Raw genomic sequence first — 288,358 nt, forward strand, 5'->3', positions numbered from 1 at the left:
ACACTCAATTTCCCAGCAGTCTGTGTTCCGCCTATCACGGACATCCTCTCATCCTCGTCCGTAGTATGAGGATGAGCGGATGTCCGTGATAGGCGGACCACTGACTGCTGGGAAATTGAGTGTTCCGCCTATCACAGACGGAGGCGCGGCTTTTGAATAGTAGAATGGCCGCCGTCTGTCTGCTCGACACGCTGATCGGGCAGGCAGACGGTGATGACTCGAGTATAAGCCGAGGGGGGCACTTTCAGCCTCAAAAAAGAGGCTGAAAATCTCGGCTTATACTCGAGTATATACGGTATATATATATATATATATATATATATATATATATATATATATATATATATATAAAGAAAGTATCTACTGTAACTAGAAAAATAAAAGTAAAATAAAAATAAAAATTTAAAAAAAAATTTAAACCCCCACTGTCACTGCGTGCTCGCTTTCGGAAGGGAATGCATACATAAATCGTGTAAACAGTGTTCAAACCACACATGTGAGATATCGCCGCAAACATTAGAGTGAGAGCAACAATTCTAGCCCAATACCTCCTCTGTAACTCAAAACATGTAACCTGTAAAAGAATTTAAAGTGTTGGCTATAGGGATTTTATGTACCAAAGTTTGGCGCCATTCCACAAGTGTGTGCAATTTGAAGCATGACATGATAGGTATCTATTTACTCGGCATAATATCATCTTTCACATGATACAAAAAAATTGGGCTAACTTTACTGTTTTTTTTTTTTTTTTGTTAATGCATGAAACAAAAAAAAGTGTTTGAAAAATTGCTGCACAAATACTGTTCAAGAGAAACAGTTGCAATGACTGCCATTTTATTCTATATGGTCTCTGCTAAAAAAAACATATATAATGTTTGGGGTTCTGTGTCATTTTATAGCAAAAAAAAATATGGTTTTTACATGTAGGAGAGAAATGGCAGAATTGGCCTGGTAGGCAAGTAAAGGAATTGTGCATTTTTTAACCACTTGGGTACCGCGCTATTGCCGAATGACGGCATTAGCGCGGACCTAGATTGCCGGGACTACGTCTATTGACGTCGTCCCGGTTACGAGCGGCCTGCGCGCCCCCTGAGGGGCGCGCGCGGCGCGCTCTGTGATCGGCGAGTCCGTGAGACTCGCCTGATCACCGATCCGTGTAAGGGGTCGATCCCGACCCCTTATCACGTGATCAGCTGTCAGCCAATGACAGCTGATCATGTGATAAAACGGAGCCGGTAATCGGCTAGTATTCCTCCTCGCGCTGACAGCGCGAGGAGAAAAAAAAAAAGCCGATCGCCGGCGGTCGTGTTCGGGACATCAGTCCCGATCACGGCCAGCAATTCAAGCGGACACCTGCCCCCTGCCAGTGCCCACCTGCCACCCGCAGTGCCATCCTGAAATAAAGTAAGTGCCCCCTGTCAGTGCCACCCAGCAGTGCCCATAGTGCCCACAGTGCCACCCAGCAGTGCCCACAGTGCCACCCAGCAGTGCCCACAGTGCCACCCAGCAGTGCCACCCACAGTGCCACCCAAAATCTGCCTCAAAAGTGCTGCACCCCAGTGCCGCCCATCAGTGCCCAGCAGTGCCGCCCATCAGTGCCCAGCAGTGCCGCCCATCAGTGCCCAGCAGTGCCACCTATCAGAGCCACCTATCAGTGCCACCTATCAGTGCCCATCAGTCCCATCTATCTGTGGTACCTATCAGTGCCCATCCGTGCCACCCATCCGTGCCACTTATCCGTGCCACCCATCCGTGCCATCTTATCTGTGCCCATCTTTGCCCATCAGTGCCGCCTTATCTGTGCCCATCGGTGCCACCTTATCTGTGCCTATTAGTGCCGCCTTAACTATGCCTATCAGTGCCCACCAGTGCAGCCTATCAGTGCCCACCAATGCAGCCCATCAGTGCCCACCAATGCAGCCCATCAGTGCCCACCAATGCAGCCCATCAGTGCCCACCAATGCAGCCTATCAGTGCCGCCTAATCAGCGCACTTCAATGAAGGAGAAAAATGACCCGTTTGCAAAATTTTATAACAAACTATTAAAACATTATTTTTTATTTATTTTTTTTTGCATCTTTTTTTGTTTGTTTAGCAAAAAATAAAACTCCGAGCTGTAACTAAATACCACCAAAAGAAAGCTCTATTTGTGGGAAAAAAATGATAAAAATTTCATTTGGGTACAGTGTTGTATGACCGCGTAATTGTCACTCAAAGTGCATCAGCGCTGAAAGCTGAAAATTGGTCTGGGACTGAGGGGGGTTTAAGTGCCCAGTAAGCAAGTGGTTAAAGTGGTTGCTTACCTGTAGGTGCAAGAAATATCTCCCAAACCTAAAAGGTTTAGGAGATATTTGCAGAAATATCAGCACCGATGTCTATGACGCATGCGCCGTAGACATCGGGCGCAGGCGCACTGAGTGTGCCGTTTCTAACAGTGATCATGCCGTTAGTGGTGGCACCAGCACGCATGCGCGGGAGTGACGTCATTACTGCGCCAGCCAGTCACAGTGCCGGAGCAGCGATACCCGGAAGACACGCCGAATCAACATGTCGGCGACGGAGGAGGTGAACGAGGGTCGCTTCGGGGGCTTCGATCTCAGATAAGTAATTCACAATAAGCTAGTATGCTATGCATACTAGCTCATTATGCCTTTGTCCCGCAGGGTGTTTTTTTTTTTTTTAAACAGAGGGTTTACTTCCTCTTTAATGTTACCCTTTAAGCCTTACTGAAAAAGAGCTGCTCTCGGCCAAACAGTATTCAAAAGAAAGAAATTTGCATTGCTACGTTCCCCTTTGCAGTGCCCAGCTACCCATGCCCTTTATTTGACACTCCTTTGCAATCATCTTTCAAAAGTGAGAAGTGGTTTTAAAGACTCTCCTCCCATTTACTTTAGCGGTCTTCACATTAAAGTTCAAATGTAAAGAACATATAGCCAAACTCTTTAATTTTTTTTTTTTTTTCAAGGCAGGAGTTTCCTTCTATGAGAAAACATTTTGGCTCTAGACACACTTTAACTGAATTTCAATTATGAACACAGCTGCACAGGGAAGTAATATTAGGTTGATTACCAGTTATCAGTGTGTCAGCTATAAAAGAGAGCTGTCATCTAGCACTTTGCTGCGAGTTTTCGAAGCAGCATGAGGTAACTGACAGCATTACAAAAAAGTCAAAGAGATCCTGAATTGCAGGTGTACTGATCAAAAAACCTACACAATTATTTATTGCATCAAGGGGAATGGTCTCAAAATAATGATAATATGGACAATCTGTATCTGCAGAGAATGTGGTCACATGTGACAGCATGTTACTATTAATCCAGTGCTGTGATTTGTTGACATTCTAAGTGAGGTGAGGGGGATAATAACATGGCTCTTTGTCTTCTTTGAGTCTGGATGCTTAAAGTGGTTGTAAAGGCAGAAGTTTTTTTTTTTATCTTAATGCATTATATGCATTAAGATAAAAAGTCTTCTGTTGGCAGCAGCCCCCCTCAGCCCCCCTAATACTTACTTGAGCTCCCTCCCATCCAGCAATGTTGCACGAGAGACTCGGCTGTCTCTCCCTCCTCATTGACAGCAGCAAAGTACCATTGGCTCCCATTGCTGTCAATCAAAGTCAGTGAGCCAATGAGGAGAGATGGTGGTGCGGGGCCAGGCTGCAGCTCCATGTCTGAATGGACACACAGAGCAGTGTACTTGAGCCTCATCTCTATCCAGCGATATACACAAGTGTCTCTGCTGTCCAGGACTCTCCCTTCTGATTGGCTGAGACACATTGGCTCCCGCTGCTGTCAAAGTCAGTTAGTTAATCAGGAGAGAGAGGGGGTGCGTGACCCATGGCTCTGTGTCTAAATGGACACACGGAGCTGTGGCTCAGCTCAGGTGTCCCCATAGCAAGCTTGGCAGGAGGGAGGATCTGGTCTGCTCTGTGCAAAACTACTGCACAGTGTAGGTAAGTGTAACATGTTTGTAATTTTTAAACAAAAAAAACAAGACTTTAGTGGAACAAATTCCTAAATGGCTGGGTCTGCTGTCCAGCTTGCAGTGCTGGACGTATAAACTTAAAGTGGCTGTAAACTCTTCCATATACTCAGTGAAGGGACTATCCTCAGGTGATACACAGAGATGAAACAAATCCTACTACATAAGTTAGATCTATCTATCTGCAGTCTTCTCTTCTCCACATACATTCAAAGTGCTGAATGTTTAAGCTTATCTGAGAGTTCAGAAAAAAGGAGGTCGGAGAGCTAAAGTTACACTTTGCAGAGCTCGATGAGGAGAGGTCTGAGAGCTGATTGGAGGCAAGAGACACCCCCCTCCCCTTCTCAAAGCTGATAGGAACAGAGCTGAAGCTGCCAATATGCTTTAAGTCCCTCCCCATCACCATTTTTCTCTTGGTGTCAGGAAAACTTGTCATAAACCTTCAGAAAAACTTTTCATACATTTCCTGGAACTGTGTGGACATGCAGGGTTTGCCTCAAATCCATGGTAGCAGGGAACCCAAACCTCATCTCTACTGCAGATCACCTACAGCCTATTTTAATCATTTTTCGTCTACATGCAGTCACTTCAGCTCTGGCTACACACCATTGCTTTAGACCAGTTTCCTGATAATGGCTTAATGTTTGCCATCGCAGTCACATCTCCATCAGGGGTGCATGTAAAGTTAGGAGACAGTTATGCCGCGTACACATGATAGGACATTCCGGCAGACTAGGTCTGATGGTCTTCCTGACGGACTTTCGGCGGAGTTCCGACGGACTTTCCGAAGTAACGAACTTGGCCACACACGATTAAGTCCGCTTGAAAGTCTGTTAATTTTGAACGTGATGATGTAAACAGGACTAAATAAGGAAGTTCAATAGCCAGTAACGAATAGCTTCCCTTGCGTCGTATTTGGTCCATCAGACCAGCACACAGACGAATGATTTCCTGATTTTTAGTCTGTCTGAGTTGAGTCCATCAGATAGATTTGAAACATGTTCTATTTCTAGGTCCATCAGATTTTTTTTCTAAAAACGATCGAACTAGCCCACACACAATCGGATTGTCCGATGGACTAATGCCTTCAGACCTAGTCTGCTGGAAAGTCTGGTCCTGTGTACGCGGCATAAGCTGTCATCCCATAACAGAAAGTAGAAGAGCAAGGATATTAACTGTCGTTATCAGCCACAGTGTTAACCATCTGCTACTTTAAATCTAAATCTAACTGTTTGGGCTTCATGTATACTTTAAGCTGCAGATTGTAAAAATAAAAATAACATTTAAAAATACATTAGCATTTTACAGTAAATATGAGCTGTTAGTGATGGGTTTTGACTAGGGTTGTCACCTGGGTTTTGAATGATGTGCCAGAGTTTCCCTCTGCCTGAGTCCCGGACATCAGTGCCATCGACAGGGGGTACCACGAGGCCTCCTGTAGGGGCCCAAGCACACAGGAGGACCCAGACAACAGGGGGATAGAAAGCGGAGGGAGGGGGGGACTTACAGAGGAGACAAATGAGAAGGGAGAGGGAGGCACCAGGTAGCTGGTGGTGTGGTAGATTTTAATAAATTAAATGTTTAAAAACAAACCACTCACACATGTCAGAGTGGGAAGGGATGTCAGTCTGTGAAGTCCGCTGGCAGCATTCTCCCGATTCATGCTGCGCTGCTGTGATCACTGAATCGCTGGAGGAAGCCGATATAAGGATACAGAGGAAACGCCACTGAACTGTCAGATTGCCTGTGACGCTGTGACCAATCAGAGTGTTCCGGAGGCTTAACCACACCTCCATCGTCAGAGGCTGACCATTCACTGGAGTTTCCCCACAGCCCTCTTTATCCTTATACCAGCTTCCTCCAGCGATTCAGTGATCACAGCAGCATGGATCGGTAGAACGCTGGCAGTGGATTTCACAAACGGACATGCCTACCACTCTGACATGTGTGAGTGGATTGTTTTTAAACATTTAATTTATTAAAAACGACCCCACCAGAGGCCACCTGGTGCCTCTCTTTCCCTTCTCTTTTGTCTCCTCTGTAATTGCCCCCCCCGCAGGTCCAATCTCGCTGCTGTCCATGTCCCCCTGTGTGCTGGGGCCCCCACAGGAGGCCTTGTGGCACCCCCTGTTGGCAGCCATGGGGGTATTGCGGGGAGGAGGATTTGTGCTGTTAGGGGAAGATGATTTGTAATAGGAAGGGATGGGGATAAGGGCTGGGATGGGGAAGAAGGGGATTGTGTTGGGATTGGGGATTTTGGGGTTGGTGGAGCGGTACTTGTGCTGTGGAAAGGGGAAGAAGATTTGTTTTTTGGGGCTGGGAAGGGGGAATTTTTTTTTCGCTGGTGGGGAATAAATACTAGTGCTGGCGGTTTTTTTGCAGGAGAGGGAGTGGAGTTTTTGATGAAAGGGTAACGTGGGGGAGAGTATTGCTCACGGGGCGAATTTTGCACTCTTCATAGCCCTACATTATGCGTTACACACCTCTGACTCCTGCGCTCTTTTTGTTTTGTACTCATGACTAATATGCATTATATACTCCTGTCCCCTGCATTCTGTGAATTAAGACTCGCAGGATCTATTCACACCTTTCACACCTACGCATTCCGGAGTACAGACCTAGCTTAACCACTTCGCCCCGGACCAATTGTCAGCCTAAGGACCAGAGGTCTTTTTTAGAATTTCGCACACTGCACTGCTTCAACTGGTAATTGCGCGGTCATGCAATGTTGTACCCAAACGAAATTTGCGTCCTTTTCTTCCCACAAATAGAGCTTTCTTTTGATGGTATTTGATTGCCTCTGCGATTTTTATTTTTTGCAATATAAATGGAAAAAGACCGAAATTTTGAGAAAAAAAGATATTTTCTACTTTTTGTTATAAGAAAAATCGAATAAACTCAATTTTAGTCATTTTAGTAGGGGACTGAACAAATAGAAGAACCACTGAAGAAAATAAACCAAAAAAAAACTTTTTATTTGCATTTATATTTTTTCACAACACTTTCTTATAAACAATAAATTATTTCACCTGCCCTAATGCTAATGCCTTGGAAATAGATACAGATAATGAAAGTCATTTATTATAGTCACTGCAAAAAAAGAAAACATGAAAACAAAACATAATGTTATGTCTTACACAATACTGCAATCTATTAATAAACAACACAAAATACAATTTAAGTTACAGTATCTCACAAAAGTGAGCACACCCCTAACATTTTTGTAAATATTTTATTATATCTTTTCATGTGACACTGAAGAAATGACACTTTTCCACAATGTAAAGTAATGAGTGTACAGCTTGTATAGCAGCATCTTGCTGTCCCCTCAAAATACTGTATGCAATGAATGTTGTTGAGTTAATAAAACCATCATGCGCTGTACAACACATTAACAAACATGAAGATTGGACATAGATACGGGAGAAGGGGTTCAAGGGGTCCAACCTAATCTATGCCCTAAGGCCAGTGTACCAGCAGCACAGCAGCTTAGACTGGCCCAGCGGAGGACTGGAGGATCCACCGGTGGTCCAGAGTTGGGTGCACCCCCTCTATACTCCATCACAGACATCAATGAAAGATTAGCTTGCTTATAGCTGCAAGAGAGAAAGACCCTTCTTTATTCAAAATAACAAGGCTTTGTTGCCTCTGTGCACCTGCACCTCCAGTATTCTTTTCAGGCTTTGCACCAGCATGGTCCTTGCATCCGCTACAGGTAAATAACAATAAAAGGAGATCCTAATTGTCTCTGCTAATGCATATGACAACTTGTGAATGTGGCCCTGCTCCAGCCTGTGTTCTGTCTCCCAGTGAGCTTGGCTATTTGCTCTAAAACACACTATCCATCCTTTGTACAGTTATCTGTTAATGCTACATGCCCATCACCAGTGCTCTGGCACTCTTCCTTGCCTCTAATGTGTATGCAGTACCTGTAGTTACTTGTGTTTGTGTAGAGCGCATGTATGTAGCTGTTTAACAGTGTTGACAAATGGGGTGCTTTATTTTAGCTCATGGCATTGTGACAAAATATAGTCCAGATAAAAGGAGCTCACTATAGTTACATAGTTGGTGAGGTTGAAAAAAGACACAAGTCCATCAAACATAGATACATAGTAGGTAAGTCAATCAAGTCCAACCTATGTGTGTGATTATATATCAGTATTACATTGTATATCCTTGTATGTTGTAGTCGTTCAGGTGCTTATCTAATAGTTTCTTGAAACTATCAATGCTCCCCCGCTGAGACCACCACCTGTGGAAGGGAATTTCACATCTTTGCCGCTCTTACAGTAAAGAACCCTCTACATAGTTTAGGGTTAAACCCCTTTTCTTCTAATTTTAATAAGTGGCCACAAGTCTTGCCAAACTCCCTTCCGCAAAAAAGTTTTATCCCTATTGTGGGGTCACCAGTATGGTATTTGTATATTGAAATCATATCCCCTTTCAAGCGTCTCTTCTCCAGAGAGAATGAGTTCAGTGCTCACAACCTTTTCTCATAACTTATATCCTCCAGACGCTTTATTAGCTTTGTTGCCCTTCTTTGCTCTATTTCCAGTACATTCTTCCTGAGGACTGGTGCTTAAAGCTGGACAGTATACTCTAGGAGTCTTGTAGAGCAGGAGAATTATCGTTTTATCTCTGGAATTAACCCCCTTTTTAATGCATGCCAATATTCTGTTTGCTTTGTTAGCAGCAACATGGGATTGCATGCCATTGCTGAGCCTATCACCTATTAGGACCCCCAGGTCCTTATCCATCCTAGATTCCCTCAGAGGTTCCCCCCTCCCCTGTGTATAGTCCTTATAGACTTTTCTCAGAATCCACCTTGACACTGCTTGCCTAACTGCATTGCCCACATTTGAAGTTCTTTGCTCAGCTGCTTAATGATCTTGTTTTTTATTAACATGGGTATTTTATAAACCCCAACTCCTGCCCAATTGTACAAAATTAATTTACAATAACATTTGAGTTAATCTACAGCTACTCATTCTACAGCACATTTGCTAAGGAAAGAACTCTTCCCTTCAGTGTACTGAAAAACTCCATTCCCTTACACAGTGGCACTGTAATGATAACTGGGTGATAATGCAGTATAGATATGTCTTAATGAAAAGTGAATGGCAAAATCTATTCAAGTTCACATGCAAGTGGGACAGGAAAGAAAAACGAAAAACCACACAATAAGTCATTTAGCTAATTTCTTCTGTGATTTCATGTTTGACGTTATTATGGGTATATCTCTGCAGACCATTACCTACTGCAAGTAGGCTCAGACTAATAAGCCATAACAAATATTCAACATAAGTTAACAATGCCAACTTTTTGCCTCAACACATGTAGCAGGTCCCCATCTTCCTAAAGTGTCCCTCTTCTTAAAGAGGAACTGCAGTTTGCTTGCATAATTTGTAATAAAAACATCTTTGCCACTCTGAAGCTTCCCTCCAACCACTTTGTATATTATTTTATATATACTGTGATTCTGTACTTGCTAAATATACTGCAGAAATTCCCCTCCACTGAGTCTGGCTGCATGCATTTTAACTGTGGGCAGCTGAAGCTGCTGCCTGTGCACCTCTTGGATTTACACATACACACAGAGGCACAACTCCAGCTCTGCAGCTGTCATTGGCCCTTTTATAACACACCCTTCTCCCTTCCTGGCAAATTCTCACAAGAGTGAAAGAGAGAGAGAGCTGTGCATGATGTCATAAGACTAGGCTTTTTACCAGACAAGAAACAGGAAGTGGGCTGTATAAGGTATTTACTGGCAGACAAAAAAAATGTTTTACTATCAAAAGTTAAAACAACAAGAGCAGACAGTTTAATAGATGGAAAGATGAAAAAACGACTGAAGTTCCACTTTAAGTTCAAAAGTCAGGTATGAGTAAGCTTCTACTAATGACTTGGTTTTTAATGTGTACACTCGGAGACTGTCTACTTGACCCTTGCTTCACCAAGTGAGTCACTGATCTGGAAGAAGTAGGCAATCGGTGATATCAAACTCCCCTCCCTACATAGTGGTTACAGGTTGGTGACTTACTATGTAATGAAGCAAAGCTCAGGATGACAGCCCTGAAGCCTGCATAACAAAACCAATTTAAGCAAAGCAATAATTATCATGTCAAAGTGTAAATTTAAGCAATACATTTTTTAACATGAAAAACAGAGCTGAGCCCTAAAGTGCAGTTTAACCAGTCAAGTGAAAGCAATAGATGAGAAGTAGATAAAAATCTAGCAACAGGGGTATAAGCAATACTAACCAGTTGTATGCTTACATTTTATAGTCTTCTTCATACTGTATGTACAATTATATTGGTTGATCATTTTAAATAAAGAATATATATATTACTGTTTATGAGTAAGTGAAAAGATAAAGTTCCTCCCTAGCAGATAGTTAATTTATAGCAAGACACCTTTTTCTGAACTAGTGTTTTTGTCAAAATGTGTTTAATTCCATATGACACTGAACCAAAATTAACCTATTCTAAAACATGATATTATTTTACAATAATAAGGTCTACACAAGATTTTGCTGCTATATTTTCATGTAAAACGTTTGTTAAATAGAGAAACTATTAATTCAATCCTACCTTACTTGAACTTGGAATTGCTGTTTAGATTTTTTTTTGTTAAATATCCATAGCAATATACAGTAGTAGCGATGCAACTAGGGATGAGTTGAGTTTATAAACTGATTTGTAATGCTTGGTCACTTGCTAGAAGTTTGCAAAGGGGCAAAGGGAGGGGTGCAAATCTTGTTGTTAATTTCTGGTGATTTGTAAGGCTAATAAGCAAGCTATTTTCAAAGAAAATACACAAGAAGCTGAGTACCTGTGCCAATGCCAATATAAAAATAAATAAATATAAAAGTAAAAGAAGTATCTATTGCTACACAGAGTTGTCAGCTCTCCCAAACAGCTCCTACACACACACACACACTCACAATATGGATTATCCATCCCTTTAAACTACTGGATCTTGTGGCTAGGAAAAAGGCAATTGTATTATAGGTGTTCCTTATTTTTTGTGGCGAACCTAAAAAGTTTTTGGCTCAATGTGTGCAGTTTGTAAAAATTGCAAATCCTTGGGATTCCCCTTCAACCCGTGGTAGCAGTGATCCTGAATCTCATCCTAATGCCACGTACACACAACCGAATTTTCCAGCAGAAAAGGTCAGATGGAATAATTTTGCCGGATATTACGATTGTGTGTGGGCTTCATCTGACTTTTTTCTTCAAAAATTCAAACAGACCTAGAAATAGAACATGTTTCAAAGCTGTCCGACGGAATCAATTTCTATCGGGAAGAGCGTTCGTCTGTATGCTGGTCCGATGGACCAAATACGACGCAAGGGCAGCTACTGGCTATTGAACTTCCTTTTCTAGCCCCGTCGTACGTCATCACATTCAAAACGAACAGACTTTGGTCTGTTGGTGTGTGGGCAAGTTTGTTCGAAAGTCCGTTGTAACTCCACTGAAATTCCGTTGGAACCCCATCGAGAAGACCGTCGGACCTTTTCTGACGGAAAGTCCGGTCGTGTGTACGCGGCACTAGATGTAACAAGAATTTACAAAAGTTGGAGTGGAGAAGGTTGATTGTTGTCATTAATTGTAATGGAAGCTCAAAAGCAGTGGCTGCCCGTCCATAGGGGGCGCACGGGCACCCCCCCCCCCAAGCTATTCACAAAAAAAGTGGTCACAGGCCCCAGATACACAGCGTTCTATGGAAAGCCAATTTGCCTGTGTTTAGGGAGTGTTCAGGGTGCAAGCAATGTTCCCACAAATACTCCCACTCTCCAATCATTTGTCTCTGGCCCCCTGTGCTTTATTTTTATTGACGGGGACCGTAGGACGATGCTTTTTGCGGCAATTCTGGTTTCCCAGATCACTGTGCTGTGGGCTGTACAACTGACTGTACCTGTGGTGGGCTAGGAAGCTGAGCAGCATGATTTCGGGCAAAGGTAAGGCTAATTTAAGCATGCCGTGGGACTCAACGTCTTCTTCTCTTCTTGTCCCGCTAACTGGTAATTGTGACACATTTTTTTTTACTTTTATAGGTAGCAACTCGTGCCAGGACCGTTGCTGTTTGATACCACCAATCAAATGTAAGCATTTTAACTGTTTAATGACAATTGGTCTGCCAGCATCCCATACATGGTGGGTGGGGACAATTCTTGCCCCTCCCACCATTTTCATTCTCCACTCAGACAGTGCACACTGCAGAATGGGCAACATGAAGGACATGAAAAAAGCATTCACCAGGAGCTGAGGAACAGGATGCTGTATGACGTAAGATCTGATTCCACTCACATGGCACACACACACAGTACATAGTCAGGATGATGATCAGCAGTAGAAGCTGCGCAGTGCACAGCTCACGTTATCATCGTCCTGTCCATACATGGATCTCTGTTTTTTTTTTACTTGGCCAGGCACTGTGACCACATGGGTTTGCCTTATTTATTTAGTCTTTGCTGACGGTTGCCCTGACCAGGGGTCTGCCTTTCACATTGCTGATTTATTGGTGGGGGTGGGAGGATAGATAGGAAGCTCTACTCTCCACCTGAGGAGCCTCTTTCCTCTCCTAGTGTAATGTGAACTCTCCCAAGGTTGGGGGAATGTCACGTGTTACATGGGGCAGTAATAAAAATAAAGGAATTTGTGCTGTGGTGGTGCGGGCACAGGCTGAAGTGCGAGGAGAAGTGTACAGGATTGTGAAGTGTTCAGGAATCAGGAGAACACCGAGACGTGTGTTTTTATATGCATAGCCCTGATTATAGCTCACCATGACTCCTTCACTAGTGTCGTTTCCTGCCCCCATATTGGATTGCAAGCTTTACGGGACAGGGAAGGCACTCATTCCACCATTACTAACCTGCCATTTGTACACGAGGCCCATTTATTCTAGGATCTGCTGGTGTTCACTGCCTATCCTTACACTATGGAAATAGAAACAATATTTTGTCTGTCTGTGGAGACAAGGGGCAGGATCTGAACAATGGTCCCAAAGTTGACTAGCATCAGGACCCCTGGATGACTGTACATCTTCTGTAAAAAGGATATATTTGATGTGTCTGAATGTAGAGGATTATCTGTGTATGCATGTTACCTCAGGATTAGGGCACTGCCATTGTGCATGGACCCCGTTTTTACAGGTAGCCTGTGTGTAATACCCTCTGCGGCCCGTGTATGTATGACACCCAGAGTTTATACCCCTTATCTTCATAGACATCCTGTGTGTGGCACCCAGTTATGGCCCCTGTTTCCAGACAGCTTATGTATTGCACCAGTGTGGTCTCTGTATATATGGTACTCAGTGTAGCCCCCATTTTCATAGACATTCAGTGTATGACACCGAGTGTGGCCTCTTTTTACATAGACATCTTGGGTATGATGTCAAGTGTGGCCCCTGTAATGTACCGTACCCAGTTTCCATGGATTCCCTTCTTCACAGTATACAGCTTCAGTTTACCTAAGCAGCAGCAGCCCAGTCCCCTGTAAATGTGTTAATACAGGCATGACATACTGTGTTTGTATGTGGAAGGCTGAGGTGACCATACAGGGTCAGAGTGGATATAAATCAATAATTTAAAAAAATATATCAGATTTGTTTTGATTTAAATCGATTTTTTAGATTTTTATCAAATTTATTTTAATAAACTGCTACTGGAGTAAAAATCGACAAAAGAAAGTTCCCCTAAGTGGACTTTCAAGGCACATCATTTGTAGAAAAAAACATGTATTTTATTAAACATAATAAACACAATAAAAACAGGATATATTGGAATGGTTACAATAGCTATATGCTTGATACAAGATCACAACAATGATTGACTGAAAGGTTCTTGTAATTTCCCCAACACGTTTCAGAGTATCTAAAGATAGTTTTCTATTTAAGATACATTCATAATTTAGTTTATTCAGCATGAAATGGAGCTTAGTTGTAGCATGAGGCTGTATATTAAAATTTTTGGTAAACTCATTCAATTAATCCAAGCTATGCAAGCTGACATAACACGCGCTGCATTGATGCATTCGCACAATGTTTACAGCAACCATGAGATAAACCAAAGTTCAGGAATATTCCTTTATCTCATTGTTTTCCAAATCTATGTACCGTACAAACTGTATGATTGAATCGGTTCGCTGTTTTACTAACCTGACCGCTTATTATTCTAAATAGGAAACCTTCATTTTTTTGCAAATACTAAAAATTCCAACTACCAACAAGAATAAGTCCTTACATTTATAGAGCACCTGTCATTTCAGATCCATCATGCCAGCACCTGTTAACGTGCATCCCCTCTCCTGCTACCGCCACGTCCCTCACGTTGTTGCATCACTGCCGCATCACCAGCTGTCCCAAAGTGAATGGGATTGTCGGTGAGTCAACAGCGGGTCAGAGAAGGAGCTGCCAGGTGGCAAAGTGCTAAGTCACAGAGGGAGAGGAGAATGTGGTCTCCTAATCACACACACAGCCTATAGAGATATACATAGAAATATATAAATACAATACCCATATTAATGGGGCTAATCAGGGCACCAGGATGGGGGGAGGCAGACAAATATGAATCTCCAGCCACTTGCTGAGGATTTGGAATTTTAAAACACCTGTCTTCTGTGCCCTAATTCTGCGTCCTCTCTTCTATGCCAGCCAGTAATGAGAAGAGGGGAGTGCATAACCTTGCTCCATCATTACACTCTCCTTTTTAGAGACAGTTCAGCACAGCTTAAATGTTCAATGCTCTATGTCATCCATCACATTGCAGACACAATGTGGTGCCAGCAAGGCAGTGTGGGGTGACAGGAGGGTGTGTGTGTGATGGGGGGGGGGGGGGGGGGTGGCAAAATGTACCTTTGCCTAAGTAGACAGAAAACCTTGCAACGGCCCTGCTTCCTGTATATAGAAACTCTCTATGTACAGGAAGGAAGAAGGTGTGTGTATATAGCTGTATACACTACACAGATATACCCAAATTGTGAATCTGTGAGGCTGAGCTATATACCCTGATCTGTGAGGCTGAGCTGTATACCGTTAATCTGTGAGGCTGAACTGTATACACTGATCTGTGAAGCTGAGCTATATACCCTGTCCTGTGAGGCTGAGCTGTATACTCTGTCCTGTAAGGCTGAGCTATATACTCTGTCCTGTAAGGCTGAGCTATATACTCTGTCCTGTGAGGTTCAGCTATATACTCTGTCCTGTGAGGCTGAGCTATATATTCTGCCCTGTGATTCTGGGGCTGTATACTCTGTCCTGTGATGCTGAGCTGTATACGCCTGACACTAAGGGTGGAAGCAAGTGGAATACAGGTGACGGAGTGGATGAATTCTATAAGGGGTGGGGCTTATGAGAAATGGGATGGGTCAACAAGGAAGGGTGGGGTCTGGCGCCCCTCATCCTAAAACTTCACCAGCCGCCACTGCTCAAAAGTGCCAGGAAGCAAAACATACTGTACAACTGGTTTTCATGCATGAGGTCCTTGATCTACTTAAAAACAAGTTTAATTCTCCTAAAAAAAGAAAGGTAAAATGTAACTAGATCTACTACAAGTTGTGACCAAATACAGTTTACATCTTATCATGCACAGAGATAGCATCACTATTCCCTAATTAGATTTTCTGCACTTCACAGCTTTCATCACACAATCCCACTTGCTTTCTTTGCCTTCAATCTTCTGTTGCTTTGGTTTATTATGCTGAAATAGATCCTGGCTGTCTTCATCTTCTGCCTCTGATACAATCTCCATTTTCTGAATGATCAGCTTGATCAGTTCATGCTGCTTCTGCATAATTGAGGACAGATCTTTCAACCTGTAAAAGCATAGTTGCACATACATTTAGCTATGACTTCTAGATCAATTAATGGTACAATGGTGCATGCGAGATATGGATTAAAGAGTAAGCAGATTTTAAAGCCTGAAATAATCCAAACATTTTCTTTGATAAAGTTATGCAACACAACGATATATCACTCTTGCAATAATAAGTAAAATCAAAATGGGAGACAGAGAAAAAAAATGTTAGTAGGCAGAGTTTTTTGGTACAAGATATTTAGTATATCTTACTTTATGCGATAAAAAAAAAAAACTCCTCTCTCTGAGTGCTAGGAATTCAAAAAGCATACACTGATTTCTTCGTATGCAGTGTGCACTGTACCCCGCTCTCAGCATCTGTAAAATGATGAACAGTAGAGCCCAGGGTCATGATAATGAACAGGAGTGGCATGATCCCTGGGCAAATTTATGGCCAAGTGAGGAAAACAATAGGTGCCGAACAGCGATGCGCCAAACTATCAATGTGAAAGGGTTTGCTGTAGCATCCTGGAGCAAGAATGAACAAAAAAAATGTGCGTAGAGACCCCCCCCCCCCCCAATATGCATACTAGAACCTAAGTCTTGTATAGATTTTAAGGGGTACCTCCTGCAAAAAAACTGCCAGACTACTAATCTGAGCATGCAGCCTGACTGACCAGGAAAGGAAGGGAGCGAATGAGGGAGTAAGCGTTGGGGCCTCCCCCCTCCTTAACCATACCAGTCCACATTCCTTCAATATGGGGGTGTGCCTTGCCAGGGGGGCCTCATCCGCACAACACTTGCTTGGTGGTTGTGGGGGTCTGTGAAAGGTTGGCTCATCAGAATTTGAAACCCCACTTTAATATTAAGAGGACCCCAGATATTACTCCCCACATTAATGAGTAGGGTGTACATACTACCCCTACTCATTCAGAAAAAAAGAAAAAAAAGATGTAACCCAGAAATAAAGAAACCCAAACTTTTGAAAAGTTAGAAATGCATCATCAAAAATGCCCCTCACCGCCAACTCGCAGAAAAAAACAGCTATATAGGGGCAGTAATTGTGATTACATCATTGCCAAATATGGCCAGTTATGTAAGGTTCCATTCCCCCACCCCCCCATTTGCTTACCCGGCCATGTAAGTGAATGGGCTAGGTGATTACAGTGATTGGTAAGGATGCAGCAGGTGCATATTGCCGCTGTCTGAAGCTGTCACATTCATCTATGCCCAATGTCCTAAACAGACCAAACACTAAGCTCATCCCTGGTGCAGAAGAAGCAAAGGAGAAGGTGGCACAAGTGGCTGTGGAGCAACAACAGAGCACGTGGAGCTGGTATAACTAGGGGAAAGCAAACTCTGTAGTAAGTTTGCCATTAAATGCAAGTATACCGTGCATACTTACACATAATGGAAAGTGGTCCCGCAGCTAGACTTGGTTCCTCTTAAATAAAGAAAAGACCACTGGAATGCTTCCTGCTAAAATCTAACCTCAGTTTGATCAAAAATATCTACTGAGCAAACATCAAGAACCCTTGAGGGATCTGCAGCTCAGCAATTTTTATTATCTCATCTTCACCCTTTTGTTTCATGCTACGTATATATATGATGGGCAAGCAGTACTGTGGTACATGACCAGCATTAGAGCACTGTTAAAGTAGAACTAAAGGCATTTTTTTTTTTTTTTTTGATAGAATAAGGGTTATAACTTCTGTCCCATAGCCAAAAATGGAAGAGGAAATACACCCAAAGCCAAGGAATCTCTAGTTGTCACCAGGCCCACCACAAATAGTATCCCTATTGGAAGATTTCTCCTTTATTTCTGTTCTTGTGACACCCCAAAATATGGGATTTTCTTTCACTTTTACTTTCACTTTAGGTGATAATGGTAAACAGAACAAATAGAGAGGATTAATCTCCCTAATATGGACACAAGCAGCAATAAAAGGCATCTGCACTCTATCCCAAAAAAAAAGAGCTGTGTATGGTAGCCAATCCGCTTCAACAGTTTATTCAATTAAGCTTTGACAAAAAAAACTAGAAGCTGATTGATTTCTATGCAGAGCTGCACCAGTGCACTTGCCAATGTTAGTAAATCAACCCCATTGTCTACAGCACTGGTCTCCAAACTGTGGCCCACATTTATCCGGCCCTTGGGGCAGTATTCCTCCCAAATACACCAAAGATGGGGCTTTCTACCTCCTCACATTGACCAACGTGTTTAGGGAATTGTGTACTCCCACCAATGCTTGGACATTTACTATTTTCATTGGCCACAGTCTGCCCCCCCAAATCTGAAGCACAGAAAACTGCCCCTTTGTTTGGAAGGTTTGCAGACTCCTGGTCTACAGGATCCAATACAGTTGGAGTGTGAAGGGGTGGATCTTATTACAATAGGGAGGAGCTTAGTAATGGATGTTGACATATAAGACAAAAAGTGCATTATTCTAAAATGAAGCCTTTGGAATAAATAAGAAACAACTTAAAACAATACAGGACATAGAATTACCAATAACATAGTATTAAAGAGGAAGTAAACCCTGATGAGTTTACTTCCTCTTTCATTCCCTGCAAAGGTAAAGCATAATGGACTACTATGCATTGCATAGTAGTCCATTATGTGTCACTTACCTGACACAGGAGCCAGCGATTTCACCGCTGTCCCCTGTAGTCCGGCGCATCCATCTTCTCGGTGGGTCTCACTGCTCCGCCGCTGTCATTCGGTGAAGCTGTAATGACGTCACTCCCGCGCATGCGCACGGGAGCCGCCACGCGCGGCATATTCGCCGTTGATGGTGCCGCGCTCAGTGTGCCTGTGTGCCGCTGTCTACAGCGCATGCACCGTAGACAGCGGTGCCTGTCTTTCGGTAAATATCTCCTAAACCGTGTAGGTTTAGGAGATATTTCTTGGACCTACAGGTAAGCCTTAATCTAGGCTTACCTGTAGGTCAAAGTGTGTTGTAAGGGTTTACAACCACTTTAACACATAGCAATAACACATCCCATAAACTGCATTCATTTCTGCCCTGTGCTCAGTGCTCTATAGTTGCAGTTGCCAAGGTTCAGCACACATCCCTATGATTGTTCTTTATAAACTGCTGTATATGCTAACCTGTTTTTTTGTTTCCACAGCTCTAGTTCCAGCGTTGCATCATTGATAGGAGCTTCAACTTTAAAGTCATCACACTCAAGGAAATACTTAAGTAAAGTCTGATGAAAAAAGGGAAATTGTTATTTATGTATATTTAAATTCTGCTATATATTGAAACAATTTCACTATTAAGTTTTGGTATTTTTAGTCAACATAACCAGATTAACTTGATGCAATACTGTAGTGTGTAGTGCTAATGCATTTATTTATTTATTTATTTTGCACACAAAAATACATTTACAGATGACCCTCTTCTCTTCGTCCTCTCCCGATTTTCCAAAGGCTGTACAACAGTATTTCAGACATGATATTTCAAAAAGGTCACCATTCTGGACTTTTTTTTTACAAAAAGTGGCTTTATTTTCTCCACATACTGCAATCAAAGTATCTTATGTGGTCAAAACTCAACAATGTTTTCATGGCAATTTATTAAACTAACTCAACATTCATATATGTATGTGTGAATCATCAAAAGCACAAATAGCTCAGAAGTCAATGTAAAATCATGTGAGGGGGTGCTAATCTAGTGCTAATATTTAAAGCGGGACTACACCACATCTGAGCACCACAAAGCAAAAACGCTATTTTATAAATTTTTAATATTCAAAGCAAACTCCCCTAGCTATGTCTCCATGCTTTATCTTGCTGAGAAATCACTTTGAAAAACACTCCCTAGTTTTTCTGGCCATGGCCATCTTGAGTAAGGGCAAATGATTCATGTAGTATTTACTTCCTGGAATTTATCTGCCCTTAGCTCAGGCATGCAGACAGGAGGGTGTGCTTAGCTGAGAAAGCCCATCTTTCCCTGCTAAAGACTCTTGGAATCTAATTGAGAAAAAAAAATAAGCTTACAACAAGTAATAACATATACTTTCCTATCTATTTACTAATGCTAGCAGCATAAGGATTCAAATTTGTCAATGCTGATAGAGTGTAGAGTTTAACTTTAGCTAAAATAAAGTATAATTCTATTGAAATCAACAGGAAATGTTGTTATTAAGCAATATGAACAGAGTGGCAAACTATTATTTATTCTGTTTAAAGTGGAGTTCCACCCACAAAGGGAACTTCCGCTTTAAGTGTTGGTGACCCCCTGACATGCCACATTTGGCATGTTATTTTTTTTGGGGGTGGGGGGGAGCGAGTACCCTGTTTTTACAGGCACCCAGCTCCCACTTCCTCCCCTGATCACCAATCTTCTGGTGCACGTCACTGCGCGGCTTGCGCATGTGCAGTGCGCGCCCGGCTGTGAAGCCACAGCTGGGCGCCCACAGTTAGAATGGCGGTGCAGCGGAGAGGAGGGGGAGAGGAGCTGGGCTTTGTGCACCCGCATCTCTGGTGGGACAGGTGAGTGTCTGATTATTAAAAGTCAGCAGCTACACTTTTTAATGGGTGGAACTCTTTAAATACATTGATAGATAATCTTTGAAATCCAGCAGGCATGGGTTTGGTTTATACTACCCCTATATATAAATCAGACAGTAGTTAGAGGAATATGTGAATAGAAGCCAGCTCAGCTGTAGCACAGGTGAGTCTGTTTAATATAGACAATAATCTGTATGAGAGTATCCTGGCAGAGCATCCCAGATTCCTGGAAGATGTTTAACAATCCAGCCAGCTTAAAATGGTACCCTAATTCAAAAGTTTAGTATGTGTCAATAGCACTGCACATTGGGTTGTGATGCACTGCATTATTAAAAAAAAAAGAAAAAAAAAACTGCAAATAAGTTATTAGTGCAGAGAGACTTCCTGTGCTGGTATCTGATGGCCTGTAGTGTTGAGCGAATGGTTCGGCCCGAGCATGAGTTCAGGCTGAATACTGGCTGTTTGGCCCGTTCGTTCAATTTGCAGGGTGTTTAGCAGGTGTTCGCCCCACAGTGCACAAGGCATTTTGCCCCCAAAAATCCATACCAGACCTTATCAGGGACAAGGGCCTCATTCCCACAACCATGGCTGGTGGTTGTGGGGCTCTGGGGGAAGGGGGCTTATCAGAATCTGAAAGCCAAGGGGGAAATTTTTAGAATAAAATTACTAAAAAAAATACTTTTTAATTAAGCAACACTATCGTTTTTAAAACTAACACTAGTTGAAGCAAAAAAAAGGTTTTATTTTTTAGCTTTGCTACATTTTTGTTTATGGATTACATAGAAAATGAAATTATACAAGACAATATCGCCAGAAGAAATCTATGTTTGCCCTTAAAAAATAGATGTAACTTCATTAAAGGGATTGTAAAGTAAAAATGTTTTTTTTAAAATAACAAACATGTTATACTCACCTTCACTGTGCAGCTTGTTTTGCACAGAGTGGCCCCGAACCTGGTCTTCTGGGGTCCCTCGGCGGCTGTCTCTGCTTCCTCCCGCAGGTACTTCTCACGTTCATGCGAGCTCCCTCGCATGGTGAGAAGCACCTGCGGGCTCACTCCCGTGATACAGCCGGCGGCTATACCTGCTCGCTGTATCACACGGCCCCGCCACCCGGGGCTCAGCATCAGTGGATGTGATTGACAGCAGCGTGAGCCAATGGCTGCGCTGCTTTCCATCCATCCACTCCAGCCAATCAGTGGCCCGGCTGAGTGGTGAACAGGACGGGGGGGGCGAGCGTGGGATTTTCGAGGGGTCAGGTAAGTAAAACGGGGGGGCTGGGGGCGCAGGCAGTGTCAGATGTTTTTTCACCTTAATGCATAGAATGCATTAAGGTGAAAAAACATTTACCTTTACAACCCCTTTAACTTAGGCTGCCCATACATGTTCAATTTTCCTTTAGATTTATCTTAAACTATGTAGTGCAAGGGCCAGCCTAATTGGATACAATTGAAAGTTGTTTACTTTTGACCTCATATTATATGTTTTTTTGGTAAATGTAAAGAGAAATTGTACAAAGGAATTGAACATGTATGACCAGTCTTAAGTAACGACAACACTACCACTGAATAAACAGGCCCATAGCAAAAAGGCAAAAACTCCTCTGGCCCAAAAGGGGGAGTATACAGGTATGAAAGATGAAATGGTTAATACTTCAATATGCAACTATTGTTAGCTTGTACTTTACCCCATGTCAGAAAAGCTAAACCGAACACTGGACTACTTACTGAATGCACAGCATGTCCCCAGATTCTTGGAAGATTGGGATACACAATGCAATTGTTTTCATCTACCCTCTTCAGAAACCAGTATGGCAGCTTTTTCTCTAGATTTGTGTGCAGGCTCACCTATATACATAAATACATCCAAAATACTATGACAAATTCAAAATTATGCATGTTAAAATGCCACAAAGGAAATAAAGATTTAGACATATGGTATATAATAAAGTAATCAGTTTAATGTAAAAAAGATTGTTAATGTGTATTAACTTTGCTACTATGTAAGCTTTTTATTGCTAAAAAAAAAAAAAAAAAAAAAAGTGCTAAAAAATACCTCCGTTGGATCTGGTATGGAATTTAAGGGAGAACCCCATGCAAACAAAATGCAAGGGGTGACCCTCAAAAATCCATACCAGAACCTTAATCTGAGCATGCAGCCAGGCTGACCAGGAAAGGGGGGAGACCATATGCTCTCAACATAGGGGGTACCTCGCTCAGGGAAATCCCCCTGTCAAAGCACCTTGTCCCTATGTTTATGAGGACAAGGGTCTCAACCACTTGGTCAGGGTTGTGGGGTTCTGCAGCTTATAAGAATCTGAAAGGCCTCTTTAAGTTTAACAAAAAGTATAGCATAAAGTATTACAAAAAATAAACAGCAAATAAAAAGACTTCCATCTTCAATCACATTGTCTAGTGATATCAAGCACAATAAATGGCATCTATCAAAAAAAGAGGAAAAAAAAACCTGATGACCCTAACGGGATGACGGGAACTTGTTGAATGACATCTCCTCAAGCTGCTATCTGTAATATAAGATATGGGGCACAAATAGTGGTGACATTATTCCCCAATTATGGCCATGGTCATATTTGGGAAATTATGTCTGCTTTGGCTTTTGGTCACAAGAGAAGCTTAAGAGAATCAATCATGTTATTCAAGTAAAGAAAAGGGGTACTCTTTGAAAACTTCAATTAATCATGTGTTTTGGTAAAGATATAGAGGTGAAGCACTGAAGGCTGTTCACTTTGCAAGAGAAAGTTACACTTGGCAAGGGAATTTGTTCCAGAGCTCAGGGAATGTGGTGAAATTTCACTTTGCAAAGAATACCAGAACATTTAAAAAAAATGCATTTTGCTTGCACATGGTTGGATGATGGCTGTCAGCAGAGCTTCACCTCATTCACTAAGATCTGGGTAAAATTCTCTTGCAAAGTGCAACTTCCCTTTAAATGTGAACAGCTTATTTGCCTTTGGTAAATCAACATCAACATTTTAAGCTTATGGGGCAGCTTATAAAATTGTTTGGAAGGGACCTTTAATTTTGAAACACCAACCCAAAGCTGTTGACCATAAAGATTGGTATTTTCGTGGCCTACCTTCGTTATTATAATGACAGACCTTCTACCTATGTGGCACTGGCTTATGTGTCTAGTATTTAGTACTGATGGTTTTTGGAGGGGAACGTTGGTTGCTCTGTTGGAGAATGGAGAATAAAAAATATGCCCATGAGACTTTGTCCCTTCTACAACAAAAAAGGTTAAACAGAGAAGGGATTTTACCTGCATTGCAATCCTTTTTAATGCTGCATTTCTTTGTACTTCTGCAATATCACCAACAGCCAAACCAATCTGTAGTGTACATGAAAACAACATTGAAGAAATTGTGCATTTGCATATAAAAACAATCAATTATTTTGGAATGTAGTTGGTTCAACGAGTGACTTATGATTCTGGTAATGTCTGCCTTTTTCTCCCATGCTTCATCTGTCAAACACTTATCATATGAGGCTTCGATAAAAGGTGTCCGAAATCATTTCCTTATGTTACACAGCATGCGAGATGCGCTAGCACCTGACTAGCGTGTGTGGGGATTTACCAGAGACTCACTCACCTGGGGTGGCTTTTCTTGTTTCATTGACTTATGATTCTGTTTACATTTTCAATACGGTGATTTTTACATTTGCGTAATCTCTTTCCTTATTTCGATTAATGTGTATCTTTGTGGTATTTTTATTTTCTTTCAAAAAAAATGTGATTGTGTAATATATTACAATAAAATAACACTTTTTAGGCCTCGTGAACGCTGGGGGTTCAATTTTCTCCTTTAAATGCCTTTTACTCTTGGCAGGAAAAGTAGTCTAAAAATGTGCCTAAAGCCACAGATCGCATGCGTGTTTAGGCGTGTCAAGCATTTCAACGTTTATGGATTCCACTGGCCAGAATATTAATTTATTCTGGAAGTTGGAATGAATGAATGCTCAAGTGCAAAATGTGTCTAGGGTTTAGGAATCTGGAATAGTGGGAGAATAGAAATAATGGACTTTAAAAGAATATATAAAAGTAATACATTTTAATAGTCTACATAAAAAAAAAAAAATCACAGCATGTTACAGACAAAAATATTGTAATAAAACACAAGTAGGACTCAACGTGGTTCCCCTGGAGCAGTGGTCATCAATCCTGTCCTCAGGGCCCCCTAACAGGCCAGGTTTGCAAGATAGCTGAAATACATCACAGGTGATATCATTTTCTGCTCAGTGATTGCAGTATTCTAGTCTGCATCTCCCTAAGGCCCCTTTCACTCTGGGGCGGTGTGGGTGTCGGCGGTAAAGAACCGATTTTTAGCAGAGCTTTACCAACGTTTTAGCAGTGGTATGCAGCTGCTAGTGGGGCAATTTTAACCCCCGCTAGCAGCCGAAAAAGGGTTAAAACCGTCCGCCGGTGGTATAGCTGCGCTGCCCCATTGATTTCAATGGGTAGAAGCGGTAAATACACTGCTCCTTCACCGCTCCATAGATGCGGCTAGCAGGACTTTTATCACCGTCCTGCTAGCACACGTTCCAGTGTGAAAGCCCTCCGGCTTTCACACTGGAGTGAAACGGGATGTTTTTTTTCAGGCGCTACACAGATGCTATTTGTGAAAGGGGCCTAAGGTAATACATAAAACCTGGCCTGTTAGTGGGCCCCGAGGACAGGGTTGATGATCACTGCCCTGGAGGATATAATGAGATATACCGTATTTATCGGTGTATAACACGCACAGGTGTATAACACGAACATTCATTTTAAGAGGGAAGTTTCAGGGGAAAACGTACATTTTTGTATTGGCGTATAACACGCACACGCTATTTACACCCGATTTTCATGGTGAAAAAGTGATTGTTATACGCCAATAAATACAGTGACAATGTTTGAAATATGCCCACACATGTATGCTCCTTTCAGAGTAGATTCCACATCTCCTCCTAGATAAAACAATTTTGCTCTACATGTTTTGCGACCTGAACCATCGCTTCTAAAGGAGCTTGAATATTTCTATTCAAAGAAACATACTTTAATTAAAATACATAGTACAACAAAAAGGATATACAGTATATCCTTGTTGTTGCACTATGTATTCTAGTTAAAGTATGTTTCTTTGAATATAATGTGTTTACCAATGCACTCCTGATACTCAGCCTACTTTCTTGGATCAAGGTATTTCAACATCGCTTTTCCATATTATATATTCCCTGTCAGGGCCCTCTTTAATGTTGATTTAACCCTGGGCAAACATTTTCTTGGGGCCCCCCTCCCCCCCCCATAGAATTTCACTCTCCACCTGCTCTGAGACATATAAAAAATAGCAGCTAGACTTAAAATCAGTTTACTGTATCAGATCAGGCAGCGGTTGCGATTAGTTGCCAGAGGTTACAGTGTATCATTACCCCTTACTGACTGGTTGCTAGAGGTTACAGCACATGATTTCTACTTGTTGATTGGTTGCTAGAGATTACTGTACAATAATATTGCTCACTGATTAGAGGTTACAGCACATCATCTGCTCACTGCAGAGGGCATGATATACATATGAATGCCGCCTTTATTTACATATTTATGCCGCTGGATGCAGCTATTTATATATGAATGCTGCTATTTACATATGAATGATGGTTATTTATATGTAAACACAGGGTCTGCAGGTGAGTCATTTGTACACAACAATAAGGCAGAGCTGGGCAGCATTAGTAGCAGCACTTCACACTGATATATATCAGGACACAGCATGGGACTAATACTTCAAGGGACAAGGGAATTTAAACTTGGATAGTTGACAAGTACGAGGCAGCTGCTTTGGGCCCCACAACAATAACAGGGCCCAGAGCAGCTGCACCTTTTGCCCTGCCTTAAAGACGGCCCTGTCCCCTGTCGGGGGCATTATCCAATATTTACTTTCTAGATAATTTTGGAAAATGTCTGTTTTTCCTCATAGATGTCTAAGAAATCCATATAGTCTGGTTGTAGTACCAGTGGATGTCTGTTTTATATTGCTATGTGAGTAATGGGAAGGGTTACTCAGTTAAATATTTGTATATAAGTAAACACATTCTGGATTACTTATTGTGTATACATTTTATAGTTTTAGCTACCTTGTATGTCCCCACATCCTGACCAATGTGTTAATTCACAACTGCTCTCTGTGCATCAAGGGCTCTGGTGGTTTCTTTGGGGTTGATACTGTGGTTTGGCGTTTCTGGTACAAGTGAGTGCTGATTTTTATTGAAAACACTTACTGTATAAGTGAAGATTTCTACATATATATATATATATACACAGTATCTCACAAAAGTGAGTACACCCCTCACATTTTTGTAAATATTTTATTATACCTTTTCATGGGACAACACTGAAGAAATGACACTTTGCTACAATGTAAAGTAGTGAGTGTACAGCTTGTATAACAGTGTAAATTTGCTGTCCTCTCAAAATAACTCACAGCCATTGTCTAAACCGCTGGCAACAAAAGTGAGTACAGCCCTAAGAAAAATGTGCAAATTGGGCCTAAAGTGTCAATATTTTGTGTGGCCAACAGTATTTTCATGCACTGCCTTAACCCTATTGGGCATGGAGTTCCCCAGAGCCTCACAGGATGCACTGTAGTCCTCTTTCAGTCCTCCATGGCGACATCACGGAGCTGGTGGATGTTAGAGACCTTGTACTTCTTCATCTTCTGTTTGAGGATGCCTCACAGATGTTCAATAGGGTTTAGGTCTGGAGACATGCTTGGGCAGTACATCACCTTAACCCTCAGTTTCTTAAGCAAGGTAGTGGTCATCTTGGAGGTGAGTTTGGGGTTGGTATGTTGGAATACTGACCTGCGGCCCAGTCTCCGAAAGGAGGGGATCACACTGCTTCAGTATGTCACAGTACATGTTGGCATTCATGGTTCCCTCAATGAACTGTAGCTCCCCAGTGCCGGCAGCACTCATGCAGCCCCAGACCATGACACTTCCACCACCATGCTTGACTGTAGGCAAGACACACTTTTCTTTGTACTCCTCACCTTGTTGTCACCACACACTCTTAACACCATCTGAACCAAATAAGTTTATCTTGGTCTCATCAGACCATAGGACTTGGTTCCAGTAACCCATGTCCTTAGTCTGCTTGTCTTCAGCAAACTGTTGTGCTGTTCTTGTGCATCATCTTTAGAAGAGGCTTCCGTCTAGGATGACAGCCATGCAGACCAATTTGATGCAGTGTGTGGCATAAGGTCTGAGCACTGACAGTCTGACCCCCCACCCCTTCAACCTCTGCAGCAATGCTGGCAGCACTCATACGTCTATTTCCCAAAGAAAACTTCTGGATATGACCCTGAGCAAGTACACTCAACTTGTTTAGTTGACCATGGCGAGGTCTGTTCTGAGTGGAACCTGTCCTGCTAAACCGCAGTATGGTCTTGGCCACCGTGCTGCAGCTCAGTTTCAGGGTCTTGACAACATTCTTATAGCCTAGGCCATCTTTATGTAGAGCAACAATTCTTTTTTTCCGATCCTCAGAGAGTTCTTTGCCATGAGGTGCCATGTTGAACTTCCAGTGACCAGTATGAGAGAGTGAGAGTAATAACACCAAATTTAACACACCTGCTCCCCAGTCACACCTGCGACCTTGTAACACTAACGAGTTACATTGCACTGTGGAGGGAAAATGATAGGACATTTTCACTTAGGGGTGTACTCAGGTTTGTTGCCAGCGGTTTAAACATTAATGGTTGGTTGAGTTATTTTGAGGGGATTGCAAATTTACACTGTTATTCAAGCTGTACCTTCATTACTTTACATTGTAGCAAAGTGTAATTTCTTCAGTGTTTTCACATTAAAAGATATAATAAAACATTTACAAAAATGTGAGGGGTGTACTCACTTTTGTGAGATACTGTATATTCTTGGTGTTGTACTATGTATTGCAATTAAAGTATGTTTTTTTTTGAATAGAAATATTCAAGCTCCTGAAGAAGAGAAGGTTCAGGTCATGAAACATGTAGAGCAGAATTGTTTTATCTAGGACAGTGATGGCGAACCTTGGCACCCCAGATGTTTTGGAACTACATTTCCCACGATACTCATGCACTCTGCAGTGTAGTTGAGCATCATGGGAAATGTAGTTCCAAAACATCTGGGGTGCTAAGGTTCGCCATCACTGATCTAGGAGAACATGTGGAATCTACTCTGAGTATATCTCATTATATCCTCCAGAGGAACCACATTGAGTCCTACTTATTTTTTATTACCATATTTTGTCTGTAACAAGCTGTGATTTTTTTAATGTAGACTATTAAAGTTTACTACTTTTAGATGTGCCTTCAAAGTCCATTATTCCTATTCTCCCACTATTTTAGATTATCTAGGACGTGGCATATTATTTTTATGGGTGTCTTATTGCTACCTAAGGGCATTCAAATCTAATTAATCTAAATATTCCATAGGGTTTAGGCATGTTTAAACACATTTAGGTACATCAAGCGTTTTTTTCTGCCCAAAAGCTCCTCTCCTAAACATACTGGTAAAAGGTTTATTTTTTCAGCCTGTATATGCCTGCTGTCAGTGCACACGTCAGTGCAAGCAACAACTTATATATAAATATTGTAACTAGGATTGCTGATTGTGCAGGAGGTATTTTTTTTTTTTTAGCTTTCACATTCTCACTTATGTAACTATCATCTCAAGTCACTTACAAGCAGGTTCATCAATAGGATCGGAATTAACAATGTGAAAATAATCAGATGGAGGAAGGTGAAAACTGGATTTTCTATTTGGTTGCTAAGGAACGGAACAAGGAACCCATCGTGATAGTTAATATCTCCAAGCATCATGGTAAATGTCTGCATCAGGGCTAATAAAGGATTGCTGAATGGTGTCTAAAAAAGAGAGAACAACAGAATTAGGCATGAAGTCTTGTTTTGTAATAGAAAAAAATATATTTTATTGTTTTGAGCTTAAGGTTTTGACATAAAAAAAAAATAAACAGGAACCCAGAAAAACAAGGAAATCCAAGAGACATCAAGAAACAATACAAATCTGAAAGTTTACTTAATTTACTTCTATCCATGTTTATATCATCTATTATTAGGAGATTTGATAATCTTTTCCTAGTTCTGCGGCCTTGTCACAAAGTTCTGTGCAGTGCAAATTGCCACTCTCATGCCAGAATCTTAAGAACATGCTGGCCTTCCCAAGACTCCAACTATTTTGAAAATAAGGATACCACCAATTATACCAGCAATGAGGGTAAATCACCTGCTTTAAGGCTAAGTTCACTTTTTTTTCTAAATTCCAGCTCCCCTGTGTAATAATATACCATTAAAGTGGATGTAAACGAAACCGAAATTATTATTATTATTTTTTTTTTTTATGTTATAATGCAGACTATACGATTTCCTATCATTTGAGCCCAGTCTTGCCACAAAGAGTTAATCCATCTCTGAGCAATCATCTTTTATTGTTCAGTCAGATAATTCTTGACAAACAGAGAAAAAAACTTTGTCAAATCCTCCCCCTTGCTGTGAGTGACGGGTGATTTACATATCTCGTGCACTAGCCTAAGAGACATGCATTATTTTTTAATTCCCTCCCACTACTTTCTTCTGCTGCTCTGGCAGAATTGACTGTTCCACACCTCAGCATGAAGTCATGTGGTTATTTTCCTGTCTTTTCACTGGATGTTAGAGATCATGGCAGAAGTTCAGTGTAAGAAACACATAGGAGAAAATGCATATTGATAAGGGGAGTGTAGAGGTGGGCGGGGAGTCTACTGACATCACGACTCCACCCACCGATCTCCAGACAACAGATCCACCCACAGAATCTGCAGTTTTTAGGGTCTCATAGCAGACAGAGGGGAGACATTTGATAAGTAAAGATACATGCATGTATAGCCTTCTAGATAACCCCTATGGCAGTAATTTAGAAATGATGACATTGGGTTTACATCCACTTTAATGTACCCCTGTTGCAGAAAAATAAAAGCTCTCTTTGATTTTAAGAACAAGGCCTTACCTTAGCCCCTGCTCTATTTTTTTTTAGAAAGCTTCATTACTTCTGAGTATGTAGATTTGGGATGGAGAAACCAGTAAGACACAGGAAGGAGTTTACTAGCTGTCCTAATTAGCACACACCCTTCACCCATCAATTATGTTTGCACAGCATCCCTGACATCCCTCCACACGTGCATTTGCCTGGCTTGTCAAAGTAGGTTTGCTGCAGCTGCTATGTATGTCTGCAAGCTAAACTCTCTGGAGTCATATGGGGCTCGCGGGTTGGGTACGCCTGATGTAGTATTAGGGCCTGCCTGCTTGGATACAGAGTGAATGGATAGATAGGTGGGTCCTCCTAGTCCATAGTTTTGGTAAATCTAATGGAGATTGTACAGAGATTATACAATCAAATTATATAGTATATATCTTTATACACATAAAATTAACTAGTTGCCGTTTCAGTGGCATAAATTGTTAATGGCACAGCAAACACACATTTTGCCACATGAAATAATGGGTGACAAATGCTAATGGGTGACAAATGCAGCAAAACGCACAGTAAAAAAAGTGCATTTCGCAAAATGCCAAAATGTCTCATGAGCTACTTTGCCATGTGTAGGACAGCCCATTGAAATCAACGGGCTGCCCTATGTGCGTCAGAGGAAAAACAATTAAAAAAAAGTGTGCTCCCACAATTCTAGGTGTGAATGAGTTATGAAAGTGAAATTGGTGTGCTTACACAAAAACAATGAGGCTCCATACACATTTGTGAGTTTCTGAATGCATGGCAAACCGCACCGAAAATAAATGCTTTGCCTTGCAGAAACATGCTCCAAACTCACCAAAAGCAAAGTAAAAAAAAGTAAAAAACGCACCACACACCATTCTAAAAAAAAGTGCGTGACAAGTAGAAACACTCCAAAACACCCCTCCCCCCCAAAAAAAATTATTGAGATTCGAAGGTCGTAGCTCGTGACCTGGTGTCACAGAGAAATTTGGGGGGTAGATAGCTGAAGTCCTACCCCATCACTGGTCAAAATTTGGGGGGTAGGTAGCTGAAGTCCTACTCCACCACTGTTCCTATGACCTATGGTTCCAGAGATACGGGGCTCCTTGCACAGCCTGTCATTTTTTTTAAATTAATTTCTCTTTATTTATTATTTCAATTTATCATATCAATATTCAAATATACTTTAAACAGCCGTACACATCATAAAAAAACACATGATACAATAGGATTTGCTATCTGACATGTCCAATTTCTTATCTCCCCAGCCCTCCCTCCCCTCCCCTCCCCCAGTCACCACCTCTGTACCAGTTAAACACCACACAATCTCCATAGCGATCACTATTTCAGGACTCAACTGTTAATGGGTATTAACCTCTATCTACTCTTATCCTCGTACGGTAATACTAATCCATTGGGTGCTCCATTTCCTTCCACCAAGGGGCCCATATTTTCTCAAACCCTTTGAGGTTTCCCCTACGTATATATACCGTCCTTTCCTTCCACACCAGCTCATTAATAACTTGGGTCCATTCACTCGAAAGAGGTGCTCCCACCGCTTGCCACCTTTGCGCTATCAATTTCCGCGCTTGGAACAAACACCGTGTAACTACAGTTGTTATATTCCACCCTTCCCCCAAGGTTCTCCTATAACCCAGTATACATGTACCTGGGTCTAGGTCCAGCCTTGTCCCAAAAATTCTGTTTATAGTTTCAACTATTTCCTCCCAGTACCGGAATAGCTTTGGACACCTCCACACCATGTGTATGAGGTCTCCAAAGCCACCACATCTAGGACAATTAGCATCTGTCCTCTTACCAAACTTAAACAACTTCTTGGGGGTGAAATAGGCTTGGTGTATCAACATTAGATGCAATATTTTTTGTGATGGGGACACCGAAGTTAGTGGTCCGAGCTCCAATACTCTCCTACACTGTTCATCAGACATTACACCTATGTCTTCCTCCCATTTCTCCTTTTGCTTGACCAGGTCGATTTCCCCATTAGGACTTTTACATAATGATTCATACATGGTGGAAATAAACCCCCTGGACTTATCCACCGAGTGTATCTTCTGTGCTAGAGATGTCCTATCCAATACAGGTGTCTGGGAGCCAAATTGTGCTTCCAGAGCATGCCTGAGTTGTAAATATCGAAAAAATGTCTGTTGTGGTATACTATATTTCTTTTTTAAGTCCATAAATTACTTCAGAGTTCCGCCCTCATATAGTTGACCCAATCTTGTTATCCCCTTCTTCTCCCATATATTAATTTTTCCTACTGATAGTACCTCCTGCAAGTTCTTATTATCCCATAGAGGCGTGTATTCTGACCATTCCCTACACCCTGTCAGTTTTTTTACCGTTATCCATATTTTCCACATCATTACTATTGTAGGGACCTTATACTTAAAGGAATTTGCCTCTAGTGCATCGGTCAGGATTTCATGTGGGGCTTCTATCAAGCTCCCCCCCTATTTAAATTACCCACCTCCTTCTGATCACTATCCACCATATGTTGCAGCTGTGCTGCTAGGTAGTAATTCCTAGGGCAGGGTACCGCCACTCCCCCTCTGTCTGTTGGTAACTGCAGCGCCTGGAGCCAGATTCTCGCCCTTCCCTTTTTCCAAATTAACTCCCGGAAGAGAGTTTCAATTTTTCTAAACCACCTCTTACATATCCAAACTGGTGCATTATGCAGGACGTATAACAATTGTGGCAGCCATATCATCTTGATCAGGCTGCATCGGCCTGCCACTGACAGGGGAAGCCGGCTCCAGGCGTCACAGCTCTTCTTAAATTTGCTCAACAACGGACCCAAGTTCCTACCCACATACTGGCTGACATCTGTTGTTAAATATATACCTAGATATTTCAATGCCCCTACTACCTCCATTTGTGGAATCCCCAATGCGGTCACAGCCCTCGGGCTATCAACTTGGAGCAGTTCTGATTTCCCCCAGTTTATTAATAAACCTGTAAAACCTCCAAACTTTTCCACCAATTTGATTACTTTCTCAAGAGATCGCCCAGTGTCTCCCAAAAAGAGGAGAACATCGTCCGCGTATAGGGCGATCCTCTCCTCTCTACCCCCACCCCCGCTTTGAAACCCAGTGATCTCAGAATGTGACCTGACAGCTATTGCCAGCGGCTCCATCGCCAAAGCAAAGAGCAACGGGGAAAGTGGGCATCCCTGCCGTGTGCCACTACTCATTTCAAGTTTTCCGGATTGGTTCCCATTAATCCTTATTTTTGCACTAGGTGCACCGTACATCATTTTCATCCACCCAATAAATATGGGTCCAAATCCACACCCTTCCAGGATGCACCATAGGTACCTCCACTCTAAGCTATCAAAAGCCTTGGCCATGTCTAAGGACAAAATGGCCCTCGAACCCTCTCTCACCACTGGAGTTTGTATATTCAAAAATGCCCTTCTTATATTAATACTAGTTGATCTACCCTTTATAAATCCCGTCTGGTCCGGGTGTATAAGCCTATCAATAACTTTGTTCAATCTGTTAGAGAGCACCTTGGCTAATATTTTAATATCGGAACATAAAAGCGATATTGGCCTGTATGACGCTACATCCCGGGGGTCCTTCCCTTCTTTAGGAATCACGATAATAATCGCCTCCATCATAGATGCAGGTAATCTCCCCGCTAGTTTTGCCCCTTCCAAAGTTCTGAGCAACTCCGGAAGTAGGGTCTCGCTGTATTTCTTATATACCTCCACCGGGAGTCCATCTGGTCCTGGGGATTTTTGGGAGGCCATTCCGGCCACCGCCTGGTGTAGTTCACCTAAAGTTATAGGGGCCTCTAGATCCTCTCTCTCTTCTTGGGTAAGAGTTGGGGGCATCACTTTCTCCAGGAAGGATAACATATCTTCTTCCTTCCTTTGATCCCGTGTTCTATATAGGCTGTCATTAGCTATATACAGAGTGGCCAGTTTAAATACAAGCTGGCACACTCTGTTTGTAGCAGACAGAGTTTGAGCTCACAGTGCTTCTCCTCACTTCTTGTCAGAGGCACTGAGCTCAATGGACAGCTGGGAGACTTCGACCAATGGTAAAGTACCATTGGCCCAAGCTGTTCAATAAAGTGCTGCCGTGGAGGCACGTCTCTCACTGCAGTGTCATAAAAGACACGTGCTCCCTTCCAGCCCAGTCCTCTTACTTACAAGGAAAAATAATATGTTTATGGGTATAAGATTTACTAACAATCCCATGTTTTTCTTCACACAGTTAAGAGGGAGAATGAGAATCTGTTGCTGTTGAAACGGTACTGTGTTAATCAAGCTAAATCATATATTATTATGCTATATGTTATAACTAGGGATGAGCGAACGGTTCGGCACAAGCATAAATTCGGGCCAAACTTTGGCTGTTTGGATGTTCCATGAACACCGAACAATATGCGATGTTCAGAGCAAATTTGAAAGCCGCCGGAACACCGTTAAAGTCTATGGGACACTAACATGAAAAATAAAAGTGCTAATTTTAAAGGCTTATATGTAAGTTATTGTGGTCCCCCTAAAATCCATACCAGGCCATTCAAATCTGATATGGAAATTAAAGGGAACCCTGTGGCAAAATTGAAAAAAAAAATAGGGTCCCCTCCACAATCCACGCCAGACCCTTATCCAAGCATGCAACCTGGCAGGCCGCAGGAAAAGAGGGGGGGGGGCGAGAGAGTCACCCTCCCATCTGAACCGTACCAGGTCACATGCCCTCAACATGGGGAGGGTGCTTTGGGGTAGCCCCCCTAGCACCTGATGGGGACGAGGGCCTCATCCCCACAACCCTTTGCCCGGTGGTTGTGGGGGTCTGCGAGCAGGGGACTTATCGGAATCTGGAAGCAAGGGGACCCCCAGATCCCAGCATGCCCCCTGTGTGAAATGGTAATGGGGTACAAATGTACCCCTACCATTTCACAAAAAAAGTGTCAAAACAAAACACAGCTTGGGACAAGTCCTTTATTTTGATAATAACTTGCATATAAACCTTTAAAATTAGTACTTTTGATTATTAATTTTCGTGTCCCATACACTTTAATGGTGTTTGTGTGTTCTGCCAATTTTTTTGCCTGCTCGCATGTTCTGCTGTGAACCGAACAGGAGCCTGTTTGGCTCATCCCTAGTTATAACATAATAATTTATTATTTATCTATTTACTGTCAAATTACTGGTTGGAAGTTAAGCCACAGCAAATGTACACACATATTGATACATTCAAAATCCTACAAACCTGGGGGTAGAGGAGTACAAAGAAACTCAGTCCAAATGCCAAGATCAAGAAAAAGAAGAGGACAACAATTCGTATTAATGTTCTCAGAATCTCCCAAAACATCACAATATAGATTCCACATGTTTCAAACCTGAAGTGAATAAAATAGGTACACACTGTTAAGTACAGTTATTGCACAGGTACTTTCTTAGCTTCTTTACAGCTGTCACCTTAATGTAGCCAAAGCATGGCCTGAGCCTCATGGCACCCCATTATTCCACACTTCCATTTAATTGATCAAATATATAAGGGGATGAGATAGTTCATATCACCTCTTGCTGTCACTTTACAGCTATATTTGCTAAGAGAATTAGAGGTTCTTCTCCAATACTGTCATCATACAAAATGGCAGGAGACTGAAAGTCAAATTTTTTGTCTATTTCTACTCCTTAACCACTGTAACCCTCGGAAGATTTTACCCCCTTCCTGACCAGAGCACTTTTTTGCAATTCGGGTACTGCGATTCGCTTTAACTGACAATTGCGATCACTTCACTCGCACGAGTGAAGAGTCGGTGCGATTGAAGTGATCGCCCAGCTGGAGAGCGTTGCCAAAGTTTTAATGTGACTATTGCTCTATGATTGGGAGTCTCCCCGGCTAACCATTGGGAGTGTGTGTCCCTGACCTGCTGTTCGCTGAATTGCTAACGAGGGATCTGCCATTGGGACCCTGTCGGGTGTTGTTTGCAAGCTGTTGATGCTTGCCATCTGGTAAGCATGTATTTTTTATGGTGGTCCACACTTATTGGTGATGGAAGATTGCATGATTCATCGTATTCACTTATCATTTGGACTATTAGTTGAACTTTTTACTCAAGATAAACTTTTATTATCACTTAACATTTTTTTTGAATCATGCATTTTTACTGATTTATTCTTATTAATTTTCAATAATTTTCATTAATTGTTATTGATTATTTATTTAATCAATTTTATTTAATTTATTTACTCACTCAACATTGGTTGTGGGATCATATGTTTGTTCGCCTATTTATTTAGAGTATTTAATTTATTAATCCATTAATTACATTTTTTTTTTTTTGGTTTAATAACGCTATTATTGTCAAGCGCAGCCACCTTTTCTTTTTTTCACTGTGTTTTTGTGTGTATCACACTTAGTAGCTGCTGCTATATATATTTTTTGATTATATTTTTCTCACTAGGTAGGTAGGAGCGCAGTATTTTTTCCTTTTCCAATTTGATCACCTCTGCAAATTTTATTTTTTGCACTATAAACAAAAAAAAAGCGACAATTAAAAAAAAAAAAAAACACAATATTTTATACTTTTTTCTATAACAAATATCCCCATTTTTTAAAGCTATTTTTTTCTCAGTTTAGGCTGATATGTATTCTTCTACATATTCTTGTACATATTTTTGGTAATACAAATTGCAATAAGCGTATATTGATTGCACAAAAGTTATAGCGTCTATAAAATAGGGGATTTTTTTTTTTTTACTCATAATGGCGGCGATCTGCGATTTTTATCGTGGCTGATTATGGCGGACACATCAAACAATTTTGACATATTTTTGGGACCATTGGCATTTATACAGCGATCAGTGGTATAAAAATGCATTGATTACTGTAAAAATGTCACTGGCAGTGAAGGGGTTAACTGTGTTCCTTCAAGTGTGTTCTAACTGAAGGGGGGATGGGGCACTCACCTTGGCTCCGGGAGCGAGCAGCGAGCAGTACAATTGTGGTGGCTGGTCGGGAACAGGTTAAAGCAGAGCTCCATCCAAAAGGGAAGCTCCGTTTGTTCAGCCCCCCCCTCCACTGCAACATTTTGAGGGGGAGGAGGGAGTGGGTACCGGGTTTTGACAGTTACCCCCTCCCACTTTCTGTGGTAAGATCGCCAATCTATGACATTTTGGCCCCTGCTCCTTCCCCGCTGCCTTCTGGGACACACGCGGGTCCCAGAAGACGGCGGGACCATTCAGAAAGTGCAACGTGACTTGCGCATGCGCAGTAGGCTTTACTGATGGTTTGCCTTACTTACAATGCTGGCGCCTGCACCCAAAGCTGATTGATGATTTGGCTCGGGGTGCTGGCATTGCGGGATCCCTGGACAGGTAAGTGTCCTTTTATTAAAAGTCAGCAGCTACAGTATTTTTAACCGGTTCCCGACCGGCTCCTGCACATATACACCGGCAGAATGGCACGGCTGGGCAAAATACCCGTACGTTACTTTGAATTTCCTGCCATGTGCGCTCCTGCCAAGAGCTCCGTGACCGTGGTCGCGGGTCCCGCAGACTCGATCGCAGCGGGGATACCCGGGATCGTGTCACGGAGCTCAAGAACAGGGAGATGCCGACGTAAACAGCATCTGCCTGTTCTACCTAGTGACAGCACACTGATCGTCTGCTCCCTGTCATCGGGAGCAGTGATCAGTGTGGTGTCACACACAGCCACGCCCCCATACAGTTAGAAACAAGCCCCTAGGAACACTTAACCCCTACATTGCCACCTAGTGGTAATCCCTTTCACTGCCAATGACATTTTTACAGTAATCAATAAAATTTTATAGCGTTGATCGCTGTATTAATGCCAATGGTCCCAAAAATGTGTCAAAATTGTCTGAGTCCATCAAAATGTCGCAGTCACAATAAAAATTAAAAATCGCTGACCGCCGCCATTACTAGTAAAAAAATAATTTATAAAAATGCCATAAAACTATCCCCTATTTTGTAGACGCTATAACGTTTGCACAAACCAATCAATAAACACTTATTGCAATTTTTTTTAACAAAAATATGTAAAAGAATACGTATCGGCCTAAACTGAGGGAAAATAATGTTTTTTTTATATATTTTTGGGGGATATTTATTATAGCAAAAAGTAAAAAATAATGCGCTTTTTTCAAAATTGTCGCTCTTTTTTTGTTTAAAGTGCAAAAAATAAAAAAAAAGAGGTGATCAAATACAGTACCACCAAAGGAAAGCTCTATTTGGGGGGAAAAAAGGACGCCAATTTTGTTTGGGAGTCATGTCGCACGACCGCTCAATTGTCAGTTAAAGCGACGCAGTGCCGAATCGCTTTGGTCAGGAAGGGGGTAAATCCTTCCAGGGCTGAAGTGGTTATTTTTTTTTTTTTTTACAGACTGAAGCTCCTCTATAAGTCCCACCCTAAACAGCAGATAAGGAGAGAGATAATGTTTACTATCCAAGGCAAAACTTGTATCTTGTGCCACTTCTAGTGCAGATCCAATTAGTATTGTAACAGAATGCTAATAGAGTTTATAGCAAGATAACCATAAATCATGTGCCCCTACTGCAATAATATCATTTTGCAAATACAAGAAATACATAGAGGCACCCACTACAATCAGTCAGGATGCAGCTGATAGACGTTTGCTTTTAGCAAAGGAAGTTATGTTTGATTGCTTTAGGCTACTGCAATTAGTCTTGTTCCTTGAGCCATTTATTAAACACGCTTGTAAGTGTTACAACTATCGCAAGCTCTACTCTAAAAAGTGATGCAGAAGATAAATATCTTAGAGCCCTTTCACACTGTGCCACCCCAGGTGTCAGTGGTAAAGTGACACTATTTTTAGCGCCGCTTTACCATCATTTTAGTGGCGCCATTCGGCCAAAAAGGGGTATAGCAGTACTGCCCCGTTGATTTCAATAGGGAGGAGCGGTGCGTTCAACGCTCCTTCACCGATCCAAAGAAGCTGCTGACAGGACTTTTTCTGATGCCCTGCCTCGGGCTTTTACACTGGAGTGACTGGAGCAGCTGCTTTAGGGCGGTTTGCAGGTGCTATTTTTAACGCTATAGCGCCTGCAAAATGCCCCCAGTGTGAAAGGGGTCAAAAAAGTAGAACTATAGGCAAAACTTTTTTTTCATTTTGGATAGAGCAAGGGAGGGTTATAACCTCTGTGAGTTTTTTTTTTCCATGCTATATGTGTCCAATTGCTGAGATTTACCTTCGCTTCTTGTCCCATAGCCAAAATAGGAAGTGATAGGAAATTCCTGCAAATTAAGGGAATTCCTTGGGGACCCCCAGGTCACCAGAAATAGTGTTGGAGATTTCCCCGCTATTACTTTTCTGTGGACAACCCAACATTTGAGATTTTCTTTTACTTTTACTTTCAATGATAATGGTAAACGAGACAAATAGAGAGGGTGAGTCTCCTAAATGAGGGCACAGACAGCAATATAAACGGAGCATTCTAATCCCTCTCCACTCTATTGAAAACCTAAAAAAAAAAAGATTTTGCCTTTAGTTATACTTTAAGAACATTATTAAAGTTACCTATAAACAGTATGTTTGTCATCAAACCTAACTAGATCCGGTGAGGCTTGTAATGTCTATGTGTGAGTTGTAGATCCTTCAACTTATACAGTTGCAAAAAAAGTATGTGAACCCTTTTGGAATGATATGGATTCTTGCACAAATTGGTCATAAAATGTGATCTGATCTTCATCTAAGTCACAACAATAGACAACCACAGTCTGTTTAAACTAATAACACAAAAAGAACTAAATGTTACCATGTTTTTATTGAACACACCATGTAAACATTCACAGTGCCGGTGGAAAAAAGTATGTGAACCCCTAGACTAATAAGATCTCCAAGAGCTAATTAGAGTGAGGTGTCCGCCAACTGGAGTGCAATCAATAAGATGAGATTGGAGGTGTTGGTTACAGCTGGCCTGCCCTATAAAAAACACACACCAGTTCTGGGTTTGCTTTTCACAAGAAGCATTGCCTGATGTGAACGATGCCTCGCACAAAAGAGCTCTCAGACGACCTACGATTAAGAATCGTTGACTTGCATAAATCTGGAAAGGGTTATAAAAGTATCTCCAAAAGCCTTGCTGTTCATCAGTCCACGGTAAGACAAATTGTCTATAAGTGGTGAAAGTTCAGCACTGCTGCTACTGTCCCTAGGAGTGGGCTTCCTGTAAAGATGACTGCAAGATCACAGCTCAGACTGCTCAATGAGGTGAAGAAGAATCCTAGAGTGTCAGCTAAAGACTTACAAAAGTCCCTGGCATATGCTAACATCCCTGTTAGTGAATCTATGATATGTAAAACACTAAACAAGAATGGATTTCATGGGAGGATACCACAGAGGAAGCCACTGCTATCCCAAAAAAACCATTGCTGCACGTTTACAATTTGCACAAGAGCACCTGGATGTTCCACAGCAGTACTGGCAAAATATTCTGTGGACAGATGAAAACAAATTTGAGTTGTTTGGAAGAAACATACAACACTATGTGTGGAGAAAAAGAGGCACAGCACATCAACATCAAAACCTCATCCCAACTGTGAAGTATGGTGGTGGGGGCATCATGGTTTGGGGCTACTTTGTTGCGTCAGGTCCTGAACGGATTGCTATCATCGAAGGAAAAATTAATTCCCAAGTTTATCAAGACATTTTGCAGGAGAACTTAAGGCCATCTGTCCACCAGCTGAAACTCAACAGAAGATGAGTGCTGCAACAGGACAAAGACCCAAAGCATAGAAGTAAATCAACAACAGAATGGCTTAAACAAAAGAAAATACGCCTTCTGGAGTGGCCCAGTGAGAGTCCTGACCTCAACCTGATTGAGATGCTATGACATGACCTCAAGAAAGCAATTCACACCAGACATCCTAAGAATATTGTTGAACTGAAACAGTTCTGTAAAGAGGAATGGTTAAGAATTACTCCTGACCGTTGTGCACATCTGATCTGCAACTACAGGAAATGTTTGGTTGAAGTTATTGCTGCCAAAGGAGGTTCAATCAGTTATTAAATTTGAGGGTTCACATACTTTTTCCACCTGCACTGTGAATGTTTACACGGTGGGTTCGATAAAAACATAGTAACATTTAATTCTTTGTGTGTCATAAGTTTAAGCATGATTGTCTATTGTTGGGACTTAGATGAAGATCAGATCACATTTTATGACCATATGGAGAAATCCATATCAATCCAAAAGGGTTCACATACTTTTTTTTGCAACTGTACTTCCCATAGAAATAGGAACTTGATGAATTGGGACACGTATTTCTAGTGTACAAGCTAAGATATATCATTGGATTTAATCCATAAAGCACAGTATACTGTAAATATCAAAGGAATTATAATGCATGCTGTTTAAATGTATTTTACCTCTGCAGATAAATTAGAAAGTTGACCCAAGATGCAAATACTGCAACCGCTCCAGCTTGCCATTGCCAGAATTCTACATGGGTAGACATCGTACATATAGATGATACAAACATGATGCTTGAAATATGTATTGTCCAGTCTACACCATTACTGCTGTCCATTAGATAGCTGAGTTTCTAAATCATAAGGACAAATATAACGTCTGTTAGTATGTATTTTATGCTCTATTGTGCATGCCCCATGAAACTCCAAACATCCGAAATACTAAACCTTTATTCACCTCCTACAGACTCTACCACAATCCCTGCCATACAATTATGAGAAGGTCACAAATTTGGGGAGGGTTTGAGCAATAATCATTTAAAGCCAGAATTTTTCATACCATATGCACCTGATTTCTAGATCCCTAGAGTATCCAGAACACATTTCAGGGTAGTTAAAGTGTATATAAACCTTATTTTTCCCTTTGATCTGATAAATATACCATTCATTTTTATGGGTTCTGTCTCTGTCTGTTCAATAAGTAAAAACAATACCTGTTGATCCTGCCACAAATCCTGACAGCTTTTAACATCTTTTCTTCTATTGCTCTGCTAACTGTTAGCCCTTGTACACACGGTCGGAGATTCCGACGGAATGTGTCCTATCCGACCGCTTTGTCAGATAATCCGACTGTGTGTGGTCTCCATCGGACTGTTTCCTTCGGAGTATCCGACGGACCAAGTTTTCCAACTTGTCCGTAAAATTTCCCTACAAAATGCTCCGATTGGACATACCCCGATCATGTGTAGCCTACTCCGACGGACAAAGTGTCCCGCATGCTCAGATCAAATTCCTAGACCAAAGCTATTGGCTACTAGCCTGAACGTAGTCCCGTTGTAACGAAATAACGTCATCACGTTATGTACAATCGGATTTTCCGACAACTTTGTCCGACCGTGTGTATGCAACAGTTTCAGACAAAATCCGTCTGACAAAATCCGTCGGACAAAATCCAACGGATTTGGTTGTCAGAATGTCCGACCGTGTGTACAAGGGCTAACCCATTTACCATTGTTTCCAATTCTCTCAATGGACTAAAGAACATCTTACCTCATGGAATATCCACTAGCCTGAATAATCATGGAACTGACACTTTCTTAACTAATTTGATTTGTATTTTGTAGCCATGATACACTCCATACTGTGGTGAATACTGTATTTTTGTTATTCAAGAACATGTCTTGAGGCCTTATTGTCTTCTTTTTCTTTCTTTTGTATGTGTACTGAAATTTTAATAAAAAATAACTGAAGAAAAACAAAGGGGGGCGGTCATGGGTGAAATGTTTGTTTGGCTAGAGGGTTTGGGAAAAAGGTGGAAAACCTACAATTACCCTCTTGCTAGTTACTGCTCTTTGTTATCATCACTTACAATGTAGGACCAGCAGTCATGCATTGTACATGATGGTGACAAAGGCTTGTCTGAATTCCAGTGTGTCTAATAGCAGAGGAGAGCACCAGCTGCCAGGGGAACATGGTATAAGGTAAAAGGAAAAAGGTAAATGTTTTTATTTATCTTTTCCTAACCAAACAAGCATTTCCCATAAAGAACATAATGCATGATATATTTTTTTTTGGGGGGGGGGCAGCAATCTACCCATCCGATGCCACCCCGGACGATCTCTCTAGTCGATCTGTCTAGTCCCCCACCCCCCTCGGTCTGTCGAGCCCCGCACTTACCCCAATTAGGTCCTCTGGTCCTCCGGGCTACCGTGAAGTCTCCTCCTTTCTCGACTTCACGGCGGCATGGCTTCCCCTGCGTCTCCTCTCTCCTCTTCCTACTAGGCAGCCAATAATATCGCCTCTCCTTTCGGCAAATCAGGAAACGAGTCTCACAACCCGATTGGCCGGGAGGAGAATCAGAGTGACAATAGCGAATATTAATTCGCTATTGTTACACAACTGAGTTTGCTCAGGGCGCGCTAATCACATGCTTTAAAAAAAAAACTCCCATTGGAATCCATGCATCCGGCACCCCACATGCAGATTAGGGGGCCGAACGCATGGATAGGTGGGGCAGCGCCCCTAATAGATGGGCCGCCACTGCCTGGGTGTATAGGCTTACGTTTTTTTACCTTAATGCATTCTCTGCAAAATACTTCAGTGTCGCCCCCCCCCCCCAGCCCCTCCTTATACTTACCTGTGCGTGATCTCATTACAGCACCATGCACAAGAGTTCTCCTCTCTCTCCCTCTGCTATTAATCAAATTCTGTGATGAGGGAGTGGGGGGCAGTGCCAAGTAGTGCTGTCTATGTCTATAGATGCAGGCAGTGCAGCTTGGGATCGATCTGACAGAAGTGTTCCTGTAGGAAACCACTCCCTATGGGGGCACTTGCCAAACAAGTGGAGCCAGGAGCACCAGTGAGGACCCCAGAAGGATCGATGCTGCTCTGTGCAAAACCATTGCACAGAGCAGGTAAGTATGACATTTTTTTTATTTTAAATAATTCAGATTAAAGTGATACTAAAAGAAAGAATAAAAAAAAAAATAACAAACATATTATATTTACTTGCTCTGTGCAATGCTCTTGTTTTTGGGTCCCCCACCTGCGGTTCTGGCTCCTCCCCCCTGCCAAGTGCCCCCAATAACAAGCCTCTTGCTATGGTGGCACTTAAGTAAGTTCACTCCTGAGCCACTTTCCCGTGAATGGACATTGGCCATTCATACACAGAGTGTGGCTCGGCGCTACCTATCACTCTCTCCTTATCGGCTCACTGGCTGTGATTTACAGGAGGAGCCAATGGCTTCCATTGCTGTGTAAACCAATGAGGAGAGAGACCCGGGAGAGTCTCTACCATCTTGATCCAGTGATGTACATAAGAGCTAACCTTGGTGTAGTGATAATCTTTTCCTTTATTCACATAAGCAACAGACATTATAACCGCCATCATAATTCCAGGTTAAACAGTTTTTGTTTTGGACAGAGAAACATTTTATTTTATGAAATTCAAATTTCATTATTTGGTCAGCTACACAAATGTGTGCCTGTTCTAACAGGTTTTTCCTGTGATATTCCTTGGAGAGTGGCCCTTCCTTTAGAGAGTGGCACTGAAGAGAAGAGAGATGCCTAGTGGCCGTGTTTCATTACATTATGTCTGATATGACCCACTAAGATCCAAGGGTATTAGTATCTGGTGAGAGTCCATTTGGGTGTGGGGTGCTGCACAGGGGTGAAGTGGATTGGTGGGAAGATTTATGCACCTTTATTTGTTTCACTGCTTATTGGAGCTGCTGCACATTCATTTCATGCAAGCATATTTTTTATAATTTATGATCATGTATTAACTAGTACACTACGGAAGTGACCTTTACTGTATATGACATGGATATGGTCCTTTCTACAATACATCTTATGCCCTGTACACACGATAGAATTTTTCAACAACAAATGTTGGATGTGAGCTTGTTGTCGGAAAGTCTGACCATGTGTATGCTCCATAGAACATTTGCTGTTGGAATTTCCGCCAACAAATGTTTGAGAGCAGGTTCTCAAATTTTCCGACAACAAAAATTGTGTGCACTGGCTATTGAACTTCATTTTTCTCGGCTCGTCATACCTGTTGTACGTCACCGCCTTCTTGACATTCAGAATTTCTGGCAACATTTGTGTGACCGTGTGTATGCAAGACAAGTTTGAGCCAACATCCTTTGGAAAAAAAATCCACGGTTTTGTTGTTGGAAAATCCTATCATGTGTACAGGGCATACGAGTGACGTGGGACACGGATGGATGTTTAGAAGGTGGACCAGAGAGAAGGACAGAGACATCTGGTGGCCGTACTTTTATTTACATCATGTAATATGACCCACTGATTTATAAGTGTCTTATTAACTGGTGAGTCCATGTGGTGTGCTGCATGGAGGTGATGTCCAGTGCTTGGAAGAAATACTTGAATTGTTAAAACTTTTAGTTTATGTGCACTATATGTTATGCTATTTATTTTTGTGGGATCACTGTTTTAATATATCACTGGTATTTTTCAAAACATTTTTTCTTTAGTTTTGGATAGTTTGGTGAAGGGTTGGCACTTTTTTCAGGTTTTGATTATTGTTTGTGTGTTCAGTGAAAGATTTACCTTATTTCCTGTCTAAGTAAAGGGTGTCGGATACAGTAGCATAAAGAACAGGAATCTCTAAACCATAGAAACAATTTGTCTTTCATTACATCTTCTGCTTCTAACATAATTACTTACCTGCTGGCCCATCTGTATAATCTCCTTTATCATCCCAAAAATGCTCATAAACATTACAATACTCATGCAAATGCGTGTGAAATATGAATCCTGCAAAAAAGCACATAGAAAGTAGCAATTAGAAATCACAACACAACTTCTACAAAGATAAGCAATGTCAAAAATCTTGTGGAATTCCAAAATACATGGAAATCCCTTATTTCACTAGGGCAGGGGTAGGTGACCCCCGGTGTGCAAAGCCTCTTTTGCTGGCACTGGACTCCCTCCCCATCAGCAGAGCAGCGCAGGAAAGTGTCAGTGAGACACTAATGCATTCCAATTTCATAATTCCCCACGCTGTCCCTGTAATGTAAAAGATGGGAAACAGGGGGTTTAGAGGTGGGGCAGATGTGCAGGGGGTATAGAGGTGGGGCAGATATGCAGGGGGTTAAAGTGATGGAGCAGTTGAGCAGAGGGTTACAGTGATGGGGCAGTTGAGCAGGGGGTTACAGTGGTGGGGCAGAAGAGAAGGGGGTTACAGTGGTGGGGCAGATGTGCAGGGTAGTACAGTGGTGGGACAGATGTGCAAGGGGTTATAGTGGTGGGGCAAATGTGCAGGGGGTTACAGTGGTGGAGCAGATGAGCAGGGGGGTTCAGTGGTGGGGCAGATGTGCATGGTAGTGCAGTAGTGGGGCAGATGTGCAAGGCGTTACAGTGGTGGGGCAGATGTGCAGGGGGGACAGTGATCTGAGGTGTGAATGTGCACGAATTGGGGCTGATTTGAGGCGTGAGAATACAGGATGTTAATTTCTCACTACTAAAGTAATTTACAGCATTTACTTTATTTAAAAATCCTTTTCATGATTGAGAATGTGAAGTTAGGTTATAAAATCAGCACGCTCAATTTCTTTGAAAATATTTTTCAGCACACTGTGCTCAAAAGGTTGCATACCCCTACTATAGGGTTTCCCCATGTAGCAATGAAGTGCAGGTAAATCTTCCCAGTAACATAAAGCCAGCAAAAAAAGCAATAAAGAGACACAGATTGAACCCTTTCCTACTCAATATTTTAATAAAATAATCAAGTATTAATACATAACAGAATTACTAAAATGCTGCTAATACAGCATCATCATTGCAGACTTAGTAAATATGACATATATAATGATTATAGGCTGGCTTATGCTGTTATGGCATATGTTTGAGCAGTCTGTTAGGAGGAAAATCCCAAAATATATTTTCTTGGAACTTGCTTACTAAATAGCCTTGGATACTTAATAGAGATGGGCTGAACACCCTCCGGTTTAGTTAAGGCTCAGTGATTTTAATTATGCTTAGAGTGCAATAAGAAAAATAAAAACATGTCTTTAAATATAGTACCTGTGGGGTCACCTTAGTCTGCCTGTAAAGTGGCACATCTGTAGCATATATAAAACATACAGCAGCAAAAATTACATTTTTAAAGAAAAGAAAAGTCAAATCACATTTAAAATGACTCACAGTTGCAATTTCCGGCACCCAGCTGTTGAAAAAAATAAAATAAAAATGGCATGGAGTCCCCCCAAAATCTATACCAGACCCTTATCTGAGCATGCAGCCTGGCAGGTCAGGAAAGAGGGGGACAAGCGAGCCCCCACCCCCTTCTGAATAATACCAGGCCACATGCCCTCAACATGGGGGGGTTTCTTTGGGGCAGGGGGGCTCTGCCCCCTCCCACCCTAAAGCACCTTGTCCCCATGCTAATAGGGACAAGGGCCTCATCTCCACAATCATGGCTGATGATTGTGGGGGTTTGCAGGCAGGGGGCTTATTTAAATCTGGAAGCCCCCTTTAACAAGGGGCCCCCAGATACCACCCCTCCATGTGAATGAGTATGGGCTACATAGTAAAGTGAATATTCATTCTCTGTTCTAACACACCTGGCATGGCGCTTGCAGGTCACCTTTTCTGACACCTATTAGAGCCTATGGCTCCAATCAGGTGCTTCAAAAACACCCCCCGCCGTTGTAATTCAGGCACCCTGCACTCGAAAAGGGGCCAGGTGCCTGAATAGGGGGTGGCAGCGGTGGCCATGGATAGATTCATGCTATGCTATGCATGAATCTATCCATTGGTAATAGAGGGGGTGGCTGGAGAGAGGGGGCGGTGCCCGTGTGCCCTTAATGGATGCACCGCCACTTACCCAATGGATGCTGTTAGGTGCCCGGATAGAGTTTCCCCTGCTTTTCCATTCGGATGAGGGACCAGTCAGGGATGCCTCCTTTTCCCATTATTGTTTGTGGTTGCCACTGAACCACTGGCAGTACTGATACGTGCCAAACCATTGATCACTGGGTTTAGATGCAGCAAACTTTATGAGAAACTCATGTTGTACGAAGATGACATGCTGCTTATTTGGGGTGACACTATCTCCTCCCTGGAAGCTGTCATGGACATGATATCCAGGTTTGGATACTTCTCGCACCATTAACTGTCCAAAATCAGCTTTACTACTATTGGATGGCGGTTCGGGGCAGCCTTTCCTATACCTACCATATTGTCATTTAAATATCTGGGGATACATGTTACCTCTAACATACTGGACTATTGCCACCTCAATATTCATCCTTTAATGTCAAGGTTTAGAGATAGGGTGACTACCTGGAGTATGCTGCGACTGTCGGTAGCAGGGAGGATAAATTTAATTAAAATTATTCTGATGCCCCAGCTACTGTACCCCCTACAAAATTCCCCCTACATATAACCCCCTACATTAAATCAGATCCCTGATTTGAAACAATTACCCCCCTCGTATCAGGTTGGAACAACTTCAGAACCCCAAGGATGAGGGTGGCTTGGCACTTCCTAATCCCTGGCTGTATAATATTGTAGCTCAGCTGCAACATTTAACTGGCATGCCTCTTTTTGAGAGGTTATGGGCACTGTGGCTGGACACTTCTGGACTTAGTCTGTGAGAACTTTTTCAGTTGCGGCTTGTGCAGTGCCCAGGCAGAACAGATTAGGTCAAGACAAATGTGTTGAAAGACACATTGGAGGCTGTGTATATGTAAAATGGTTTTATGAGGTACATTTTGTACATGAACATCTTTAATGTACAGTGGTGTGTAAAAGTGTTTGCCCCCTTCCTCATTTCCTGTTCCTTTACATGTTTGTCACACTTAAGTGTTTCGGAACATCAAACCAATTTAAACAATAGTCAAGGACAACACAAGTAAACACAAAATGCAATTTGTAAATGAAGGTGTTTATTATTAAAGGTGAAAAAAAATCCAAACCATCATGGCCCTGTGTGAAAAAGTGATTGCCCCCTAAACCTAATAACTGGTTGGGCCACCCTTAGCAGCAACAACTGCAACCAAGCGTTTGCGATAACGTGCAATGAGGCTTTTACAGCGTCCTGGAGGAATTTTGGCCCACTCATCTTTGCAGAATTGTCCTAATTCAGTTACATTAGAGGGTTTTCGAGCATGAACGGCCTTTTTAAGGTCATACCACAACATCTCAATAGGATTCAGGTCAGGACTTTGGCTAGGCCACTCCAAAGTCTTCATTTTGTTTTTCTTCAGCCATTCGGGGGGTGGACTTGCTGGTGTGTTTAGGATCATTGTCCTGCTGCAGAACCCAAGTTCGTTTCAGCTTGAGTACACGAACAGATGGTCGGACATTCTCCTTCAGGATCTCTTGGTAGACAGCAGAATTCATAGTTCCTTTTATCACGGCAAGTCTTCCAGGTCCTGAAGCAGCAAAACAGCCCCAGACCATCACACTACCACCACCATATTTTACTGTTGGTATAATGTTCTTTTTCTGAAATGCAGTGTTCCTTCTACGCCAGATATACTTGGACACACACCTTCCAAAGAGTTCCACTTTTGTCTCATCGGTCCACAGAATGTTGTGCCAAAAGTCTTGGGGAATCATCAAGATGTGTTGTGGAGAAATTGAGACGAGCTTTGATGTTCTTTTTGCTCAGCAGTGGTTTTCTCCTTGGAACTCTGCCATGCAGGCCATTTTTGCCCAGTCTTTTCCTGATGGTGGAGGCATGAACGCTGACCTTAACTGAGGCAAGTGAGGCCTGCAGTTCCTTGGACGTTGTTGTGGGGTCTTTTGTGACCTCTTGGATGAGTCGTCGCTGCGCTCTTGGGGTAATTTTGGGTGGCCGGCCACTCCTGGGAAGGTTCACCACTGTTCCATGTCTTCGCCATTTGTGGATAATGGCTCTCACTGTGGTTCGCTGGATTCCCAAAGCTTTGGAAATGGCTTTATAACCCTTTCCAGACTGATAGATCTCAATTACTTTCTTTCTCAATTGTTCCTGAATTTCTTTGGGTCTCGGCATGATGTGTAGCTTTTAAGGATCTTCTGGTGGACCTTACTGTGTCAAGCAGCTCCTATTTAAGTGATGCCTTGATTGTGAACAGGTGTGGCAATAATCAGGCCTGGGTGTGGCTAGAGAGATTGAACTCAGGTGTGGACAACCACAGTTATAGTATGTTTTAACAAGGGGGGCAATCACTTTTTCACACAGAGCCATGATGGTTTGGATTTTTTTTCAACTTTAATAATAAACACCTTCATTTACAAATTGCATTTTGTGTTTACTTGTGTTGTCCTTGACTATTGTTTAAATTGGTTTGATGTTCCGAAACACTTAAGTGTGACAAACATGCAAAGGAACAGGAAATGAGGAAGGGGGCAAACACTTTTTCACACCACTGTATATATATGTGCTTGATTTCTGTGAGTATACAAACGCATTATTTTCCTTAATGATATATACAATTTGCAATCTATGGATGACTGCCACTGACATATCTGTTATTAGCTGTTTTCAGTTTAACCACTTTCAGACCGGACCAATTTGCTGGTCAAAGACCAGACCACTTTTTGCGATTCGGCACTGCGTCGCTTTAACTGACAATTGCGCGGTCGTGCGACGTGGCTCCCAAACAAAATTGACGTCCTTTTTTTCCCACAAATAGAGCTTTCTTTTGGTGGTATTTGATCACCCCTGCGGTTTTTATTTTTTGCGCTATAAACAAAAATAGAGCGACAATTTTTAAAAAAAACGCATTATTTTTTACTTTTTGTTATAATAAATATCCCCCAAAAATATATAAAAAAACATTTTTTTCCCTCAGTTTAGGCCGATACGTATTCTTCTACATATTTTTGGTAAAAAAAAAAATCGCAATAAGCGATTATTGATTGGTTTGCGCAAAAGTTATAGCGTTTACAAAATAGGGATAGTTTTATAGCATTTTTATTAATAATTTTTTATTATTTATTTTTTTACTAGTAATGGCGGCGATCAGCGATTTTTATTGTGACTGCGACATTGTGGGGGACCCATCGGACATTTTTGATACATTTTTGGGACCATTGTCATTTATACAGTAATCACTGCTATATAAATGCAGTGATTCCTGTGTAAATGACACTGGCAGTGAAAGGGTTAACCAGTGGGTGGCAGTGTAGGGGTTAAGTGTTCCTAGGGGAATGTTACTAACTGTGGGGGGGTTGGGCTTTCATTTAGTGTACACTGATCTCTGCTCCAATCACATGGAGCAGAGATCAGCGTCACTAGTTGCTAGGCAGAATAGACAAATGTTGTTTACACAGCATTTGCTCTATTCGGCCGCTCCGTGAGACGATCGCGGGGATGCCGGCGGCGCGCTCCCGATGGCAGGGCGGCATCGAATATTGGACGTACCTGTATGCCAATATGCCTGCCCGTGCCATTCTGTCGACATACATCGTCGTGCGCTGGTCGGGAAGTGGTTAAAAAAAAAAGTTTGATAAAAAAAAGAACAATTGAAATAAAATGTGAAAATGAATATATGATATTAAATTGTGACAATACATATGCTTTAAAGCCATATTAAACACAAAACAAAAAATGTAATATATTGCAGCTTACCAATCATTAGATGTGATGGCAGCATTAGTTTCCTTTTTTTTTGGGGGGGGGGGATTTTTTCCCCCTCTGTTTTCACCTGGCAATCTGGCCGGTAACACACCTCCTGTATTAGACAGACCCCACTCTGAGTGAAGGAGCACAGGGGCACAGCAACAATATTAATATGGGAAAAAGGGGAGTGTTAGATGTACTAGCAGATTTAGATACACTAAGAAATTGAAGCCAAACTCCAGCTCCCACTGCAGGTACAGCGACAGTTTTTTTTTAACCTTTTATGAAAGGTTTTACATTTATAAATAAAAGCTTATCCTTGTAAGAACCCTGTCAGTGGTAAATGATTTGTCCCATTCTTCTAAATGCTAAATTTCGCAGCAAAGCTTACTGGCCAGATCATCAAGAAAATATAAAGAAAATCTAAAAAAAAGGAAACAAATGTACCCATTACATCAAAGGATTTTTTTATCCACACATTATGGTTAGATGTGTATAATTTGTTTTGGTTTGAAAACTAACTCAGACACATTTTTGGTTATTCTTAGATTCGGTTGTATCAGAATACCTGAATGAAATAGTAACAAATATATTTGAAATTTGTCTAATTTCATTTCGTATATTCGTTTTCTAAGGAATTCACAATTTTCTGAATGATTCTATTTTGGATCGGTCAAAAAATGATCAACCAATTTAATTCTGTAGGAAGAATAGTTGGTTGTTAAGGAGCAGGCCGGGAAGCCAGCCGCCGCATCCTTAACAACCGATGACTCATCCATACCAGACCCGAAGGGCATGGTATTTGGTTGGAGGGGAAAACCACGCTGTTTTTTTTCAGAAATTTGCATTGCTGGCATTCTTTTGTTTACATTTCAGCTGTCAGTGGGGAAGCCCGCTGACAGCTTAAATGTAAACAAAAGAATGCCAGCAATGAAAATTTCTGGAAAAAAAACAGCGTGGTTTTCCCCTCCAATCAAATACCATGCCCTTCGGGTCTGGTATGGATTTTAAGGGGAACCCCATGCCAAAATAAATAAAATAATGGCATGGGGCCCTCGCCAAAATCCATACAGGACCCTTATCGAAGCATGCAGTCCGGCAGGCCAGGAAGGGGGCTTCCATGTATTTTCTTTTTAGAAGTGTCAAGAAAGAAAAGTTTTTTTATTCCTATTACAAAGTAATTTCAACTTTAGTATCTAGGGTTAGATTACCTTCCATAACATGAGAATTGCTATGTAGAGAAAAGTCATTTAAATTAGAAAAGAATTCAAATCCAATGCAGGTGTTATAAACAATATAGCGTAAGACCCTAGCTAAGCATATCATTATATTTACATTGTTGGTTTGAAACCATAAAATACCTTGAGTTGTAATGGTTCAGGATCTGAATTTGAAATTGAATTTAAAGTTGAATTATTTGAAGGGTTCCCAGGTACTATAGCGCTCATTATCAGCAGAGTGAGGGGAATAAGTCCCAGTGAGTAGATTGAAAGGTTAATTAGATGTGCTTTAAATCCATAAGACCTCCTAAAAGACAAAAAAAGTAAAAAAAAAGAATGAGCTGAATTATAGTACAAATTGACTAGAACTGCTAGGCCTGTGCTAATAGGATCCGGGGGGGGGCAAAATAAATAGTATCCCTCCTGAGCTTGCAAATTCCAGGTGATGATTTGCAAACACATTTTATGAGACAATCGGGTAACTGTTGGTCCTGTTGACCATTGTCATTAAGATAGAAAGTGATGCTGCAGGCAACATGTTTACAGTTTTCACAAAAACAATAGATGAGGGGAAATCTTCCATGGGGACATCTGTTCAAATGAGACGTGGATTCCCCCTCATTTTAGAAAGATTATCTCTCATTTCCTGTTGTCACTAAAGCTGGCTATACAATACTCCAGTCAGCTGAATGAAAAAAACTGAGCTGGTTTCCCCATTCACACATTTGAGGTGGATGGGGAAATCCTTCCCTCTGTGTCTTTGTATTCTCCAGCAGCCTGAACACACTGATCTGCACTGCAGCCCATTGGCTACATGCGCTGAATGAGTGGAAATTTTCCAACAAGCCCATTCATGGAAAATCGATAAAAAGTTTGACTTCTCATGAACAGGAACAACAACAGGAAATATCTTGGACCTACAGGTAGGTTTAGGAGATATTTGCAAAAAGACAGGCACCACTGTCTACGGCGTATGTGCCATAGAAAGCGGGGCACAGGTGCACTGAGCATGTCGCTGCTAACGGCGATATGCCATTAGTGGCGGCTTCCGTGCGCATGCTCTGGCCAATCACAGCACCAAAGCCACGATACCCGGAAAGAAGATGGACGTTCTGTGGAAGAGGGGACAGTGGTGACATCGCTGGCTCCTGTGTCAGGTAAGTGACACATAATCGGCTACTATGCGATGCATAGTAGCCCATTATCCTTTGCAGGGAAACAAAAGAGGAAGTAAACCCATCAGGGTTTACTTCCTCTTTAAAGGAAACCTTGCATCAGAACATGCATGTGTAGCCCCCTATTCCTAAAATTGGGGCTATAGTGTAAATTTAGTCTTTGGCTCAGCTGTGAACACCTCAGATTTGATTGTATAGTTTATATGGTTCTGCTCTAAACTGAGTTGTGCATTTCTCACTATTGCCAGTGGGTGTCACTGGTACCACAGGCCAGTATGAGAATTACAACTAGGTTGAGCTATGTAATGAATATTCTTTTTCCAGAACAGCCCAGTAGGAAGCTCCTGGCTGCTGTGCATTCTGGGAAGGGGGTATTTATTGGGCAGAGCCATGTGCTTTTCTCTTCTCTTACTTGGGGGCCCTCTTGGCCTGAGGATGTGTTGCTGCAAGTTCTGCAAGTAGATCCAGATGCCTGTCTGGGGCCTAATCCTGTGGTGGTCCTTAGGCTGTCGTGCCTGTGGGGAAGAAGCCGAGCCAAGCTGAGGAGATCCAGGGTAGGACTCTTACTGGAGAGAGCCAAGATGAAGGCTGGTCTCTCAGGAGGGCCTGGTAACTCATATGGAGGATGCACCTTAACCTAAACTACTCTTATAGTGTTGCTGGATGGTTTAAAGGTTCTTACACTGTGAAGCTGAATCCTATTCTACAATCCAAACCATGGTAACTAGCTCCTGGCTGCTAAGTCTGTGAGAGAGGCTGATCCAAGAGTGCTACTGACTGATTAGTCTGTGAGAGGCTTGTCCAGAAATTCTACTGGCAGCTAGGTCTGTGTGAGAGGCCTATCCAGGTAGTCAAGGTCTACTAAAAGAGAAAGCTGTTTTACCTTTGGATTCAAGGAGTCTGTAAGTGATCTGCAAATGGTATCTGAAACCTCCCCTAACCCGCTCACCTACTACTTCTTTCAAGTTCCTTATTAAAGCATTGCAAACATATAAAGTGACCAGTGCCCAAATTCTGTTCTAACTTCCCATTATAGCCATGGACTCAGCCCTGGGGTGAATGTAAGCTTTCCCCCTGTCTCTGGAGGTACATCCTTGCTCCCAGTAGACCCCTGGGGGGCTCTACACATGTTAAAGTGGACCTTCACACTAAAAGACATGCTGTGACTGCCCTGCCTCCTCTTCATCTCTCCCTGACAAATGGAGTTTTTTTATTCCTGTGCAAACCAGCACTTCCTAAGTTCTCGCCTAGGTAAAAAAGTTAGTTCTACAGCACATCTATGCATGTGTCAGGTTCCCTGCCCATTTGCACACGCATGGGGTTTCCTGCACATGCACAAAGACTGCTACAAGGGAAGTCCAAAACCTTCCCCATTTTTGTGCTTTTGTGAAAGATCTCCTGCACAGCATAAATGTGCAGACATGCTCTTGTAAGACATCTGGCTGTGTGCGAGAATAACGGCACTGGAAAGGGAGCGTGGAGCCTGTAACACAGTATTCTTTTCAAAGGCTATTTCAGGTATCATCCAGGGTCTGTATTTGCTACTTAGACTAAGATGATGATTTAAGCATGTAAAACCTAGTGTCTGTGCAGCAATGCTTATGTTCTAGGCCAGGGGTCTCCAAACTTTTAAAACAAAGGGCCAGTTTATTGCCCTTCAAATTTTAAAGTGGCTGGACTGTGGTCAGTGGGAGTATAAAATAGCGCGGCATCGACTGGAGTAAACAATGCAATAGGTTTTGTGGTCAGAGTAAAACATTTACATCATTGGTGTCAGTAGGAGGAATGGCGTCCCATCACTGGTGTCAGTGGGTGGAATAGTGGCCCATAATTGGTGTCAGTGGAAGAGTAATGCTGCGTACACATGACCGGATTTTCCAACCAAACGGACTTGCCTACACGCGATCACACCAAAGTCCGTTTGTTTCAAATGTGATGACGTACGACGGGACTAGAAAAGGAAGTTCAATAGCCAGTAGCCAATAGCTGCCCTTGCATTGTATTTGGTCCGTAGGACTAGCATACAGACATATCTGATGAAATGAAGTCCGGTCTTGTGGACGCGGCATTAGTTCTCCATCTCTAGTGTCAGTGGGAGGAATAGTAGCTCATTGTTGGCATCAGTGGGAGGAATAGTGCCCCGTCATTAGTATCAGTGGAAGGAATAGTGCTCGTATCAGTGGAAGGAATCGTTTCAGTGGAAAGGAAGAAATAGTTTCCCAAGGTCCCTGTTCTGATGATTGTACACTGTTTTGTTTGCACCATTTCGCCGTCTTTTCTATATTTTGGTTTTATCGAAAAGCAATTAATGTACCTGTATTATACGTACCATTTCATAGTTAAATATTCTTTACAAACTGGGTGGGAAAGGAGTTCGACACGGTTGTGCTGCACCATGGCCTGTGAAAAATAAAAAAACTGCATGAAAAGTGGAAAAAGAGATGGGTTATTTTGGCCAGTTTGTATGATTGTCAGCTGATGTGTATTGGATTGTATGGTGTATGTTCTTTCATAGCCTTGATATGTTGGAGACTGCTTTTCTTAAATAAAGAATTTGTAGAAAAAAAATTAGAAAATGTAGACATAGAAAATACAATTCAATACAATGTAGTACAATTGCAACATACAGTGTATTGTGAGCCAATAACGCTGTCATTTAGATAATGCATTTATTTATATCAAGCTTAGAAAAACTAACAGTGGTCCATTATGTAGATGTTCCCAGAAGCCCCAAATGCTGAGTACCCTTTTAGACAAATGACAGGTTCGCTTTGATTCATTGTTTTAGAGACTAGTGTCCACATACCCAGATAGCAAGAAAAAGTGCTGCAAGTTTGAAAATGACTTGCTAAGCTACTGCTAGACTTGCCAGGCTTCACAGGTTTGTTGCACAATTGCAGCAAGTCCGCATTGCATGCAGCGCTGTCATCAGGAGGGCACAGCCAATACAACTGTAAGGGGCCCTGGGGCCTGAGGGGCCCGCCCACGCCAGAAGAAGGCAGGACTGGTGAAAGGGAGCCATGTTGTGCGCTATAGAAACTATCTTGCAGCTTCTGCTGCTCTCTATGTCACTGAGCTCAGACAATGAACTCTATACTGCCACCTCTGGCTACTATGTGCATGTGCACCCCTCATGTGAGCCGCCTGTACTGTGTCAGTGACATGTCAGCTTTGTGAAAACGAGCTGGGACTAGGTAGGAAGATTTCCTTTACAAGTAGGGGCTGTAAAGGAAAGGGAGGGGGCTATTTGTGTACAGGGAGGGGCCAAAGGCTTGTGTGTTTACAGATTTGTGTATGTGTGGTGTTACATAGTAGGTGAAAAAAGACACAAGCCCATCAAGTCCAACCTATGTGTGTGATTATATGTCAGTATTACATTGTATATCCCTGTATGCTGCAGTAATTTAGGTGCTTATCTAATAGTTTCTTGAAACTATCGCTGCCCCCAGCTGAGACCACCGCCTGTGGAAGGGAATTCCATATCCTTGCCGCTCTTGCAGTAAAGAGCCCTCTATATAGTTTAAGGTTAAACCTCTTTTGTTCTAATTCTAATGAGTGGCCACGAGTCTTGTTAAACTCCCTTCCGCGAAAAAGTTGTATCCCTATTGTGCGGTCACCAGTACGGTATTTGTATATTGAAATCATATTCCCTCTCAAGCGCCTCTTCCCCAGAGAGAATGAGTGCAGTGCTCGCAACCTTTCTTCATAGCTAGTATACTCCAGACCCTTTATTAGCTTTGTTGCCCTTCTTTGTACTCACTCCATTTCCAGTACATCCTTCATGAGGACTGGTGCCCAGAACTGGACGGCATACCCCAGGTGCGGCCGGACCAGAGTCTTGTAGAGTGGGAGAATTATCATTTTATCTCTGGAGATGATCCCCTTTTAATGTATGCCAATATTCTGTTTGCTTTGTTAGCAGCAGCTTTGCATTGCATGCCATTGCTGAGCCTATTATCTACTAGCATCTTAGATTTCCCCAGAGGTTCTCCCCCCAGTGTATAGATTGCATTCATATTTTTGCCACCCAAATGCATTATTTTACATTATACTACATTGAACCTCATTTGCCATGTAGATGCCCACCCCATTAATTTGTTCATCTGGCATATATACAGGTGGGGGGAGCTGACATATATACAGGTATGAGGGGGGCTGATATATATACAGGTGTGGGGCTGACATATATATATACAGGTGTGAGGTGGGCTGGCATATTTACAGGTGTGTGGGGGGCTGACATATACAGTGGTGTGAAAAAGTGTTTGCCCCCTTCCTCATTTCCTGTTCCTTTGCATGTTTGTCACACTTAAGTGTTTCGGAACATCAAACCAATTTAAACAATAGTCAAGGACAACACAAGTAAACACAAAATGCAATTTGTAAATGAAGGTGTTTATTATTAAAGGTGAAAAAAAATCCAAACCATCATGGCCCTGTGTGAAAAAGTGATTGCCCCCTAAACCTAATAACTGGTTGGGCCACCCTTAGCAGCAACAACTGCAACCAAGCGTTTGTGATAACGTGCAATGAGGCTTTTACAGCGTCCTGGAGGAATTTTGTCCCACTCATCTTTGCAGAATTGTCCTAATTCAGTTACATTAGAGGGTTTTCGAGCATGAACGGCCTTTTTAAGGTCATATCACAACATCTCAATAGGATTCAGGTCAGGAGTTTGGCTAGGCCACTCCAAAGTCTTCATTTTGTTTTTCTTCAGCCATTCGGTGGTGGACTTGCTGGTGTGTTTAGGATCATTGTCCTGCTGCAGAACCCAAGTTCGTTTCAGCTTGAGTACACGAACAGATGGTCGGACATTCTCCTTCAGGATCTCTTGGTAGACAGCAGAATTCATAGTTCCTTTTATCACGGCAAGTCTTCCAGGTCCTGAAGCAGCAAAACAGCCCCAGACCATCACACTACCATCACCATATTTTACTGTTGGTATAATGTTCTTTTTCTGAAATGCAGTGTTCCTTCTACGCCAGATATACTTGGACACACACCTTCCAAAGAGTTCCACTTTTGTCTCATCGGTCCACAGAATGTTGTCCCAAAAGTCTTGGGGATCATCAAGATGTGTTGTGGAGAAATTGAGACGAGCTTTGATGTTCTTTTTGCTCAGCAGTGGTTTTCTCCTTGGAACTCTGCCATGCAGGCCATTTTTGCCCAGTCTTTTCCTGATGGTGGAGGCATGGACACTGACCTTAACTGAGGCAAGTGAGGCCTGCAGTTCCTTGGACGTTGTTGTGGGGTCTTTTGTGACCTCTTGGATGAGTTGTCGTTGCGCTCTTGGGGTAATTTTGGGCGGCCGGCCACTCCTGGGAAGGTTCACCACTGTTCCATGTCTTCGCCATTTGTGGATAATGGCTCTCACTGTGGTTCGCTGGATTCCCAAAGCTTTGGAAATGGCTTTATAACCCTTTCCAGACTGATAGATCTCAATTACTTTCTTTCTCAATTGTTCCTGAATTTCTTTGGGTCTCGGCATGATGTGTAGCTTTTAAGGATCTTCTGGTGGACCTTACTGTGTCAAGCAGCTCCTATTTAAGTGATGCCTTGATTGTGAACAGGTGTGGCAATAATCAGGCCTGGGTGTGGCTAGAGAAATTGAACTCAGGTGTGGACAACCACAGTTATAGTATGTTTTAACAAGGGGGGCAATCACTTTTTCACACAGGGCCATGATGGTTTGGATTTTTTTTCACCTTTAATAATAAACACCTTCATTTACAAATTGCATTTTGTGTTTACTTGTGTTGTCCTTGACTATTGTTTAAATTGGTTTGATGTTCCGAAACACTTAAGTGTGACAAACATGCAAAGGAACAGGAAATGAGGAAGGGGGCAAACACTTTTTCACATCACTGTATACAGGTGTGAGGGGGGTTTAGCAAATGAGGTGGTCGGTGTGTGGATTCGGTAGGATGGCCCGTGGGCAAGCCCTGGGGAATGTTGGTGGTCAGGCTCGGGGGGCTCAGACCTAAAGCTGTGTAAGGGGTCCAAACATTTCTGATGGCTGCTCTGATTGCATGACAAAATTTCCTTGCAGAAACTCTGCAAGTTCTGGTTCAGTTATGCTGTGCAATAGTCATCCAACCACAGGGGTCACTGTGGCTGAATTTTCATGCTGTGGACTTGCAGAACTCTTGCTGTAGACTCACCACTAGAGACTTGCCATGCAAATTTGCTACAATGTGGAAAAGTGGCAACTAGAACTTGTGCTTCAAGTGCATAACTTGCCAGAGAAAATGTGCAGCAGGTTAACAGACTTAAAATTCAACACTGCCACAAATTTGTGGCAAGTTATCCTTGCTATCTGGGTAGCCACTTCAGACGTGAAGGCTAAGGTCTAAGCTTAGTGCTGTGTTCAACTGAAAGATGTGTTTAACACTATAGAATACGCGCTATAAAAGTTGAAGAAAAATTCTGAAAGATATTATAACATTTCAATCTAGACTAACTACAACTGAACAGCACTGTACATAGATTAGAACATAAGAGCCATGTGAACTAATAAATCAATGCAACTAATGAAAAATAAATAACTGCATAAGTAACTAAATCATAAACCTAATTGATTTAGTAGGTACATAAACATAAACATATCTATGAGTTTAACAATATCACTAACTGCATATACAGTTGTTTTTTATAAGTAATAACATTTAAAAAATGCGATGCAGAAAGTTATGTTTAAAGACACTCCCATGAAAAAATCCCCTGCTTGCTCATACATTATGTGTCTATAGAAGGAACTGCTGTGAACATATACTTCGGTTTCCAGTACCTGTATTGATTCTGTGTCCATTGTTGGATCAGATTGCACAGCTTGTAATGGCTAATAGCATTCATGGTGCCACATATATGGGCAACAGGGAGACTTTGGAGATTATTGTAGGCCAGGAATAGATACTGAACATTACATCTAGATAGAAAAGCACCTAATGCAAATGCAGACAGGCTGCCTCTTTATTAATTAATTTTGTGTATTGACCTGCAGGTCTGTTGTAAGATATGATCATGGTTTGTTTTCAGCAAATCAAAGTATATTTTCATCCCTTTTATCCATTTGCATGCATTTTTCATCCTAAAAATTCACTAGACCTCTAATAATTAAGTTAACTTATGCAAAAGCTAGTGTTAACCCTAGATTACTATCACTCTGTCACTCTTTCTTCCACAAATGTTTGTCTTTAAAGTCACATTAAACTCAACCTATGTGCCTTCAATTGTTTCTAAAATATCAAGTATACCATGTTTTTTTGTTGTTGTTGTATGTCTAACAAGTCTCCTACCATTGTTTTCAGGCTTCTTTGTTGTCCCTATGCATGCTCCCTATCTCTTTGGTCTTTGTGTACTACAATTTCCCTAGAGCTGAATACATCTGTAGGTAGAGATGTGTTCTACAAACTAGCACTAGAGGAGGTCTGGAATTGCAGCCTGCACATTTCCCTTAAGACAGCTTTTCGTAAGAGGATGTGTGCATATCAGATAATAAACTACTATAGCATGATTTCAATTCATCTAAGAAATAAAGTCGTACTACATTTAATGGACTTAATGTATTAATGGAATAGAGACAGTTTGTGCAGCACTCATAATACTTGGATTATAAACTAATCAGTCATAACATTATGACTGCCCACCTAATATTGAGTTGGTTTCCCTTTTGCTGTCAAAACAGCCCTGACCCATTGAGGCATGGACTCCACTAGACCTCTGAAGGTATGCTGTGGTACCTGGAACCAAACCATCAGTAGCAGAATCTGTAAGTCCTTTAAGTTGTGAGTTGGGGCCTCCATGGAGTTACTCTCTCTTGGTATATTTCTATATCCAATCCTCCCCTCCTTTTCAACCGGACATGTTTTTCCATTACATTCCATAGATTCTCGATTGGATTGCGATCTGAAGAATTTGGATGCCAAGTCAACACCTCAAACTTCTTGATATGTTCCTCAAACCATTCTTGAACCATTTTTGCAGGGCTTATTATCCTGCTGAAAAAGGCCACTGCCATTAGGGAATACCATTTCCATGGATGAGGTGTACTTGGTCAGCAACAATGTTTATGTAGATGGTGTTACGTAACATCCACATAAATAGCGGGACCCAAGGTTTACCAGCAGAACATTGCCCAGAGCATCACACTTTCTCAGTCGGCTTGCCTTCTTCCCATTGTGCATCCTGGTGCTGTATCTTCCCCAGGTTAGCGACACACATGCACCCAGTCATCCACATAAGGTAAAAGAAAACATGATTCGTCAGACCAGGTCACCTTCTTCTATTGCTCTGTGGTCCAGTTCTGATGCTCGTATTCCCATTGTAGGCACTTTTGGTTGTAGACAGGGGTCAGTATTGGCACCCTGACCAGTCTATGGCTGTGCAGTCCTATAAACAAACTGCAGTGTCTATTTTCTCTGTTTTCAACACATTCATCTCAGGGACAGCATGTTTACTTGTTACCTAATATATCCCACCAACTTTGTGATGCCATTGTAATAAGATAATCAATGTTATCTACTTAACCTGTCACTGATCATAAAATGATGGCTGTTTGGTGTATATCTGATTGGTGTCTAGCCTTCTCTCCTGTACTGAGCACTCTTTTCCTAGTAGTTTTATACATCCAGATATCATGCTCAGAACCTGCGATGTAAATATATGTAATTTGCTATTATAATGTTCAACATATCTTACATTTAACGTGGTCAGAGGCTCATATACAATGCCTTTTGTCCTCTCGCTTGCCTTCTTGAAGTGCAGGGGACATTGTAGATATCGAAAGTTGTATTCAATCTAATAAAAAATAAATCATCACATTTCAATATTATTATAACTATCAAGGGATACGGATTGGTGTCATATACAGTACATATAGTATCATGTAACTCACAAAGAAATTTGGACTCTTCTTGTCCCCAGATGATTCAGTCATACATCTGTCTAAGAGAAACTGAAAGGTAAACAAATGAATAGAGTCCATTATTATTATTATACTGGGTTTATATAATGCCAACAGTTTGCGCAGCACTTTACAACATGAGGGCAGACAGTACAATTACAACACAGTTCAATACAGGAGGAATCAGAGGGCCCTGATCATTAGAGCTTACAATCTAGGAGAGAGGGCCAAGTAAAAAAAAGTAATAGTTGTGGGGGGATGAGCTGATGGAGAAAAAAAGTTCAGTTGTTAAGTGGGGGCAGAATAGGCTTCTCTGAGGATAGGGTTTTCAGGGATCATCTACAAATGGACAGAGTAGAAAATAGTCAGACTGGGGTAGGGATTTCCATAGGATGGAAGGATATATATATTTCAATAATATATACAGATATTATGTCATACTTTTGCCCAAACTATGCAGGATCATTTTATTACAGTAATTCTATAAACCATTAATGCCATCAGCCTAGAGCTGTGATATTTCTCACAGAAATGTTGTATACATTGGGACAGGAATATCTTCTAGTCCGAGGCTGTCTGAGCCTTAACTGCATTTGAACCCAACAAGCAGCACTTCAGAGGTTATAAACTTGCATTTGTCTGTAATGTCTAACGCAATACAAACATCTGTCCTTCCACATATGCATTGCACTATGCAGTGAAAATAGCTTAATATCCAACAGAACTTTTAGTTGAAATCATCTAAATATATTTCAAGTGCAATAAATAAAATTAATTATACAAAGTCTTATAGTTTGGTTTGTTTTAGAAAGCAGCCACAGCCTAAAGCCGTGTACACATGGGCCAAATGTCCAGAAACAATGGCAGGTTAAAAAAAAAAAAGTCTGACATTCGGCCCGTGTGTATGTTGGTCTACCCAACAGAAGCTGGCCATTTGTCTGGCTTCTGTCAGACATGCATGCTGGAAAACCAGCATTCAAACAACTCCCGAACAGCTCATCGGGGGAGTTCGCTGAACTAACCTTGCATAGTTAGTACAGCGGCTCTGACCGGACCTGTCAGTTTTTTTTTTCATGCAACCTGCTGGGTTGTACGAAAAAAAAAAAACTGTTCGTGTATACCCAGCTTTAGCAGAAAAGCTTGTTCTTGCCAGTATGTGGTCTCCCTGAAGAGGTCTGGCATAGACATGTGCACCGTCAATACATTTATTTAGTTTTGCTCCGTTCCGTATTAGCCGTTAATTCCTATTTCCTGTCTGAAATTTAATTTGAATTCATACGAAATAAGAATTTTCGTTAGGCTCATTAACTTTTCGTAACAATTTCGAAATACGTAAAAATTATTAATACTTAAAATTATTAATTTTCTCAATATGGCAGTCGTTGAATCATTATGCTCATTATGAGGGGTTCCCACCATCCCATCCCTGTGCTGTGCCCCTGCTGTGCTCATTATGAGGGGCTCTCACCATCCCTGTGCTGTGCTGACTTTCTGGGTTTGTGCCCCTGTGGAGCTCATTATGGGGGGCTCTCACCATCCCTGTGCTGTGCTGACTTCCTGGGTTTGTACCCCTACTGTGCTCAATATGAGGAGCTCCCGCCATTCCTGTGCTGTGTTGACTTCCTCCTGGGGCTGTATCCCTGCTGTGCTCATTATGAGGTGTTCCCACCATCCCTGTGCTGTGCTGACTTCCTGGGTTTTTAACTTCATCATAACAAATAATCGTAATTATTATAACAATAGTAAAACGATATTAACGAACATTCTTATTTTGTCCGATTCTGAATCTTCCATTGACTACCAGTACCAGTCTCCCACTCCCATATTAAAAAAGGTAATTTTCCCAACCCTCACTCAGCAGCAGAAGAAAACCTCTGATTGGTCAACAAAACACCAGTCATGTTTCCGTTGTAACGGAATTTGGACCCGAAATTCATCAACGAAATTTCGTATTTTGTATACAATTCGGAAGCATAGAAATTCGTATTTCAAATGCTTCCGAATATACTAATTTTCAGACCTGGTGAGTCATAGAAATAGCTCTCCAATCAGCAGGGAGCACAAGCGTTGCAGAATTGTAAAGCTATAGGTATAACTCACCAGGGGGCGTTTAGACATCTACAAAGAGATTATTACCACTGTCAAGCAATTTGTGTAAAGTTTTCAAAAATTTAAATACAAACAATACTTACTTTAAAGCTTTCTGGGAGGTGATAAACCATTTCAATTATAGGGCACTTGTAGTTAGAAGTTTCTGAAAATGTTACAAGTGCCTCCTCCCACCTGTAATATAATACATGAAAGTAGAGATCTTCATAAGAAGAAAATGAAAGATAATATAGTATTGCATGTTATAGACTTCAGTTTAGTAAACTCAGTTATAGGAACAATTAAATTCTAACTAATATATCAATTTTTTTAAAGGTTTCTTCAATTACTCTTTGCAGCCCTTTAGATCCCCTTACTGGTACACTTTCTGTTCAAATGTCACAGGGTTTTGGGGATCACACTTCTTAATATTCCGGTCTCCTTCAATCACCAAAGTTCAATACATTTATTTTTGGTGCTGAGAGTCTAGCACTGGCAATTTTTGACACAAAGCTCCAGCAACAAACAGCAACAAAGAGCTAGTATACATTCCCAGTGCTTCAATAATAAAGTATCTCCTACACAAAACCACACCCTAACACCTAACACTTTTGTACTTTAAATGTTACATGTGACTAGGGAAGAGCCAAACACCCCCCCCCCCCCCCAAAAGATTTGTTCAAACATGCGAACACTGTAAAGTCTATGGGACACAACATGAACAATCAAAAGTGCTAATTTTAAAGGCTTATATGCATGTTATTGCCATGGGGATATGTATCAATTCTAACAAAAGTTTTAAAAACTGATGTTTTTTAGGAGCAGTGATTCTAATAATTCTTATGCCGCGTACACACGAGCGGACTTTTCAACATCCAAAGTCCGAAGGACTGAGTCCGTCAGACTATCCGATCGTGTGTGGGCTGCAACGGACTTTTGACTCGCCAAAGTCCGAAGGACTTTAGAATATGGAACATGCTTCAAATTTTCCCGAAGGAACTCCGCCGGACCCGGTCCCCTTCGAAGACTCCGCTCGTGTGTATGCTACTCCGACGGACTAAAACCGACGCTAGGGCAGCTATTGGCTACTGGCTATGAACTTCCTTATTCGAGTCGGGTCGTACGTCATCACGTTCGAATCCGTCGGAGTTTAGTGTGATTGTGTGTGGCCAAGTCCGTTCGGCCGAAAAGTCTGTCAGAACTCCGTCGGAGTTCTGCTGGAACTCCTTTGGAAGTCTGTCGGACATAAGTCCGCTCGTGTGTACGGGGCTTTAAAGTGAAACAATAAAAAAGATATATTCCTTTAAATATTGTGCCTGGGGGGTCCCCTTAGTCTGCCTGTATAGTAGCGCATAAAGGGGGTGGGGTCATCCGTTTACATCACCAGATGGCCCCGCCCTCAGCTATATAATAGCTTTCAAAGCAAAAAGGCTTTTTTTTCTCGGTTCATCGGCATTGTGATCGAAGATGGATGGACATCGCGGGACATTTTTTTTTTTTTAATAAAGGACTTGTTCCAAACTGTCTACTTTCATTTTTACTTTTTTTGATACTTTTTTGGTGAATGTGTAGGGGTACAATATACCCAATACCCATTCACATAGTGCAGGAGGCAGCACAGGAGGGGGCAGGAGTGCACAGTACAGGGGTGGAAGGTGGGCACAGTATGTGGGCACAGTAGTGCATAGTACAGGCAGTAAGAAGGGCATAGTACAGGGGGGATGCAGTGTACAGTACAGGGGTCAGGAGGACACAGTATTGAGGATAGGAGGGCACAGTACAGGGGTCACTAGAGCACAGTATGGGGGGTAAAAGGACATGGTACAGGGAGGCAGGAGGTTACAGTACAAGGAGGTAAGAGGACACAGTAAGGAGGGCAGGAGGGCACAGTATAAGGGGCAGTAACGTATAATACATATATAGTCTCCTCAAGAGGAGAACTGAAGCTGCTGTCACAGATCTTACAGCAACTGTTCTGGCAAGCTGTCACTGTAAGTATAACATGTTTGTTATTTGTAAACAAAACAAAAAACAAGACTTTAATATCACTTTACGAAAGAATCCCTGCACCGGAGCATCTTACTACTGCTGCTGCTTGTGTGGGCAGGATGTGTACTTCTCTTATCCCTGCTGGCCCTCCTCTCTTATTCATCTCATGTGATCAGAACAGTACACATCCCACCCACACAAGCAGCAACAGTGGTAAAATGTTCAGCCTCAGGCATTCTTCCTTAACCCTTGCGTAGTGCTGGAAGGGCACCAGAAACTGCAGAAGGAAAGTAGTGGGGGAGATGTCATTCCGATTGTAGATTTAGCCCACTGGCATGCTGCTGCTGTACCCACAGCCCAGATTCCAGGACACTGCATGGGACACTGAAAATCCAGAATAGTTGGCAGGTATGATGTAATGCAAGATTATCATGGGACCCCATGCACCTGGAGCCCATGGGCAGTGCCCAGGGCTTCTCATGCATTAGGACATGCCATAAGAACTGGCCAAGAATCTGCTGTATCCAAAGGCTTTTTGAAGCCGCTGCAGCAATTTCCAAGACTCTCTAGGTACCTGTACTTCAAATCTGCAACAATATTATAATTTTTTTTATCTACAGTCTCCTTAATAACGAATTTTGTTCTATTACAGTCACCTCTAAAATCTAGCCTAACAGCCTAATGCTAATCTAACCCCTAAACTAAGTCTCAATCACTGTTAACATCTACATACTTATCCGAAATCTGCTCTGATAGCTCGCCTGCACCAAAAGTGCAGAACCTCAGTACCATAAGCATGCAACATAGAGGCCCTGGTACCAAAACACACTAACCTGCTAAAAGTGGGATCTCTTTTGGTCTTGTTCACTGGTGATTAGATCAAAAAGGGACACCCAGGTGAACAAAGGGTCCAAAAGCACACCTTCACTGGTTAATTAAAAGCCAGATTGCACGTAACCTTCTGGCAAAGTGAATTTTACTTAATTGTTTCAAACATGGAATCACGTGCAGGGGAATTTAAAAAAACAATATAAGAACTTCTTCACCAGACTAGACCTATGAAGCAAATTTTGCTTGAGTTCTCTTCACTGTACGTTAGAAGATTTGCCTCTATAAATAAGACTTTCCAAAAGGGGGACACCTCCCTCATTTGGTCAAAATAAATAACATCCTTAGGGCCGGTTCACACAGCGAGCCGCGGCGAGGCGTCTCCGACTTACCTCGCCGCGACTTGCGGGGAGCTCAGCGGCGACTTGCAGAGGACTTCTGCATAGAAGTCAATGCAAGTCGCCCCCGAAGTCGCCCCGAAGTAGTACAGGAACCTTTTTTCTGAGTCGGAGCGACTCGAGTCGCTCCTCTCAGAACGGTTCCATAGTACTGAATGGGGGCGACTTGCGGGAGCGAGGCGAGGCGAGCCGTGTCGCCTCGCCTCGCGTCGCAGTGTGAACCGGCCCTTACTGTCCACAGATTTATATCAGTCTTAGTTGTGTTCCTGCTATTTATACCAGTTTATCAATTTGTTCTGTTTAAATAAAAGTGCAGCACTAGGGCAAAAAGTGCAATTCATGCAAATCACACGTGATGTGCATTCATCCAAAAATGTTATAATAAAGTGCAATTGTGCAATACTTGATACAGTTTGAAATTAAATAAATCATAACATATGTGCAATGTAATATCAAAAGTGCAAACAATGTGCAAACAAAAATTCATATGCAGCTGATTTCCATCAGAAGGAGTCCCATGAAGAGGGGATGTATTGAAAATGATGATCAAATGTTTGGCAGCGTGATACTTATCACCACAAATAAAATTAAGGCTTACTGGAAAGCCAGCGACCCCCATTATTCAAGGTCACAAAGCATTTTGTTGGATCTGTGATCCACAGAAAATATGCCCTAATGTCTCTCCCCAGTAGCCTCAGAAGATACACACCAGGAACTTCACAGCTGATCAGGGCGTGGTGTTTTAGAAAAACCTCAGATCTGGAGTATATCGAGAAACAAAATACTCCACATAGTATAATATTGTCTCCTCTTTGCAGTTTATTAGCAGCAATGCATATACACAGGATAGCAAAAGTTCAAGCTGAGAGCGTTTCTCAATCCAAACACTTCCTTAAAATCTACCTAAAATCCAGACAACAATCGCATATGCACAGTAGCATGTGTACATGTCCTTCCCGAGGATTAAATTACATCATCACTGATGGTCAAATGATGATATAATTTATGACGAAACAATCCTCGGTACGTATATGTACACACTCTACTGCGCGTATACAATCGCTGTCTGGAATTAAAACTGGTTCCCGACCAGCGCACACCGATGTATGTCGGCAGAATGGGACGGGCAGGCAAATAGGCGTACCTGTACGTCCCTTTAAATTTGCCGCCCTGCCATCACGAGCCCCCCGCCAGTCGGGGGCCCCTGTGAGTCCGGTCGATGTCCGCCATAATGTCGCAGTCACAATAAAAAAAATAAAATAAAAAGTAAATCGCTGATCACCGCTATTACTAGTAAAAAAAAAAAAAATTATTAATAAAAATGCCATAAAACTATCCCTATTTTGTAAACGCTATAACTTTTGCGCAAACAAATCAATAATCGCTTATTGCGATTTTTTTACCAAAAATATGTAGAAGAATACACATTGGCCTAAACTGAGGGAAAAAATGTTTTTTTATATATTTTTGGGGAATATTTATTATAACAAAAAGTAAAAAATAATGCGTTTTTTTCAAAATTGTCGCTCTATTTTTGTTTATAGCGCAAAAAATAAAAACCGCAGGGGTGATCAAATACCACCAAAAGAAAGCTCTATTTTTGGGGAAAAAAAGGACATCAATTTTGTTTGGGAGCCACGTCGCATGACCACGCAATTGTCAGTTAAAGCGACGCAGTGCCGAATCGCAAAAAGTGGTCTGGTCTTTGACCAGCAAAATGGTCAGGTCTGTAAGTGGTTAAAGAAAGTTTTAAGGAACTGTTTTGATTGTTTGGATTGAGACATGCTCTCAGCTTGAACTTTTGCTACCTGTGTATATGCACTGCTGCTAATAAACTGCAAAGGAGACAATATTATACTATGTGGAGCATTTTGTCTTTCCATACTCTAGCTCTGAGGTGTTTCTAAAACACCACGCCATGATCAGCTGTGAAGTTCCTTCCTGGTGTGTATCTTCTGAGGCTACTGGGGGAGAGACGTCAGGATATCTTTTCTGTGGATCACAGATCCAACAAAGCGCTTTATGACCTCCTTGAATAAGGGGAGTATCTGGCTTTCTGGTAAGCCTTCATTTTATTTGTGGTGATGGGTATCACACTGCCAAGCATTTGATCATTATTTTCAATACACCCCCTCTTCATGGGATTCCTTCTGATGAAAATCAAGTTCATATTAACTTTTCTTTTTCTTTTTGTTTGCACATTGTTTCCACGTATTTCATGATTTATTTCATTTCAAGCTGAATCAATTATTGCACAATTGCACTTTATTATACCATTTTTGGATGTATGCACATCACATGTGTTGTGTGATTCGCATGAATTGCACTTTTGCCCTAGTACTGCACTTTTATTTAAACATTTTTCTTTGTGCCTTATATCTGGGTTAGAGTGCTCAGCTGCTGGCTATTTTATGTATTAAGTGCAGATATCTCTTCATACTTGTTCACGTTTTATCAATTTGTTCTAGCTATTTATATTAGTTAGTTGTGTGTTGTATTATTCATTTTTCAAAGAAAAGGTTATGTAGCATACATTTTATTAATATTGTGACAGTGGACTATGTACCCCTGTTTCCAAATACAATATAGTTTCCTTTTTTCCTTACCTTTCACTCTGGATTATAGCATATACAACATCCTTCTTCCCGCCACGTATAGCCTCATGAATGAAGGATGCATCGTTTGCATTTAGAGTGATGGCTGCCCCACTTTCAAGCAATAGGGCAACTCCTTTGGCATGTCCTTCTTTAGCAGCCAGGTGAAGTGCAGTGTTCTAAAATAAAGAATGTATAATGTTAGTAACCTATTCTCCCTTTTTCTGGCTTCTGCAAAAAGGTGGTAGATTAATGATGTGCATTAAACCATAGCAATACATCATTCACTGATCTGACTACAATAAACAATAATTTGCACATAATCGTTAGATTTTAGGCTATGCTTATTAAACATTCAGGTATAAATTGCAGTCTGGTTTTCCAATTACATGATAACAGCTGGGTGTCATCATTTATTACCATTATCAATTTATGTTGAGGAAGACCTGGATGTAGCAAGCCATTTAAACAATTACGTCTGTTCAGTCTTTTCAGAACCATACTGGTTCTACTACTGATGGTTCATTTTTAGGATTTCTGGAGACAAAGGTAGCAGGGCAGCTGGCTTGGTTAAAGCTTAATAAAGCAATGAGCCCTGATAGTATTCATCCTAGAGTTGCAAGTGACCTTTGAGATATAGGTGTGGGACTATAAACAGATCTGTTTAATCAATCTCTACTAACATGACTGGCAGACAGCTAATACTGTACCTATCCACAAGAAGTGCAGTAAGGTAGAAGCTGGCAATTACAGGGTAGTGATTTTTAACATAAATTATAGTCAAGTTAATGGAAACTCCTGAAAAGAAGGATCATTGATCACTTAAAAATACACAACTTGCTGGACCCAAAGCAGCATGGCTTTACTGAGGGCAGATTATGTCAGACTATTCTGATTGAATTTTTTGACTACATTACCAATGTTTTGGACCAGGGTGATGTTGTGGACATAGCATATCTTGATTTCAGCAAAGCATTTGATACAGTTTCACATAATGATCTAATACAAAAGTTGTACAAGCCAGGACATAAAGCGGCGCTCCACCCTGAAATGGAACTTCCGCTCATCGGAACCCTCCCCCCCTCCAGCGCCACAATTGGCACCTTTCAGGGGGGAGGGGAGTGCAGATATCTGTACAGTACAGGTATTTGCACCCACTTCCGGCATAGATATCCGCAGAATCTGCAGATATTTACGCCACTTCTTACGGGTCCCCCGCTGTCCGCTGGGAAACACGCGGATCCCAGAGACAGCAGGGACCATCCTTATTGCGCAGCGCGACTCGCGCATGCGCAGTAGGGAACCGGGAAGTGAAGCCGCAAGGCTCCACTTCCTGATTCCCATACCCAAGATGGCTGCGGCAGCACCCGAGAGACGATCAAGAGATCGGCTGCGATTGCCGACATCGCGGGCACGCTGAGCGGGTAAGTGTCCTTATTGTAAAAGTCAGCAGCTGCAGTATTTGTAGCCACTGACTTTAAAAAAAAAAAAATGGCAGAACTCCCACTTTAACCATTCGGTGGTTCAGTGGACATGCAGTTGGCTAAGGGATAGATACCAGAGCGTGGTTGTAAATGGGGTTCACTCAGAACAGAGACCAGTCACTAGCAATGCTGTATCCTGGCCTAGGCTGACAAGGCCCAGGCCTAGGGCTGCACTTTTCAGGGGGGCAGCATTGAAAGAGTCCCCGCCGGCTCTACACTGTTAGAGTAGCGCCAGTCTTATGGGGTGGACTGGGCTGAGAGACAAATTAGTCTAGCGCCCACATAAAGCGGCTGCACTGCTTCGGGCAGCCGGCATTCAGCAACTGTGGGGGAGGGGGGCACTGCTTGTAATTTTGACTGTCCTATCATCATGGACCACAAACCTTCCTCACTGTGCTAATTGTTTGCTGCTGCACCATTGGCATGGTTATATCTTCTTAGTCCTCGCCGTAAAATTATCAGAAATTTGTGCTTAAAGTAGCACTATAGGCAACAGTTTTCATTTTGGATAGAATAAGGGAGGATTATAGCCCTGTTTGTTTTTTACCATCCCTGTCCCATTGCAGAGAATTTCCCTTCACTTCCTGCCCCATAGCCAAACAGGAAATGAGAGGAAATCTATGAAAATGAAGGGAATCCATTGCCCCCCCACAGGCCCTCAGAACTAGTGTCCCCACTCGAAATTCCAGGGCAGGTCTTAAACAGCAAGGTGCATGGCCTTGACAGGAAGGAGTGAGTCATATTTAAATTAGGAGATACACAAGTTTAGTCAGGCCTAGGGCAGCACAAAACTTAAATACACTACTGGTCACTAGTAGGGTACCACAAGGCTTTGTACTGGGTCCTGTTCTATTTACTCTCTATGTAAGTGATATAACTAAAGGTTTGTTGGGCAAGGTATGTCTTTTTGCTGATGACACAAAGGTTTGTAATAGGGTTGATATCCCTGGAGGTGTCTGTAACATGGAACATGATTTGACATTGCTGGAAGATTGGTCAAGCAGTGGAAACTGCAGTTAAATGTTTCTAAATTTAAAACAATGCACCTAGAGAAAAAGAATCCCCTGATAGAGTACAACATTGGCGAGGCGCATGTGTGGAGTTTCCCAAGATGGCCGCTTAGACACGGAGCTCCACACCATTCCGGCCCTTTGAACCCCGCTGCAGCTAGCAGAGCCCTCAGATTGAGCCTGCTCCACCGCCGATCGCCCGGGGACACCCCCAGGTATAACCAGATGTCAGGGTGCTCCTGCCAGAAGGGATCTCACCAGACAGCTGGAATTGGCACTGCAGCAGCCTAGTTGGTCCAAGATGGTGGCCGCAGCTACATGAGGCACAGACCATGGGACAGAGGAATACATTGCGGATCAGGACGAGGTCCAAGCACTTGTCTCTACACAGGGGAATGCTATGGTAGGTACACCTCAGTTGCCCTGCTTCAACTGAATCCCTAATAGGCAGATCTATGGGAGACTTCCTCCTAACCCCCATGAGTGACTTGCTGGCCACCCCAGATAACTGACATTGAGCACCACACATCCCCTCACTCCCCTGCTAACCTGCCGGCTATGATGGCGGCTTTTTCAACCATGCTATCCAGGGGACTTGCACAAACGGCAGCACAAATTACCTCTGCTATACACACTGATCTTCAGCATTTAGGGGGCACAAATTGAACATATTGAGAAGAAAACTGATCAGTCAGCAGCCAGAATCAACCAAAACACAGCCAGAATCTAAGATATTCAGGACAAACTTGAAATGGCTCTATTTTCCCAGAATCTGTAAAATATGTTCAATCGGCTGTCCGCACCCTCCTCAAGAACTTCTTTCCGGACATCCCGGAGCACAGGTTGGAACTAGACAAGGCACATGAGTCCTACAACCTGTTAGGAAAGATGGCCTCCCCAGGGACATTATTGTCAAGCCTCACTTCTACACAGTGAAAGAAGAGGGGATGAAGTCTGCATGGCCAACCAACAAGCTCTCAGTTCAAGACCACCAAATACAGATATGTGCTGATCTTTCTTCCTTCACTGTCCAAAAATGACAATCTCTGAAACCTTTGCTGCAGATCCTAACGTAAAAAGAAATCACCTACAGATGGGTCTTCCCCTTTCACCTAAATTTCTCCCACCAGAATAAGCCCTATGGGTTTTCTTCCTTTGCTGAAGGCGAATGTTTGCTGATCCACCTGGGACTAATCACTCAAGGGATAAAATCACCGACCACCAGCAGAGGACCCCCTTCTGCCAACCGTCCATGTCCACCCAGTCCTCTAACAGCTGTCTGGCAGAAGCAGCAGTCCAAAAGGTCTAAGGACTCTCGCCCTCCATAATGGACCGATCAATAACACTGGAAGTTCTGTTCTACTCAGCTCCCATCGGAACTGCCCTTTTGAAACTTAGCAGATTCCATCCGAATCTACTGAAATGTTCACTCTAACCCCCACCAGGGAGGCCAGTTTACTATTTAATAGTTTATGGACAACTTTACCCTTTTCCAGTTTTACTGTTTTTTTTTTTTTCTTTAAAAAAAAGTTATGTTTTCCCTGGTTCTTTTCAATGCGGCGTAGATCAACCAAATGCTGCAATGTTTTGAAATGTATTAATCTCTCTAAGCCCTTGTACACACGGTCGGAGATTCCGTTAGAATGTTTCCTATCGGACCGATTTGTCGGATATTCCGACTGTGTGTGGTCTGCATCGGACTGTTTCCGTCGGAATATCCGACGGACCAATTTTTACAACTTGCCCGTAAAATTTTCAGACAAAATGCTCCGATCGGACATACTCCGATCATGTGTAGCCTACTCCAACGGACAAGGTGCCACCCATGCTCAGATAAAATTCCTAGACCAAAGCTATTGGCTACTAGCCTGAACGTAGTCCCGTCCTAACGAAATAACGTCATCACGTTATGTACAATCGGATTTTCCAACAATTTAGACCGACCGTGTGTATGCAACATCACTTCCGGACCTCTCCTGGGATTAATCCATCGGAATTACTCCGACGCATTTGGTTGTCGAAATCTCCGACCGTGTGTACAAGGGCTAAGAAAACCTTTTAAGCTGACCGAGTAGTAAAGGTGGGCATTCTCAGCTGTTTTATGGAGACAAACTGACTTCCTCAGGGTGAGGGAGAAACTCCACATCCTGGACCCAGAGGAAGAAGGGGACAGCCCCTTCCCCTCTCGATTTGTACAATTAAATATTCTTTTAAAAATTGACTTAATCACATCTATGTCTTCTATTCCTCTTTCTTCTCCCTCTATCCCTCTCTCTTCATCCAAGTTTCACCAGAACCATGACATGGAGAGTTTCCGGCCGCAACTCACAAGCTCGAGAACCCAGGAACCTCGTGGACATATTGCCATCCTAGGTTGTCTTTCAGCTTGAGGTAAGCTACTGATTAACTTGGAGAATCTCCAATTCTCTGATCCATGTATAATTCCTCACCCACGTTATGTAAGCTACTGATTCTCTCCCACAATGCCCAGGTCCTGGGCTCCCAAATAAAATGGAGGAAACTGCTCCAACAGTACCACACTTTGAAGGCAGACATAATATTCCTCCACTTCCCTTCCTCCTTTAACCCACCTTTCCTCCACCAAAATTTCCCCCACTTCTACTTAGCTAACGCTGAAAACAAAACTAGATGGGTAGCGATAGGCTTCTCAAAAAAACTCAACTTCTCAACGTCTAAAGTTATTAGGGACCCAGAGGGCCGATACTTGCTGACCAAGGGAACCAGAGATGGGGGGTCTTATACTTCTATCTCATATTGTGCCCCCAACAAGGGTCAAGGAAAATTCTTTGAATCCATGCTATTAAAACTACGACTATTATTTAAGGGAATGGTCGTGTTGGGGCAGAGACTCAAACTTGCCATTTGATCTCTCCTTAGATAAATCCAGAGCAAAGAAACCTATAAATAGACATCCCTCCAGACAAAGTCTCAAAATAGCTCATCAACTAAACACTTTGGGCGTAGTGGATATATGAAGAGAACTCAACCCACGTGCGAAAGACTACACTCACTATTCTGTCCCGCACCAGACCTATGCTAGGATAGACCACATCTTCTTACCAGTCTTTGCAATCCCTCTTGCCATGACATCCCAAATTAAGGACACTTCCCTATCGGACCACTCTATCATGTCATATCATGTCACTGACAATAGGGTGCCCTTTAGGGGTAGAGACCCTACAAATGGCATCTCAATGAAGCAACCCAGTATACTGCACTATACTTGAGAAATCCCTGCAGGAATTCTGCAAAGACAATGACAATGGCTCAGTTTCCCTCTCGACACTTTGGGGCGGCCCATAAGACGGTAATGAGGGGGAAACATATCCAGCTAGCCTCTAAATTAAAGCACGAAAGAAGAGCGAACATTCAAAAATTAACAGAGGAATTCCTCTCCAGAAGCAAATCACATAAATGCAACCCTACGTCGGATTCTCTATCCAAATTGGAGATAACTCGGGTGAAACTCAATCTAGCCCTGACCACTTCAGCAGAAAAACATCTCCGATCGACGGGAGCTAAGTTTTATTACCAATCAAACAAAATAGGTGCCAAACTAGTGACAAAATTGAACCCTAAAACACTCACCTTGTCTTTGCATAAAATTCAGACAGCCTCGGGCAACCTGACACAAAACCCTATCCGCATTATGAAATCCTTCCAAGACTTCTATTTCAAACTGTACACGAACGATTTACCTCCCACCATTAACAAAATAGACATCTTTCTCTTAGTCTTACTCCTTCCTAATATTATAGAAAGCCATAGGAATGGACTAACCATTCTCCTCAGAAGAGGTCGTGGAGGTAATAAAATCGCTCAAACAGGGCTCAGCTCCGGGCCCAGACGTTTTTTTCAGGTGGCTATTAGAAAAATTTTGGACCCTCTTTGGCCCCCTACATGTCATGTTTTTTTAACTCCCTATGGAATGGAGCCCCCCTGGACAAAGACTTAAACACAGCTTTTATATCAGTAATATCTAAACCTGGGAAAGATACTAGCGAGGTCAGGAATTATCATCCGATCTCCCTTATAAATAATGACATCAAAATAATGGCGAAAATCCTAGCAACCAGAATGTCTAGCTTCATTGTGAATTATATACACAAGGACCAGATGCGCTTCATACCGGGGAGGCAGGGCCCTGATCAGGTTAGAAGGGCCATAGATATTATTTCCTTACTGAAATCTCACTGGGATGGAGGTACTCCCCAAAATGGCATGCTGATCTCAATTGAACTGCAGAAAGCTTTTGACTCTGTCACTTGGCCTTACCTATTCAAGATATTGGGATGATGGGGTTTCGGTCCTAATTTCAGAGGAATTATCTACTCTCTATATTCTACCTCCACAGCACAAGTCAGGCTTATGGGTCACTACTCCAAAAGCTTTAACATCCAGAAAGGCACTAGGCAGGGATGCCCCCTATCGCATCATCTTTGCAATTGCCATAGCTATCGCATCAAACTCAGATATTAAGGGGGTTACCTGTGACACCCAAGAACACAAATGTGTGTTATTCGCTGACGATATGTTACTCTTCATAATGTCCCCATTGATCTCCAATCCTATTCTGCTCAAAACTCTCCAAGAATTTGGTACTATCTCCAGGCTCAAAATAAATCCTTCAAAATCACTTGCGTTAAATATATCAATCCCTAAAACTTTACTAAATCAATTGAAACACAACCTCTCCTTTACCTGGGCCTCAAAATCAATAACATATTTAGGAATCACACACCCGGATAATGTAATCAAACTTTATGCATCTAACTATCCCCAGATGTTCTTGACTTGAGGAGGACCTTAAGACTTGGTTGAGGTGTGGTCTGTCCTGGCCTGGTAGGATAAAAGCAGTAAAGATGGCGTTGATGTCCTGTATTCTTTAGCTTTTACGCTCCCTTTTCCTGTACAAAAAAAGGTGATTTCCAAATTTCAATATAAAATAGTGGGCTTTGTCTGGGGGAAGAAGGGTCACCACTGCTCTAGAGATACTCTTTTCAGGCTCAAGAACCAAGGTGGGCTGGGAACGTCTTCATTGCCCTCCCTAGAACCATCCCTCTATACTTCAATCCCTGGATCATTGAGATTTTCTCGCATTTTTTCTTTGAGGATGCTCCAGTGCATCTATTTTGACAAATATAACAGATAACACTCTGCTCATTTTAAGCATATAGTGTTGAATGTACATTCCGTATGCATATGTCCTTTCTGATTTTCCCTATTGGCCCTAATTCTGAACTAATATCTGTATTGTTATTTTATGTACCTTTGTTACAAAATTCTCAATAAACGCATTGAAACAGAGAGAGTACAACATTAGGGGTGCAGTATTAGCCAGAATACAGAATAAAACTATTTGGGGGTGCTTATTTTAGATGATTTCAAAATGAGCAAACAGTGTGACCAGGCAGTGGGAAACATGAATAGAATTCTAGGATGCATCACTAGAGGGGTCACCAGCAGGAGGAAGGAGGCTCTGATTTCCCTATATAAATATTTAGTAAATCTTTAGGAAGACCTCATTATTTACTGTGTCCAGGTCTGGGGTAGAAAAAATGGTGACGGGTGTGGGGGATAAAACATATTAGGAGAGACTTCAGGAACTTAATATGTACAGTCTGGAGGAAAGAAGGGAAAGGGGAGAAATGATTGAAACTTTTAAATGCATGATAGATAGATAGATAGATAGATAAATATTGGTGTGTTTAGATATGAGATTTAGATATATGATTTAAAATACCACCAGCTATCTAATTAAAATTGGGTGTGAAATCTATTTCACACTTGAATCAGCAGCTGCATGTAAGTATTACAAACAACATTCATTTAAATACATTTTGAGGATATTTTATACTTCAGTAATTTAATATTAAATTTATTTTTATTTGTAAGACACAGTTATAGTAAACCTGACTGAAATATTGCATACAGCTCATCTCCATATGGTTTTATTCTATATGTAAACTCAAAGATCTTAATCAGTGGAAGATTGGGGTTTTTATCTCTCTACAGTGCCACAAGGGTCTTGGCATTGCAAGTGGGACACCCTATGTCCTAAGCTACTGGTCTACCCATTGGATGGTAACAAGTGTGGAGCCTTAAAGTTCCTACTAATCATATACCCTCCATTTTATTTGAGTAGAGGACACTGAACATTCTTTATAGTGGAGATTACATAGCCACATAAGAAAAGCATACAAACTCCATGTACACTAAATGGTGTTCCTGGTGGATACTGAACTCAGGAGACCCAAAAGTTTTACGTTTACAGTTCTAGCTATCATCAGGAGCATATCTACCACGAGGCAAACAAGGAGCTTGTCTTGGGCGGCTTTTTTCAAGGGGGCAGCGTTACTCCCAGGCAGAAGGGCAGAGGCAGCTCTTTAACCACTTCTCGTCCTTTCGGTGGTTGTACCGGGGCGATGAACCGGCAGTCCGCCCTATTGTAATAGCTCCTCTCCTGTGGCTCTCCAGTCCCACCAGAAGACCCAAACAACCAGCCTCGGAAACTATCGGCACCAGTTTTTAAAAATCTAAAGCACTCAAAACACAGATCTTGGTGTATTGAATGCTTTTAAGTGCAGGGAGAGATTTGGGGTTTTATAAACCCCAGAACTCTCCATAAAGAGCACCTGTCACATACCCATTGCTGTCACAAGGATGTTTACATTCCTTGTGACAGCAATAAACGTGGCAAAAAATAAAGCAACAGTGTAAAATAAATAAACAATAATAAAAAAAAAGGTTAAAGTGCCTGTGTCCTCCCATGCTCATGCGCAAAGGTGAATGCACGTTATTTGCGTCTTGCACACACGCAAAAAACAATCGTCCCACACATGTGAGGTATATATGGCACTTGGACGAATTATATGTCAGGGTCTGATGAGGAAGTTGCAGCTCTTCACTGTGAATGGCTGCAGCTTTCCCATCAGACCCTGAGACAGGAACGGTATAACACGGCTGGGGTGGGACAAATTTAGATGGGGTGGCGCCTGATTTTAGTGTAGCTTAGGGCACCACAAAACCAAATTACACCACTGGCTATCATTGCATTGTTAGTGCATGTTTCAAATTTACCTTTTCTTTGTCTGGTTTATCAATGAGAGACATAGACGTATCCAAAAGTGTCTTGATTGTTCGTGTGTAGCCTCCATGTGCTGCATAGTGCAGAGCTGCCCATCCACGATAGTCACTGAGCCACAAAGAAGACATCAGAGTAATGAATATAAAATATTCAATGGTAAAGTTGATGTAAACTCTAATTAAATTGCATTTATTTTTCTGAAGCACTGTGTATCATAAACAACTAAAAATGAATGAAGCTTAAAATGAACTTGAAACTTTTCCAAAACAGAAGCTGCAATTCAGAATTGAAAGTGTATCTTGCATTCCAAGTGAGTCCTGCTTATTTAGAGCAGATCCCCTATCCTATTGGTTAAACGTTGCATTAAAGTGATACTAACGTCTCCTTTTTTTTCTTTAAAAAAATAAACATATTATACTTACCTACTCTGTGAAAAGGTTTTGCACAGAGCAGCCCAGATCTTCCTCTTCTCGGGTCCCTCTTTGGCTCTCCTGGCCCATACCTCCTGTCAAGTGCTCCCACAGCAAGCAACTTGCTATGGGGGAACTCGAGGCAAGCAGCAGTTCTGTGTATCCATTCAGACACAGAGCCATGGTTCAGCCATGGCCCCCTCTCTCCTGATTGGTTAACTGACTTTGATTCACAGCAGCGGGAGCCAATAGCACCGCTGCTGTGTCTCCGCTAATCAGGAGGGAGAGTCCCGGATGGCCAAGGCACTCGTGCCCATCGCTGGATAGAGATAGGGCTCAGGTAAGCATTAGGGAGGATGAGGGGGGCTGCTACACGCAGAAGGTTTTTTATCTTAATGTATAGAATGCCTTAAGATAAAAAAAAAAACCTTCTGCCCTTACAATCACTTTAAACTACAAAAAAAAGAAAATTGGAAAACGTAAATAATATACTAACCTTTCCCCCAGCTTCTGTACTATGGGGTTGGTGTCACTTTCCTACCAACAAGATCCCTGGGAATTTTGAGTAGCCCAAAGCTTGTGAAAATGCTTTGCAAAACAGTGCATTATCGTCTTCCCATGAGGTCTGGGCTACTCAAAAATCTCCAAAATCTTTCCAGAAGGATGGTTATGTCACATTTGCCCTGCCATTGTGGGCAGAAGTATAAACAGAAAAAATGGCGCTTGTGACATACAAAATCAAGGTTAAGTGAAATAGCAGCCCCACTAACGCGGACTTTGCATTAAAATCTCAAGGTTTGCTTATTTAGCATGCTCCCACCTCTCACTAAAACAATGCATTAGACTGATAAAAATGAGATAATATACTTATTTTTCCCATGGCTTCTGCCCACAAGTATAAGGAAAAGATTGTGCTGCGCTTGAATACATAAATACATAAAGTGAATAAATAAATGACTAAAATGAATTAAACCAAATGAGTTCAGTCCATGTATCTCTTCAATATGGAACCAGTGTAGAGTTTTGTATTGGTAAACAGGTGCAAAAGGTCTTGTTCACTCAGTTCCTCCACATTGTGAAAAGACCACCACCATAAGTTTAGATGTACTCTTACCAGAGAGTGTTGACCCCCAAAACTTCCGGGGGACCCCAGAACTTTCTGAGCGCCCCGTAAGAAGTCCTTCTGCGCTGAAACCGGTCTGGTTAAAGCACCGTTTTCATCGTGTTATCGTGTTTTGGATTGAGCTAACGTTTGCTCTTGCTGTGGAAGATTTTTCGCTTTTAATGAAATGGCATGTCAGTGCATTACTTAAATAAAGCCCAACTTTAAAGGGTTACTAAACCCTTGTGTTTTTTCTTTTTTGATAACAAACATGTCATACCTCCACTGTGCAGTTAGTTTTGCAAAGAGTGGCCCCAATCCCCCTCTTCTGGGGTCCCTCAATGGCGCTCCTGGCTCCTCCCTGCATCGGGAAACCACCTAGGAGAATCTCTCTACTTGGGGGTTACCGTGTGAGCATGCTCCCGAGTCCAGATTTTGTGTCCATAGACACAGAAATCTGGACTCGGCCCCGCCCCCTGGAGCTGCATCATTGGATTTGATTGACAGCAGCGGGAACCAATGGCTGCACTGCTATAAATCTGTCCATTCAGGACACGAGACACCAGCTAGAGCTGGTATGCTCGTTCCCGGCCAGAGAAAGACAAGGTTGAGGTAAGTATAAGGGGGACACTGGGGAGCTGGTACATGACAGGAGGTTTTTCACCTTAATACATAGAATGCATTAAGGTGAAAACCCATGAGCGTTTACGACCCTCTTTAAGGAGTTAATACTATCATGACATGTATCTCTTTGCTGATATATAAAAGTTTTTGTGTTATCATTCATATGCTCTGAAAAATGGCCAAGAAATCATAAATTCTGCCAGGGTATGTAAATTTATGAGCACAACTGTATAATACAGTGCAGTCAGTGTAGTGTATATAACGCAGTGCAGAGTATATATCGCAGTCAATGTAGTGTATATAATGCAGTGCAGAGTATATAGTGCAGTCAGTGTAGTGTATATAATACAGTGCAGAGTATATAGTGCAGTCAGTGTAGTATATATAACACAGTATATAACACAGTGCAGAGTATATAGTGCAATCAGTGTCATATATACTACAGTGCAGAGTGTATATAATGCAGTCAGTGTAGTGTATATAACGCGTATATAGTGCAGTGCAGAGTATACCATACAGTGTATTGAAGTGGTTAAGGGGAACCCTATGACAGAATTAATAAAAAAAGGTCATGGGGTCCCCCCAAAATCCATTCCAAGGCCCTTTGGGTCTGGTATAGACTTTAAGGGGGAACTCCACGCCCAAAAATATTTTTTTCTTTTTTTTATAAAGGAATTATCAAACTGTGTTTTTTACTTTTTTGACACTTTTTTTGGTGAAGGGGTAGGGGTACAATGTACCCGATACACATTCCCATGGGGAGGGCAGGATCTGGGGGCCCCCTTGTTAAAGGGGCTTCCAGATTTCGATAAGTGCCCCACTCGCAGACCCCGACAACCACTGGCCAGGGTTGTTGGGAAGAGGCCCTTGTCCCCATCAACATGGGGACAAGGTGCTTTGGGGGGCACCTCCCCATGTTGAGGGCAAGTGGCCTGGTATGGACTGGAGGGGGACCCCACGCCATTTTTTGCCCCATTTTTTTCCATCTATATTGCCAGGAGTAGGCAATACATTACAGCCGCGAGCAAGTTTAATCCTTTCATGACTAAGCCTATTTCTGACATTTGGTGTTTACAAGTTAAAATCCGTATTTTTTGCTAGAAAATTACTTAGAACCCCCAAATATTATATATATATTTTTGGCAGAGAATCTAGAGAATAAAATGACGATTGTTGCAATCTCACATGTGTGATTTGAACACCGTTTACATACCGTATATACTCGAGTATAGGCCGACCCGAATATAAGCCGAGGCCCCCAATTTACCCCCAAAAAACTGGAAAACTTATTGACTCGTGTATAAGCCGAGGGTGAGACATGGCTGTCCATCCCTGTGTGTCCGTCCATCCCTGTGTGTGTGTCCGTCCATCCATCCCTGTGTGTGTGTCCATCCATCCATCCATCCATCCATCCCTGTGTGTGTGTCCGTCCATCCATCCCTGTGTGTGTATCCATCCATCCATCCATCCCTGTGTGTGTGTGTGTGTGTGTGTATTCATCCATCCATCCATCCCTGTGTGTGTGTGTGTGTGTATCCATCCATCCATCCATCCATCCCTGTGTGTGTGTGTGTGTGTGTGTGTGTGTGTGTGTGTGTGTGTGTGTGTGTGTGTGTCCGTGCAGCCTTGTGTGTGTGTCCAGCCTACCTGTGTCCCAAGCCTCCGTCCCGAGCCGCCGTCGTCCCGAGCCTCCTCCGTCCCGTGCCTCCTCCGTCCCGTGCCTCCTCCGTCCCGTGTCGTGCCGATGGATCGCCGCTCCAGGATCGCCGCTCTTCTCGGCGGCCATTCTACAATTCAAAAGCCGCGCCTCCGCCTCCGCCTGTGATAGGCGGAACACTCAATTTCCCAGCAGCCTGTGTTCCGCCTATCACGGACATCCTCTCATACTCGTCCGTAGTATGAGAATGAGCGGATGTCCGTGATAGGCGGAACACTGACTGCTGGGAAATTCAGTGTTCCGCCTATCACAGGCGGAGGCGGAGAAGGAGGCGCGGCTTTTGAATTTTAATGTCCGCCGTCTGTCTGCTCGATACGCTGATCGAGCAGTCAGACAGCGGTGACTCGAGTATAAGCCGAGGGGGCACTTTCAGCCTCAAAAAAGAGGCTGAAAATCTCGGCTTATACTCGAGTATATACGGTATGTGGGTACGACTTCCGTATGCGTTTTCTTTGCTGCGTGAGCTCGCAATGACGGGGCGCTTTTGAAATTTTACTTTTTTCTTATTTATTTTACCTATTTTTATTAAATTGTATTTTTTTAAAAAAAAAGAAAGAAATTGATCACTTTTATTGCTGTGACAAGGAATGTAAACATCCCTTGTGAAAGTAATAGGTGGTGACAGGTACTCTTTATGTAGGGATCAGGGGTCTAAAAGACCTCCAATCCCTCCTCTGCACTTCAAAGTATTCAGATCACCAAAAACAGCGATTCTGAATACTGTATATTTTTTTTAATCCGGCGCCATCGGCAGCCGAATAAACCGGAAGTGACGTTGTGACGTTGCTTCCGTGGTTTACATCCAGGAGACTAGAGCGAAGCCATTTTCGGCTTCGTTCCAGTCTGTCACTAGCCACCGGAATCGGCGTATGTTCCTCTGGTATAACAGCCAAATGGCTTTTAGCTGCATCGGTTGTTATACCTGGAAAGCTGATCGCCTGATCTAACCAATGGTACCGGGATGATGCCTGCAGCATATATACGTATACATATAACCCCCAAAAGCCTAGTACGCACTTCTGAGTATGCTCGGCGGGAATGGGTTAAATTAAATTTTTTCCTAGAAATGTCATCATTGCTGCGGCATGTTTTATAACATCACACAGATGTGTCACTTTACAGGCAGACTAAGGCCTCTTTCACACGGGGCGGATCAGTAATGATCCACCCCGTGATGATCCGCTCGCTCAGCGGGGATCACTCCATTGTCCCCGCTGAGCCGGCGGCGGACAGGGCGGTCTCCGCACACTGTGCAGGGACCGCCCTGTCAGCTCTCCGCTTTCCTCTATGGGGATCGGATGAGCACGGACCGTCTGCCCATGTTCATCCGATCCGCTCTGCAGACGGACAGAAAAATAGGATTTTCCTCCGTCTGCAGAATCGGACAGTTGCGGAGGCGGACAATAGCGGGTGTCTGCGGATGCTCATCAGCAGACACCCGCTATCCCATAGGGATGAATGTATGCCCGTATTTCATCCGCAAACGGATGGATGAAATACGGACATACCATCCGCATGTGTGAAAGGGGCCTAAGGGGACTCCCCAGGCACAATATTTAAAGGAATATTTCATTTTCATTGTTTCACTTTAAGCATCATTAAAATCACTGCTCCTTTAAAAACAATTGTTTTAAAACTTTTTTTTTTTGCGTTGATACATGTCCCCTAGGGCAGTACCCAGGTCCCCATACACTTTTCATGGCAATAACTAGCATATAAGCCTTTAAAATTAGGACTTTAGATTTTTCATATTCATGCCCCATAGACTTTAATACGGTTTGCATGTTCGCTAGAACTTTTTTCCTGTTTCAGGTGTTCTGGTGCAAACCGAACCGGGGGGGGGGGGGGGGTGTTTGGACCCTCCCCTACTACTGAGTTTAAACCAAATACAAGTGATGGTTGCTAAGGTGCATTCATGTTCTTTACAGACATGCTAAAAGTGCCCCATTGATACAGAATATATTTGCTGTGTGTTATAGCACATTATTTTGTTACCTTAACATGAGAGCTCCCCTCTTCAGCAGAAGAAAAACTATTCTGTCATGGCCATTTTGTGCTGCCAAATGCAGAGGTGTCATCCCTTTTTCATCTGCGTCATTGAGAAGTCGGGCATCCTGCACAAATCTCAGAAGTCTGTCACAGGTGTTATAGCGGCCGTAGCTGAAATAACGAAAAATATATAGTACTTAATTACAATTAGATCATGTAATAAAATATAACAGGACATAATGAAAATGTACTGTAAACAGTAGCAGTAAAAATACATATGAATGTGTATTTAATTAGTTTGATGAATGCACAGTGAATAATTAAACTTGAAGTGCAAAGCAAACTGCGTTTTTACATTTCAAATAGATATATTTAAATCAGAAAATAGATGTCTACAAAAGAATTGATATGTTTTATAAGTATGTGCTATTTGTCATAAACTAAGGGTCCCATGGACAGACTAGAATGTTTAAATGGGCAAATACGTGGCAAATGACGTTTAATGTTGATAAATGTAAATTTATGAACTTAGGGGCTAAAAATATGCAAGCAGCATACATATTAGGTGGAGTACAACTGGGGTAATCATTGGTGAAGAAGGATCTGGGTGTTCTTGTAGATTGGGGATATGCAATTAGCGGACCTCCAGCTGTTGCAAGACTACAACTCCCATCATGCCTCTGCCTCTGTGTGTCATGCTTGTGGCTGTCAGACTCTTGCTATGCCTCATGGGACTTATCGTTTTTCAACAGCTGGAGGTCCGCTAATTGCATATGACTGTTGTAGATTATAAATGTAATAATAGCATGCAATGCCAAGCTGCGGTTTCCAAAGCAAGCTAAATAATTTATTGTATTAAGAGAGGTATGGAATGCAGAGAGAAAAATCATTTTGCCCCTGTACAAATTATTAGTAAGACCTCATCTGGAATATGCATTTTGATTTTGAGCACCAGTTCTCAAAACGGATATTGGGGAACTGGAGAAGGTGCAGAGAAAAGCAACCAAACTGTTAAGAGGTATGGAGGAGCTCAGCTATGAGGAAAGATTAGAGAAACTGAATCTGTTCTCTATTGGGCAGAGAAGATTAAGAGGGGATATGATCGACATGTATAAATAAATAAGTGGTCCATATAGTGAACTTTGAGTTATTCACTTTAAGGTCATCATATAGGATAAGTGGGCACTCTTTGCAGGTGGAGGAAAGGAGATCTAATCTCCAAAATACACAAAGGCTTCTTTACAGTAAGAGCTGTGAAAATGTGGAACAGACTCCCTCAAGAGCTGGTTCTGGCCAGCTCAGTAGATTGTTTTAAAATAGGCCTGGATTTTTTCCTAAATGCACAAAATATAACTGGATACTAATATTTTAGGTCAATTTGATCCAGGGAATATCCGATTGCCTCTTAATGGATCAGGAAAGTTTTTTTCCCCACTGGAGCAAATTGGATCATGCTTTATTGTTTTTTTTATTTATTTATTTATTTTTTTTTTTTGCCTTCCTCTGGATCAACTGTGGGTATAGGATAGTGTATATGGAAGTTTTCAATTTGTGTGTGGGTTTTTTTTTTTACTCTGTTGGTTGAATTGGATGGACTTGTGTCTTCAACCAGATTAACTATGTAACTATGTAAGAGTGATTAGAAGATACTGCTTCATTAAGCAACAACAAAATTGTGTGTTTTTTCCTTGGCAAATTTTCTGTGTAAAATTGCTATGTTATGACAAAATACATTGAAGTCAATAGGAAAAGATAAATTAAAGTGGTTGTAAACAATTACATATACCCAGTGAAGTCACTGGCTTCAGGTAATACACAGAGATTAAACAGATCCTCCTACATAAGTTTTACCTGTCTATCTGCAGTCTTCTCTGCTCTACATCCATTCAAAGTGCTCAATTTACAGCTTGTCTTGGAGTTCAGAAAAAAAAGTGGGCAGAGACCTGAGGTTATTCTTTGCAGAGCTCAGTGAGGAGAGTTCTGAAAACTGATTGGAGGGAAGAGACACACTCCCATTCACACAGCACTGGGCTTTAAATGGCTCCTGAGGATTTTGAAAGTGCCTTCCTCTATCTTGCACAAGTTGTTATGCAAAAAGATGTCCTTGTTAGCTGGGAACATGGCATTACATATTGAGGAATAGAGAAATCCTAATGCTTTTCCTAATGCTAACTATTATTAGCAGCTTCCTGCCCTGCCACTGTACATATACAGCCAGGCAGAACAAGAGTCTTTCTGGAAGGATATACAGGTATGTCCTCCCAGAAGCACGCCTCGTGTACATCTATATGGGCATGCAGTGACGCGATCTGCAAACGCGTGTCCACTGGACACAGCAAATCACCGATTGGGGTACTGGGTCGCTGTGATTGCCCGTGATACCATGTGATCACTGTGAATGATGATCATATGAACAGTAGTAAACAAGGGCTATTATTCATGACGTCATTGTTAACTACTGTGATCATTGTGATTAGTCCACTGATCCCCTGCTGATTGGAGAAGAGAAGGTATATGACAGGTCCATGATTGCAGAGTGGACACGGACAGAGCCTGCTCCACTCTGTGGGTGGCTGGGAGCCAACGGACCAGCTGTCCATTTACACCCAACTGCCCTCCATCCACCTAGATGGAAGGGGACAGGCCAAATTACACTTTTTGGGGACCAGTGGCATTATTACAGTGATCAGCGAAATCAAAATGCCTGGATAAATATAAAAATTACACTGACAGGGAAGGGGTTAACACTAGGGGGAGATCAAGGGGTTAACTGTGTTCCCTAGGTGTGTTCCCGATCTAGTCATTATTGGCTGGGTAAGGTGACCATGTCTACAAATATTCTGAAAATGCTTCTATTAATAAAGGCAAAAGGAAAAAAAAAACATTACAATATGCCTTTTAATAAAAATTAGTAGATGTCAAACAGTAGTGATGGCTGAACAGTTCGCTCGGCGGTCATTTCGCAGCGAATTTCGGCTGTTCACGGTCCGCCCGATTGGCGTACTATTGCCGCCGTTCGCCCAGCAGACTTCCGTGTTTACTGTGTAAAAGAACTTTGACCTATGATGACACATCCATCATGGGGTACAGGACAGCCAATTGAGACATTACAGCACATGGACACTTGGACATTCCCCCTAACTTATAAATAGACCCGATCCGGCGCCCATTTTACATTCTTTCTTCTGTCACTATAGGGAGAGGTTGCTGTGTGGAGCAGGGAGAGATTGCAGTGACCCAAATCGCTAGCTATTTGGTACACAAAAGTTCTTTTCAGGACTGGTATAGGTGTTAGGAGTAGTTCAGGATATAGGTTTGCTGTGCTAGTGATTGTTGCAGCAGCCTGAGTGTCTTTTGTCAGTTTAGAGAAAGGGACAGGACGGTGTGTGCTGCAGGGACAGTCAGTTTAGGCATTAGCTGTTACTATCAGGTCCACAAAAGTGCTATTCCAGTTATTGTTCCAGTAGCCTCTGTTTTGTCAGTTTATATAGGGACAGGCAGGAAGCTGTGTGTGAGGCAGTGAGGGTCAGTTTAATCAGTAGCTGTTACTATATTAGGTCCACAAAGGTTCTTTTCAGGACTGGTGTCAGTGGTATGGTAATAGGCTTGTACACGTATAATATTCTTTCTTCCAAATATAGAAAGAATATTATACTTGACTGCTGCCCTTCTGCTGCAGTCTGCTAATCAGTCACACACAACCTACTTGTTCCACAAAGGTCCTTATAAGGACTGGTAACCTGGTGTAGGGTGCTATAGTACATAGGGTTGAGTGAGGTACAGTCTGCTATTCTATAAGGACTGGTATAGGTCCACAATACATAGGGTTGAGGTGCACTACTGCTGACCGCTGCCCTATACTGCAGCAGTCCTTTATCAGTATAGGGACTGAGAGTTTTGTCACAGGGTCATTTAAAAAATGACCGGCAGAGGAAGAGGCAGGCCCTTCCGCAGGGGTGGTAGGGGTAGGGCAGGAGCAACAGGCTTGAGCCAAAGTGGGAAGTTGCAGAAGGTGCATTCAATTCATTTAAAGGACGCACCAGACTTGGTTGAGTGGCTCACTCAGCCTTACTCTTCTGCACCCTCCTCATCCTCTCGATTTGCACCCTCTTCTTCACTCTCTGCTATGTGCACCCCCAAAGACACTACCACCAACAACACCACCACCACCACATACCTTCCGCTTGAGTCACAGGAATTATTTTCCGATCCATATCAAGACATTTCTGATGCGCAGTCACTCTTGGTATTGGATCAGGAAGAGGTGGTAGCAACAACCGCTACTCAGCAGTCTGACGACAGTAGCCAGATCAGCCCAAGGAGGAGGTTGGTCCCCGGTGTTGCTGCCTACTCCGAGATCTCTACTTATAGCGGTGGGGAAGGTGACATCGATGATGACGTGTCTAGTGATGTCACGTGAGTGCCCACAAGAGAGGAAGAGGAGGGGAGTTCAGAGAGAGATATGGACCAGCAGATAGGGAGGAGAAGCAGGAATAACTTACATTGCACAGGAGGGCCAAAGCAGACTGCAAATGTATCAGGAGCGAGTCATAGACCATGTACGGTCACATCTGGCGCTCCCAGGACACCGGCACATGGCTCCGCAGTGTGGGCTTTTTTTAACGTGTGCGCTGCTGACAATAGCGTTGCCATCTGCAATCTTTGCAGTCAACGCATTAGTCACGGTAAGCCCAACACTCACCTAGGAACGACCGCCTTAAGAAGGCACATGAGCAGCCATCACCGAGCCCAGTGGGGGCAACGGAACACACAAAGCCACACTCCAGGCTCTCACCGTCCAGCCTCGTCTTCCACTTCTCCTTCTCCTCTCTCCTCACAATTGTCCTCCACTCCACCTTCCATCATGCCAAGCTCACGTTTTTCTGCAAAAAGGCAGGCTTCTGTGGGCCTAATGTTCGAGCGTAAAAAAATGATGACGCCGGATAACCCTCTTGCCCAACGGTTGACGGCTGGCTTGTCAGAACTCATAGCCCACCAACTACTGCCATATAAACTGGTGGACTCAAAGGCCTTTCGCAAATTTGTGGCCATTGGAACACCACAATGGAAGGTCCCAGGAAGGAAGTATTTCTCACAGAAGGGCATACCAAGAGCTATATGGCCATGTTCAGTGGCAAGTGAATGTATCTCTGGCACACAGTGTCAGTGCCAAGATGCATCTGACCATAGACATGTGGTCTAGCAAACACGGGCAGGGAAGGTATATCACTTTTACTGCCCACTGGGTGAACCTTCTGACAGCCGTCAAGCATGTAACCCGTGGCACCCATGTAGATTTGGTTTTACCGCCATGGATTGCATGCAGGCCTGGCCCTTCTTCTCCTCCTCCTCCTACTCCATCCTCCTCCTCTCCTCCTCGGCTGACTCCTCCTTTTCCGCTGCTAGCGTCTCTTCCGCTGCGCCGCCCAAGCTCCCCAGAACCTATTCGACATGCCAGGTGAGACGTTGCCATGCCGTGCTGCATCTGTTGTGCCTGGAAGCCAAGAGCCACACTGGCCCGGCACTCCTTTCAGCTTTGCGTTCACAGGCAGATCAGTGGCTAACACCGCTCAATTTGACTGTTGGTAAAGTGGTGTGCGACAACGGTGCCAATCTGCTTAGCGCATTGAAACAGGGCAAAATCACGCACGTGCCATGCATGGCACGCGTCTTAAACTTGGTCGTGCAGTGATTCGTTGTCAAATACCCTGGGGTCCAGGACATCTTGTGGCAGGCAAGGAAAATCTCGGCCCATTTCAGAAGATCTTACACGGCCATGGCTCGCCTTGCTCACATTCAGCGGCGACACAATCTGCCGGTCAGACGTCTTATTTGCGATTGCCCGACGCAATGGAACTCAACCTTCTATATGCTTGATAGGCTGCTTCAGCAGAAACGTGCAGTTAACGTCTACCTGTATAAAATCTGCTGCAGAACAGGTTCTGGGGAGCTGGGGGTTTTTTCACCGCGCCAGTGGCTGCTCATGCGCGACGAATGCAGACTTCTGCGGCCATTTGAGGAGATCACCAAACTGGTCAGTCGCAGCCATGGCGCCATCAGTGACATGGTAACTTATGCCTTCTTTGTGGAGCGTGCATTGCGTCATTGATCAAGCTGTGGAGGAGCAGGAGCGGGAAGATGAGGAAGTCGCAATGCTGGATGAATTCCCAGGGGGGGCTACTCTATCTGAGACAAGTCAACAACAGGAGTCTGAAGAGGAGTCAGAGGAGGATGGTGCCGGGGCGGATGAGGAGGAGCAAGAAGAGCATGCTTTAAACCTTTCTGGGATCCCTGTTGTTGTGCGTGGATGGGGAGAGGAGAATGAAGAGGATGACATTATCCTGGATGATGAGCAGGAACCAGGCCGCCACACCGCTTCCAGTTTAGTGCAAATGGGGGCCTTCATGCTCCAGTGTTTTAATAGGGACCCCCGTATAAAAAGCATAAGGGTCAAGGACTAGTACTGGGTGGCAACGTACTTTGACCCCCGGTACAAACACAAAATGGCGGAAATGTTACCGCCGTCACAGAGGGCTGGCAGAATGGGGCACTTCCAGGCCTTGCCTCGAGAAATGCTGCATTCTGCTTTTGCGTGCGCTGGCAGAGGAGCAATTCCCACTCCCAGAGAAGAAGTTGCGGGTACCAATCCAACAGCACCTGCAAGAAGAGGCCGGTTTGAAGATGTGTTGGTGACTTCGGATATGAGGTCATTCTTTCAGCCGACCCATCGACAGGTGTCATCCGGATCCAGCATCAGGGAACGCCTAGACCGTCAGGTGTCCGACTACATCGGGTTAACGGTGATGAACCCCTGGACTACTGGGTGGGCAGGCTTGACTTCTGGCCAGAGCTTGCCCAATTTGCAATCGAACTGTTGGCTTGCCCCTTGTCCAGTGTCCTGTCCGAAAGGACGTTCAGCGCAGCAGGGGGGATCGTGACCGATAAGCGTACTCGCCTAGCTCACGACAGTGTTAACTACCTCACATTTCTAAAAATGAATGAGGCATGGATCTCGGAGGAATTCAACACATGTGACCAGTAGACCATGTATATGTCGATAAACTATTTTTTTAATCGAGCACACAGACCTTCTTTCTTCATTTGGCTCACTTCCTTGTCCAAAAAAAGCCCACCGTACTATATGCCCGTACCCTCCTCTTTGAAGAGGTTGAGCGGTGTCATTTTTCTACTGGGGCTGCTTATTATGAGGGGCTCCCACCATCCCTGTGCTGTGCTGACTTCCTCCTGGGCCTGCTTATTATGAGGGGCTCCCACCATCCCTGTGCTGTGCTGACTTCCTCCTGGGGCTGTACCTCTGCTGTGCATATTATGAGGGGCTCCCACCATCTCTGTGCTGTGCTGACTTCCTCCTGGGGCTGCTTATTATGAGGGGCTCCCACCATCCCTGTGCTATGCTGACATCCTCCTGGGGCTGCTTATTATGAGGGGCTCCCACCATCCCTGTGCTATGCTCATTATGAGGGGCTCCCACCATCCCTGTGCTATGCTCATTATGAGGGGCTCCCACCATCCCTGTGCTATGCTCATTATGAGGGGCTCCCACCATCCCTGTGCTATGCTGACTTCCTCCTGGGGCTGTTTACGGTGCAGGTGTCAGTGCTGTATATCACGGTGCTGATGTCAGTACTCTCTATCACGGTGCTGGTGTCAGTGCTGTATATCACGGTGCTGGTGTTAGTGCTTTATGTCACGCTGCTGAAGTCATTGCTCTCTATCACGGTGCTGTTGTCAGATGACTCGATCACGGTGCAGGTGTCATTGCTGTATGTCGCGCTGCTGATGTTAGTGCTCTCTATCACTGTGCTGCTGTCAGTGCTGTATATCACGGTGCTGGTATTAGTGCTTTATGTCACGCTGCTGATGTCAGTGCTCTCTATCACGGTGCTGTTGTCAGATGACTCTATCACGGTGCAGGTGTCATTGCTGTATGTCACACTGCTGATGTCAGTGCTCTCTATCACGGTGCTGCTGTCAGATGACTCTATCACGGTGCAAGTGTCATTGCTGTATGTCACGCTGCTGGTGATCATCTCCTGCACCCTCTTCTTTGCCTACCCTGACCTTCCCTCTCCTCCATTGCCTTCATGCGCTCCACAGTCCTGAATTGTCACAACAATTTCCCATATAAAAAAAGAATACTTGTAGTTGTCGATCCCAGATTCACCTCATACATGTGTTATGTCATTGGTAATGTGGTGGGACTATGTTTGCACAGTTATTAATTATTTTGTGGCTGCAAATTTGACCTGTAGGTTTGCAAAGTTTGCCTCCCATTGAAGTCAATTGGGCCCACCGCGAACGTTCCGGTTTGCGAACTATCGGCCGCGATCGCGGTCCGCGTTCGCGAAACGTCCCGTCGGAAGTTCGTCCATCACTATCAAACAGCATAGTAATAATTGTTTTCTTATGTGTTATGTATTATTTTTATTATTATTAACCACTTAACAACCGCCCATTGTCGATTAACGGCTTCAGGGCGGTTGTTTAACTCTGAGAGGCCGTTAATTAACGGCCTCCCAGAATTCTGCTCTCGCACGCCCCCTGGGGCGCGCACACGAGATCATCCGTGACCGCCATGTCGCGGCCGTTTACCACGTGATCGCTCCGTCAAATGACGGAGTGATCACTTGTAAACAAACCGGCGTCATGTTATGACGCCGGTTCCTCCCTCCCCCTCTCTGTACCGATCGGTACAGCGGAGAGGAAAGAGATCGTGTTAGCAGCGCTGTGGGCTGCATCTGCAGTGCCCACATCGCTGCTCACCAAATTTAACCCCTCAATTCCCTGCCAATACTCTGCAATACCCTGCAATACTCTGCAGTACCCTGCCAATACTCTGCAATACCCTGCAGTACCCCCCATTACTCTGCAATACCCTGCAATACTCTGCAATACCCTGCCATTACTCTGCAGTACCCTGCCAATACTCTGCAGTACCCGCCATTACTCTGCTGTACCCCACCATTACTCTACAGTACCCCCCAATACTCTGCAGTACCCCCAATACTCTGCAGTACCCCCCATTACTCTGCAGTACCCCCCATTACTCTGCAGTACCCCCCAATACTCTGCAGTACCCTGCCATTACTCTGTAATACCTCCCAATACTCTGCAATACCCCCCAATACTCTGCAATACCCCCCAATACTCTGCAATACCTCCCAATACCCCGCCAATACCCTGCCATAAATTGCCATACCCAGCCATACTCGGAGATACCCAGCCATACTCGGTGATACCCAGCCATACCCAGCCATACCCAGCCATAGACGGCCCCCCACCCCTCACCGCCCTCCGGTGCTTCTACCAACTCGCCAGTACGATCAAAGCCAGAATTTTTTTATTTTTATTTCGGGCTTCCCAGCCTAGAGGTGAGATGTGGGGTCATATTGACCCCCAGATTTCACTGTAAAGAGGACCTGTCATCCCATATTTCTATTACAAGGGATGTTTACATTCCTTGTAATAGGAATAAAAGTGATCAAAAATTTATTTTTGGGGAAAAAAATGTCAAACTAAAATAAATAAAGTAGAATGAACAATAAAAAAAAAAAAAAATTTAAAGCGCCCCTGTCCCCATGTGCTCGCATGCAGAAGCGAACGCATATGTAAGCCCCGCCCACATATGAAAACAGTGTTCAAACCACACATGTGAGGTATCGCCGCGAACATTAGAGCAAGAGCAATAATTCTAGCCCTAGACCTCCTCTGCAACTCAAAACATGTAACCAGTAAAAAAAATTTAAAGCGTCGCCTATGGTGATTTTTTAAGTAGCGACGTTTGGCGCCATTCCACGGGCATGTGCAATTTTTAAGAGTGACATGTTCGATATCTATTTACTCAGCATAACTTCATCTTTCACTTTATGCAAAAATTGGGCTAACTTTACTGTTTTTTTTTTTTTTTTTAAGCACAAAACTGTTTTTTCCCCCCAAAAAACGCGTTTGAAAAATTGCTGTGCAAATACCATTTAAAATAAAAATTTGCAACGACCTCCATTGTATTCTCCAGGGTCTTTGCTAAAAAAAAATATATAATGTTTTGGGGTTCTCTCTAATTTTCTAGCAAATAAATGATGATTTTTACATATAGGAGAGAAATGTCAGAATTGTGCTGGGTGCTCCAGAACGCCTGATGGCGCTCCCTGCATTTTGGGCCTCTGTATGTGGCCACACTGTGTAAAAGTCTCACACATCTGGTATCGCCGTACTCGGGAGTAATAGCAGAATGTGTTTTGGGGTGTAATTTGTGGTATGCATATGCTGTGTGTGAGAAATAACCTGATAATATGACAATTTTGTGGAAAAAAAAAAAAGGAAAAAAAATCTTGATTTTGCAAAGAATTGTGGGAAAAAATGACAACTTCAAAAAACTCATCATGCCTCTTACTAAATACATTGGAATGTCTTCTTTCCAAAAAGGGGTCATTTGGGGGGTATTTGTCCTTTTCTGGCATGTTAGGGTCTCAAGAATTGAAATAGGCCGTCAGTCCTTCAGGTGTGATCAATTTTCAGATATTGGCACCATAGCTTGTGGACTCTAACTTTCACAAAGACCAAATAATATCCACCAATTTGTACTTATTTTTACCAAAGATATGTAGTAGTATAAATTTTGGCCAAAATTTATGAAGAAATAATTACTAATCTGCTAAATTTTATAACAGAAACGAAGAAAAATTCATTTTTTCGCAGAATTTTCGGTCTTTTTTCTTTTATAGCACAAAAAATAAAAAACTGAGAGGTGATTAAATACCACCAAAAGAAAGCTCTATTTGTGTGAAAAAAGGACAAAAATGTCATATAGGTCCAGTGTTGCATGACTGAGTAATTGTCATTCAAAATGTGAGAGCACCAAAAGCTGAAAATTGGTCTGGTTATTAAGGGTGTTTAAGTGCCCAGTGGTCAAGTGGTTAAGCTATGAACACACAGTTTGTGGGCCTTTCAATGTTTAATAGTTTAATAGTTCATTTCATCTGCATAACCATTATTTTGGCATGTTTGCACACAAATTCTAAAAGAAAGTATAGGATAACATTCACTTTGATAGTACAATGTTTTAGATTTAAGATTATTGGGCTTGGAGTGTATTAGTGTAAGATGTCTTGAAATCTAACATCTGACTAGTAGTTGCGTTCACTACTACTACCTGTTATTTGACTGTTATTGTTTAGTATACAATATGGTGATCTTACCAAGCAGCAAAATGCAAAGCTGATCTTTTATCCTTGCTCTTAGAATAAAGGGACCCGTTAAGTCCCATTAGGTTGTTCACAGAATTTGGAACTCCATGACGACAGGCGTAATGCAGAGGTGTACAGCCATCTACATCTTCATCTCCAACAAGTAACTTGATGTCTTCTCTCTAGTGGGGCACACACATATATCATTTAGAATGTAAACTTTGCTATATAATTACCGTTCGCATAAACACACAATGTGACATACCTGTAGAATTTCAGCTGTAATGTTTTTTAAGCCTCCAGGCTGTAAAACGATCAGGTGAAGAAAATTTCGGCCATAGCTATCTGTCAGCTGTACATTTGCTCCTACAACAGAAGATGCAAAAGGCAATAATGTTACCATATTTGTAGATTTGTTTTCCACAAAGTCTTTAGAGCTGACAGTTATTTTACATTATTTATTTCCTACTAGTCAAAAAGACAATCAAAGTCTAATTCCTCTCAATCAGCAAAATTACAGATTATTTTATTCACCCCATATACATGTGAACAGAGGCATGTATAATTCACAGAGTGTAATTGTAACTTAGAAATTCAAGACTTATGGCAGATTTTAAAAAAAAATAAACAGAATTGCCAACTTTTCTTATCACTATATTATAGAGTATGTGATTATTAAAGGGAATGTACACATTGGTCAGGATTAAAAATATATTTTTTAGCCAGGTAAATATAAAATATTGCATGTTAATATTCTTTATTCTCCATTTAGGTCAGTAGGTGAGGATTTAGATCTTGCATGTTTTCAAGTTTGTCAAGTTTAAAAAAAGCATATTGTTTACAGAACTCAATAGTGTAAGCTGACATTTATACACAAACACAAGTAAATATGTCAGGACAGTGACTCCTCTGCTCTCTCCCTCTGAATAATTCCATCTGAGGTTTCACTGAGAGACATCGATGTGAAAAGAGATACCTACTGCTGTGTTCTCTCTTTAGAAAACCCATAATGCTTTGAGAATCCTGGGTTACATGGTAAATGTTTATGCAAAAAACAGTTTGTATAGAGAGCTAAAATCATATAGCATTTCAGTTTTAAAACTTAAAATGTGTCTGTGCATGTGTTGCATGAGCTTGCTGCTGCTTTCTGCTGGTGTCAATATATACCTCAAAAAATTCAAAATGTATGGACAAAATGATTCCCTTCAAAGTTTAGAAATCATATTAGTACAATAATTCTGAATTGTAAGGTGAATCCTGCAATAGCTTTTTTACAATCAGTATGCCATTCCTTATAGTACAAAATAGTGAAATACAGACTGACAAACAATAGACAGTGATGGATACCAAACCATGGAAAAATATTTGGTTTGGTATACAGAATTTTTGTGGATATTGGCAATATATTTACCCATCACCTCACATGCATTTTTTGAATAGACAATGATGGATTAACTTTGATTTCAGAGAAACACGTGGGTGACTTTCAAGTAAAAAGACTCAAATAACTGGCAGTTTGTAGAGTCTAGGAGCCAAATCTGAAAGTCCAAAATGAGTTTCTTTGAAAAAGAGACAATTTACTGTCCTCCAGATCTCAGAGGGACTGTGGCCAATGGCCATAGACCCAGTGTCCGTGGGAGTAAACAATGCCTTGGACATGGTAGGCAGTGGGAGTAAAAAAATGACATAGCCCAAGTGGGCAGTAGGAGGAATAGATCCCCATCTTTGATATTATTGGGAGGAATAGTGCCTCATCGTTGGATGTCATTGTGAAAAATAGGGTCCCATTGTTGGTGTCAATGGGAGGAATTATGCCCCACTGTTGGTGTCAGTAGAAGGAATGGTGCCTCAGCTATGGTGTCAGTGGGAGATATAGTATCTCGTATCAATGGGAGAAACAGTGCCCAAAAAGGCTGGATAGAGGCAAGCAAAGGTTCACATCCAGTCCATGTGCCACAGTTTGGAAACCATTGCTTTATGGTAACTTATGTGGCTGCTAGAAAAAAGAGGATTTGTATGACCATATTTTTATGCACAGGCTGCTTGCTTTTATAGAGAGCATGGAGTTCCAAGTTGACTTATTATAATTTTGGAAACTAGTGTACCACAGGAGATGCATTACACTGTGTAGTACAAATCTAGAACATCAGAGGAAATCCTGTTAATTTTATTGAACTGACAAAACGAAATTCATTTTTCTAACTTGCCTGCTAGCTGTGATACTTCTTTATTATGTTATAATAAGATAAGAGAATCCTAGATTGTACACATACACATCTAACCTTAGCCACACCCAATCTACTTCCAACCTACATATACATACTATGTTCAGATTCTTACAATAATTTCAGCGGGTGGCTAGCATTATAGTTTACTTTAGGTATTGGTTGGATAACACATGAGTAACTATCACCTTTTGATTTGAATCAGTGAGTTAGGATTATGAGTTTACGTATGTGTAGAAATACAAATGAGAGCCATTTGTAAATACTGTACTATATCCAGTCTACTCATATATACTGCATTTTATATAAACAGCAGCTTCCTAAATTAGAATGGACTATTTACATTGATTTTATGACAATAAAATAAAGCCATATTGTTCTCATTCATAAAAGAAAGGAACTGAAAACATCATGAATCAAATAGTAAAGACAGCTCTATATTATCAGTCGAAGATGTCTGTACTTCCAGATCATCGTTCAGGACAATGAATGGGGAGAAGTAATCTAACATGACTGAGTCATGTTGACAGTGTCATTTGTGAGACAGGTAAATGGAGAAGTGAGTAGTGAAGCATGCCATATGCTGTTGACAGGATCACCTTGTGACTTCAGATGTATGTACTGTAGATTGTGAATAGTATTATATGAAACATATTTATTGCAAGCTTAAACAGTGAAAGCTTAATCATAACGGTAATCTGTACATTTTCTGTAAAAAAAAAGGCTTTCGTTTTTTTCCATGTACAATATTTCTGTATCTGACACTTGTAATGATTCTTCTACAAAAATTCGGCATTAAAGTGTGTCTAACACCAAGATTTTATCTTGATTTTGGATAGAATAAGGAATTTTTAAAGCCTAAGTGCAGTCAAAATCGCAAGCAGTAAAATCCTCTTGTGCTGATTCCTCTTCTGTTATTGAAATTCTTGCTCCGTCCTGCCCTATTCACCCTCTGCTACCATACTCTTACCGGTGCAGCGGGGGTTAATACAACTATTAACTGTCACAGGCTGTCATTAAAAGAGCCTGACAGCCTGACTATGGCTGCCTTTCCCACCCAGTTCTGCCAGCCATAGAAACCATATTGCAGCATCCATGAATGGAACCCCATTTATGAATGGAGGGGGGTGAATGATTGATAGCTTCACCCTCTCCATTCATTGATCATGTTCGCTTCATAGAAGCTGCAGTACAGCATCTTAATTGGATCAGCCAGGAGGAAAGGATGGGCATAGCCAGGTTCTCTTTATGAAAGCCTGTGACAGTCCATTAGTTGTATTAACCCCCGCTGCACCAAAAGTGTAGAGGGCGAGGGTTTAGGAGGAGGGCAGGACAGAGGAAGATTTTCACTAACAGAAGAGGGACGGGGGTTAGGGGGGCAGAACAGAGGAAGATTTTCACTAACAGAAAAGGGACAGGGGGTTAGGAGGGCAGGACAGAGGAAGATTTTCACTAACAGAAAAGGGATGGGGGGTTAGGAGGGCAGGACAGAGGAAGATTTTCACTAACAGAAAAGGAACGGGGGGTTAGGAGGGCAGGACAGAAGAAGATTTTCACTAACAGCAAAGGGATGGGGGGTTAGGAGGGCAGGACAGAGGAAGATTTTCACTAACAGAAAAGGGACGGGGGGTTAGGAGGGCAGGACAGAGGAAGATTTTTACTAACAGAAGAGGTATCCGCACACAGAACACACCTGTTAGTCAAATTAAATCCAATCCCCCAACTGCAACAAAATATTTTGGCTTTGGGCAGCGTGGCAGTACAAAGAAAGAGTTCCCCTAGCAAAAGAAGAATGGCAGCACAAAAGACACACCCTTATGATTGGTAAGTAATGTCCCGTGTTCTCATTTTTTTTTTGCTTGTGATTTTGGCTTTACTTAGGCTTTAAAACACCTGTCAGGTTTTTAATGCTTTCTGTGATTCCACTGAGTACTGTCATTCTCTCTATTTCCCCTGCTGACCATTGTCACGAGGGCAGACAGTTAGGAGAAATGACAAATATTACAGTTGTCACTGGAATAGGAGGAGGGGGAAACCATCCAATGGGGACACTTGTTTTGATTACAGCTGTCTAAGGGGGGGGATAGTTTTTCTCTAACGTCCTATTGTGTCTCTGGACCAGGAACTGAAGGAGAATCTCCCTAGTGAGACACAGATGGAAAATTAAATACCGACAGGGGTTTTAACCTTTCCCAACTGCATCCAAAACGAAAAACATGTCTTGTATTTACAAATACTTTAGGTTACGTGCATAGAATGGCAATCAGGCCATTGGTCGCTTAACAATTGGTTTAACTGAAGCCCAAAAATGCATGTTTCAGGTGAAAAAATACGAACATGCATCAGGTGAATGTTTGTGCTTATGGATAGTGGAGTGGCAGCACTTGGTAGACACCTGTAAGGGATACTATATGCAGGTATCCAGCAAGTATAACTACATCAGTGGGCTACACCTCAAGGAATCAGGAACCAGACCAAGTATGATTAATTAAAGCTTATTAACATAAATAACACCCTTCAAACATCAACAAACTATAGACTATGTAAAGGCAAAAAATAAATGTGATAGAGTGGCAAACCGAGGACAACAATCCAACTAATGAACGATAAGTACACAATGGAGGGAGCTCACATGAACAGGACAGGTCTGGACCTGGAAACAAAGAGAGCAGAGCAGGATACAGGATCTGGACACTAGGTGCAGGGTACAGGGTAGACCACAAGAAACAGGGCACAGAATCAGGCAGGAACATGGCTTATAGGTAGTAAACTAAAGCACCGATTTTCATCGTGGGGGTGGGGGGGTTTAATTATTAGGTTAAACTGGCTACTGGGAGACATCCACTGGTGGACACTGGAACTGCATTCTTTAACTCCTGGGAACAGCAGTGCCACCAGCAGATGACTCAGGTCCTGACACGAGTCCTGATAACATCCCTGTGTCTGACTTAGCCATGGGGAGAACAATAATGATAGTCCAGGAAACATTCGGCCTAATAAATAAAGTCTAGAGCCCCAAAAATGCTCATACAGTACAAAGAATGTCTGTCATGGTCAAAGAGCATCTACAGATATAGAAATATTATAAATAGCCAGAATGGGCTAACATTCCTCAATGTCTGTCTTTACTTTTAGAATGCATGCAATAAATAATACAACTATAAATATAGCCAATAGAATCATTAGCTCTTTTAGCATTTATAATACCCCACTTTGTTTAAAAAACATCTCTTTGTGAACATAACTTGGAATTCTACTTGGCAGAGTACCACATAGTTTGGTAACATTTCTGATAAATAACATAAGTCCTAAAGCCTGATTACAATGCTGTGAAGACCTTGTTGGAGCAATGGCTAGTAATACAATGTATACAAAAGCCTGCAAAACATTGGTGTCTGACTTCACATTACTTGAATATTGGGCACAGAGGGGTTGATTTTCTAAATTAATGCTGGTGAATGGTGCCTACAGACTATAGTTCACTTTTCTACCTTAGATAGGTGTTTTCCTGGATATCATGGACATTATGGCAAAAGAAAAAGTAGGGGCTACAGTAGCTTTTACCAGATTTTTAGAAACATGCAGGAGGGCATAGCTAGCCCTAGTGTATTCAATACAAACAATATGGAACAAGTATACACTGTTGACCGTGCAGTGTAAACAATAATGTATCCAATGAATTAACAAAAATATACAGTGAATCACACTGAATCAAACAAATCTATCTATTCATGAAGTGTTGTGGAGTTTAAACGTTATGGCATGTTTTTGAGTGTAATGCAGTGAGTTTTGTGTAAATAAAAGTTTGTGACTTGATTACACTATCGGACGCAATCTCTTTCATTTGCATGTGAAGCTCATTATGTGGACGACCAAAGGAATGTGCACCTGTCTTTAACTGGAGTTTAGCGATCTCTATTTCACCCCCATGAAAAGAGGGTCAAAGCGCTTTCAGCCAAAGGGCGAAAGTGTAAGGTATATGCAGCTAGTGAGTGTGAGAACATAAGGGGATTGGATTCACAAACACTGCGGTGTGGTGGAAGAGTGCTCCTGGAAGAAATTATTAATTAATATTATCACCATTCAGGCATGTACTGGCCATAGGGACTTTTGGGAGTTTCCCGGTGGGCCGATGGCTCAGTGGGCCACACTGATGTAAGGGGGCTGGTGATGGGATACTCTGATGTAAGGGGGCTGGCAGGGGCGGACTGACCATTCAGCCACTCGGGCACTGCCCGAGGGCCGGGGCCACTAGGGGACCCCATCAGGGTTGCCAGCCTCAGTAAAACCAAGGACAGTATGTAAAAATCTGTGTGTTTTTTTTAGATCTGTCTCTGAAATATCCCTTGCTGACATCCTTTTGGTCTAAAAATCCTGAGATTATAGCTGCCCCACCTATCCAGTACCTTCTCAGTCCAATAGAAACATGTCTGTGTATAATGTGTGTACATGTATGTGTATACTGTGTGATTGTATACTGTGTGGCCCCGTAATCACTGATTTCCTGGGGGCCCCATAATCTCCTATTGCCCGGGGGCCCCATGAGTTGTCAGTCAGCCCCTGGGGGCTGGTAATGGGACACTCTGATGTAAGGGGCGCTGATGTGACACTCTGATGAAAGGGGGCTGCTGATGGGACACTCTGATGTAAGGTGGTGCTGATGGGACACTCAAAATGTAAGTGGGCCGGTCTGGATGAAGTCCAGGGACAAATTTCTGTCCCAGTCCAGCCCTGTCACCATTTGTGATTCACTGGTCACCATCTAATTTGTTCACTGATATAAACTTTTTCAATTTTTTTTTTTTTTTTTACCCAATTAGGAGACATACACTTTGTATTCATTTACCAAGTTATTGCTATTTTGATATTCACTTATCTTCACAGGGTGTTTACACGTGTAGATAGATTTGTTTGATTCAGTGTGATTCACTGTATATTTTTGTTAATTCATTGGATACATTATTGTTTACACTGTGCGGTCAACAGTATATACTTACTTAGTATTTAGCACCGTTTGTTCCATATTGTTTGTAAGGAATATTGTGCACATTTCTGTTTATTTAGAGTGGCAGCTGGAGATTATAGATTCACTTAGTGTTGAAATCAAGCGCAGTGGGGATACACCAGTGTGAAGGCGATAGTGTATGTATTATTGATTTATGATTTATTCAATGTGTTAAAGCTAAGAGCAGTGATCTTATACAAATTGCAGCAATTCCTGGTAGGCAAGTTACTCTAGGATAAGGATAAAACACATATAGCCTGAGGTTAGCAGTTATGATCTCTGCCCTTCATTCTGCCGCAAGATTGAACTTCGCAGGGTTACATTTCCTAATTAAACTAGGTACTTTTCAAGAGAATTTGCCCCAGAGCTTAGGTGAAATTCTGCTAACTTTTATTATCCAATCATGTGAAAGCAAAAATTATGTTTTTTTTTCCTTGCTGATGGTTGGGTATTCTTAAAGAAAAGAAAAACGTCACCACATTCACTAAGCTCTGGGGTAAATTCCCCTGCAAGGTACAACTTCCCTTGCAGTATACCCACATATTTGCTACCCCGATACAATAGTATCTCTACTACCTATTAATTGTTGTTAACAAAAAAAGGAAATGAGACTGAAGAATTCATACTTTCCAACTTTCTACAGGCAAATGTCAGTTGTTGAGCAAAGAGCATGGGTTATTAATATGAAGAAACAGGATTTTTAAAACCGCTTACCTGTAAACTCCTTTTCTTTGATGTACATCAGGGGACACAGCGCCATAGTAGTTACTATGTGGGTTATAGGGCCACTAATAGGTGATGGACACTGGCACGCCCTAAGACATGAAGTGCACTCCCTATATAACCCCTCCTATTACCGGGAGTACCTCAGTTTTGTAGCCAAGCGATACAAGTGTATACCAAGAAGGGAGGGACCTCTGTGTCCCCTGATGTACATCAAAGAAAATTATTTTACAGGTAAGCTGTTTTAAAAATCCTGTTTTCTTTTCATACATCAGGGGACACAGAGCCATAGTAGTTACTATGTGGGATGTCCCATAGCAATGGCAACTGAAGGGAGGGAGACACAGCAAAAAAGTAGGGTAAAAAAGAGGCTAGAGGACTCATACTGCAACCTGCAATACACTGCACCCGAAGGCAATAGCCTCATGACCTTTAACATTGATTTGATAAAATCTGGTAAATGTATGAACTGAACACCAAGTTGCAGCCTTACAGATCTGAGCTATATAGGCCTGATGATGCACCGCCCAAGAGGCCCTGATCGCCCTGGTTGAGTGTGCTTTAGCATGAAAAGGAGGAATTTTCTTCTTTAAGCCATAAGCTTGAACAATCACTTGACGAATCCATTTGGAAATAGTAGATTTTGATGCTGCCTGTCCCCTTTTTGGACCTTCTGGCAGTACAAACAAAACATCTGTTTTACAAGCCTGAGCGGTCGCCTTTAAGTAGACTCTGATCGCTCTTACTACATCAAGGGAATGTAGTGCCTTCTCTTCCCTAGACTAAGACTCTGGGAAAAAAGAAGGAAGAATAATATCCTGGTTTAAATGAAAACCTGTCACCACTTTTGGTAGGAATTAAGGATGAGGAAGCAAAACTGCCTTATCCTTATGTATGATCAAATATGACTCTTTACAAGATAGAGCCACTAGTTCCGATATTCTTCTAGCAGAAGAAATGTCAACAAAAAAGATTATCTTTCTTGTTAAAAGAACCAAGGGAATCTCCTGCATTGTCGGATTAAATCCTGATAGGACAATCTCTTAGCCTGACCGTCCCAGATTCTTGGGCCAGACGTACTCCAAAATGTTGATAGGCATGGTCCTTTCTGACTTGGACCATCTCCCCTGGACAGAATCCTCTTCCAGGACTGCTCCCCAGCCTAGAAGGCTGGCATCTGTTGTCACCACTTTCCAGGATACTGGCAGAAAAGATTTCCCCTTTTGGAGGTTGCTGGATATCAACAACCAATTTAGGCTCTGATGTACGTCAGGAGCCAAGCGTATTGGAAAATCCAAAGCCTGAATCTTTTTGTTCCAGACCGACAGGATGGTGTTTTGTAGCAGTCTTGAGTGAAACTGCGTGTAAGGGATGGCCTCAAAGGAGGCCACCATTTTCCCTAACAATCTCATGCACAGCCGAATGGAAGGATTTTTCTTTGTTTTGACAAGTGGAATTAGTCCTATAATGGAACTGATTCTTGTGTGGGGTAAGAATACCTTCTTCTGTACGGTATCTATGACCAGCCCCAAGTACTGTAATCTCCTTGATGGTTTTAAGGAGGATTTTTCTAGGTTGAGTATCAAACCCAGAGATTCCAGGTAGTTTACAGCTGTGGTTTAGACCTGAGACTGAATGATCTATTAAAAATAGATCGCCTAAATAGGCTAGGACCATTATGCCTTGAGCCCTTAATCTGGCTAGAGGAGGTGCCAGAATTTTTGAGAACACCCGCGGTGCTGTGGCTAAACCGAATGGCAGGGTCGCAAACGGAAAATTATGATTTTCTATTTCGAAGCATAGAAATTTCTGGTGAGCGGGAAATATTGGCACGTGGAGATATGCATCTTTGATATTGATTGAAGCCCAAAACTCCCCTCCTTGCAGGATGGAAACAACCGATCGGATTGTTTCCATGTGAAAGGATCGGATATTTAAGTGCCGATTCAGATCTTTGAGATCTAGAATGGGTCTTACTTCTCAGTTTGGTTTTGGAACCGTGAAAAGGTTTGAATAAAAACCTGTGCCCTATTCCTCTAAAGGAACCTCTGATATCACCAGCTGGGATAATAGATGATCCAGAGCTAGAAAGAGAGACTTCTTTTTCTCTGGATCCCTGGGAACATTTGAAAATGAGGAGACAGAAATTCTTGGAACTCTAGTTTGTAACCTAGAGAAACTGAAGAAGCCACCCATCTGTCTTGACATTGTTCCTGTCAGATACATATTGCTTTTGGAAAGAAGTTCCAACTTTTTATCTGTTGGATCCTTTAACATTAGCGCATTATCCACTGGACACATGAGACTCTTGTTCACTGAGGCAATTGCAGCATCAATTGTTGGAACCCCCCATTTCTTATAAAAATCCTCTTCCATAGGATAAAGTGTGGAGAATTTTTTGGGAGGATAATATTGTTTATCCAGATGTTCCCATTCAGAATACATAAGCTTTTTTAGCCATGAATGAATAGGAAAAGCAGGTGGGTTCATCAAGAGCCTGCACTGCAGGCAGCATAAAGATTGAACAAACCAATTTAGTAAGAGAGTGCACAAGCAACCTGTCTTGTGATGCTACTCCCTCTATATTAGGCTCCTCAGAAGAGTATATCTTTCAAATCTCTTGGAAGATCTTCCTGATCCTCTGCCCCTGCACCTCAATAAGAGGGCACTAGATGGGGATCTGCTACATTTAGACCCACTATGGAGAGATACCATAGCATCAATCTTTAATCTAGCATCTATCTTCAATCTAGCATCAATCTTCTTTTCCAAATTACAAATGGTAGAAGAGAAAAACATCCTGTGTGATATATACGGGACTGAAGTGTCCAGTGCAGCTGCAACAACAGCCTCCCCTGACAGCTCAATCTGACCAGCCACATCATTCTCAGAGGAGGATGACATTCTTTAGGAAATGGATTTAGTTTGTTGTGAAACCATTGACCCTTTATAACCCTTAGAGGAGTTCCTGGTCCCTCTTCCACTCATAGCCTGAAGCACAAAAGCAGAGGCACTACCAAAAAGAATGTATACTGCTAGGTTATAGTCCAGCGCTATAAGCTGCTATTAATACCTAGCCTGGTAAAGTAATAATGTGTCAAAGGGAAATGCCTGTGTCACCAAACCTGAAGTAAGCAACCTCCTGCTCATGTGTCCCTCCACAGCCAGCAACAGCTACACGCACAGTGTGGCCGGCGTCTGACGACATGAGCCCCGCCCCGTGCTGATTACGCCCCCCAGCTTTAAAAAAAGTGTTTTTCCACGTGAGCGAGACTTCAGGTGCCCTGCAAACAGCTTATATGGAGGCGGGGGGTAAAAAACACCACTGAGCGGCCACGCGGTTTGTTGTTTGTTTTGTGTTTTTTTAATAAAAAAGAATGCTTTTGGCATACAGTTCCCCCGAAGGGGTTAACTTCAACATTGGGGGTGCAGGAGGAGAAACCAGCCCCCCCTTTCTTATCGGAGGATCTGCCTGCTCTGGCCAGAGGAGAAGGAGAAAATGATGGCTTCTGACACAACGCAGTTTCCAACATCAGGCGGTGAGTGCTCAATACAGCCCCCAGCAGTGACACATAGGCATGACAACATTATAAATTTAAATGGAGAAATTCATAAGAAAATCTCCACTTACTTTCCCGCCACAGGGTTATCTGAGATAAACCCAATCTTCACCCTTCACGGTGGGCTCCGAAACCTTCAGGAAACCTTCAGGAACAGGGGAACCTAGAGGTTACCCACAATCCTGGACCTGCAACAGCACCCTGCCAGTAAAAACTTTATGGCCTTACTACCAAAAAGGATCCCAGGGTCCAGCTCTCTAAAAAGAGAAGCATTCGCAAGCAAAACCTAGTTTCTTCAGACACAAGGCCTGGGTACCATTCCTTAGGCCCATTAAAGGACACTCTGAATGGATCTGGTCAGCATGGCTAGCCCCAGCGAGGATTGCTTCCAGTGGAGCTCAGCACAGCACATCTTTACTCGTGACCAACACCTTAGACACTGGTGAAAAAACTGAGGTACTCCCGGTAATGGAAGGGGTTATATAGGGAGTGCACTTCTTGTGTTAGTGCGAGCCAGTGTCCATCACCTATTAGTGGTCCTATAACCCAGATAGTAACTACTATGGCTCTGTGTCCCCTGATGTATGAAAAGAAAGAAATGTAAGGGTGCAATAATAATAACGGCTAAGATAGAGCATGAAAGACACATAGCGGAGAAGAGCAAAAAAATCCTAAGAAATTCTTTAAGTATGTAAACAAGGGAGGACAGACAATATTGGCCCCATAAAGAATGAGCAAGGACATTTGGTTACAAAGGATGGGGAGATGGCGAAGGTATTCAATTTATTCTTCTCCTCAGTCTTCACGAGGGAATCGGGGGGCTTCAGTAACCAAAACTGCAGTGTTTATCCTCATAACACATCACAAGAAGCACCTCCATGGTTAACAGAGGACCTAATTAAAATTAGACTTGGAAAACTTAATATTAATAAATCACTGGGACCAGAAGGCTTGCACCCAAGGGTACGTAGGGAACTCAGTCAAGTAATTGCCAGACCATTGTTCCTAATTTTTACTGACAATCTACTAAGTGGAATGGATTGGAGAAAAGTCAATGCATAGCACCAATATTTAAAAAGGGCCAAAAATACATCCCTGGGAATTACAGACCAGTTAGCCTAACATCAATAGTATGTAAACTCTTGGAGGGGATGATAAGGGACTATATACAAGATTTTAGTAATGAGAACGGTATCATTAGCAGTAATCAGCATTGATTCATGAAGAATCGTTCTTTCCAAACCAATCTATTAACCTTCTATGAGGAGGTGAGTTGCCATCTAGATAAAGGAAGGCCCGTAGACGTGATATGTCTGGATTTTGCAAAAGCATTTGACACAATTCCCCATAAACATTTACTGTACAAAAAAAGGTCCGTTGGCATGGACCATAGGGTGAGTACATGGATTGAAAACTGGCTACAAGGGCGAGTTCAGAGGGTGGTGATAAATGGGGAGTACTCGGAATGGTCAGGGGTGGGTAGTGGGGTCCCCCATGGTTCTGTGCTGGGACCAATCCTATTTAATTTGTTCATAAACAACCTGGAGGATGGGGTAAACAGTTCAATGTCTGTATTTGCAGATTATACTAAGCTAAGCAGGGCAATACCTTCTCTGCAGGATGTGGAAACCTTGCAAAAAGATCTGAACAAATTAATGGGATGGGCAACTACATGACAAATAAGGTTCAATGTAGAAAAATTTAAAATAATGCATTTGGTAGGCAAAAATATGAATGCAATTTATACACTGGGGGGGAAACCTCTGGGGGAATCTAGGATGGAAAAGGACCTAGTAGATGATAGGCTCAGCAATGGCATGCAATGCCAAGCTGCTGCTAACAAAGCAAACCGAATATTGGCATGCATTAAAAAGGGGATTAATTCCAGAGATAAAACGATAATTCTCCTGCTCTACAAGACTCTGGGCTGGCCGCACTTAGAGTATGCTGTCCAGTTCTGGGCACCAGTCCATTGGAAGAATGTACTGGAAATGTAGCGAGTACAAAGAAGGGCAACAAAGCTTATGAATGGTCTGGAGGATATTAGTTATAAGGAAAGGTTGTGAGCACTGAACTTTTTCTCTCTAGAGAAGAGATGCTTGAGGGGGATATGATTTCAATATACAAATATCATACTGGTGACCCCACAATAGGGATAATAGGGGACCCCACAATTTTGAAGAAGGGAGTTTAACGAGACTCGTGGCCACTGTAAAATTAGAAGAAATTAGTTTCTAACCTTAAACTACTTAGAGGGTTCTTTACTGTAAGAGTGGCAAAGATGTGGAATTTCCTTCCACAGGCGGTGGTCTCAGCGGGGGGCATTGATAGTTTCAAGAAACTATTTGATAAGCACCTGAATGACTGCAACATACAGGGATATACAATGTAATACTGACATATAATCACACACAAACTTTGGACTTGATGGACTTGTGTCTTTTTTCAACCTCACCTACTATGTAACCATATAAGAAGTATTATAATACTGTAGGTACACAGGTAGCATAATGCACCACAGCTTCACAGGTATCTAAATGCAGCGCTACCCCATGGAGGTTTTACTGGTTTATATGTTGTATTCAGCTTTCTACACTCTTTAGAAAGTGGAGATCATGTTAAAAATCTTTCTTCCTTTTTCAGCAGTACATAGGGGTGGGTGGGGAAAATGGGCTTACACTGTGTGAGAGCTGATTGGAGGAAAGAGACACCCCCCCCTCCACATAGGCTGAGGAATATGCAGAGCTGTAGTCAGAATAGACAAGCTCTCTGCTTATCTTCCTCTAAGCTCCCTCCCTGGCACAAAGTTTTATCTCATGTGTCCGAGAACTTGTCAGAAGTGACTCAATCTGATAACAGAGGAATGGAGCACCAGAGAGAAACACTTAGAGCTTTGGAGAGCGATAAGTAAACACTACAGATATACAGTATGTGCTTCAACTCAGTTCAACTTTCACGAATGGGGTTTACAACCACTTTAAACTATTCAGACTTGAGGACAACTTTCTTAGTAGAACTGTGTAGCAGACTGTACAGAATGGAGCTCTCCCTTTCTTAGTAGAAAGAGTTGAATGGGGCCTGCTTTCCTGGACACCAGCCAGGGTCCCCTTTAGTCTACACCCAGCAGCTGACTTCTAGCACCTAGAGGGAGATTCAGCAACACCAGTCTCTAGGATCCCTTACGGGGGTCTGTACTCACAAGACCCTGGTCACAGGTCACCATATGATACCAGACTGGATCCATCGACATCTCCCCTTAGTCCACTCTCAGGAAAGCCCTAGGTTTAAGCATTCACTGTTCAGGGCCTCAGGTTGTCCTCCCCAGCTGGACCTCTCCTCCCAAGAGGAAGACCCAGATCCCATATACTCACTAAACATAAATAGCAGCACCCAGCATGCTCAGGGGCACCACTTCCTGTAATTGCCTGGGAGGGCATTCATATTCATGCTGCTGATCTGCATGGGTCACTCCTGTTCACCCAGATCCTTCCAAGGTTGTCTGGGCACAAAGGAGCCAATCACAGCAGTAGCACTGTGAGTCACACACAATACCCTCAATAAACAACTGAAGCTTTTCTGTTAAAGAAACAAGCTGCTATGTTTTACCCATAACTCTCCTGTTAACTACTTGCTGACCGCCACACGGACATTTACGTTGACAGAATGGCATGGACAGGCAAATGGGCGTACAGGTCCCTTTAAATTTGCTGCCATGTGATCGCACGCATTACCCTGCCTCGAGCTCCGCGAGTGTGATCGTGGGTCCCGCGGACTCGATGTCTGCGGAGATACCCGCGATCGTATTACGGAGAGGAAGAATGGGGAAATGCTGATGTAAACAAGCATTTCCCCATTCTTCCTAGTGACAGGACACTTATCACAGCTCCCAGTGATCTGGAGCGGTGATCAGTGTCATGATAAATGTAGTCCATCCCCCCTACAGTTAGAACACATCCCTAGGACACACTTAACCCCTGCAGCTCCCCCTTCACTGCCAGTCACATTTACACAATAATCAATGCATTTTTAATCGCACCAATCACTGTATAAATGTGAATGGTCCCAAAATAGCACCAAAAGTGTCTGATCTGTCTGCCATAATGTCGCAGTCATGATAAAAATTGCTGATCGCCGCCATTACTAGTAAAAGAAAAAAGTTAATAATAGGAATGCCATAAAACCATCCCCTATTTTGTAGATGCTAAAACTTTTACGCAAACCAATCAGTAAACGCTTATTGTAATTTATTTTACCAAAACTATGTAGAAGAATACATATCAGTCTAAACTGAGGAAAAAAATGTTTCTTTATATATTTTTTGAGGATATTTATTAGCAAAAAGTAAAAAATAATGCGTTTTTTTTTTTCAAAATTGTCTCTCTTTTTTTGTTTATAGCACAAAAAATAAAAACCGCAGAGGTGATCAAATACCACCAAAAGAAAGCTCTATTTGTGGGGAAAAAAGGACGCCAATTTTGTTTGGGAGCCATGTCCCACAACTGTGCAATTGTCAGTTGAAATTACGCAATGCAGAATTGCAAAAAGTGCTCTGGTCTTTGGCTAGCCAAATGGTCTGGGGCTTAAGTGGTTAAGCGGGAGACCACACTATATTAAACTATCTACATCCTAGCACCTATCTAGGAGGGTGCAACATAAGGTTCAAATAGTATACATTATATATGGTTTAATGAACAGAGAAAATAGATTGAACTGGATAAAGTTTAGTTTTCCAGGAAAGTAAATAGAAAAGTAAATAGTAAAGTGAGCCATAAACATATTAAATAAGACAAATTAAATTACTGGCAATATAACAAACATATACCTTTGACAATTAACCAGGTAAAGCCATTAACAGAAAATTAGGTGACTATCATAAAATGTTGTAGATTCAAATTTAAGGTTTGGCATAATAAGATAATTGGATTAAGTGTTCAGGACAAACCCTGTACCTTTTTCAAGGAGTAAATTCACAGTTTTCCAAGCAGAGCATGAAGTGGCCAGCAGCAGAGGTGTACGAAACTCGTTATCGACACTGTCAATATTTGCTCCCTGTAAATAGGAGAAGAAGGTGAGTACATAATGGAGCAATGCTAAAATAAGACAGGCAATAATCAGTCTCCAATCTGTCTATGGAAAGGACATAATCTGTTATTAATAATGGACTAATAGCTACACACTGAACCACAAAATTACTTGAAAAAAAAAAAAATATTGGCTTTGGGATATATAAAACATTACAGCCTGTGCCAAAACTACCAGAGTGTGGGGTGTCTATTTTAATAGCAAGACAGACACCATGGAAGGAACAAGGGCTACACATTGACGAGGAAGGTTGCCTCTTGATAGTAAAGGGTACATTGGGGTGTCAAAAAGTGACATTGGTAAATATATATTTGCCAAATGAAGATCAAGTAACCTCTCTAGAAATCTATCTACAGATTATTCAACAACATAAAGAGGGAATACTAGTGTTAGGAGGTGACCTAAATATGGCTCTGGATCCAATAAAAGATACATCAAAAGGCTCGTCTCATCTATCATATGTCAAATTAAGGAAAGTAAAGAGAATGATGCAAGAATTGCAGCTGATTGATAGCTGGAGGGCTGTTCATACACAGAGCAGAGATTATACATTTTTCTCGGCAAAATATAAATCTTACTCTAGAATTGACTAAATTTTAATCTCCCAGAATGTGATTACATCCCTAGTGGAAGCCTCAATTGGCCTATTTACACTATCAGATCACGCCCCGACAAGTTGTGTGATAGAGTTGGGGGAAGCGGAACCAAGGGAATGGCAATGGAAGTTAAATGAAACATTACTGAAGGATAATGAATATAAGGTAAAATTAGAACAAGAACTAGATGTTTTTTTCGCAACAAATAAAGTAGGAGAAACAACACCTTTTTGTATATGGGAAGCACACAAATGTGTTATGAGAGGAATATTTATATCTCTCGGAGGACATAGAAAATGCAGACTGAATGAAACGATCGATAATTTGCTTAAAGAGATTAGGGAACTAGAAATAGTACATAAAAAATCACAAGCACAAGCAGTAGAACAGAAATTAGATGGTTTGCGTGAAAAATTAAATCTCCAATTAACAGAAAAAGTGAAAGCAAAGCTAACTCGGGGGAAGCAGAGATTCTATGAATTTGGGAATAAACCAGGGAGACTGCTGGCAAATGCTCTAAGAGACAGCACAACCAGGAATTCAATTACACAATTTAAGACAGAGAGTGATGAAATGGTTAATACATCGCAGAAAATCGCTCAGGTATTTAAAGAATACTATGAGAAGCTATATCAGCCGGAAAAGAAATCTACTTTGGCAGAGGAGTTAAAAAAAGGAGAGATAGCTAGAGAATATATTGAAAGGACAGAATTGCCAAAAATAACAGAGGAAATGGCTAGAGAAATAGATGTACCAATCACTCTAGAAGAAGTTTCAAAAGCATTAAAAATATTGAAACTAGGTAAATCACCAGGTCCAGATGGATTTACTTTGTCATATTATAGAATGTTCACAGAGAAATTGGCTCCGAGATTCATGGAAGCCTATAACTCAATACGGGAAGGGAAGCAAATTCCAACAGAAACGTTACTGGCGCATATAACAGTAATACCAAAAGAAGGAAAGGATCCCTCTCAGTGTCCCAGCTACCGACCTATTTTGTTGTTGAATGTGGATCTTAAATTGTTCACAAAGATATTAGCTATGAGATTGATAAATTTGATACCGGAATTAATACACCCTGATCAAGTGGGATTCGTCCCAGGGAGAGAAGGAAGAGAAAATACGCAACGAGTGGTGAACACAATTTACCTGGTACAAAAATTGCATAAGTCAATGGTGATAGTATCTGCGGATGCAGAAAAAGCGTTTGATCGGGTAGATTGGATATTCTTAAAAGCGGTATTACAACATATAGGCCTGGGGGAGGGGATGCTGAGATGGATCCTTAACTTATATTCAAAACCAAGTGCTAGGGGGAAAGTGAATGATAGATTATCAGAGCCATTCTCCATTTTAAATGGAACACGCCAGGGATGTCCCCCTACCCATTCACCTGGAAAGTAGTGGTGTAGTGTTAAAAATTACAATAGACAGTTTTTGATAAGTCTTTTATTAAAAATCTTCTTCTCTGCTTCTTCCTCTGGTCTTCCTACACCTTCTCCCGTATCTTCGTCCTCCGGTCTTCTCCTTCTTCTGTCTTCTTCTTCTGCTCTTCTTCCTTTTCCGCCGCTTTCACCGACGACCCTTGGTCAGGTCAGGACAATAGCACAGCGCCCCCACTGGATCACTGAAAAGAACAGATACTACGCTTGATTTTAGCCAAAAGGCAAAGAAGCTACATGTGCTGATCGGATGTTTGATGGTGGCCATAGAGCAGTAGTGGTTTGGGAATTTTTAATGTCTTGTACTGAGGTGGGGAGAAAGTGACGGAGGCAGAGATGAGGAGGATTAGAGTGGAAGAAGCTCTGTACCTTCCCACACCAAATCTGATATGATGTATGATTGACAGGGCTTGGCTGTGAGTTTGACATTCAGGTCTTAGTATTTTATTAGAGCAAGTACTGTGTAAATGCAAGACTGCAAATAGTGTCTGCAGGCTTCATTCATCGATGCACAGGGGGTATTTACTAAAAATGGAGCATGCAAAATCTGGTGCAGCTCTGCATAGAAACCAATCAGCTGCCAGGTTTTATTCCCAAAGCTTAACTCTTTCATGCCTAAACCTATTTCTGTCATTTGTTGCTTACAAGCTAGAATTCATATTTTTTGCTAGAAAATGAATTAGAACCCCCAAACATTATATACAGACCCTAGAGAATAAAATGGCGATCGCTGCAATATTTTATGTCACATGGTATTTGCGCAACGGTCCTTCAAACGCAATTTTTTTGGAAAAAAATACACTTTCATGAATTTACTAAACAGTAAAGTTAGCGCAATTTTTTGTAAAAATATGAAAGATGATATTACGCCAAGTAAATAGATACCTAACATGTCATGCTTTGAAATTGCGCAGACTTGTGGAATGGCGACAAACTACAGTACCTAAAATTCTCCTTAGGCGTCGCTTTAAAAAAATGTATTGGTTACCAGGTTAGAGTTACAGAGGAGGTCTTTTGCTATAAATATTGCTCTCACTCTGACGATCGCGGTGATACATTACATGTGTGATTTGAGCACCGTTTACATTTGTGGACATGACTTACATATGCATTTTCTGTGCTGCGCGAGCACGCGGAGATAGGGGCACTTTACAATTTTTTTTCTTATTTTCTTTTATGTTTTTACATTTTGTCCTTTTAAACATCCCTTGTGACAGTAATAGGTGGTGTCAGATACTCTTTATGGAGGGATCAGGGGTCTAATAGACCCTAAATCCCTCTTTTGCACCTAAAAGTATACATATCACCAAAATCTGCAATTCTGAATACTGTCATTTTTTTTAAATCGGCACCATTGGCCTGATCAGAGACCCAAACAAAGCCAAATCCGGGAAGAGCGGAAGAAGGTGGCGGGAGGGGGGGACGTCACATCCCGCTTCATTAGGATAACAGCCACATCAGTTTTTATCACTAAAAAACAAACTGCTGGCTCTTAAAAAACAGTACCGTGGTGATGCCTGCAGCTACAGGCATCACCCCAGTTTAACCCCTTCAAGCCATGAATGCAAATTTGCGTACACTCGTGCGAAGGGGTTAATTAAACAAGCTGAAGTTAGAAGGTGATTGGCTACCATGCTCAGCTATGACAGATTCTGAGTACACCCGTTTTAGTAAATATCCCCCATTATAGCAATATTATTACAATATTTTTAATGAGTGTTTTTAATTTTTTTTTCATTCACACAACATATCGACGTTCTTTGATTTTCACATAATGCAAAATTCAGCAACCATGCAAGTGAAAACAAAAATGTTAAATAAAAAATGTTCCTAATAAATTCATTGTTAACAGCTATTATCCTATTTTCTTTTTGCCTTTGCTATTTGTTTGTCAATTGTTTCAAATGTTTGTTTTTATCATTTATATTTAAACCTTCTAGATCTGTCTTTTAATCATTTATTTTATAATACCACTGGTTAAGCTTACGAAAAGCATAATTTAATTTTGTTTAATGTAGACTATAAAATAACTTTTAGAAGATGTTGCCAACAAAAATGAAATATGTATATATCTTAAGAAAATAGGCTATAGAGAAAGGGAAAAGAGAGGCTGAGAGAAGCAATAGCCTGTTTAAATAAACAGTCACCTTTAGGAATGGTATGTTTTACTTTTATTTCCAATGTACATAGACATGTCAATGATGAATTTGTAAAAAATCTAAAATTATTCCATGAAATTAGGTATTTATTATCCCATTATATCTTCACAGCTGGATAACATCCTTTCCCTCTCCTAGCTCTGACAAGTCTGGTGCCTAGTATATTCCTTTGGATAGTCCAACACAAGACCCAGGACAGGAAAATACTGCACCGTGTATCTAGTTTAATTTCACTACTATATATATATATATATATATATATATATATATATATATATACTGCTCAAAAAAATTAAGGGAATACTTTTTAATCAGAGTATAGCATTAAGTCAATTAAACTCCTGGGATATTGATCTGGTCAGTTAGGTGGCAGAGGGGGCTGTTAATCAGTTTCAGCTGCTTTGGTGTTAATGAAATTAACAACAGGTGCACTAGATGGGCAACAACGAGACAACCTTCAAAACAGGAATGGTTTTACAGGTGGAGGGCACTGACATTTTTTTTCCCTACTCGTCTTTTCTGACTGTTTTTCACTAGTTTTGCATTTGGCTAAGGTCAGTGTCACTACTGGTAGTATGAGACGATACTTGGACCCTATAGACGTTATACAGGCAGTCAAATTCCTCCAGGATGGCATATCACTACATACCATTGCCAGAAGGTTTGCTGTGTCTCCCAGCACAGTCTCAAGAGCATGGAGGAGATTCCAGGAGACAGGCAGTTAACTCTAGAAGAGCGGGACAGGGTTGTAGAAGGTCCTTAACCCATCAGCAGAACCAGTATCTGCTCCTTTGTGCAAGAAGGAACAGGATGAGCACTACCAGAGCCCTATGAAATGACCTCCAGCAGGCCACTGGTGTGAATGTCTCTGACCAAACAATCAAAAACAGACTTCATGAGGGTGGCCTGAGTTCCCAGCATCCTCTAGTAGGCCCTGTGCTCACTGCTTGGCACTGTGGAGCTCGATTGGCATTTGCTATTGAAAACCTGAATTGGCAGGTTCGCCACTGGCACCCTGTGCTTTTCTTAGATGAGATCAAGTTCACCCTGAGCACATGGGACAGATGTAACAGAGTCTGGAGAAGCTGTGGAGAATGATATGCTGCCTGTAACATCATTCAGCATGACCAGTTTGGTGGTGGGTCAGTGATGGTTTGGAGAGGCATATCCATGGAGGCATCCACAGACCACTACAGGCTAGACAATGGCTCCTTGACTGCTATTTGGCATTGGGATTAAATCCTTGGACCCACTGTCAGACCCTACGACATTTATACAGTAATCAGTAGACATGTGAATTAGTTTTCGTCCGAATGCATTTTCATCCAGAATCTGAAAACTGAAAGATCCGACATAAACAAATGCTTTATTTTAGTTTTTGTTGTGACAACAGTTGGATATAGATGGGAGATTCGACATGACACTGACAATAGCGATCTGTGTCCATTGAACCTGTGGTCGAATGTGCCTAACTCGTGCTCAATTAGTCCAAGATTATTCTACATAGAGAGAAAAGATTTGGCATTATAGAGACAATAGCAAAAAAGGTTGAATGTGCCTAACCCAACTCTATTAGTCCAAGACAATTCGACATAGAGAGAAAAGATTCGACATGAAGGTTCAACGAAGCAGTCGCCGCGAGCAGACATTTTTGGTCAAATGCTCTGCCCATAGGCTATAGAAGAATTCTAATGTTGGTTGACTAGTAATAATAATTAATAAATATAATTATTACTAGTGCCATACAACATTAGAATTCTACTATAGCTTGTAGGTGGAACATTCGACCAGAAATGTACGATTGCGGTGTTGTACAGTTTAGCTGCTCCGTCGATTCTTCTTAGAACATTCGACAGACACCATAAGCCTTCAATGACAGATTGGACCTTAATTATTTCGGATTTTTGGATGAATGCATTTTTTAGCAAAACAAAATAAATAAAAGCGAATTTCGGGAGTAACTAAATAAATTTATTTTTCGGACCAAAACCATATTCCGAAACAAAATATTTCAGTGTGCACATGTCTAGTAATCAGTGCATTTTTATATCACTGATATCTGCATTATTGTAAATGGTCCCAAAAATGTGTCAAAAGTTTCCAATTTGTCCGCTGCAATATCGCAGTACCGATAAAAATCACAGATCGCCACCATTACTAGTGAAAAAATAATAATAATAAAAATGCCATTAATCTATCCCCTATTTTGTAGATGCTATAACTTTTGTGCAAACCAATCAATATACGCTTATTGGGATTTTTTTTTACCAAAAATATGTAGAAAAATACATATCGGCCTAAACTGAGGAAAAAAATAGTTTTTTGAAAAAAAAGTGGGATATTTATTATAGGAAAAAGTAAAAGATATTGTGTTTTTTTTCCAAATTGTCGCTCTTCTTTTGTTGATAGCGCAAAAAATAAAAAACGCAGAGGTGATCAAATACCACCAAAAGAAAGCTCTATTTGTGGGAAAAAAATACGTCATATTTGTTTGGGTACAGTGTCGCAGACTGCGCAATTATCAGTTAAAGCGACGCAGTGCCGTATCACAAAAAAAGGCCTGGTCATTGAGCAGCCAAATCTTCCGGGGCTGAAGTGGTTAAATGAGGTTGATTTACTAAAGGCAAGTGTATTGTACACTCCAAGTGGAGTTGCTTCAGAGCTTAGTATATTAGGTAAATCTTCATTTTGCAAAGAATAACCAATGACATGGAAGGAAAACCAAAAAAACAGCATTTTGCTTGCACAAGTTTTGATGACAGAAATCAGAAGAGCTTCCCTTCCTTTACTAAGATCAAAAGCAACTTGCAGTGCACAATATATTTGCCTTTAGTCTGCTCACCCAACAATGCAATTTAAATTACTAACAACAACTTACAAAGCCATCCAGAACTCTGCCCCCAGTGACATCACTAGCCTGGTATCAAAATATCAACCAAGCAGCTCTCTTTAGTCCTCCCAAGACCTCCTGCTCTCTAGCTCCCTTGTCACCTCCTCCCATGCTCGCCTCCAGGATTACAGGGGTGTAGATTGTAACCATAAGGGACCCCACATTATGATATCATTTGGCTTAATCATACAATGTCTTTGGCAATATGATGATATACTGTATGGATGATTTGATTACCTTTATGATATATCATTCCAGATATTCCATATGGAATATTCATATAGGAGCTTGACCCTTTTTCAAACTGTGTGTGGACTGTTCCATCTGATCAGGAGGTGGCTGTCATTGACTATGTGAAGACTACACATGATATACTGTTTGACTCCATTTATATATCTTTTTTTTTTGTATACAACTTCAAGGTATGTGGCAATAGATTACTAGACCAATATACTGAGTGATAAGATGTGAACTTGACTGACATTTATATTGTTTATTCTAGTGTATGACTGCATTTAAAATGTCCTGAAGAAGTGGACTAAGCCCCGCGACACGCAACCTGTGTTGGAGCAACGCCAAGTCTTATATCCCAACGGATGTTGGGTTGGTGATATTCAACACTAAGAAGAACATAATTGTGTTCAAATTTTGATGTCATGTTTGTGGTACATACAGTATGTGCAATTTCATGTTTCCTCAATGTTTTTATTTTATATAATAAATATTTTTGATAATTTTTTACTCATTGGTACAGTTATAGCCCTTCCAGTTTTGTAGTTAGGGTTTTTGTGCAATCAATCTTTCAGGATGAGGTACCGGACTAGCATTGTCCAACTTTGAGGGTTCTCCTTGTGAGACCCTCCTCCCATTTTTCTTTTTCTAAATTAACAAATGCTGTATGCATATGTGTATTATCTTTTGCAAAACAAAACTTTAATTTAACTTTAAAGTATAATTTAACTTTAAGACTAAATCCAATGCATCTAATTTTTTATTTAATAATCTCAGTTTACATCATTTTTAACTTTAAAAAGATTTTTTTATTTTATTTTGCCTTTACATAGTACTTTAGTTGAATTATTTGCTTGTTCTTAAACTGATTTAGATACTTTGTATGAGCTTATCTAATGACTTTTAAAGTCACAGTCAATGCAGTTTATTTGTGTTATTTTATTACTGTATGTTACAGCACTGTCTGCAGTTAGCTAATTGTGAAGATAATTGAGCATATAATGAAAGATCTGGTGTAGTTGTACGTGTTCATGCACCCTAAAATTATTTAATTTTGTCTTCTATCTAATAAGTAAAATGCAATTTTATTTCAATCTATTCTTTTTTTTTCTTCCCTCCTGTTTGGATGAATCATTAACATAGATAATTTTTCTGTCGTGAAACTGATTTTCTGTGTGTTAAATGAACATATTTCTTTCGTATTATCATCTTTTATTAAGCTTTACAGAAATTACATTGTTTGCATCATAGGCTTATTTATAAAACAGATAGTTATTATTTTTCTTTCATTTTAAACTAGAATTTCGATTGCAATGGATTCCTGCAATTGAAAAACTCATAATAATCAAAAGACCCTATTTACCATTTGCCTTTATTGCAGGCATCAGTGGGCAGCTGGAAGAGAAATAGATTCTGATCAACCCAAAAGTTTTTGATTATTTTCATTTTACCAGCGACTTTGACTGGAATTATTACATTTATTGACTAGGGGTTATGGGGGGTCAAAAGAGAAAAGCATATTTAAACAATATTCTATTTAATTTCTACTCTGTGCTCTATTGTAGATGTATTTATACACCCTGGTTGTCCATGTAAAATTAAACTTGGGGTACTGCTATCAGAATGTCTAAATTAACTCAAAGAAAATAAGCCTGAAGGTGAATGCATTTATCTATCACTGGGAAAATCTGAAACTCCCCCTATTCCCCTTCCCCAACACCTCACTGGTTTACAAAACACTTTTGTGGAGCTCTTTTACACTCATCTAAATCCACTTTCAGTGTTCATCACTAATGCAGCTTCCAGGTTTTTTAACTGGTAATCCACACTGCAGTCTGTGCCCACATATTGGTGGCCTCTTTGTGACACCATGCCTGTGAAGGTTATTATTTATGCAGGTCATAATATAGCTAGAAATAGTTCAACTGGACTTTGTATGTAATGTTGACAACATTTCATAGCTTATCCAAGCTACTTGTTTAATCTATAATTAATGTTAGGAATATACCCCAGGATTTATATCCATACAGGTAGTAACAGATATTAATCCTGAGCTAGAAGAGACAAGAGTTTCATAAGATGTCACATCTCTCTTCTCTTGTATTACAACTGCAAAGGCTATTGAGACTGTAAAGTAACATCTGAAAAAAGATGACTCTTGACCATCAAACAGAACTTACGCCAAGCCAAGTATTTCCTTGCAGGACCTTTACGTCAAATACAATGATAGCGACGTAATCTGACGGCTCTCATGCTCCCACCCCCCTTCCTGTCCCCTCCGAGGCAGCTAAAATTGAAGTATTTGCGTATAACATGCACACGCTATTTGCACCCGATTTTCAGGGTGAAAAAGTGCGTGTTATATGCGAATAAATACAGTCTATCCCTCGTCATAATAATTGCTGACATCCCTCTCAAAGTTAAGACCAGAAGGGATGTGAGTCTGGAGCCGATGGATCCAGAAGACCTCCCTATGGCATAACATATGAAAGACTCCCCCTCCCCCCCTTTTGGTACACATACTTTTTCTATGACCTGGACTTTCATGGCCGTAATGTTGCCATTATGGCACCCTCTAAAGTGTTTGGCTATGTTAGTTCCTTTATTTTTGACCGCATTATAAATGTGTTCATAGAAACGATCTCTCAATCGTCTGCCTGACCTACATATTGTACATAACATATATCACAGGTGACCAAGTATATCACGTAATTACTAGTGTTGCAGTTGTAGAAGGATCTATTCTCATATTCCCTTTGACTGGATGATGCTCTAAACATTTTTCCCCCTCAGAATATATACAGAGATTAAGTGAGCGCTAAGAACCAAATTCAATGTATGCCTCCAATCTAGTTGCTCCGGGTGAAAGAATAAAACAAATGATAAAATGAAGCAGTGGTAAAATGTAGATGAAGAAGTCTTCTGGCATAGCTGGGGATAGAACAGAGGCACCACTCTAAGTGCAATAGAAGGTTTGGATAGAATGCATGAAGGTAAAAAATCTTCAGCCTTTAGAACCATTTTAAGCTTTGCCGAAAAAAAGATGAAAGTTGACTGGTTTCTGTGCAGAGCTGTGCCCAATTTCTGCATGTTCCAGTTTTAGTAAATCAACCACATAGTGTGGTATAGCTGTCACATTCTTTGTGTATGTAACTATTAAAGTGATTGTAACCCTAAAAAAATAGAAATCCGGTTCCCTTATAGCAGGTTAAACAGCACAGTACTTGTGTTGTCTAACCTGCCCCTCCTGTAAAAAGATATGGATGATCCTGCCAGTTTCTACTCTCCCCCTGTAAATTGACCACGGTTTATCATGGCTGCTGAGCCCTGATACAGTTTACGTGCCTCCGTCAACCGCAGATCTCCTCTATTCTCTCCTCCTCTCCCCCCCCCACCTGCCTATCAGCTTGTGTGTCTTCTGTGTGAGCTAAAACGATACGTGACTCGCGGCCATGCTACACCTCTAATCCAGGGCTAATTTTAATAAAAACGTATATATTACATTATGAATGCATACAAGTGAGGGACTAGTAGTGTATGTAATTGTTAGGTTTACAAACGCTTTAATGATAACTACATTTGACCCAGATCTACAGTATAAAATTATACAGTACCATGCTGAGTACCTCATACCTGTATTGATCATATAGAGTATACTGTGGTAATACATTTTCATAAATCTAAGTCCAAATCTAGTCAAAGCTTTTTTTTTTCTTACTTTTAGATAAAGTGGTTAAAGTTTTTGTTTTTTTTTAATTCCTGTGGGGGATCTTTTTCTAACTTCCTGTTTATGTGGCAGGTGTCAGATAGAGCATGGAAGATTGTAACCTCTCCCCATTGGAGACAGGCCAGCAAAGAATATTTTTTTTAGTTTTAGAACATTTGTCAGAATTGTATTGCTGTCCAAGCCCCCAGAAGAATAAGAGGTAACTCCTCTATGGAGACACAGACAGCATTAAATACAACAACATACAGGGGACCGCACATACAGGGGTTCTTCCAAAGAAGTGGGGTTCTTTAAATAAGTGGCACTCCCGCTATTGCACCATCCATCTGAACATTTTTGTCTCTCTTCACAGGTAAATCTGCATTTATAGCCCCATCTCCCTCAAACTGAACATTGACTGACTGCTCACATGCATATTTGGTAAATCTGCGTTTATACCCCCATTGCCTTCAAACTGAACATTGACTGACTGCTCACATGCATATTTGGTAAATCTGCATTTATAGCCCCATCTCCCTCAAACTGAACATTGACTGACTGCTCATATGCATATTTGGTAAATCTGTTTGTCACCGCTGTTTCAACTCCATCTGTAGCCATGCTCACATTATTTCAATGTTTATTTAGCTATTACGTCTTACCTAAATTATGGGTTCCCTTATCTTTACAGTTTGGGCCTTTTAGCCCTCTTGCAGTTTAAATGTGATGTGAAAAGATTTGCTCTGCTAGCTGTGTGCCTAATATTACCTCCTGATTGATTAATTGCCAGATTCAACCCACACCCAACACAGTATAAAAAAAAGGTCTTATTTATGGGTGAGCACATACAGGGGACTGCACATACAGGGGTTTCTTCCAAAGAAGTGGGGTTCTTTAACCCCCCTGGCGGTATTCCCGAGTCTGGCTCGGGGTGGAATTTTCATACCAAAAGCGGTATCCCCGAGCCAGACTCGGGACTGCATCTGTGGATCCAGGAGGAGGTTTACTTACCTTCTCCCTCGGATCCAGTGTTGTCTCCCCGCTGTACGAGTGAGCCGTGTCTCGCTCGATGCATCACATCGCCGATCTCCGTGCCCTGCGAGCGTTGCGACGCACGGGGACGGAGATCGGCGCCAAATTCAAAAAGTGAAACAAACAGTAAACATACAGTATAATGTAATCTTACAGATTACATTGCTGTATGTAAACATTTCACATCCCCGTTGTCCCTAGTGGTCTGCCCAGTGTCCTGCATGCAGTTTTATGTAATAAAAACTGTTCTTTATGCCTGGAAACTGGAGATTGTCCATAGCAACCAAACTGTCATTTTACATCAAAAATGGCTTTAGACCAGCTAGAAAACAGCGATAATAAATTGGAATCACTCGCAGAATTGAGGGATAGCGATTTGTGGGGAGATCCGTCCTCAAATACTGAAAAGTAATGACAGTGACAATTCTGCAACTGAGCAAATTTCATTGTTTTTGATTTGATTACATTATTGAATAATTTTTATTATTGTTATATTATTATTTGGTACAGTTATTTATAATTATTTATTATATTATAATTTATGATTTCATTTTTCAAACTTTATTATACCCGGGATGTCTGCTAGACTCTGGTTTGGACAGATTTAAGTGAGTTATTCCTAAGAATTGCAGGACTACAATATAAAACGCCAAATTTTCATGCAAAATAATGGTACCGCTTTTAGCACCTAAAATCCGAAATAATCGTACCGCCAGGGAGGTTAAATAAGTGGCACTTTCACTCTTGCACTTCAGTGATTTGCACAAAGCAAACCACAGCATACAGAAAGTGGCCTAACTTCCAAATTACCTCACCTTCCTCTCTGAAACATGCACTCTATACCTCTCCTCCTTTTCACAATTGCAGCCTCTCTCCTCAAACTCATTTTTCTTCACCCCTCTTCTCCACCCCACAATCTGTACATATCACCCTCACTTCTCCCCTCTTCTCCCCTCTCCCTAATACTGCACTCACCACATTTTTCTAACTCTAAGCCCACTTGCTAACAAACACCCCAGGATACTGAAGCATGTCCCTTCATACAAATCGTATTTTCATATTACCCCCCTTACTTTCCTGCTTCTCCTAACCGCTGGAGATATTTCCCCTAGCCCTGGGCCTCCCTTATTTAACTGTGCCCAACACACCCATCACCATCACCCTACACCCTGGCAGTAGTAGCAATCTATGCAATTTAGTCTCTGTTCCTCTTCTTCCCAACGCCAGCCTCCCCTCTCCTGCGCCCTATGGAACGCTCGCTCTGTCTGCAACAAACTCACCGCTGTTCATGACCTCTTTGTCACTAATTCCTTTAATCGACTTGCTCTCAAAACTGGATCCACGAATCTGACACCCCTTCTCCTGCTTCCCTCTCCTAGGGTGGCCTTCATTGGACTCACTCCCCTAGGCCTAATGGACGCAAGGGAGGTGGAGAGGGATTTTTTTCTCCTCCCAAAGCATCTTCCAGGTTATTCACTCCCCTTCCTCTCTTTCCCTCTCATCATTTGAAGCTCACTGTATACGTCTATTCTCTCCTACTTCCCTACAAATTGCTGTGATCTACCAGCCCCCTGGACCATTATCGACTTTCCTTGATGAGTTTTCTGCCTGGCTACCCTACTTTCTTCCTTCAGAAATTATCACAATCGTTCTCTGTGATTTCAACATCCCTGCTAATACAAACACTCCTGCTACTTCTAAACATCTTAGTCTAACCTCTTCATTTGACCTGAAGCAATGGGTACAGACGTCTACTCATTCTGATGGCAACACCTTTGACCTTGTATTCTCCTACCTTTGCACTCCGTGCAACTTCTCAAACAATCATTTTCCTCTCTACGGTCATCACCTTATTAGTTTCTCTCTCTCTCCCTGTTTTCCACCACCTTTCCCTCCAATCGCCTAACCATCGCCCGTAGAAACTTTCGCAACTTCAACACTTCTCTCCTCTATTCTGCTACTGACCACCTCTATGACAAAATCTCTCTCCTGTCCTGCCCCAACCAAGCCACTTCCATCTACAATAAATCCCTGTCCTCCACCCTGGACAAGCTTGCTCCCCTCACTAGATGCAGAATCAGGCCTCAACCCCTACAACCCTGGCAAACAGATTACACTAAAATTCTCAAAAAACGTAGTCGCGCTCTTGAGCATCTGTGACACAAGACCAAGTCTCTCAATGACTTCAACCAATACAAATCTGCCCTCCAAAAATAAATTTTTTTCCTCCAGACTGCCAAGCAGACCTATTTTACAACTCTTATTAACACCTTCTCGTCCAGTTCCCTGAAACTTTTCTCTACCTTGAACTCTCTACTTCGTCCTCCACCGCCTCCACCCACTGACTCACTCACTGCCCAGGAGATTGCTAATCACTAGGGATGAGCCTAACACCCCCCGGTTCGGTTCGCACCAGAACCTTCGAACGGGCCAAAAATTTGTACGAAATTTAGAACCCTATTAAAGTCTATGGGGCGCGAACGTTCGAAATCAAAAGTGCTAAGTTTTAAGGCTAATATGTAAGATATGCAACAGACAACACCAGCAATAAGGGGTATCTTCAGGTGTATACTGTGCTGGAGGCACACAACACCCACTTTAACTCCTGCAGATGCCTGTATTAGAGAACACCAGCAATAAATGGTAGATACAGGTGTATACTGTGCTGTGCTGGAGGCACACAACACCCACTAACTCCTGCAGATGCCCGTATTAGAGAACACCAGCAACAAAGGGTAGATACAGGTGTATACTGTGCTGGAGGCACACAACACCCACTAACTCCTGCAGATGCCCGTATTAGAGAACACCAGCAAAAAAGGGTAGATACAGGTGTATACTGTGCTGGAGGCACACAACACCCACTAACTCCTGCAGATGCCTGTATTAGAGAACACCAGCAAAAAAGGGTAGATACAGATGTATACTGTGCTGGAGGCACACAACACCCACTAACTCCTGCAGATGCCTGTATTAGAGAACACCAGCAAAAAAGGGTAGCTACAGGTGTATACTGTCCTGGAGGCACACAACACCCACTTTAACTCCTGCAGATTCCTGAGAAAAGAACACACTGTCCCTGCCTATCTTGCTCTTTCCCTGCCTTGCCCGAACACACTACACAGGGCTGCCACGCTGGCAGCCTTATATAGTGTGGGACGTGTACTAAACCCCCTGAGTTATAATTATGGCTCTCCTCGCTGCTGGCGCTGTGATTGGCCAAGCATGTGGGGTCACAGTGCATGCTTGGCCAATCATGAGCCAGAAATGCCCTGTGATGGCGTAGTGCATTGTGGCCCATTCGTGCCACACGAATTTGGTGTGAACACTCCACAAAGTTCTGAATTTGCCGAACAGACGAACGGCCGATGTTCGAGTCGAACATGCGCTCGAGTCGAACACCGAGCTCATCCCTACTAATCACTTCAAAAACAAGATTGATACAAACCGTGATGAAATCTCCAGTCTACAGGTATCTCCCCCAGTTAAGAACCCATTACAACAGGTATAATTGACACTTCCCTTATTCAAATCTGTGACTACAGACGAAGTTACCAAAACTCCTTTCTAACACCTAACCACCTGCCCCCTGGACCATATTCCCTCTGACTCTATCCTACACTCTCTAACTCAAATCTTCAATCTCTCCCTCACCTCTGGCATTTTCCCCAATGCTCTAAAACATGCACTGGTCACCCCCATACTTAAAAAGCAGTTCTTGCACCCTACCAATCTTAACAACCTATGCCCTATCTCCTTGCTCCATTTTCCTCTAAACTCCTTGATTGCTTGGTTTACAACCAACTGATTGACCACCTCATTAAGAATAACCTTATTGATCCCCTTCAATCTGGATTTCGCCCTCAACACTCCACAGAAACTGCTCTTTTAAAATTCACAAATGACCTACGAACTGCAAAAACCAATAGACACTATTCTGTACTCCTACTTCTGTTCCTTTCAGCTGCCTTTGACCCGGTTGACCACCCCCTCCTCCTCAAAAAACTTTACTCCCTTGGTCTCCATGACTGTGTTCTTCAGTGGCTCTCATTCTACCTATCCCAATACACCTTCAGTGTCACTTACAATTCTGCTTCCTCCACTCCTCTTCCCTTCTCCCACCAAGGTTCTGTTCTTTTATTTTCAATCTACACCTCTTCCCTGGGTCAGCTGATAACCTCTCATGGATTTCAATATAATTCTGATGACACACAAATCTATCTCCCCAATCCTCAACTCACTCCCTCAGTCTCCTCACGCATCACTAACTTACTAACAGACATATCTGTATGGATGTCACACTACTTCCTCAAACTCAACTTGTCCAAAACCAAACGTATAATATTTCCTCCCCCACGTGCCTCTTCCCCTGACTTATCGGTCAAGACCAATGACACAACCATCCACCCATCCCCACATGTCATCATGCTAGGTGTTATCCTGGACTCTGAACTCTCCTTACGGCCCCATATACAATCACTTTCCAAAGCTTGCCACCTCAACCTCCGCAACATCTCTAAACGACGTCCCTTTCTAACCAATGAAACCACAAAGCTCCTGATTCACTCCCTGGTTATCTCTCGCCTTGACTTCTGAAATTCCCTCCTCATTGGCTTACCTTTAAATAGACTATCCCCCCTTCAGTCCATCATGAATGCTGCTGCCAGACTCATCCACCTTACAAACCAAAGAGTGTCTGCTACCCCTTTCTGCCAATCGCTCCATTGGCTACCTCTTGCCCAACTAATTAAATTCAAAATACTAACAATAGGTTTCAAAGCCATCCACAACTCTGCCCCCAGCCACATCACTAGCCTAGTCTCAAAATATAAACCTAACCACCCTTTTCGTTCCTCCCAAGACCTCCTGCTCTCTAGCTCCCTCATCACCTCATCCCATTTCCACCTCCAGGACTTCTCCCAAGTCTCGCCCATCCTCTGGAATTTGCTACCCCAATCTGTCAGACTGTCTCCAAATGTATCCACTTTTAGATGATCCCTGAAAACTTTTCTTTTCAGAGAAGCCTATCCTGCCTCCATCTAACAACTGCACTATTTTCTCCATTAGCTCATCCCCCACAGATATTACTCTTTTGTATAACTTGACCCTCCCTCCTAGATTGTAAGCTCTAACAAGCAGGGCTCTGTGATTCCCCCTGTATTGAATTGTATTGTAATTGTACTGTCTGCCCCAATATTGTAAAGCGTTGTGTAAACTGTCAGCGCTATATAAATCCTGTATAGTAATAATAATAATAATAATAATAATAATAATAATAAATAATAACAACAAATCCTCAGTGGGGACACAAACAGCATTTTAAATCATTGCTTAAAACAGAAACATTAACATTTCCTAACTCCCAAGACCACAGTAAAAAAAAAAAAAAAGTTTTTGCTGAAGTTGAGCTTTTACATAGTTAGTAAGGTTGAATAAGGCCGCGTACACACGGGCGGACTGTTCGCCCAACTTTGTCCGCTGAACAGTGTTTGGGCGGACAGTCCGCTCGTGTGTGGGCTTTCAGCGGACAGTTTCAGCGGACAGTTGGACGGACAAGGTTTTTCGGAATTTCCGAAAAACTGTCCGCTGAAACCTTGTTTGAGTGAACAGTCCGCCCGTGTGTAGGCTTGTTCGTCAAACAAAGTTGCGCGCATGCTCAGAAAGGATTTTCACGCCGAAAGCTATAATGCAGTGTATAGGACGTCGTATTTTTCGTCCCGTCGTACGTGCCGTTCACGTCATCGCTCACGGTTTCAGCAAACTGTTCGTCCGTCGTGTGTGGCCATGTCCGTCCATGCTAAGTTTGAGCGGACTGTTTGCCGGACAGAGTTGGGCGAACAGTCCGCGCGTGTGTACGCGGCCTAACAGTCCATCCTGAGTGCCATCAATTTATACAGTGATCCCTAACCTCAAGCAGCCCACAATCCAAGACCCCCAACTCACATTCATGTACTAGGGCCAATTTGGACAGAAGCCAATTAACCTACCAGAATGTCTTTGAAGTGTGGGAGGAAACCCACACAGGCACAGTGAGAACATACAAACTCCAGGCAGATAGTGTTGTGGTTGGGATTTGAACCAGCAACCCTTTGTACTGCTAGATGAGAGTGCTACCCCCTACACCACTGTGCCACCCACAGTTGTTTTTGAATTGCCACCAAAACTGTTTTTGATTTACATGCATGAAATATTTACCATAGATATTAAATATTCTGCCAGGTCAGCATGGTCAAACAAACACGATCTGTTGGAAAAACAAAAGCAAAGTAAATATTGGGAAAAAAGCAATACAAGAGATAAGGACATGCAACACAATGGCAAAATGACAAATATGAAATATTAAGTTTCAAGTTTACTTCAAACTATAAAATAATGAAGCTTTGTTGGACTTGGAGATAGTTAAACTTGCACAGAGAAATTTAAAATGGAAAGCTGAAATCCAGGCAGGCAGATAATAAATAGTTGAAATACACATGTGAGCTGTCTTATTTGCAAAAGATTTCTTATCCTGTCCAGTCCCATTTGTTTTTCATAAACCTCTGCCAAAAAGGACTGCTGATTTCTCTGTTAGATGTAAATTACCATATTTATCGGTGTGTAACACGCACATGCGTAAAACACGCACCCTAACTTTAAGAGGGAAATTTCAGGAAAAAACGTTCCACAGCCCCCTGCACAGTACACGGACCCCCTACACAGGACACAGGCCCCCTGCACAGCACACGGACCCCCAGAACAGCACATGGACCCACAGCACACAGATCCCTAGCAGAGCACATGGACCCATTAGCACAGCACATGGAACCCAGCATAGTAAGCAGACTCCCTGCACAACACGTGGACCCCCTGCACTTTACACGGACCCCCTGCACAACACGCGGACCCTCTGCACAACACGCGGAACCCCTTCACAACACGCAGACCCCCTGCACATTACGTGGACCCCTGTACAGTACACAGACCCCCAGAACAGTACATGAACCCCCTGAACAGTACACTGACCCCCTGCCCAGCACACGGACCCCCTGCACATTAGGCAGACCCCTGCACAGTACACAGCCTCCTTTGATTATAAAGCTCCCCCTGCACTCCCAAGAGACCCCCAGTCTCCTGGGACAGCATTGCCAGCATACTCTAAAGTTGAGAAAACGTCACTGTCAGCCCCTTCTCATACACCATTGCTCCTGGGTCACTGTCATTGTAAATTGAAGCTTCTAAATACCTCAATTAACGCCGCTCTATTGTGGACCCAGTCATGTGACTGCTCTCCTCAGCTGCTTCATTGACGGTCACATGGCCGCTCTCTTCCTCCAATCAAAAGCTACACTCAAAGAGGAGTTGGAGTGGGAGGAGGAGAGCCACTAGAATGAGCGGCGTTAATTGAGGTATTAGAGGGTTTGATTTACATGGAGAGTTACACAAGAGGAGTGGTGTATAAAGAAGTTGTGGTCAGTAATGTTTTCCTAACGTTAAAGTATGGCAGCCGGCCTGACACCCCCCTAATGGGTGGCACCCGGGGCAGTCCCTTCCTCTCCAAGTCTGTGTGTTGCTGTGTAAGGTAGCCTAAAGATGAATCAGTTTTTTCCATTCAACCAGCAGGTTGAGTGAAAAAAATGGACTTGATTTCTCCATCCACACACTCCAGATGGATGGAGGAACCCTCCCTGCTGAGCTATTGTATTCTGTCAACGGAGAGATTTCTCCACTGTCCAAATACACATATCAGCATTGTAGGCTAAAGATTCTAGGTTTTATTGTCAAAGCTTAATTGAACAAACTGTCTTGCCCTGTACACACGACCGGAAAAGATCTAACTTTCAACAGGACTAGAAACAAACGTATACATTTTTCTGGGATGCTTAAAGCCTAACTCGGCTTTAATCCCTTGATCCTCAAAATGATCTAACAGAATGACCTTTATAATAGTCAGGAGAACCATAAAACAAATCGAGTTCTGACGGAATTCTGATGAAACTGTCTTGCGTACACACGATCACACCAAAGTCCGATCGTCAAGAGCACGGTGACGTACAGCGCATACGATGGGACTAGAAAAAGGAAGTTCAATAGCCAGTAGCCAATAGCTTCTGTCTCGTACTTGCTTCAGAGCATGCGTAGTTTCTGTCAGAACAGCATACAGACGAGCGGTAAATATTTAGAACAAGTTCTATTTCTAGGTCCGTCAGAATTAAAAAAAAAAAAAGTCTGATGAGGCATACACACGATCGGAATATATGATGAAAAGCTTCCATCTGACTTTTTCTGTTGGACATTCCGCTTGTGTGTACGTGGCATTAAACAAGTTAGAAGCTGATTGATGCACATTTGCATAAAAATTATGCACTATGCAGTTTTAGTAAATCAATATGTCAAGATAGATTAAGATAGTTATGTTAGTTATATGTAAACATACATTTAATTAATTTTTTGCAGGAACAACAACTGCATTCAGTTTTTTTTTATATCTGCCTGTTATGCATGGTTAATTTTTTTCATCTTCCCACCAATAAACTCAGACAACATTTTCCACAATTCAAATGGTGTAACAAATCCAAAGTATAATAATGGTTTATTTTATAAAAATTTATTCCAAGCGCTATTAGATATTGTGAGCTGATATTTCCATACACAGTCACCATAAATTACTAAAAACCAACAGATGGACAGGCAGGAGATGCGGTTTATGAGGCATTCAACCATAACATTTATTACCTTCTATAATTTATATTCTGCTTTTTATTGGTATATTGCTAAATTGGTACATTAAGGTTACTGATATGTTATCAAATTTTTAAGGATTTTTAATGTTTCAATATTAGTTCAGTGTTATAAGATACACTGTCACAAAAGCTTCACAATGAACATTCATTTCTACTTGCTTATATTACTTTGTTTAACCAAATGAAATTCTTAAATGCAGTTTATTTTTGTTCAAAAGAAATTCTCTCTCTTTTATGTTTTATTCATTATACTGTTTATCATTATCAGCTTTGCCATTTATAATGAACTATATACTCTGCAACAGGCAAATTGTAATGCAAATATATAAACTATTTCTAGATTTTATCAGAACTTAAAATATTTCTGATAGAAATCAGGAAGAAGTGATTATCTAGAAATGTTTGTTGTTCATGCAACCAACTTTCTATCCAATAATCTTATCTCTCGATCAAGTAGGTTCCAGCCGTCACTGACACTTCTGAGAAGCAGACTGGAAGACTGGGAGGCCATCATTTGAGGCGAGGGTCAGCAAAAGGGAGGGACTTGCCCTGGGCTGAGTAAACATACATAGAGCAACCAACTAAGCCAGCCTGCCACTCACATTACCTAGATTTACTATGAAATTAGAACTCACCAGCTGGGAAAGTTGTACCTGAGCCTCTTATTCCATTTTGCAGTGCTGGTGGTGTCAGTGATGAGTGGGTACTTGTGCTGAGCCTGTGCTATGCTGTGTGATGTACTCCAAGCCTTCCAGCTGGGAAACCTGCCCCACTCCCCAACCCATGCGCTGTCCCACAAGCCATACCCACCCCACGCCACTCGTCCCATTTGGCCACTCCCCAGAAATGTACACAGGAGGAGAGGAGGTGACAGAAACTCTGACACTGTATGCTGGTCTGGAGCTGGAGGCAGAGATGGTACCATGTCGGCGGTGTATTTTGTATAATGCTGGCTGCTTGTGTCTCTTTTTCCTGCCTGGCTGACGGCTGCAGCCATGGCTGCAACACTGTCAGAGTGAGACCTAATGCCATTACCGGGCGCCGGGCAGCAATGAGTGATACATCTTTTCTACTTACACACAGGAGTCAGGACATATAGAGGTGGAGGCAAGGCCCCAAGCCATGGCCACCCCTGCTCAAACTGCCGCCTGGGTCCTATGGACCCACTGGGACCCATTGTAAGGCCAGCCCTGGTGCTAGACCACATACAAGGATATCTTAAAAATAGATGGAGTTGCATGGCCACACATTGGATAATTCTTGGGAATTCTACTGGTGAGATCACCACAATTCACTGTTCACCCCCCCCCCCCCCCCCCCACACACACACACACACACACACACACACAATCCCAGATAATAACCACAAACCTAAACAAAAATATTTTAATTTTTTTTTAATTAGTAAACTTGGGCCAAGAAGAAGTGGCTGAAAGAATATATGGCACATTTCTTAAGATAAAAAGTAGTAAATTCCTTACTTGTGTAGTGGTGTTTCATTATTTCCATCTGGCAAGTCAACTATATTCTTATCCCCAGTGTAGGAAGAGAGCATGAACTTGACAATTTCAGTTGCTCCTTGAGTAGAAGCAAAATGAAGAGCTGTGGCATTATCGTTCTACAACAGAAAGTAAAATAAACAGAATAGTTATAGTTATATAAAAAACAGGAACTGTTATATTTTAAAATTTCAAATAATTAGCTTAAAAATACAGATTTAATGTAAAACAAATTATTCCCCTTTAGCCCCTTCTTCCCCTCAAATTGCCCCCTTATACTTAGCGCAAACACTCATATTACAAAAGTGGATGTCCCCTACACCCCCCCCCACAAAACAGTAGTGTGCTGTTTTTAATTGCACATTATGAAGGGAAAAATGAACCTACAAACATAGGGGATGTCCATGTAAATTTCAAAAAATATGGTCCTGGTGGGTGGACTCCAGTAATCCACTTGTCATTGTCAATGCCCCTCTTCTTAGATGAAGAGGATAATAATTAAAACGGACTAATAGTTTCCTAATGGCAATTGGTTCAGGGGTTGACAGTGAAATGAACTAAGGTGAATGTAGGGTAAGGTTATAAGGGAGAGGCCAAGTATTTAAAGTGCAAAAATTTATATTCTGCATGTGGTGTAAAAATACTAACTCTTTGACAATTGATTTCAATAAAGGTACTCTATGACCTATGGGTCAGTACGTATACATAAATGCCTTATGGTAAAAATGGGTATTTGTCATAAATGCTTTTCTTTAGTCTGTGAAATGCTATGAGGGTTTGCCACTGTTTTATATGTTTATTATTATAAAAATTGGACTTTATTTGCACAGAGGCTGTTTATACTTCAAGGACTCTATATTGTTTTTGTATCTATTAATGCACAGTGCACATTATGATGAGATAGATGGCTCACGTGTATATGGCACTGTAGATTCATGTAAAAAATCCCCAACACACATTCGCTTATAATTTATTAATTTATATGCTTACAGTTAGTAATATAATAAGTGCCATACAAATTGTATTTCAAATCAGTATACACCTTCTGTTTGAGGTAATTGTGATTGGCCTTTATCATCCTCTCTGTGCTTCAGCACACTTTCCTACCAATCTGGTTTTACACCACACCAAAGAGGTCCAGAGTCCCCAAGAAGGACGTTGTAAAACAGAGATGACACAGCACCCCTTTAAAAAATCAGGAGTATGGCACATTCATAAACTACAGTGGTGCACCTTACAAATGTGCACCATGCTATTTAAATGAATGAACAAAAAGCTGCAAGGTCAAATGACCTGTCAAAGTAGCATTAAAAAAAAGAACTCTGTGGGACAATACAGACTCCACGCCACAGCCCACATTTTATGAATATGACATAAAAATGCAGATGCAGTGTGGCGTGCCATTGCAGTATCCAGTGAATAAAAAGCCCATGTGTCTCAATAAATATTTATATTCCCTATTTTAGGCAGGACACGAAGATTGACTTTAAAATACACATATACTTTGTTACCGCTATCTTTCAATGCTTCATGAGTGATAATCTGGTAAAATAGCAACTACTTGTTTGAGATCGATCTTTGCTCCATATTCAATGCAGGCTTTTACAATTGCCAAGCGTCCATTTTGAACTGCCACATGGAGAGGGCTACTTTTTTCATTGTCTGTGAAATTGATGTGATCTTCAATACTAAACCCAAGTTCTTCACCTGCACAGTAAAAAACGAATAAGTAATTAAATACAATTTTGCCCAATTTCCCAATTTCCCAGAGCTGATGATTAAATGCGCTAACATACCTTTTTTTAGTACCAGGTCCATGCATTTTAAAGAACCAGCAAATGCAGTCATGTGTATAGGATAACATCCAATTTTATTTCTTTTACACAGCTTTGCCCCATGATTTAACTGCAAGACAAAAATAATAATAACACACATGGGATTTCAGACAGAAATCATTTATTAGCTCCAGGGAGTGAAAGCAAAGTCATGTGTAAGCGCTACGTGGTTGAAGTCAAAGTTTACATACGTTTTCCCTGTGACAGCAATGATAGATCCAGCTCTGTCATATCGCTTGTTCACATGCTCCACCATTCATAGAAGTGCCAGATTTTTTTTTAGATTCTGGCACAACTCCACCTTTGTCGAGTAAAAAACATTCCCTTCTGGGTGATTTATGTACATTTCAAGGATTATAACAAACTTTATTGCAGATTCCCACCCTTTGTTATTCTGAAGAAATCCCTCTATGTTTCTCTGTGCCTCTGTTCTGAGTGGGTCTAATGGGAGTGGTTTCATAATTAACTGTCAGGAGTGCAGCTGCAGAGCACTAATGAGGAAATCTGCTGGGCCTGCATCCCTTTAGACGTGTTCCTATTAAAAAAGTATCTCTCCAAAAATGACATTTTTGTTGCAGGGGATGCCTGAAATCTGACTTGTATCTTAGGCAGACTTCTGGGAAAATTGGTGAGCCAATCACACAAGCAGGAAATGATGTTTCTGGAGGGTGGTCAGTACACACTCTGTGTACAGAACAACTCCAGGTAGTCATATTGCAATGCATTCTCAGAAAATTACAGTGGCTGCATATTGAAAAGGAAAGGTTATTTTTAATAACATTCAAGTACAATATGATTAGTGTCACAATTATATGTGCTATATTATTTGTTCTTTATTTGCTATTTTTTTTCCCCACGAAAGTGGCGTTACCCTTTTAAAGGAGCAGGGGAGGATCATAGGAAAGGTAAGCATATATGGCTGGGGATGGGAAGAATTAAAGTAAAGTTTTGTTAAAAAGTAAAAATATAGTACCTCCTCCAACCCCATTAATTAAGAAACATCATCACATTTTCTGTATTTTTGTCAGTAGTAGAAATGAACAGATTGCTTTCTGTGAAATTGTATATGCATTTAGGGTAGTTTAGTTTATTTTGTTTTGTGTTTTAAATAAAATAAAACATATAAAATGATAAGGCCAATAGGGAGCATTTTTTGGCACTCAATCTGGTTCAGGACAATTAAAAGGAGCTTCTGTAACTCCCAGGAGCCAATAGCATCTACATCAAAGTTTTATCGTAAACCTGTCTTGAGAGCAATACAGAGGCTGCCGGCTTCTTTTTTCACTGACCTCCAAAAAGTATGAAAATTTGGTCTTCTGACTTTAAGTTGAATTTCTTGATATTCGAACTTGTTTGGGGTCACTGACTAGTGGTAATGCTGGTAGGTCACTACCATAGCTGTGCAACTAGCATTTTCATATGGAGGAAAAGTTCCTGAATTTCTCTCTGCTGCAGTACTTGACATATACATGAGATGTCTTTAGATGACATAAGAGTTTCTCATGTATTGTTATAGCTCTAAGAAACCTTCCAAGGCTAACACTACTTCCTGTGAACTGTGGTGCACATGACTCTGTAGCACATAAGCACTTGACATGAAGTCATTAAGGAATCTTTTGCTGGCAGGCTTGTTTTATTACTTCATGTGCCCAATAATTGTAGATAGTAAAGCACTTGATATCTTCTTGACAGGAAATCACAGGCTGGGAAGAAACAACAAAAGCTATGCTAAATGTACCTGCATGCCCCTTCCATTAATATCTGAAGCTCATTTGCTTCTTTCTTAGTACCTGGGGTTCTTTCTTTGCAATGAACACCTATCCTTAAGCGGGGTTCCACCCTAAAGTGGAACTTCCGCTGATCGGAACCTGCCCCCTCTACGGTGTCACAATTGGCACCTTTCAGGGGGGTGCAGATACCTTTTAAAGACAGGTATTTACACCCACTTCCGGGCATAGACTCCCACGGGAGTCTATGCCTCTTCCTGTCCCTGCGCGCTGTCTGCTGGGACACACACAGGTCCCAGAGACAGTGTGGACAATTCCTATTGCGCTGCGCGACTTGCGCATGCGCAGTAGGGAACCGGGAAGTGAAGCCGCAGTACTTCACTTCCTGATTCCCTCACCTAGAATGGTGGCGGCAGCAGCCGAGAGCCGAGCGATCGATAGGCCTCGGCTGCCGGCATCGCTGGACCCCGGGACAGGTGAGTGTCCATTTATTAAAAGTCAGCAGCTGCAGTATTTGTAGCTGCTGGCTTTTAATATTTTTTTCCACAGTGCAATCCCGCTTTAAACAGCTTGTAATCATTATAATAAAGATACTTTTTCTTCCAAAATTGCCACTATATTACATCGAAAGGATATTTCAACACTAAGGGAATTGGGAACGTTGTACTGTACACCACTTCAGTTTATATATTCACTACTGCACAAAAGTTTTAGGCAGATGTGAAGAAGTCAAAAAAGAGTATAGTGACAAAGGCTCTACGAGCACTAAGAGGTACCACGACTGAAGCCCTCGCCGAAAAACGTCAGATTCTCTTTTATTTTCACTCTTATGTAGTCAGTAAATACGCATATTAATTACAGCATTGCCAGATCTATCTTTTTGCATAGGTGTGAAAAAGTGCTGTAAATGAGGAATGTCGTCAGAAATAGAACTGTTAATGGTTTATTTTTATTAATTAACAAAATGTAAAGTAAATGAACAGAAGAGAAATGAAAATCAAATCAATATTTGGTGTCAATTATTTTAAGTACACTTGCACACAGTTTTTGAAGGAATTCAACAGGTAGGTTGATACAAACATCCTGGAGAAGCAACCACAAATCTTCTGTGACTGTAGGGGGCTGCCTCAAATCCTTTGATCTCTTCATATAATCCCAGAAACACTCTATGAATTTAAGATCAGGGTTCTGTAGAGGCCAAACCATCATGTTCAGGACTCCTGGTTCTTCTTTACATTGAAGATAGTTCTTAATGACATTGGCCGTATGTTTGGTTTTGTTGTCATGCTACAGAATAAATGTGGGGCCTATCTCGCCTCCCTGATGGTATGGCATGGTGGATAAGTATCTACCTGTATTTCTCAGCATTGAGGACATCATTGATCCTGACCAACTCTTCAACTACATTTTCAGAAATGCAGCCCCAAACTTGCAAGGAACCTCCACCTTGTTTAACTGTTGTCTGCAGATACTCATTATTGTACCGATCATCAAACTTTCAGCAAACAAACTGCCTTATGCTACAGCCAAATATTTCAAGTTTTGACTCATCAGTCCAGAGCACCTTCTGCCATTTTTCTGCTCCCCAGTTTCTATATTTTCATACATATTTGAGTTTCTTAGCCTTGTTTCCACATCAGAGGCATGGCTTTTTGGCCGCAATTCTTCCATCAACATCACTTCTGGCCAGACTTCTCTGGACAGTAGATGGGTGAACCGGGTCCAACTGGTTTCCACCAGTTCTGTGCAGATGGCACTGCTGGACATCTTCTGTAATCAACATCTTCTGAAGTCAAAGGGAAGTAAGCAGGAAGCGTCCTTCATCTGCTGCATTAAGCTTCCTTGGCTGACCGTGTCTATGGTCCTCAGCATTGCTTGTTTCTTTGTGCTTCTTCATAAGAGCTTGACTAACATATCTTGAAACTCCAGTCTGCTTTGAAATATTTGCCTGGGAGAGACCTTGCTGATACAATATAACTACCTTGTGTCTTGTTGCTGTGCTCAGTCTTGCCACGGTGTATGACCTTTGACATGAAATTGTCTTCCACAACCTCAATTTAGTAGCAGAGTTTGGCTGTTCCATAGGTTTAAGCCTCCTACACATCTGTTTCTGTTTCAGTTAAAGAGGGATTCCACCTACAAAAAAAATATTAAAAGCCAGCAGCTATAAATACTTAATAAATGGACACTCATCTGTCCCAGGGTCCAGCGATGTTGGCAGCCAAGACCGATCGATCGCCCCATTCTAGGTGAGGGAATCAGGAAGTGAAGCGTTGCGGCTTCACTTCCCGGTTCCCTACTGTGCATGCGTGAGTCGTGCAGAGCAATAGGAATGGTCCGCGCTGTCTCTGGGACCTGTGTGTGTCCCAGCAGACAGCGCGGCGGGATAGGAAACTGCATAGACGTGGGAGTCTATGCCTGGAAGTGGGTGCAAATACCTGTCTTAGACAGGTATCTGCATCCCCCTGAAAGGTGGCAACTGTGACACCGGAGGGGGGAGGGTTCTGATGAGCGGAAGTTCCACTTTAGAGTGGAACCCCGCTTTAATGACTGTGTTTTAACCTACATTTGTAAATCACACCCCGACTCTAATCCTACAAAATCCCTGACTTTGTGCAAGTGTAAGAGCCAATACTGGTTTGAAGCCAAAGGGTAGTCACACCAAATATTTGATTTCGATTTTCCTTCTTTTCGCTAATTTTGCATTTTGTAAATTGATAAACAACAAAATATATATTTTATATATTTGAAAGCATTCTTACTTTACGGTATTTCTTCATAACTGCCAAAAACTTGTGCACAGCTCTGTCTGTCTGTGTGTGTGTGTGTGTGGTGTGTGTGTGTGTGTGTGTGTGTGTGTGTGTGTATATATATATATTATATACAGTATCTCACAAAAGTGAGTACACCCCTCCCATTTTTGTAAATATTTTATTATATCTTTTCATGTGACAACACTGAAGAAAGGACACTTTGCTACAATATAAAGTAGTGAGTGTACAGCTCGTATAACAGTATAAATTTGCAGTCCCCTCAAAATAACTCAACACACAGCCATTAATGTCTAAACCGCAAAGAATCATTGCTCTACATAAAGATGGCCTAGGCTATAAGAAGATTGCCAAGACCCTGAATCTGAGCTGCAGCACGGTGACCAAGGCCACGGTGACCGGTTTAACAGTACAGGTTCCACTCAGAATAGGCCTCTCCATGGTCGACCAAAGAAGTTGAGTGCATGAGCTCAGCGTCATATCCAGAGGTTGTCTTTGGGAAATAGATGTATGAGTGCTACCAGCATTGCTGCAGAGGTTGAAGGGGTGGGCAGTCAGCCTGTCAGTGGGCAGTCAGCCTGTTAGACCATACTCCACACACTGCATCAAATTGGTCTGCATGGCTATCGTCCCAGAAGGAAGCCTCTTCTAAAGATGATGCACAGCAAAGTCCGCAAGCAGTTTGCTGAAGACAAGCAAACTAAGCATATGCATTACTGGAACCATGTCCTGTGGTCTGATGAGACCAAGATATATTTATTTAGTTCAGATGGTGTCAAGCGTGTGTGGTGGAAGCCAGGTGAGAAGTGCAAAGACAAGTGTGTCTTGCCTACAGTCAAGCATGGTGGTGGGAGTGTCATGGTTTGGAGCTGCATGAGTGCTGCCGACACTGGGGAGCTACAGTTCATTGAGGGAACCATGAATGCCAACATGTACTGTGACATACTGAAGCAGAGCATAATACCCTCCCTTTGGAGACTGGGCCGCAGGGCAGTATTCCAACATGATAACGACCCCAAACACACCTCCAAGACGACCACTGCCTTGCTAAAGAAACTTAGGGTAAAGGTGATGAACTGGCCAAGCATTTCTCCATACCTAAACCCTACTGAGCATCTGTGGGGCGTCCTCAAATGGAAGGTGGAAGAGCGCAAGGTCCCTAACATCCATCAGCTCTGTGATGTCATCATGCATGAGTGGAAGAAGACTCCAGTGGTAACTTGTGAAGCTCTGGTGAACCCCATTCCCAAGACGGTTAATACAGTGCTGGAAAATAATGGTGGTCACATAAAATATTTACACTTTGGGGCAAATTTGGGCATTTTCACTTAGGGGTGTACTCGCTTTTGTTGCCAGTGGTTTAGACATTAATTGCTGTGTGTTGAGTTATTTTGAGGGGACAGCATTGTTATACAAGCATGCATTGTAGCAAAGGCTAATTTCTTCAGTGTTGTCACATTAAAAGATATGATAAAATATTTACAAAAATGTGAGGTATGTACTCACTTTTGTGAGCTACTGTATATATATGCTTTGGTTTCTGTGCCAGTCCAGCTGGGTTGCATTGGTTCCCACTTGACTGTAGGTGTAGCTGTCATCACCGGTAGGTGTGAAAATGCAGCAGGCTGGATGTATTTAATACTACCTCTTGCTCAGAAATAGCCCAGTGGGAGGGTCCTCCCTGCTGTGCATTCTGGGAGAGGGTATTTAAGGTACAGACGCCATTTTTAGTGGCTCTCTTTTGCGGGGTTCGCTATCCTGACCTCATGGCCCTCCTGGCCTGGGGTCTGTGCCGCATGGTTCTGCGCCTCAGGGCCTGGCTGGCCCGAGGCTGTGCAACTGAGAGGGTGGGCCACAAAAGTCTTGGGGCCTACTGATCCAGGGGTGGTCCTGTGCTGTCCCGCCTGTGGGGAGAAGCCAAGAAAACTGGAGGATCCAGGGGAGGATTTTTCTAGTAGAGGACCGAGCGCAAGGCTGGTGTCTCTGGAGGTTGCTGGATATATATATATATATATATATATATATATATTTACACATACATTCATACAGGTGTGCTCATAAGTTTACATACCCTGGCAGCATTTATGATTTCTTGCCAATTTTTCAGAGAATATGAATGATGACACAAAAACTTTTCTTTCACTCATGGTTAGTGTTCGGCTGAAGCAATTTATTATCAATCAACTGTGTTTACTCTTTTTAAATCATAATGAGAAAATAAACTACCCAAATGACCATGATCAAAAGTTTACATTTACATACCACAGTTCTTAATACCGTGTATTGCCCTCTTTTAACATCAATGGCAGCTTGAAGTCTTTTGTGGAATGTGTGCATGAGGCTCTTTATCTTTTCATAAGGTAAAGCTGCCCATTCCTCTTGGCAAAAAGCCTCCAGTTCCTGTAAATTATTCTGCTGTAGCCAATGACAGGTCGACTTGGCCTTGTGTTTTGGACCATTGTCATGTAGGAATGTACAAGTACGTCCCATGCGCAGCTTCCTGGCTGATGAATGCAAATGTTCCTCCAGTATTTTTTGATAACATATTGCATTCATCTTGCCATCAATTTTGACCAAATTTCCTGTGCCTTTGTAGCTCACACATCCCCAAAACATCAGCGATCCACCTCCATGTTTCACAGTAGGAATGGTGTACCTTTTATGATAGGCCTTGTTGACTCCTCTCCAAATGTAGCATTTATGGTTGGGGCCAAAAAGAAAAATGTTGGTCTCATCACTCCAAATGACTTTGTGCCAGCAGGTTTGAGGCTTGTCTGTGTGCTGTTTGGCTTATTGTAAGTGGGATGCTTTGTGGCATTTGTTTAGTAATGGCTTTCTTCTGGCGACTCAACCATGCAGCCCATCTTTCTTCAAGTGCCTCCTTATTGTGCATCTTGAAACAGCCACACCACATGTTTTCAGTCCTGTATTTCACCTGAAATAATTTGTAGGTTTTTCTTTGCATCCTGAACAATTTTCCTGGCACATTTGGCTGAAATTTTACTTGGTCTACCTGACCGTGGTTTGGTTTCAACAGAACCCCTCATTTTCCTCTTCTTGGTTAGAGTTTGAACACTGCTGAATGGCATTCTCAATTCCCTGGATATCTTTCTATATCCCTTTCCTGTTTTATACAGTTCAACTACCTTTTCCCCGCAGATCCTTTGACAATTTTTTTGCTTTCCTCGTAACTCAGAATCCAGAAACGTCAGTGTAGCACTGGATGAAAGATGCAAGGGTCTGTCAGGAGTCCAGAAACTCACCGACCATTTATACACACACAAGCAAACTGATCACAGGTGAGGGTGGTTAACTTTAATAGCCATTCAACCCCCTTTGTGTCAACTTGTGTGCATGTTATCAGGCCAAAATCACAAGGGTATATAAACTTTTAATCAGGGTAATTTTGGTAGTTTCTGTTGTCATAATGATTCAAAAAAGTAAACACAGTTGATTGATAATAAATGGCTTCAGCCAAACACTAACCATGATTAAAAGAAATGCTTTTGTGTTATCATTCATATTCTCTGAAAAATGGCCAAGAAATCATAAATTCTGCCAGAGTATGTAAACTTATGAGTACAACTCTATATATATATATATATATATATATATATATATATATATATATATATATATATACAAACCTGCCTGGCCCTATGTGAAAAGGTAACTGCCCCCTCCCATGCTGAATCATGAATGAACTGTGATTAACCACAATATTTTGTAAAGCCCTTGCCACACACAGGCCTGATTACTGCCAGACCTGTTGAATCAAGAAATCACATAAATAGAAGCTGTCCGACAAAGTGAAGTACGCTAACAGATCACAAAAAGTCACATATCATGCCCCAAAATTTAAAACAAAATCAAGAACAGATTAGATTAGAAACAATCTAATTTACATGTATTGGTCTAGGAAGGGATAAAAAGCCATTTCTAAGGCATTGGAACTTCAATCAACCACGGGGAGAGCCATTATCCACAAATGGAGATAACTTGGAACAGCGGTGAACCTTCCCAGGAGTGGCCGGCCTACAAAAATGACTTCAAGAGCATGATGACAAATCATCCAGGAAGTCATAAAAGAACCCCCAACAACATCTAAAGAACTGCATTCCTCACATGCCTCAGGTAAGATCAGTGTTCACGATTCAACAGTAAGAAAGAGACTGGGCAAAAATGGCATCCATGAGAGAGTTCCAAGGCCAAAGTCACTGCTGTCCAAAAAGAACACAAAGGCTCATCTCACATTTACCAAAAGCATCTTGATTATCCCCAAGACTTTTAGGCAAATATTCTGTGGACTAATGAGACAAAAACGTAACTTTTTGGAAGGTGTGTGTCCTGTTACATCTGGCATCTGGCATAAAACGAATACAGCATTTACAGTGCCTTGCAAAAATATTCACCCCCTTGGCTTTTTACCTATTTTGTTACATTACAGCCTTTGGTTCAATGTTTTTTTTAATCTGAATTATATATGATGGATCAGAACACAATAGTCTAAGTTGGTCAAGTAAAATTAGAAATATATATACATAAAAACAATTTTTCAGAAATAAAAAACGAATAAACAAAAAAACAAATAATTGGCATATGCGTATGTTTTCACCCCCTTTGTTATGAAGCCCATAAAAAGCTTTGGTGCAAGCAATTACCTACAGAGGTCAAATAATTAGTGAAATTATGTCCACCTGTGTAAAATCTAAATGTCACATGATCTGTCATTACATATGCACACATTTTTGAAAAGCCCCAGAGGCTGCAACACTTAAGCAATAGGCACCACTAACCAAACAATGCCATGAAGACCAAGAAACTCTCCAAACAAGTAAGGGACAATGTTGTTGAGAAGTACAAGTCAGGGTTAGGTTATATATATAAAAAAAATCTAATCTTTGATGATCCCTAGGAGCACCATCAAATCTATCATAACCAAATGGAAAGAACATGACACAACACCAGACCTGCGAAGAGAGGACTGCACACCAAAACTCACGGACTGGCCAAGGAGGGCATTAATCAGAGAGGCAGCACAGAGACCTAAGGTAGCACTGGAGGATCTGCAGAGTTCCACAGCAGAGACTGGCGTATCTGTACATAGGATGACAATAAGCCACAGAGTTGGCTTTGTTGGGCTTTATGGCAGAGTGGCCAGAAGAAAGCCATTACTTTCAGCAAAAAAAACAAAATGGCTTGTTTTGAGTTTGCGAAAGGGCATGTGGGAGAATTCCAACATTTATGGAGGAAGGTGCTCTGGTCTGATGAGACTAAAATGTAACTATATTCCATCAAAGAAAACACTATGTCTGTCGCAAATCCAACACATCACCCAAAGAACACCATCCCCACAGTGAAACATGGTGGTGGCAGCATCATGCTGTGGGGATGTTTTTCAGCAGTCGGGACTGGAAAACTGGTCAGAGTTGAGGGAAAGATGGATGGTGCTAAATACAGGGATATTCTTGAGAAAAACCTGTACCACTCTGTGTGTGATTTGGCTAGGATGGAGTTTCACCTTCCAGCAGGACAATGACCCCAAACACGCTGCTAAAGCAACACTTGAGTGGTTTAAGGGGAAACATGTGAATGTGTTGGAATGGCCTATTCAAAGCCCAGACCTCAATCCAATAGAAAACCTGTGGTCAGACTTAAAGATTGTTGTTCACAAGCACAAACCATCCAACTTGAAGGAGCTGGAGCAGTTTTGCAAGGAGGCATGGGCAAAAATTCTAGTGATAAGATGTGGCAAGCTCATAGAGACGTATCCAAAGCGACTTGGAGCTGTGATAGCCGCAAAAGGTGGCTCTACTAAGTATTGACTTTAGGGGGTTGAATAGTTATGTAAATTTACTTTTTCTGTTATTTTGTCCTATTTGTTGTTTGCTTCACAATAAATATACAAAAATCTTCAAAGTTGTGGACATGTTCTGTAAATTAAATGATGCAAATCCTCAAACAATCCATGTTAATTCCAGATTGTGAGGCAACAAAACATGAAAAAATTCCAAGGGGGTGAATACTTTTGCAAGGCACTGTAACAACAAGAACATCATACCAACAGTTAGACATTGTGGTGGTAGCGTGATGGTCTGGGGCTGCTTTGCGGCTTCGGGACCTGGAAGACTTACCATATGTAGCAAGTTCCTGGGCCACCAGAGGCCTAATGGTGACCTCCAGAGTTAGGGACAGCTGACATCCTTCTGTGCAGAGTGGGTCAGAAGGCATGGTGGGTATAGTGCCAGGTAGATTGATGGGCATCAGACACTTCTTTAATGCAAAAAGATTTATTGTCTCTTAAACAGAACTGTAGTTGCAAAGTTAATTGGCAGACTCCGAGATCTCTTTAGGCAGACAGCTATGCAGGGAAAGGCATCCAGCTAGACACCATATCTGCATTAGTAGGACTGCTGTCTCCTATGGCAAAAATCTTCTAACAGTTTCTAACAAAGGTTGCAATGAACGCCTTCACTTCTTCTACAATCTCCTATTGTAGAACTTCACTCCGCCGAGCTCCCAGTCTTTCACCAGACTAACAGATCCACTCGCCACTGGATCTTGTGAGCTCTTCCAATCTTCCGCCGCTGGTGAGAATACTGCTCAGGTACTTGCTTTAGCTACTCACAGTGGTCTCCGGTAGCAAGGTGGATGGTCCGTTAGTGGCAACAGCTTCCCTTCTACCTCTGACCACCACTGGTTCTCCGGCCAGCAGAACCATTGCTTCTGATCAGACTGCAAGCCGCAGTCCCAACCCTGCGCTGCTCTTTTGCTTCTAGATATGCCCTGAGACAACCTAGCAGCCAGATGTCCCGGGGATAGGCCCAAGGCTTATGGCCTAGCAACACGGGGCCTTACAACACACGTCCAGACAGCCATCCAGGTGGCACAGAACCCCTGTCACCTGACCTTATCCAAATAAATAGGTTCTCCCAGCAGGCCAAGGGATCCAAGAAAATACCTGCGCATTGGCTGAGACATCCCATTCATTCCTAGTCTGTCCTTGCAGTGACCTTGCCTTGTCTAATGTCACCAAGTACCCGGCCACCTAGTGACAGAAGAGAGAAGTGCAATGATTTCAGAGTTAGGGTGAAATCAATTGACCTCCTGACAATTAGCCAAGGCAACTATCACTTGGCAGATAAATTTAATAGCCACCCTGCCTAAACACCAGGGTGCTACACATAATTGATGGAATCATGAGTTCTGAGCTCTACCAGAAAAACCTAAAGGAGAATATCTGGCCATCAGTTCATGAAGCTCAATCAAGCTCAAGTGCACTTGGGTTATGCAGCAGGACAATGATTCGAAACACAACAGCAAGTCCACCTTAAATCCAATTGAGATGGTGTATCATGACCTTACACAGGCTGTTCATGCTGGAAAATCCTCCAATGTGGCTGAATTAAAACAATTCTGCAAAGAAGAGTGGGCCAAAATTGCTCCACAGCAATATGAAAGACTCATTGCCAGTTATCGCAAACGCTTGATTGCAGTTGTTGCTGCCAAGAGTGGCACAACCAGTTATTAGGTTTAGGGGGCAATTACTTTTTCACATAAAACCAAGCAGGTTTGGACAGCTATATTTTGCCTTAATAAATTAAACCATCATTTAAAAACTGCACTTTGTATTGTCAGTCACCGTATTGTCAGTCACCTCTGCTCTCTGTCCCCCCTCCTCAAGCTCACTGCAGCACTGAGCTGTGGAAAGGGTGGGAGCGGCTGCTCAGGCTCTCAGCGGTTTGCTGAGAGGCTGAGCCAGGTGTCGGCCCAGGCATGTGGGTGGATCCCAACCATATGGCGCCATTTTTCCGCAGCCTGGACCAGCTCTGTGACATCAGCCTATGGTAGGCTTCAACCCACTGTCAGCTGAAAACACACTTCTGTGATCCATAGGAGAAGTGCAGCCAAATGACTGTTTCTTCTATAAGTCTTACCTGTAGGTACGGTGCATATCTCTTAAACTTAAACCGTTTAGGATATGCAGTGCGCTCTGCATTCAGGCCACACTGAGTGTGCCCTGAATGCAAAGAGTGCAGTGCTGTGCTGTGCCCATGCTTAGGAGTGATGAAATCGCAGCTTGGCCATTTGAAGGAACAATGGGTGACGATGGGAGTGCCAGTAGCAGTGACACCTCAGTGCTGGAGGGCTCCATTTTAAAGGTAAGTCTGCCCTATTGTGCGAGTGTGTGCGGTGCATACTAGCACATTAGAGCATAACACTGCAAGAACCCATTTAAAAAAAGGGTTGTAGAGTTTACTACTGCTTTAAAGTGTCTGCAATTCACTGTAATTGCATTTTTTGCACCTGAAAGAAACACATTCACTTAGAAATCTATCCTATGCTTAGGGATCAGTATTTCAGTGACAGACACATGTACTGTAGGCTGTTATGTGCCGTATACACTTACCAGCATTATAAGGGCCTCTGAATTGTCCTTATAGCAAGCAGTCATAATTGGTGAGTTCCCAAGGTCACCTTGTAGATTAACATCTGTAGTGCTATGATTCAGTAATTCCTAAAAAAAAAAAAATTGTTTGCACTAAAACATGCAAATAATACAATATACAGTATATATAAAAACAATTAAACAATAATGTTTTTCATTTATAACAATTTTGGATCTGTTAGTATTAGTACTATTAGTAGGTATATTATATATACACTATATATATATATATATATATATATATAGTGTATATGTTAGTAGTATTTGTTTATATATCAGTATTAGAATTCTGTTACAAAGTTACAAAATATTCAAGTTATGCCAAATAGTACTAAGATTTCAATTCAAGTCGACACAGTACAGATTTTTTTTGCTCTTTTTTATTGTTTTTTTTTTTTTTTTGCTGTATCTTACTGTTATATATTAAACATAACAGTAAAATACACCAACAAAACATCAGTTTACATTTTTCAAGGTGATATTTTCAGACCTTTCTCACAATTGTTGCCCAAAAAAAACTTTAAATAACAACAAACTACAAACAAAAAACACACACACCAATTACTGGAGGGCTGTCAGGGATTTAATGTCATTTGGGTGACAGTAGCTTATTGATCAACTCTCAAAGGGGCCACAAGTCACAATTGAAATTGGTAACCCTTCTGGAAAATCTATGTAATTTTAAAATAAGTCTGCTAAATTTTTAAATCTTGGATTTAAAAAAATGAGGTTCAACCACATCAGTAGTGTCAAATAAAAAAGGTGGTTTAATTCACACAATCCTTTTCCATATACCAGATTTTTTGTATCTGTTATCAGTACTAAGCTGACATACTTGAGACGAGAGATGGTGCAACCGTCTGACACTTCTGCTCTGAATGGGCAATGGAAGTTTTATAGCAACAGTGGATCTTCAGGTTATTACAAATATTCTATAATGACTGGTTCTCTTCAAGTTAGTGTGGGCTATAAGTTCACTAATGGATGTAACAGTAATCCATCTGACATATAGCAGAGTAATATAATGCCTGATGGGATAATTATGATTACAAAGCATAGCCCCTGCTATTTGCTACTAAATGCATTAGGCAAGGGAAGGATGCATCAATTGAACATTAAAACACCAGATGTGAATTACAAGGAAAAAAATAAGCTTCCGTTATTTGTAAAACTAAAGCCCCATTTTTACTGGCCTGATAATTGTATCATGTGTTATTCCATTTAACAGACTCTTGGACTTAATTCCTAATCAATTTTAACAGAGGAACTATTCCAGTGTTGTGCACTGATACATTTGAGCATTTGTAAAGTGCTAAGAATGTAGTGTGTAGAGCAGGGATGAGCTTGGTGTTCGAGTCGAACGCATGTTCGACTCGAACACCGGCTGTTCGGCCATTCGGCGAAGCCAGAACTCCGTGGGCCGTTCGCGCCAAATTTGTGTGGCGCTCACGGCCCACAATGCACTGCGCCATCGCAGTGCATTGCTGGCTCATGATTGGCCAAGCATGCACTGTGACCCCGCATGCTTGGCCAATCACAGCGCCGGCAGCGAGGAGAGCCATAATTGGCCACAGGCAGGATGCCTGTGGCCAATTATAGATCAGGCTGTTTAGTACACGCCCCACACTATATAAGGCCGCCAGCGCGGCGGCCTTGTGTTGTGTATCGGCATCTGCAGGAGTTAGTGGGTGTTGTGTGCCTTCAGCACAGTATACACCTGTATCTACCTTTATTGCTGTTCTCTAATTGAGCCATCTGCAGGAGTTAGTGGGTGTTGTGTGCCTCCAGCACAGTATATACCTGTATCTACCTTTATTGCTGTTCTCTAATTGAGCCATCTGCTGGTGTTAGTGGGTATTGTGTGCCTCCAGCGCAGTATACACCTTTATCTACCCTTTATTGCTGTTCTCTAATTGAGCCATCTGCAGGAGTTAATGGGTGTTGTGTGCTTCCAGCGCAGTATACACCTGTATCTACCCTTTATTGCTGGTGTTCTCTAATACAGCCATCTCCAGGAGTTAGTGGGTGTTGTGTACCTCCAGCACAGCACAATATACACCTGTATCTACCCTTTATTGCTGGTGTTCTCTAATATAGCCATCAGCAGGAGTTAGTTGGTGTTGTGTGCCTCCAGTGCAGTATACACCTGTATCTACCCTTTGCTGCTGTTCTCTAACAGAGCCATTTGCAGGAGTTAGTGGGTGTTGTGTGCCTCCAGCACAGCACAGTATACACCTGTATCTACCCTTTATTGCTGGTGTTCTATAATAAAGGCATCTGTAGGAGTTAGTGGGTGTTTTGTGCCTCCAGCACAGCACAGTATACACCTGTATCTACCCTTTAATTGCTGGTGTTCTATAATAAAGGCATCTGCAGGAGTTAGTGGGTGTTGTGTGCCTCCAGCACAGCGCAATATACACCTGTATATACCCTTTATTGCTGGTGTTCTCTAATACAGCCATCTGCAGGAGTTAGTGGGTGTTGTGTGCCTCCAGCGCAGTATACATCTATATCTACCCTTTATTGCTGTTCTCAAATAGAGCCATCTGTAGGAGTTAGTGGGTGTTGTGTGCCTCCAGCACAGCACAGTATACACCTGTATCTACCCTTTATTGCTGGTGTTCTATAATAAAGGCATCTGTAGGAGTTAGTGGGTGTTGTGTGCCTCCAGCACAGCGCAATATACACCTGTATCTACCCTTTATTGCTGATGTTCTCTAATACAGCCATCTGCAGGAGTTAGTGGGTGTTGTGTGCCTCCAGCGCAGTATACATCTATATCTACCCTTTATTGCTGTTCTCAAATAGAGCCATCTGTAGGAGTTAGTGGGTGTTGTGTGCCTCCAGCACAGCACAGTATACACCTGTATCTACCCTTTATTGCTGGTGTTCTCTCATACAGGCATCTGCAGTAGTTAGTGGGTGTTGTGTGCCTCCAGCACAGTATACACCTGTATCTACCCTTTATTTCTGGTGTTCTATCATACAGGCATCTGCAGGAGTTAGTTGGTGTTGTGTGCCTCCAGCACAATATAAACTACCCAATTGTTGGTTTTCCCATCTCCATGCAGGCCATTACCATGTTTGGTAGGCCAAGAAGGAGAGGCAGACAGGCACGAGCCAATAAAAGAGGGCAAGCAGGCTCTGTGTCTAGAGACAACAGTGGGAGTCGTGGATGCGGTGCATCGTCATCAGCACGTGGCTATGGGACACGCTTGTCCTTATTTTCGGCAGCTGGACGTGTTGAGCTGCATCACGCCGAAGACTTGGTAGAGTGGATGACCAAGCCCTCTTCATCCTCCTCGTCCTCTCTCACCCAAGCTCAGGGTACTAGCAAAGCAGCTGCCAACGCATCCTCTTCCCTTGTCTCAATGTCATCATCAGTCATTCCTTCCCTAGACCCACCATGTGCTCCTGAGGAGTCCCCCGAACTGTTTGAACACAGTGTTGGGTACATGCTCCAGGAGGATGCCCAGTGTTTTGAAGGCTCTGATGATGATACTCAGCTAGAGGAAGGCAGTAGCGTGAGCACACAGAGAGGGGATGCTCAAGAAGGACAGCAATCTGGCAGTCATTTTCCACAAGCTGCAGCATACTGCCAGGTTTGCTCCAGCAATGAAGAGGGAGGGGATGATGAGGTCACTGACTCCACGTGGGTGCCTAGTAGGAGAGAGGAGGAAGAGAAGGAGGAGGAGGCACATCTCCAACGAGGCAGGATGCCCTCCGAGGGCCAGCTTAGGGGCAGCACACCGTTGAATCACACCGCAGAGCTCCGCCTGTGCAGGGAGCTGCCTCTGCGCATTATTCCAAAAGTTCTTTGATGTGGGCCTTTTTTGAGACAAGCGTATCAGATCACACCACTGCAATTTGCAACATATGTCTCAAGCGTATCTTGCGTGGCCAAAACATCAGCCGCTTGGGCCCCACATGCTTGACCAGACATATGTTGACCTGCCATGCATCTCGTTGGCAAGCGTACCTTAAAGACCCACACCAAAGAAAAAGCGGACCTCTCCTTGCTCCTCATCAGCTGGGATCTCCAACCCCACTAGACCTTCAGTCCTCTCTGAAACCTGCACTGAGAGGAATAAAGGTGTAGAATTAGGTGTGTCACAGCCAAGTGCTTGTGGGCACTCATTTGCCTGCCCCAGCTGCTGGACCGTAGAAAGAAGTTCACTCTCAGCCATCCACATGCCCAGCGGTTGAATGCTAGCTTGGCTAAATTGCTAGCACTTCAACTACTGCCATTTCAGTTGGTAGACTCAGCCCCCTTCTGTGAGTTTGTGCAATGTGCGGTTCCTCGGTGGCAGGTCCCCAAATGCCACTTTTTCTCACGGAAGGAAATTCCAGCTCTCTACCAACATGTGGAAGGCAATGTCCTTGCCTCGCTGGCTAAGCAAGTACGCAGGCAAAAAGATGCCATGCCGTGCTTGTGCTGGTTTGTTTGGGGGACAGGAGCCACACTGAGGCAGATATTTTGTCAGCTCTGCAGGGGCAGGCTGAAAGGTGGTTGATGCCACACCAGCTTAAGCCAGGAATGGTGGTGTGCGAAAATGGCACCAACCTCCTCTCCTCCCTCCGACAGGGGCAACTAACCCATGTGCCCTGTGTGGCTCACGTCCTTAACCTGGTGGTGCAGCAGTTCTTGGGCAGGTACCCGGGCTTACAGGATGTCCTGAAACAGGCCAGGAAAGTCTGTGTGCATTTCGTCCGATCATTTAATGCCAATGCTCGGCTGGTTGAGCTCCAAAAGGAGTTGAACCGGCCCAAGAACCGCCTTATATGTGACATGCCCGCCAGGTGGAACTCAACGTTGGCCATGCTGCAGTGGCTGCACATGCAGCAGAGGGCCATCAATGAGTACCTGTGCGACTACGGCACCAGGGTCAGGGGAGCTTGGTTTTTTCTCAGAATGCCAGTGGGGCATGATCAGGGATGCATGCACTGTCCTGTCACCGTTTGAGGAGGTCACAAGTATGGTGAGCAGTGACAGTGCATGCATCAGTGACACTGTACCTCTTGTCCACCTGTTGGAGCATACGCTGCATGGAATAATAGATAGGGCACTTGAGGCAGGACAGAGGCAGGAAGAGGAGGACTTCCTTGCCTCTCAAGGCCCAATTTATTTAGACAGTGTTCCTGCTGTCCCACCCATCACACAGGAAGAGGACAAAGAGGAGGAGGAGGAGGAGGATTGTGTCAGCATGGAGGTGGAGCCTGGCACTCAGCATCAGCAGCAGCAGTCTTGTAGGGATGATTTATAGTCCCAAGAAATCCGTGAACTTCTACGTGGCTGGGAGGAGGTGGCTGCGGATCATGTTGTCCTTAATGACCCAGAGGACTCCGGACCGAATGCCTCAGCTAACCTACACTGCATGGCCTCCCTGATCCTGCAAAGCCTGCGGAAGGATCCTCATATTCTTCGGATCAAGGAGAGGGACCATTACTGGCTGGCCACTCTCCTTGATCCACGGCACAAGGGTAAGGTTGCGGACCTTATCTTGCCATTGCAGAGGGAGCAGAGGATGAGACATCTCCGGGAGGCCTTGCAGAAAGGTCTGTGCCACGCGTTCCCAGGGACTGGGAAGTTACAAACTCCTGGTCCTGGACAACGTGTTGCTGATGCTTCGGTCAGAAGGAGCATTGGAGAAGGTGGCCGTCTGACTGATGTGTTCAGACAATTTTTTAGTCCGCAGTCCCAAGGTATGATTGGTTCCAGCAACCATCGGCAGTGTCTGATTTACATGGTTCAGGAATACCTATGGGCAAGGTCAGACTTGGACACCTTTCCCACCGAAAATCCTCTGGCTTACTGGGTCTTGAGGATGGATCACTGGCCAGAGCATGCACAGTATGCAATTGAGCTACTGGCCTGTCCTGCATCCAGCATACTTTCGGAACGCACCTTCAGTGCTGCTGGTGGCTTTGTAACCAATCACAGGGTGCTCCTGTCCACTGACTCGGTTGATCGACTGACCTTCATAAAGATGAATCAGTCTTGGATCACCACCAGCTACCAAGCATCTGAAGCTGATGTAACCAAATAATTTTTTTAGAAATATCACATCCCTTCAAGACTGCCTATGCTGATGCTGAGTGACTGTCCTGTTATGTTGACTGTCTATCCTATTCCTCCTCTGCTGATATCTTGGAAGAACATTTTTGGTTCTGGGTGATGTCACCAGCCCAATTTTTCAGCCCCTGTTTAACAGAAGCATGTAATTACAATTTTTGATGCAATGCTTTGCAGCAGGGCTCATTCCTGCACTCCAAATAGAGTATATGGGAGAGGTTGCAGTGTCGTGGCACCAGCACCAGTGCCTAAGGCCCAATTTTTCAGCCCGTTTAGCAGGGGCATGTAATTTAAATTGTTGATGCAATGCTTTGCAGCAGGGCTCATTCCTGCACTCCAACTAGAGTATATGGTAGAGGTTGCAGTGTATAGGCCCAGTTTTTCTGCCCCTGTTTAACAGGGGCATGTAATACAATTTTTGATGCAATGCTTTGCAGCAGGGCTCATTCCTGCACTCCAACTAGAGTATCTGGGAGAGGTTGCAGTGTTGTGGCACTAGCAAGCAGTGCCAAAGGCCCAATTTTTCAGCCCCTGTTTAACAGGGGCATGTAATTACAATTCTTGATATAATATTTCACAGCAGGGCCCGTTCCTGTGCCCACCGAGAGTAACTGTGAGGACTTATAGTGTTGTGGCACCAGCACCACCACCACAACCACCAAAGGCCCAATTTTTCTACCACTGTTCAAAAAAGGCATGTAATTACAATTCTTGAAATAATCATTCACAGCAGGGTGCTCCAGCGCCTACCAAGAGTTACGTTGAGGGCTTACAGTGTTGTGGCAACACCAACACCTTAGGCCCCTATTTCTGCAGAGCATATAGGGCAGGTCCCTACTTTCAAACATCCAACTTACAAACGTCTCCTACTTGCAAACGGAAGGAGACAACAGGAAGTGAGATGAAAAAAGACGGACGGCAAAAAATATTATACAGGGGTGATAACCCTTCCCTATGTTTTCCTAAAAGCTTAAAAATAGATTTTTTGACTGGAGCTACACTTTAAAAATGTACCAGTTCAAAATTACAAACAGATTCTACTTAACACAACAAACCTACACAGTCCCTGTCTTGTTTGCACCGCCTGTATACTCCCTGAGTATATAGGGCCCGGGGGCCCCACGCCTTTCCTTTTTTTTAATATGGGTACGGAGTTCCCCTTAATATCCGTACAAGACCCAAATGGGCTGGTAATGGGCGGGGGGGGGGGGCTGATTTAGACTTTAACTAAAGTACACGCAGTGCAGTTGATTTACTTAAGCGATAATACATGTTCATTGAGCCTATAGAATGAAGTGAGGCTTTCAGATTACAAATGTTGTAACACAAATAATTAAGTCCTCATCTTTGCTTCAAACCCTTACTCCCTGTCAGGTCACCTGAGTCCAGATGACAAATGCATGCCGTTGGGAGTCAGTAGTGCACCGCTAAGGTAGTAGGCCTTATGGCTGACTGCCGTGGATGGAGCTTTGAGTGGTTCAGGAAACCAAGTCCTCTGGAGCACCAACACGGATCCCACTGGGAGCTAAAGCATGAGATTCCCCAGAGCGTGGAGTCTAAGAGCCAGCAGGTGTTCACCAGAGCCCCTAGTGGTGGGGATGGACTTCTCTGCAACTGGCTCCAGGTCGCGGCTCCCAGGGTCTCCCAGCTCACGCTCACGGTAGGCTACTGGAGGATAGAAAGTGTTTAGAATGTGATTATTATGTAACTATATCTATATTTCAGATAAAGATAAAGTCACCCAAATGTAAATCACCCCTGATGAATGAAAATATGTATCAATAAATTCCAAAACTGTTGGAATACATGCTATAAATCTTTACGGACTGACCGCAGTTTGACTCTGGCAGTAACTGGATTATTCACCTTGGGTTTGACATATATATGTATAACTTGGTTCATTGGTATACATGTATATTTTAAAATTTCTGTCTATGGCTATGTTAATATATTTAATTATGCTGTGTGCTTTATAAAAGTGCAACTACATTGCCTTTTATCTACTTTTCTACTCCCATTTTCTGCCTCAAACGTCTTGCTCCTATTGCACTTCCTTTTTCTGTATTTAGGATTTTGGCAGTTTCACACATTCATCTCCAATAAACATTTTTTTCTACTGGAGGATAGAATGGAAGCAGCAGACTGGGGCAACAAGGGATAGTCAGAGGATAAGCCAAAAGGTCGGGGCAACGAGTAGTCAAAGAAAATGCCAAAGCTCAGGGTATGAAGCAGACAAGGATAGTCAAGAACAAGCCAAGGATGGTAAACAGGATCAGACGTGGAGCACACAACAAGAAGCATACAGGAAGCCAAATACACAATATTGGTCAGCGAGGCTTGGCTGCAGTGCACAGGTTAATATAGTGTTCCCAGTTGAAGGCTGGGGTGGAGCCATACTTGAGGGAAGATTACTTAAGCAGACAGGTGAACAGGGTCAGTCTCTAAGCTGAAAACAACAGAGAGGAAAGCAGACAGACATGAACAATACTGCAAACTTATGACACTCCCTTTGAAAATATATGTTTATACACCCCTGTGGCTAACAGCATTATTAACCACTTGCCGACCGCTGCACGCCAATATATGTTGGCACAATAGCAGCGGTGGGCAAGTTAATTGGTGGGGCTAGCGGGCAGGCGTGACCGTGCCTGCGGGACCGGTGGACTTGGTGTCCTCCAGTCTCCCGACAATGGTGTCACAGAGCCGCAGAACGGGGACGTGCCTATGTAAAGAAGGCATTTCCCCGTTCTGCCTTGTGACATGACAGAGATCACTGCTCCCTGTCATCGGGAGCAGTGATCGCTGTCATGTGAGTTATAGCCCATCCCCCCACAGTTAAAATCACTCCCTAGGACACCCTTAATCCCTTCATCGCCCCCTAGTGTTTAACACCTTCCCTGCCAGTGTCATTTATACAGTAATCAGTGCATTTTGATATCACTGATTGCTGTATAAATGACAAAATAGTGTCAAAAGTGTCCGATGTGTCTGCCATAATGTCGCAATCACGATAAAAATTGCAGTTGAAGGGTCTGGTATGGATATTTGGGGGAACCCCATGTCATTTTTTAAAAAAAATTGAAGCGGGGTTCCCCTTAATATCCATACCAGACCTGAAGGGCCTGGCAATTGAATTTGGGGGGAACCCCACGCTTTTTTTTTATCAATGACTTTCAATGACTGTTCTCTGTATTAAATGACTTTTTTTTCCTGCAGAAATTACACTTTGTGCAGGGACAGTTCTAAGCACGGGAAACATGCTCCCCTTTACAGGCATACTATACACACTCCCCAGGTATGAAATTTAAAGGAATATTACACTTTTATTGTTTCACTTTATGCATTATTAAAATCACTGCTCCCGAAAAAACGTCAGTTTTTAAAAGTTTTTTTTATATTGATACATGTCCCCTGGGGCAAGAGCCGGTTCCCCAAACCATTTTTAGGACAATAACTTGCATATTAGCCTTTAAAAATAGCACTTTTGATTTTGAACGTTTCGAGTCCCATAGACATTAATAGGGTTCTAAAGTTCACACAAATTTTAGGCCTGTTCGCAGGTTCTGGTGCGAACTGAACCGGGGGGTGTTCGGCTCATCCCTATTGACAAAGGAGGAGTGTGGGCTGTTTGAAATCCACAGAACGCTGCAGAATGTTTACATAGATAGCATCATTGACAAGAGTCTCCAATGATTGCTGGGGGCACACTTGCAACTGGGGCTCTTTCTCCAAGTGGGGGGATTTCAATAAGTGGAAGCACTTCTGACTCTGCACTTATTAACTGATTATCTGACTGTCTCATCTGAGAATCTCTTCTCTCACCCTACAGGTATGTGCTAACTGAACCATCTCCACCCAAAAACTGAAACACTGCTATCTGCTTTTCATGTGTGTCTTTATAAATGCTGGTATGTGCTAACTGAACCATCTCCACCCAAAAACTGAAACACTGCTATCTGCTTTTCATGTGTGTCTTTAAAAATGCTGGTATGTGCTAACTGAACCACCTCCACCCAAAAACTGAAACACTGCTATCTGCTTTTCATGTGTGTCTTTAAAAATGCTGGTATGTGCTAACTGAACCATCTCCACCCAAAAACCGAAACACTGCTATCTGCTTTTCATGTGTGTCTTTAAAAATGCTGGTATGTTGTTTTTGCTCAACAGTCTGTAGCCCTGTCCACATTACAATGCTTTATTATCTGCCTTGTCTTACCCAAAATTATGGCCCCTCTAACTTTAGTGCCCTCTTGCTTGCCTGTTTCTGAAGTTAGAATTTAGCCCTGTTAACCATCCAAGCTTTATTACCTCCTGATTGATAATTGAAATCCACCCACACCCCACCCCTATCAGTATAAAGCTAAGCTTCACTTTGGGGGAAGCTATTGCTGGGGGCACACTTGCAACTGGGGCTCTTTCTCCAAGTGGGGGGATTTCAATAAGTGGAAGCACTTCTGAATCTGCACTTGGAGAAAGAGCCCCAGTTGCAAGTGTGCCCCCAGCAATAGCTTTCCCCAAAGTGAAGCTTAGCTTTATACTGATAGGGGTGGGGTGTGGGGGGATTTCAATAAGTGGAAGCACTTCTGACTCTGCACTTCAGCGAATGCACAAAGCGAAGGTACACAAGAAAATACTTTGAAAAACGCCGCAAAGACAGCAGGTGACCTCATTTAACCCTTTAGCACTTTCTCTTTATAACATGCATTCTCTACCACTCCTTCTGACAGCTCTGTCCTCTATACTAAAATTATCTCAACTCCACCCCACTTCTCCCCCCCACAGCATATATATATCACCCTCACTTCTGTCCTCTCCTTATTACTGCCCCCACCAACTCCTGCTAATTCTAAATCCACACACAAAATCTCCAAGACCCTGGGGCATGTCCCTTCATATAAATCTCACTCCCATATTGCCTCCCTCATCCTCCTGCTTCTCCTAACCTCTGGAGATATATCCCCAAACCCTGGACCTCCATCATTAAACTGTACCCATCACCCTGCACCCTCTGGCAGCAGCCGCAATCAACACAATTTAGTTCCCATTTCTATTCTTCCCAAGACCAGACTCCCTTTCTCTTGTGCCCTTTGGAACTCCCGCTCTGTCTGCAACAAACTCACCTCTCTACATGACATCTTTATCGCCAACTCATTTAACCTACTCGCCATCACGAAACCTGGCTCCACGAATCAGACACTGCATCTTCTGCGGCCCTATCCCATGGTGGTCTTCTTTGGACTCACTCCCCCAGATCCAATGGACATAAGGGAGGAGGTGTTGGAATCCTTCTAGCCCCACATAGCACCTTCCAGGTACTTCAGCCACCTCCCTCTCTGTCACCCTCCTCTTTCGAAGCACACTGCATTCGTCTCTTCACTCCAATTTCTTTAAGAATAGCCGTGATCTACAGGCCCCCTGGACCAGTATCAACATTTCTTGATGACATCTCTGCCTGGCTACCCTACTTTCTTTCTTCTGAAATCCCCACAATCATTCTCGGGGACTTCAACATCCCTATTAATACTAACACCTCTGCTCCTTCCAAACTTCTCAGCCTAACCTCCTCCTTTGACCTGAAACAGTGGATACATGATCCTACTCACTCCGAAGGCAATATCCTTGACCTCGTTTTCTCTCACCTTTGCACTCCATGTAACCTCTCTAACTATCCATTCCCTCTCTCTGATCACCACCTTATTAGTTTCACTCTCTCCCTCTCCTTCACCTCCTCTCCCTCCAACGGCATTAAAGTTACCCGCAGAAACCTACGTCATCTCAAGCCTTCTCTTCTCTACTCTGCTATTGACAACCTCTACGACAAAATCTCACCCCTATCCTGCACCAAACTAGCCACTTCTGTCTACAACACTTCACTTCTGGCCTCTCTGGACTCACTGGCCCCCCTCACTACACACAGAATCAAGCCCCGACCCCTTCAACCTTGGCAAACAGACGTCACTAGAAGTCTGAAAAAACTTAGTCGTGCTTGCTCCTGTGGCGCAAGACCAAGTCTCAGAGAGATTTCAACCAATATAAATCTGCCCTCCAAAATTACAATTCTAGCCTCCTCTCTGCCAAGCAGAACTATTTTATCACTCTCATCAGCAACCTATCATCCCGTCCCCGTCAACTCTTCTCTACTTTCAACTCTCTACTTCGTCCTCCACCGCCTCCACCCGCCAACTCACTCACTGCCCAGGAGATTGCTAATCACTTCAAACAGAGGATTGACAATTCGCGCGGAGATTTCTACTGTTCTGATACCCTCCACGCTTTACACATCATGCCCACAGTCACAATCATTACTTCCCTCTTTCAACCCCACCACTATAGACGAAGTTGCTAAACTACTTGGTAATGTCCACCTTACCACCTGCCCTCTGGATCCTGTTCCCTCGCAAATGCTGCGTTCACCCTCTGACTCTATGCTACACTCTCTAACTCACATCTTCAATCTCTCCCTCTCTTCTGGCATCTACCCCAACTCTCTAAAACATGCACTTGTCAAACCCATACTTAAAAAACCCTCACTGGACCCATCCAATCCAAACAACCTACTCCCCATCTCCTTGCTCCCCTTTTTATCCAAACTACTCGAACGTCTGGTCTACAACCGACTGAGTGACCACCTCGCTGATAATAGCCTTCTTGATCCCCTTCAGTCTGGATTTCGTCCTCAACACTCCACAGAAACTGCTCTCCTAAAACTAACAAACGATCTACTAACGGCCAAAACCAATCGACATTATTCTGTACTCTTCCTCCTGGACCTCTCTGCTGCCTTTGATACTTCTCAAAAAACTCCACACCTTTGGTCTCCGTGACCGTACTCTACGATGGTTCTCTTCCTACTTATCCAACCGCACCTTTAGCGTTTCTTACAACTCTACTTCCTCCTCTCCTCTTCCTTTCTCTGTTGGGGTCCCCCAAGGTTCTGTTCTTGGACCACTCCTATTTTCAATCTATACCTCCTCCCTGGGTCAACTGATAGCCTTCCACGGCTTCCAATACCACCTCTATGCTGACGACACCCAAATCTATTTCTCTACCCCTCAGCTTCACTCCCTCTGTCTCCTCACGTATCACTTATTTACTATCAGATATATCAGTCTGGATGTCACACCACTTCCTCAAAATCAATCTATCCAAAACCGAACTTATAATTTTTCCTCCCCCATATGCCCCTTCCCCTGATCTCACTGTCAAAATTGATGGCACAACCATAAGCCCATCCCCTCACGCCAAGGTTCTAGGTGTAGTCCTGGACTCTGAACTCTCCTTCAAGCAACACATCCAATCACTGTCCAAATCCTGCCGCCTCAACCTCCGCAACATCTCCAAAATACTCCCCTTTCTAACCAATGAGACAACAAAGCTCTTAATTCACTCGCTGGTCATCTCTCGCCTCGACTACTGCAACTCCCTTCTCTTTGACTTACCTCTACATAGTCTATCACCTCTTCAATCCATTATGAATGCTGCTGCCAGACTCATCCACCTTACCAATCGCTCGGTGTCTGCTACTCCTCTCTGTCAATCCCTCCACTGGCTTCCGCTCAGCCAAAGAATTAAATTCAAAATACTAACAATTACATACAAAGCCATCCACAACTCTGCCCCCAGCTACATCACTAGCTTAGTCTCTAAATACCAACCTACTCGTCCTCTTCATCCCTCTCAAGACCTCCTGCTCTCTAGCTCCCTCATCACCTCCTCCCATACTCGCCTCCAGGACTTTTCCAAAGCCTCCCCAATCCTATGGAATGCCCTACCCCAATCTGTCCGCTTATCTCCTACTTTATTAGCTTTTAGACGATCCCTGAAAACACTTCTCTTCAGAGAAGCCTACCCCACTCACACCTAACTGTATTTTCATTTTCTCCATCAGCTCATCCCCCCACAGTTAATACCTTTTGTTTCAACTTGACCCTCCCTTCTAGATTGTAAGCGCTAACGAGCAGGGCCCTCTGATCCCTCCTGTATTGATTTGTATTATAAGTGTACTGTCTGCCCTCATATTGTAAAGCGCTGCGCAAACTGTTGGCGCTATATAAATCCTGAATAATAATAATAATAATGATAAGATAATGCTCTTGTCAGTGGTGTCATCTATGTAAACATTCTGTAGCCTGGATGTTAAACAGCCTGCACTTCTCCTCTGTCAAGAACTAATTCATGGCACACTTTGCTTCTACTTAGAATCGTTTATTTACCTGCAATGAAAAAGAAGAATAGTTACTATAGAGGAGCTACTTTACCAGCATGCAACATTTGAAGGACCTATGTAAGTTAATAACAAAGTTAGACCCAATTTTACATTTGTTTTGGCCTTTGTACATTGAACATACAGGTCTTTGGTTTATACCATGCAAATGCTCCTTATTCTAAGAGAGGTTATAACATCCTATTGTATATGTATCATGATAGATGGTAGTGCTCAATGCAGTTGTCAGATACTAAACATAAAAATAGCTTTTTGTTTGCAGTTTTGCAGTATTTCTTACCTCCACTATACAGTTATGATGCATTTGAATGGCCAGATGAATTGGAGCCAGCCTATAAAAGTTCAGCAAGTTCGGGTTAGCTCCTCTGCTTAAAAGAATTCTGACACTGTCCACCTGGTTTTTAAATACAGCCCAGTGGAGTGCTGTACCTCCTTTGCCATCCTGAGCATTGAGAACTGCAAACAAATCAGATAATTAGTACATATATTATTGTTGGATATATAACAATGCCTATTGTGGGCATGTAACTGATGATAAATACAAACTTTATTTGTGAAGAATTTGTATGATGCATAAAAAAACACTTTAATGTTATTGGTCCCCATGATATCATAATACATCAGAAGCCTTTCACCCCAATAACAATATTTAAAGACATAATCCAGCTGAACATGAAAATCTGTTATTCAAATAAAGAAAGCAAATCCTTTCTGCAATGTGCAGTCTCTTAAAACCTCATCTTTGCATTTAACTTGTTCCAGAGCTGTCTGCATTGCAAAATTCCTATGCTCACCGTCAACCCAGTCTCCCAAAGCTACCTCTTTCTGATCCTGTAAATATACTAGTAATATGTCTTAATGTTTGCAGCTGTGTCCACTAGAAAATTTGGGGCCTGCAAGTATCTTAAGGCCAACCCGACCATGGATAACTGTACTGCACAAAGCCCAGTCTCTCTTGTAATAGAGAGAGTGATTTAAGAAAGCATGCTTTTTATGCGATAGTTATTCAAAATACACCCACCGCAAGTTTTGCTTTGCCTCTCACATTCAAAAAGCCTTATTTCAAAATAAATGTTAGTGCTAAATATTTTTTCATAGATATTAATTGGACTGGAACTTTTCTTGAGGATTGAATGTAACTGATGATACAGGAAGTAGTGGGAGAGACATTTACATAGAGAGTTACATAGCACAGTCTTCAGGATGAACTCTCCTATTGACTTTCTTAGATGCTCTCGATTCTTGCTACACTGGATTAGAAACAATTAGGATTTAATTAAATTGAATAGACTTTATGATTTTAGAATAGTTTTAGTATTTACAAGCTGGCATTATTTGTATTTTTTTTTTTTTCACTTGTGTGACCCTGCTTCTTTAAGTATACTAAGGCTCACAGTAATTTATTAAATTACCAAAGTGAGTGTATAAAGTTTTTCATCCATTCTTTTGGGGGCCCTATGTTCGTATTTACAGTTGCAGGCCCCTCTATCTATCTAAGTTTTAAGAACATGACCTCAAACGAGTTCAAAACTTATTTAGAAATTATTATTTGCCAAAAGAGTAGTTGATGCACTACTGTTCAAAAGTTTTAGGCAGGTGTGAAGAACTGATGTAAAGTAAGAATGCTTTCAAATGTATATATATTTTAAATTATTTAATTGTATCAGTTTTCAAAATGCAAAGTGAGTGGTGAACAGAAGAAAAAATCGTAAAAAAATCAATATTTGGTGTGACTACCCTTTGGCATCAAACCAGCATCAATTCTTACTCTTGCACACTTTGTACACTTGTACTATGTTGGGGATTTTTTAGGATTAGAGTCAGGTGTAGATTAACCAATTATACCAAGCAGGTGTCCCTTTCATGACTAAGTCAATTTCTGACATTTGTTACTTGCAAGTTAAAATCCGTATTTTTTGCTAGAAATTTACTTAGAACCCCCAAACATTATATACATATATATTTTTAGAAGAGAATATAGAGAATAAAATGATGATTGTTGCAATATTTTATATCACACTGTATGTGCGCAGCGGCCTTTCAAATGCAATTTTTTAGGAAAAAAGACACTTTTGTGAATTAAAAAAAAACTGAATAGTAAAGTTAGCCCACTTTTTTGTATAATGTGAAAGAGGATGTTATGCTGAGTAAATAGATACCCAACATGTCACATTTTGAAATTGCGCACACTCGTGCAATGGTGACAAACTATGGTGAAAATCTCCATAGGCGGCAATTTAAAAAGAAAAAATTGTTACCAGGTTAGAGTTACAGGGAAGGTCTAGTGCTAGAATTATTGCTGTATTGCTCTCGCTCTGACGATCGCGGCAATACCCCCCCTGCATGCATCATCCCGGTATGACCCTTTAAAGCCAAGGCTGCATATGTGCGTACGCACGGCGGGAAGGAGATAGTCATCAATTTCCTATGTAAGTTGAAGCACAGTCATCAACTGAAACAGAATCAGCTGCCAAAGAGGCACAGAGAAACGGACAACGCTGCTGATGCAGTGGTCGGCCAAGAAAACTTAATACAGCAGATAAAAGACACATCATGCTAACTTTACTTCAGCATCAGGATGTCCAGCAGTGCCTTCAGCACAGAATTGATGGAAACCAGCAGGACCCAGGTACACTCATCTAATGTGTGGAGAAGTCTGGACAGAAATTGACTTGCTGGAAGAATTGTGGTCAAGAAGTCATAACTCCAACGTGGAAGCAAGGCTAAGTGACTCAAATGCATAAAAACATAGGAACTGGGGTACAGAAAAATTGTAGCAGGTGCTCTGGCCTGAAGAGTCAAAATATGAAATATTTGGCTGTAGCAGGAAACAATTTGTTTGCTGAATGGCTGAAGAGCGGTATAATAATTAGTGTTTGTAGTCAACAGTGAAGCATGGTTGAGGTTCTTTGCGAGTTTACAGCTGCATTTCTGCATATAGAGTTGGAGATTTGGTCAGGATCAATGGTGTCCTCAATGCGGAGAAATGCAGACAGATACTTATCCATCATGCCATACCATTAGGGAGGCATGTGATTGGCCCTAAATTTATTCTGCAGCATAACAATGACCCCAAACATACAGCCAATGTTATTAAGAACTATTTCTATATTTATATAGCAAAATGACGGTGGTTTTAATATCCTGACCGGACGTCATATGACATGATCAGGATATTAAGCCCCCCGGGGGCGCGCATCGTGGCGATCGTTGTTGCGGTGTGTCAGTCTGACACACCACAACTACGATCTTGTAAAAAGTCTCTGACGGAGACTCTTTACCATGTGATCAGCCGTGTCCAATCCAATGTAAAGAGGAAGAGCCGGTGATCGGCTTTTCCTCATTTGCGTCTGTCAGACGTGAGTAGAGGAGAGCCGATCGGCTGCTCCTCTGACAGGGGGGTCTGTGCTGAACGATTATCAGCACAGCCCCCCCCCGAAGATGCCCTCACTGGACCACCAGGGACGCCACCAGACCACCAGGCAGGCCCGGACTGGCCATAGGGCACACCGGGCATTTGCCCGGTGGGCCGCGGACCGCCGGGCCGCATATCATTGGGCAGCTGGTCCTGCCAATCTGCCATAAGCTCCGCGACCGGCTCAGCGGCCGGCTCCGCGGCCGACTCCGCGGAGACAGCCGCATTTATTTCTGCCAGAGAGTTGCGGCCGGGCTGCGGGCTGCGCTAGGCTGGGCTGCGGGCTGGACTGCTCCTTGTGCCAGCGCCGCTCACCACAGCCACCTCCTCGGCCACCTCCGCGGCCTTTCACCTTTGCAGAAGATGTCATGTGAAGAGGTCATGTGAAGAGGTCATGTGACCGAAGGGGGAGGAGTTGGAGGAGAACTCATCTTAGTGTCGTAAAAGAACCTGCAACTAGAAAGGTAAGTGTGTTTTTTTTTTTTTTATATCATGCCTGTGCCAATGTGTTTTTTTTTCAATGACTGCCAATGTGTTTTTTTTTTTATCATGCCTGTGCCAATGTGTTTTTTTTTTCAATGTCTGCCAATGTGTTTTTTTTTTTTTATCATGCCTGTGCCAATGTGTTTTTTTTTCAATGCCTGCCAATGTGTTTTTTTTTTTTATCATGCCTGTGCCAATGTGTTTTTTGTATCTTGGCTGATAGTGTTTTTTTTTTTTTTTCATGCCTGGCAATACTTTAGGCTGGGTTCACACTGCAGCGATGCGGGAACGCCGCAAATCCGCGGCGGGTTCCCGCATCGCATGCCTCCCTGCAGCAGTTCACACTGCCCTATGCGAACTGCTGGGAGTGTCAGTGAAACGTTAATGACACGCGCAGATCAGTTCGCATATCGCAGTGCGATCTGCAAACTCGGACAGGGATCGGATCACATGGTATGAACACCCATGCGATCCGATTCTGCTGCGGACCAAAAAAAGGGTCCTGTGCGAGTTTGGGGCGGGTGCGATGCAAATTCAGCCATACTATCTGTATGGCTGAACTCGCATCGCACAGAGATCGGATGTGATTTGCACTGCAGTGCGGTGCGAATCACATCCGGTTCTCGTAGTCGCAGCAGTGCGAACCCAGCCTAAAACTGATCTTAATAAAAAATAAAAGTGGTCAGTCTCTCTTAGAGATCCCTTTCACACTGGTCATCTCCTGTATTAGATCCGCAGTCTCTGGTCATCTCCTGTAATAGATTGGCAGTCTCTGGTCATCTCCTGTATTAGATCCGCAGTCTCTGGTCATCTCCTGTATTAGATCCGCAGTCTCTGGTCATCTCCTGTATTAGATCTGCAGTCTCTGGTCATCTCCTGTAATAGATCCGCAGTCTCTGGTCATCTCCTGTATTAGATCCGCAGTCTCTGGTCATCTCCTGTATTAGATCCGCAGTTTCTGGTCATCTCCTGTATTAGATCCGCAGTCTCTGGTCATCTCCTGTAATAGATCCGCAGTCTCTGGTCATCTCCTGTATTAGATCCGCAGTCTCTGGTCATCTCCTGTATTAGATCCGCAGTCTCTGGTCATCTCCTGTATTAGATCCGCAGTCTCTGGTCATCTCCTGTAATAGATCCGCAGTCTCTGGTCATCTCCTGTATTAGATCCGCAGTCTCTGGTCATCTCCTGTATTAGATCCGCAGTCTCTGGTCATCTCCTGTAATAGATCCGCAGTCTCTGGTCATCTCTTGTATTAGATCCGCAGTCTCTGGTCATCTCCTGTATTAGATCCGCAGTCTCTGGTCATCTCCTGTATTAGATCCGCAGTCTCTGGTCATCTCCTGTAATAGATCCGCAGTCTCTGGTCATCTCCTGTAATAGATCCGCAGTCTCTGGTCATCTCCTGTATTAGATCCGCAGTCTCTGGTCATCTCCTGTATTAGATCCGCAGTCTCTGGTCATCTCCTGTATTAGATCCGCAGTCTCTGGTCATCTCCTGTAATAGATCCGCAGTCTCTGGTCATCTCCTGTATTAGATCCGCAGTCTCTGGTCATCTCCTGTAATAGATCCGCAGTCTCTGGTCATCTCTTGTATTAGATCCGCAGTCTCTGGTCATCTCCTGTATTAGATCCGCAGTCTCTGGTCATCTCCTGTAATAGATCCGCAGTCTCTGGTCATCTCTTGTATTAGATCCGCAGTCTCTGGTCATCTCCTGTATTAGATCCGCAGTCTCTGGTCATCTCTTGTATTAGATCCGCAGTCTCTGGTCATCTCCTGTATTAGATCCGCAGTCTCTGGTTATCTCCTGTAATAGATCCGCAGTCTCTGGTCATCTCTTGTATTAGATCCGCAGTCTCTGGTCATCTCCTGTATTAGATCCGCAGTCTCTGGTCATCTCCTGTAATAGATCCGCAGTCTCTGGTCATCTCCTGTAATAGATCTGCAGTCTCTGGTCATCTCCTATAATAGATCCGCAGTCTCTGGTCATCTCTTGTATTAGATTTGCAGTCTCTGGTCATCCCCTGTATTAGATCCGCAGTCTCTGGTCATCTCCTGTATTAGATCCGCAGTCTCTGGTCATCTCTTGTATTAGATTTGTAGTCTCTGGTCATCTCCTGTATTAGATCCGCAGTCTCTGGTCATCTCCTGTATTAGATCTGTAGTCTCTGGTCATCTCCTGTATTAGATCCGCAGTCTCTGGTCATCTCCTGTAATAGATCCGCAGTCTCTGGTCATCTCCTGTAATAGATCCGCAGTCTCTGGTCATCTCTTGTATTAGATCTGTAGTCTCTGGTCATCTCCTGTATTAGATCCGCAGTCTCTGGTCATCTCCTGTAATAGATTTGCAGTCTCTGGTCATCTCCTGTAATAGATCCGCAGTCTCTGGTCATCTCTTGTATTAGATCTGTAGTCTCTGGTCATCTCCTGTATTAGATCCGCAGTCTCTGGTCATCTCCTGTATTAGATCCGCAGTCTCTGGTCATCTCCTGTATTAGATCCGCAGTCTCTGGTCATCTCCTGTAATAGATCCGCAGTTTCTGGTCATCTCCTGTAATAGATCCGCAGTCTCTGGTCATCTCTTGTATTAGATCCGTAGTCTCTGGTCATCTCCTGTATTAGATCCGCAGTCTCTGGTCATCTCCTGTAATAGATCCGCAGTCTCAGGTCATCTCCTGTATTAGATTTGCAGTCTCTGGTCATCTCCTGTATTAGATCCGCAGTCTCTGGTCATCTCCTGTATTAAATCCGCAGTCTCTGGTCATCTCCTGTATTAGATCCGCAGTCTCTGGTCATCTCCTGTAATAGATCCGCAGTCTCTGGTCATCTCTTGTATTAGATTTGCAGTCTCTGGTCATCTCCTGTATTAAATCCGCAGTCTCTGGTCATCTCCTGTATTAAATCCGCAGTCTCTGGTCATCTCCTGTATTAAATCCGCAGTCTCTGGTCATCTCCTGTAATAGATCCGCAGTCTCTGGTCATCTCCTGTATTAAATCCGCAGTCTCTGGTCATCTCCTGTATTAAATCCGCAGTCTCTGTTCATCTCCTGTATTAAATCCGCAGTCTCTGGTCATCTCCTGTAATAGATCCGCAGTCTCTGGTCATCTCCTGTATTAGATCCGCAGCCTCTGGTCATCTCCGGTAATAGATTCACAGTCTCTGGTCATCTCCTGTAATAGATCCGCAGTCTCTGGTCATCTCTTGTATTAGATCTGTAGTCTCTGGTCATCTGCTGTAATAGATCCGCAGTCTCTGGTCATCTCCTGTAATAGATCCGCAGTCTCTGGTCATCTCTTGTATTAGATTTGCAGTCTCTGGTCATCTCCTGTAATAGATCTGCAGTCTCTGGTCATCTCTTGTATTAGATCTGTAGTCTCTGGTCATCTCCTGTATTAGATCTGCAGTCTCTGGTCATCACCTGTATTAGATCCGCAGTCTCTGGTCATCTCCTGTATTAGATCTGCAGTCTCTGGTCATCTCCTGTCGTACTTTTCTCAGTGAGCAGTAATAATGTGCAGTATCCTCCATCAATGAATGAGGAAGCAGAAATTATGTGTTGTAACCTTTAACAACCAGTCAGTGATCAGTAATAATATGCTGTATCCTCTGGCAACCAATTGCAATTGCTGCCTGATCTTCTGCAGTAAACTGATTTTGAGTCTTACTGCTATATATTAAATGTCTAAGAGCGTTTGGGGGGCCCCAAAATACATTGAGAAACGGGTTGCCATTATTTATAATTTTTTTTTTTTTTAATGGGCTGCTCAGCTTAGAATGCCGGGCCTATTTTATGTCCCAGTCCGGGCCTGCCACCAGGGATGCCCAGCACCAGGTATGCCCCCCTAGACCACCAGGGATGCCAGTCAGTGCCCACAATGGATGCCAATCGATGCCCATAATGGATGCCAATCAGTGCCCACAATGGGCATCACTGATTGCCATGCATTATTGTTTGCCACTGTTTGGCATCCATCCCTATACAATACTGTACACTACAATGCCCATCCGTGCCGCCTATCAGTGCCCATTCGTGCCGCCTATCAGTGCCCATCTGTGCCCATCCGTGCCGCCTATCAGTGCCCATCCATGCCACCTATCAGTGCCCATCTATGCTGCCTATCATTGCCCATCCATGCCCATCCATGCCGCCTATCAGTGCCAGTGCCCATCCATGCTGCCTATCAGTGCCCATCCATGCCTATCCATGCCCATCCATGCCACCAATCCATGCCACCCATCCATGCCAATCCATGCCACCTATCCATGACAATCCGTGCCACCTATCAGTGCCTATTTTGAAACGTATTAGTGTCTGTGTCGCATATCAGTGCCATCTATCAGTGCCGCCTATCAGTGCCACTTCATTGATGCCACATCATTGGTGCCCATCACTGCAGCCTTATCAGTGCCAGTCACTGCGGCCCCATCAGTGCCCGTCAGTGAAGGAGAAAACTTACTTATTTACAAAGTTTTGTAACTGAAACAAAAAAAAAGTTTTTTTTTTATTTGTTTAGCAGAAAAAAAAAATCCCAGAGGTGATCAAATACCACCAAAAGAAAGCTCTATTTGTGGGAACAAAATGATAAAAATTTAGTTTGGGTACAGTGTAGCATGGCCGCGCAATTGTCATTCAAAGTGCGACAGCGCTGAAAGCTCAGAATTCGTCTGGACAGGAAGGTGTATAAGTGCCGGGTATTGAAGTGGTTAAATTGTAAATAAGAGCGAGGAGTCCTTGAAGTGATTTTTTTGACCACCACAGAACCCTGATCTCAACATCAGTCTGTCCGGGATTACATGAAGAGACAGAAGGATTTGAGGGAGCTGACATCTACAGAAGATCTGTGGTTAGTTCTCCAAGATGTTTGGAACAATCTACCTGCTGAGTTCCTCCAAAAACTGTGTACGTGGAAGAATTGATGCTGTTTTGAAGGCAAAGGGTGGTCACACCACATATTGATTTGATTTGGATTTCTCTTCCATTCATTTACTTTCCTTTTTGTTAAATGATAAAAAAATAAACCATTAACACTTCTATTTCTTAATGCATTCCTTATCCTAAGTTACAGCTTTATTTCACACAAGCCTAAAACTTTTGCACAGTAGTGTATATACATATATATATATATATATCTATATATATCTATATATCTATATATATATATATATATATATATATATATATATATATATATATATATATATATATATATATATATATATACATTAATGTGGCAGACTCGTGTGGACCACTGGGTCTTTACTTTTTCTGCAACCACTCTTCTATGTTTATATCTAATCTCACAGCACATCACAGCACCTATGACTGTCCTGAATAACTGGTAACCAGCACTACAGTAACTGAAGATATTAATCAAATTTCAAATAGATTAAGTGGTTGCCATACTGCTCTATCCTTGTTGGTTGCATACATTTATTATCCTAAAGGCCATCCATAAAAATACCTCATATAAATGACAGCTGTTGGCTTCCACCCCTGAGAAAAATATGTATCTCTAGTTCAAACAGGAAGACAAACACCTTCTTATCTTCAGAACCATGGTTAAGCTGTACTCTGAGGAAACTTATTTTCAATGTGACTAATACATTTTTTGGGTGATCGGTTGTAACTACTGATTATTTTACTATTCTGCAAATTAAGGATGAGTTGAATGAGGGACCATTGGGAGGCACAATGGACACCCATTAACCCTACCATTACACCAGCGCCATGTCACAAAATCAATTCATATTTAAATCAAATTGGGGTTTGACCATAGTTCATGAACTTTATGAGCACAATTGCAAAAGATAAGTCAATATATTTTAACCACTTCCCGACCAGCGCACGACGATGTACGTCGACAGAATGGCACGGGTAGGCATATTGGCGTACATGTACGTCCAATCTTCAATGCCGCCCTGCGCTGGTCGGGACCCCCGTGAGTCCGGTCGCGGGACCCGCTGACTCCATCGCCGCGGGCATCCCCGCGATCGTCTCACGGGACGGCTGAATGGAGGAAATGCCGTGTAAACAGCATCCCTATTTTGTAAACGCTATAACTTTTGCGCAAACCAATCAATAATCCCTTATTGCGATTTTTTTTTACCAAAAATATGTAGAAGAATACGTATCGGCCTAAACTGAGGGAAAAAAACGTTTTTTTTTATATTTTTGGGGGATATTTATTATAACAAAAAGTAAAAAATAATGCGTTTTTTCAAAATTGTCGCTCTATTTTTGTTTATAGCGCAAAAAATAAAAACCGCAGGGGTGATCAAATACCACCAAAAGAAAGCTCTATTTGTGGGAAAAAAAGGACGTCAATTTTGTTTGGGAGCCACGTCGCACGACCGTGCAATTGTCAGTTAAAGCGACGCAGTGCCGAATCGCAAAAAGTGGTCTGGTCTTTGACCAGCAAAATAGTCCGGTCTGAAAGTGGTTAAGATTGTAACTGCCCTCTTCTCTTGATACATTTAGTATTGGCAGAGTGAAAAATGTGTAGCCCCCCCCCCCCCCCCCCCTTCCCCAGGTAAAAAATAAATATCTTAATTTCCAAAGCACTCCCTAAAAATTAAACCCTCCCCACCGGAACATTTACAATTAAAAACTAAAAATTTGCATTTAACACTTCTCTGTCACAGTCCCTCGCTCCCTACAACTCATACTTACAGTGATATTAAAGCCTTGTTTTTTTTTCTTTGTTTAAAAATAACAAACATGTTATACTTTCCTGCTCGGTGCAGGCCTAATCCTCTTCTTTTCAGGTCCCTCGCAGGCACTCCTGGCCCCTCCCTCACTGTCGAGCCACTGCTCTGTGTGTCCATTCAGACATGGAGCCGAAGTTCGTCCCCGCCCCCTCTCGCTCCTCATTGGCTCACTGACTTTGATTGATAGCTGCGGGAGCTACTGGTGCCTCAAACTTGACTCAAAGCCAATGAGGAGGGAAAGTCCCCGGACAGCCAAGGCTCTCGTGCACAGTGCTGGCTCAGGTAAGTATTAGGGAGTTCTGAGGAGGGCTGCCACACACAGAAGTTTTTTTTATCTTAATGCATTGCATTAAAGATAAAAGAAAAACTTCTGCCTTTAAAATCACTTTAGCCATTAGCATTTTGCATAATCAATCATACCCCTAACGCTTGGCCTAACTACTAATGGAAGCAATTTACATTTAACCACCCTCCTCTCACCACTGTACCAACCTAACATCCAAGTCCTTACACTTATTAACCCTTTTATGATAGGTCTCATGCTAAGATCATATAGCACCGCTATCTCAGTGTTACAAGAAACTGTCTCATCACTCTATCATTTAACATATAATGCAGGAAATTGAATTGACAGATCACAGAACACTCAAAAAAAGAACACTCAAAAAAAAGATTGTCTGCATTGATAATTGCTTGATATCTATGAAATTAAACTCAATATGGATGAAGAGGCAGATTAGCCTTGACCATGAACTTAAACATGTAACTCCAACTTCTATTTGTTGATTTCTTGGTTTTCATAAGGAGGAGGAACGAGTCCACATATCTAATGCATGTAAGAATCAGTCGTGCATTAAAGAGTAAAACTAAGGGGCAAACCCATGGGACATGTAAAACCCAGCCAACTCATAATGCAAATTAGTAGACATGTGCATTAGTTTTCGTCCGAATGCATTTTCGTCCGAATTTCAGGTATTTTCGTTTTCGTTTTGACAAACGATAACAAAAGCGCAGAATCCAAAAAACGAATGATCCGACATAAATGAATGCTTTATTTTCATTTTCGTTGTTACAACAGTTCGATATAGAATAGGAGATTCGACGTGACTCTGACAATAACAATCTGTGTCTATTGAACCTGTGGTCGAATGTGACTAACCTTACCTCTATTAGTCCAAGATTATATAGAGAAAAGATTTGACAGAGAGAAAATGTTCGACATAGAGAGAAAAGATTTGACATAGAAAAAAGATTCTGCAATTGGGTGGGGGAAGTAAAATAAAAATAATGATGATGATGAATGTTATTGGCTGATTGTAACCAAGGAGGAGGAGCAGTAAAATAGCTAGAACTAAGTACACACCTACAGCCAACTTACTTTCACTTACGATTGCTAGCAGAGAGAGACACACACACACTAAATCATTTCAGAAGACAGTCAATCTTAGCTGGTCCGTTTAAATTGTCACTTGTCAGAGAACCCGAATTATTATTAAGCATAAGCACAGCAGCAGAACAATAGTGAAGCAAGCTACAGTTCAACTTAGCTTTTTCCTAATAATCTGCTTCTATTGTGTTAGTGTGAGAACCTTATAGTGATACTAGTGCTGCTGCTAGTGTTGGTGTGATAGCCTCAGAGGCTGCCTGTGTTGTGGGGGGGGGGGATTTATTATTATAGAATCTTGTTACCTGTCTGATCAGTGATCGCTATCACCAGTCCACCAGTTTCTGTTTGAACGAGTATATAATATATATATAGAAACACTTGTAGATGGCTCAGGAACATCCTCCAATGCCGGTTGCCGCCATATTAGTTATTATCAGTAACTCACTATCTGACACCTGACACAGTGAGACTTAGACCATTCATTCAACATGAACGACGGAGATTCGACAAAGCAACGAAAAACACACACGTTTATAATAATATTCGATGGAGCATCGAAACTGTACGACGCTGCAATCGTACATTTCCGGAGTCAAATGCTCCGCCTATAGGCTATATAGAGTTTAGCAGCTCTGTCAAATCTTCTTTATACATTCGACAGACACCATAAGCCTTCAAAGACAAATTTGACCTTAATTCATGTGGCTTTTCAGATGAATGCAATTTTTGAACGAAAAACAAAATAAATAAAAACTAATTTTGGGAGTAACTAAATAAATGTATTTTTCGGACGAAAACAAAATTCCGAAACAAAATATTTCACTCTGCACATGTCTACAAATTAGTGCTATATTTTCACATTTTTAGCATAACTATTAGAGATATTCTACATAAGACTGCATCTACTTACCAGTTCTTTTGTGCTCTAAAAAAGTCACTTTCTGAATGATCAGGGCCTGCACATTTAGAAGGGGGGTGGCTCTGGGTTGTTTATACTTTGAATGTGCATATTAGAATATATTACAGTATGCCCTTCTGTTTTCAGCTTGGGAATGTATGACTAAAGCAGGCCATACATGGTTGAATTTTTGAACAAATTTTCTTTTCAAAATCAGAAAGTTTGGCTGGCATTATATTCAAAAAATCCAAAACAGAAAGTTACAGGTTACTAAAAGCCATTGGGATTGCAGCATGGGGTAGAAATAATGAATACATCAAAGACAAATATACAAACAATGCAAGCAGTCTGTATCCATGTTGAGTCTATTTAAATAGCAGATTTCCATGTTTTCTGGAAAGTATCTCACATTCCATTCAAATTTTCGTATTGCAATACAGTGTATTTAATAAAACTCTTACTTTAAAACTTATTTTCCTTGGTGATCCTGCAAATTAAACACCTCATGCCCTAGGTTGGCTATGCTCACTCCTCCACTGTTTATATGAAAACGAGCCATGGTTGTCACCTATGTTGGATTTCAAACATGTCTACCTTTGTTCAACTTCATTACACAATTGCATAGAGGGTTATGAGATCTTTAAAAAAGCACTTGTAAGTGTGAAATACATAAGAACTGTATCACATGTCAATTAATAACCAAGGGAAGATGTTTTCCATAATTTGATTCTGCAATTAATTCCTCTAATTTTGACAAGCCTGTGTTATCGTACAAAGATTTTAGGGCTGGTAATTTTATTTTTTTCAAGTATACATCTATCAACTGACAACAGAAGCTAGCAATTTTGTATTATGTTATGGCTATTACACACATTATTTTCTCACTTTTACCACCCAGAGTGATATTTTACCTTCATCGGTACCCTCATTGACTATCATGAACACAATTTCCAAGTGTCCATGTTTTGCAGCATAATGTAGTGGAGTGGCCTCCATATCGTCTCTGGCCATCAGGCATGATGGATTCTTCAGTATAAAACTCCGCACACGACACACATGACCCTCCTTAACAAGCTGTATTGAAATAACAATGCCAGTTAATCCACTGCCCATTAGTATTTAGTATGATACAATATACAGTAACATTTATCAATTTCTAATAAAAGCGTGCTTATGTTAGGGGGCACCACAACATTGCCTATCTAAGTTTTTTTATGTTATTATTTATTTTAAGTGTATTGTTGAAATTAATTTTGTTGTGTAAAATGGTTTTTAAAATGATTACCCTCCCTGGGTGTCAAATACCCAAGAATAGGATTATTGTGTGCATAACAGAGCTAATTGCAATACTACACCCAGGAAGTGATCCATGAACAGAGTTTAAGGAGATGTCCAGCCAATCCTGTGCCATCTGTGTATCACCAGATATTTTCAAAGCTGATGGTTGAGTTTGCATGTAATTGTTATATCTATATTTTAAAGTCAAGGTAATGACAATACTCATTTGAAAAGCAAATAAACAATGTATTTAATGACAGATTTTGACTAGCTAGTTGCAAATTTCAAACGGTAAGGGTGACACAGCTTTTTCAATGTATAGTGCAGCCTTTCTCAATCTTTTTACAATGGTGGAACCCTTAAAAAAATGTTAGGTCTCAGGGAACTCCTGAGAAAAACGATTATAACTCTACATTGGCATGATCAATAGGCTGCAGAAGAGTTTACATTAAAAAAAACGTGGCATTCAGTATGGATGCTGAGCAGTGTGCTGCTGGTCATGTACACTGAAATTTTAAAGCAATTTCAAGTACTTTCAACCAGCTTTTTATAGCAAGAAGGATTAAACAGTTTTGTTTTTGCAATTCAAACTTGATTAAAAATTCTTTAAATTGCTAGAAAATTTCTTCATGAGAAAGTATTAGACAGCATTAAAAAACTGAGATTGGATATTCATGGCCTGATTAGGTGAGCACCCCATACCTATGGCAGGTTGAGGGCATGTGGCCTGGTACGATTCAGGAGGGGAGGGGCTGCTCACTCTCCCCTCCTCTCTTTCCTGGCCTGCAGATCTGCATGCCCAGATACGGGTCTGTTATAGATTTTATAGATTTACATATCAGACCTGAAAGGCCTAGTATGGCTTGTGGGAACCCACGCTGTTTCTTTTCTGAATTTTTCTTTGCTGGCATTCTTTTGTTTACATTTCAGCTGTCAGTGGGGAAGCCCGCTGACAGCTGATGAGGCTTCCTGGCCTGCTCCTCAACAAACAGCTATTCTTCACACAGAATTGGAATCGGTCTATCATTTTTTGACTGATCCGAAATTCGAAACGTTCAGAAAATTTGAAATTCGTTAGAAAACGAATATACGTAATTAAATTAAATGAATTTCAGCTAAATATGTTACTATTTCATTTGGAGATTCGCATACACCTAAATCACTGAATAACCAAAAATGTGTCCTAATTTATATTCAGACCAAAACAAATTGCACATGTCTAGTGGTCTCCTTCCTCCTCATTGCTTTCTCCTTTACATAGAGTTTTCACAGCAAACAGCGTTTGTGCTAAAGTCTGCTACTCTCTTTGATGGAGAAAGTCACATCCAACTGACCTCTTATAAAGAACCCACTGTGTCTGTAAAAATTCAGGTTTAGGACAAATTATAGTACCATATGCTTAACTGCAGCAAACAGTCTTTAAAATTGTTTTATAATGTTCATTTTCATGGGGGGGGGGGGGGGGGGGGGTTCTGCCATCCAGATTACCAACCCAGTGCTATTGACATCTGCCCAGCCTAACTTCTGCATCTTGGGAAAGTCCCATCAAAGTCAAGCATCAAACCTTTGCTTAAAAATCTTGCAAGAACCTGTGAGAACCTCTTAAGAAGTATCAGAAGGGCAATACAGTTACATCTTAGCATGTACATTCTTCACTGGACGCTATCGCTTTTACCATGTGTTCACACTGCCATAACATTATTATGCAGGTCAGTCATGTTGCTGATACTTTCCCTTTACTGCATTCTTGGTGGGTCCAGTTTGATCATAGGGAAAGAACAAGCTAACTTTCAAAGATGAATTATTCAATATGGCTCCACTGACTGAGCATTGCAACTGGGTTTGATAAGTGGAGCTCCACGAGGGACAATTAACAGATGTAAAGAATTGCTGAACATAGAATATTAGGGATTGCATACCAATGTTCAAAAATATAAATACTAAACACATATTTATATATAAGGCAATGGGGGTAAAAGTGCTTGTTCTTTTTTTAAAAATAGGTGTTATCTCAAGCTGGTCATAGATTGAGGAATTTGTTCAGATGTGCAACCATAATCTGACCACCCACCGTTGTATTTGGGGGTAAAAATTTGCAAAGCGAGAAAGTGCACTGGTCCTGTACCTCACAAACATATTAAATAGCAGGCATGTAACCATCCATTGATCAATTCGACAATGGAGATGCAACAAGGTCCTGTCCATAGTATGCATTATATGCCTGAAATGCTGGTCCACTTTCTCTCTTAGTGATTTTAGTACAGTTTTAAGATTTCCCAAACCTGTGGAGAGCTGCAAGGCCATGAACTATGTTATGATATCACCTAAACCTAGTTAGTGAATGAGAAGAATTTCTAACTCAATGCTTAACCAATATTCCTTAGCACTGAGTTGCAGGTAGTCTGTCTCTATTAGTTATATCTGTGGGGTGTCCATTACATAAATATGTTTCACATTGCCCAAGCGTACATATTTGTGTGAATGGAATAGAGGAAAGGGAGTGATGCCATATACCTCCAGTGCCCAGTTTTGTTGGGGCAGCCAACAACACTCAAATAAAATAATGCACAATCTATTTTTCCTTGAGATTTGTAGTCCAGGGGTGTCAGCTGAGGCCTGAGGCCAGAGGACTTGAGAGTTTTACACCATCTGGCCAATTTTGGTCATCTCACATCTATGCCGATCTTTAGCCATAGCAAACTATTAGCACAGATATTCTGCTAATCTTTTCCAATAAACTAAATTCTATCATATATAAGATGTGTAATGCAGAACAGAATAGTGGTCTTTTCTGGGGTATTTAAAATGTATTCACCAGTGGCGACCAATCAAAAGTTTCACTGATTGGACCTCAGTAAACTAAAATTAATTTGGTACACTTTTAGCATCTCCAATGCTCTACACTTTTTTTTATAATAAGTCTACCTTAGCTACCACATGGAAATAGGCAGCAAAACACAGAGGGAACTCCCAATATCAAGGAATTTCTCAGAGGTCTCAGTTTTATTCAGAGATCTTGTTAAGTGTTCAGCTGCAAAACAACATCTAATTTCCTAAAGTTAGGCTGCAAAGTAACAGCAAGAACAAAACGTGTTTGTTGTGATTCATACTGGAACGCATTCAAAAGTCTCTGGAAACTGGAAGCAGCAAAACGATGCCAAATGCAGACGTGATATCAAATAAGCACTTCTGTAGTGTGATACCAGAGGTCAGAATGTGTATCCAAATGCACTAACTGTAATAATACCCTTTTACATCTTTGATTGCTTAGTGATTTCTGGAAACTGGAATAGAAATTTTCATAATTCTAATATATTGTCAGATGTCTGCCCAGTTTAAAGCCCAACATTGAAGCTGTAAATACAGTAATATAGTTGTACTTCTTTTAATGTTTTTTACAACTACGTGTTGTTGCATGGGTTAAAATACGCTGTACTGCAGTACTCCAGAGAGCTGCTCCCAAACAGTGTACCAATCAGCAGCACTCCTCAGAGACCAAAAGTTCTGTTGATTTGGGCACTGTTTGAGAAGAAGTGTGGGGGGGGGGGGGGGGGCAGACCACCAAGGAGCTGGCCACTGCTTAGTATTAAAGAGTAACAATCTGACATTCCAGAATACTACAGTACAGTCTATTTTAACCCTCGCTGCAGTGCATAGTTGTAAAAAAAGTGTAAAAAAAAGCACAGATTTGTACTGCATTTGCAGCCTGGCTGAATTACAGTAATAGACCTTAAAGTGATTCTAAAGTCCCTGTTTTTTTCTCTAAAAATAACAAACATGTTATTTTTACCTTCTCTATGCAGTGGTTTTGCACAGAGCAGCCCAGATGCTCCTCTTCTAGGGTCCCTTGCCCTCACTCCTGGCCCCTCCCTCCTGCTGAGTGCCCCCACAGCAAGCAGCTTGCTATGGAGGCACCCAAGCCTGCTCTGTGTGTCCATTCATACACAGAGCTGGGGTTGAGTCCCGCCCCCTCTCTCTCCTCATGGGCTCACTGACTTTGATTGACAGCAGCGGGAGCCAATGATGCCACGCTGCTGTCTCAGCCAATTAGTGTTGCCGAGACACTCCTGCAACTTTGCTGGATCGAGATGGGTTCAGGTAAGTATTAGGGGGCTGAGGGGGGCTGCTGCACACAGAAGGCTGTTTTTTTCTTAATGCTTATAATGTAAAACATTCTGACTTTACAACCACTTTAAGGGTTCAGACGACCTTTGGTGCTAGCGTAAATCATTGTATTTAAAGCTATAGTAAATTTGCTAGGCAAATTTATAAAAAGGTAGTGATGCTGGCATCATCCAGTTAAGTTTTACAAAGAGTTTTTAAATGCAGGCTATATGACCATCACCAATTGCAGCTGCAGGCACTGTGGAGCAATCATCCCCATAATTTGCAGCAGAAGTACTGTCCTCCAAGTCCTTCCAGCATCTCATCCTTCTCCCTCTTCCCAGCAGACTTCCATCTTTGTAATCTACAGTGTAAACACAGAGCAGGTGCTCAGAGAAAAGGGGAGCATGGAGAGCTGAGCTGTGGAGAGAGCTACATGGACAACTTTCTTTCGGTATGAATTTCTCCACCCTGCCTGCAGCTATAGAGGCCAATAAGAGCTGGTTTTAAATAATTTATCATTTGGTAATAGTGTAAGTACTTGAATGTCCCTATTCTGCCAGCAGATTTATTTATTGTTACCACATTCATTTAAACTTTCAAAAAATATTTAATCAATTTCAGGATTTTTAATTGCAAAAATTACTAAAAAGGAGTAGCATTATAGGCAAATATCTTTTTGCATTTTATGTAGAGTAAGGGAGGGTTAAAACTCTTTTCGGTTGTTTGTCATCTGCACCCGCTTTGGAAATATCCCTTCACTTACTGACCCAAAGCCAAAATTGGAAATAAAAGGAAATCCCTCCAAAGTGACACAGTCCTTGGTTGTCACCAGGGTCAACAGAACTAGAATCCCCATTGGAAGACCTATCCTCCATTCCTGTTCTGGTGACAACCCAAAATTTGGGGTTTTTTTTCACTTTCACTCTTGGTGAGAAGAAACAGAAGAAATAGAATGGGTGACCCCCCTAATGGAGGTACAGATAGCACTATTGAAAACTAAAAATGTAGTTTATTTAGTTATACTTTAAGGAATTCTATCACATACTCTTTATCTCAATACTGTAAAACAATTCTAACCGTTGAACTGTCAGGTCATTTTTACTGGTAAGATGCTAGTTGGTTGTATAGTGGTGAACATTAGTTGTCGTATGCATACCTCCCAACTTTTTGAGATGGGAACGAGGGACAACTAATAGCAAAAGTATGTAGGAATAGGACACACCCCCTTCAAGAAGAAGTATATATAAAAAATAAAAGATTAGTTAAACTCACAAGTGCTTTTTTTCTACCATTGCTGTTCTTTTATATTGGCTTTTGAAATTTACAAATGCAGCCATTTATAATTTGGATGAAAGGTTTAGCACTGGGAAACACTTTTTGAAAGATAAAAAGTGAATTTTATATACACCACTAAAGTTCAGACCAAAATGAGGGACAAATGAGGAGGAAAGAGGGACTTTGTTCCAAATTAGGGACAGTTCCTCGAAATCAGGGACAGTTGGGAGGTATGCTGTATGGACAGCTCAATACTTCTGCTGTTTAAAGCTACAATCTATATTTCAGCTTTTTTATTCAAGCATTTTGCAGCTGCACAATTATCCCAAAATCTTTTACGCACACGTGTGCAAATATTGCCAGATTATTTTCTTAATCCACTACAACTCTGCAACTCATTGATCCACCCCAGAGCAATATAAACACATACGCGTGTCCTACATACCTTAAATATGTGCTGAGGATCTGCTTGAATTGAGGAGCAGCTGTCAGTGCGTAGGATGACCCCCTCATATGGGGTGTTGTCCTTCTCTTCAACAGTAGAGAACATTCGTCTGATTGACTTCTTCATGTTGTACAGTGGAGTCCAAACTGGACAAAGCTCTTTTCTTCTTCCTGCAAGGTGACAGAGAGACTCAGAACTGTGACACGCGTCCAACACTCTCCCTGGGACAAACACCAATTTATTTATACATTCCTTCGTATTCCAGGACTTGACCTCCAATGTCTGAGACCTGAAGAGGCAGCCAGCAGGAAATCACTGAATGCTGCAATCTCAGCCATGTGTTTTCTGTTTGTAATAACAGCTATTGTACATAACGTATGATAATGTAATGGGTGGTGACATTGGAGAAACACCCACTGCACTTTTCTCCCCTTGATGGCAAGAAGTAGAGAATGAAGGAGAACCGAGAAGCAGCCAGTCAGCAAAGCTGCTTGTGAAGCAAGTACAGACAAGCTGTGTGCTGCCATGAGGTGTTCAGTGCTGTTCTTACAATGTCTCCATGCTGACATAATACATACATTATACAATTTTCTTGTTCAACTTTCCTTTAGCTTTATCAAAACCATATAATATGAGGTCAAACCTAAGCCCTTTCAATTTGTATGAAATCAGGCAGGCCCTTGCACTACATAGCTGAAGGTAAATCTAAAGGAAATTCAATAAGAAAATTGTATAGTGTATGGCCTGCCTAAGTGACGCAAGAGCACAGAGTTGTGAAGCAGAACAGAGACAAACATTCACTTTTATTTAAATTTGCGCTGCCATTGCTGAATAGCTATATCTATATCAGTAGTAAACTATTAGTTTTGCTGCTTTCAATTTATAGTGGACCAGAACGCAAGATATAGACAATATGCTAAGGCTTTATGTGCATGGGCATAGGTATTTATGCTTCAAATATGCTGGATTTTTCTGCCAGAACTTGGTTGCAAAAATGCTTCTAACTTTATGCACTTACAAGCATTAATGTACACATTTATGTGTAAATCCATAGGACAGTACAAAGGACTAAAGATAAAACCTGAAATGAAGAGACGCAACTTTTATTTCATGGAGTATAATGGCCACAGAATTTATTAAGGGGTAACCCAAAATAAATTATAATAATTCATGTTATTGTACTAATGACACTGGCAGGGAAGGGGTTAACATCAGGGGCGATCAAGGGGTTAAATGTGTTCCCTCACTATGTGTTCTAACTGTATGGGGGACTGGGTCACCTGGGGAAACAGACAGATCCATCTTCCTGCATAGCAAAAAGACAGGATCTGTGTGATCTCTCCTTACACAGGCAGATCCCCATTCTGTCACTGTGGGGAACGATCGCACGTGGCCGGTGGACATCGAGTCCGCCGGACCCGCTAATTTGCTCCATCGCTGGCCAATGGAAGCACACGCAAATGTACAGCTATGGTGATTTGCGGGAACGAGCCACCTTGCCGCAGTATAATGACGGTGGCTGGTCAGGAAGTAGTTAAAGTTACATAACGATCATAACTCCTAAAGCCCCATACACACTATCAGATTGTCTGCTGATTTTTTCCATCAGATTTACCAAAACCTTATAATATGAGCCCAAACCTTAGGGGTTTCAATGTGTATGCAATCAGGCAGGCCCTTGTACTACATGGTTTTGGTAAACCTGAAGGAAAAAATCAGCAGACAATCTGATAGTGTGTATGGGGCTTTATATTTACTAATTGTATCACATAGTCCATCCAGAACTGAACTGGACAACGAACCCCACTAACAAATGCTATCACAAATATATTGATGTTTAGGAGGATAGGAAGATAGGAGGAGGAAGATAGGAGGGTGGGTGAGAGCAGCTGTGGTGCTCCGTCCTCCAGCAGGCTCTCCTCAGATAGCTGCTAGAGAAGGAAAACTGCCACTCTTATACCCTCTGTGTGCACTAGCCCACCCAAATTAGCCAATAAGGGGGAGGTTGCTATGCACTCCAGCCTTCTGCCATCTCCCAGGGCAACTTGTAGGAACAGAGGGGAGAGAAGACAGAACAGCAGCTCTTTGCATTGTTCCATAGAGCTCCGCTTGAGCGCTAGGGGTTCAACCATTCTACTAGCCAGAATATTACCCCTTGATCGCCCCCTAGTGTAAACCCCCTCCCTACCAGTGACATTTACGCAGTAATCAGTGCATTTTACTTTTACATTTACTATAGCAAAAAGTACAAAATATTGTGTTTAAAAACTGCAGAGATGTTCAAATACAACCGAAAGAAAGCTCTATTTGTGGGAAAAAAGGACATCAATTTTTCTTGGGTACACCATCGCATGACCACGCAATTGTCAGTTAAAGCGGCGCAGTTCCGTATCACAAAAATGGTCTGGTCATTGAGCAGCCAATTTTTCCGGGCTGAAGTGGTTAAAGAAATTTATTTTGGCCAAAGTATATGGATCCTGACCTTTGACCATGACCTTGACCTTTGACCATGACCTTGACCCAAGCACTAACCCTGGAACTGACCTAGATCAAACCTTGGTCTAGGTATTTGTTCTTTAATTCTTTATTATTATTATTTTTTTTAAATACAAACTTTTTTTTCTTTCTGCAAGAAAAGAGAAAGATACATTGTATCTCTCCTCTCAATTCACAGAAAGAAAAAAAATACAGGGGTGGGCTTCACAGTGACTAATCACTGTGGTAGCCAATCAAAAGCTACCACAGCCATCTGAGAGATCTGAGTCCCGATCATTATTACGGGGCCTGGGGCTCTCGGTGAGACCAAAACTGAACTGCATATTCCAGATGAGGTCTTACTAATGATTTGTACAGGGGCAAAATTATATCTCTTTCTCTGGAGTCCATACCTCTATTAATACAAGAAAAGACTTTGTTTGCTTTGGAAACGTAGCTTGGCATTGCTTGTTATTATTTAGCTTATGATCTACCAACACCCCCAGATCCTTCCCTAGTATGTATGATCCATGCATATTCTTAGCACCTATGTGCATAACTTTACATTTTTCAACATTAAACCTCATCTGCCACATAGTCGCCCAATTAGACAGAGCATTGAGGTTGGATTGTAAATTGGAGACATCCTGTAAGGGCGTTATTCCACTGCATAGTTTGGTGTCATCTGCAAAGACTGAAATTGCACGTTTAATTCCAGACCCAATATCATTTCTAAAGTTATTAAAAAAGTAAGGGTCCCAACACTGAACCTTGGGGTACACCACTGATAACCTTAGACCATTCAGAGTAAAAATCATTAACCACTACTCTCTGAATTCTGTCTTTTAGCCAGTTTTCTATCCATTTACAAACTGATATTTCCAAGCCTGTGGACTTTACCTTAGACATGAGCCGCGTGTATCAAATGCTTGTGCAAAATCCAAGTATACCCCGTCTACAGCCACCCCACTGTCCAAGGTTTTACTTACCTCTTCATAAAAATAAATCTGATTTTTTTGACAACTTCTGTCCTTCATGAATCCATAGCGTCTGTTGCTTAAAATATTTTTTTTCTAGGAAGAACTCATCTATGTGGTCTTTTATTAAACTCTCCAATATCTTCCCGACTATAGATTAAACTAACAGGTCTATAGTTACTTGGTAAAGACTTTGTTCCCTTTTTAAATATAGGCACCACATTGGACCTACACCAATCCAGTGGTACTATTCCTGTCATTAATGAGTCCCTAAAAATTAGATACAATGGCTTTGAAATGAAAGAGCTCAATTCTTTTAGGATCCGTGGGTGGATGCCATCAGGTCCAGGTGCTTTATCCACCTTTATTCTGTCCAAATATTTCTGGACCATATCACTTTTGAGTCATTGTGGATTATTTGGGGCTGTGTCACTACCACCCCCATTATAGACATGAGCTCCCCCATACTCCTTTGTATACACAGAGCTGAAGAATGTATTTAATACATTTACCTTTTCTTTGTCCCCAGTCACCCACTCTAGATTATTTTGTAGTAAAAGGCCTACATGTAAAACTCATTGTTTTTTTTTTTGCTAGAAAATTACTCAGGACCCCCAAACATTATATATATTGTTTTAGCAGACACCCTAGGGAATAAAATGGCGGACGTTGCAACTTTATTACACAGTATTTGCGCAAAAAAAATTCAAATGCATTTTTTTTTTTCAGAAAGAAACTGTTTCATGAATAAAAAAATAAAAAAACACTAAAGTTAGCCTGATTTTTTTTATATAATGTGAAAGATGATGTTACGCTGAGTAAATAGATACCTAACATGTCACGCTTTAAAATTCCACACACTTGTGGAATGGCGCTAAACTTCAGTATTTAAGAATCTCCATAGACAGCGCTTTAATATTTTTTACAGGTTACATGTTTAGAGTTACAGAGGAGGTCTAGTGCTAAAATGATTGCTCACGGTCCAACATTTGCAGTGTATGTAACCTGTGTGTATCTGGCTCTAATACTAGCCAGTGCCTCACCAGCCATTGACCTCACCCCCCATCCCTGGTGTGTCTAAATTAAGAACAATAAGTGTAATTTCTGTCTGCTGCTTCATTCCTCTGCTATCAGCATGAATCACTTCTGACAAGTTTTCCTGACACCAAGAGAAAAAGGGTGACAGTCATCCAGCTGATTGACAGCCTCAACTCTGTTCCTGTGAGCTGTGTGGAGGGGGTGTGTCCCTTCCTTCGAATCAGCTCTCAGAACTCTCCTCATTGAGCTCTGTAGAATGTAACTTCAGCTCTCTCTGACTCCTTTTTTTCTGAAATCTCAGACATGCTTTAAACTTCTGAACTTTGAATGGATGTAGAGAGGAGAAGACCTCAGATAAACAGGTACAACTTATGTAGGAGGATTTGGTTCATCTATGTGTATCACCTGAGGCCAGTCACTTCATTGAGTATATGGAAGCCTTTACAACAACTTTAATCACTTCACACGATGTACCCATATGTCGCTACTTTGACGCTAAATACCGGGCTTATGGCAGCAGCTAGCTGCCCAAACCCCGGTATTTTCAGGAACGCCATGCATTTCTCTTTAAGACTTTAAATCTCAGTGGTGGATTCGGGACAAGATAATTTGTATCGGCAGCTAGAGAGGTGCCCACCCCCCTCCCGCCACACTCTGGCTATCTCTGCCGCTTACCGGACCCGCTGGTAGTGGCAGGGACGATCGCATCCCTTCCCATGGATGCCTGGCTGCCGACTGAGGGGAAGATGGCCCCACTCCACTCCATAGCATGGGAGGGCAGAAGCGACATCAAATGTCACTTCCGCTCATAGCTCTTAAAGGAGAAATTGTTTGTTAGAGTGGGAGCAATAATTCTAGCCCTAGACCTCCTCTGTAACTCAAAACCTGTAGAAACTTTTAAAGTGGTTGTAAACCCTTACAAACCACTTTGACCTACAGGTAAGCCTAGATTAAGGCTTACCTGTAGGTCCAAGAAATATCTCTTAAACCTACACAGTTTAGGAGATATTTACTAAAAGACAGGCACCACTGTCTATGGTGCATGCATCGCCAATATGTCGTTAATGGCAGCTCCCATGTGCATGCGCGGGAGTGATGGCATCGCTGCTCCGGCGCTGTGAGTGGCCAGAGCAGTGATACCTGGAAGAAGATGGACACTCCATACTACAGGAGACAGCGGTGACATCGCTGGCTCCTGTGTCAGGTAAGTGACACATAATGGGCTAGTATGCGATGCATAGTAGCCCATTATGCTTTACCTTTGCAGGGAAACAAAGAATAAGTAAACCCATCAAGATTTACTTCCTCTTTAACCCCCTGACGGTATTCCAGAGTCTGGCTCCAGGTAGAATTTTTATACCAAAAGCGGTAACCCCGAGCCAGACTCAGGACCGCATCGCTGGATCCAGGAGGACCTTTACTTACCTTCTCCCTTGGATCCAGCGATGTCCCCCCGATGTATCACGGAGCCGATCTCCGTTCCCTGCGAGCGTTTCGACGCACTGGGATGGAGATCGGCGCCAAATTCAAAAAGTGAAACACTCACTATACATACAGTATAATGTTATCTTACAGATTACATTGCTGTATGTAATTATTTCACATTCCCTTTGTCCTTAGTGGTCTGCCCAGTGTCCTGCATGCAGTTTTATATAATAAAAACTGTTCTTTATGCCTGGAAACTGGAGATTGTCCATAGCAACCAAAACTGTCCCTAAAATGATTTTAGACCAGCTAGAAAACAGCGATAATAAATTGTAATCACTCGCAGAATTGAGCGATAGCGATTTGTGGGGAGATCCGTCATCAAATACTGAAAAGTAATGACAGTGACAATTATGCAACTGAGCAAATTTCAGTGTTTTTGATTTGATTACATTATTGAATAATTTTTATTATTGTTATATTAATATTTGGTACAATTATTTATAATTATTTATTATATTATAATTTATGATTTCATTTTTCAAACTTTATTATACCCAGGATGTCTGCTAGACTCTGGTTTGGACAGATTTAAGAGAGTTATTGCTAAGAATTGCAGGACTACAATATAAAACGCGAAATTTTCATGCAAAATAATTGTACTGCTTTTAGCACCTAAAATCCAAAATAATAGTACCGCCAGGGAGGTTAAACATTGCTTATGGAGATTTTTAAGGGTAAAAGTTTGTCGCCATTCCACTAGCGGGTGCAATTTTGAAGCATGACATGTTGGGTATCAATTTACTTGGCATAAAAATATCTTTCACAATCTTTTCTAATTATTTTCTAATTTAAAAGGTGTATTTTTTCCAAAAAAAGTGCACTTGTAAGAACTCTGCGCAAATATGGTGTGACAAAAAGCATTGCAATGACCGCCATTTTATTCTCTAGGGTGTTAAAAAAAATATATATATAAAATGTTTGAGGGTTCTAAGTAACGTTCTAGCAAAAAAAAAAAAAATTAACTTGTAAGCAGCAAGTGTCAAAAAGAGGCTCGGCCTCTTAGTTTTATAGGTAATTTTTTCTCCAGTTGCTGCTGTACCAAAGCTGGACAATGGTCTGAATGATCAGATAGTGAGTAACTGTAGAGCTGGGTACACACACAGTTGGTTTTTAATTCATTCGGCAGTCTACTTTATTTTTTTTATTTTTATTTTTTTATTCAACCACTATTTTATTGGACAAGTAATCTGTCATAACAGATTGCTGAAACTACTGTTAAAGTGGACCTATTAGAAAGTCTTTTTTTTTTTTTTCAATAGAAAGATTTGAATAATTTACATTCCAACACACAGATCATATCAATATTCACTGTAGCAGAAAACAAAAACAAATCTTGTAAAAGAACATTAATAAATAAATGGTCAGGAAAAATAAGAGAATAATGTGGTACATAGTAGTAAAATTTCCTGGACCAAAATTAACCCATAGATTAGATGTGGTCATAATAAAAGTAAGGGGAGGCAACAATAAAAAATAAAATGAATTAATTAAAGTAGAAATGGATATATCTACTTTAATTGCACCGCACTTGCAAACCAAGATATTACATTGCAAAAAAAGCAGTGACATCATCATTGTGTTGTACATAGCCTGTGGAGAGAGCAGAGCTGTGGGAAGAACCCAGCAGGCCCCACCCATTCCAGGTTATAGAAAGGGGGGTGGATATAAGACCAGTCACCCTGCACAAGGAGAGAGAGCAGCCATGACTGGTCTTTATTACAGGAAGCTTCTGTGCAGAGGTAAAGTATAACACCGGATTACTGCACAGATCTGGAAGAAATACACAGAAAACAAACCAAGACTCAAGTAAGAATACTTTTCGCTCTTGTATTTAGACTTATTTGCTTATCCTGAGTAAGATAAACACTCCCAGTTTCAGAGTACTGACAATAGGAAAGTTTCTCTGTAATAAGATTTATATACTGTATACACCAAAAGCCAACTAGAAAAACAAACACGTGACACATGACCGGGAATACTGCCCACACTAAATTCAGTTTACATTCCTGTTATACGTTAAGTCACACGAAATGATTACTCATCATTGATTTTCTTAATGGAGAAAATACACAACATTAATAACCTGTTCTATTAGCCACCAAATTTAGAACAATCAACAAAGAAAATGTTTTCTGTGTTTAGTAAGGTTTTTACTACAGGCAGATAAAAATAAATCATGCTGTCATTTGTTTATGGGAAAAAACATTAAAACATAATTAAAGCCAATTAAAATGCTGGTATTTATTAATGTAATGCAGTCAATAATCAGCATTCAGCAATAAACATGTTCTTTTTTTCCCCATGTACTAACAGTCTGCTAGATCATCGGTAGAAGCTCAACACAAAGTGCAGCAGTCCAACACACCCCCTGTCCAATGCTCCAATCATCAGCAATGCAAAGAAAGTGTGAGCAATGCTGATTGGATCACTGGATAGAGGATGTGTTGGGTTTACTGGAGACCTGTATCGCCCTGTGTTAGAGCAGTGGTCCGGCTCCCCAGCATGCTGCCAGCATAGAGTAGATTAATCCTTGCTGTAGCACAAAAAAAAGATGAGCATATTCATGCATACAGCTTGACCGTATTACAGTAATAAATATAAAGTATTAAAATCAATTGGTGTAGGTAACCGAATGTGATTTGGTATAAATACTCTATAGAGTGGAGCTTAGACTGGGAGAGAAGTAGCACTTGGAGCCAATAAGGTGTACCCCAATGCCCATTTTCTGACAGGAAGAGCAAGCAGAGTGAGTAGAGAGATTAGCCCATCATTCTGCTGCTTATCCTTCACTGTCTACTCACTCTGTTTGCTCTTCCTGTCAGTAAATGGGCACTGGGGTACACCTTATTGGCTTCACGTGTTACTTCTATCCCAGGAAAAGGCCTAGCTTTAATATTTAATAGACATGTGCATTCCTTATTGTCCAAATGCATTTTCTTCCAAATTTCAGGAATTTTCGTGTTCATTTTAACAAAACGATAACGAACGCACAGAATCCAAAATTCAAAAGATCCAAATAAAAAAATGCTTTATTTTCATATCCATTATATTTTTGTATTGTTGCGACAACAGTTCGATATAGATAGATAGAAGATTATACATGATGGTGACAATAGCGATCTGTGTCTATCGAACCAGCAGTCGAATGTGTCTAACCTAACTCTGTTAGTCCAAGATTATTCGACATAGAGAGAAAAGATTCATCATTATAGAGACAATAGTGAAAGAGCTGATAGTGGTCGCTGCTGCAATGGGTGGGTAGACTGTTCGACATGAACAGAAACAAACAAATATTGTATCATTCGATACACTCAAAAATATGTATAATACCACTCGACATGAAGATTCGACAAAGCAGCTAAAAACAAACTATCTTTGCAGTCAAATGCTCCGTCTATAGGCTATAGAAGAATTCTAATGTTGTTTGACTACTAGTAATAATAATATGAATTTTTTATTATGTTGCAATAGTGTCATGGCCCTAAGAAAATCGATCTTTCTATTTTCTCTCAGTGTTCCATCACATGATACAGCAGAGGTGATTTTATCAGAAACAAACAAGAAATACTAAACATTTTTGGTAGGTAGAACAGCCACTTTGTACATTTGTCATTTTGAAAAGATGATATAATTAGCTATATGTTTGATGTTGCTTTCTAATAATCATTATTAGCATGATAAGGTACTTATATTGCACCGTTTAGACAGAAGCCAATTAACCTACCAGCATGTCTTTCAGGAAACCCATGCAGGCATAGGGAGAACATGCAAACTCCAGGCAGGTAGTGTCATGGTTGGGATATAGATGCTCACACTTCACTGCATGTGTTAAAGTGGTTGTAAACCCTTACAAACCACTTTGACCTACAGGTAAGTCTAGATTAAGGCTTACCTGTAGTTCCAAGAAATATCTCCTAAACCTACACGGTTTAGGAGATATTTACAAAAAGACAGGCACCGCTGTCTACGGCGCATGCGCCGTAGACAGCCGTACGCAGGCGCACTGAGCACACCATAGATCACGCCGATATGCCGCTCGTTTCGGCTCCCGTGCGCATGCGCGGGAGAGACGTCATCGCGGCTCCGGCGAATCACAGCGCCGGAGCAGCGAGACCCGGAAGTCACTCCGGGATACATGGCAGCGGTGAAGATAAAGGAGGAGGACTGCTTCTGGGCCTTGTTCTCAGGTAAGTTATTCATAATGAGCTAGTATGCTATGCATACTAGCTCATTATGCCTTTGCCTTGCAGGTTGCATTTAAAAAAAAAAAGTGCCTTTACTTCCTCTTTAATTAGTCAAGACTTCTCACACCAAGGCAGACTACATGACACAGTAAGAGAGCAGAAGGATCAGGGCCATAAAGATAAGAGCAGCTCATTATTTAGGTATAGACAATAAGGAAGCAAAGTAAACTTCACAGTGATATGGACAGAGGTAAAGAATTTGAAGGCAGCATAGATTACCAACAGCACATACACAGAAATAGCCAGCAGATCCCAGTTTCGATTAAAGGTAGAAGGTGTGGTTGAGCTGACACATACCTGTGGAGGGGTAGAGAAGAGTTGTTTTAGATTGTGCTGAGTCGAAGTGTTATGGTCCAAACACACGATCAGAAATTCCGTCAGAAAAAACTTGGATGGTTTTTCCACTCAAGCTTGCCTGGCATACACAAAAGTTCTCTGAACTTTCGAACCATCAAGAACGCGAAGACGTACAACACTGCGACGACCCGAGAAAATGAAGTTCAATGCTTCTGAGCATGTGTCAAATTGTTTCCGAGCATGCGTGATTTTTTGCGCATCCAAATTGCATACAGATGAATGCATTTTCGGATAGGAACTTTTTCCGACCGAAAAATAGAGAACCCCACTCTCAATCTTTTTCTGGCTGGAATTCTGCCAGCAAAAGTCAGATGGAGCATACACACGGTCGGAATTTCTGACCTAAAGCTCACATCTAACTTTTGCTGGCAGAATTTCTTATCGTGTGTATGGGGCATTATACTTAATCCAAGATGAATACTTTATCCAAGATGATAGTTGTTAATGCAATCCCTGCCTGTGCAAACCCCTGGTATGTGTCAGCTCAACCACATGTTCCACCTTTATTTGGGTTCACTTTGAATTTTGTTATCAATGGACACTATAAATGTTGATGGTTAACACATGCAGTGGACTGTGAGCATCTATAACTTATAATTTGGTGATATTGAGAGCGTTGTTAATATTCCATATGTTTTTATTTGTAGTTGCACAGTCTATCCAGTTATAAAGTGGGACCTTTGTGGATATACCCATATACACTCAATGGCTGACACTCTAATTTTTTGTTACAAAGACAGTTATCATGCCATGCAAATTGAGTGGCATGTAATACTTATAAACTCTAATTTTGCTTAACATTACAGATGCCTACTGTGAAGGAAATTTCTATTTCCAGTTTGTTATCCCTCTTACAGCTATTCAGTAAACAACCTTTTTGCTCATTGACAATGTTGAAATAATTGTTTTTTGGGAAGCAGACCAGTTAATGGCTAATACAATTTGCTAAGCGGACACCAGATGAGGCTCAGCCTACAAATGAGAAAAGCATATTCATTTCACTGACATTTATTTTATGTTTTTGGGGAGCTGCTAAGCTTTTGTGCAAACACAAGTATTAAAAAAAACTGCCAAAGGACAGTGCTGCTGAGTACCAGAAACAACCCTTAGTGACTCTGTAACAGTGTGTACAGCATTTAGGGACCCTACAAACTGTATAGTGAAAGATTTGCATCTTTGAAACACTCTCCCTTGGAATCCATATCAAATGACCCCTCTCTACTGTTAGATAAATTTCTCTTTCTTTACATAGAGACATATTCCTCTGACTTTTGGTGAGCTTCTCATGCCATTTTGTTGCATTTTACTGCTGTAGTTGCTATCCAGAGGCCCAAACAACCCACCTGCATTTTTTACCCTTTGAATTCAGTGGGGTTCAGATTTGATATCTTCCAAATCCCGAACATTTTGACCTGTTCAGCTGAACTGGCCGCAAATGGAACAGACACATTTGAGTAACACTACCTGTAAGGACACATTTTTAGTAGAGGGAAGAAGGGTTAGAACTCTGGATTATGTTTCTTTGATGTCTCTTACTTCTTGTTCTATGACAATTGCTCCCTTGTTTCTTGTATTAGTGTTCAGAGATAGTAAATGTGGTAAGATCTCTACAGTAGGGTCTAGGAAAAGACTAAACTTCTGACAGAGATTTACCTATTCCCTCTATCCAAAACAATTTTTAAAATCAAAAGCTTATTAGGTACAGTATATGCTATTTTATAATTTAATGTTACATACATTTTATACCCTAAAATTGTTGTCAAAGCCAAATTGAACACGCTGAAGATAGAAGCTGATTGGCTATCATGCACAGCTGCACCAGTTTTAGCAAATCAACCCCACTGTGGCACATAAAAAAAGATAACATTATTATTAAAATAAGGTTAGCTGTATCAAAATTCAGCTGGTTCAGCAGAGACTTACCAAACTTTGTTCCATGTATAGTCACTCCCAATCTAATAATCATCTACTGCCGGGCAGGCTTGATGAAAACATTTTCTCAAGCAGAGGTTGCAACCGCTGTGTCAGGAAAGTACTAGCCATAGTACAGATTAACCTCCCTGGCTGGGGGTGGAATTTCAGAACCAAAAGTGGTAACCCAGAGCCAGAATCTGGATCGCATCACAGGATCCAGGAAGAGCTTACTTACCTTGTCCCCTGGATCCTGCAATATTCTCCTCGCAGCCTGAGCGGCTCGTCCATTCCCTGCGAGCCTTGCGAGGCACGGGGACAGAGAACGGCGCCAAATTCAAAAAGTGAAACACACACTATACATACAGTACACTGTAATCTTACAGATTACATTACTGTATGTAATTATTTCACCTCTCTTTTGTCCCTTGTGGTTTCTCCAGTGTCCTGCATGTAGTTTTATGTTATAAAAACTGTTCTTTCTGCCTGGAAACTGGAGATCGTCCATAGCAACCAAAACCGTCCCTTTACATCAAAAGTAGTTTTAGACCAGCTAGAAAACAGCGATAATAAATTAGAATCACTCGCAGAATTGATCGATAGTGATTTGTGAGGAGATCCGTCATTAAACACCGAAAAGTATATCATGCCCCCTGCAGTGAGGAGATGACGTGCTGTGATCTTTAGCAACTAATCAGTGAGCCGTAATGTGTGCTGTAACCTCTAGCAAACTGTCAGTAAGTGGTAATAATACACTGTAACCTCTGGCAACCAATCACAATCGCTGCCTGATTTGATACAGTAAACTGATTTCAAGTCTAGATGCTGTTTATTGTATGTCTCAGAGCAGGTGGAAAATGAAAATTGTATGGGGGGAGGGGGGCCCCAAGAAAATGTTTGCCCGGGGTCCAATCAATATTAAAGACGGCCCTGATTATTATATTATTATTTGGTATAATTATTTATAGTTATTTATTATATTACAATATATGATTTCATTTTTCAAACTTTATCATACCTGGGATGTTTACTAGACTCTTGTTTGGACTGATTTAAGTGTGTTATTCCTAAGAATTACAGGTCTACAATATAAAACACCAAATTTCCATGTAAAATAATTGTACCGCTTTCAGCACCAAAAATCTGAAATAATCATACCGACCAGGGAGGTTAAGCCTCAAGATTTACACAGGTGCACAGATGCAGATGTGTGAGTGCCCATTTTTCTGTGCATAATTGGGCATAGTCTGTCGCTAATGTTGGTGCCAATTGGACTATTTCAACTGCAACAGTTCTATTAGCCAGTGCTCTCTGATCTACAGCTATTACCTGTGTCCCTGTATCTGTTCCAGTGTTGAATTCTGTTATTGACCCAGCTTGCCCTGACCTTGCTTGAATGCTACCTGCCCTGACCTTGGCCTGTCTCTGGATTTGCTCTGCCTCTTGCTCATCTGCCTGATTCTATGTTTTTGACGTCTGCTTGTATCCTGACCATTCTCTGCCTGCCGTTCATGCCTGTTTCTGATTGTATGTTGCTGACCTGGCTCGTCTGATCTTGCATCCGGTTATCCATCTGTCCTGCTCTGCATGCTACCTGGTCCCTTGCTAGTCCTTCACCTGCTGAGTGCTGTCAGTTCTTCCACACCTGCTACCCACCATCTGCCTGTGAAGCACCTGTTTTCAATTCTCTGCTGCCATCTGTTCCAGTGATCTGGCCCATCTCTGGCAATGCATCTGCTACCCACTGCCGTGTCTGACAGAACATCTTTCAGGCACTCCTACCTCATTGCGTTATCGCAACCACTGTCGCAATATCAGTTTTCTCAGAGTCAGGTCTGTATGAGAGGCCTACTACATGTCGGGCTATGCCACGCGGTACGTGACATGCTGTCTGAATATAATGTCTCAGCAGGGAGAATGCATCCACTCACCCCGATCGTGTGGATGGAGGCATTCATATTTGTGCATTTTTTTTTTTTTTTTTTTTTTTTAGTTTAGCATGCTAGCTGAACATAAAGAAGAATATAAAATCCATCTATGGCCAGCCTAAGCCTAAATTCTAACAAATGAAAAAAAAAGATACATAACTGGAAATCTGAACCTCAATAGCATTACGGTCATTGTTTACTTTGTAATGTCACAATACAAAACCATTGTATTGGTTTTTCATTTTACTGCCTAATACTGTTGACCACAAAATAGTGTTATCAGTGTAATTTGTTAAATAATACCGTGAGAAAGAGCAGAGTACATTTTAATTCTATTGTTACACATGTATTTCCTGTTGGCATCTTGAAATGTATAATAGTGATGACATTTATTAAATAGTCACCTTTTGTTTCTACAATGTTAATAAAGCTTCTCTGTGTACATATATAAATTATCAGATTGAGTAAAAATGAACCTGAGTAGTCACTTTGCCAATAAGATGTCTGAAAGGACCTATATTGAAACACAGGACTATGGTGTTGTTTTTCTAAAACTGACGCAGCTGAGCATGGTAGCCAATCAACGTCCACGTTTTATTGTCAAAGCTTAACCAGTTCCCGACCAGCGCACGCCAATGTACATCAGCAGAATGGCACGGGCAGGCATATTGGCGTACAGGTACGTCCAATTTTTAATGCCGCCCTGCCATCGTGAGCGCGCTGTTGGTGGCACGCTCGCGTGCTGGTCGGGACCCCTGTGAGTCCGGTCGTGGGTCCCGCGGACTCGATCGCCGCGGGCATACCCGCGATCATCTCACTGGGTGGCTGAACAGAGAGATGCCGTTGTAAACAGCATCTCCCCGTTCTGCCTAGCAACAAGTGATGCTGATCTCTGCTCCATGTGATTGGAGCAGAGATCAGTGTTCACTAAATGAAAGCCCAGCCCCCAACAGTTAGTAACACACCCCTAGGAACACGTAACCCCTACACTGCCACCCACTGGTTAATCCCTTCACTGCCAGTGTCATTTACACAGGAATCACTGCATTTGTATAGCACTGATTGCTGTATAAATGACAATGGTCCCAAAAATGTGTCAAAAATGTCCGATGTGTCCGCCATAATGTCGCAGTCACAATAAAAATCGCTGATTGCCTCCATTACTAGTAAAAAATGTTTTTATAAAAATGCCATAAAACTATCCCCAATTTTGTAAACGCTATAACTTTTGCGTAAACCAATCAATAATCGCTTATTGCGATTGTTTTTACCAAAAATATGAAAGAATACGTATCAGCCTAAACAGAGGGAAAAAAATGTTTTTTTATATATATATTTTTGGGGGATATTTATTATAACAAAAAGGTAAAAAATAATGTGTTTTTTTCAAAATTGTCGCTCTATTTTTGTTTATAACGCAAAAAATAAAAACCACAGGGGTTATCAAATACCACCAAAAGAAAGCTCTATTTGTGGGAAAAAAAGGGCGTCAATTTTGTTTGGGAGCCACATCGTACGACTGCGCAATTGTCAGTTAAAGCGACACAGTGCCGAATCGCAAAAAGTGGTCTGGTCTTTGGCCAGCATAATGGTCCGGGGCTGAAGTGGTTAATTGAATAAGCTGAAGTTAGAAGCTGATTGGTTTATATGTTCAACTGCACCAGATTTTGCACTTTCCAGTTCTCCAACCACTATGTGTGGACTCTATGGGGTTGATTTACTAAGACAGGAGATTGCAAAATCTGGGGCCAGTCAGCCTAATGCCACGTACACACGATCGGAATTCCGGCCAGAAAAAGACTGATGAGAGCTTTTCATCCGAAAATGCGACCGTGTGTATGCTCCATCGGAATTTAGCTGTCCGAATTTCCGCCAGCCAAAAATTGATAGCATGTTCTCAATTTTCCAGATGGAAAAACTTTCTATCGGTAATTCCGATCGTGTGTATGCAATTCCGACACGCCAAAAATCACGCATGCTCAGATTCAACTACGAGACAGAAGCTATTGGCTACTGGCTTTTGAACTTCCCTTTTCTAGTCACGTCGTACGTATTGTACGTCACCGCATTATAAACGATCGGAATTTGATGTGACCGTGTGTAGGCAAGACAGCTTGAGCCGAATTCCGATGGACTTCCGTCGGGAAAACCATCAGAGCTTTTTCCGACGAGAATTCCGATCGTGTGTACGCGGCATAAGTCTAACTTCAGCTTTTTCAATTAAGCTTTGAATAAAAAACTGAAAGCTATTTGGTTTCTATGCTGAGCTGCACCAGATTTTGCACTCTCCAGTTTTAAACCCCTGTGGGCCCAATTTACAGAAAATAATGCACAAAAGCAATGAGAAATCTCTTTGAACAATGAAATTATGCCTTTTACAGGTTCACATGAGTACCTGAATATTAGCATACTCAGTGAATGTGAACTCTTAACAGGTCTAGTACATACATTCTTGTTAAATGGATTGCGGTTTCCACTTGAACATCCAGAGAAGGCTGTTTTTGTGGCTTATATGCATATATATTGCATTAAGAAATGTGTGTGTTAAGGTTCTAGCTGCTTACACGCTTTCATTTCCCCTCCAACCCACATTTGTGCTGGTCTTCTTTTTTAGTCTTATGTAATAAAAGATCAGATTTGTGCACGGTAAGGCCGGCCATAGCAGGATCAAAATTTGGCTAGCTTGACAGGAACTGACCAAATTTTGATCCGTTTATGGTCAGGCTGGTTGTACTGAAGTCATTTCGTTGATCAACTTCAGTACAACCAGCCTGCCGTGGTTGAAGAAAAGAAATAAAGAAGATTCTATAAACCTTTAATCCTCACATAGATGGTGGCAGTATAGCAGAGGCTGAACTATATTTGTTTGCTAGTAAACTGTAATAAATACATAGTTTTGGAATTTTGAACCACAAGGACTGTAAATAAATAAAAAACGTTAAACATCAAAAAGAATATTAGGCAAACATTATTGCTATAGCTCTACAACAATGCTAGTCACATTTGCAAACAACTGTAGAGTGCAAACTATGGAGCGATTTTGTACAGAAATCAACCAGCTTCCAGTTTTTTTTTTTTTTTTTTTTTTGTCAAAGCTTAACTGAACAAGCTGAAGTTAGAAGCGTATTGGCTACCATGCACAGCTGCACCAGATTTTGCACTCTCCAGTTTTAGTAAATCAACCTCAGGGAAGATCATGGTGTGTTTGTGGCTCAATAAGATCATTTTTGTTATACTTTTTAAACAAGTGAACAACTGGAGAGATACCAAGTCAAAAGACAAAGAGCCACCTCACTGGAAATACAATACTTTGATAGCATTTGTGGGGGTGCTCCCCACAGTAGCTGGGTTCTTTGGTGAAGTTGCATGCTATTAGGCTCCTGTCCACACAACAGTTGAGACAATGGAATGCCTATCACTTGGCTGCATATCACTTTCCCAGATACTTCTGCTTTATCAGTATTTGGCCTCTCTGAGCTGCTGAGGGATAGAAGAAGAGAAATCTTTCCTGGGCATGTCCAGGAACCCAGGAATTGTAGAAAATCAAGACAATTGGGTTATACTGCTCCTTACAGAAGACTGAGACACTAGCAAGCAGTGGGGGGCCACTCCAGTAGGGGTGCAGGGGCGCCACCCCCCTAATCCATGTACCCGAAGCTCTAGTTGGCTTAAAAAAAAAGGTTGCTTCAAAAATGGGTCGGCTCAGGGTGCAGAGCACTGCATCCTGAGCCCACCCAGTTGCGTGAAAATAGAAAAATAATATCCGCTATTGTTTTCCTGTTTCCCCTCCAGGCCAACCAGGAAGCAGGTCTTAAGACTCAATTTGACAAGAGGAGAAGCGACCGTATTGGCAGCCGAGGAGGAAACGCAGGGGGATGCCACTAAAGCTGCCTGCAACCTGGATGGGGTAAATGCGGGGCTGGTGGGGGAAAGGGCGAGCTACAGAGAGGGAGGGTGGTGTGTGGTTTTCTGATTTACCGAGAGATGGGTGGTGGGGGTTTGACTGATGGACTGACTGAATGGGGGTGGTGGCTGGAGATTTGTTTGCCGCCCCACCCAAAAAATGAAGCTCCAGCCTCCACTGACTTACTTATTAGGATCACAAGGAACAGGATTCTCATCTTCCTCAATGTGCAAGCCTAGATGCAAATATAGGGCTTTGGTGCTCAACCCGTGGCCCAAGGTGTGTGGCCATAGCCCCCCAGTGGAGTTAAATCCATAGTTATACCAGTTAAATCAGAGGTCAATATCCTAAATGTCATAAACAGGCTAGCAAGAATTATATATACCTGGGCCCCCCATCTAGAGTTTCTAGTTGGGACTTTATCTTCTTCTAGATAGGAGGAACCCAGGTATATATAATTCTTGCTAGCTTGTTTATGACTTTTATGACCTCTGATTTAACTGGTATAACACTGGGAGGCTGTGACCATCTAGACCCTCAGGGTCTATAGAGGTAATTTTCTCAAATTGGGGAGTAGGGGTGTAGTTTGGAAAATGTAAGCTCCCAATGATATTATATTATATTATTAAGACCATTTGGGAACATTTTTGACAGGCTGCTGTAGATGATTAGAACATGGAGATGATAGATCACTGTCCTTTTTGCCAAATAGATATACCCCTTTATTTGTACTGTGCCATACTATCAATATCATTTTCTCCTCTTTACTTTCAGCAGCGTTATACATGATACAACATTAGTCTCATAGAGGGTTTCCTTCATATTTCCCTATGGGGATTTGGAATGGACTAACTTTGGAGTAGCTGATCTATCTGTTCCAGAAAGCCTATAAATGGTGGTTGTGTATATAATTTTGTCTATGATTGCTTTACATGCAAAGTACAGGTATGTAATATTATTTGTTCCCTAACAGGGAGAAAAAACCTGCATTGGATATTTCTTAATATACTGTTGTCTTGATGACTATATTGTTTATTATTATAGAGCTTGACAGTTGCTGTCTTCCTGATGAAGCGGGCATGAACCTGTGAAACATCAGTCACAGTAAGTATTCTATCACCCAAGTCTGATGGGGATGATGAGTGACAATATATGAGTGTCTTATGTCAATGTTTACATTAATGTGTTGTATTCTTAAAACATCATATATGTTTTTAATATTTGTAGAATAAAATATATATATTTTTTTATACAAGCATGTGGTAGTCCTCTTTTCTATAGTTAGGTTTTTTGTATGCATACATTTTGTAAGGATGTGGTACCGGACATCATATGCCCAATAATTAGAAGGTCTCCCATTGGATTCCTTCCTGCCATTAGCATATTTAATTCTCAGCAGAGAAGCATGGCCAAGGGGAAAAAGTACCAGAAAAGACAATCCTCCTTGAAGTATTGTATTCTATGATATTAAGATGTTCTTGGTTAAAAAGGTTCATAGGTTTTCTTTATTGGTCTACTGCATGGGTCCTCAAACTATGGCTCATGGGACGGATATGGCCCAACAAGCCCATTTACCCGCCCCGCTCGTAAGGGATGGCCCTGAAATGTGTCCCGTTCCCACAAACCGCCTCCACTGCTGTCATTAGTGAACAGCAGTGTACAGGAGGCAGCCCAGCTCAGGACGGAGGGCAGGAGGAGGAGCCGCCCAACATAAACTCTGATGTTAAACCGCAGGTGATTGGTTGATAAGACACAGGGCAACCAATAACCAGCCTGCCAACATGAAAAATCCCTCTTCTGGCTCCCATCCTCCATCCAGAACCATGCTGACCTCTGTTTTCTGCTGGTAGGACACTACTATGGGAGGTGGAGGGGAGGGAGGGCACAGAGGTCACTGGTATAGGGGAAAAGGAGAAGAGGACACCACTATGTGTGTGTGTGTGGGGGGGGGGGGGGGGGGGTGATGTGAAAGGGGCAGAGGAAACTGTCATGGGCAGGTCCATCCACATAACAGTGTCCTCTGCCACCCCTCACATCACCTCCCCCCCACACACACATAGTGGTGTCCTCTGCCCCCCTCACATTACTACCCACCCCCGATCCCTGTGTTCTGAGCCTAACTCACGCCTGATCCCTGCATTCTGACCACAACGCACTCCTGATCCTTGCATTCTGACTGTATCGCATTCCTGATCCCTGCATTCTGACCGTAACGCACTCCTGATCCCTGCATTCTGAGTGCAACGCACTTATGAACCCTGCATTCTGACCGTAACACACTCTTGAACCCTGCATTCTGAGTGCAATGCACTCCTGAACCCTTGCATTCTGACCGTAAAGGTCTCCTGATCTCTGCATTCTGACCGTAACACACTCCTGAACCTTGCATTCTGAGTGTGACGCACTCCTCAATCCTGCATTCTGAGCACAATGCATTCCCAATGCATTCCTGATTCCTCCATTCTGAGTGCAACACACTCCTGATCCCTGCATTCTGAGCACAACACACTACTGAACCCTTCATTTTGAGCGCAACGCACTCCTGAATCCTGCATTCTGACCATAGCGCACTCCTGGACCCTACATTCTGAGTGCATTGCACTGCCAAACCCTGCATTCTGACTGTAACACACTCCTGAACCATGCATTCTGAGAGCAACACACTCATAATTCCTGCATTCTGAACACAATGCACTCCTGAACCCTGCATTTTGAGTGAAACGCACTCCTGAACCCTGCATTCTGAGTGCAATGCACTCCTGAACCCTGCATTCTGAGTGTAACACACTCTTGAACCGTGCATTCTGAGTGCAACGCACTACCAAACCCTGCATTCTGAGAGCAACACACTCATAATTCCTGCATTCTGAATGCAATGCACTCCTGAACCCTGCATTTTGAGTGAAACACACTCCGGAACCCTGCATTCTGAGTGCAATGAACTCCCGAACCCTGCATTCTGAGTGCAACGCACTCATGAACCCTACATTCTGAGTGCAAGGCACTCCTGAACCCTGCATTCTAAGCACAACACACTCCTGAACCCTGCATTCTGAGTGTAATGCACTACCAAACTCTGCATTCTGCATAATAATATATGTGCAGTGTGCATAGGAATTTGTTCATATTTTTTCAAACTATAGTCTGGCTCCCCAACAGTCTGAGGGACAGTGAACTGGCCCCCTGTTTAAAAGGTTTGAGGACCCCTGGTCTACTGTTTCTTTATATCTTAGGCTAAATACATATTATTGCCTTTAATATGTCTGTTTGAACATGAAAAACCAAAGGTAACCGTTAATGCTTAATGAGAAGCTTACTAACATTTTGGAAAACAGACAACTTAAATCTGAAAAAGTTTGGGCTAAAAAAATAAATAAATAAATTGAAGTGATGATGATTGAAGTCAGCAGGGTTTCACTGTATTCAATATGTAAAGAAAATAAATTCCTTGCAAAGTGAATAGCCTATTTGCCTTTAACAAATCAACTTTTATGGCTCTTACACTATTTTCTAGTTGGTGAGGATAAGTAGGGAGGAGGTTGCTGAAAACATGGAGCATTGGAGATAATCTGGAGTAAGGTGTGTGGTGCTTACAGCACTCAACTATAGTCCAGCTGTCGTTTGACAAAATGGAATTCTATAATGTGGCCATACAGAAAACTGTTGTGTATCTCTACCATTAGAGGACAATTGAAGACAAACATCTATGTTCCTATTTGCAACAAATACATATGAGTTATTTTCTTGAGCTAAAGTTTTGTAAACGAATGCATATACTTTGGTCCAATTATCTCGGCTGTGCTACAGGACTGCATAACAAAAACAAGAGCATTATGAGACCTCAATTGGTCAGTTGGTTAATTTATTCATTATTTTATCAATTGTATTTATTTGAACTACAAATGCACCTCACTATATTGATGATACTCATATGAACTTGCTTCTTCATTTATCAGCCCAGCTGTTTACAGGACAGGTACTCCCACTGCAAACCTGATCTCAGCAGTTGTGGGGCAGCTCAGTATAAAGACATAGGTAAAACAGTTGAACAGACAATATATATATATATCACAGTTGGGCACATTTACAACAAGAAATGTGTTTATTTTATTTTTATGAACTTTCGAAGACTTTGAAAAATGTTTTTGGTTTAACTTACATTCATCTTTCATTTGTTTTAGCTTTTCAGATCTCACTTGTCACCCATATACGTAGAGAACAATGTTTCAATATATTCTAACAGTATTAATGGTATACATTTGTATTCTTTACACCACATATATGTAGAAATGAGAAATGCTTTTACATTGATGTTCAGAAGTCATTTAATTGTACTGAGTCCTCTACAAAACAAATTCATTAAAGCAGTTGTATACCCATGTTTTTAATTTTTAACTACAGGTAAGCCTATAATAAGGCGTACCTGTAGGTAAAATGAATATCTCCTAAACCTGTACGGTTTAGGAGATATTCACTTTGCATGTACCCTTTGACGTCAGCGGCGCATGCACAGTGAATGCTCAGTTGAACGTCCGGCAGACGCTGCGGGACCTTGCCAGGTAGGAGACTCCCGTCATCGTGGCTCTAGCCACCCACAGCGCCGGAGCCACGAATCTAGAAGACACGCCGAGGGCAAAATGTCAGCTCCCTCGTTGTGGACCGGGATTAGATACAGACGCCTCATTCTAAGGTAAGTATTTCATAATGAGCTAGTATGCGATGCATACTAGCTCATTAGGCGCCTGCCTTACAGTGTTTTTTTTTTTTGTATGCGGGTATACAACTGCTTTAAGTTTATGTAGAGAAAGTTCTATCAAACTCTGTATTTTTAATACTGAACTTTTACAAGCTGTTCATAAGCCTACGAGCTGCTTAACAATAACACAATCTGTATTTTGTTTAAATTTTCTAACAGAAATACAGCTGTTATAGTAAGAAACCTGTCCATTAAGGTCATTTTAACTACGTTTCACACTGAATCCAGCACTAGTTCTGAAAAATGTGAACAAATGATTTTGTTTAAATTAGATTTACTGAAGAAAACATTGTATATTACATTATCTTTTCATAAATGTTTTGACTCTTTTATTCATATTGCATTAAAGCAGTAAATGGCATGTCATTACAAATTATATTGTAATAAAAATATTATATTATTTGTTTTTTACTTATACTACAATATTATAAAATTCAATTTCCAAATAACTTCTGTGCTCCTTATACACATCCTATCTTCTAATCTGCCAATACCTGCTAGTGTTGTGCCGCACTGTAAGCACTATCTACCTTTAGCACAATATTATAATCACTATGTATTTATGATTTATTATTGTGTTAAAGGTAGTTATTGCTTACAGATCTGCACTTTTTTTAATTACAATTTTATAAAACTATTGACACCATCATGTCATAACAAAAATAAAAGTAACTATTATTATATATATTATTTAATATATGCAATATTATTGCTAGTATTAGTTTAATTATTATTGTTCATAATAAAAGCTGCACATATTTCTATAACAGTACAAATGTTCTATGGCTAAGCACAAGGTACTCCTCTAGGAAGAGAAAACTTACAGTTGTAGCAGTCTATGGATTTTATCCTGTTCTCCGGCTGTCTTTAGAAATACAATTCCAAGCATTAAATGCTTCCCCTTGCACAGATCGTCCCCTTTTATAGGGCTGCGCTGTCCATCAGTCCGAGTCATTGATGGTGTCACAGTGTGAATCATTCGTGTCAATATTTTTCCTCTGTGTTTGAGATGCCTGTTTTACAAACAAGATAGGAGGAGGTGTATAAAAAGGGAGGCACTTACATGTCTTGAGAGAAAATAATGCATTTTCTTAATGACTTTTCAATGTTCTTTTTAAAGTACAGGCACTCGTTAAAATAAATTTTAATGGGTTATAGTGCTGATGGTTTGTATTAGAGACACTTAAGAGAAATATTAGATTTATTATTTGTTAGAATGCAAGATAATGGTCTATAAATGCAACATTTTGTGTATTTTAAACCCTATTTTTTTCCTACTCTATTTGAAGAAGTGGTTTATTAGTTAGAAAAGTGTTTGTTGTTGGAAGAAGATACTGTATAGTTGTAAGGGTAGGGAGAGTCACCCTTTAAGTTTATACTCTTCTTATTACATTTAGACTCTGCTTGAATAGATATTTACTGAAGTTTAGTGAAACACCATGCTTTGCAAGTTACTTCTGAAGTCTGCATGAAACAGGATGCATTTGTGGTCAGAGCTAGCTTTAGAATTTTTTAGGAAGTAGGAAACATTCATAAGGTGGTTTAACCATTTGCTTACTGGGCACTTAAAGAGGAGCTGCACCTAAAAAAAAAATATTAAAAGCCAGCAGCTACTAATATTGCAGCTGCTGACTTTTAATAAAATCACACTTACCTGTCCCAGGTTCCAGCGATGTCGGCGGCAGATGACGAGCGATCGCTCGTCTCGCTGCTGCCACCGCCGCCATCCTCTGTCAGGGAATCGGGAAGTGAAACATGACGGCTTCACTGCCCGGTTCCCTACTGCGCATGCGCGAGTCGCGCTGCGCGTCTCTTATGGTCCCCCGCTGTGTCTCTGGGAACTGTGTGTTTCCCAGAACACAACGGGGGGGGGCGGAGCGTCTGCGGGGGTCTGCGGCGGTCTGGCCGGAAGTGGGTGCAGTTACCTGGATTATCCAGGTAACTGCACCCCCCTCCCCCCTGAAAGGTGCCGATTGTGGCACCGGAGGGGGGGAGGGATAAGATTAGCGGAACTTCCCCTTTAGGGTGAAGAACCGCTTTAAACACCCTTCCTGCTCAGACCAATTTTCAGCTTTCGGTGCTCTCACACTTTGAATGACAATTACTCAGTCATGTACCCAAATGAATTTTTTGTCCTTTTTTTCCCACAAATAGAGCTTTCTTTTGGTGGTATTTGATCACCTCCGGGGTTTTTATTTTTTGCGCTATAAATGAAAAAAAGACCGAAAATTTTGAAAAAAAACACATATTTCTTTGTTTCTGTGACAGAATTATGCAAATTATTAATTTTTCTTCAAAAATTTTGGCCACAATTTATACTGCTACATATCTTTGGTAAAAATAACCCAAATTAGTGGATATTATTTGGTCTTTGTGAAAGTTAGAGAGTCTACAAGCTGTGGTGCGAATCGCACAAAATCGATCACATCTGATGTACTGGTGGCCTATCTCGCTTCTTCTGACCCGTACAAGTCAGGAAAGTACAAATACCCCCCAAATGACCCCTTTTTGGAAAGTAGACATTCCAAGGTATTTAGTAAGAGGCATAGTGAGCTTTTTGATGTTGTCATTTTTTTCCCACAATTCTTTGCAAAATTAAGATTTTTCATTTTTTTTATTTTTTTCCACAAAATTGTCATTGTAATAGGTTATTTCTCTCACATGGTATGTGTATACCACAAATGACACCCCAAAAACATTCTGCTACTCCTCCTGAGTATTACAATACCACATGTGTGGGACTTTTTCACAGCCTGGCCACATAGAGAGGCCCAACATGCAGGGAGCGCCATCAGGTGTTCTAGGAGCATAAATTACACATCTAACTTGTTGACTACCTATCACACTTTTGAAGGCCCTGGAGCACCAGGACAATGACACGTGGCACTGATGGCAGATGGCACTGATACGTGGCAATAATGACACTTATACGTGGCACTGATGACACGTGGCACTGATGACAGATGGCACTAATATGTGGCACTGATGACAGATGGCACTTATACGTGGCACTGATGACACGTGGCACTTATACGTGGCACTGATGACACGTGGCACTAATACGTGGCACTGATGACAGATGGCACTAATACGTGGCACTGATGACAGATGGCACTAATACGTGGCACTAATACGTGCCACCGTTGACAGATGGCACTAATACATGGCACCGATGACGTGTGACACTGATGACAGATGGCACTGATAAGTGGCATTGATGACACGTGACACTGACAACAGATGACACGTGACACTGACAGGTGGCACTGATGACAAATGGCACTGACACGTGGCACTGATGACAGATGGCACTAATATGTGGCACTGATGACAGATGGCACTATGTGGCACTGATGACACGTGGCACTGATGACAGATGGCACTTATACGTGGCACTGATGACAGATGGCACTGGGGACAAATGGCACTGACAACAGGTGGCACTGGGGACAGATAGCACTAACAGGTGGCACTGGGGACAGATAGCACTAACAGGTGGCACTGGGGGCAGGTAGCCCTGGGGTGGATGGCACTGGGGCGGATGGCACTGGGGCAGGATGGCACTGGGGCAGGAAGGCACTGGGGTGGATGGCACTGGGGCAGGATGGCACTGGGGCAGGATGGCACTGGGGGCAGGATGGCACTGGGGAGGATGGCACTGGGGCGGATGGCACGTTTTAACTTTTTTTTTTTACACTTACGGCCGCTGCAGCCGTTCATCTCTCCCCTCTCACACGCTGTCTGTGTGAGGAGGGAGAGCGGCGCTGAGAGATGATCTTATATGTTTACACATGAGATCATCTCACATTGGACACGCCGATCACGCTGTCAACGGCCGCTGTGATTGGCCATTTACAGCGATCTGTGTTTGCCTGTCTCCGGGGGACACGGCAAACACAGAACTTCCCCGATCCGTGCCCGCGGCGGCGCGCATTGCGGAAGTAAACAACAGGACATCCAGGGATGGCCTCCCGGACGAAAGCGCCTGCTCTACGGCCGTCATTCGGCTATAGGGCAGGCGGGAAGAGGTTAATGTAGACAATTTTAAAGGTCATGAAATATATTTTTATAAATATGTGTCTGAGGACCTTTTATCAAAAATTCCCCTAAAAATTCTGCTTAATGTATGACGCTCTAAATGTCAATGCTTCATGATTGGTTATGTCTTGAATGTCTTGTCTAATACTGATTGGCTGACAATGCAATGTTTGAAGCACATAAAAGTAGTATACAGGAAATAAAGAACTCGTAGTCATGATAATCCTCAACTCCTGTGATTTGTCTGATTTTACCCAATCGATTGAGAGGGCTTTCCAGGGATCACTAAAGTCCAGCTCGAGCTAAGGAGGGGCGCACCTTACAATAGTAATGGCAAGTCGGCACTTAGAACTAGGGAAATAATTTCTATTTCTAGGATAGCAATAATCATTGAGCCATTGAAACCCAACATGTATACCCAAGTATGTGTAGCCATGGTGTTAGCACTACTGACAACAATCTGCCAAATAACCCCACTGCCAGACTTCGTGCATCCTTTCTAGAGACAACGAACAGTCTTTTACTAGCTTTATTTTTGTTGTTTTATTGGGGGGTACAACTTGGATAGGGATTGGGATATGGGTGCAGATAGAATTAATCATTGCCATCATATTTACAGATTCCAATAACCTTTGATCATAGTTATAGCCTGAAGATTGAATGGGCATACTTAACTAAGTAGAAATCTTCTCCTGCAGCTCCCTGCAGACTGTTACTTCCTCTGCATCTCCATGCAGAATATTGCCCCCTCTGCATCTCCATACAGACTGCTGTTCCTAAGAGTTTTCCACCCCTCACCGTGTGACGGACAGAAACATCACCTTTGACCTTGTAAAAGTAATGGTCTTAGATCTCTTCACCTCCTGCCCAAACTTGCTTCCTCTTGCTCAACTGGTTTCCTCCTGCGCAACTTGTAATTACATTTGAGATATAACACATTCTCTTCTAATGGGTATGAAGAACTCACTGCGAATAAGCCCCTCTACTGGCTCTGGTAACTCACTGCTACTAGGTCTGAGGCCTGCAGAACCTCTCCCTGGAGGCCTAGTAGGTTAAAGTCTATTTTCTAGGAAATGGACTACTGTTCCCAGCCAGTCAAACGTGCAAACGATGTGCCAGCTGGCCACACTAATTTGACTCCCCACAGTCTCTTCTCTGATCCAGGACTCTTCACCATCCACCGTGTGCATGATAAAGACTCTGCTAGTGACCGTGTAGAAGCAGAGTTTCATTCCAGAATCCCTGGCACCTCCAGCCAACCACTGTGGTAACACTCATCGACCTTCCAGCCCTGAGTCCTTGACGAGGAACTTTCCCGGACCATGCATTCCGACAGCTTCTCCTGCCCCTTTGCTCCAGGAATTCCCTGCCACCGACTGTGTGGTGACAGAGACATTGCCAATGACCATGTAGAGGTAATGTTCCCTCACAGTTCTCCCTGGGCCTCCTCCTGCGATCGCTACACCCCCGCAGACGGGGGTGTGCTCCTGCGGCTGATTAGCACTTCATTCCTCACATCACCCAGTCGACTACTCCTCCCCAGTAGCACATGACCTCAGGATATATAGGAGGCCTGCCCCCTGCCAATGCCAGTTAGGGATTGGTCAGGGCTCCCACATGGGCTGCCTGCCACTCCAGCTCTAGGCCCAGCCTCCTCTTCCAGAACATTCTCCCTGGAAGCAGGGGAGGTGCCTCAGAACTGAAGTACAGGTGGTCACACCCACTGCTACTCTAACCACTCCCAGAACCCAGATCAAAACAGACAGGCCTAGCTTGCAGCATAGGCCTTCCTACATTTTTCTGTGCTGGACAAACCTAGTAAAACAACCCTTACTAGCACCTACCTTCTGGTAGAGGGTTCTACATTCACCCCCCACCAAAATCACAGCTGTCCTCAGCTGTAGAAAACAATTTACAAAAATACCTCCTGGGCCCAGGAGTAAAAGGGCTTCCCATAAAATTTGGTTGGATGGGGAAAAGGGTAACAACTTGGATAGGGGAATTTTGTATAAAGGTACAAAAATATAGTATTTACACTCTGTTCATATATTTACACTGTACATTTTATACACATATCCTAGCCTACAGGTCCCTGTAGCTGTTTTCATACAAGTGGAGGCAGAGCACGGCTCCCGTGGGAGGAATACTCTGCCTATCACAGGTTTTCATCTGTGATCCCACAATGAAGCTGGACAGCCGTCCCATCTCTTACAAAGCTAAGAGAAGACAAAACACGCATACAATCTAACTATACACCAACTGTACACTGCACACTATTCACCAGGAGGTTATCATCCTCTACTGGGTGAATAAAAACACACATTTTTTTCAAATAGATCAGAAGTGGCATGTAATTCTCTGCTAGGACTGTCACTCCCTCAAAAGGAGTATAGGAGACCTCTTGCAGAGTGCAGCCTAGACAGACATGCCAATATTCAAGCAGAATAAATTGAACCCTTCTGGTTGGAGGGGCCCCTCCTGAATGTCAGGTAGCAGGAGGGTTTGACAGAGACAGTGCACCCTGGTGTCCACGATAATTGACCCTCCTATCAGGCACCCTGGGTGGTGGGCAAAAGCTGTCTCTGTAAAATTTTCAGTGTCATTGAGGAAAACCACCCAAGCCCTGCCCTGTTCTCTGTATTCTTGGTGGCTGACTCCATGTGGGCTGCACTACACAGCAGTCCTTCCTCACACATAGAAAAGGGGATCCAGCAACTTCCTATGAACATCCCCTTCCCCTCTGACTGAGGCTGAGTAGCTCTCGGTAGGCTGACCTGCCTTTTCAACCTGGACCCATTCTCTGTGAATGGCACATCCCAAGCTCTATTCTTGTTTAATATCCTCGAACCGGGCCCAAACTTCACTCTCTTGTACCCGGAGCTTCTTTGGAACATGCAGAAAATCCCAAACCATGTCATCCTCCCACTTTCCCCATGAGCTATCAATGATGTTCATGGTCTGGGTTGGGACATAAGGATAGTCATAGCCGCAGTCCAAGGTAACCCTTCTTTGTACTTCCTGCTGGAACCTTGAGAGTCAGGGTAGCTCCTTAACTTTTCCTCTTCCAGGCAGGACACAGGTATCTGGGGCCTTAGTGGCCCATTGTCTGTAAGTGAGTGCCCTGGTCTGGGTTGTGGAAAGCTGACTAAGGAAAGTTCTGCTGGAATGTATTAGGGTCCATGCTGGGACACAAGGCTTCTCCAGTGTATCAGGTGAGGTATCTACAGGTAGGGAATCCCTGGTCTCCCATTCTTCCTCACTGGAGCCCTCTTCAGGGGAGGACCAGGAGAACAACCTCTCCACTGTACTGAACCGCTCCAACACTCTGGGTGAACCCCAATCAATGACCGGGCCCTTGCTCACCACATCAAGCTCACCTGTAGTTTCTCCTCCCTGCAGCATGGGCTCCCTCCGGATGGACACATCAAGGGTCTTACTGGAGGCCGGCTCTTCAGAGATATCAACCGGAGGCCACACACTAGCTCCTGCAACCTCTGGGCCCCCGGCCAAGCCACAGGTCTTCATAGCAGACTCTGCTTCACTTATGTCCCTGAACTCTGGGGTGGACGCACCTGTTGGACGCTCATCTCCATCACTGGTGAGTGATCACTGGCCCTCTCCAGCTGCAGCATGCAAAGTCCTGTGAGCGGGGTTGATATTGTAATATCTTGACTCTCGGTGCACCGGCCCTTGGCGGGTTAGTGGATCCCCACAGTTACCACACTGGGCCCAAGCAATGACTCCAATTGTTGTCAGATGGCACCTGGAACGTAGCATGCACAGCTACTCTACTCTCCCAAAGTGAGTCCCCCGTTCTAAACAGATGCTGGTATCAATCAGTACCCAGTCCTGCACTTCAGATAGTTGCTGCATAGCGGGCACTGTCCGGTCACCCTCCGCCTCGTGTCTGGCACATAGCACGCTGAGTTCTTTTTTGTTCTCTGCTGGGGTGTGACTCTGTCCACAAACTCGATGGTTCAGCATGCGGGGACCTGTAAGCAGACATTTGCAGTGTGAGCGAGAGTGACACCTGGTGGCAAGCACTGTTAAATTGCAGGCACTGTTCAGGTTTAGTTAAAAAAACTGCATCACAGAGCGGACTGAAAGCAGGCAAACTATGCAGCAACCACCATTAACAGAGTAAAGTCTCTCTTCCATGATATCCTACTGTATGGGACTGACCATGCAGCATCCCGTCAAAGACACCCCCTCGTTGCATACCATTACTAGGGGCAACAGCAGACATCCACAACTCCCTTTACTGTGTTAAGCAGGATTAATATATTCACAGCATTTTTATTATTATTATAATTTTTTTACTAGTAATGGTGATCTGTGATTTTTAGCGGTATTGCGACATTGCCACATTGCAGCGGACAGATCAGAGACTTTTGACACTTTTTTGGGACTGTTGGCATGTATACAGTGATCAGTGCTATAAAAACTCACTGATTAGTGTGTAAATTTCACTGACAGGGAAGGGGTTAACACTAGGGGGTGATCAAGGGGTTAATTGGGTGTTCCCTCAGTGTGTTCTAACTGTATGGGAATGTGAGTGACTAGGAGAGGAGACATATCATTTTTTTAGGAACAAACGATATGGCTCCTCTCCTCTGACAGCAGGGATATGGGTGTTTACATGGTGCTCGTGCACAGGGTCGCGCATGGCCAGAGGCTGAATGTGAACAAAGCTAATTACATCTATGGGATCCCTGATGACTTGTTTACAGGCTATTAAACAGCAGGATAGTAGTTGATAAGGTGCCAGTAGACCCTGAAATCTTAGCAAGCAATGACGCTGTTCAGCCTGCACAGGTGTTCATGTATTGAGGGTAGTAATATTCGGTGTTGACGAACCATCCAGTCTGCAAATGATGAACATGAAAAATTCAGGACTATCCCAATGTTGGGCTGAACCTGAACCTCATCTCTACTCAGAATTTGACATGATCCAGAATTTTGGCACCCTTCAGCATTGTATACAACCAAGACAAAATAACATAATAGCCGACACGCATCCCTTGCTTCTCCAAGACTAATTTCCACAGCATGTGCTGTCATGCATTTTCCTTCAAAATTCATGAGTACCAGAAAATAAAGTTAGTTCCCACCAATAGGCTGAGTTGCTGTGAACTGAAAAGAAATGGTGCACCTTGGATGTGTTGCCTGAAGTTTGCCTTTTAGATGGAATTTTTATAAAAAGCATTGAATGTTAATATATATAAATGCAACATGTGTTAATAAAACAAATGTACTGTATGTATCTGAACTTACCAGTCACAAAGCAGTGTTCAGAGCTCTCATAATATTCTATACATTTATGCAGAAGGCATAAACTCCACTGTTTTACACTGATTACTCTGAAAACTCAGCACGCCACTGTTTAGGACTCCCCAGTTGCCTCTGACAAGGCTCACCTTCCTCACATGAAACAAGCAGGTCCACAGGTGCTTGGCGCAAATTCTTCATGGAGGCCAGCTCACCCCCTTTTGGCCCTCCCCCACATCAGGTCAGGAATCTTTTACCCAATGGTTGGAGTACAGACAACTTTGCTGCTACTTTCAGCTTCTCTCTGATACAGCATTCTTGACAGGGCGCACAGGTGCCACCCCCTCTATCACGCCACCCCCTATATGCTTAATGGATAGATTTATGCATAGCATGAATCTATCCATGGCTGCTGTGGCCACCCCCAATTTAAGCATCTGGCCCCTTTTCGGACATTGGGTCTAATAAGCTTTAAAAAAGGTGGAATTGGAGCGCGGAGCATTGCGCTTGGGGCCCCTCCAGGTGTGTTAGAAAAGCAAATTAATATTTGCTTTTCTAACACTGAACCGACTGTCCGCCAATCGGGAAACACAGGTCTAATACACGTCACCTGATTGGCTGAAGGCACAGGCGTTCCTATTGGACGCCTAGCAGAAGGGGAGAAGAGATTCACGGGAAGCATGGAGGACACAGGAGCCATTGCCTGTCCCACAGCTCACGGCCGTCACCCACTGCCTGACCCACCACTAAGATGAGGTAAGTGCCGGTCAGACAGCGAGCAGACAGGGGGGGTCACAGTGGCTGCATTTGATGGGCACAGTGGGTCCATTTGATGGGGCACAGTGGCTGCATATGATGGGCACAGTGGCTGCTTTGATGGGCACAGTGGCTGTATTTTATGGGGCATAGTGGCTGCATTTGATGGGCACAGTGACTGCATATGATGGGCAGAGTAGCTGCATTTGATGGGGCACATAAGCTACATTTGATGAGCACAGTTTCTGCATATGATGGGCACACTGGCCGTAGATGATGGGCACAGTGGCTGCATCTGATGGGGCACAGTGGCTGCATTTGACGGGCACAGTGGCTGCATTTGATGGGCACAGTGGCTGCAATTTGTGGCATAGTGGCTGCATGTGATGGGCACAGTGAAGATTCTCTGCCTTTACAACCACTTTCTGTCTTTCTGTCTCAGGTTCATCCTTATCTCCTGGAATACACAACCAAATGGGCTAGTGCCTTTGATGTCTAGCTGTCAGATGAGGATTGAGAGAAATCCTTCAATTTTACTCGTTGCCTAGCTAGTAAGGCTCAAGAGACCAACTTTAAACTGCTCTCCTGGTGCCGCTGATGTCCGATGGTTCTCCATAGGATTCACCCCTCGATCTCTGATTGACGCTGGTGGTGATGTTACAAGGGCATGGGCCCCGTTACATGTTTGGTGAGAGTGTCCTCCCATTCAAGCATTCTGGGATCTGATCCTACAAATCTAGACAGCTGTCACTCACTCAATGATTCCTAATCAGTATTGATGAACAACCCCTGTTCCAACCTTGTGGAGTGGGTAAAAGAGATGGATATTGCTCATATGGAGTCACTCCTGGCACAAGAACTGGGTACTCATGAACGCTGCCATCATACATGCCTCTCCTGGAATATGTACAGGAAATCCTCAGAGCTTCTTTCCTCCTTGTTGGGTAAAGACTGTTTGGCTTTCCTTCATGGTGGATCCTGTTTATATCTGAAGGCGCCCTTTCTTTTACCATTCTCCTCCTCCCCTCTCTTATCTTTTTGACTTATCTCTCCTTTACCTCATTTTCCCTTACACCCCCCCCCCCCTTTTTTTTCTTTTCTTTCAATTCATGGACTTCGGTGGGGCTTTGGTTAATCTGGTACCATTGAGTTTGTTCTCAGTACTTACCGGTATACTGGTGTTGCTACGGAGGCGCTATTATCATCTAACGTTGTGTTTGTCCACTAAGATTTGCCATTGGCATTGGGGGGCCAGGCAATTGAAGATCTACAACACATAAACTAGGCCTGGGAGCAACTAAAAATAGCTCCTCTACCTCATGGAGTAAGGTCTAGTGCATGAATTACTAATACACATTTTTTAATTGCAATGATTTGGGGTATATACTTCTCTATATACATATTTTTATTTTTTATTTCTTTATTAGATTATTTTTTCATTTATTTTTATTATTTATATTTTCATTTATTCTTAATTATTTGATATATTTATTTATTTCTTTATTGTTATTATTATTTCTATTTTTCTTTTCATTAATTTTTTTTTTCTTTCATTAATTTTTTTTTGTTTATTCAATCTATAATTTTGCCTTTTTATTTATATTTTTATTTTTATTTGTAGTTTTATTTATTTTTATTTAATTAGGTTGTCTCAACATTTTAGCCAAAATTCCCTTATATTCAGCTTCTCCAGTTATTTATATATTGTTAAATGATTGTATCATTATTGACAGTGAATTTACATGGTCACATTCCTGGCAATGTTTGGAGAATGAGGAATAATACTTCAGTTTTTCTAGAAAAGCTGTGGTCACTCTCTCTGCATATGCGCAATAGTAAAGGGGATGGTTCTGGTCTCAGAGATGAGGTAGGTGGAGAGTAACAACACTGCCAATCACATGTCAGGAACAGGCTATTTAATGTAACCTGGCCAGGGACTGGAATTGCTTCCTGATGACGTCATAAAACAAAACGTACATTGAGGTACATTCCTGTCATGTCACTTCCGGGTCCCGAACTTCCGGTTTCTCTGCATACGGCAGTGGAATGCACTCCAGCTCGAGGCTTCAGAGAGGCTTGAAATCCCTGCATAAGTATCTGCAAGTGTTCCTAGTGACGGGAGTAGGCACTTCTTAAAGTGTAAGTAAACCCCCCTATCGGTTTCAGCCAAGGAATCTGCCATCTTTGCCTCTGTTTAATCTACAACTGCCATGATGCTGCACATGTGATCAGTTATGACACCAGCTATTGGATGGTTTGACAGTTTGTTTGAGAGCACAACCAATGTGAGTGTAAGCCCTTGTACACACGTTTGGAGATTCCGACGGAATGTGTCCGATCGGACCGTTTTGTCGGATATTCCGACTGTGTGTGGTCTACATCGGACTGTTTCCGTCGGAGTATCCGACAAAATGCTCCGATCGGACATACTCCGATCATGTGTAGAGAATTCCAATCGGACAAAGTGCCACGCATGCTCAGATCAAATTCCTACACCAAAGCTATTGGCTACTAGCGTGAACGTAGTCCCGTCGTAACGAAATAACGTAATCACGACGGATTTTCCGACAACTTTGTCCGACCGTGTGTATGCAACAGTTTCAGACAAAATCCGTCGGACAAAATCCGACAGATTTGGTTGTCGGAATCTCCGACCGTGTGTACAAGGGCCTACACTTCTGGCACGTGCCGAAAATGAAACAGTTTTATGGATGGGTTTACTTCCACTTTAATATAAGCAGCCAATTGGCTTTTATTATGTTATTTTTAAATAAATTGTTTTATGCTATGGCACTTTCTCTATCTCATTTGTAATGGGTTACCTCGTGGAGAGGAGGCTATTATTTGGAAGGATACCCTGGCTCATCTCCAGTAATCACGGAAGCAAGTAGACATGTGCAATCTGTTTTGTGACGAATCTAAATTTGGCCGCTACATAACAAATGAATTCAACATGATTTTGCATCTTTCGGACATTCAGATGCATCCAAATGTCCAAATAAAAAAATAATGAATTTCAGCTAATACGAAAGAAATTATAGCGGATCTATTGAATGAATTCAACATGATTTGATAATTTGGTAAAGATCTAATGAAACAAAAGGTCAACTCAGTAAATCTTACAGTCCAATCAGCTGATTAATTTTGTGCTGGAGTTTGGATTACTGGCAAAGTGCATTCCCGAGGACTGACCGAGAAGGGTGTTGTATTGTATTTGAGCAGAGGAGAAGAGATATTGTCATTCTGTGTGTTAATAGATTCAATAAACAAACGACTTTCCAAACTACGAATCATTGTCACAAATCAATATACATACATAAATATTGAATTTAAACTAATACGAAAGAAATTATAGCGGATATAACTGTAGCAGATGACATTTGGGATCAAATGTCACACGCATTGTAAATTTAGTTTTTGACCTCAGGACAATAAAGGTTCTGAGGGTTAATTATTATAGGTAGGCCTAACATCAGTCTGGCCAGGCTGTGTTTAGAAGTTCTGAGCCGTGAGGTGCACATGACAGGCTAAAACCAAGTCTGGTTGGATGTTTTGGTATCGGTCCTCTCTGAGCCAATCAGCAGGAGTGCCGGGGTCCACTGAGGAGTCTGGGAGGGGGTAATTAATCAGGTGTGGGTCACGTGTCCTGGGGTTCCAGAGTTGTTTGTGAGACCCGTGTGGTCTGTTCTGGTTCCAGGATCGGGGTAGCCCCGTGAGGGGTCCCGGTCACGGGGTGTTCGACATCCCACAACATGTTCCTGTCAGTGGCCCCTGGTAGACCCATCTGGTCTGGGGTAGGGATCCGTCCATTCCTGAGTCTCGGAACCAGTTGGTCTGAGGCGCTGTAACTGAGGGAGGATTCAAAGTGTCTGGGTGTGCTCTCAGCTTGGAGGGACGCCACAGCTCATGGAAGTGACCGGGGGAGGACACTTCAGAGGAGGGCCCAGCAAGTGGCATCCTGAGAAGTTCCTGGTTACTGAGTTGGGAAGGACATTGATGAGTTCACAATTTTCCAGTACCTCAAAGGAAGCGGGAAACATTCCAGGTACGGTTGGAAAAAAGGTTCCTCCATACTCCCAGTTGATTGTTCAAGTTTTGAGTCAACGTGCTGACTGCCATGATCTCTGGCTAGAGATCTGTTCAGCTTTGAAGTGCCCAGCTGTGAGTGGCTACTGTCTGGGTGGAAATAGAGACTGTGTTAAACCTGCAGTTCAAGGTACCTGAGTTCTTCACCCGTGCCCTCTGTTCCCTAAAGAGACTGTGTTTGTGAAAGTTCTACTGCAAAATAAACCTTTTCAAAGGGACTTCATCTGTGTCAGTGTACAAGTCGTTGGGTATCAACCCTGGGAACCCCTAGATTAGGAGGAGCAGGCCAGGAGAAGGTAATCGGTAAGCCCATTCAGTCAAGGCCGCCCTGCAATGGGTTATGGCCACTACATAACAAATTAATTCAACATGATTCGGTAGTTCCTTAAAGATCTAATGAAACAACAGGTCAACACAAAGTAAATCTTACAGTCCAATCAGCTGATTCATTTTGTGCTAGAGGTTGGATTGCTGGCTAAGTGCATTCCTGAGAACTGAGTGAGAATGCTGTTGTATTGTATTTGACCAGAGGAGAAGAGATATTGTCATTCTGTGTGTTAATAGATTCAATAAACACACAACTTTCCAAACTAAGAATCATTATCACGAATATATATACATACATAAATATCGAATTTCAGCTAATACAAAAGAAGCTAATACAAAAGAAATTATAGCGGATATAACAAATTAATTTGACACGATTCGAGATTCAGTATAACAAATATCGACACTCTACAGAAATAATGAATTATCTGAAAACGAATTAACGTAACATAACGAATAACGAATATAAAAGAATGAAATTATGTATTTTACAAATGACAACGGAACAAAACGAAACAAAATTTTCCATTGTGTACAAGTCTAGAAGCAAGTCCAAAGACCCACACAAACAAAGTCTATTCTGACCTTTTTTTAGTTAAAGAGGTCATGTTTTTCCTGTGAGTAGGAATTTTTACCACACACACACCGGGTGCAACTTCTCGTATATGTTTATGGTGTTGGTGGCAAGTTTTGGAAATTTATCATAGGAATTTATCACAGAAGAACTCATGGACTTTTAAATGAATATATTCACATTTGTAGTCAGTCTTCACATCGAAATTTGATATCCTAACTACCAAGGCCTGAGGTGTGCCTTGGCCTAGCTGGTCAGTACGCCTGAAAAAGAGTAAAAAAGACACAAAAGTAGGTGTGATAAGAAAGATAGATGAAAGGTAGGTAATAAACCATCTAATAGAGTAGTGCACGCCTGGATGGCTTCAGTATATGGATCCGGTATGTATCAGCTATGACAGGATGAACACCAACGTTCCATGAATTCATGATAAGAAGGGACCCCTTGTTTGGAACCTGCAACTGCCCAGAACCCAAATAAATATTCCGCAAATGATTTGGATTAAGCCCAATTCCAGAGAAAGCCCAGACATGGGAACGAACTGCTTGTAGCTAGAGGATACGTTGAGGGAAAGGGAGCAAGGGCTGATACAAGGATTCCTTGCGAAATAATGGCAGAGAAGATCAAATGCTTCAACAGACACAAGTTTTGCAGCTACGTGAAATTCAAATGAACCCCTGGCCTGTCTATACTTGGTATGGGGAAGTTTGAGAGGGTGTGCTGCTAAAATGGATGACCTGACAGGAGTTTGCAGGGATCTTAAGTGCTGGAAACCTGATGGATGTGTTGATAGTGCTGGTGGATAAGGCCAATGTGCTGTGGCAATATGCATCACTGAACATGAAGAAACCATACCAGACACGCAGAAACTGGTCCCACACTATATAAATCAGGCCGTGCTTCTGCTTATAACCTGAAAACTATAACCTGAGTCTGAGTACTGAACAGGGGAAGTAGGGCCAGACTCCATCCTGGGAAATAAGTCTCATGGCATGATTCAGCATACCCAAAGTGACTGTAAGCCCCCTTTTTTGGAACAGGCTGGGGATCAGACAAAAGATGACTGGTCTGACGAACCTGAGCAGGTCTCCAGGCAACATTGTAATCAAGAGATTAGAGCCGAGAGTGGAACCCAGAACAATGATGACGTTTGGCCCAAACCTACCACTTTGTGGGGCGTCGAGGGGACCTTGACTCAGCTCACACTCTAGGAGAGACTATAGATCCCTGGGCAGTAACCAGGATCTCCATGCCACAGGACATCAACTGAATGAATTAACCCCTGACCCCCTGCAGTCACCCAAGACTCAATGGAGTGCTTGGCAAGGTTTCGAAGCCAGGACTGCTTTTGACCCAAGGGTAAGCCCAGTGGTGAAATGACATCTATACCAATTATCTTGCCCTACCAATGGGCAGGACTGATGAAAGTAAGTTCAAGCATTGTTTGTATCAGTTTGGATGCCAATACCCCCCCCCCCCCCCCCCAACTGTAGCAAGTGCTTAATTGTCAAATCCATGGATGAGTACCTTGATGAAAAAAGTTTCTGCAGGAAAGAGAGCAGCCAAAAACTAACAAACGATATTGGAAACTTGCCACTGGGTACCATGGTGGCCCAGCCCCCTATCTTCGGAACGAAGGTAAAGAACCAGACTAAGCACCCCTAGGAAATTGCTGCCTCCAGTAACTTGAATGGCACGAAAATATGACTGCTGAAGTCAAGATACTACAAAACAACAGAATCTGACGAGATAGTAATGAGGCCCGTGTGCAGGACTAAAAAATATTTCAAGCAGAGCTGTCTGAAGACCGGGCATGGGAGATTCCAACAAAAGGAACATTACTTGGCTCAGACATATTAAACCAGAAGGTCTGATAGACTGGACCAAGGAATGTAGGAAGAGCAAGATCTGGGGGAGCACTGACACCCTGCATCTGACCGTGTGAGCTTTGATCACCTCCATCCTGACTTGCAACCGTAACAGGTCATGGAGGGCATATTTAGCCCACATGAATCTGCATTAAAGAATAATGCCTAAAACATGTACCATGCTGGTAGATGAGAGTAGGTGGGATGAAATTGGAAACAAACCAAAGCGTAGCGCTGTACCGGCTGTGGCCGGGAAAGGAAACCCCCGTGACAAACTCCACTGTGCGCTTAAGTATGTACCGACTCCTTATTGACGGAGTGCTACCATACTCTGAACCCCCCCCCCTCCCATGTGGTTGAAAGGATGAACATGAATTCGTTGCTTGTGAAGTGTGTGACCTGCCCAAACCCAAGAGAACACAAACTAAAGACAATGACAACAGACAACCAGACGTGAGGACACCACCCATCTGTGCCTACCTGAGTATAAGGACATAAGCAGTAATGACAAGACCATGGTGCGTGAATGAACCTGATGACAGCCCCCCCTAGTGTATGTAGTAAGTGAGCCCAAGTAGCCTACAGGGACAGTCATTTAAAACTAAACCCTCAGGGCTAGTATACCCACAGACCGTGGTGGGTAGTGGTAAAGGTGTAATGATGAAACGTGCATTATATGACGTGTGGTATACGACCGAGAAGATTTTGGTCAATTCAATCATTTAAAAACGAATCCTCAGCTTGTATGGATCTGTAGATGTGACACATCCTGAGATGTGCACCCTCGCTAACTAAACCCAGGCATACAAAGAACTTGAATGAAAGGTACGATGAGACATGGACACAAAAACGAAACAGCTATTGATGTAAGCCGTAACTGCATGGCACAAAATGCTTTGACAGACCTGACTTTCCGATTGGAAAAGTCCGATGTCAGGCTGTTGGCGGTAAATCCGACCATGTGTATGCTCCATCAGACAATTGTTGTTGGATTTTACGTGGACAAATGTTGGCTACAGGTTTTAAAATTTTCCGCAGACAAATGTGTGTGCATGCTCGGAAGCAAGGATGAGCCAGAAACGATCGGTCTTGTAAAATAACGTTCGTAATGGACAATTAACATTCGTGGCAAATTCTGAAATTTTGAAATGCAGCGCACATTCTCTTCTTTTTTAATGGGATAATAATGAAACTGCTTTGGTGATACTGATGAAGTTATTGCAAACAAATTTTTAAAGGCTTTTTTTTTCTAGTGATATCAAGAATAATATTATTATGCTTTTTTTAGTTACCACAACACCATTATCCTGTAGTTTTTAACATCAAAGAAACAAAGTTGGTGTCCCTTGTTAATTTACATTTTTTTTAACTGTAACTGCCTACTCCCAAAAAAAAGAAAGAAAACAAATACAATTAGACATGCTATCTGCCAATAGAACTTAACCAAAAAGTGCATTCTATGCATCTGAAAATATAGAAAATATACCAACTCAAATCATTATTCAACCAAAAAAATAATGTCAAAGCAATAACTCCAAGGCCAATAATAACGTTATCTCCTCCAATTCCGCAACATGTCTGGTTGATGAAGGCCATTCAGAAACAAACTAAAAAGCAGGAAATGAAAAGCTATAAATTAAAAGCGTGAAATGAAAAGCGCGAATCAACTCTCACCAAACTTCTACTAACAGGAAATTAGCCCAAATGGTGGCGCTAAAGATCTGAAAAAACACGTAGTACATTTACTACGTCACTAGGTTCATAATTGTTGGCCAACAATTGTGTGGCCATGTGTATGCAAGACAAGTTTGGGCCAATGCCATTCGGACAAAATTCCACGGTTTTGTTGGCAAACAGTCCAATCGTGTGTACGAGGCTTAATTTTTCACTGGTTTGTAGCAATCATGGATTTTTTATTTTAATTGCATAATGCTGTTTCTGTACTTTCTGACATAGCCTTCAGATATGATCTATTAATACACATGCTCACAAACACACACATTTTGGAACTGTATTCAAACTCTCCTGTTAATCTTAATTAACTGTTAATAATTAAACATTTACTTTTGATGTGCTGTAAGAAGAAGCCACAGGTATTTTACATTTTGTTAAGATTATACGAACTGAAAGTGGCCCGAAAGTTCTGCTCATGATCCTCCTCCCTCCCTACTGTAACAAAAGTGGTGCTTTTGTTTATTTTTTTTTAATGGAAGTGGGTACCTTTTTCTGACAAGCACACAGGTATCCGCTCCCACTTCAGCGATTTTCTTGCCTAGGCGAAATGTATGTATGCTTGACCAATCCGCCCACTCACAAAATTCTGGAACATGTCACACATTCCAAGAGGCCGCGGGACCAAACTGAAAGCACAGTATAATCTTAAGCATGTACGCCAGCTGTGAGATATCAGGAAGTCACAGGAAGCTTCCATATCCAAGACGAAGGTGCCAGGGATCTGAAACCCTGCCAAGTATCAGCTCCAGTGAAGACAGAGCTGAACTCCTGGGCTGGTAAGTGTCTGTTTGCTAAAAGCAACTACAGTTTTTGTAGATTCTGACTTCTTTTTTTACAACAGTACCTAACTTCCTATTTAATGCAGGGGTTAGTAATAGTATTAGGTAATGAGGATCATTCCCTTAAAGGGGGGGTACACTTCCATGAATGATTTTTTACCTGTAGGTGAGCCTATAATAAGGCTTACCTATAGGTACTGTAAATATCTCCTAAGCGTGCATACACATGCCGTTTCTTCAGAATCCTGTGCTGTAAACGGTGGCTCCCGTGTGCATGTGTGGGCTTGACATAATCACAGCTCCGGCCACTCACACAGTCAGAGTCCGTGAACCTAGAAGGAAAAAACAGCTGAAGATGGAAGCGCCTTTAGCGGTGACAGGACTTCGCTCTAAGGTAAGTTTACTAGCACATTTCGACATTGCCTTGGTTTATTACCACTTTAAATATATTTTTATTGTTTATCTTAATGGTCTTGTTGCAAAAACCAGCAACAGTTTTGTTTTACAGTAGGGAACTGGCTGTGAAGCTGAAAGGCTTCACTGCCGGTTTCCCTTACAACGAATGGTGGTGGTAGCACCCGACAGCTGATCCACAAATCGGCTGGAGTGCCGACATCACAGGCTCCCTGAATAGGTACTGTAAGTGTCTATATATTAAAAGTCAGCAGCTACAGTATTTGTAGCTGCTGACTTAGATTTTTTTTTCCTCAGGCAGAACACTGCTTTAATATATGACATACAGCGTGGTTGAAACATATTCTAATAACACATATATCTGCGAACATCAAAACCTTGAGCCCAGTAGGGTATGCAGAGAAATACATCTTTATTTCCTTGCTATGTTTATTATTCCATCTATATAGTGCAGAGCATAATGGGTAATTACTAAGAAATACTCTAAATAAGTTACTATTATGCCGCGTATACACGATCAGATTGTCCGGCGTACTTAGTCCCCCGAAACGCATTTCAGCGGACAATTCGATCGCGTGTGGGCTTCAGCTGACTTTTCCAGCGTGAAGTCCGGCGGACTAAGAAAGTATTTTTGCACTTCAATCTTCCCGTCGGAATTGGGTTTCAGTGGACAATACGTTCGTCAGTATGCTAGTACGGCGGACTAAGAATGACGCATGCTCAGAAGCAAGTACGAAAAAGGAAGCTATTGGCTACTGGCTATTGAACTTCCTTTTTCTAGTCCCGTCGTACGTGCTGTACGTCATCGTGCAAGCGAACGTCGGACTTTCTGTGTGTCCGTGTGTGCCCAAGTCCGTTCGGTAGAAAGGTAGGATTATCCGCCGGATTGTATGTCGGACTAAGTACGCCAGACAATTCGATCGTGTGTACGCGGCATTAGCTCTTCTTTGCCAATTTATGGTACAGGGAATGGCAGGTGATCCCAGCAGCTCCTATACTTTCAAGATACACAAAGCAAGTATAGATTTGAAACAGTTCACTTGTAAACCCTAACAATTAACTTTTCTTATTTAACAGTAATCCCTTTTTGTCTGTTCAATATACCAAAAAAAGTTGATCATTCACATTGTCCTCAGTTTTTTCTGTGGACTACAAAATACTTCCCCCTATATATTAACCCCCCCCCCCCCCCCCCCGGCGGCAAATTCAAAAAGTGAAACACACAGTATACATACAGTATAATGTAATCTTACAGATTACATTGCTGTATGTAATAATTTCACATCCCCTTTGTCCTTAGTGGTCTGCCCAGTGTCCTGCATGCAGTTTTATATTATAAAAACTGTTCTTTATGCCTGGAAACTGGAGATTGTCCATAGCAACCAAAACTGTCCCTTTACATCAAAAATTATTTTAGACCAGCTAGAAAACAGCGATAATAAATTTGAATCACTCGCAGAATTGAGGGATAGCGATTTGTGGGGAGATCCGTCATCAAATATAGAAAAGTAATGACAGCGACAATTCTGCAAATTAGCACATTTCAGTATTTTTGATTTGATTACATTATTGAATAATTTTTATTATTGTTATATTATTATTTGGTATAATTATTTATAGTTATTTATTATATTATAATTTATGATTTCATTTTTCAAACTTTATCATAGCCGGGATGTCTGCTGGACTCTGGTTTGGACAGATTTAAGTGAGTTATTCCTAAGAATTACAGGACTACAATATAAAACACCAAATTTTCATGCAAAATAATTGTACCACTTTCAGCACCTAAAATCCGAAATAATCATACCGCCAGGGAGGTTAATAGTAAGAAGGTGATACATATAGGGCTCAATAAAAAATAGGCAGGAGAAGACGGTTACAAGTGACAAGGAGAAGGTAATTCTGTTAAATACATTCTCCCCCTCGGTTTTTACTGTATTTTTAGTACCACACACAGAATACACCCTTGTGACTAACAGAAGAAAATATTCAAAAACAACTTGAAAAACTGAATGCTAATAAATTCCAAGGACCAGATGGCTTACACCCGAGAGTACTCAAAAAACGTAGCCATGTTATAGCCAGCTGTTATTCCTAATCGTTAAGGACTGACTATTTACTGACTAGAATGGTACCAGCTGATTGGCATAAAGTCAATGTGGTACAAATATTCTAAAAAGGGTCAAGATATATACCTAGAAACTATAAACCAGTCAGCCTAACATCAATGGTGGGTAAACTATTGAAAGAGATGAAAAGGGACCATATCCAGGGATTTGCTGATGAAAATAGTATCAATAAGTAGTAACCAGCATGGATTTATGAAAAATTGTTCTTGCCAGACTAACCTGTTAAGTTAACAGTCTATGAGGTAGTGAGCTGCACTCTGGATAAAAAAAGGCATTTGGATGTGGTGTATCTGGATTTTGCTAAAGCATTTTGATACAGTACCCCATAAATGCTTAATATACAAATTGAGGTCAGTTAGCATAGATGGTAGCATATGTACTTTGACAGCTAAATTGGTTACAAGAGCATGTCCAGAGGGTGGTGATCAATGTCACGTGTTATGAATGGTCTGGAGTTGTAAGCGGGGTACTCCAAGGCTCTGCTCTCTCTGTCCTGGGACCAATTCTTTACAACTTGTTCATAAATGATTTAGAGGTTGGAATAAATAGTTCAATCTCAGTGTTTGTTGATGATACAAAGCTAAGTAGGGTAATCCGTAGTTATTGGCGTATAACACATACTTTTTCCCCTGAAAATAGGGGGCAAATCTTGTGTGCGTGTTATACACCGATATTTTACCTGGCTGCTTCGGAGGGGGAGAGCATCACCAGATTACACAGAGCCGGGATCTCCTGTGTACTCGGCGCTCACAGCTCCTAGGATAGACGTCACTTGTCCTGACTCCCAGCATTGGACCGGTGTTCTGTCTAACATTGGAGCCATTCCAGGAGGAGGGACTGTGTGTGACTGCGAATGCTGAATACACAGGAGATCCCGGCTCTGTGTAATTCAGCACTGGTGAGGCAGCATTGATGGGCAATGACAAGGCTGCAGATGGGTACTGATCAGGCTGCATTAATGGGCAATGGTGAGGCTGTAGATGGGCACTGATTAGGCTGCATTAATGGGTAATGGCAAGGCTGCAGATGGGCACTGATCAGGCTGAATTAATGGGCAATACTGAGGCTGAAGATGGGCACTGATCATGATTAAAACAATGTTAAGGAATCACCATAATAATAATAATGAGAAGAAGAAAATTACTTTTTTGCTGTTTGGAGTAGGATTATGCCCGTAGACAGCTTCTGTTGCTTTGAATACATTTGCACAGATATAGAACAATAGTGAGGGACAAGTCCAATATTATACGATGAAGCAGCCAGCCCTGGAAATCTGTAATCCTTTATTGGGATAGACAATCCTGCTCATCTAGTTTACAACTTAAAACAAAAAAACAAAACAAAACAAAAAAAACTGCAAACAGTTACATTTTCTTCTTCTCATTATTATTATTATTATTATTTATGCTGTAAGAATAGGAACGCATAACAAACATATAGAGGTGGTTTTTCATATTTGACTGCAAAAGTGAGAATGCACTTCAACTCAAACTCATCCTGATGGTACTGTATGCAGTTCCTAGGATTAGTGGACAGGAACTTTAATTAACAACAAAGATATAGTTTGTGTAGCTGTAGCAGTAAGTGATGGCTCTATTGCCATAGACATTGCATTAGCTAAAAGAGCTGATGGATTAGTAATAATCACATTTCCAGGAATAGTCAGTAATCCCATCAAACTCAAAATCAAAACAACTTCTGACATATCTAATACAGAATATGTGTCTAAAACTTTTAAAGTACAGAATAACCTTTTTATTGTCTCTGGACACATCTTGTGGTTAAGGACAAATAGAGAATGATGTGAAGGAAAGTTATTAGCAGCTCCTTGCAGTAGTGTAATAGTTGTGACTAGGGATGAGCTTCGTGTTCGAGTCGAACATACGTTCGACTCGAACATCGGCTGTTCGTCCGTTCGGCGAAGTCCGAACATTTTGGTCCGTTCGCACCAAATTCGTGTGGCGCTCACGGCCCACAATGCACTGCGATGGCGCAGTGCATTGCTGGCTCATGATTGGCCAAGCATGCACTGTGACCCCGCATGCTTGGCCAATCGCAGCGCCAGCAGCGAGGAGAGCCATGATTGGCCACAGGCAGGATGCCTGTGGCCAATCATAGCTCAGGCTGTGTAGTGCACGCCCCACACTATATAAGGCCGCCAGCGCGGCGGCCTTGTGTAGTGTGTTGGCGTCTGAAGCAGTGGGTGTTCTGTGTACCTTCAACACAGTACACACCGATCATTTTCGGACGATTTTCGATCTTGCTGTTGTGTAGTGGTTGTTGTCTGCGTGCCCTGACCGCAGTATACACCGCTATATTCACCTCACCTATATAGCTAGTGATCTATCTTTTATAATAGAGCTTGCAGTCAGTAGTGTTAGGAGCTAGTGCGTGCTGTCTGCATTCTCTGTACCCAGTACATACCGCTATATCCACCTACATAGCTGTTCTCTATTTGAGCCCACTTGCCATCTGCAGGAGTTATTGGAAGTTGTGTGTGCCTCCAGCACAGCACAGTATACATCTGTATATACCCCTTTATCTCTGGTGTTCTATAATAAAGGCATCTGCAGGAGTTAGTGGGTGTTGTGTGCCTCTAGCACAATATACACTACCCAACTGCTTTTTTACCCAACTCCCATCAGGCCATTACCATGTCTGGAAGGCCAGCAAGGAGAGGCAGACAGGCGCGAGCCGATAAAAGAGGGCAAGCAGGCTCTGTGTCTAGAGACAACACACATCAGCACATGGCCATGGGACACGCTTGTCCTTCTTTTCGGCAGCTGGACATGTTGAGCCGCAACATGCCAACGACTTGGTAGAGTGGATGACCAAGCCCTCTTCATCCTCCTCATCCTCTCTCACCCAGTCTCAGGGTACTAGCAAAGCAGCTGCCAACGCATCGTCTTCCCTCCTCTCAATGTCATCATCAGTGACTCCTTCCCTAGACCCACCACGTCCTCCTGAGGAGTCTCCTGAACTCTTTGAGCACAGTGTTGGGTACATGCTCCAGGAGGATGCCCAGTGTTTTGTGGGCTCTGATGATGACACACAGCTAGAGGAAGGCAGTAGCGTGAGCGCAGAGAGAGGGGATGCTCAAGAAGGACAGCAATCTGGCAGTCATGTTCCACAAGCTGCAGCATACTGCCAGGTTTGCTACAGCGATGAAGAGGGAAGGGATGATGAGGGCACTGACTCCACGTGGGTGCCTGGAAGGAGAGAGGAGGAGGAGGAGGAGGAGGCACATGTCCAACGAGGCAGGATGCCCTCCGGGGGCCAGCTTAGGGGCAGCACACCGACTGAATCACACCGCAGAGCTCCGCCTGTGCAGGGCGCTGCCTCTGCGCGTTATTCTAAAAGTTCTTTGGTGTGGGCCTTTTTTGAGACGAGTGCATCAGATTGCACCGCTGCTATTTGCAACATATGTCTCAAGCGTATCTCGCATGGCCAAAACATCAGCCGCTTGGGCACCACATGCTTGACCAGACATATGTTGACCTGCCATGCAGCTCGTTGGCAAGCGTACCTCAAAGACCCACACCAAAGAACAAAGCGGACCTCTCCTTGCTCCTCATCAGGTGGCATCTCCAACCCCACTAGACCTTCAGTCCTCTCTGAAACCTGCTCTGAGAGGAATGAAGGTGTAGAATTAGGTGTGTCACAGCCAAGTGCTTCCGGGAACTCTGCTAGCGGTACACCCACGTCCGATTATAGCAGGCAAATGTCCCTGCCCCAGCTGCTGGACCGGCGAAAGAAGTTCACTCCCAGCCATCCACATGCCCAGCGGTTGAATGCTAGCTTGGCTAAATTGCTAGCACTTCAACTGCTGCCTTTTCAGTTGGTAGACTCGGCCCCCTTCCGTGAGTTTGTACAATGTGCGGTTCCTCAGTGGCAGGTCCCCAAACGCCACTTTTTCTCACGGAAGGCGATTCCGGCTCTCTACCGGCATGTGGAAGGCAATGTCCTTGCCTCGCTGGACAGGGCGGTCAGCGGTAAGGTGCATATTACCGCTGACTCATGGTCCAGCAGGCATGGACAGGGACATTACAGGGACATTACCTGTCTTTCACGGCCCATTGGGTCACTCTTCTTCTTCCTCCATGGCCTCTTCCAGTGCTCTGTCCTCAGAACCAGCGGTGCTTCGTAGGCGTTCCAGGGGCTACGCAAGTACGCAGGCAAAACGATGCCATGAAGTGCTTGCGCTGGTTTGTTTGGGGGACAAGAGCCACACTGGGGCGGATGTTTTGTCAGCTCTGCAGGGGCAGGCCGAGAGGTGGTTGACGCCACGCCAGCTTAAGCCAGGAATGGTGGTTTGTGACAATGGCACCAACCTCCTCTCCGCCCTCCGACAGGGACAACTGACCCATGTGCCCTGTGTAGCTCACGTCCTTAACCTGGTGGTGCAGCGGTTCTTGGGCAGGTACCCCGGCTTACAGGATGTCCTGAAGCAGGCCAGGAAAGTCTGTGTGCATTTCCGCCGATCATTTAATGCCTGTGCTCAGCTGGCTGAGCTCCAAAAGGAGTTGAACCTGCCCAAGAACCGCCTTATATGTGACATGCCCACCAGATGGAACTCAACGTTGGCCATGCTGCAGCGGCTGCACACGCAGCAGAGGGCCATCAATGAGTACCTGTGTGACTACGGCACCAGGACAGGGTCAGGGGAGCTCGGTTTTTTCTCACCACGCCAGTGGGGCATGATCAGGGATGCATGCACTGTCCTGTCACCGTTTGAGGAGGCCACAAGGATGGTGAGCAGTGACAGTGCATGCATCAGTGACACTGTACCTCTTGTCCACCTCTTGGAGCATACGCTGCGTGAAATAATGGACAGGGCACTTGAGGCAGAACAGAGGCAGGAAGAGGAGGACTTCCTTGCCTCTCAAGGCCCCCTTTATCCAGACAGTGTTCCTGCTGTGCCACCCATCACACAGGAAGAGGATGAGGAGGAGGAAGAGGAGGAGGAGGATGATTGTGTCAGCATGGAGGTGGAGGCTGGCACTCAGCATCAGCAGCAGCAGCAGCAGCAGCAGTCTTGTAGGGATGATTTACAGTCCCAAGAAACACGTGGACTTGTACGTGGCTGGGAGGAGGTAGCTGCGGATCATGTTGTCCTTAGTGACCCAGAGGACTCCGGACCGAATGCCTCAGTTAACCAACGCTGCATGGCCTCCCTGATCCTGCAAAGCCTGCGGAAGGATCCTCGTATTCTTCGGATCAAGGAGAGGGACCATTACTGGCTGGCCACTCTCCCTGATCCACGGTACAAGGGTAAGGTTGCCGACCTTATCTTGCCATTGCAGAGGGAGCAGAGGATGAGACATCTCCGGGAGGCCTTGCAGAAAGATCTGTGCAACGCGTTCCCAGAGACTGGGAGGTTACAAACTCCTTCTCCTGGACAACGTGTTACTGAGGCATCGGTCAGAAGGAGCGGTGGAGAAGGCGGCCGTCTGACTGATGCTTTCAGACAATTTTTTAGTCCGCAGCCCCAAGGTATGATCGGTTCCAGCACCCATCGCCAGCGTCTGATTTACATGGTGCAGGAATACCTAGGGGCAAGGTCAGACTTGGACACCTTTCCCACCGAAAATCCTCTGGCTTACTGGGTCTTGAGGATGGATCACTGGCCAGAGCTTGCACAGTATGCAATTGAGCTACTGGCCTGTCCTGCATCCAGCGTTCTTTCGGAACGCACCTTCAGTGCTGCTGGTGGCTTTGTTACCGATCACAGGGTGCGCCTGTCCACCGAATCAGTTGATCGACTGACCTTCATCAAGATGAATCAGTCTTGGATCACCCACAGCTACCAAGCACCTGAAGCTGATGTAACAGAATAATTTTTTTTGAAATATCACATCCCTTCAAGACTGCCTATGCTGATGCTGAGTGACTGTCCTGTTATGTTGATTGTCTATCCTCTTCCTCCTCCGCTGATATGTTGGAAGAACATTTCTGGTTCTGGTTGATGCCATCAGCACAATTTTTCTGCCCCTGTTTAACAGGGGCGTTTAAGTACAATTTTTTATGCAATGCTTTGCAGCAGGGCTAATTCCTGCAATCAAACAAGAGTATATGGGAGAGGTTGCAGTGTGGTGGCACCAGCACCAGTGCCTAAGGCCCAATTTTTCTTCCCCTGTTTAACAGGGGCGTTTAATTAAAATTTTTGATGCAATGCTTTGCAGCAGGGCTAATTCCTGCAATAAAACTAGAGTATATGGCAGAGGTTGCAGTGTGGTGGCACCAGCACCAGTGCCTAAGGCCCAATTTCTCTGCCCCTGTTTAACAGGGGCGTTTAAGTACAATTTTTGATGCAATGCTTTGCAGCAGGGCTAATTCCTGCAATAAAACTAGAGTATATGGGAGAGGTTGCAGTGTGGTGGCACCAGCAGCAGTGTCTAAGGCTAAGGGACATGTAATTACAATTGATATAATATTTCACAGGAGGGCCCCTTCCTGTGCCCACCCAGAGTAACGGTGAGGACTTATAGTGTTGTGGCACCAGCACCACAACCACCAAAGGTCAATTTTTTTACCACTGTTCAACAATGGCATGTAATTACAATTCTTGATATAATCGTTCACAGCAGGGCGCTCCAGCGCCCACCAAGAGTCACTTTGAGGGCTTACAATGTTGTGGCAAAACCAACACCTTGTTCCGCCATTTCTGCAGAGCATATAGGGCAGGCCCCAACTTTCAAACATCCAATTTACAAACATCTCCTACTTGCAAACCGAAGGAGACCACAGCAAGTGAGATGAAAAAAGATGGACGACAAAACAAATTATACAGGGGTGATAACCCTTCCCTATGTTTTCCAAAAAGCTTAAAAATATTTTTTTTGACTGGAGCTACACTTTAAAAATGTACCAGTTGAAAATTACAAACAGATTCAACTTAACACAACAAACCTACACAGTCCCTGTCTTGTATACTGCTGTTCTGAGTATATAGGGCCTGGGGGCCACACGCCTTTCCTTTTTATAATATGGGTACAGGGTTCCCCTTAATATGTGTACAAGACCCAAATAGGCTGGTAATGGGCAGGGAGGGCTACCCATGCCATTTTTCTCAATGATTTTCAACCATTTTGCAGGAACCAGATATAACATTAAAACCGCAAGCAGTTTTAAATGGTGTTATTTCTGTTTAATGTCATTTTGTGCAGGGACTGTTCTAAACACGGGAAACACGTGGCACTTCACAGGCATACTACAGACACTCCCCAGGCACCATATTTAAAGGAATATTTCACTTTTTTTTCACTTTAATCGTCATTAAAATCAGTGCTCCAGCCAAAACGGCCATTTTTAAAAACATTTTAGGCATTGACCCATGTCCCCTGGGGCAGGAGCCAGGTCCCCAAACCCTTTTTAGGACAGCATCCTGCATATTAGCCATTAAAATTAGCACTTTTAATTTCGAACGTTCGAGTCCCATAGACTTCAATGGGGTTCTAAAGTTCGTTCGAATTTGGGGTCCGTTCGAAAGTTCTGGTGCGAACTGAACCGGGGGGTGTTCGGCTCATCCCTAGTTGTGACCATGAGAATGTTTCTTTAACATTGTTTTAATAATATTCTTGCATTAAATAAAATAAACTTGGCTCGACGTATAAAAGATGTGTTGTGTGATTCAAGCAGCGATTGTTTGCTGGTCATTCCTCCATCAGTATTTTACAGCGTTCGACTTTTTTATTTTCAAAGGATTGGCCCTATTCACCTTTGATTTTCAAAGAGGATTTAACCATCAACATACAACATAATACAGAGATTCCAATTACTAACAGATTCACCGATTAGCCACCAACCACATTACCATTGCAAATGCTGCAAAATATAGACGTGTAACGGCCATAACCCTTGCAGGGTGGCCTTGACTGATTGGGTTTATCGGCTACCTCCTCTTGGCCTGCTCTTCCACGTCTAGGGGTTCCCAGGGTTGATACTCAATGACTTGAATGCTGACACGAATAAAGTCCTTTTTAAAAGGTTTTATTTTGCAGTAGTAACACCCAATAACACAGTCTCTCATGGGAACAGAGGGCACAAGTGAAGAACTCAGGCACCTTGAACTGTAGGTCTAGCAAAGTCTCTAATTCTACCCAGAGAGTAGCCACTCGCAGCTGGCACCTCAAGGCTGAACAGATCTCTAGCCAGAGATCATGGCTGTCACCACGTTGACTCAAAACTTGAAACAATCCTATGAACGTGTACAAGTTGTAACTAGGGGTGAACAGGATCCTTTTTCCTCAGTACCTGGAACGTTTCCCGTCTCCTCAATGGTACTGGAAAAGTGTGAATTTGTCAATGTCCTTCCCAACTCAGTAACCAGGCACTTCCCAGGATGCCACTTGCCGGCCCTCCTCCGAAGAGTCCTCCCCCAGTCACTTCCACAATCTGTGGTGCCTCTCCAAGCCAAGAGCACACCCGGACACCTTGAATCCTCTCTCAGTTACTGCGCCTCGGACCAGCAGGTTCCGAGACTCGGGAACAGACGGATCCCTACCCCAGACCAGGCAGGTCTATTGGGGGCCTCTAACAGGAACATGTTACGGAATGTCGAACACCCCATGACCGGGACCCCTCACAGGGCTACCCTGGTCCTGAAACCAGAACAGACCACACGGGTCTCACAAACTCCTCTCTCTAAACATGTGACCCACACATTTTAACTACACCTTCCCAGACTCCTCAGCGGGGCCCGGCATTCCCACTGATTGGTTTCGAGAAGGTTGATACTCAAAACGTCCAACCAGGCCTGGTTCTGGCCTGTCATGTGCACCTCACTGCTCACATGACCAAGCAGAACTTCCAACACAGCCCGGCCAAACTGATGCCAAGGCCAACCTACGTAATTAACCCTCAGAACCCCTACTGTTCTGAGGCAAAAACTAAATTTACATGCGTATGACATTTTGTCCAAAATGTCATCCGCTACAGACGGGTGAATGTTCAGCAAACATTTACTGTGCTTTATAAATAAAACCCCTGGATGAAAGAGGCTTTTATAAAAAAAAAATGTAAGAGTCACAAAAAACATAATTGAAGAAGCCAAAATACTGGCAATTTTGAAATCTTTCCATCATTACGGTTAGATTAGTTTGGCTTGAGAATCTTACAAACAAGTACTTACTTGCCATTCACTGCTATGATGCATAGAATAACCTAAATATGGTTATAAGGGTTTTCTGATTGTATTTTTCCCTAATTGGTTCCCTGGTTGACAATAACAAGAAGTCTAAACGTGTTTCTTGGTTATATTCATATTGTGGAAATATGAATAAAGAGAATATGGAGAGTAGGAAAAATTTTGACTTTTATTTTTAATGATGAGGGATTATCAACCCTGTTACATTTTATTGTGCTATTTGTCCCAGTTTGGGTTATTCACCCCTTTTTTTTTTTTTAACAGAAAATTTTTTATTAGACAAATCAGCATTACATTGCAAAGTACAGTAGAACTTATATTACACAGTTGTAGAAAGGAAAGAAAAACAAACACCTTCATCCAGTAACCATTCTGAAATCAATAATCCAGCAGTACAGATAACAGGAGTGTCCATTACTCTATCATAAATGCAGGACATCCCCAGGTGAACTTCACAGCCATCATGCAGGTACCTGACATTTGCGCGAGCCTGTGGAAGGGGGAGGCCAGGGAGGAAATGGTCAGGAGAGAGAGGACAGGGCGGTCAACCGGGGGGGGGGGGGGGGATCACCACCGTCTCAGCTCAACTCAAAGTTAGGGGGAGGGGGAACCAAGATCAGCGGACGCATCTATCCAGGATGACCAAATTTTATCAAATTTCCCCGGGCATTGTCTACTTTCATAGGTCAACTTATACAGGGGGAGCACCAGGTTCACTGATTTCCTCCACAAGGCCGGGGTAGGGGGGTCCTCGAGTTTCCATTTCAATAGAATCTCGCGTCTGCCATAATACAATGTGAAGGTAAGGCACAGTTTACAGTACCTGTCCCCCTCAACGTCTGCCAAATGGCTCAATAGTAGGGTTTGAGGGTCGACCTGAAGGTTCGACCCGGTCACAGCATTTAGCGTAGAAACCACTTCCTCCCAGTAGGGCTGGATTTTGGGACATGACCAGACCATGTGCCAGAAAGTGCCCACCTCCTGTTTACACCTTTGACAGTTAGGGTCTCTTTGGGGGTAAATCCGCGCCAGCCTCTGCGGGGTGAAGTAGGCCCTATGCAGGAATTTAAATTGTATAAACCTGTCTTTCGCGGCTATCATTGTTGGAATGTAAGAAGTCAGGCACTCCTCCCATTCCTCCTCCCCCAGGGACGGAATGTCCGAACTCCACTTCTCCCGGGTCTTGGTCAAACTAGTATCATGTTCCACCGTTAGGTAAAGATATAAGGTCGACAAGGTTCTCCCCATCACCCTGGAAGTCAGTAGGCGTTCAATGGAGTCCGATTCCAGAGTCAGAGGGGCAGGAAACTGAGCCCCAAAGGCGTGCTTCAGTTGCCAATATCTGAACTGGAAAGAAATTGGAAGCCCATATGTACGTCTCAGTTCTTGGAAAGTCACTAGCCTACCCTGATGAACTATGTGCTTTAAAGTGACGATTCCCCTTTTCGCCCACAGAGAAGGGTCTGGGATACTATTCAGGTGAGGGAGCATGGGGTTGCCCCATAGGGGCATATGTGGGGAGATGTGATTGGGCTTTCCATAGCTCCTCCTTGCCTCCCGCCAGACCCTCACCGTGGTACGCATCAAGCCCGTCATGGAGGAGCTCGCTCTAAGCCCCCGAAATGGTAGGTTGCTCAGAGCTGCATAGGAGCCAAGGATGGCTGCCTCCAGGGTGACCGCCGGGTTTTGTGTGGGCTGGGAGAACCACCACCGAATTGTGACCAAAACGGCCGCCCAGTAGTAGATCTGAAAGTTCGGGAGCGCCAGGCCCCCCCGATAGTGGGAGATATAGTATCTGCTTAGCTACCCTGGGGGGTTTCCCAGCCCAGACAAAGGATATCAACAGACTCTCCAGTCTCTTGAAAAAAGTCCTGGGGATGTGGATGGGGGTATTACGAAAGAAATACAGGTACTTGGGGAGATAGATCATTTTTAACAAATTGACTCTGCCCACTGGGGATAAAGGGAGAGAACGCCATGCCGTGCACCTAGCCCCTAGTTGTGTCATGAGTGGCTGTATATTGTCCTCCAGATAGTTCTGAACTCTACCACTGACCCTTATCCCCAGGTACATGAAGCTGTCCACCCATTTAAGCTGCGGATGAGGCACGCGAGGGGTCGAGGAGTGGAGTGGGAAAAGAACCGATTTGTCCCAATTGATGCGGATACCGGAGTACCGACCGAATTGATTAATCAGTTCCAGTGCAGTGCCCAAAGAAGACGACGCGTCCGCTAAATAAAGCAGAGCGTCATCAGCATACAAGGACAGCTTTTCCTCGATGGGCCCTACCTGTATTCCCTTTATCCCAGCATCCGCTCTCAGCAAGATAGCCAAGGGCTCCATCGCGAGGGCGAATAAGGCTGGTGAGAGGGGGCACCCCTGTCTCGTACCCCGTGCCAGCTGAAACTGCCCTGAGAGACAGCCATTGGTACGGATTCTAGCAGAGGGGCTGCGGTACAGCATGCGGATCCAATTCGTAAATCCCGGGCCAAATCCGAATCGCGAGAGCACCTCCCATAGGTAACCCCACTCGACAGAGTCGAAAGCCTTCTCCGCGTCAAGCGAGGCCACCACACCAGTCTCCCTCCTGGCCGCTCTATCTATGTGCGTGAGTAGACGTCTGATATTAATGTCTGTGCCTCTACCCGGCATAAAACCTGTTTGGTCGCTATGGACAAGGGCCGTGATGACTAAGTTTAGTCTGTTGGCCAGGATTTTGGCCAGTATTTTCGCGTCCGCATTTAACAGTGATATAGGGCGGTATGACGAACACAAGGTGGGGTCTTTCCCCGGCTTGGGGATCACCACTATGATCGCCTCGCTCATGGTGTCGGGAAGTTTATCAATATGCGACGACGCAGAGAAAAGATGGTGGAGTCTTTCAGAAAGCTCCGTAGCGTAGTGCTTATAGAATTCCGCCGGGATTCCGTCCGGTCCCGGCGTCTTACCCGCCTGCATAGATTTAAGCGCCTGGAGAATCTCCAGGACCGTGATAGGGGCGTCCAGCCTATTTCGGTACGTTTCCGTGAGGATTGGTATATCTATGTCGGCCAAGTAAGTCGTTAGTTCTTCCTTACTGTAATCCGACCTAGAGGTGTAGAGAGATGTATAAAACTCTGCAAAACAGTTGTTAATTCCGTCTGGGGTGTGAAGCAACTGACCGGAGTTGTCCCTGATATGTGAAATGCTCAACCCCCCTGCCTGTTCCCTGGAGAGCCAGGCCAGCATCCTACCCGACCTCTCCCCCTGCTCAAAGATCCGCTGGGACTGAGCCAGCATTTTCTTCTGGGTGAGAGAGGTACGGAGATCAACAACCTCCCTGGTCAGGATTTGCAGTTGCCGATAATGGTGGGGATCCCGAGTGCGGACAAAAAGAGCCTCCGCGCAGACCGCCTCTCCCTCTGCCCTTTTTAGTTCTGCGCTACGCTCCCTGCGTATTTTGCCAATGATAGTCTGATAGTGTCCCCTCGTGGTAGCCTTAAAGGCATCCCACACTACCGTGACCCCAGCCGAACCTGCATTCTCCTCCCAATAGCTGTTCAATTCAGTCCTAAAATGAGTATCCACAGCGGCATCTGAGATCCAGAACCTGGAAAGCCTCCATAGTCTAACCGCTGGTCCCAGGGAAAGATCCAATGTCAGAAGCAAAGGTGCATGGTCAGATATCCCCCTGGGCAATATTTGTATATCTACGACCCTTGGGAGGACTGGGCTCTGCGCAAAGACCAAGTCAATGCGGGAGAATGTTTTGTGGGTGGCAGAGTGATATGTAAATGCCCGAGACCCGGGGTGTCTCCACCTCCAGACATCCGTCAGGCCATATGTGTCTGCCCAGGCAGCAAGCCCAGGTCCGTGGTGTCCCCCTGGAGTCAGTCTGTCCATGTCTGGGTCAGGAACTAGATTAAAATCACCCAGGATAAGAGCATTATCAGAGGCAAACTCGGCCATCTTACTAGTGATTTGGTTCAGCACCAGCAATGAGGCCGGCGGGGGCAAGTACAATCCCACAATGGTCCAGGTCATAGAGTAAATTGTCGCATGAACAATGACATACCTGCCGTCCGGGTCCAAGGCCAGATCCAGGAGCCGAAAGGGGAGGGACTTCAATACTAGGACACTCACCCCCCTGGCAAAACTAGAGTGGGTGGAGTGGTAATGGTACCCCACCCAGGGTTTTTTGAGGGAAAGAAGCCTACTTCCAATGAGGTGCGTCTCCTGGAGTACGCATATATGTGGGTTATAGCTTTTAAGAAATTGGAACACCAGGGATCGCTTAACCGGGGAGTTCAATCCCCTGGTGTTCCAGGATACAATGTTAAGTGTGGACATGGATTCTGGGGGCAGTGGAAGGATCAGGATCATTGTGGAACCCGGCTCCCGGATTGGACCGCTGGACCCGGGACATACATATCTGAGGACAATGCAACACTGAAATATCAACATTTTTAGTAAACAAGTACAACAAAACTAAACAGAGAACAAACAAAAAACCCCAATAACCAAACATGAAAAAAGAAAAAGGGAAACTAAAGTCCCTGGCCCCGTTAGGGGAACAGTCCCCACCCCCCACCCCACCCAACCCCCTTAAACTGAGGAGGGTATCCATCCCAAAGTGCATCAGCTCGCCGGCTGCAACTGGGGGTCCGTGCAGGAGGCAAGTTCCACCCCTCCCAGACATCCTGGGGGGGTGCAGGTAACCAAGTGAGCGGCTCACTAGGCGTGAGGCAACCGCCTGCTCTATAAAGAAGGCCGACAGGGACGGGGATATGGGAGGATAAAGAAAAGTTGCAGATTGTCCCATCAGTGAAAATGATCCAAAAAGGGGGGAAGAAGGAGCACATGGTATGAGCCCCCATGCTCCAGGAGGGAGCAGGAAAGGGCAAAGAGGAGCGGCATGTCACAGTCCTCTCCCGACCGTATCTCAGGTCAGGGGTATCAACTTAAACTCCCGCTACTGGGGAGGTTTCTGCCAGCATTAAAGGTGAGCCCACCAGCGGTGCAAACTGGGCACAACAGGTGCAACAAAGGTCGTGGGCATCCCAACAGTAGAATGGATTGTAAACAATTCCAAAGAGGCAGTTAGGTGATCAGCGGGCGGGCGCCAGCGAATCAATCCAGGCGGATGCCTCTCCGGGGGTGTTAAAGAAGCGGGTCGTCTCTCCATCCTGGACTCGTAGACGGGCCGGAAAAAGAACACTATAGCGGATGTTACGTGCTCTCAAAGTCGCTTTCACGTAATCAAAGGATTTCCTGAGCTTCTGAGTCTCCACCGAGTAGTCAGGGAAGATCATCAGTCTGGCATTCTGATACTGAAGGTCGCCGACCGTTCTAGAAGCGTGGAGAACTGCATCACGGTCTCTGAAATTAAGGAGGCGGAGGATGAAGGTTCGCGGGGGGGGCTCCAGGAGGCCCCGGTTTAGGTGGTACACGGTGCGCCCTTTCCACTGCAAAGTGAGGCGAGAAACGAGCAGCAGGGAGGAGGTCCCGCAGCATGCCCTCCACAAAGCAGGTGGGGTTGTTCCCCTCAACCCCCTCCGGGAGGCCGACAATGCGGAGATTATTGCACCGGTTCCTATTCTCTGCATCTTCGGCTCTGTATTCCAAGGCTTTAACTTTAGTTTGAAGGGTGCGAAGTGCAGCTCCATGCTCGGACACTGTGTCTTCAGTATTGCTCACCCTTTGCTCGGTCTCAGTAACCCTGGATCAGAGTTTGTCTATGTCCTGTCTGATAAGACCCATATCCAGCTGCACGGCTTCCATTTTGGCTGTTAGGGTGGTTTGACAAGTGGCAATGGCCGCCATGACCTCCGCCAGCCAGGGAGGCCGGGACTCGGCTGGATCCATGGGGGCCGTCTGGGAAGCTCTATGGGCACTTCGTGTGGTACGGGTCTCCTCCTGGGGGACCAAGTCTTCCTGGGGGGGGTCCGGCTGGGATGGAAAAGACAGACGCTTACCCCCTTTACTAAAATTCTTGCCAGAGTTCCGGCGCCTCATTCAGATGGAGTGGCGCAGGACAAGTCCAGGTGGGTTCAGAGAGTGTCCGCCGGCAAATCCCTGGCGCCCCGGCTGTAGAGTCCGGGCGTCGTCGGGCCGTAAAGGGAGGGCTGTGGTTTGTGTGGGCAAAAGGGCCCGTTCCCGTGCCAAGGCTGCCCCTGATCCGTCAGCTAGGGTCCCCCAGGACAGCTGGGGCGCTAAAAAAAAAAAAAAAAAAAAAGGGAAAAAAAAAGTCCCCCGCCCGGTTTCACCCCTCAGGGGCCGTCAGGGGGGCCGCCCCCCAAACTCCCTCCAATCAATGTCCCAGAGAGCGCAGTATACCGGGGGGGGACAGGGAGTCAGCAATGTGCAGGCCCGGCAGGGGATCCCACCTCAGTGCAGGGGGGGGTTTGCAGAATGGAGCCCCCGGGCCGTCCGCAGGCCGTCAGGAAAGGCCCCGGTCGCGGCCCAACTGCCTCCAGACGTCCAGGCACTGCCCCACCACTTATGGGGTCCGCCACAGGCCGCGGGGGGTGCCGCTCCGGGAGTACTGCAGGTGCTCGGGCAGGGGCCGTCAGGAAAGGCCGCGGTTGCGGCCTACTCACCGCCGGAGGTCCGAATTCCGCCGCCGGGCCGCCACTATCCGCCAGGCAGGGGTCCACCCTCCGTGCAGCCGCCGGTCTCGGGGGTCCCGCCGCGATCCTCCGCGAACACCGCGCTCCGCAGCCCGGGCGAGGGCCGCCAGGAAAGTCCGCGGGTGCGGCCTAAAGCACCGGCAAGGCCGCGGAGCGGCCGGGAGATCGCCGCGCCCTCAGTCTTCTCCCGCTGGGCCTCGGGGCCAACTAACACCAGCCCCAGGCTCCAGAGGGGCTGATTGTGGAGGAGGAAAGTCCTGGATCCGGGCTATTTTTTCCCCACAGAAGCGGAGCTCACTAGAAAAGCAGCCGCTCACAGTGCCATCCTGGCCACGCCCCCTATTCACCCCTTTTTAGTTGTTATGTAGTGATGACTGTTTCCAGGACTGAAAGTGAATAAAAATGTTGTGTTTGAGTGGGCTGGACAGTTAACAGATTCTTTCATCTATACAAACAAGGTGGATGGAGGAATCCGACCAGCTAGGACTGATTTACTAAAGGCAAATAGACTGTGCACTCTGCAAAGTGCAGTTGCACTCTGCAAGTGCATTTGCTCCAGAGCTTAGTAAATGATGTCAAATTTCACTTTGCCAAGAATACCCAATCATGTGCATGGAAAATAAAAATAAAAAGATTTTTGCTTGCACATGATTTGATGGTGGAAGTTAGCAGAGCTTCCGTTTATTTACAAAGCTCTTGCAGAGTGCAACTGCACTTTGCAAAGTGCAAAGTTGATTTGCCTTTAGTAAATCAACCCCACTGTATTCTGACAGTGGCACCCACTGGAGCTTCTGATTGAACATTTTCAACATGTGCCTTCAAAGAAGCTGATCAAATGATTGACTTCTGTCGAGCAGAGATGGTCACACACTAATTGAAATGCAGCCAGTCTCGTTCAGTGTATGAGCAGCCTAAAAAAGGTGGATATTTCCTTGTGAGGAGGAAAAAGGTTTCACTTATCATTGGAACTCTTTTTAGGGTGATGAAAAGCAGATGCAGGGATCTGGAAGTAAGTCCTGGATGGAAAAAGGGCTGACACTAATAACACTACCAACCCTGTCCAGCATAAGGAGGCAGACACCAGTCAGTAACAGGTGAAGTACTCAATTTCTTCCAGAAATTAGGGCATTGCACACTCAATAGAAGTCAGAATAAAAATACTGACCCACATAGAGATCCCCCTACAACTTAGGAAAGCTATCTGTCCCATAAACCCAGACTCAAACATAGGAAAATGGATACATCAAGTCAGAAAAACATTTCTAGGATGAAGGAAAGGGAAGAAGAATGAATACCACCCTATGCAGAATCCAGTAAATAGTACAGTACAATTCAAGACCAAAACACCACGTAGGAATATCAAGTTTTAAGCTGGGGGAAGCTCAAAATGGAAGCCTCCAAACTAAGAGGAAAAATTCCTGAAGATCTTTCATATGTCACAGGGTTTTTTCACAACAACGCACTGGTAAAAGTGCCAGTGTCATAAACAGAAGGTTTATAGTGTTGACATCGGTAGATAATGTAGGAGGCAGTCTCTGAATGTCTATGAGGTATTAAATCTGTATTGGATGAAGATTTTGTCCTTCAAACATGAAAGGTCGAACACCACTCCCCAGAGATCCCCACACAGGATAATTGCTCCAATTCTCCTAAACTTGCCTAAACTTTGTACAAACAGGCACTTTATGAGTATTATGTCTCTGCCAATGGAATTGGTGGATTTTTTTTTTTTTAAGCCCAGTGTGCATGGTGCCTTAGAAGATGAGATCAAATCTTGCAAAGGAGACTTCACATGCAGAGAAAATAAACTCACAATAGTGAAGTATCTTTTATTCAAAAGTTAAAACTATGAACTTGCATGATCTAATTATACATAGGCATCAATACATCCATGAAAAAGCCATACAACATAGGGACAAACAACTGACAGATTTTTTATTTATTTGCTAGTAGGGATGAGCCGAACACCCCCTGGTTCGGTTCGCACCAGAACTTTCGAACGGACCCCAAATTCGAACGAACTTTAGAACTCCATTGAAGTCTATGGGACTCGAACGTTCGAAATTAAAAGTGCTAATTTTAACGGCTAATATGCAAGATACTGTCCTAAAAAGGGTTTGGGGACCTGGCTCCTGCCCCAGGGGACATGGGTCAATGCCTAAAATGTTTTTAAAAATGGCCGTTTTGGCGGGAGCACTGATTTTAATGATGATTAAAGTGAAAAAAAAGTGAAATATTCCTTTAAATATGGTGCCTGGGGGGTGTCTGTAGTATGCCTGTGAAGTGCCACGTGTTTCCCGTGTTTAGAACAGTCCCTGCACAAAATGACATTAAACGGAAATAACACCATTTAAAACTGCTTGCGGTTTTAATGTTATACAGTGGTGTGAAAAAGTGTTTGCCCCCTTCCTCATTTCCTGTTCCTTTGCATGTTTGTCACACTTAAGTGTTTCGGAACATCAAACCAATTTAAACAATAGTCAAGGACAACACAAGTAAACACAAAATGCAATTTGTAAATGAAGGTGTTTATTATTAAAGGTGAAAGAAAATCCAAACCATCATGGCCCTGTGTGAAAAAGTGATTGCCCCCCTTGTTAAAACATACTATAACTGTGGTTGTCCACACCTGAGTTCAATTTCTATAGCCACACCCAGGCCTGATTATTGCCACACCTGTTCACAATCAAGGCATCACTTAAATAGGAGCTGCTTGACACAGTAAGGTCCACCAGAAGATCCTTAAAAGCTACACATCATGCCGAGACCCAAAGAAATTCAGGAACAATTGAGAAAGAAAGTAATTGAGATCTATCAGTCTGGAAAGGGTTATAAAGCCATTTCCAAAGCTTTGGGAATCCAGCGAACCACAGTGAGAGCCATTATCCACAAATGGCGAAGACATGGAACAGTGGTGAACCTTCCCAGGAGTGGCCGGCCGCCCAAAATTACCCCAAGAGCGCAGCGACGACTCATCCAAGAGGTCACAAAAGACCCCACAACAACGTCCAAGGAACTGCAGGCTTCACTTGCCTCAGTTAAGGTCAGCGTTCATGCCTCCACCATCAGGAAAAGACTGGGCAAAAATGGCCTGCATGGCAGTGTTCCAAGGAGAAAACCACTGCTGAGCAAAAAGAACATCAAAGCTCGTCTCAATTTCTCCACAACACATCTTGATGATCCCCAAGACTTTTGGGACAACATTCTGTGGACCGATGAGACAAAAGTGGAACTCTTTGGAAGGTGTGTGTCCAAGTATATCTGGCGTAGAAGGAACACTGCATTTCATAAAAAGAACATTATACCAACAGTAAAATATGGTGGTGGTAGTGTGATGGTCTGGGGCTGTTTTGCTGCTTCAGGACCTGGAAGACTTGCCGTGATAAAAGGAACTATGAATTCTGCTGTCTACCAAGAGATCCTGAAGGAGAATGTCCGACCATCTGTTCGTGTACTCAAGCTGAAACGAACTTGGGTTCTGCAGCAGGACAATGATCCTAAACACACCAGCAAGTCCACCACCGAATGACTGAAGAAAAACAAAATGAAGACTTTGGAGTGGCCTAGCCAAAGTCCTGACCTGAATCCTATTGAGATGTTGTGGTATGACCTTAAAAAGGCCGTTCATGCTCGAAAACCCTCTAATGTAACTGAATTAGGACAATTCTGCAAAGATGAGTGGGCCAAAATTCCTCCAGGACGCTGTAAAAGCCTCATTGCACGTTATCACAAACGCTTGGTTGCAGTTGTTGCTGCTAAGGGTGGCCCAACCAGTTATTAGGTTTAGGGGGCAATCACTTTTTCACACAGGGCCATGATGGTTTGGATTTTTTTCACCTTTAATAATAAACACCTTCATTTACAAATTGCATTTTGTGTTTACTTGTGTTGTCCTTGACTATTGTTTAAATTCGTTTGATGTTCCGAAACGCTTAAGTGTGACAAACATGCAAAGGAACAGGAAATGAGGAAGGGGGCAAACACTTTTTCACACCACTGTATCTGGTTCCTGCAATATGGTTGAAAATCATTGAGAAAAATGGCATGGGTAGCCCTCCCTGCCCATTACCAGCCTATTTGGGTCTTGTACGCATATTAAGGGGAACCCTGTACCCATATTAAAAAAAGGAAATGCGTGTGGCCCCCAGGCCCTATATACTCAGAACAGCAGTATACAGACGGTGCAAACAAGACAGGGACTGTGTAGGTTTGTTGTGTTAAGTTGAATCTGTTTGTAATTTTCAACTGGTACATTTTTAAAGTGTAGCTATAGTCAAAAAAACTATTTTTAAGCTTTTTGGAAAACATAGGGAAGGGTTATCACCCCTGTATAATTTGTTTTGTCGTCCATCTTTTTTCATCTCACTTGCTGTGGTCTCCTTCCGTTTGCAAGTAGGAGATGTTTGTAAGTTGGATGTTTGAAAGTAGGGGCCTGCCCTATATGCTCTGCAGAAATGGCGGAACAAGGTGTTGGTTTTGCCACAACATTGTAAGCCCTCAAAGTGACTCTTGGTGGGCGCTGGAGCGCCCTGCTGTGAACGATTATATCAAGAATTGTAATTACATGCCATTGTTGAACAGTGGTAAAAAAATTGACCTTTGGTGGTTGTGGTGCTGGTGCCACAACACTATAAGTCCTCACCGTTACTCTGGGTGGGCACAGGAAGGGGCCCTCCTGTGAAATATTATATCAATTGTAATTACATGTCCCTTAGCCTTAGGCACTGCTGCTGGTGCCACCACACTGCAACCTCTCCCATATACTCTAGTTTTATTGCAGGAATTAGCCCTGCTGCAAAGCATTGCATCAAAAATTGTACTTAAACGCCCCTGTTAAACAGGGGCAGAAAAATTGGGCCTTAGGCACTGGTGCTGGTGCCACCACACTGCAACCTCTGCCATATACTCTAGTTTTATTGCAGGAATTAGCCCTGCTGCAAAGCATTGCATCAAAAATTGTAATTAAACGCCCCTGTTAAACAGGGGCAGAGAAATTGGGCCTTAGGCACTGGTGCTGGTGCCACCACACTGCAACCTCTTCCATATACTCTAGTTTTATTGCAGGAATTAGCCCTGCTGCAAAGCATTGCATCAAAAATTGTACTTAAACGCCCCTGTTAAACAGGGGCAGAAAAATTGGGCCTTAGGCACTGGTGCTGGTGCCACGACACTGCAACCTCTTCCATATACTCTAGTTTTATTGCAGGAATTAGCCCTGCTGCAAAGCATTGCATCAAAAATTGTAATTAAACGCCCCTGTTAAACAGGGGCAGAAATATTGGGCCTTAGGCACTGGTGCTGGTGCCACCACACTGCAACCTCTCCCATATACTCTTGTTTGATTGCAGGAATTAGCCCTGCTGCAAAGCATTGCATCAAAAATTGTACTTAAACGCCCCTGTCAAACAGGGGCAGAAAAATTGGGCTGATGGCATCACCCAGAACCAGAAATGTTCTTCCAACATATCAGCGGAGGAGGAAGAGGATAGACAATCAACATAACAGGACAGTCACTCAGCATCAGCATAGGCAGTCTTGAAGGGATGTGATATTTCAAAAAAAATTATTCTGTTACATCCGCTTCAGGTACTTGGTAGCTGTGGGTGATCCAAGACTGATTCATCTTGATGAAGGTCAGTCGATCAACTGATTCGGTGGACAGGCGCACCCTGTGATCGGTAACAAAGCCACCAGCAGCACTGAAGGTGCGTTCCGAAAGAACGCTGGATGCAGGACAGGCCAGTAGCTCAATTGCATACTGTGCAAGCTCTGGCCAGTAATCCATCCTCAAGACCCAGTAAGCCAGAGGATTTTCGGTGGGAAAGGTGTCCAAGTCTGACCTTGCCCCTAGGTATTCCTGCACCATGTAAATCAGACGCTGGCGATGGGTGCTGGAACCGATCATACCTTGGGGCTGCGGACTAAAAAATTGTCTGAAAGCATCAGTCAGACGGCCACCTTCTCCACCGCTCCTTCTGACCGATGCCTTAGTAACACGTTGTCCAGGACCAGGAGTTTGTAACCTCCCAGTCTCTGGGAACGCGTTGCACAGATCTTTCTGCAAGGCCTCCCGGAGATGTCTCATCCTCTGCTCCCTCTGCGATGGCAAGATAAGGTCGGCAACCTTACCCTTGTACCATGGATCTAGGAGAGTGGCCAGCCAGTAATGGTCCCTCTCCTTGATCCGAAGAATACGAGGATCCTTCCGCAGGCTTTGCAGGATTAGGGAGGCCATGCAGAGTAGGTTAGCTGAGGCATTCGGTCCGGAGTCCTCTGGGTCACTAAGGACAACATGATCCGCAGCTACCTCCTCCCAGCCACGTACAAGTCCACGTGTTTCTTGGGACTGTAAATCATCCCTACAAGACTGCTGATGCTGAGTGCCAGCCTCCACCTCCATGCTGACACAATCATCCTCCTCCTCCTCTTCCTCCTCCTCATCCTCTTCCTGTGTGATGGGTGGCACAGCAGGAACACTGTCTGGATAAAGGGGGCCTTGAGAGGCAAGGAAGTCCTCCTCTTCCTGCCTCTGTTCTGCCTCAAGTGCCCTGTCCATTATTCCACGCAGCGTATGCTCCAAGAGGTGGACAAGAGGTACAGTGTCACTGATGCATGCACTGTCACTGCTCACCATCCTTGTGGCCTCCTCAAACGGTGACAGGACAGTGCATGCATCCCTGATCATGCCCCACTGGCGTGGTGAGAAAAAACCGAGCTCCCCTGACCCTGTCCTGGTGCCCTAGTCGCACAGGTACTCATTGATGGCCCTCTGCTGCATGTGCAGCCGCTGCAGCATGGCCAACGTTGAGTTCCATCTGGTGGGCATGTCACATATAAGGCGGTTCTTGGGCAGGTTCAACTCCTTTTGGAGCTCAGCCAGCCGAGCACAGGCATTAAATGATCGGCGGAAATGCACACAGACTTTCCTGGCCTGCTTCAGGACATCCTGTAAGCCGGGGTACCTGCCCAAGAACCGCTGCACCACCAGGTTAAGGACGTGAGCTACACAGGGCACATGGGTCAGTTGTCCCTGTCGGAGGGCGGAGAGGAGGTTGGTGCCATTGTCACAAACCACCATTCCTGGCTTAAGCTGGTGTGGCGTCAACCACCTCTCGGCCTGACCCTGCAGAGCTGACAAAACATTCGCCCCAGTGTGGCTCCTGTCCCCCAAACAAACCAGCGCAAGCACGGCAAGGCATCGTTTTGCCTGCGTACTTGCGTAGCCCCTGGAACGCCTACGAAGCACCGCTGGTTCTGAGGACAGAGCACTGGAAGAGGCCATGGAGGAAGAAGAAGAGGAGGGGGTGGAGGAGAGAGGTGTGTTACAACCAATAGTAGCATTTTGGAGACGTGGTGGCGGAACAACCTCCAACACTACTGCACCTTGTCCTGCATCCTTCCCAGCTGCCAGAAGAGTGACCCAATGGGCCGTGAAAGACAGGTAACGTCCCTGTCCATGCCTGCTGGACCATGAGTCAGCGGTAATATGCACCTTACCGCTGACCGCCCTGTCCAGCGAGGCAAGGACATTGCCTTCCACATGCAGGTAGAGAGCCGGAATCGCCTTCCGTGAGAAAAAGTGGCGTTTGGGGACCTGCCACTGAGGAACCGCACATTGTACAAACTCACGGAAGGGGGCCGAGTCTACCAACTGAAAAGGCAGCAGTTGAAGTGCTAGCAATTTAGCCAAGCTAGCATTCAACCGCTGGGCATGTGGATGGCTGGGAGTGAACTTCTTTCGCCGGTCCAGCAGCTGGGGCAGGGACATTTGCCTGCTATAATCGGATGTGGGTGTACCGCTAGCAGAGTTCCCGGAAGCACTTGGCTGTGACACACCTAATTCTACACCTTCATTCCTCTCAGAGCAGGTTTCAGAGAGGACTGAAGGTCTAGTGGGGTTGGAGATGCCAGCTGATGAGGAGCAAGGAGAGGTCCGCTTTATTCTTTGGTGTGGGTCTTTGAGGTACGCTTGCCAACGAGCTGCATGGCAGGTCAACATATGTCTGGTCAAGCATGTGGTGCCCAAGCGGCTGATGTTTTGGCCACGCGAGATACGCTTGAGACATATGTTGCAAATAGCAGCGGTGCGATCTGATGCACTCGTCTCAAAAAAGGCCCACACCAAAGAACTTTTAGAATAACGCGCAGAGGCAGCGCCCTGCACAGGCGGAGCTCTGCGGTGTGATTCAGTCGGTGTGCTGCCCCTAAGCTGCCCCCCGGAGGACATCCTGCCTCGTTGGACATGTGCCTCATCCTCCTCCTCCTCTTCCTCCTCTCTCCTTCCAGGCACCCACGTGGAGTCAGTGCCCTCATCATCCCCTCCCTCTTCATCGCTGTAGCAAACCTGGCAGTATGCTGCAGCTTGTGGAACATGACTGCCAGATTGCTGTCCTTCTTGAGCATCCCCTCTCTCTGCACTCACGCTACTGCCTTCCTCTAGCTGAGTGTCATCATCAGAGCCCACAAAACACTGGGCATCCTCCTGGAGCATGTACCCAACACTGTGCTCAAAGAGTTCAGGAGACTCCTCAGGAGGACGTGGTGGGTCTAGGGAAGGAGTCACTGATGATGACATTGAGAGGAGGGAAGATGATGCGTTGGCAGCTGCTTTGCTAGTACCCTGAGACTGGGTGAGAGAGGATGAGGAGGATGAAGAGGGCTTGGTCATCCACTTTACCAAGTCGTTGGCATGTTGCGGCTCAACATGTCCAGCTGCCAAAAAGAAGGACAAGCGTGTCCCATGGCCACGTGCTGATGACAATGCACCGCGTCCACGACCAGCACTGTTGTCTCTAGACACAGAGCCTGCTTGCCCTCTTTTATCGGCTCGCGCCTGTCTGCCTCTCCTTGCTGGCCTTCCAGACATGGTAATGGCCTGAAGGGAGTTGGGTAAAAAAGCAGTTGGGTAGTGTATATTGTGCTAGAGGCACACAACACCCACTAACTCCTGCAGATGCCTTTATTATAGAACACCAGAGATAAAGGGGTATATACAGATGTATACTGTGCTGTGCTGGAGGCACACACAACTTCCAATAACTCCTGCAGATGGCAAGTGGTCTCAAATAGAGAAGAACTATGTAGGTGGATATAGCGGTATGTACTGGGTACAGAGCACGCAGACAGCACGCACAAGCTCCTAACACTACTGACTGCAAGCTCTATTATAAAAGATAGATCACTAGCTATATAGGTGAGGTGAATATAGCGGTGTATACTGCGGTCAGGGCATGCAGACAACAACCACTACACAACAGCAAGATTGAAAATTGTCCGAAAACGATCAGTGTGTACTGTGTTGAAGGTACACAGAACACCCACTAACTCCTGCAGATGCTTTTATTATAGAACACCAGAGATAAAGGGGTATATACAGATGTATACTGTGCTGTGCTGGAGGCACACACAACTTCCAATAACTCCTGCAGATGGCAAGTGGGCTCAAATAGAGAACAGCTATGTAGGTGGATATAGCGGTATGTACTGGGTACAGAGCACGCAGACAGCACGCACAAGCTCCTAACACTACTGACTGCAAGCTCTATTATAAAAGATAGATCACTAGCTATATAGGTGAGGTGAATATAGCGGTGTATACTGCGGTCAGGGCACGCAGACAACAACCACTACACAACAGCAAGATCGAAAATCGGCCGAAAACGATCGGTGTGTACTGTGTTGAAGGTACACAGAACACCCACTGCTTCACACGCCAACACACTACACAAGGCCGCCGCGCTGGCGGCCTTATATAGTGTGGGGCGTGCACTACACAGCCTGAGCTATGATTGGCCACAGGCATCCTGCCTGTGGCCAATCATGGCTCTCCTCGCTGCTGGTGCTGCGATTGGCCAAGCATGCGGGGTCACAGTGCATGCTTGGCCAATCATGAGCCAGCAATGCACTGCGTCATCGCAGTGCATTGTGGGCCGTGAGCGCCACACGAATTTGGCGCGAACGGACCAAAATGTTCGGACTTCGCCGAACGGACGAACAGCCGATGTTCGAGTTGAACGTATGTTCGATTCGAACACGAAGCTCATCCCTATTTGCTAGTGTCCCAACCCCCTGAAGGCGGCAGTATAACCAAAATGTTCAATCATTGCTATATTCCTGTGTCCCAGTTTGGAAGATAAAGAATATGTATTTTTTGCTGTGTAGCTTAATGAAAACTTGTTCTTGCAAACAAAATAAAATGATGTCTAATGCTTGCATTGCTTCCAAGGTATCGAAATTAATAGTTTTATATAAAACTTAAGTTATACATTCTCAGTTTAGCATTTTCTTTCATGCTCTTATTTTGGTGTCAGTTTTATTTCCAGCTCTGGGTCGGTGTATAATATTAGTTTAAGACACTATGTCTCCAGAGCAATAAATGTTATTACAGGCACTATAATGCATATTTACACTTGTAATAAACCTGGTTAAAAAGAACTTTACACAGAATGATTCGGTAAGATAAATGTAGAGAGATTCATAATTACATTGAGAATGTTTTTTTGGTTTTAATATAATTTATTAAAAAATTTACTGATTAAAGAAATCCAATTTCCTTCACATTAACATTTAGCAATGTAAATGAATGTATTTGATCTTAAGTGAAGCATAGACTCATGTATTTGATCTTAAGTGAAGCACATATCTCATTGAATAATATTGTTTCCTTGCCGGTAATTTGGTCATGATTTCTCTAAAAAGAAGGTTTCCTGATTGGTTTTGAAACAACTGATGGCTCCTAAAAGACAATGCAGTAAACATATGCTGTCATACAGTATGGCTTTTAGGTCTAATTGGGACCATTTTCATAATATTTGCAAAAATGTGAACACTTTACTTTCATTGCATGCCTCATCCATATGGCGCCATTCACATCTAGGCATCCCGATCGCAGGCGGAATCTCTGTGATTCTGCCCACAATCCCTTTTTGCCGCAAATTGCAGGACGCGCTTTGCGATCCCCATCTCTTCAAATGGCCCCCCAAATCGTTGGGCGTTTTTGTCGCGATTGTCGCCCGACGAATAGCGGTAAAATCACGCAAACAGAATTCAGGTAGTCTGACGCCAAAAAGAAGTTCCAGAATTTCTTTTGAGCATCAGGCGACCCACAATTCTATTTGTATGGTTTTAACGTGATTCGTTGGGCGACAATCGTGGAAAAATAGTGGCATGATCGGGGTGCCATTGGACGTGATCGCAAGTGCGTCCCGCCATTTGCGGCAATTTGGGAACGCGGATAGAATCTCAGTGATTCTGCCCAATATCAGGGATGCCTAGATGTGAACGGAGCCTTAAACTTTAAATGCACCAAGTAGTGATTTTATTTTAGGTAAAATATTGCTTTTATTTACCAACCAAGAGTGCTGGAAGAATCTGGATCTGTCTCCCCGCAAACATCCAGCAACATACCAACTAGTCACACACCACATCACTAATGTTTTTTTTAAACAGTATTATCCATGACACATGAAACACCCGCAAAACACTGGTCCTCCTCTAATGCTTAATTAAGTCCAACTGGCAGTGAAACATGGCTGAGGAGGAGCATAATTCAGCAGGAATACCATGTTCCCATGGACAATAAAATGTATTGAAAAAAAAAAATATTAACATTGCACAGCTAGTTAGTGCATCACAGTATCACTATATAACAGTGCAGCACCATGACAACTGTAGATCAGAGGTTAAGATGGCAGCTTCTATAGCTGTAAAGGATAGGAGGGTTTAGTTATGCTTTAACATATAGTATATTGTCTACGTAAACGCTCACATACGAATGCAATAATTAACCTCTTACCGCTGGCCGTATGCATATATGCATCCCTATGTAAACAGAAACCTGTGCAGAGAGAGCACACCCTGCGCGCCTCCAGCACAGTCACCGGCTGGGACCAGAAAGCTCCTGATGCATATTTGCGATCGGGAACTTTCCAATCATGTGAGAGCCAATCGCAACGGTTATATGACCTGAAAACCCGCCTCTGCCTCCTGGCATCTAAAAGTCCTTAAAGGCCTGGGAGGCGGGGTGGGAAGTTGGTTAAAGCGTTTGTTACCCTAACATTTCATATTCCAGATATATGCCTGCTGTACTATGTACTCGTTTGAAATAGTATCCTGTTCTCTTTGTATTGCTTTCGTTGTGTGAAATCCCTGGTGTACCTGCCAGTCCCTCTGTTTTCCTATTAAAAACTGACCACACTAATCAGGAGAACACACCATGGTCCGATCTCTAGCTGTGCTGGGAACTCAGCCTGCTCTCCTCCAATGATCAGACTGGTCTAGAAACGCCCCTCCTGCACAGCCATTCACTGGAAAGCTCAGTGACCTGCTGCTTCTCCTCCCCCAGCTCTTATGCAGCTGAGAACAGAGGGTGATTACTTATAAAAAGAGAAAAAATATATATATTTTTTTTTATTATTATTAAGCTATATTCAAATGTTTTGCCTTTCATTTCAATTTAAAACTGAATGTGTTATTTTACAAGGGGATCTTTTACAATCACTTTAAAGCGGTTGTAAACTGCAGCTGTATGGCTTGGGAAAGGGAAAAAAAAAACACTGGCAAACAATGGCATAATATGCTATATTGAAATGCTCACCTTGGAATTAAGCCCTCCAGCGCTGTAGTTTCACCACTGAGAGGGCTGACATGTTTCTCCAGATTTTTTCTTCGGAGTTTGCACACTCTGGCTATGTGACTGGTCGGAGCTGCGATGTGGTGAGCTATAAAAAGGTTTATGGGTGCAATAAAAATTGCACATGGGAAATGAAAAACAAAGACATCAACCATAAAACCATGAAAATAAACATCTCGTCCCTGATAATTAGCACACTTCTTCAAATGGAAAGGCTAGAAATATATACATTTACTACATTATGGGGTTGATCTGTTAAAGGAATTTCACTTTGAGCAAATGTTCACTTCATAAAGTGAATGTTCACATAGCTTATTAAATAAGGTTAGGCTTCAATCATACAAACAAAAAAGATTTATATATAAGGAGTAGAGCCTTTTCACAGAGATGAAGTGTTAATTTCAATTAGGCATGAGTTAGGTTTTGTTACAATTCGGTTGGACTCCAGGTTAGCAGAACCCGTGTCTGTGACAGAATCTCATCCCCTCCAGCCCAATCAACTGCAGTCAGGGTAGTCCTCTCCCTGCATGTACAGAAAGGGGCAAGAATGCTTGTGACATCATTGATCTAATACAGGGGTCTCAAACTGGCGGCCCTCCAGCTGTTGCAAAACTACAAGTCCCATCATGCCTCTGCCTGTGGGAGCCATGCTTGTAACTGTCAGCCTTGCAATGCCTCATGGGACTTGTAGTTTAGCAACAGCTGGAGGGCCGCCAGTTTGAGACCCCTGATCTAATATGTCCCTCTCACATCAGTCTCCACAGAGCCCTCCTCACATTAATGTCCTCTTAGCCCCCCCTCACATCTGTGTCCTCAGAGCCCCCCTCACATCAGTTTCCTCAGAGCCCCCTTCACATTAGTCTTCTCAAAACCCCCCTCACATCAGTATTCTCAGAGCCCCCCTTACATAAGTGTCTTCAGAGTCCCTATCACATCAGTATCTTCAGGCCCCCGTCACATCAGTGCCCACAGAGTCCTCTTCACATCAGTCCCCTCAGAGCTCCACTCACATCAGTGTCCTCAAAGTTCCCCTCATATTAGAGTCTTCAGATTCCCTTACATCAATGTCCTACCTTATGCTTAAAGGATAAGTTCACCTTTTTGGGCAGAATTTAACTTTTCATAAAAAATAGAAACACTTTCCAATATTATTTCTGGCCCAGCCATCCCAATGCGCTTTTCTCGAACTTAACTTATCCAGTAGAGTTGCCAACTCATTCCTTTAAGCCCAAACACATATGAATTACATAGGTTCTGAGGCTAGTTTAATGCAGGTAAAGCACCTTAGCCTTTTGGCTAAGGTCAAGTGTAGTATCTGTTCTTATCAGTTGCCAGAGTAGGCACTGTGCTACTCCCAATGGGGAGAGCTATGCAAATCTGATGGTGTAATTGCACCGGGAAGGGTGGTTTCAGCAGGGACTAAATCAGGCCACCCAACCGATACTGGGGGCCGATCAATGGTCGAGACTGAGCCGCCTGGAAGTGTGCTCCTGGTGAGGATGGGTGCTGCACAGGGTCTTGACTGAAGGGTCGGGTCCCTGGCCTTCTGGCCTAGATCTGTGTGGTCTCTTTTACTGGCAGTTTTTTGGGAAAGAACACTGGCTCCCCTTTAGCACCAGGGGAAGCGGTTAATATTTCCCAGATATAATTAGGCAGGAGTGACGGGAGTGGTGGTTGAGCTTATGAGTAGGGGCTCTCCCTAAGCTCTCAGAGCTTCAGGCCTTTCTGGTAGGGGTGGGGGCTGCGTCGGTCTGGCTGTGAGTCAGGGTTGGAAAGAAAGCCTATGGTGTATATTATTATTATTGTTATTACTCCCCCATCTCCCTGGAAGCATGTGACCCCCAACTTATATGTGAGTCCTGCCCCTGCCAATGCAATTGATTGGTCCAGGGCTCTCCATACAAGCTGCCTGCACTCCAGTCCCAAGTCCACCTCCCTTCCAGAACATTTGCAATGGAAGGTAAAGGGGAATCTTTCTGGGTCAGAGTGCAGGTGGCCACACCCCCCTCTACTCTGTCACTCCCCTCTCCCAAAACAAACAACCAGACCTAAAAGTGTAAGGCCCTGGTTAAATTTACCTAATACTTACCTTATCTAAACCTATTTAGCACCCACCTAAATGTGGTGGGCGCTACACAGTGTTTCTGAAACACATGGCAAAGCATGCATTTTCTGTGCAGTTTGTCATGCATTTGAAAACACACAGATGTGAATGGAGCCTTATCGTTCTTGTGTAAGCGCGCCGATTTCATTTTTAGGCCCAATTTATAACTGGAGTAGTGGGAACGCATTTTTTTTGGGGTCATTTTTCAAGTAACACACAAAGGAAAGCCCATTGATTTCAATAGGCTGTGCTACATGTAGGCTGTGCTACATGTGGCAAAGTAGCTCATTTTGGTTTGGCGTGAGTTGTACGTTTTTTACTGTGAATATTTCTACGTCTGTCACCATTTTTTTATGCGGCAAAATGTGTGTTTGCTTCTGTGTTTGGTGTGCCTTTAACAATTAATATGGAAAGTTCCTGCGCTGTCTGCGCTCAGTAAAATATATATAATCATAAAAATAGTCTACAATATCTGCCATAAAATCAACAATTTCTGCTATAACAAATGACAAAGCATAACAATAATGCCCTGTACACACGGTCAGACATTCCGACAACAAGATCCATCTGATTTTTTCCAACAGATTTTGTGCCAAACTTGTCTTGCATACACACGGTCGGACAAAGTTGACGGAAAATCAGATCGTTCTTAACGAGGTGACGTACAACACGTATGTCGGGACTATTAACGGGCCAGTAGCCAATAGCTGTGGTCTCTTAATTTGTTCTGAGCATGCGTGGCACTTTGTCCGTGGAAATTGTCTAAACATGATCAGAATTTAAACAATCGGATTTTGTTGTCGGAAAATTTTAGATCCTGCTCTCAAACTTTGTGTGTCTGAAATTCCACATACGATCGGAATTTCCGACAACACGATCCGATCGCACATTTTCCATCGGAAATTCCGACCCTGTGTACAGGGCATAAAAGTTCATATAGTGCTGTGAGTCTTCAATATCGTGATGATTCCTTTAAAGTGCCATCTGTGCAGAAAAAGTTCTTTAAAAAGTGCAATCCATGCAGAAATATATGACAAAGGTGATAAAAATGCTGTGTTCCCCTTCCTCTTGTGCCCTCACTCACCAGCTATCCATGTAAATGTAGCGCTGACATATATTTGCCTATTAATGTGTGTCTCCATGCTATACTATAAAGACTATGGGCATTGCCATAGCTTAGTATTTGGCGCCATCTAGCAGACAAATAAAGAAAGTGCACTGGGATAACTTTTGTTTTCAACCATTAAACGCATTACATGAAGTGACTTGTTTTGTTTAGAAGGTTGACCCTTTTACCCAGGAGGCTTGGTGACCTACCCATGAACACTTTCTCTAGCAGTGCATGCTGGGTAGGACATAAAAGGAACCCGAGGGGCCATTTTAGGTCTCTTGGGATCTCATGGCCAGCCTGTGAGGATCTGTGCTGAAGCCTCCTGTTACAAGAGGCCCACAGCCATCACAGATCACAACCCAGCTTGTTTGCACAAGTGACCTGACGGTGCCTAAAGACAGTGACCAGATTGAAGATCCAGAGACACTCATCCGAGCACCAGATGACCGGGTCCATCGGAGCGACTGGCCCAGTTGACAGAGAAGCAAGCTGCAGTCACTGGACCAAATCCACTACACAGACTTCTGATCCAGTTGGTGAGCAGGTCACAGACCCACAGTTGTTAACTTTCACACGCAGTTAGACTCACATACTGACCTCGCTGGGATCTGTTGTCCCACGGAGGAGCAGAGCAACTGACACTAAGCAAGCTTGAGGCCTATCTACTTTAACTACTCAAGCATTTGTTAAATAGTTCTTGGAGTTATACCTGGAGCACTTTAAGCTAACTTCACCAACTTTTGGATTACAAATATCAAAGGAGTAATGTATAGCTAGCGAAGGAAGAAGATTTCTGGTTAAGTATCCAGTTGTGTGGTGTACTGTTTTTTTTTCCACCAGGTGGAGCCAGTGAGTCCTGAGGATGCAACACAGGTATATTGCATTACATGATATTGCACTGTAATGTATTGCACCACAGCTGTGGCAAGGGGACTGAGTCAATTCAGGGGGGTTCATTAGCAGAGTGCAGGTCCGAATCAAAATTCAGCCACTCCTTCGGGGATAAGTGCTACATAAAGGTCTGTAGTGGTGAAATATATAATTTATAGATGTGTCTTTATCCTCTTCCACGTCCCCAATAGTTAGACATACTCATAGGATAAGAAATAGAGCATACATGGCGTGATATCATTTAAAAAGGTTTTATTACAAAATAACATCCACTCACATGTTGGTCTTTCATAACAAGCATATAAAATGCTCTGCAAGCCATGGTTTGTGTACGAAAATCCAAGAAATTATGTAATCGAAGTGTCATCAAAAGTCATGAGAATGACACTGAAAGCGCACTAGGTAATTTTAGGCGTATAAATGTGGCCATACACTATACAATCTGCTTGTACAATCTCCTTTAGATTTACCAAAGCTATATAATAGGAGGACACACCATCAATCCAATCACTCTGTATCCAATCAGGCAGGCCCTTATATTACATCAAGGGTGTCTGGTGGGTTGCATGTAGCCCCAGGGAGTTAATTATATTATTATTATTATTATTATTATTATAATGCAGGATTTCTATAGCACCAACAGTAAAGTACACCATGCAGCCTGAGCCTGCCTGGAGAGACACTGGGGAAGCCAGGCAAATGCACTTATGGAGAGATTCTGGGGGTGCTGTGCAAAAATAGCTGATGGATAAAGGGTGTGTACTAATGAGGTCAGCCGGTAAACTCCTTCCATTGCCTTACTGGTTTCTCTGTGCCAAATATACATACCAGCAACTGTTGAAGCTGTCTAAGAAATATAGCAAGGGCTAAGACAAGGCCTTGTTCTCAAAATCTAAGAAAGCTTTTATTTTTCTGCAACCAAGGTACATTAATGGTATATTGGCACATAGGGTAGCGTTTTTTAGGGGTAAAACGAAACCTTTAATAAAGCAGTAGCAGTATCACAGGAGGTGGAAGGTAAAGCAAGTCTGACTAGTTGCAGACTTCTGTCCTCTTCTGAGTGGTAGGAGCAGCATTGGATGCTGCCTGCCCTGGAGCAGCATTATGCATTTCCATAATATTCACAGGTTGACCTATCTGTGCAATGGAAATGCAGGAGACTGTTCAGCACCATTAAATAGAGGACTCCAGGAGATCTGAGATTCCACAATAAAATAAGGGTGCTTTGATCTGCTAATTTGTTAGGGTCACTAGCATAATTATTGGGGGGAACCAAAAGCATACATAATCACCCCCTTTGCACCCTGCCCATGATACACCAATTAATAAAAGAAGACAGTCATAGCAGGACCATTTGAAAGCTAAGAGACACAGTGATTTGCAATATAAATTTTTGCACCTTTTTTTTTTTACATAAAAAACATATGAGAGGGATTGCTAAGTCTTCATCTTTCTCCACATCTAGAAAAAACACAAAACATAGTAAGTAGTTCCAATTTTTTTATTTATTAACATAGATATGATAAATTGACCCTTGAACTATATTTATATATATATATTTATATATATGTTGTTCCTCAAAGCGGAGGTCCGCCCACTGCTGCAAAAATTAAAAGCCTGCAGCTGCTGACTTTTAATAATCGGACAATTACCTGTCCTGGAGTCCAACGACGTCGGCACCGCAGCTGATGTTTCCATCAGCTGTCGGGAGCATGCCACCTCCATTGCGAGTAAGGGAACTGTAAGCGTACATGGGCACGCCCACGGGCGACTGCAGATACCCATATGCGCTTGTGCGTGGCGGCGCACGTGCAGGAACGTGCACTCAGTGCCAATTGGCACCAGGCAGCCTATTTAAAGGGGTCCCGGCCACCAGTCTGTGCTGATTGGTCTTCAGCTGTATCCTGCTGCCCTGAAACCTGTGCTGTTCTGTTTGATACCATTGCTGACCCTGGCTCCCGTTGACCTTGCTTCTGGACTCTGCCTGTCTGATCCCTGGCTCCTGATCCTGGCTACCCACCTGACCTGTCTCTGCCTTATGCTCAAGTACCCTGCTGCCTGCCTGTTGATGACTCCGGCTTCCTCCCTGACCTGCTTCAGCCTGATATGCTTGTACCCTGCTGCTCGCCTGTTGACGAACCCAGCTTTCCTGACATCCCTGCTTCTGCTCCCTGCTCGGCTCAGCGCTATCATCCGAGTGTCTGCCACCACGGTCCCGCGACCAGCTGCAACCTATTCTGCAACTACAGTCCTGTGACCGGCTGTGACTTCCTGATGCAAGTCTTCTGGCCTTCATCTATAGGCACTCGTGTACCTCTGGTCCTTCGCCTCCTTCTGTCTCACCCACAGCGGGACCTGGATTAGAGATACAAAAGAGGCCGACCTCTTTATTTCAGTCTCCCTTCAGGTACGTGACAGTACCAATCAGCCAGAAATGAAGTCTGAAAGGGAGGCCTCTCTGCTACCAACCCTCTGTGAGACTATTACTGCACTCTCCCATGTGGTGCAGGGGTTGCATCTGGACTTGGCCTGTATCCATAACCAGCTACAGCTTGCACCCAGCCTGGCTCTCACATCCGAGCATTCAAGAACCAAAGACTTTGCTGCTTAAGCCACGACCTGTACCCAAGCTGAACTGTTTTACCTTCCTGAACCCAGGGTACCGCTGCCCGAACATTTTTCTGGAGAGCGAAGTAAATTCAGGACTTTTCAATACGCATGTGAACTTTACTTTTCCCTACTGCCTCGCACATTCTCTACCGAGGATTGAAAGTGGGGTTTCTCATTTCTCTGTTGCTGGAAGAACCCCAGGCCTGGGCCTTTCAGCTTCGGGAACAACACGACCTAACCCTGGCTTCAGTCGAGTCCTTTGCCGTTATGGCCCAATTGTATGCTGATCCTCCTCCATACCACTGGCCCCAGCCTCCTCCTGGGTGAGCTCATCCTGTGTATAAAAATTTTCAGTTTCTCACTTGCAAATTGATTTTTCCAGAAATCAAAAAGGCTATCATTTTAACCCCAGCATTTTTCAAGCATTTCACCAATATTTTATACACATTTTTGGCCACTACTCTATAGTTATATGTATATATAACTTTATCGGCTATCCCTGTCAGCGCAAACCGAGGTAAGCCGTTTACCAGCACTTCCTGGTTCATGCTGTGATCAGCTGTGATTGGTCACAGCTGATCATGTGACCAAGAGGCTCCTTACAACCATCGGAGATCGCCATGCTGTACGCCCCCCGCGTGCGCGCGCCAGCATGTTATCATGCTGGACGTCATATCATGCCCAATCAGGGTAACTGAACCACCGCCCAGGCCGTCATTCTGCTATACAGTGGTGTGAAAAAGTGTTTGCCCCCTTCCTCATTTCCTGTTCCTTTGCATGTTTGTCACACTTAAGTGTTTCGGAACATCAAACCAATTTAAACAATAGTCAAGGACAACACAAGTAAACACAAAATGCAATTTGTAAATGAAGGTGTTTATTATTAAAGGTGAAAAAAAATCCAAACCATCATGGCCCTGTGTGAAAAAGGGATTGCCCCCCTTGTTAAAACATACTATAACTGTGGTTGTCCACACCTGAGTTCAATTTCTCTAGCCACACCCAGGCCTGATTATTGCCACACCTGTTCACAATCAAGGCATCACTTAAATAGGAGCTGCTTGACACAGTAAGGTCCACCAGAAGATCCTTAAAAGCTACACATCATGCCGAGACCCAAAGAAATTCAGGAACAATTGAGAAAGAAAGTAATTGAGATCTATCAGTCTGGAAAGGGTTATAAAGCCATTTCCAAAGCTTTGGGAATCCAGCGAACCACAGTGAGAGCCATTATCCACAAATGGCGAAGACATGGAACAGTGGTGAACCTTCCCAGGAGTGGCCAGCCGCCCAAAATTACCCCAAGACCACAGCGACGACTCATCCAAGAGGTCACAAAAGACCCCACAACAACGTCCAAGGAACTGCAGGCCTCACTTGCCTCAGTTAAGGTCAGCGTTCATGCCTCCACCATCAGGAAAAGACTGGGCAAAAATGGCCTGCATGGCAGAGTTCCAAGGAGAAAACCACCGCTGAGCAAAAAGAACATCAAAGCTCGTCTCAATTTCTCCACAACACATCTTGATGATCCCCAAGACTTTTGGGACAACATTCTGTGGACCGATGAGACAAAAGTGGAACTCTTTGGAAGGTGTGTGTCCAAGTATATCTGGCGTAAAAGGAACACTGCATTTCATAAAAAGAACATTATACCAACAGTAAAATATGGTGGTGGTAGTGTGATGGTCTGGGGCTGTTTTGCTGCTTCAGGACCTGGAAGACTTGCCGTGATAAAAGGAACTATGAATTCTGCTGTCTACCAAGAGATCCTGAAGGAGAATGTCCGACCATCTGTTCGTGTACTCAAGCTGAAACGAACTTGGGTTCTGCAGCAGGACAATGATCCTAAACACACCAGCAAGTCCACCACCGAATGGCTGAAGAAAAACAAAATGAAGACTTTGGAGTGGCCTAGCCAAAGTCCTGACCTGAATCCTATTGAGATGTTGTGGTATGACCTTAAAAAGGCCGTTCATGCTTGAAAGCCCTCTAATGTAACTGAATTAGGACAATTCTGCAAAGATGAGTGGGCCAAAATTCCTCCAGGACGCTGTAAAAGCCTCATTGCACGTTATCGCAAACGCTTGGTTGCAGTTGTTGCTGCTAAGGGTGGCCCAACCAGTTATTAGGTTTAGGGGGCAATCACTTTTTCACACAGGGCCATGATGGTTTGGATTTTTTTTCACCTTTAATAATAAACACCTTCATTTACAAATTGCATTTTGTGTTTACTTGTGTTGTCCTTGACTATTGTTTAAATTGGTTTGATGTTCCGAAACACTTAAGTGTGACAAACATGCAAAGGAGCAGGAAATGAGGAAGGGGGCAAACACTTTTTCACACCACTGTATATCTTTTGCAATCTGTTGCTTGTTTTGAATTGTGGTGGCTTTAATCCCTTTTTACATATTCTGTTTTATTCTTTGTAACACTTGTGCTATAGATTGCATGCAGGACAGAAATCTGAGACATTGGGGTTGATTTAATAAAGACAAATAGGATATTCACTTTGCAAAGCAATTTCCCCTTAGCTTAATGAATGTGGTGAAAAAAATAATAATAAAAAACAGCATCTTTGCCTGCACATGATTCAGTGATAGATTCGATGATAGAAGTCATCAGAGCTTCAGCTCATTCACTAAGCTCTGAGGCAAATTCCCTTTCAAAGTGCCATTTCCCTTGGCACAGTCTATGCACCTTTTTTTTACCATTCCAATTAGATACAGGTATTGACACTGCTGCCTGAAAGGGTTGTCAGTCGTGGCTGTAAAGCAACATCTACTATATAAATTCAAAATCACTGATGTCTACTTGAAGATAGACTATCTTAATGTGCATGTCTACAAAGGAAACAGAATTAAACAAAAAAGCTGCTTTCTTTGGGATCTTTCCAAGCCTAAGATGACAATTCTTATGATGATCATATTTCATTTTTCAAAGTAAAGGCCGATTTTGCAAAAAGGTCAGTTATATTAACCCTTGTAAAAGTTGTCAGTTCACTTTATTGAAAGCAACAGCTGTGCCATAACTCTTTGCTACATGTGTGGTTGAACAGTGTTTTACTCTTTCATGGAACAGGTCAGATACCAGACAGTGATAATGAGGCTTTAAAATGGTTTTTCACTTCAATACATGACATGGCCCCTGTCAAAGACCTCCCTCTTACAAAAGGATCTTTCATGTCCATATTTTTTCCAGAATACCCACAATTATGTTGACCTGGCATTACTTCTCACTTATGGTAACATTACAATGCTGGTGTTTACTATAGATCAGGGGTCTGCAAACTTTCAACAACTAAGGGCCGGTTTACTGTCTTTCAGACTTCAGGAGGGCCAGATCTTGGCCAACAGGAGTGGAAATTTTTCTGGCATCAGTAGGAGTAAACATCACCACATTTAATATTAGGTTAGAGGAATAGTGCCCTATTGTTGATATCATAAGGAGGAATAGTGCCCTATTATTAGTGTCAGTGAAATGATGCTCCATTGTTGGTGTTAGATGGCAAAATAGAGTCTTGTATCAGTGGGAGGATTAGTGCCCCAAGGGCCGGATAAAGGCAGGCAAAGGGCAGCATCTGGCCTCCAGGCCACAGTTTGGAGACCCCTGCTATAGATGGATGGAGACATTATTTAGTAAGGCAGCCACAATGGTGCAAGTCTACGAATTAATTTTTTCATAATTCGTCACAATTTTGGATGAAATAATTCAAGCCAGTGAAAGAATGGTACTGTTTGTGCCACTAAACCCACGTAAAAAATCTATCAATAAATGCTATATCACATGCTGTTCATATTCATTCATTCACTATAGGGTTAATTTTCTGTATTCTGCAAACTAACCGGTTGATCCTACTGCTCTCTATCTCCCCCTTCAGCTAAGAATTTTGCAGAGCAGTTTTGGCAGCTCTGCACATGCTCAGTTTTCATTGAGTTTTTATGCTGAGCATTTCCTTCCTATCACATCTGAGCAGCCCATGTGACTATAGTCACACATGTGGGCGTATAGACTGTGGTAAATGACAGCCCACTCCTTCCCTCCTCCTCCATATCCACTAACCAGCTAAACACAACAGGGGCATGATATTACATGTAGATTGATAGAGGCTTCACCACCCTCTTCACCTCAGGCCAGAAGGGTGTGACACAGCCTGCAACTGGCACAAATCAACCTACCATGTTATTGTCAAAAAAATAATAAAGCTTTGATTTAAAATATATATTTGTATGACAATTAAAAACTATTTGTTGATTTTATTTATTTATTTTTACTCTGTATTTCAAAGGCTGATTTTTTTTTAACATGTGACCAGTTGCAGAGGGCTAGAAGCTTCCTGCATATGTTTCCCTGCAGACAGGCAAGGAAAGATCTGGGTCATGTGACAGCTGTATATCAATTAGGAAAAAGGTACTTAAATGTTTTATTAGTTTTTTTTATTAAAATAGTTACAGTACCACCATCCATATACAGAAAGGGAAGGGACAATGTAAACTAAACAGTGTGCATTTAGTATCACTTTAAGTAATTTGTGTAAGGTATTTGTAACTCCAGGGTTGTGTGTTTGATTCCCACAAAGAATGTATTCTAAATTGAGTTTGTATGTCTCCCGGATGAGTTTTCTGAAGGTTCTCTAATTTTCGCTACTGATAGCCCTAAACTGTAGGATTGATTTACTAAGCTGAGCTTTGCAAATAAGGTGAAGTGTTTATTTCAGTTAGGCATGAGTTAGGTTCAGTTCAAACTCTGTTCAAATCCAGTTCGGCAGAATCCATGGGAAGCTGTGAAATGATCTCATCCCCACCGGCCCAATCAGCCGCAGAAAACGCATTCCTCTCCCTGGAGCTGCATATACACAGAGGGGCAGGAAGGCTTGTGACATCATTGACCTAATATTGTCACATAACCATATCTAATCAAGTGTAAGCAAAAGCCTTTAGGCCGGGTTCACACTGCTGCGGGGGGGAGATCCGGATGTGATTCGCACCGCACTGCAGTGCAAATCACATCCGATCTCCGTAGCGATGCGAGTTCAGCCATACAGATAGTATGGCTGAATTCGCATCGCTCCCGCAGCAAACTCGCACAGGACCCTTTTTTTAGTCCGCAGCAGAATCGGATCGCATGGGTGTTCACACCATGTGATCCGATTCCTGTGCGAGTGTGCAGATCGCACTGCGATATGCAGATGGATCTGGGGGTGTCATTAACATATCATTGACACTCCCAGCCGTCCGCATAGGGCAGTGTGAACTGCCGGCGGGAGGTATGCGATGCGGGAAAACGCAGCGGATTCGCGGCGTTCCCGCATCGCTATAGTGTGAACCTAGCCTTAAACTTATGTTGAACATTTTTGGGTATTCAAAATGTGCACAGCTTATTTACCAATATTCGCTTTACAAAGTAAACAGCTTCCACTCCTGTCATAAATGAACCAAATGTATAAATGTGTGAGACAATAAGGCTGCAAGCTCTTTTGGGCAGCGGTGACAGCTCTGTGTAAAGCACTGTGGGAAAAGGCACCCATGAAGCACAAATGAAAAAGATAAATAAACTAATACATGCATACAGATATACATAACTTGGCTTATTGCATTTTGCTAAGTAAACTCAATAGACTATCCAGATTATGAAAACAAAGATGCATGGATTCCTGTGCTGCTTATAAGGAGATACAAGAGGAAAATGTTTGTGGTATAACATAGAAGGGCATTCAACAGGTGCTTAGATTAGATTTAGGCTTAATGTACACAGAACATTTTTACAACCTCTCCTGAACTTGAAAGATAGTAACCCATGTTTAACTGCTTACCGCCCGCCCACAGTCAAATGACGGCGGGGCGGTGCAGCTCTTGTATATGATGGTGGCCCACGGGGGGGCCAGCGCAGCGATCGCGGCCGTGCCGCGTTGCTAGGACATGGCACGATCCCGATCTGTGTAAAGAGCTGTGTCCGCGGCTCTTTAACCACTTTCAGACCGGACCATTTTGCTGGTAAATGACCAGAGGTCTTTTTACACTTTGGCACTGCGCTGCTTTAACTGGTAATTGCGCGGTCATGCAATGTTGTACCCAAACAAAATTTGCGTCCTTTTCTTCCCACAAATAGAGCTTTCTTTTGATGGTATTTGATTGCCTCTGCGATTTTTATTTTTTGCGATATAAACGTAAAAAGACCGCAAATTTTGAAAAAAAATGATATTTTCTACTTTTTGTTATTAGAAAAATCCAATAAACTCAATTTTAGTCATACATTTAGGCCAAAATGTATTCAGCCACATGTCTTTGGTAAAAAAAAAGTCAATAATTGTATATTTATTGGTTTGCGCAAAAGTTGTCACATCTACAAACTAAGGTACGTTTTCTGGAATTTACGCAGCTTTTAGTTTACGACTGCCTATCTCATTTCTTGAGGTGCTAAAATGGCAGGGCAGTACAAAACCCCCCCAAATGACCCCATTTTGGAAAGTAGACCCCCTAAGGAAACTGATAAGAGGCATGTTGAGCCCATTGAATATTTTATTTTTTTGCCTCAAGCGATTGAATAATGACAAAAAAAAAAATTTTTTTTTTTTTTTACACAAAGTTGTCACTAAATGATATATTGCTCACACATGCTATGGGCGTATGTGAAATGACACCCCAAAATAAATTCTGCTGCTTCTCCTGAGTACGGGGATACCACATATGTGGGACTTTTTGGGAGCCTAGCCGCGTACGGGGCCCCGAAAACCAAGCACCGCCTTCAGGCTTTCTAAGGGCGTAAATTTTTGAGTTCACTTCTCACTACCTATTACAGTTTTGAAGGCCATAAAATGCCAAGATGGCACAAAACCCCCACAAATGACCCCATTTTAGAAAGTAGACACCCCAAGCTATTTGCTGAGAGGCATGTTGAGTTCATGGAATATTTTATATTTTGCCACAAGTTGCGGGAAAATTACAAACTTTTTTTTTTTTTTTTTTTTTTTAACAAAGTTGTCACTAAATGATATATTGCTCATGCATGCCATGGGCATATGTGAAATGACACCCCAAAATAAATTCTGCTGCTTCTCCTGAGTACGGGGATACCACATATGTGGGACTTTTTGGGAGCCTAGCCGCGTACGGGGCCCCGAAAACCAAGCACCGCCTTCAGGCTTTCTAAGGGCGGAAATTTTTGAGTTCACTTCTCACTACCTATTACAGTTTTGAAGGCCATAAAATGCCAAGATGGCACAAAACCCCCACAAATGACCCCATTTTAGAAAGTAGACACCCCAAGCTATTTGCTGAGAGGCATGTTGAGTCCATGGAATATTTTATATTTTGCCACAAGTTGCGGGAATATTACAAACTTTTTTTTTTTTTTTTCACAAAGTTGTCACTAAATGATATATTGCTCACGCATGCCATGGGCATATGTGAAATGACACCCCAAAATAAATTCTGCTGCTTCTCCTGAGTACGGGGATACCACATATGTGGGACTTTTTGGGAGCCTAGCCGCGTACGGGGCCCCGAAAACCAAGCACCGCCTTCAGGCTTTCTAAGGGCGTTACAGTTTTGAAGGCCATAAAATGCCAAGATGGCACAAACCCCCCCCCAAATGACCCCATTTTGGAAAGTAGACACCCCTAAATTTAGGGGTACACTAGTGAGACTAGGTAATAAATGGCGGGTGCCCTGAAACTATAAAAAAATAACTAACCAACCAGCGTCACCTGTAACAGTTATATGGTGATCACTGGTGAAAGGGTTAACTAGGGGGCAATTAGGGGGCTTTATGCGGTAGTATATGGGGGTCCCTGGCGCTATAAAAAGCTGCAGCGAACCTAAATACCTACCTGCCTAACTAGCGTCACCTGTGACACTAATACAGCGATCAGAAAAACGATCGCTTATTAGGCTGGGTTCACACTGGAGCGATGCGGGAACGCCACGAATGCGCGGCGGGTTCCCGCATCGCATGCCTCCCGGCGGCAGTTCACACTGCCCTATGCGAACTGCTGGGAGTGTCAGTGAAATGTTACTGACACCCCCAGATCAGTTCGCACATCGCAGTGCGATCTGCAAACTCGGATCGCATGGTGTGAACACCCATGCGATCCGATTCTGCTGCGGGCCAAAAAAAGGGTCCCGTGCGAATTTGCGGCGGGTGCGGCGGGTGCGGCGAATGGCTGAACTCGAATCGCACAGAGATCGGATGTGATTTGCACTGCAGTGCGGTGCGAATCACATCCGTTCTCATAAACTGCTGCAATGTGAACCCAGCCTTAGTGACACTGGCGACGGGGGGTGATCACGGGGTTAAACCTTTATTGGGGGGGTTAGGGGGGTACCTTAGAACTAAAGGGGGCTAACCCTAACTGCCCTAACAGTTATTAGTCACAAATGACACCCGCCGGGTGATCAGGGGGTTAAACCTTTATTAGGTAATAAATGGCGGGTGCCCTGAAACTATAAAAAAATAACTAACCAACCAGCGTCACCTGTAACAGTTATATGGTGATCACTGGTGAAAGGGTTAACTAGGGGGCAATCAGGGGGCTTTATGCGGTAGTATATGGGGGTCCCTGGCGCTATAAAAAGCTGCGGCGAACCTAAATACCTACCTGCCTAACTAGCGTCACCTGTGACACTAATACGGCGATCAGAAAAATGATCGCTTATTAGGCTGGGTTCACACTGGAGCGATGCGGAAACGCCGCAAATCCGCGGCGGGTTCCCGCATCGCATGCCTCCCGGCGGCAGTTCACACTGCCCTATGCGAACTGCTGGGAGTGTCAGTGAAATGTTACTGACACCCCCAGATCAGTTCGCATATCGCAGTGCGATCTGCAAACTCGGATCGCATGGTGTGAACACCCATGCGATCCGATTCTGCTGCGGGCCAAAAAAAGGGTCCCGTGCGAATTTGCGGCGGGTGCGGCGGGTGTGGCGGGTGCGGCGGGTGCGGCGAATGGCTGAACTCGAATCGCACAGAGATCGGATGTGATTTGCACTGCAGTGCGGTGCGAATCACATTCGTTCTCATAAACCGCTGCAATGTGAACCCAGCCTTAGTGACACTGGCGACGGGGGGTGATCACGGGGTTAAACCTTTATTGGGGGGGTTAGGGGGGTACATTAGAACTAAAGGGGGCTAACTCTAACTGCCCTAACAGTTATTACAGTCACAAATGACACCAATGCAAAAAAAAAAAAAAAAAAAATGACATTGGTGTCACTGTGACTGGGGGGCAGGGGTAATTGGGGGGGTGATCGGGGGGTAAAGGGCGGGTGTGAGTGTGCCTGGCATGTTCTACTGTGTGTGTAGAGTGTTGGTGCAACTCACTGATCCGCTCTCCTCCGTGTCGGAACGAAAAATACCGACACGGAGGAGAGAATACATCACTTCCTCTCCTGTGTTTACATTACAGGAGAGGAAGTGATGTCACCGGGGATTTCTATTCGTCGGGAGCGATCGCGAGGGGGTGGCCATGAATGAATGGCCGCCCCCTCGTCCCGGATCGCTCCCGGACGAAAACCGACCGCCGCAGGCACCGGGCGGGGGCCCGATCGGGCCCCCGACCCGCGGGAGACAAGGGACGTACATGTATGTCCTTATGCCTGCCCGTGCCATTCTACCGACGTACATCGGCGTGCGGCGGTCGGCAACTGGTTAACCATGTGATTGGCGGTGTTCAAACACCGCTGATCACATGTAAATACGGAGATTCCAGGTAATCGGCTCTCCTCGTCTCACACTGACAGAGCGTGAGGAGAGGAGAGGCAATCAGCAGCATCTCCTCACAGGGGGACAGCTAGGGAAGTAATTAGTGCTCTGATTACAATATAGGAAAAAGTGTTAAAACACAGTGCCCACGGTGCCAGCATACAGTGCCTAATGAAAAGTGCCTTTTTTTTCCCCAAAATTTTTGGTATTTTTTTTCCTTTTTGTAAAAAAATAAAAAACCCAGCAGTGATTAAATACCACCAAAAGAAAGCTCTATTTGTGTGAAGAAAATGATAAAAATGTGTTTGGGTACAGTGTAGCATGACCGCGCAATTGTCATTCAAAGTGCGACAGCGCTGAAAGCTGAAAAATGGCTTGGGCAGGAAGGGGGTGTACGTGCCTGATAGGCAAGTGGTTAAAATGCCTTCAAAGAAAAGCCTATAAACGCAACTGCCTAAAAATGAGATTAAACAAACCCGTGTATATGTACACATAAGATAACACTTGATGAGTTCAGGGGCAGCTGAAAAAAAACGCATCCAGCTGCCTCTGAACATCCATTTACCAGCAGCAGTGTACATGAGGCCTTAAAGAGCAAGTAAACTCTCAGTTTTTTGTCACTTTCACTAGCTGGTTTTCCCACTATCTGAGTATGCAGCTTATTTATCTTTACCCATCATCGTCATCCAACCCACTTCCTGGAAACTCAAGTTGTCATTGACATATTTCCAGGGCCGGGACAAGGGGTGGGCGGGAGGGACGGCTGCCCTGGTCCCTGGAGTATCATGTGAGGTAAGGGGGGGCACCACAAGGAAATTGGGGGAGGCAACAGGGGATAAGAATTGTCTATGAGGGAAATGTGGGGGTTATGCTAGGAGTTGTGATTTAGGCTGGGTTCACACTTATGCAAATTGGATGTGGGTTTCCCTGCACCCAATTCGCATAACAGGAGACGATGACCAGCTCTCAATGGAGCCCGTTCACACAGGTCCAGGGTTGCCGTGGTTTGCACAAAAAAAAGGTCGTACTAGGATATGGGGGAGGGGGGGGGGGGGTGGGTAGAGAGGATGTGTACTCGGAGGGAAAAAGTAGAGGATTCGTGTTAGCAGAGGTGTTTTTTTTTTTTTTTGGGTGGGGTGCATTTGTACTGGGTGGATTTGGAGGATGGGGGGGCAAAGATTTGTGCTGAGAGGGGGGATTTCAGCAGGGGGGTGAATTTGGACTGGGAGAAGGGGGGATTTACTTAAGGGAAAGCATGCAGTTTAGCGCTCACTATTTTTGGAGGGGGGGGGGGGGTTTGCTGACACCTAACGCTCATACATCTTGGGAGAGGGGCGCAGTTTGACAAGTTTGCTCCAGGCACTAGGTGACCTTGTCTCGGCACTGCATCCCTCCTATGGGCTCAGAGTGGACAAAGCAGTGCTCACTCAGTTTGCAATGTGAATGATAATATAACAGGTAAACCTGTGTTTGCTTTGATTTCGGAATAATGACTTCATCTTATTTGCTAAGCTCAGTGAACAACAAAAAAAGGTGACAGGGGAGGGATCTTCAGCTTATTGACAGCCTCAGCTATGTTCCTGTGTGATGTGTAAAGGTGTGGGGGTGTCCCTTACCTCCAATCAGCTCTCAGAACTCTCCTCACTGAGCTCTGCAGAGTGTAATTTCAGCTCCCGCCCCCTTTTTTCCAACATCTCAGACAAGCTTTATAAATCCTGGATTTTGGACGCCTGTAGAGAGGAGAAGACTGCAGATAGACAGGTACAATTTATCTAGCAGGATTTGTTTAATCTCTCTGTATTACCTGAGGCCTTCACTGGGTATATGTAAGGCTTTACAATAATTTTAACCGTATTGCTACCGCAAAGTTGATCTGCTGATTAGCAGTAACTTTATTTGCAACCAGGGGTCAAGTTCTGGGGAAAAAAATGTGGGAACTCCCACCCAAGATCCACTCCCCCACCAAAAAAAAAAATGATACGCTCATATGCGCGAACACTTCAAAAGTTGTATTTTTCATCCAATTAAAAAAAAAAAAAAAAAAAAAACAATCCTCAATAAATATAAATACAGTAATTCTTGGAATAATCAGCATTCATTCAATTGTTCTTCCATGCAAATGTGAACATCATGTTCTGATCTTTATTGGGGAATGTTATTTTGTATATAGAGTGTTTATGTGGTGAGTTTACACTTTTCATTGAACAGAGTTTGGATAACACAGGGTTAAATGGAAAGGTCATAAATTAAATGCACATTATCTGGACAGAATGCTTGGGGAGATAGTGATGTGTTCCTGCTTAGGAGATGTATGTTAACTTGGGGTACTGCAAACTCTGCAGGGCTCCAACACACACTCGCTGCTATTCCAACCCTTCACATATTTCCACATAAACTTCCCTCCTGGCATTAAACTTTGCCAGATATTGTGCTCAGCTTACTACCTCAAACTGATGTTCCTCCTTCAGCTCACCTCTCTCCCTGCATGTCCTGTGAGCAGAATAGCTGTGCTCCTCCTCTGGGTTCTCTAGAGAAGGGGGGATTCAGCGGGACACACAGAGCAAGTATGCAGGAGACTGGGGGGAGATGAGGAGACTGATAAAATAAGGAGGGGCCGGCAGGGAGGAGCACATCACGAGAGGTCTGACAAAATACAATCTCTTAGTAGCAGGGACCTGATCTATCCATCAGCTAGCTGTGATTGACAGGTAGATCGAAGAGGAACCTGTCATGGGGCCCCCCTACTGGCAATGCCTGGATGTTCAGTTCACCCCTGGTGTGCAGCACTTACTCTAGCGAGCTGTGTCGGCGGCTGTTGGTGTAGCACCTGCCACACAGCTCACATACTTCAAAGTCTTGCAGGACACGGCTGCTAATGGGAACTGAGTTCCTGTTGTGGAAAAAGTACAGGAACTCCGTTCCCATGCGTTTCTGCAGGACTTGAGCCCTGTTTGCAACACTCTAAAAGCAATGGGGTTTATTTATGAAAGGCAAATCCACTTTGCACTACATGTGCAAACTACAAGTGCAAAGTGCACTTGAAATTGCACTGAAAGTGCAGTCGCTGTAGATCCAAGGGGGACATGCAAGGAAAATAAAAAAAAACAGCATTTTAGCTTGCACATGATTGGATGATAAAATCAGAAGACCTTCCACTCATTTCAGTTCTACCCCTCAGATTTGCAGCGACTGCACTTCCAAGTGCACTTTTAGTGCTATTTCAAGTGCACTTTGTAAATAACCCCCAATGTGTTGCTAATGAGATGATTGACAGCAAGCAGTTCAATCTCTCATCACTAAAGAGACCTGAATGCTTATGTAGCTATAAACATATTTATCTAGAGAGAAATAAAAAGGGGATAGGAAACTAGGCACTGAGGAGTAAACCAGCCTTTTAATGTCAGAACCAAAACACAATAAAAAACATTTATTTAGAATCACAGCGGCCATATCAGTGCCATCTGTCCCCAGTGCCACCTGTCAGTGCCACCTGTCCCCAGTGCTACCTATCAGTGCCATCTGTCACCAGTGCCACCTGTCGGTGTCATGTGCCATCTGTTATCAGTGTCAAGTGTCATCAGTGCCACGTATCAGTGCCATCTGTCTCCAGTGCCACGTGCCATCTGTTATCAGTGCTACATATCAGTGCCACATATCAGTGTCAGATGTCATCAGTGCCACGTATTAGTGCCACCTGTCATCAGTGCCACGTATTAGTGCCACCTGTCATCAGTGCCACATCAGTGTCACATGTCATCAGTGCCACGTATTAGTGCCATCTGTCATCAGTGCCACATCATTGTCATGTGTCATTGTCCTGGTGCTCCAGGGCCTTCAAAAGTATAATAGGTAGTCAACAAGTTAGATGTGTAATTTATGCTCCTTGAACACCTGATGGCGCTCCCTACATGTTGGGCCTCTCTATGGGCCAGGCTGTGAAAAAGTCCCACACATATGGTATCGTAATACTCAGGAGGAGTAGCAGAATGGGGTGTGCACATGCCATGTGAGAGAAATAACCTATTACAATTACAATTTTTCAAAGAATCATGGGAAAAAAAATGACATCAAAAACCTCACCATGCATTTTACTAAATACCTTGGAATGTCTACTTTCAAAAAAGGGATCATTTGGGGGGTATTTGTACTTTCCTGACTTGTTCGGGTCGCAATAAATGAGATAGGCCACCAGTACATCAGATGTGATAAATATTTTATGATTTGCACCACAGATGATAGACTCTCTAACTTTCACAAAGACCAAATAATATCCACTAATTTGGGTTATTTTTACCAAATATATGTAGCAGTATAAATTGTGGCCAAAATTTATGAGGACAATTTTAATAATTTGCAAAATTAAGAAAAATTAGTTTTTTCCCCAAAAAAAATTTTCATTCATTTTTTCATTCATAGTGCAAAAAAACCCCAAAAACACAGAGGTGATCAAATACCACCAAAAGAAAGCTATATTTGTATGAATTCATTTGGGTACAGTATTGCATGACTGAGTAATTGTCATTCAAAGTGTGAGAGCACTGAAAGCTGAAAATTGGTCTGGTCATGAGGGGAGTTTAAAGCGGAGGTCCACCCTAAAGTGGACCTTCCGCTCATTGGAATCCTCCCCCCCTCCAGCGCCACAATTGGCACCTTTCAGGGGGTGCAGGTACCTTTACAGTACAGGTATCTGCACCCACTTCCAGGATAGCTCTCTGCGCCCCTTTCCGAAAGTCCCCCGCTGCCTGCTGGGAAACACACAGATCCCAGAGGCAGCGGGTCCATCCTTATTGCGCAGCGCGACTCGCGCTTGCGCAGTAGTGAACCGGGAAATGAAGCGGAAAGGCTCCACTTCCTGATTCCCATACCCAAGATGGCGGCGACAGCACCCGAGAGACGATCGAGAGATCGGCTTCGGTTGCCGACAACGCGGGTGCACTGGGCGGGTAAGTGTCCTTATTTTAAAAGTCAGCAGCTGCAGTATTTGTAGCTGCTGGCTTTTTTTTTAACCACTTTCAGACCGGACCAATTTGCTGGTCAAAGACCAGACCACTTTTTGCGATTCGGCACTGCGTCGCTTTAATTGACAATTGCGCGGTCGTGCGACGTGGCTCCCAAACAAAATTGACGTCCTTTTTTTCCCATAAATAGAGCTTTCTTTTGGTGGTATTTGATCACCCCTGCGGTTTTTATTTTTTGCGCTATAAACAAAAATGGAGGGACAATTTTGAAAAAAACGCATTATTTTTTACTTTTTGTTATAATAAATATCCCCCAAAAATATATAAAAAAACATTTTTTTCCCTCAGTTTAGGCCGATACGTATTCTTCTACATATTTTTGGTAAAAAAAATCGCAATAAGCGATTGATTGGTTTGCGCAAAAGTTATAGCGTTTACAAAATAGGGATAGTTTTATAGCATTTTATTAATAATTTTTTTTTTTTTTTTTTTTACTAGTAATGGCGGCGATCTGCGATTTTTATTGTGACTGCGACATTGTGGGGGACCCATCGGACATTTTTGACACATTTTTGGGACCATTGTCATTTATACAGTAATCACTGCTATATAAATGCAGTGATTCCTGTGTAAATGACACTGGCAGTGAAAGGGTTAACCAGTGGGTGGCAGTGTAGGGGTTAAGTGTTCCTAGGGGTGTGTTACTAACTGTGGGGGGGTTGGGCTTTCATTTAGTGTACACTGATCTCTGCTCCAATCACATGGAGCAGAGATCAGCGTCACTAGTTGCTAGGCAGAATGGAAAAATGTTGTTTACACAGCATTTCCTCCATTCGGCCGCTCCGTGAGACGATCACGGGGATGCCCGCGGCGATAGAGTCCGCGGGTCCCGCGACCGGACTCACGGGGGTCCCGACCAGCGTGGGAGCGTGCCGCCGGCGGCGCGCTCCCGATGGCACGGCGGCATCGAATATTGGACGTACCTGTACGCCAATATGCCTGCCCGTGCCATTCTGTCGACGTACATCGTCGTGCGCTGGTCGGGAAGTGGTTAAAAAAAAACGGCGGAACTCCCGGCAGACTCCCGCTTTAACCGATTGCTGACCGCTCCTGTAGATATATACGTCAGTAGAATGGCCCAGCTGGGCAAAGTAACATACCCATGCATTACTTTGAATTTCCCGCCGTGTGCGTGCACCTGCCGTGAGCTCCATCACCATGCCCGCGGGACACGCAGACTTGATGTCACGGAGCTGAAGAACAGGGAGATGCCGATGTAAACACAGCATCTCCCCATTCTGCCTAGTGACAGGACACTGATTGTCTGCTCCCTGGCATCGGGAGCAGCGATCAGTGTCATGTCACTGCTAGCCCATCTCCCCACAGTTAGAATCACTCCCCAGGACACACTTAATTCACCGACCCCATAGTGGTTAACCCCTTCACTGCCAGTGACATTTTTACAGTAATCAATACAATTTAATAGCATTGATCGTTGTATTAATGCCAACGGTCCCAAAAATTTGACAAAATTGTCCGATGTGTCCGACATAATCTTGCAGCCATTATAAAAATTGTTAATCACCGCCATTACTAGCAAAAAAAAAAAAAAAAAATTATTAATAAAAATGCCATAAATCTATCCCCTATTTTGTAGACGCTATAACTTTTGCACAAACCAAACAATAAAAGCTTATTGCTATTTTCTTTACCAAAAATATGTCAAAGAATACGTATCGGCCTAAACTGAGGGGAAAAAAATGTTTTTTTATATATTTTTGGGGGATATTTATTATAGCAAAAAGTAAAAAATAATGCATTTTTTCTCAAAATTTACACTCTTTTTTTGTTTATAGCGCAAAAAATAAAAACCGCATAGGTGGTCAAATACCACCAAAAGGAAGCTCTACTGTATTTGTGGGGAAAAAAGGACACCAATTGTGTTTGGGAGCCATGCCGCACGAGCGCGCAATTGTCAGTTAACCCCCCTAGCGGTAATCCCGAGTCTGGCTCGGGTTGGGATTTTAATTACAGGAGCGGTAACCCCGAGCCAGACTCGGGATCGCTTCGCTGGATACAGGGAGGACACAGGAAGAGTTACTTACCTTGTCCCCTGGATCCAGCGATGTCCGCCGCGCTGTGTGATCGAGCCGTCCTGCGCTCGATTCACAGAGCCGAATGCCACCGAGCTCCGTTCCCTGCGACGTTACGGCGCACGGGAGCGGAGAACGGCGGCAAATTCAAAAAAGTAAAAACACACACAGCACTGTAATCTTACAGATTACAGTGCTGTATTAAAAAATACACACCCCCTTTGTCCCTAGTGGTCTGTGCAGTGCCCTGCATGCACTTTTATATTATAAATACTGTTTTTTTCTGCCTGGAATTTGGAGATTGTCCATAGCAACCAGAAAGTGTCCCTTTTTCAGTGTTTTAGGATTTGATTACATTATTGAATATTTTTTATTATTCTTTATTATATTATAAACTTTATCATACCCGGGATGTCTGCTAGACTCTGGTTTGAACAGATTTAAGAGCGTTATTCCTAAGAATTACAGGACTACAAAATAGAACGCCAGATTTCCATGCAAAATAATTGTACCGCTTTCAGCACCTTATTCCAGACTGAATCATACCGCCAGGGAGGTTAAAGAGACGCAGTGCCGAATCTCAAAAAGTGCTCTGGTCTTTGGCCAGCAAAATGGTCCGGGGCTTAAGGGGTTAAGTGCCTAGTAGGCAAGTGGTTAATGTCAGAACAATCCCAGACCATTTTGCTGGCCAAAGACCAGAGCACTTTTTGAGATTCGGCACTGCGTCTCTTTAATTGACAATTGTGCGGTCGTGCGGCGTGGCTCCCAAACACAATTGATGTCCTTCTTGTCCTTTCTGCATTATATTTTCCTAGAGAATGGTGATTCTCCTCTCAAGACAGCTGCTGCCACTGGTGTTTGGAATTAGAACTTTCATGGACTATAATAACAATTTCTTGGACATTATTATATAATTTTCCCCTTGATCTCTCCCTTCCCTTCCCCTCTTTTCATGAGAAAAATAGAGTTTTTACGGTGATTGGTCTTTGCACCATCTTATCACTATTTCTTATGAACATGAGTAAAATGAAGGAAAACTGAGCATACACCCAAGCTGCAGCCAAACCACAGTGCACCAGACCAGTGTGAACTCGGTCTTAGTAAATCAGCCTCAATGTATCTGATTGTACAGTAGGCACCACGCACTAGAGCACCCAAGTATGCAATGCTGTATGACATCTTCCAGTCTTGATACATTTGATGAGGTCATCACAAGGAGTGGTCATAACAGATATGGGATTTCCTTTTCAGATTAGCTAATGTACTAACAAAATGCAATTTGGAACTGACCAGAGTTTACTATAGATTGATTCAGCACAAAGCTGCTGTATGAACGCTCACATTTTCCATTTGTTTAGAAAGGCCAAACCTTGTAACATCTTTTGGTAACTAAATAACACTTACTCTCAGTAGCTAAATTTATTTCCTCCAGCTGAATAAATATTTATGAGCTTTAGCTTGTCCAATGTGTAAATATTTTTCTGCATTTCATACTTATCCATGTCACAGGCCTGAAAAATAGATGCAGGATGCGTCCACTTAAGAGGTTATTTAGATCACAGGAATCTTTTTCTATCTAGAGTGATTTTGCAAAGTCACTTTTAAATTCATTTCAAACATCATTTTTAAATCAAATTTTTGCAATTTAAAGCGGAGTTCCCGTCATAAAACAAATTTTACATTATTCAGCTGCATTAAATACAAGTAACAACCTTTGGAAAAAAAATGTTTTATTTACCCACCTTTTCAGGTCTGTTGCTAGGGGTCCCTCATAATCTGCCTCTTCGTCTCCAAGGTGCCTGACATAATTTCCCTTTGCGCCCGAGCTTGCTAGTGCTCCTGGGAGATGTCTGTCATCATTTCTCAGGAGTCGCTGGGCAGTGCCGAGGGCTGTAATTATCTACGTTTTCATAACAAGGGACCTTCCTCCATCACCGCCTGTTGTTATGTCAACGTTACAAACAATCGGCACTGTTGAATCGCGCATGCACCTCTCCATACATATTCCAGGAAGCAATCTTGATTGGATTTCACATGCCCACATTAATCACATGCCGACTGGCGCACGACGATGTATGTCGGCAGAATGACGCGGAGAGGCAAATGGGTGTACAGGTACGTCCCTTTAAATTTGCCGCCGTGCCATCACGTGTGCGCTGGTCGGAACCTCCGTGAGCCGATCACAGGTCCCGTGGACTCGATCGCTGCGGGGATACCCGCAATCTCCTCACGGGGAGGAAGAACGGGGAGATGCTAAAGTAAACAAGCATCTCCCCGTTCTGCCTAGTGACAGTGTCACTGATCTCTGCTCCGTGTGATCAGAGCAGAGATCAATGACGTGTCATAGACAGCCACGCCCCCCCCACAGTTAGAAACACGCCCCTAGGACACACTTAACCCTTACACTGCCACCTAGTGGTTAACGCCTTCTCTGACAGTGTCATTTACTCAGGAATCAGTGCATTTGTATAGCACTGATTGCTGTATAAATGAAAATGGTCCCAAAAATGTGTAAAAAATGTCCGATGTGTCCGCCATAATGTCACAGTCACGATAAAAATTGGTGATCGCTGCCATTACTAAAAAAAAATGATTAATAAAAATGCCATAAAACTATCCCCTATTTTGTAAATGCTATAACTTTTGCGCAAACCAATAAATAATAGCTTATTGTGATTTTTTTACCAAAAATATGTAGAAGAATATGTATTGGCCTAAACTGAGGGAAAAAATTATTTTTTTTTAAATATTTTTGGGGGATATTTATTATAGCAAAATTTAAAAAATAATGTGTTTTTTTTTTCAAAATTGACGCTCTTTTTTTGTTTATAGCGCAAAAAATAAAAAACACAGGGGCGATCAAATACCACCAAAAGAAAGCTCTATTTGTGAGAAAAAAATGACATCAATTTTGTTTGGGAGCCATGTCGCACAACCGCGCAATTGTCAGTTAAATCGACGCAGTTCCAAATCGCAAAAAGTGGTCTGGTCTTTGGCCTGCAAAATGGTCCTGGGCTTAAGTGGTTAATGATGGAAATGGCCACAAACTGAGGAAAGAAATATTACAGTAACAAATGTATATCTTTCAATAATCTATCTAGATCATTGCATAATGTTATTTTAATTTCGTTAGAAATAATACTAGGACCTACAAGAAAAAAACATTTTTGCCGGAACTCCACTTTAACTTTGAAAATCATTCTAATTGCTTTATACTAATGCAATCGAAACTCCAAGGAAAATTCTTGGTTGTTCATTTTCTGCATCATTAGTGTGCCAGCTGTGATGTATGATTTTCGTGCCACAGTCAAAAGTGCTGGATTTTGATTGTAAAAACGAAACAAATGATGGCACGATTATATGCTCCATTTTAATTTTTCGATCAACAGTTTTTGACTCATTGATAGGTCAAAGTTTGTTGATAAAGCAAACAATTTAAAATAGACTTCTGTGCATTCCAAACATACTATATTAAAAAAAAAAAAGAGTGTAATAGAAAATCATAGAGGGGTAAAAATGTCTTGCATTAACCAAACTATTATTGGGTTTACTTTTAGACTTAGAAAAAATGAAGAGAAGTTTTTACCAACAGTAACAAACATGCCCTTTTTTTTTTAATGTGCCTTAGGAAATTAAAGGGTTAGTCCATCCAACAGTGCCATTTCATTTACATGGTGAGAGGAGTCACCTGCTACCACACTCCAGTGGTGAGATCTTCTCGTCTGCCATTTCCCAGGACAACTCTTAAAATCTTTTTTCCTCTCGCTATAAAAGAGATATTCCCACCCTTTCTGGCGAACTATCCACTGCATAAAATAAAGAAAAAAAAAGCAAGCATGGCAACAGCAGTAATAGATGGGCAGATCTGGGAATTAAAGCATACCCTTTAGTATCCACAAGGCAAAACAAAGTATAGGCGATGCTGCTCTCAAGAACCAGACAAAGTAAGAGTTCACGTTATTTGGCATTACTGTATCAAAAGTGATAGATTCATGTAATTTGTTTTCAATGTTATTAGTATTTATTTAAAGAGGAAGTAAACCCTGATGGGTTTACTTCCTCTTTTTTTCCCTGCAAAGGTAAAGCATAATGGACTACTATGCATCACATAGTAGCTCATTATGTGTCACTTACCTGACACAGGAGCCAGCGAAGTCGCCGCTGTCCCCTGTAGTCCGCCGCATCCATCTTGCTGGTGGCGTCTCGCAGCTCCGACGAATGACAGCGGCGAAGCCGCGATGACGTCACTCCCGCGCATGCGCACGGGAGTCGCGTCTCGCAGCTCCGCCGCTGCCATTCGGCGAAGCCGCGATGACGTCACTCCCGTGGATGCGCACGGGAGTCGACAAATTAGGCAGATCCATTCTTGGACTTGCCGCATTTAGTGCGCCTGCGCGCCGCTGTCTACGGCGCATGCGCCGTAGACAGCGGTGCCCATTTTCGGGCAAATATCTCCTAAACCATATAGGTTTAGGAGATATTGCTTGGACCTACAGGTAAGCCTTAATCTAGGCTTACCTGTTGGTCAAAGTGGTTTGAAAGGGTTTACTTCCTCTTTAAGGATTGAATAAGGAGATTGGCAAATCTGTGTACACTTGAATACACATGGGCTATTTTACATCAAGGATACACCTACACCGCTACTTTATAAGCTAATTGGAGAACCTATATACAAGTGGATCAATGACAAGATTCAAAATATCACTCTTTTGCCGCGTACACACGATCATACATTCCGACAAGAAAATCCATGGGATTTTGGCTCAAACTTGTCTTGCATACACACGGTCACACAATGTTTTCATAAATTCTGAGCGTCAAGAACGTGGTGACTTACGACGAGCCGAGAAAATTGAAGTTCAATAGCCAGTGCTGCTCTTCTGCTTGATTCCGAGCTTGCGTAGAACCTTGTGCGTCGGAATTGTGTACATACGATTGGAATTTCCAATAACAGATTTTGTTGTCGGAAAATTTGAGATCCAGATTTCAAATTTAGTGTGTCAGAAATTCCGATGGAACATGTCCGATTGGAGTGTACACACGGTCAGAATTTCCTATGAAAAGCTACCATCGAACATTTTTCGTCGGAAAATCCGACCGTGTGTATGCGACATAAGTAAGACTCTATCACTAAGATGATATAATAAAGGTACTGAAATAATGCGCTCAATATTGACTCAGCAAGTCTAGTTTTACTACAGTAAAATGTGGTTGATAATGCTGCACCCCTCATCCTCCAGAATGTCTCAATTAAGCGGAACTCCAGGGACCTAAAAAATTTCACCACACATGCCATATAAATATATATAAGAAGCTACTGTTAAAGCTCCTGTAGAAGTAAAAGCAAAGCCTGCAAGCAGTGTTTGCAGGCTTGGTTTATGCAGGCGTTACTGTCAGTGCTACTGAAATATACCAAATATCCACATATACAGATATACCAATATCACTTTAATGATCCAATCTCAGGGGAGTTAAAAATAAATTGATTTTTCTATTCTTATTATTGGATAAAGGGAGTGCCCCTTCACTTCACGGAATATTGTCTACAGGCATACCCCACTTTTAAGTACCCAATGAGGTTTATTTACTATAGCTGGAAAGTGCAAAATCAGGCTCACTTCTGCATAGAAACCAATGAGCTTCTAAACCCAGCTAGTTTAATTAAGCTTTGGTAATAAAACCTGGAAGCTCATTGGATTCTATGCAGAAGTGAACCTGATTTGCACTTTCCAGCTTTAGTAAATAAACCCCATCGTGTCCTTAAAAGTGGGGTATACCTGTTCTCTTCTTACAAATCAAGCCTGCTGTTTGATAGTGTATATACTGTTTATTTTGTTACCCTA

At 42.9% G+C, this 288,358-nt stretch overlaps 1 protein-coding gene and 1 pseudogene across 5 annotated transcripts; one reads left to right on the forward strand and one right to left on the reverse strand.

The window, feature by feature from the left end:
• Positions 1 to 13,699: 13,699 nt before the first annotated feature.
• TRPA1 (transient receptor potential cation channel subfamily A member 1) lies at positions 13,700 to 216,667 on the reverse strand. Of its 5 annotated transcripts, none has more exons than XM_077492866.1 (29): positions 216,302 to 216,667; positions 209,516 to 209,704; positions 185,614 to 185,783; positions 179,420 to 179,582; positions 165,898 to 166,073; positions 151,282 to 151,389; positions 138,335 to 138,443; positions 138,097 to 138,245; positions 136,521 to 136,657; positions 132,515 to 132,563; positions 114,128 to 114,227; positions 97,931 to 98,031; positions 97,678 to 97,847; positions 86,468 to 86,632; positions 80,613 to 80,727; positions 71,030 to 71,196; positions 65,313 to 65,403; positions 63,112 to 63,171; positions 62,916 to 63,014; positions 56,548 to 56,618; positions 53,185 to 53,350; positions 45,934 to 46,023; positions 41,701 to 41,876; positions 35,553 to 35,682; positions 29,001 to 29,183; positions 23,567 to 23,635; positions 22,015 to 22,134; positions 18,885 to 18,982; positions 13,700 to 15,791 (listed from the first exon to the last, which is right to left on the reverse strand). In XM_077492866.1, the coding sequence occupies exons 3-29, from the start codon at positions 185,737 to 185,739 to the stop codon at positions 15,587 to 15,589; spliced, it is 3,393 nt and encodes a 1,130-aa protein (XP_077348992.1). In that variant the 5' UTR covers positions 185,740 to 185,783; positions 209,516 to 209,704; positions 216,302 to 216,667; the 3' UTR covers positions 13,700 to 15,586. The 5 variants fall into 5 exon arrangements, with proteins under 5 accessions (XP_077348992.1, XP_077348995.1, XP_077348991.1 ...); XM_077492869.1 differs by having other exon boundaries at positions 138,100 to 138,245; positions 216,107 to 216,667; XM_077492865.1 differs by having other exon boundaries at positions 216,107 to 216,667.
• A 43,661-nt stretch (positions 216,668 to 260,328) lies between these two features.
• Positions 260,329 to 260,494, forward strand: LOC143999770 (U2 spliceosomal RNA; annotated as a pseudogene).
• Positions 260,495 to 288,358: the final 27,864 nt, after the last annotated feature.

Source organism: Lithobates pipiens, unplaced genomic scaffold (genome assembly GCF_037356315.1).
Source record: "Lithobates pipiens isolate NorthernLeopardFrog02 unplaced genomic scaffold, aLitPip1_a1.2 Scaffold_19, whole genome shotgun sequence".
Lineage (NCBI taxonomy): Eukaryota > Metazoa > Chordata > Amphibia > Anura > Ranidae > Lithobates > Lithobates pipiens.

Bases quoted from the DNA above. Each gene is read 5' to 3' on its own strand.
- TRPA1 (XM_077492866.1), bottom strand. From the start codon at position 185,739: ATGAAGAAGTCAATCAGACGAATGTTCTCTACTGTTGAAGAGAAGGAC. The intron at 63,015-63,111 runs GTGAGTTACATG...ATTTTTTATTAG, and splicing joins AGAAGAGTCCAAATTTCTTT to ATTGAATACAACTTTCGATA. The intron at 41,877-45,933 runs GTAAGTAATTAT...CTTATGATTTAG, and splicing joins TTATACAGATGGGCCAGCAG to AAACTCAGCTATCTAATGGA.